The 224680-nt window shown below is 39.7% G+C and overlaps 2 long non-coding RNA genes across 4 annotated transcripts; both read left to right on the plus strand.

The window, feature by feature from the left end:
- Window positions 1-6558: 6558 nt before the first annotated feature.
- LOC122230769 lies at window positions 6559-179020 on the plus strand. Its single transcript, XR_006207846.1, has 3 exons — window positions 6559-6683; window positions 161301-161368; window positions 178856-179020. It is a non-coding gene; the product is annotated as an uncharacterized LOC122230769 (long non-coding RNA).
- Window positions 179021-181795: 2775 nt separating this feature from the next.
- Window positions 181796-210699, plus strand: LOC122230770. 3 transcript variants are annotated; one of them, XR_006207847.1, is made up of 3 exons: window positions 181796-181861; window positions 208438-208542; window positions 210347-210699. It is a non-coding gene; the product is annotated as an uncharacterized LOC122230770 (long non-coding RNA). The 3 variants fall into 3 exon arrangements; XR_006207848.1 differs by lacking the exon at window positions 181796-181861 and adding an exon at window positions 185166-185447; XR_006207849.1 differs by lacking the exon at window positions 181796-181861 and adding an exon at window positions 194657-194957.
- The last annotated feature ends 13981 nt before the right edge of the window (window positions 210700-224680 follow it).

Raw genomic sequence — 224680 nt, forward strand, 5'->3', positions numbered from 1 at the left:
AAATCCCGTCCTGTCTCAGGAACTCTGTTCCGCCACTGGGAAAGAGACTGGCACTGGCTGATCTCCAAGGTCACTCCAGCCCTGGGTTCAAATGAGCATAAGTCCAGGCATGTAGCTCTCCAGGCCTGCCCTGTTTCAACAAGTGATGGAAAAACCTTAGGAAAGATGGGATAGAAAGATTGCTTCTAAAGGGTGTACGCTTTATGGGAAATATGCCCTTTATGTCTACAAGATAAAAAACTTTCCCCTCACAGTGTATTTCAGGAATCAGAGATGAAATCTGTTACGTAAAAAGAGTATGGTAGCAATTTTTAATTTTTTTTTTAAGTTTATTTTTGTGACAGAGAGAGACAGAGCATGAATGGGGGAGGGTCAGAGAGAGAAGGAGACACAGAATCTGAAACAGGCTCCAGGCTCCGAGCTGTCAGCACAGAGCCCGACGCAGGGCTCGAACTCATGGACCACGAGATCATGACCTGAGCCGAAGTTGGCCGCTCAACCGACTGAGCCACCCAGGCGCCCCATGGTAGCAATTTTTAGAAAATTAACCAACTTTTTTAAAAATTGAAAATGTAACACATACTCACTGTCAAAAATTTAGAAAATAAAAAGCAAAGGCAGAGGGATAACATTCAGCAGTAATCCCAGTGTTCAGAGATATCCACTGTTAACATTTTAGTGTGCTTCCTTAGAGTCTTATAGTTCCTTATATATCCCCCTGCAATTTATATGTTGAAGCCTAACCCCAGTGTGATGGTATTAAGAGGTGACATCTTTGGAGGTGATTAAGTCATGAGGGTGGAGCCCTCATGAATGGGATTAGTGCCCTTAAAAAAGACACCTAGAGAGCTCCCCCACCCCTTCCACCATACAAGGAGACAGTTACGACCAGATTCTGAATCTACTGGTGCCTGAATCTTGAACTTCCCAGTCCGAACTGTGAGAAATAAATTTCTATTGCTTATAAGCCACCCAGTCTGTGGTATTCCATTACAGCAAACCTAATGGACTAAGTTAAGTCCCAACTAAAATTGGGAATACTTTCCATATGTTTTTTCCCCCATAATAGTGTATTGTCAATAATTATAAAATGATATGTAATTTTGGAAACTAATAATATAAAGAAGAAAAAAACAGTTACCTTAATCTTCACATTAATTCTTAGACTCTGATGTGTGGCTCCTGCGTGGATCAGTTGGGTGAGCATCCGACTCTTGGTTTCAGCTCAGGTCATGATCCCAGGGTCGTGAGATCGACCCCCGTGTCAGGCTCTGTGCTGAGTGTGGAGCCTGCTTAAGATTCTCTCTCTCTCTGCCTCTGCCCCTCTCCCCTGCTCTCTCTCTCTCTCTAAAATAAAAAAAAAATTGGGGCACCTGCATGGCTCAGTCAGTTAAGCATCCAACTTTGGCTCAGGTCGTGATCTCATGGTTCAGGAGTTTGAGCCCAGTGTCGGGCTCTGTACTGACAACTTAGAGCCTGGAGCCTGCTTTGGATTCTGTGTCGCTCTGCCCCTCCCCCACTCACACTCTGTCTCTCAAAAATGAATAAACGTTACAAAAATAATACAAAAATTAAAAAACATCTAATTCTTAGATACTGGGAAGTGTTTGGTCTCTTTCCCACCTTGTGCTTCATCCTTGATTTTTCTCAAAGATCTCATTTGAGGCTCAGCACTGTTTTCAGGCAGCATTGTTTCTTCAGACAGGCGTGACATTCTCCTCTTTAAGCACAGGTAAAACAGTATGTGGTTCCTGCCCTGTGGACACTTCCCATGGCTGGCGCGGTGATTAACCTGGCATCAATTATACTAAGTGCTGTTTAAGGAAGGAGGACGTGCAACCTACAAATTAAACCATTAGCACTAAATTAAGGCCACTGTGTAACTGTCCAGGCACCTTTTAGACACCAATGTGCTTTATTCTCTGTCTTTGTGCTTGACACAGAGATTTGGTGAATTCATCCAAGTTAAGCTGAGTTAGTCTGGGAGATATTTGAACAGACATCTGCACCAGGACTACCTTTCCTTGCAAAAGAATTTTCTGTTACTTTGTGCCAAGTTACTTTGGCACTGGGTACCAGCCGTGCTGTTCAGGGTTCGTAGACAATGCTCCCCCTAAAAAATCCCCACGTGTGTGATGCTCACTATCTGTTATTAAGCTGTGTGTGTCCACGTGCATGTGTGCCTGAATGGGTGTACTCGAGTGTGTGCCTGTGTTTGCACGTGAAAGTTCACAGACACCCAGGCATTTTTAAGTACATCAGCCTATTATTACAAGTTATAAATAGTATAGAAAGAATATATATGTATATATATGTATATATATATATATATATATATATATACACACATATATATATATGGATTTGAAGTCAGAATGCATTTTCTTTTTGTAGCTGATATGTGCAGCAATCTTGTTAACTGTGGTTATCGTCTTATATAGAAGGTTTCCCTGTATCACACAATTTACAATAACCCCCTATCTACTAAGATGTATTGAGGGCCCACCATGTGTCAGACACTCTGCTAGGCTTTGGGGCTACAGCAGGGAAGAAACAGACAAATGCTGCTCTCCCAGAATCGATGCTCTAGTGGAGAAAAGTAAAAAAAAAAAAAAGATATTGATTACTGCTGGGGAGAGACAAGGCAGGGGGATAGGACATGCATATGAATGCTGGTAGGTGTTGGTGGGGAAGGGTTTGATGGTGGTTTTTTTTTTTTTTTTTTAACGTTTATTTATTTTTGAGAGACAGGGAGAGTGTGAGCAAGGGAGGGGCAGAGAGCAAGGGAGACACAGGATCCGAAGCAGGCTCCAGGCTCTGAGCTGTCAACATAGGGCCTGATGCGGGGCTCAAACTCATGAACCGTGAGATCATGACCTGAGCTGAAGTCGGGGATTTAACCAACTGAGCCACCCAGGTGTGCCCAGGGTAGTTTTTTTTTTTTTTTTTAATTTATTTTAATTTTTTTAAGGTTTATTTATTTTGAGAGAGAGAGAGCACAAGGGAGGGGCAGAGAGAGAGAGGGAGAGAATTCCAAGCAGGCTCTGTGCTGTCAGTGTGGAGCCTGACGTGGGGCTTGATCTCACAAACCATGAGATTATGATCTGAGCTAAAATCAAGAGTCAGACGCTTAAACAACTGAGCCACCCTGGTGCCCCAGAGGGTGGGTATTTTAAATAGTGACCACATGTATGACAAATCATGTTCACCACAGATGTGAGTGATAAGGAGGCTTGTGAATGGGGGCCTACAGCCTGTGAGGAAGGAAGTCATGCAGCTTCCTGGAGGAAGAGTGACAGAGGCAGAGGGATCCACACGTGCAAGTCCCCAAGGGTGATATACCCCAGATGTACTCGAGGAAGAGCAAGGAGGCTAGTATGGCTAGTCCAGGAGAAGTGAGGGGGAAATGGTAACAAGTGAGATCAGAGATGAGTCAGGGGGTTTGTTAAACCATGGTCCACAACTTCTCTAACATTTCTTCTAGATGCTGTGTGCATATCATCTCACTCATACTTTGACCCAGTATACTTTGACTTTTGGAAGAAATTGTACAAGAGAAATTCCAGCCAAATGGACTGGTGATTATTTGTTCTCTTGTTTTGGTAATCTGGGTGGGTATATTAGTGGATGACGTTTCCATTGCTGCATAACAAATCACCACACATTTGGTGGCTCGAAACAATGCCCGTTTATCATCTATAATTTCTGTGGGTCAGAAGCTGGATCCTCTCCTCAGGGTCTCACAAACCAAAATCAAGGGATGGACTGGTCTATATTCTTGTCTGGAGGCTCTGGAGAGAAATCTGCATCCAAGCTGGTGCAGGTGGTTGGCCAAATTTAGTTCCTTACAGTTAGTTGGAGGACTGTCTTTGTTTCCTTGCTGTCAATCAAGACCTACTCTCAGTGTTTACAGTTCCCTGCAGTTCCCAGTCACAAGGCGCCCTCTGTCTTCAAAGCCTGCGAAAGAGAACCTCCCTTTCGCAGTTCCAGTCTCTTATGCCAAGAAGGGCCCAGTTCTGTTTAAGGGTTCATCTGATTAGGTCAGGCCCACCAAGGGTGATCTCTCTACTTGGAGTCAACTGATTAGGGAAATTAATTACGTCTGCAAAATCTCTTCATAGCAGCACCTAGATTGACGTTTGACTGAATTACTGGCAGAAGGTGTATATACACTGGGAGCCAGGAATCCTGGGGGTCCGCTTAGATTTCTGCCTACCATAGCGGGAAAACCTATAGCTAGAGTGCACTGTATGTAGGAAGGGAATGTGTATGACAAACTTAGACCTAAATCCAAATGTACATTGGAAATGGGTGAAGAGGGTAAGTTGAAAAGGTGGGGAGTTTTAACAGTGGTAGCTTTGTGGGGTTTTTTGGGGTGTTTTTTAGTATATTTATTTATTTGTTTGTTTTTTAGAGAGAGAGTGGGGGAGAGGAGCAAAGAGGGAGAGAGAGAATCTCAAGCAGGCTCCATGCTCAGTGCAGAGTCTGACTCAGGGCTTGATCTCACGACCCTGGGACCATGACCTGAGCAGAAATCAAGATTCAGATGCTTAATTGACTGAGCCATTCAGGTGCCTCCGAGTGGTAACTTTGAATCACCACTGGTGGAGGTGTGAGAAATGAGAGGAGGAAACTTGCATTTGTTGGATACGATTGTGGATTGGATTTGGATTGGATTTGGATTTGGATTGTGGATTGGATTGTTGGATTGGAAAGTGTGAGCATTGGTATGAATAAGGAGGGTAAAAAGAGTAAGGGGAAAACTTCTTCAGAGGAAGATGGACGGTCGGGGGTGCGGGACACAGAATTATGAGTAGCTGAATGGTGGGTTTCATCCTCAGGGCCAGGAGAGGTAGAGCCAATCAGGAAAGTGAAGTTCTAAGAATACCATCTGGGAAGAGGTATGCCAGGATGCCAGCCTAGGCCTTTCCATAGCCCCATGTAGGCCCATCAACCCAGTGTTACTCAGAGTGTGGCCTGCAAATCCCAGCATCAGTACTAGCTGGTGCTTGTTAGACATGAAGAATCTCGGGTCCCACCTCAGACCTCCAGAACCAGAATCTGCATTTTAACAGGATTCCCAGGTGACTCATACCTGCATTAAAGTTTGAGAAGCATTGCTCTACCCAGCTGCTCCTAAGGAGGAAACCTATTGTGTAGGCTACTTAATCATCTGACAAGTTTTGCACTCGGGGAAATCCCTGGTAAACCAGGACGGTTGGTCACCCAGGCTTCTATCATCCAAGGCACAGTGTTACGATTATAAACACCTGCTCGATGGCACCTCTGTGGCCCTGTGCCATTCCCTCCAGAGCTCCACTGTCACCCCAGGATTATATCATTCCTACAGTGGCTTCTCACAACAGGTGGGCTGGAGACAGGAACGTAAGACCCTCTGGGATGAAAAGACTTCTTACAGATCTCCACCCAGAATGCTACCATTGCCATCGCAAACTCATGGAGGGCATGTCAGCTGTGAGAACTCAGGAGCCAGGACTCAATCTGCCCAAGTCGATCGAGCAGAAAGGTTGTCCCTGAGAAGCCGAACACTATGAGGGATGTCCCCTGGGAACTGGCCAGATGGGAAGGAGCCATCCATCTTGTGAGCTGCTGCTCTAACTCTTCAGAAATAATGGGTCTGTCCAGCGGGATGTGACTAAATGGCTTGAAGTTATAGCTGAGTGCCAACCGAGGGCCTGTCCCCGCTAAACAGAGCTGCCAACAGCCTCCACACAGAACCGCCCAACAAGATGAATGGCCAGCCCACTTTGGAACCTCACCACAGCTTGCCCCCCTCTCCTGGATGACAGGCCAGACATCTGGTATGTTGGGATGCTATAAAAACAGTTACAAATGAATGAGGGTGGACCACGGCTGGGAACTGAGGAAGTGTTATCCAGTATTTTCTCCCGTAAGCCTCACACCCACTCTAGGGCAGGAGCGTATTTCACAGACAGGGAACCTAGGGTTCAGGAAGGAAAACCACTCGGAGAGCGAGTCGCAGTCCCAGTAGTCTTATCTGGCTCTTTCTGACTCCAAATCTACATTCTCAACATGGCTCTCCTCTGACTTTATCTTGGCCATCCTCTCCCCACTGCAGAAACAACGTACACAGGACACATCCTCCAGCAGAGGGGGCATCTGGAGGCATCACATCTGACAGCATAGCCCAGCGCACCGAACCCCCAGAGTTGTTCTCTGTTAGAGGAAACAATGAATAGGAAATGTGTTAAAATTTTTGAAACACCTATAATTATCTATGTTTTGAATTATGTGAGGGCATGCCAGGTTTAATAAATACTAGGATGACAATAAGCAATTTATAATATATAAGGGTTTGCTTACACTTATTATATTCGTTTATCTTTGCAACCACTTTGTGGTGTTCATGGAAGAGGTATTGTTTTCCTTTATAGGACGAAGGAAACTGAGGCTGAAAAGTGAAACAGGGCTTCGCCAAAGTCATACAGCTAGGATGTGGTCACAAGCACAACTGCCTGCATTCTGACTGCGCGTTCTGTGTTCTTTCTGTGACACCACAGTACAGCCGTGCGGGGCGGTGTGTTCAGTTCACGGCTCATCGTCAGGGAGGAAAGTAAACTAGGGTCCATGATAGTTGGCATAACTCATGACAGACCCGAGTGATGAATTCTCTACAAATGGCAGCACTTAGTGATCATAAGGTATGTCCACATAAATCATCTAATACACAGAAAATACACGTACTGTTTGTATGTATGTGAGATACCTAGGGCAATACTGAAGCCACTAGACACGGGTGGCTTCTGGGCATGTGAAACGTGGCAAGCCCATGGGCGCCCGGATGGCTCAGTCAGTTAAGCATCCGACTTGGTCTGGGCTCAGGACATGATCTCACAGTTCATGAGATGGAGCCCCACGTCCGGTTTTGCACTGACAATGGGGATCCTGTTTGGGATCCTCTCTCCCTCTTTCTCTACCCCTCCTGCGTGCTCTCTCTCTCTCTCAAAATAAATAAATAAACCTAAAAAAAAAGGAAATGTGGCACGCCCAGATTGAGTTGTGCTGTGAATATAAAATGCAGAGTTTCGAGGACATAGTATGAAAGAAAATGTAAAATATGTCAATAAATTTTTGTACCCGTTGCATGTTGAAATAATTATATTTTGTATATGTTGGGTTAAAATGTATTGGTAAAATAATTTTCAGCTATTTCTTTTCACCTTTGGATGCGGCTACTAGGAAGTGTACAAGCACATACGCTTGCCTTTGCGTCTCTCAGACTTGCCTAAAGTCCACAGCACGTTGATATGAGGGTGAAGATGTTAAAGAAGGTCCCCAGGACTCATTCCAGTGAGGACTTAAGAAAACCGTCCCTTTCTCCAGTGGTGGACTCTGTGTGGCATAGAAGCGGGGCTCCGTGGAATGGTACTTCTCAGATTTCAGTCGTGTACAGAACACTTGCAGGTCTTGTTAAATGTGGGCTCTCGTTCCGTGGTAGGTCTGAGAGTGCAACCTGAGGTTCTTTGTTACAAGCGGCTCTGTGGTGCTGATGCTGGGGCGCCCACCTACCTACTTGGAAGAGCAGGAATCCCTAGAAGAGGGACAGAAACCGCACTTTTGAGCAGGGGGCTTTGCAGGCTTCTCAGGCCACACCGTGAACACAATAACTGAGGGAGAGGGCTGCCCCAGATGTTGACACGCCCATTCGGCATGTGCCAGGCACTGAAGTAGGTGAGGGGAACGGGCTCATGCGTGTGGATGGGCTGGAGTGTGACACCTAAAGTCCATGGGAGGAGCGGCAGGGGTGTGATGTGCGTTGTGTACTGTAGGGGGAGGAGGGCGGAGGGGCTTGACAAAGCGAGTCATTCGAGCCAGGAGTGCGCCCCTTTTAAAACTAGGTTACTTGTGTGTTAATAGCTCCCTGAATTTTGACTCTACAGTTGATGTCTTAAACTATTTTCCTGTCTACATAGAACTGGAAGATTTTTGTTTTTAATGACTAGATGGTATTTTCTCAAATGGGGCTTTAGGTGAGAAGCTTACTGGGGAAGGGGTTTGATTGAACCAAGCAACAAATAAAAGCTCTAATAACCTCTCATCTTTTCAGTTGAGACTGTTTGTAAAGTCAGCCTGCAATTCTTCCTTGTGTTATTTCTGGCTAAGGTCAGTTAATGAAACTCAGAGAGCTTTCTCTCTTCTGTTTCGTTGGGGATTTTTTTTTTTTTCTCATGCAATCTACAATCCCAGTGCTACCTGGGATAGTCTGAATTCTTTTTTCTCTTTTTTCTTTTCTCTTCTCTACCCCACCCCCCCCACCCCCCCGCCCTCCGGCTCTCCCCTTTCTTCTCCTCTCTTCTTTTTCACACTTTTCTTGCAATCTTCTTGGGCTTTCAGCTGCTTGTTTCAGGAGTTGCTTTTGCGCCCGGGGCCCCAGGTTTGCACCCGTCTTACTTAGCACAGTATTTTTTTTTAATATGAAATTTATTGTTAAATTGGTTTCCATACAAGGCCCAGTGCACAGTATTTGTGTGCAGCCCCTAAGGATGGAAGTGAGTCCTCAGGAGAAAGCACCTCTTCGCGTTGAGGCCTTCTTCAGCACAGTGGGCTGGAGGGCTGCTGTGGGACTCTCACGATTCTTGAGCTGGAGCCCCCTCCAATGAGACATTTTCTAATATCAAGTGGGCATTCTTCCCAGGGAAATCGTCTTCAGCCAAATCACAGGCATCTTCTCGCGTAGCATGAAGTTATTATTACTCTTCAGTCTCTTGCCGCTCTGGATCTTGTAGCCATCTGGAGACCAAACCTTTATTTTGCAATCCGCAGGAAATTCTGGTAAGAGCTTGATGTTAGAATTCATAATCACTTTATAAGCCAGCTTGTGAGGATGGCAAGAAAAGAAGTTTTCAAATAAAACTCAAGAACCCAATAGGTTATATTTGAGGACTAGTGGGCAGGTGGGAAGTATAGTGTGGTGTGGCTTTTGAGGATAGGATGCCGTGTCTGTGTTTTCTCATGCTCTATTTTTTTAGAGCAGTTTTAGGTTCACAGCAATATTGAGCAGAAGGTTCTGAGATTTCCTTTTACTCCTCCCCCCACACATGCGTCCCCTCCCCCATTACCAACATCCCCCACGAGACTGGTACCTTGTTATAACTGATGAACCTGTATTAACACACCATTATCACCCACAGTCCATAGTTTTTAGTAGGTCTTACTCTTGGCTGTTGTACATTCCATGGTCTTGCACAAAATGTGTAATGACATGTATCCACCAGCACAGTATCATAAAGAGTATTTTCACCGCCCTAAAAAAATCTCTGCTTCACTTCTCCACCTCTCTCACTCCCCCAGTCCCTGGTAACCTGCTGATTTTTTACTGTCTCTACAGTTTTGCCTTTTCTGCAATGTCAGGTAGTTGGAATCATACAGTATGTAGCCCTCTCAGTAAGCTTCTTTCACTCAGTAATAGGCATTTAAGGTTCCTCCATGTCTTTTCGTTGTTTGGTAGTTCATTATTTTTTATTGCTGAATAATATTCCATTGTCTGGCTGTGTCGTAGTTTATTTTTCCATTCACCTACTGAAGAACGTATTGGTGGCTTCTGAGTTTTGGTAATTATGAGTAAAACTGCATACGTCTGTGTGAAGAGTTTTGTGGGAACATAGGTTTTCAACTCCTTTGAGCAAATGCTGGATCGTATGATCAGAGTATGTCTAGTTTCATAAAAAACCACCAGCCTGGCTCCCCAAGTGCCCGTACCATTTTGTGTTCCCACCAGCCACGAAGGACTGTCTGTTGCTCCACGTACTAGCCAGCACTTGGTGTTGCAAGTATTCTGGATTTGGGCCATTCTGATAGAAGGATGGTGGCATCACTTTGTTGTTTTAATTTGTGTTTCCCTGGTGACATAGGATGTGGGAGCAACTTTTCATATGTCTGCTCCCCATCTGTACATAGCCTCTTTACTGAGGTGTCTGACAAAGTTTTCTCAGTAAAAAAGCAAAATCATAAGTATTGCTCAAAACTATCCAGCCGTTTCCCATCTCGCTTAGTGTAAAAGCCAGAAACCTTCCCGTGATCTGGAAGACCCACTACAACGTGGGCCCCTGTCACTTTTCTGATAGAATCTTTCTGTTCTCCCTGTCACTCACTTCACCTCAGCTATATTGTTCTCTCATTCAGGCTCAGCGTACTCAGGCTTCCAAGATTGTACCAGGAGGAAGCTCTTCCTCTCCACAGGTCCGTGACTCACTATCTCATTTCTTTTGGATCCCTGCTCAAATACTACCTTATCTAGGAGGCTTTTCCTGACTGCCATTTATTAAGGAACTCCCTCCCCACAGGCACACCGTTCTGTTTACCCTGCCGTGTGTGTGTGTGTGTGTGTGTGTGTGTGTGTGTGTGTATCCAACAGGTGCTTCTCATTGGCCAAATCTAACTGGGCTGACTGGCAAGGAGGTCTGCGAACTACGGTTTTTGAGCTTCTCATCCCTTCAGTACAGAGGAGAGCTTAGGAAGGTAGGAAGCTTCTGATTTCCAACAAACAATATCCAGCACAGATGGTTCATTTGTTGATTAGGCAACTACTCTAGTTTTGTGGTGACTACAGTCTGCTCCTGTCAATCATAAGCCACCCAGCACACTGCAACAGCATGTTGTAAAATCGGAACTCAGGGTGCCTAGGGGTTTCCTAGCTAAGACTAGATCTACCTGGCAAGCTTCTTCCCTGCCCCCCAGTGGTATTTCCAGTGTGTCTCTGAAAATAACTGTCAGGAGCATGCCAGACTACTGAATTTTCATCTCCTCACATTGTGGTCTGTTTGCTTTCCCTTCACTAGAAAACCCAAATGATGTTTCCCTCCACCCTCTTGCACTAACCCATTCCCTAACAAGTATGCTCTGCTCACCTGATGGGTGCTCTGGGAATCGCTTTGGCTTCAGTCACTTGTAGGTATGATCACAGCCAATGGGCCAGTGGCACCAAGCATCCAGGTCTCGATTTTTCACTGACAATCTTGACCCAGGCTGGGACCCAGGGTGGGAAGCAGGAAATGGAGGGCTGTGCCATAGAGAAGGCTTCATAATACTCCACTGGGGTCAGAGCAGGCAAAGTAAATATTGTCCTGACCCCCCCCATTAGAGCCGAAATGAGGCAGAACAACTTGTGGGTGATGGCCCAGTGGCTGTGGTGCGGACCGTCTCTCCTGGTGAGTCAGCAGTCCTGCCAGGAAGAGATCTTCGGAAAATGGCTCCCATTCCATTTTGCTCAGATGGCTCTGACACGTTGGCCTCAGCCAGTTCGGGGCGCATCACTGCAAACCAGTGCTCAAAATTAGAACCAGCCTCATCTATGAATTGCTCGTAGGCGTTTTCCATAGTCCTGTTATGTCACTTTAAAAGACCTCCAGATAGACACACTCATACAGTTGGCTGGAGATTGAAGTCAGGCCAACAAAAGGAAACATCACGAACTCCTGGGTACTAGAAATCCTGAGACAGCGCCACTCCTAGCTCAGGGTGGTCTAGTGGCAGCTCACCCAAGGCAGCATGTCTGCCGACACCCCAGTGCCACATGCTCCTCCCCTCTCTTAGGGACCCCCCCACAGGCTCCTCCCCTTCCTTAGGGACCCCCCCCCCACAGGCTCCTCCCCTTCCTTAGGGACTCCATACACGGGCTCCTCCCCTCTCCTGGTGACCCCACAAACTCACATCCCCATCAGATATCATGACTGGTCACTTACAAACACTTCGAAATACTCAAAGCCATGGACTTGGATATTATGGAGAATGCCAAATTCCTTCTCTCACCATGAAAACTGTATTTATTATAACTTTTTGGGTACATCTCTTGATTAGATATTTCACTCTTCAGAGGCCTATTCAATGTAAGGGAAACAAATTTCAGACAAAACTATGTGATGCTCTTTCATACTCACATGATTGCTATGTACACATTCTTGGGATTTCACTGCAAAAAAACATCTCTCCCATGAAGTGTGGCCTATTGACTCAAACTGATTTTAGTTCCTTCATTATGTCCCCTTGGCAATTACAGAATCACTAATTTTGTGCTCTGTGCTGTTTTCTGGGGACTCTTTCCCCCACACTTAGTCTCTCATTGTCCACAGTCATCAACCTCCCTGTGCCCCCATCCCCACCCCACAGACTCCTTTCCTGTACAAGCCACTTCTATTGGGATATGACGTTTGATTATCCTGCTAACAATTATCCTGTTCATTTTAACCTCAAGGCTTCTCAACTATGTATTCTCTATTTATGACTGCATTTCCGAGCCTCTTCTGAGGTTCTTAATACCTTAAAATCTAATTTTGGCACTTGCAGTTTTCCTGAAGCATCATCATTCATTCTTAAAGAGTTCTAGTGACTACCTGCTTCCAAGTTCAATAATCTTTTCTCTATATTATGTCTGACATATTAGCCAAAGTCAACTTACCTGATGCTTAGCTGCAGCTGCATGACAAACCAACCTCAAGCTCTGTGATGTCAAACAATAATTAGATATTACTGCTCACACGTTTTGCCGATTGTCAGGGGTTCGTCTGATATAGGACGGATTTGGCTGGTGGCCCTTTCTTCAGGCTGTGGCTGCTGCAGTTTCTCTGCTGTACTAAATTCAGCCATGGAGGCTCTTCTATTGAGCGTTCTCTTCCTATGATCAGCGAGAAAGCTGAGACGTGTTCTTTTCCTGGTAAGGGCAGAGATACAAGAAGCCAAGCAGAAACACATAAAGCTCCTTAAAGCCTATGCTTGGCGCTGGCACACTGTCACTTCTTCCCACGTACCACTCACTGGTCAACACAAGTCACAATGATAAACCCGAAGTCTCAGGCAGAGAGGGACCTTCACCACTGATGAGACCATGGTAGAGGTGTGGATGTAGGGAGTGGGAAACAACTGAAGCCATTCAGATGCTTTTGTGACACTGCACCATTCTGAGATCTTAAAAGGTTTCTGGTGACCTTTCACTGGATCCTCTACTTACATACTTATGGATTTTCAGCAGTATTCTCTTGTCTTACACTCTTCTCTTCGTCAATAAGAGCCTTGAGTTCCTCCATGTTGAAGTACCTCTCAGGACTTTACGCTAAGCCCTATTTTCTTGCCAGTTTCCTCTACTAAAATTTTTGGCTTTATAAATCAATATAACCCTAGATTCAATAATTCCAAAAATAATTCAGTATCTTTCACCTAAAAGCATCTTTTCCTCTTACGTTCTTTGACCCTCAGCAGTGGTATCACCATTACACTTTGGAGTTGTCATTTTTTTCCTCAATCCTTCACACTCCATATCATGCACCATATTAGGTCTTAACAAATTTTCTTTTTTCTTTTTTTTAGGTTTATTTATTCTGATAGAGAAAGAGAAGGAGAGAGAGTGCATGGGGGAGGAGGAGAGGGGGATCCGCACTGTCAACATAGAGCCCAGTGTAGGGCTCAAATTCACGATCTGCGCGATCATGACTTGAGCCGAAATCTAGAGTCAGACGTCTAACCGCCTGAGCCACCCTTAACAAATTTTCTTGAGCAATGACTCTTCTTTCCTTCCTAACATGGCTTCTGTTTTCCTGATTCCCCAACTCCACTAGTCGTGCTCTGTATGCATCCTTCATAATTCAACACATGGCCCCTCAACTTTTCTGCAGAGCCAGCTTCTCTGACATTTCCAGATTGCTTTTCTTTTCTTTGCTTTTGAATTCCAAAACTATTTCTTTTTTTTTTATTTAAAACAAAAACTGTTTTTTTTTTTAGTGTTTATTTACTTTTGAGAGACAGATCACGAGCAGGGGAGGGGTGGAGAGAGAGGAAGACAGAGAATCTGAAGCAAGCTCCAGGCTCCAAGCTGTCAGCACAGAGCCCGACACAGGGCTCGATCTCACCAACTGTGAGATCATGACTTGAGCCGAAGTCAGACACCTAGCCAGCTGAGCCACCCAGGCGCCCCATCCAAAACTATTTCTAATCTGTGCCACAAAAGTATCCATATTATCAATTATCAATTTATCAATTCAGTTCTTTCTGGCATAATTTGTTTTGTCCAATTGGTATATATCTACTCTCCCCAAATGGACTGTAACCCAAGGAGGCAATGTGTTGCGTTGAGGAAGTGTAGGATTTAGAGGCAGATAAATCTAGTTTGAGTCTTATTTGACTTATTACCTGTGAACCTTGAGAAAATTACTTAAACTCATTAAGCATTGGTTCTTTCATCTATAAAAAATGGGTTATTTATGCTAAAGAATCTTCGTAAGGAATAAGAGAGATCATGTATGGAAATCACTTGGCACACAGTAGGCTTTCAATAATATTTTGATTTCTTCCCCATTCCCTCCCTCTTTTTTAGTATCCCTTGGGTTCTCATTGCTATTTAATATGACTATGTTCTATTTATGTGTTTTCATTCTCTAATTATTTAAAAAAAATTTTTTTTTTAACATTTATTTATTATTGAGAGACAGAGAGAGACAGAGCTCGAGCATGGGAGGGGCAGAGAGAGAGAGGGAGACAAAGAATATGAAGCAGGCTCCAGGCTCTGAGCTGTCATCACAGAGCCCAATGCAGGGTTCGAACCCACAAACTGTGAGATCATGACCTGAGCTGAAGTTGGACGCTCAGCTGACTGATCCACCCAGGCATGCTGTTCTCTCTCTAATTCTAAAGCAGATTCTTCAAGGAAAGGAATTTGTCTTTTATATCTCTTAGTTATCTGCATATATGGAAGGTGTAAATCGTGTAGCCTGAGAGTCTGTATCTATTATAAAACACAACAGTCTTTTCCCTCCAACATTTCTAGAAAAGAAGCCCTGCTTGTATTAGCAGAGCCCAGTGAATTATGGACTAACTGCAGTTTCTATGAGATGTTTCCAGTTATCCTGTTTTACATAACTTTCTTCTACCTTGTTCAGGAATTCAGTCACTGTTCCTTAATAAAACATTTTCTCAGAGAGTATCTGATACTGGTCATTTCTCACCCAGTATGAATTTTAGCCTGGGTATTTCTTCTTTCAGGCATCTCCCCAATGATCGATTGAATGATTGATTGATTAATGAATTACTTCATTTTGCTGTTGATTAGTGGCTTTTCTCGGCTTGCAGAGATTACGCCAGACCTCTTATCCTTGGTAAGCTGGGCCCAAATGATGCCTTACCCCTTCGTTCTCTGCACACGCTTAGGTGTAGCCCTGTTCCTCTCTCACTGTCATCAATTTAAGAAAATACTCTTTCCTTCATGATTTGGATGAAGCTTCCTGTCTGGTTTGTAGCTTTGTCACTGACAGAAAAGTGGGAAAAATAGAATTCAAGGTAGGGCAGAACGGATGGAACGCTGGAGTCAACTGATAAGGTAAAACCCAAGAGATAAAGGCCTATATGTAGCACCAAATAAGCTTGTTCTTACAGTATTACAAACAACAAAACAAAACAGAACCTGACACATTGGGATTCTATGCTGGCAAAGGTGCAGAGTCACTCTTTGCTCGTGGAAACTCTAGTCCCATTTTACTTGGCCACATCTGGAGGACTGGGTTAATGCGTGACGCACTCCAGAAAGGTGGCTGACAGACTGGGAGCGTTAGAGGAGGGCAGCCAGGGAAGAGGTGGGAGGGAAAGAGGGGTCTAGAAACCCTTCATGATGGGAGCCACAGGGGAGACAGAGCATCAGGAGGTCCGCCTCTGTGGATAGAGTACTTTGTTTATTCTGTACTAGAAGGCAGGATCAGCGCTATCCAATAATGGATGAGTGTCCTAAGTTTTCCTGAAATTTCAAGCAGGAGCTCAGTTGCCCCTTGAAAATGACAGCGTCCACTTACATTTACTCATTACCAGGCAGTGGTATAGATAAGCACTTTACATATATATTGTGTCTTTTTTTAAATAAATTCTCATAATAATTGTCACATAGTTATTCAATTCATATTCTCACATAATTATTCCCATTTTAGAGATGAGAAGACTGAGGCTCAGAGTTCATTGCCCAAGGTCACACAACTAATTAAGGGCAGGGCTGGGATTTCAATCCAGGCATTCTAGTATCATTCTCTCTGTAAAAGTTTCTAGATGGGCTTTCCATGCGGGATGTGCATTTAGCATAGAGGTGCTCTAAGTTCTCCTTCATCGCTAGGTCTTCCAGAAAGATGGTCCTTCTTACATAAGTAAGAGTTAAAAATCCATCTATGCTTCATCTATGCTTTAAATGATTTTGTAGATTGATTTGAATCCTGTGTATCTTAAGTATTTTATCTGGAGGTAAAGCACAAATAACACAAAAAAAGCAGGCATACAAATGATTTCCTCTTTCTTGGCAAGTGATTACACATCCAAAAGGGTTATAATATACCTTCCCTCCCTTTTGAATCATAAATAAGCCCTGGAGTTTCTTAATGTCTGTGAGTTATTAGAGTTGCCCAGTGTGATTCAGATGGGAGAATAGAAAGAAAAGATATTTATATATGATGAGGATTTCCTCGATGCCAGGAATTGCGTTTAGAGATTTACTATATTACCTCACTTAATGCTTACAGTGGGTTAGACATTATTCCCATTTTATACATGAGTAAACCAGATTTGAGAGCAACTACCCTCCTAACACTGTTAGTAAGTAAGCTGCAGAAAATACCTTAGCACCCAGAGGCCTCTGATGCCAAAATGTGCTTTTCCAATTCTCCTATATTGCTTCTTAGTCACAAACATGTAGAATCTACCTTGGGTTTGGCTAAGTTCAAGAACTCATTGAGGAGTAGATATACTAGTTCCTTTATTAGCCACTCTCTATGCTAACATGCTCACCGTTTCTCTGTCCAGAGTTTCTAAGAAACTTGGGGAAGGAGGAGAGTCCTGAAAATCTGAGTATTTAGAGGGTAGAATTTTTTCATAAAGTTTGGCACCTGAGGCATATAACTTTATACAACCTTCATAAAGGTTTTTGCTTTTACTGTTACTCCTTATTCTACTATGGCTCCCATTGGCAGCCACTTTATATGGAACTCTCTACTAAATTGGAAGCATTCTATATTCATATATGCCATGCCATACCTCATTCTGACAACAAAGCTGTGAAGTTAATATTAATAGCCTCATTTTACAGATGAGAAACAAAGGTGCAGTGAGAGAAAATAGCTTTCTCAAAGTCAGAAAATATGGAGTGGTGGGAAGAAAACTTGAACTCAGGTCTAACTAACTCCAAAGTTCATGTTATTTCCACTCTCAAATGCTTTATTTAGAATGTCTGCATGCCAAAAAAAAAAAAAAAAAGAGAGAGAGAAAAGAAAAGAAAATATCTGTACCCAAGACCGATTGCAGAGCATAATAGGGGGGCAGGCAGCCCTTTATCTGAGGTTCAGTCCCAGCCCTCTTCCACTGATCAAAGCAGTCTACTGGGGGCACCTAGGTGGCTTGGTTGGTTAAGTGTCTGACTTTGGCTCAGGTCATGATCTCATGGTTCCTGAGTTGGAGTTCTGCATCGGGCTCTGCACTTACAGTGCAGAGCCTTCTTGGGATTCTCTCTCTCCCTCTCTCTCTGCCCTTCATGTGCATGTGCTCTTTCTCTCTCTAAATAAATAAATAAATAAATCAACTAAAAGAAAAGTAGCCTTCTACCACTAATCTATCATACTTGGCAGTCATAGAAATCTAATTGATCTATGCATGTTAATTTTGTATCCTAAAATTTTACTGGATTTGTTTATTAGTTCTAATATTTATGTGTGTGGGTGTGGTCTTTAGAGTTCTCTCTACATAAGGTCATGTCTGCAAACAAACTTCTTTCTTGATTCCAACCCTTTTATTTCTTTTTCTTGACTGATTACTCTGGCTAGGACTTCCTGTATGATGCTAAATAGAAATAGCAAGAGTGGACATCCTTATTCTTACCTTATCCTGATGTTAGTGGAAAAACTTTCAGTTTTAGTATGACATTAGCTGTGGCCTTTTCATATGTGGCCTTTATTGTGTTGATGTGAGTTCCTTCTGTACCTAGTTTGTTAAGAGTTTTTAATCATGAAACGGTGTTTAATTTTTTCCAGTGCATTTTCTGTATCTATTGAGATGATCCTGTGGTTTTTATCCTTCTTTCCATTGATGTGCTGTATTGCATTAATTGATTGGCATATGTTGAACCATCGTTGCATCCCAGGGATAAATCCCACTTGGTCATGGTATATGGTCCTAAACTGTTGGAAATAACAGGTGATACAAAAATCAACATTTATTTATTTATTTTATTATTATTTTTTTAATTTTTTTTAACGTTTATTTTTTTTGAGACAGAGAGAGACAGAGCATAAACAGGGGAGGGGCAGAGAGAGAGGGAGACACAGAATCAGAAGCAGGCTCCAGGCTCCGAGCCATCAGCCCAGAGCCCGACGCGGGGCTCGAACTCACAGACTGCGAGATCGTGACCTGAGCTGAAGTCGGACGCTTAACCGACTGAGCCACCCAGGCGCCCCAAAAATCAACATTTAAAAATCAGTTGCATTTGTATACACTAATAATGAGTTCGTTCTCTCCAAAAAAGAAAATTAAGAACACAATCCCATTTACAATAACATAAAAAGAATAAAATACTTAGGAATAAGCTTAACCAAGGAGGTGAAAGCCTCTGGTGAAAGCAGGAGAAAGGAAGAGGTAAAAGCAAAGCTGGATGGGACAGCTCCGGTGATGTTCTAGGACACAAGTTAGTAATGGGTTCACAGACTTCCAGGTTATATCCAGCTATAACCCATATAGCTGTTATATTCCTTAGTAAATATCAGATGTTGCATAATAAAAAAGACTGAGTATATCAACAAGGAGGTCACATTGTTGAGTCTAAGATTGGATCAGGCTGGTTGTCGATCAGCCTGGCTGCACCACAGGACCACAGAAGGAAGAGTCAGATCTCCTGAATAAAAATTTCTGATACAAGCTTCATTCAGGCAGGGATATTTGATTCATTTACTTCTGCATCCCTGCACCTGTACCAATGCCTGACACCTTTGGGCAACTATACGTTAAATGAATGAAGGCATGAATAGGAATGAGCCATCCACACTTTACTAAAGCTTCCCGTGTGACTCTATTAGTCCATCAAATAAGACTCGCACCTTCCTCTCTCATGCCCCGTAGATCGTTCCTCCTGACTAACCATTTGGGAATCATTACACAAAAGCTCATTTCATGCATAAGGAACAACAATGTGTATCGTCACCTCAAAGGAAACTTTAAGAGAAAGAAAGGAGATACATACCTTGACAGAGATCATGGGAGATAGACATCGTACAGAGCAAAATGTAGCTGGTCTATAGTCTCAGGGTGGCTGAGGCTTGAGGAAAAGAGAAAGGGAGGAATAGAGGAGGCTTCAAAGCCTGACCTGACAAGGGAAAACTCTGGTCTCCTGAGCAGTTACCTCTTTCCTTCTCCAGTGCAGCTCATTCTGCCCAGCAACACTGTCCTATTGGTCCCCTCCCTGACATGACACTTGTCCTGAAGTGTCTGCTCTCCTTGTTCTTTTTTCCTAGAAACTCCCAGGAAAGGGTGCCCAGCTCACTCTGTAGCAAGTTGCCTCTGTGTGCTGCTAAATGGTTCCATCATGTGGGAAAGACCCAGCTTTCAGTATTAACCGTCTACTGCTGCATGACAAATTACTCCCAACTTAGTAGTTTAAGACAACAAAATGCTTATCTCACAGTTTCTGTACATTACGAATCTGGGAGCAGCTTAGCTGGTAGTACTAGATCAGGATCTCTCTAGAAGTGGCAGCCAAGCAATCGACGAAATCTGTAGTCTCTGAAGGCTTAACTGGGGCTGCGGGGACCACCTCCAAGCTCACTCATGTGACTCTCCAGGCGACGTGACTACAAAGGCCTCTCCTAAGAGGAGGTTTTATTCATAACCTAATCTTGGAGATGACATACGATTCCTTCTGTTACATGCTACTGATCACCCAGACCAACCCCAGTAAAATATGTGGAGTGGATTATACGAGGGTATGAATACCAGGAGACCCGGGTCATTGGGGGCTGTCTTTGAGGCGGGCTACCACTTTCCACTGATGGGCTTTTAAGTCATATAGACCCTTCAGTTAAAATGCAGGTGTTTACGGGGCACCTGGGGGGCTCAATCGGTTGAGCATCCAACTTCAGCTCAGGTCACGATGTTGCGGTTGGTGGTTTCGAGCCCCGCGTCGGGCTCTGTGCTGACCGCTTGCTCAGAGCCTGGAGCCTGCTTCAGATTCTGTGTCTCCTTTTCTCTCTGCCCCTCCCCTGTTCACGCTCTATCTCTCTCTGTTTTTCAAAAATAAATAAATGTAAAAAAAAAAAATTCAAAAAAACGCAGGCATTTACAGAGAGGGTTAGTATCTCAACAGGCCATTAGCTAATTAGCCGAGTAGCTGCCACTGTGAAAAGCGGAAAATAGGGAGTACTGTGTGTGTTGGGAGGTGGGGGGCAGGAGGCAGGAGGTGGGGTTGGGAAGGAGGGGCAGTGGGGAAGGATTTTTGTGGGAGGAAGTGTTAAGGCAGTATGATAATAGAGACACCAAAAAAGCAGGATCCGTCTCTGAGATGGGAGAGAGTGGGAGTGGGGAATGGAGAGATGTTCCATTCACTCTCTTTATGCACATCACCTACTGAGACCTTGGCGCTCTGCATCCATGGTGTCTGTGCAGAAATGGGGAAAAAAGCAGGTGCTGAGCCTCACTGCTGGTTAATTAAATGTTGCTTCGAAGGCAGCTGGTGGAGTACGTGCACTATATACTATCCTCAGCTTTTCCTAAATCACACATTTTAATTAACCTTCAAGCCCTTGCTGGGGCTTTGAAAGAACTTAATTGGCCTGCAGGGACTGGAACACACAACAGCCAGAAAAAGGCTACGTCTCAGTTGTTTTCACTCTGAGGACTTGTAAAATTGAAATTATTGTTTTATTTCATTCTTTGAAGCCCAGAGCTACGTGTGGATTCCTATTTGGAACTGGCAGAATCATCTCTGAATGCTTAAGTGAGGATTGCAAAACTGTATTTAAGCAGCAGCTACATGTGACTATGTAATACTTCAATCTTTCATGTATTTTGTGTCCTTGGGTTTACCATAAGAGTTGAACTCTCACTGTTTTTTTTTGTTTGTTCCCTGTTGGCTTCTTCCTGAGGATGGGAACTAGTTTGACCTGAATTTAATATGCAAAATTCCCGTGGGAGAAAGCTGAAATCAAGACCCCTTAAGAGATTTCCAGATACTTTCAGTTTTGTCAGTCATAATTCTGAGAATCACAGTCAATGTGCAGACAGGCATACCTTGAAGATATTGCAGGTTTGGTTCTAGACCACCACAATAAAGTGAATATCACAATAGAGTGAGTCAAGTGAATTTTTCGGTTTCCCAGTGCATACACCTTAATGCTTACACTGTACTCTAGTCTACTAAGTGTGACATAGAATTATGTACAAAAAAACCAATGTGCACACTTTACTTTAAAAATACTTGCTTGCTAAAAAGGGCTAACCATCGTCTGAGCTTTCAGTGAGTCGTGATCTTTTTGCTGGTGGAGGGTCTTGCCTCGATGTTGATGGCTACTCACTGATCAGGGAAGTGGTTGCTGAAGGCTGGGGTGGCTGTGGCAATTTCATAAAATAAGACAACAGTGAAGTTTGTTGCATGAGTTGGCTCTTCCTTTCACAAAAAGTTTCTCTGTGGCACGTGATGCTATTAGATAGCATTTTACCCACTGTGGAACTTCCTTCAAGATCGAAGATAATCCTCTCAAACCCTGATGCTGCTTTATCGGTTAAGTTTATGTCATATTCTAAATCCTTTGTTGTCATTTCAACAACCTTCACAGCATCTTCAGGAGTAGATCCTATCTCAGGAAACCACTTTCTTTGCTCATCTGTGAAGCAACTCCTCATCCATTCAAGTTGTATCAAGAGATCGCAGCCATTCAGTCACATCTTCAGGTTCCATTTCTGATTCTAATTCTCTTGCTATTTCCACCCCATCTGTAGTTACTTCCTCTACTCAAGTCTTGAACCCCACAAAGTCAGCCGTGAGGGCTGGAATCCACTTCTTCCAAACCTCTGTGAATGTTGATATTTTGACTTCTTCCCATGATTCATGAATGTTCTTAATAGCATCTAGAATAGTGAATCCTTTCCAGAAGGTTTTCAGTTGACTTTGCCCAGATCCATCAGAAGAATCACTATCTATGGCAGCCACTGCCTTAAGAAATATGTTTCTTAAGCTGAAGTGACTCTTTGATCCGTGGGCTGCAGAATGAATGTTGTGTTAGCGGGCATGAAAACAACATTAATTTCATTGTCCATCTCCATTTGAACTTTTGGGCGTCCCGGTCCATTGTCAATGAGCAGTGGTATTTTGTTTTTTGTTTTTTGTTTTTTTTTAATGTTTATTTATTTTTGAGACAGAGAGAGAGCATGAACGGGGGAGGGGCAGAGAGAGAGGCAGACACAGAATCGGAAGCAGGCTCCAGGCTCTGAGCCATCAGCCCAGAGCCCGACGCGGGGCTCAAACTCACAGACTGCGAGATCGTGACCTGAGCTGAAGTCGGATGCTTAACCGACTGAGCCACCCAGGTGCCCCGAGCAGTGGTATTTTGAAAGAAATCTTTTTTCTGAGCAATAGGTCTCAACAATGTGTTTAAAACATTAAATTCAGTAAACCATGTTGTCAACAGGTGTGCTGCCATCTAGGCTTTCTTATTCCACTTCTAGACACAGGCAGAATAGCTCTAGCAGAATTTGTAATGGCCTTAGGCTTTGCAGAATGCTAAGTGAACATTGGCTTCCACTTCAAGTTACCAGCTCCTAACACGAGAGTTGAGCTGTTTTTTGAAGCTTTCAAACCAAGCATTAACTTCTTTTCTCTAGCTATGAAAGTCCTAGATAACATCTTTTTTTCAATAGAAGGGTCTTTGTCTACACTGAAAATCTATTGTTTAGCGTAGCCACCTTCGTGAATTATCTTAACTAGATCTTCTGGATAATTGCTACAAGGTCCACATCAGCACTTGGTGTTTCACCTTGCACTTGTATGTTACGGAGTCAGCTTCTTTCCTTAACCCTCATGAACCAAGGTCTGCTGGCCTCAAACCTTTCTTCTGCAGCTTCCTCACCTGTCTAAGCCTTCATTGAATTGAAGAGAGTTAAGGCCTTGCTCTGGATTAGGCTTTGGTTTAGGGAAATGTTGCTGTTGGTTTGATCTTCTAGGCACACTATTAAAACTTTCTCTGTATCAGCAGTAAGGCTGTTTTGCCTTCTTATCTTTTGTGTGTTCACTGGAGTAGCACTTTTAATTTCCTTCAAGAACTTGTCCTTTTCATTCACAACTTGGCAAACCATTTGGCACAGGAGGCCTAGCTTTTGGCCTATCTTGCCTTTGGCATACTTCACTCATTAAGCCTAATCATCTCTAGCTTTTGATTTAAAGTGAGAGATGTGTGACTTTTACTTGAACACTTAGAAGCCACCGTAGGGTTATCAGTTGGCCCAGTTTCAGTATTTTTTGTGTTTGGGGGAATAGAGAGGCCCAAGGAGAGGGAGAGATGGGGAATGACTGGTGGGTAGAGTAGTCAAAACACACACAAATTTACCGATTAAGTTTGCCGTCTTATATGGGCACTCCAAGATAATTACGATAGTCACATCAACGATCACTGATCACAGATCACCATAACAAATATAATAGTAATGAAAAAGTTTGAGATGTTATGAGAATTACCAAAGTGTGACACCAAGATACAAAGTGAGAAAGTGCTGTTGGAAAAATTGCCATCAACCTCCTATTTGTAAAAAATGAAATACCTGCACGAGCTTTGCCTGCGTTTTGTTTTCTATACGAAAAGCAACTCCCAGCTAATTCTTGAAAACCAATAATATACAGAGATCAAGGTTATAGTAAACACTTATGTGTCTTCAGGACAGGGAAAAGGGAATATTCGGACTTGACAGGCATCACATCTTCCTTCAGCATTGTCATGAAAAGTTGGGGTTCAGTCCTTGGCGAACAATTTCATAATCAAAAGCTGGGAATAACTTGGCCCAATAATAAGCCACGATGACAAGAGAAACAAAAGATGCAGGGGCAAGGAAAGAAAAGATCTAACTCTATCCTGAACTCCTGTTTTGATCTAGGCACTGAGGTAGGCACGTAATCCACAAGCTCTCACTTTGCTCCAGAACTATGGGTAGGACAGCTGCTTTAATCCCAGTTTCACAGGTGGAAGAACCTGCAGCTCAAACAGGTTAATCACTGGTCTCAAGTCACACAGCAAGTACTTGATGGAGCTTGGGTTGTGACCACATTTTGATTTCAAAGTTCGTGTTCTTTCTGTTTCACCAGAGTAATAGATTCATCTTCACAAATAGTAAAGTCTCATTAAGAAAATCATGTTCTTCATGTTGTGCAGGGTTCTTTTGTTTTCTCGTAGTTTAAGTTTCATGTTCTATGAATTCTTGAATCCATGATGGTTTAAAGTATAAAGGCTGTCATGATATCCTCTACGACTATTTAAATTTATCCTGACCTAGAGTGTTTTCTTCCTTTTTTAGAAACTGGTAATCAGGACAGACAAAACATGCAAATGCTAATCAGTCCATTTGGATTGCTAAAACAAATTTATGGTTTTATTTTTCCAAGGGACATCAGTTGCCTGTGTTATCCGCATCCACCACCATTCTTGGGAAGAGATGGTCATGGCCTGACTACCTTATAGCCTCCCCTGATTTTGGGAAAAGAAAAAGAAACCATAAAGGAAGGCCATGCAAAACCCTGGGGAATTTATTTCATATGAGTGCAAACATCTCAGAAATTTCATTCCAAGGAAGAAGAAAGGTCATCTTCGGAAAACTTTAATTGATTTTGCTTATTATTGCTAGCAAATTGGGAAGCTAGGAAGGAATTATCTTTGTCACTTTTGTGCCTCTGTTTAACGCTTATTCAGGCTTCTACTCAGGCTGTCTAATTGGTTCTCCGTTTCATTACAAAAAAAAGAGAGATGCATAAACCTGGGCAGTGATTTTGTTTCCAGTTCATAAAATTGTTTAGTTTAATTGTAAATGCATTTGTGTCTCATGATTTATGCATCTGAGATATTTGCCCTAAATCTTCAGTGTATCTCCAGCTTCAGTGTAAGAAGCAAGTGTCTCTTGAGATTCCTATTTTTCTACCTTGTCATTTCTCCTGTGTCCCTAAAATCATGCTCACCAACCATGGACTGTATTGAGAGAGGGGAAATGTACAATAATAACTAGAAACGGTGTTCTTGGAGTGCTTACTGTGTGCCTGGCTTTGGAATTAGTCTTCTTGTACCTTCACTGAATCCTTACCACACCTCTGTGGGATGGGTGCTATTAACCCCATTTGACAGACAAAAGACTTCAGGTTCAGAGAGGTTAAGGCAGTGGCCAAAGTCAAACAGCTATTAATGATGAAATTGGGAATGGAAACTTGTTCTGTCTGACCACAAACTCAACTCTCAACTGCTTTACTTGCCTCTTTAAGGATTTTTTAAAATTAAACTTTTAATTTTGAAATAATGATAGATTCACATGCAATTGTAAAAAAAATACAGAGAAGATACTTTTACCCTGTTTTTGCAATAATGTCTTATGAATTATAGTACCAGATCACAGCTAGGATATCGGCATTGCTATAGTCAAGCTACAGAACGGTTCCATTAGAAGGATCCCTCTTGCTGCCTTTTACAGCCACACTCCCTTCCCTCTTGTCCCTAACTCCTGGCAGCTACTATTCTGTTCTTCATTTGTATAATTTTGTCCTTTCAAGAATGCTATATAAATGGAATCATGCACTATGTCACTTTGGGGGACTGGCTTTTTAAACTTATTACTATTCATACCAAGTATTTTTTTTATCACAATAGAATGAAACTAGAAATCAATAGCTGAAGGAAAACTGGAAAATTTACAACTGTGTGGAAATTAAACAACACCCTCTTAGACAATAAATCAATCAAAGAAAAAAATCAGAAGGAAAATCAGAAAATATCTTGAGACGCATGAAAATGAAACACAATATATCAAAATATATGGGATATAGTGAAAGCAGTACAAAGAGGGAAGTTTATAATGGTAAATAAATCCATTAAAAAAGAAGAATTTCAAATGAACAGCCTAATTTTACACCTTGAGGAAAGAGAGAAAGAAAGAAAGAAAGAAAGAAAGAAAGAAAGAAAGAAAGAAAGAAAGAAAGGTTGGAGTAGAAACAAGTATAACTGAGAATAGAAAAACAATACGTAAAAAATAACAAAACTAAGAGTTGTTTTTTTTTAAAAGATCACTAAAATTGACAAGCGACTAAATTATCTATGACAAAAAGGGAGAAGATTCAAATAAGTAATATCAGAAAGGAAAGAGGAGGGGCGCCTGGGTGCTGACAGCTCAGAGCCTGGAGTTTGCCTCAGATTCTGTTTCTCTCTCTCCTCTCTCTCTACCCCTCCCTGGCTTGCTCTCTGTCTATCTCTGAAATGAGGGGTGCCTGGATGGCTCAGTAGGTTGGGCATCTGACTTCGGCTCAGGTCATGATCTCACTATTCATGAGTTTGAGCCCCTCGTTGGGCTCTGTGCTGACAGCTGGGAGCCTGGAGCCTGCTTGAGATTCTGTGTCTCCCTCTCTCTGCCCCTCCCCTGCTCGTGCTCTCTCTCTCTCTCTCTCTCTCTCTCTCAAATATAAAAAATAAAACATAAAAAATATTTTTAAAAATTCATTGAAAGAGGAGACATTGCAACTCACCTCACAGGGAAAACAAAGATTATGAGACTATGCCAACAAATTAGATAACCTAGAAAAAATGGATAAATTCCCAGAAATCTACAACATACCAAGACTGAATCATGAAGAAATAAAAAATCTGAGCAGATCTATCACCAATAAGAATTCTGAATAAGTAATCAAAAACCTTCCAACAAAGAAAAACACAGCATCAGATGGCTTCACTGGAGAATTCTACCAAACTTTCAAGAAGGATTAATGCTAATTTTCCTCCAACTCTTCCAAAAAGTTGGAAAGGAAGGAACACTTCCAAACTCATTTTATGAGGCTAGTATTACCCTTACCCTGATACCCAAAAATATTATAAGAAAAGAAAGCTACAGACCAATATCTTTGATGAATATTAATGTGAAAATCCTCAGCAAAATAATAGCAAACTGAATTCAACAGCATATTAAAAGCATAATACGCCATGACCAACTGAGACTTATTCTTGGAATTCAAGAAGGCTGCAACATACAAAAATCAAAGGTAATATACCACGTTAACAAAATGAAGGACAAAAACCACATGATCATTTCACTTGACACAGAAAAAACAAAATGACAAAACTCAATACCTTACATGATAAAAAAACACTCAATAAGCTAGAGTAGAAGGAAATAACTCGATATAATAATGGCCATGTAAGACAAGTCCATACCTAAAGTCATATTCAATGGGGAAAAACTGAAAGCTTTTCCTTTATAATCAGGAAGAAGGCAAGGATGCCCACTCTCGCCATTTCTGTTCAACACAGTCTGGAAGTCCTAGGCAGAGCAAAGGGACAAGAAAAGGAAATAAAAGACATCCAAATTGGAAAGGAAGAAGTAAAATTTTTGTTTGTAGATGACATGATTTTATATGGAGAAAATACTAAAGATTCCACACACACATATACATAAAATTGTTAGAATTAATAAATAAATTTAGCAAACTTACAGGATACAAAATCAATGCACAAAAATCAGATGCATTTCTATACACTAACAATGAACAATCTAAAAAGGAAATTAAGAAAGCAATCCTATTTATAATAGCATCAAAATGAATAAAATGCTTATAAATAAATTTAACCAAGTTAAAAGACACTGAAAACTGCAAAACATTACTGAAAGAAATTAAAGAAGGCACAAATAAATAAAAATGTATCCCATGCTCATGGATTAGACAACATAATATTGTTAAACTGTTCATACTACCCTAAGTACTCGGTAAATTCAATGCAATATCTATCAAAACCACAATGGCATGTTTTGCAGAAATAGAAAACATTTTTAAATTAATATGGAATCTCAAGTGATCCCAATAGCCAAGACAACCTTTAAAAGGAACAAAATTGGAGACCTCACATATCCTGGTTTTAAAACATATTACAAAGCTACAGTAATCAAAACCGTATGGTATCAGCATAAATACACACATATAGACCAATGGAACAGAATAGAGATCCCAGAAATAAAACCCCATGCATATGCTCAAATGAACTTCAAGAAGAGTTCTAAGACTATACAACGGAGAAAGGACAGTCCCTTCAACAAATGGTGTTGACATCCACATAAAAAAATAATGATATTAGACCCTTATGTTACACCATATATAAAAATTAACTCAAAATAAATGAAAAACTTAAATGTAAGACCAAAAACTGCAATAACTAGAAGAAAACAGAGAGTAATCATAGCATTGGCTTTAACAGTGATTTCTTTCTTTTTTCAGCCTTATTGAGGTATAATTAACAAAATTATCAATTCTAATGTTCTGATTGAATAGTTAAGTTGAGTTTTAAAGCTCAAAGAGGCTTTTTTCTTTTTAAATATTTTTAATATTTTATTTTTGAGAGAGAGAGAGAGAGAGAGAGAGAGAGAGAATAAGCAGAAGAGGGGCAGAGAGAGAGGGAGACACAGAATCCGAAGCAGGCTCCAGGCTCTGAGTTGTCAGCACAGAGCCGAACTCAGAGCTGAATGCAGGGTTCGAACCCACCAACTGTGAGACCGTGACCTGAGCCTGACTCAGACACTTAACCGACTGAGCCATCCAGGTGCCCCAAAGAGGCTTTCTTAAAGTTAATTTTCTTTATCTCATCTTAGGACCTTTGAATGTGGAATAGTTCAGTGTTTTAGAGAGAGAGAGAGAGAGAGAGAGAGAGAGTGTGTGTGTGTGTGTGTGTGTTTAGCTTCATTGAAGTATAATTGACAAATAAAATTGTAAGATATTGTGAAAGGATTCCCATCATTGAGTTAATTAACACATTAATTTCCTCACATATTACCTTTTTTGGGCAGAGGGGAACATTTAAATTCTACTCTTTTAGCCAATTTCAATTATACAGTACAGTGTTTATTAACTAAAATTATACAGCGTATCTTCAGACCACGTTCATCTTACAACTAAAAGTTTGTACTGTTTTACCAACCTCAGCCTATTCTCCCTCCACAACTGCTGGCAGCCACTTTTCTACTTCGTTTACAGGAATTTGACGTTTTTTTCTTTTTTTCTTTTTTAGATTTCACAGTTGCTAGATGCTAGGCAGTATCTGTCTTTCTGCATCTCTTGATATATCCTTAGAAATTTTCACATAGTTCTATACCAGGTCAGGATATTTGGATGTTTGTACAAATGGAAATTTGATTTTGACAACTCGAATCCTATTGTCCTGTTTCCTTGCCTGTTAGCTTCATTGCCTTCCATTATCTCCCCCAAGAACTTTCTGGCGCTATTCCAAATGAGGGTAGACAAATTTCTGTGAATGTGCAAACAAAACATAGTTTTTCTTTTCTTTTTTTTTTTAATTTTTTTAACGTTTATTTATTTTTGAGACAGAGAGAGACAGAGCATGAACGGGGGAGGGGCAGAGAGAGAGGGAGACACAGAATCGGAAGCAGGCTCCAGGCTCTGAGCCATCAGCCCAGAGCCTGACGCGGGGCTCGAACTCACGGACTGCGAGATCGTGACCTGAGCTGAAGTCGGACGCTTAACCACCTGAGCCACCCAGGCGCCCCTAGTTTTTCTTTTCAAGTTTATTTGTTTATTTTTTTGAGAGAGAAGGGGTGTGTGTACCTGGGGTGAAGGGGGTGTGGTTGGGGAGTGAGGGGCAGAGAGGGAGGGAGGGAGAGAGAGAGAGAGAGAGAAAGAGAGAGAGAGAGAGAGAGAGAGAGAGAGAGAGAATCCCAAGCAGGCTCTGCATTATCAGTGGGGCTCAAACTCAGGAACCATGAGATCATGACTTGAACTGAAATCAAGAGTTGGATGCTTAACTGACTGAGTGGCCCAGGTACCCCAGACAAGAAGTAGTTTTAACAGTGGCCTGCGGGAGATCACATGTCCACCATCAGCATTTTCCGCCATGTCTCAGCAGCAGGTGTCTGCAGAGGTGCTGGGCCAGCCCAGCCTGTGCCTTCTCAGGGGGAGGTTTACTTTCCTCCTGTGCTTGTCTTTATGAAACAGGTGCAGTTCTGTTTGAAGGGAGAACCTTAGGTAAACAACTTCTTAGCATCCATTCCGGGTCTATAAATCCATATTTTTACTCATCAAATAGAAACATACTACGGTTAAAAAAACAACAAAAAAAAGTTTTCCTACAATGACAGTATGTCTTAGCAGCTTAGCAGTTACAACATTTACCAGGCAGTGATCCTTAACTTGCTTCTTCATAAATAGGGGCACTGTATTCAGTGCCATTTGCTTTAAAAAGTAAAGTGAATGTCAACCATCCTTCCCTCCCTGCTTCCTTTTTTCCTCTCTTTTTGCCTTCCACTAACATTGAGTAAGCACTAGACACTGGAGTGATGGAGAGGAAGGCTTGAGTGATAAAATGGGGCTCAATATTTATTTATTTTTTTAAGGATTCATATTCTGTGATGGAGACATTTGTTCATAAAATAAGAGGATAAAAAGCAAAACCTTAATGTTACAAAAGTTATGGATGTGTCTCCTAATACTCCTTACATCTGCAAGACCATCATATGCTACATAATCTACTAGATGTTTACCATGTTATTTCTCTTAATCTCCCGGTGACCAACCTACAAAGTAGACCTACTTTACAGCTAAGAAACCCAACTTAGGGTGGCTATAGTCACATAATTGGAAGAACTGGGGTTTGAAACCAGATCTGTCTCATTCCATAGCCTGGGTCATTTCTCCTACACTGTGCCACCTGGATACTAAGTTCAGAGAAGGGAGAAATACCCATCTGTTGGGACATTCATGGAAGTGTTTGTGTGGAGCGTGTAACCTATGACCTGGACCCTGAGGGATGGCCAGAATTCTTGGCAGTTGGAAGGAGCTAGACAGAGGAAGTGGAGGCCATAAGAGTAAATTTGAGCAATAAAGAAAGATACAATTCAGGATATGGCATGCAAATCTGCCTACAGGTTGAAGCATATGACTGTTTTTGCTATTGTAATATTTCTAGTGGGACCCAGTGGAGCAATAAAAGGAAAGGAAATTTGGGAGAAGATGTTGAGCTATGTTTGCCAGGCCAAGAACTTTATACCTTGTTCAATGCTCAGCTGGTAATGGGAGTTTTATTTTTATTTATTTCTGAGGTTTCAGACTCTCTTATACCTGTTGCCATAACACAGATAGGGTTGGCTGAAACATATGTAAGAGACTGGGACATTTGAGTGATTGGAGGAGGAAATCAAGACTGCTTAGAACCTGAGAAAGTGAAACAAAAGGGTTACGTTACAGATTACCATTCATAGTTTCGTCTGAGAAACCAAGGGTTGATGGCGGTGTGTGGGGGAGAGGGGAAAATGGCTGATGGGCATTAAGGAAGGCACTTGTTGGGATAGCACTGAGTGTTGTATGTAAGCGATGAATCACAGGCGTCTACCCCCAAAACCAAGAGCACACTGTTATATACTGTATGTTAGCCAACTTGATAATAAATTATATTAAAAAATATAATAATTATATGAATAAATAAATAAATAAATAAATAAATAAATAAAGTTCACTTCAGTTGTGACTGGTAGGGCTTTATATACACATGGATTTTTAAAAATTGCTAAAAAGTTTTCTTTTAGCATTTTGGTTAAGCTAAACCTTAAATATTTCCAAAAATTTGATTTGTGGCTAAATCTATGATGTTGTGAATGAAATAAAATGCTCACTATTACATTTAAATCACTCCCTATTAGTTTAACCCCTCAATTATTTGGAATGTCTTCCTCAAAAAGAAAAAGGAATGTCTTCCTTGATTATATTGTAATGTAAATGTTTATTATGTTAGTTAGTGTTTAAACATTTAAACATATCTTCTAGGTTAAATAAACAATGTCTACACAAATGGTTTGGAAATTTGAGAGTAAGGAGTTATTTTTTTTTAATTAAAATTTTTTAAAATTTATTTTTCATTAAGTTTTTAATTTTAATTCCAGTATAGTTAACATACAGTGTTATATTAGTTTCAGGTGTACAATATAGTGACTCAACAATTCTATACATTACTCTGTGTTCATAGTGATGAGTATACCTTTAATCCCCTTCACCTATTTTGCCCATCCCCCCACCTCCCCTCTCATATGCTTTATTTTAAATGAGTACCCTCAGTAAAAGTTTTGTTTTTGCTTTTCTTTTTTAACAAGAACATTTGTTATTTGAAGCATACTTCAGAATACATGGTTCCAAAAGCTATGTAAAAAACATGGAATGGGAGTTTTAGTAGATTGTTACTTTGATAGCCCAGAGTGAATCATGACTTCTGGAATTTCACACCTCGATGTTATTTCTCTCTCATGTTGATTCTGGGCTATGTGATTGGCTATGTGACTTTGGCCAGTGGCTTTGGCCATCAATAAAAATGATGCAAGCAGAGGCTTAATATACACTTGAGAATTGGGGTTTGCCTTCTTGGAAGAAGGGGGCTGCCTTCATGCAAAATCGCATGGAAGAGAGCTGAGGTGCCTCAGACCTAGTTGAATAAGGCCACCTTGGACCATCCACCCCAAGTCAGCCTGCCATGAGTGATGCCAGACAAGATCAGTTGGAAAACTGCCCAGCAGAGCCCAGCCCAAATTGCAGATTCATGAGCCAGTAAGTTGTTTTTGTTTTCAAGTTTGAGAAATGTTTGTTAACCAGCAGTGAATAACTTACTCACAGATAAGAAAACTCATTGAGGGTAGGACTTATCTCCTGTGTGCCTACATAAGTAATCTCACAGTTGAATCGGTCACCCTGCAGCAATGAGTGCAAAGCTATAGTTACATGGAAAAAGTAGGAACACTGACATAGAGTCAGGGATTGCCCCTGGGAAAGATACACAGAGATCTCCTAATGAGCCCTTGTATTAGCATGATGGGTCACTTAAAGAAAAACTCACTTTGCCCCAAACAGTAGATTGTTGCCTAATTCAAAATACCTCTTTGTTCTGTGATCGCTCAGATGTTAAGATTTCATCTTGCATATTATATCTTCATTTAAAAATACATTTTCATTGAGAGAATGTAGCATTAAAATGAGCAACATTATGATCCATTTCGTTTCGCTCCTTGTGGTCTGGTTAACAATCCATTTCAATAAGCAAGTAGTTGGGGAACTACTGTCCGCTCATGTAAATGAGAAGGTGCACTTATCTTTATTCTTCACTGTGATTACCTTTTATTTATTTTTGAAAGCTTCCTGGATTTCAGCTCATTGTTCAATTGGGAATCATATCTGTTCTATTCAGAGCAGTATTTTAATTTTTAGATTCTGAGCAGACATTATTTCTGTGATTCATTTTGCTCTGCCTTTTTGCTCTGGTCTTACTGAATGTAATTTCTACCTTTTTTTTTTTTTTTTTTTTTTTCCTGTGCCTGCTAGCAATTACTTTAACTATGAAGTCCCAGTCTTTGTTCTCTCCCTCTTGCTTTCCACTTTCCCAATGGAAAACTCCCTTGGGCCTGGGGGAAAATGGGAATTTTGTGGGGTAAATTTTGCTTCCTAATGTTTTTGTTTTCGTGCATGATTACCTTAAGGCTTCAGTGATGGGTACATATTATGAACCAAGAAGAAGGAAAGATAGTAAGAAAGAAAGGGAGGGAGGAAGGAAGGAAGAGGGGTAGGAAGAAAGGAAGGGAGGAAGAAAAGAATATTACAAACCAATTGAAATTACCAGTAGCTCCTAGGAATATAAAGTGATGAGAGAGCATTTTATTCCATATTGTTTTTCAAAATAACTGGTGTCCAGGATAATACAACATGTGTGAAGAATGACTTACTGGAGAAACCCTGTAACAGACTGGAGAAGGAGCTGGAAAATGAATACATACTGCATGGTATAAAATAGTGTGCTCTGAGGTACTAACTCCCTTTTGGAAAATGCCGTGAATCATGTTCCAGACCAGTGGCTCTCCAATGTCACCCATATCTTTTCTTCACAGCAGTCATGACCTGTTGTGTCCCTCATTTGCCCTCACTGTCCCTCGGTCACACAGAATCCTATCCTCCTGGAATTGCAGGACATCCGAAGAGGAGAGTTGTTGTGTGAGGAGGAGTCTCCAAGTAGGTTTCCATAAATTCTGTGATCTGCTCTGTTCATACCAAGTGGGGCTTTCTAATGTCAGTCTGAACTCCTGCTTATCGTGACTATGGACCTGCTTATCATGACTATGGACCCGCTTATCATGACTATGGGTCCCTGAGAGGACCCGCTCATTGGACCCGCGTCTTCCCATTAAACAGAGCCAAGTTCCTGGTGATCATCTGTTGTACTAAGTGTCCTTAATTCTTTATGTGAGTATACTTGCACTCTGAGCCACATAAGCTGACTGGAGTCACGGCTCGTCTCTTTTAATCAGCATTCTGCCTTCTTATTGTGCATAAAAGTGTATAAAACAATCCGTGTTACTGAAATTAGCCCGTACAAAATGGAATTCTGTATGGAAGGATTTCAATTGCCAGGGCGGCGTGCGGTTATCAGTGTTCCTGTTACCTCCGATCTCATTCAGTAGCTTAGATTCTCCATCCGTCCGTATACCTGGGATGTTTCTCTCTCGGTCCCCTCCAGTCAGGACTATCTCATTTGTAAGGAACAGAGACCCAGTGAGATCAGATCGAGTAAAGGTGGGAGAGCTCTGTGAGGACGCAGCACTCATATAGGGATCTGAGGATTGGAGCTGAGCCAGCGTAACTAGGAAACAATGGTCACCAGGCGTCAAAATATCTTCCTTGGTCACTCAGGGCCTGATGAACTACCAGCTCAGTCCTTCGGTGCACATACTCTCCATCCTTTCTTGAAATATTTGTTTTCTCCTATTCGTCAGTTTCCCAGTGACGCCTCAAACTGCTAAGACATCCTGCAATCTTCACGATCTTTATACTCCCAACATTCGCCCCCAGCTAACAGCATAGCTTGTACTTTAGTGGAAATATTGAGAGAATGTTATGGGGCCAGTTCCTTCGTGTAAGCCAGAGCACTCGGGCTGTGGACTGGTAGCCTCTTTGGGATATTTGTCCATATTCCAACCTGTCCTAGCCTAGCTTGGGGTGGAAGCGTGTAGTGCATAGCACCGACCCTTTAGGAACTTTAGGAAGGACAGGTGCACAAAACATACAGATTGAGTCCCCACCACAGGGGAGAGTGGAGAAGTGTTAAGTCCATAGAGAAAAATACCAGAATCATGCTGTTAACACCACAAAAAACAGTTGTGCTGTGAGCTTTCTGGGTTGAAAGGATACAGGTGCACTCCATATCTCTATGGGCAAAGATAAACTTTGTCCTCGTGGCATAATTAAGATTTCGGTATAGCTGTGGTTGGTAATGGGTGTCTTTATTTATTATGTACACCCTGCATGCATCAGAGGGCAAAAGAAAGGATTGTAGCTGGAAGTTAGGCAGAAGTAATTTTTAGAGCATTGTATAAAAAAAAAAACCCACAAAAAACATTCTCACATTTAGAATGTTTTAGAGTGTTTTAAAAGCTACACAGCCGTCTCATTTAATAGCAAGTCCCCTGTCACTGTTGCTGTTCATAGTCCAACATTGAAGGACTACCTTCCAATTTTCAGATTCCAATTCTCTGACTGTAACTTTGAGTTGATTGGTCTTTTAAAACACAAATGAATTATTGACGAGGACTTGATGCTTAACACATAGGCTGTTAAAACTCAAATTGTTATCTTTTTTTCTTGATGGTTTTCAGTGTAGTGGTTCAGCTAAATTACTGTCTCAAACAGGTTGTGGTACCAGAGGAGCAGGAGTGGGGGTGTCAAGGTTAGTATCCTGTAATAAACATTAAGGAATCTGACCAATATTCTGCTTAGCAAAAATCCATCTCATGTCCACAGCAAAAACCAAGGCTATCATCAATCGACAACACAGATCAGCATTTTAGACACGTTTAAAAGATCTCAGTCTTGCAGTGGCCCCTATAAAGCATTCACTTAAGTACAGCTGACAAATTGTGATTAAAAGAGGCAGGCTATCTATTCACTGCTCTAGGTTCTTCAAACTCTATCCTTGTGTAAAATAAGATCATCAGGATGTTATATACCAGGACTGTTCTCTTAACTTCCCACAGAGCTACCTTCATGCAAACTTTCAAAAAGATTTTTTAATGTTTATTTATTTTTGATAGAGAGAGAGACATAGCACAAGTGAGGGGAAGGCAGAGAGAGAGGGAGACACAGAATCCGAAGCAGGCTCCAGGCTCTGAGCCGTCAGCACAGAACCTGTCGCAGGGCTCGAACTCACAGACCACAAGACCATGACCTGAGCCCAAGTCGAATGCTCAATGGGCTGAGCCACCCAGGCGCCCCCATGCAAACTTTTCTTTATGTTGTTGGATTTTCATTAAATTTTGATATAGGGAGGGACTCTGAAGAATATCTCATGAGCACTTCCAAAATTTTATTTTTTATTGTGCCTACTCTATTGCTTACTGTTTCTTACACAATGTGGAATGGAAAACCATTGTTCAGGAATTTAGTGCCATAAAAATGTCTTCCCAGATAAAATGGTGGGTTGCTTTTAATATAGCTATATAATGTTACATTTAATGTTAGCCTTGACTGCTAGGAAGCTGGGAGATAAAATAAATGTTTACTTGCAGTAATGATCTCATACTAGTAATGGATAAAATTATTCTTTCTCCCCTAATTTGTTTCCTTAATCTTCATTTTAAGTGTGTGTATTTAAATCATGTAACGTTCTTTTTAGAAGCAGACACAATTTAAACGGGTAGAAGTGGGAGAATAAAGGAGACAGCTCCTCAACCATGTAGACTATCAAGTCGGTTAATATAATAAGAAATTCCAGAGAATCCTTGATATTTGAAATATGGGTGTTTTTGTGAGTCTGACCTAACTCCATTTTCCCTTGCTCTGCTAAATGTGCTGCAATAAATTACCAGCAATAAACTTCAAAAGGAATGTAACTTGGAGGAAAATGTTCTAATAATCTCTAGGGTTATTTTTGATAACAGATCAATGTATTTATTTGTCATCCAGAAAAAAAATATCCTACTGACAGAATGAAAACCTTAAAATGCAATCTGTGGTGCATTGCCAAGAAGGCTGAAGTTGCCAAACTGAAGTAAATACCTACGTTAGTACTTTATTAGTTTGAGATTTTATTCTGCATCACATATTATATTTATGTACTTATAATTAGGGTTTCTATGTGTTCAGTCTTGCCACGTTTTGCACTTCCATCTAAGCATTGACTCCTCTTCTTGGGGGATGAGGGGTAGGGATGTGTTTATGGTGGTACCTCGGACAGAGTCACCATAGCCACTCCTGTTGATGCTGGAGCATAGCCATCCCCAGATGGATATGAAAAACAAAAACAAACAAACCAGCCCCACACAATTTTCAATAATAGTAGTGACTCTATGTAAATCGGGTATATTTTCTCCATACTCATAGCAGGAGTGATTTCTTTTGATGCCTTGATCACTATTCTACCCTTGGTGCCTAAGATAGTATACTCTCAATAAATACTGCAGTAGGCATGTTGGCTGACGTACAAACGAAAAAGCTTATTTCTGTTTGCAACAGCAGAATCACAATAATGTGCAACAGTGGTTTCAGATAGATGGAGAGAAAGTTAAGGAATAGTGCAAAGGGGTTTGTGTAGATGAACAGGGAGAAGCGCCAACTAGAGGTAGGTGCTTTCTTGTAGAAAGCTATTAATGACATGATTTTCATATACCACAGGAATGGTGACATAAAGCTGTACTTGATTTCTTCCCCAATTATCAAGAATAACCACACGTCATATCTTTAATTATGGTGGGCATTACTTAAAAATAAACACTATTTTCCAGAGATTTCTGGAAATTTCAGCCACTCAAATGTGCACATATGAACTTCATCTGTGAGTCTAGATCTCTCATGACTCCTTCTTTTATTCCCTCCATCAATTTAAAAACAAGGACATCATTAAAAAACAAAAACAAAAACAAAAACAAAGCTTCTGCTGCTAATAATGTTCAACCCCCCATTCTTTTTTTGGGCTTATTACCCAGGGCCAGGGGACTTCACTACATTTCCTACCTATCTTTTCTAGATATTTTTATTATTATTATTAGCCCATTGTCCAGTCCCAAATGCTGTTTTCCAAGCAGCTGAGTGGGTCTAGTTCTTCTATAATGTGAAGAAACTTGGTTTTCTGGCCCCTCTTTACTAGGCATGCAGTCTTGAGAATCACTTGCTATCTCTGAGACTTTCCTCACCTAGTGAAAGCAAAATGGTTAGAAGACCAAGTAAGCTACTCTATGTGAACGCACTTTGAGAACCAAAAGGAGATATTACAGAGAGTTGTAGTAATTAAAGGGTGCAAGCCATGTACCCAGTCACTGTGGAGATTTGAAGGACGCAGAGAAGAGATTTTGTTCCCTCAAGGCTTTGCGAGGGTGCAGTGTTGCTTTCTCCTACGATAAAGAGGTAGAATGTAATGGAGTTGCGTGCACCATTACTTGAGCTGCTCACCTGCCAGTGAGGAAGGCGATTGTATTATTGCTTCTTCCCCAGTCCTGTGAATGTGAGAGAATTCCCAATTACTGCAGACTAACCAGTATCAATCACCTGATTATTCCTTCCATTCACTGTGGACTAACAGCCTGGGCCAAAAATAAATTAAGAGGAAAATGGATCAATGTATCTCAAAGGAAGAAGATGACAGCAACCTATGAGAAGATCTGAGTTTCTGGGAAGGATGCACCGGTTTTTTTCTACTAGAGATTTTCATGGTTTGCAAATACATCTCAGAAGAAATGAATTCTACAAAATGACTTAGTAGACTTGCGGTTATACCCCAACACATTATTCTTTCATGTCCTCTGCCTCCACCAAATTGAATTGTACCTCCCCATGCTACAGTGTTCTCTGTGCACTTTGCAACTTAAACAATGAGTGATGCATGATTTAAGATGACAACCATTTGAGTGAAAATCTTAAGAATAAGGATGATAATTATCCAAAAAGACAGGCATAGCAAAACATAGAAAGACAGTGGCAATCTATTCATGCCATTATCCCTCTCACTGCTTTTCTTTTGTATTTTATATTTTGTCTGAATTGTAAGTCATGATTTTGGAAATCCACTAACAACCATGGAAGCTCTGAAGATCCATGAGGATCTAGGTGATCTAGATGAGGTTTTTCTCTGTGGATCCAGGGGAAAAATGGGTTAGGAAATTCAGCTTTAAGATGAGTTTCTGGGGTGAAACACACACACACACACACACACACACACACACACACACACGCACACACACACATGCACACACACACACACACCCCTCTATTGAATATAAGTTCATTTCAAGATTAGGCCTTACTTTAATGATTAAAATTTTTTTTTTAATTTGAGTGTAGTTGACACCCGATGTGACATTAGTTTCAGGTGTACAACATGGCGATTTGACATCTCTATACGTCATGCTATGCTCACCACAGCATAGCTACCATTCAACCCCATACAACACGATTACAGTATAATTGACTATATTTCCTATGCTATACCATTACCTTAATGATTTTTAAAAAATTAAACCATATATTCTTATTGCATATAGAATATATTTTCTTTATTTAAATTCAGCTCTGGGTGCCTGGGTGGCCCAGTTAGTTAAGCTTCTGACTCTTGGTTTCGGCTTAGGTTATGATCTTGCGGTTCAAGAGTTAGAGCCCCTTATCGGGATCCATGCTGACGGTGCAGAACCTGCTTGGATTCTCTCTCTCTCCCTCTCTCTCTGTCCCTCGCCTACTCTCGCACATGCTCTCTCTCAAAATAGATAAATAAACGTAAAAAAATAAGAATATAAAATAAATAAATTCAGTTCATTCACCAAATATTTGTGGAATTCTGCCAGGTGCCCAGGTCTGCTCCCTGCAGGACCCTTCTTTCATTCACAAATTTCTAAAGGACCCAGGTCAGGCAGGCTCTGGCCTCTGGACATTGTACATCTCTGGACATTGGACATCTCTGCCCTCTTGACATTCATCAGGATCTGCACTAGAGCCAGAATTCCATTATTTCTCAGGGAACTTAATTTGCAATGAGATTAGAGTCGTTTCCCAAGCTGGGGGTTCTGGAGCCCAAGTTGTGGTGCAAAACACGTAGGGAAGAAGACTCTTGGTTAGAAGGAAATCTGCTGTATGTCCTCACACTGCTTTCCCTCAAACAGACAAATATGGACAAGCTGTTCTTTCAAACAATTTCACTATCTTGCAGACCACCTTCTGGCCCAACCTCCTCTCCTAGTGGTTCTCATTCTTTTCTGTCTCCTCTTGTCTCTCCCTTCTCTCTCCCTCCCACTGCCTACTCAATCTCTCCTTCCTTTATGCACCATAATATACTTAATTTCATCAATATGGAGTATCCTGAAAGCTAAGGTGAAACCAAAATCTGGCTGGGAGCCCAGATATCACTTTCTGAAGTGACAGGCCCCTGGTATTAGGGAGGGTTTGCAATTATACAGATCATTGCTTCGACCTGGTGCAAAGTCAACCAGGCCACGATACAAGAACAAAAAGGCTTGATTTCTGCAGCTTCCAGAAGGGCTCCAAGCAATGCCTCAGTATTCACTGACCTGCTGCTATGTTAGCCAGCTGGTTTTGCTCTTCTTTAGTTGAAGCCTCTCCATAAACAGTTCAGTTCCTTTGCTGTCCCCTGTGATCTTCTGTCTTGTAAAGTAAAAATTAAGGTCCTTATTACACATGTTCCTTTTCTCCACAATCTATTCAAAACTATTTGCACAAATCAACAAAATATACTCTTACTGGTGTCAAGCTCTATATTCTAAATATCTGATTAGCTCTACCTTTTGCGTCTTGGAATCAGCTTTGAGAGCATTAGAAAAGGCAACTTTTTTATCTTCAAAGCAAAATGTCTCCTTTCGGGATAGCTTGCATGTGATCTATGTAGAATATGGTGGGCAAGAGGCTTTCTTTGAACTATTGGGGGACATAGTTCAAAATGAGGACAAGATCTCAAATTGTTTGAGTGTGCTTATCACCCAGATAAGGAGATTGTGTGGTCTGTAACTGAATCGCTTATTACCATTCACTTTGACTTTCTCAATTTGGCTTGTCTTGAGGCATCTTTTTTTTTTTTTTAAGCTTTGGGGAATTAGAAATTTATTTATTAAAAAAATTATTATTATTATTATTTTAAATGTTTCTATTTATTTTTGAGACAGATAGAGACAGAGCATGAGCAGGGGAGGGGCAGAGAGAGAAGGAGACACAGATTCCGAAGCAGGCTTCAGGCCTCGAGCTGTCAGCACAGAGCCCGACGTGGGGGTTGAACTCACGGAGTGTGAGATCATGACCGGAGCTGAAGTCGGATGCTCAACCGACTGAGCCATCCAGGCGCCCCTAAAAAAATTTTTTTAACATTTATTTATTTTTGAGAGAGAGACAAAGCATGAGTGGGGTCAGGACAGAGAGAGAGGGAGACGCAGAATCTGAAGCAGGCTCCACGTTCCAAGTTGTCAGCACAGAGCCTGATGCGGGGCTCGAACTCACGAACCATGAGATCATGACCTGAGCTGAAGTCAGATGCTTAACTGACTGAACCACCCAGGTGCCCCTAGGGAATTAGAAATTTAAATGAGGTGTGGGAGAGGGTGGGGGTGCTCTCCTGTGAGAAAGCTTTGTGCTTCTGGACTCAGCAGTCTAGGGGGTGGGGAGAGAGCCACCTGAGAGTCAAGAGAAAGGAGTGTCCCTCAAGCTGCAAAAGAGCAGCCAGGCTTTGGCCACACACAAAGTCTTTAGGAGTCAAGATGTGAACTGTTGAATAATTCACACTTTTATGACTTGTAGACTATGACCTGATGAAATTAAGTTTATTTCTTGTTTTTCCTGCTTCCAAGACCTTGTATCAGGTCTAGCTGTTCTGGTTTCCATGCCTTGAGAATACAGATAATTGCACTTGGGCCTCGCAGTCATGTCGCGCTGGGTTTGTCTTCTCAAGGAGCAGGCATCAATGGTAGGCATGATGCACATGTTCCCATCGTCCCTTCCGAGGGAAGGCTCCTGGAGAACCTGCATCAGAGCAGGTCTGTGTCTTCCACACGGTAGGACTCCTCATCAGACCCAGAATGGTGAGCATACTCCCCCAGTGTCTTCGTTCTTTACTTTCTCACTGCTGTGCTCAGGAAGGAACTCAACACTGTGGAGCAGCTCAGGAGTGGGGAGTCAGGGAGAGCTTTTTACCTTTAGTACCTGAGTCCTGATTTGGGAAAGGGAGAGACGGAGCAGGTAATTGTGTTTGTTTCCTAGGATGTCATAATAACCCACCCCAAACCTGGTGGCTTACAACGATGCAAATTTATTCTCAGTGCCAGGAGCTAGACATCTGAGGTCAAGGTGGCAGCAGCGCTGTGCTCTCTCTGCTCCCTCTTAAGGCTCTAAGGGAGAATCTTGCCTTGCCTCTTAGTTTCTGGTGGCTCCAGGGATTCCTTGGCTTGTGGTAGCATCGCTCCAGCCTCTGCCTCTGTCTTCACGTGGCCTCCTCTGTGTCCCTCTGTGTTCTCTCCTCTTCTTATAAGGACACCTTCCAATATGTTTAGGGCCCATTTTTTTAGGTTTATTTATTTTGAGAGAAAGAGAGAACCAGTGGGGGAGGGGCAGACAGAGGAGGGGACAGAAGATCCGAAGTGGGCTCTGTGCTGACAGCAGAGAGCCCGATGTGGGGCTTAAACTCATGAACTGCAACATCATGACCTGAGCTGAAGTTGGATGCTTAACTGACTGAGCCACCCAGGCACCCCTCTTTATGGCCATTTTAAACCTAGAATGATTTAGGGGCGCCTGGGTGGCTCAGTCGGTTAAGCATCCCACTTCAGCTCAGGTCATGATCTCGCGGTCCGTGAGTTCGAGCCCTGCGTAGGGCTCTGTGCTGACCGCTCAGAGCCTGGAGCCTGTTTCATATTCTGTGTCTCCCTCTCTCTCTGACCCTCCCCCATTCATGCTCTGTCTCTCTCTGTCTCAAAAATAAATAAACGTTAAAATAAATAAATAAATAAATAAATAAATAAATAAACCTAGAATGATTTAATCTTGAGATCCTTAACTAACTGCATCTAGAAAGACACTATTTCTAAATAAGGTCACACCCCAAGGAACCAGGCAGATAAGAATTTTTGGATGATATTATTCAACACACTACAGTAGTAGAAGCATGGAATGTAAAAGCTGGAAGGAACCTAAGATCATCAGGGTCTTTATTATGCAGATGAGTTATGCAGCTTCACCTGAGTTATAAGTGATAGGAATTTTTTTTTAACCTTAGTGCTAGATACACTCAACTATGTTGAGAGAGGAATAAATTTGAGAGGAAAGAGAATGTGGCAGTTTATAAAATTGGCTGCAAATTCTTTGACACTCCTCCTACTGAGTGTAGAGGGACTTGACTGCTTTGATCATTAGAGACGGTGGTGGTGATGCTGTGTGACTCCTGAGCTGAGTTCTAGATGGGGAGGCAGCACTGTCTCGTTCACTGTAACACTCTAATTTGGAGGCCTGGACCACCATGGAAGCAGTCTCCCAAGCCTGAGACCACCATGCGGTGAGGGAGTCAAGTTACAGGGACAGACCTCATCTCAGACAGAGCTCTGGTTGGCAGTCCGGGCACCAGATATGTAGAACCTCCAGATAATTCCAGCCCCAGCCAGGAAGTCATCCCCAGTCATTGAGTCTTCTCAGATGAGGTGCTAAGCATCATGGGGTAGAGACAAGCCATCCCTGCTGTGCTGACTGCTACTGTACTTCTCACTCAACACATATGATAAAATGACTGTTGTATTAAGCCATACATTTGGGGATAGATTGTTACAAAGTAATAGTAACTGGGAAAAGTCACCTTTGTGATGGATAATACATACTCATCTCTGTTCTAGGATTGTTACAAAGTAATAGTAACTGGGAAAAGTCACCTTTGTGATGGATAATACATACTCATCTCATTTCTCTGCTAGGCAGAGAAATAAGCACCAAGATTTAGACTTATCTTAATTCCAACAAAAATAGAATCTCCAGGGGTGCACTCTGATGAGAGAGGAGCTCACCACACTGCTCGTGGGAGAGGCAGGGTGGTTTGTTCGTTGACATTTGTAAACTTAACTGAGGATGTTTCGCGGTCCTGGGAACGGCCAAATATTTGTTGTCTTTCCGACCACCCAACTGGAAAGAATGCATACTGGAAAGATTGAGTTCAGTATTCAAGAGAAACTGAGCCTGAAAACTTATAACCTCTTCTCTCTGGGTTTTCAGTGCTTAAAACAAATGAAATCTGGAGTCTGGTATGCCACAACCACCCTGAATTCTTAGGCAGAAATGAAAGTAAAACCAGAGGTCACTCACTGGCTTTTACAGAGACACGTAAAACAAAAAATCTGTAACTTCTAACTTGTCTCAAAGGCTGAGTCAGTCCACATTCATCTTTTCAGGCAGCATCCCATTGATTAGTCAAATGTGAAGAGTACCTGGGGGCCAGGTACTTTTCTAGGTCCTAGGAATACAAGTACTCTGTGTACAGGAGTAATGTATATGTGTGACAAAGACAGCATTCCTTTGTTATTGCAACCTACCTTCTGGGGGTGAGGGAGAGATGGACAGTGAATATATAAATAAATAATATTTGGATAATGTGAAATGTCTTGAAGGCAATTAAATAGGCTAATGTGAAAGGCAATGTATGTGTGAAGGGGTTCCTAAAAAAGAGTGCTTAGAAGTCCTCTCTTGTAAAGTAACATTTGAGTTGCGTCCTCCGTGATCTAGAAGAAGAACACGACCCGTGGCATCAGCTAGATGGCTTGGTTTCTGCAGGTGGCTGACCTATTTGAAGATCAAGTAGATATACGATTTCCCAATTTCATGAGTAGTTGTAGGACACAAGTTATGAATAATGGCTGATTGTAATACCTGTTAGTAGTAAGTACACCAGGAGACTAGAATTTTCCAATTCCATTGGGGACATTTAAATTCTGAGTGAGTGAAATGCCAGTGTTGGGATTGTGCCTAGGAGCTAAAGTGCCCCCAGGATCTATTTTAAACAAAGTTTTGAGATTAGTCCCTAAAATATCTTGCTCTATAAAAGGGATGGCATTTATAATGCATGTAGGGAAAAACAAAACCCCAAACAAACTACCATCAATCACTTTCTATAAAGGAAGCAGACAGCAAGTGAAAAATTGATGAGTGAGCAAACGAATACATACATAAATATGACTGGATAGAGACTCCCAGATGAATAAATGTGATAAACCATATTTTATATTCGATCTCTGATATTTTGGGTATCTGCATTCTCTGCAGGTCTGATTCCCTAATTAGTTATTTCTGTGTCACCCGTGCTGTCTTATTCCTGGAGTGTTAATGCCCTTTCTTTTTCTTTGCTCTCTTTCTCCCATTCCTTCCTCCCTTCCTCCCTCCTGTCCTTCCTGCTTTCATCCCTCCCTCCCTCTGTCCTTCTCTCTTTCTTCCTCCTTTCCTTCCTTCCTTCCTTCCTTCCTTCCTTCCTTCCTTCCTTCCTTCTTTACTTCCTTTTCCTTCCTCCCTACCCCCCTCCCTCCATCTTTCTCTCCCTTTCTTTCTTTCTTTCTTTCTTTCTTTCTTTCTTTCTTTCTTCCTTTTTAGTTTTATTGTATGCCTGTAGTGCTTAGAACTTTATTTGTGGAATTCCTTGAGGTTTGTGTTTGAAGTTTGCTTACCAGAGGCCATGAGTGTTTGCTTCTGCCAGCTAGGGATCACTTTAAACCAGAGGTCAGCAAATGCTTTCTGTGAAAGGCCAGGTACTAAATATTTTGGGCATCATGGTCTATATGGTCTCTGTCACAACTACTCAACTCCACTATTGTAATGCAAAATGATCTGTAGACAATATGTAAATAAATGCGCATAACTATGTTCCCATAAAACTTTTTTGGACACTGAAATTTGAATTTCATATAATTTACATTTGTCATGAAGTATTTTTCTCTTTTTATTTTCTTTCAACCATTTAAACACATAAAAACCATTTTGGCTCATGGACTATACTAAAGCAGATGGCAGCCTAGATTTGGCCATGAACCATAGTTTGCCACCTTCTGATTTAAACTAAAATTTTAGTGTGTGGTTTTTTTTATGAGTCTTATGATCAATGTAGATTCCAGGCGTCAATTTGTGTGAGGGCAAAATTGTGGTTAAGATTTCAGAGGAAATCATTTTCTTTTTCACCCCTTTTCCCAAAGCCAAGGCCAAAACATATTTATCCTCTCTCTGTGAGGCAGGTTTTTCCCAATTTTACTCACAGAAGATTCCAGGAGCCCAGCTTGATACAGAGATCCCTGATCTGAATGTCTATGATGTCCATACCCTGGTTGTCTCCTCATGGTTTGCTCAAGTATGGTTCAAGGCCATTAGGATTCAAAGAGGACAGATACTGACTTTTCATTTCTCTATGACAAATTCTTTTTTTTAAATGTTTATTTATTTATTTTGAGACAGAGAGAGAGAAAGTGCACACATCGGGGAGGGGCAGAGAGAGAGAGGGAGAAAAAATCCCAAGCAGGCTTTGCCATGTCAGTGCAGAACCCAATGCAGGGCTTGAACCCACAAACAACAAGATCATGACCTGAACCAAAATCAAGAGTCAGACACCCAACCAACTGAGCCACCCAGGCACCCCTCTGTAACAAATTCTGGTAGCCCATTTCTGGAGTTGAGATTTCCATTTATTCTGACCTCTAAAGACATCTCTTATTTTCCAGCCAGTTCAGCCATGCATTAAAAAAAGAAAAAAAAAGAAAAAAAAAGGTTTTTACATGTCTCCCAGAATTTTTAGGCATTCTGTATACATAAAAATATTGCTGAAAACAAAAGTCACTTTGGAATCTATGTCCCGTGCTCTTTTCTAGTATTTCACTCAGGTGGGTGTTTCATGCTAATCCAGGAGATTGGTTACATTTAGGAACAAAGTTGTGGGGGACAGGGAAGTTTTGAAAACCATGTGCATTCTAGAGGGTAAGGAGGGATGGGGTCACCAAGGGGTAGAGTGGTAAAGAAGTGAGAGACTTTTAGAGAAGAAAAAAATTCCTGAGAGGCAGCTGAGGGCAAAGATACAGTGAGGAATAATGAAGGGGCTCGAGTTACTTTCCCAGGGAAGAAGAGACAAGATGAAAATTATGACTTAGGGAAGATGAATCCTTAGCACATGAAGATGGTTTGGGCCAGAAAGCCATTGATGACAAAGGAGACCAACTAAGCAACTATTGCAGTAATTGAGATGTGAGTGTTGAAGAATTTTGCCCGTGGTGGAAGCGAGAGGAACAGGCATTTCTTCCAGAAACGTGGAAGAGGAAAGTCAGCAGAATGTGCTAACCGACTAGAAGAGAGAGCTGAGGGGAGCAAAGTCCAAGGTGGGAGAGAGCTCACAGATTCTCATGTGGCTTCTAAAGTTTCTTTTAGTTCTGATTCAACTTCTAAAGGTATAATTTCAAAACTCACTCAGTGGAGAATCAGGTATGTTCCAAGACACAAGGATCTCAAAGGTTTCGATTTGAGTTTTAGGTTATTTTTTTCCCCTTCCAGTTGACGGAACTGGGAGTATGATTTTCTCAGAACATTCCTATCTTTATATCTGAGCCTCATAATGGTGTGAGCAGGCTCCCTTGATGTTTTCCCTAGCAACAGGACCACTGAGCTTCCTTGAAAACCTTTGTGACAGCTGAGACGGCTGCTGGTCTGTGCGCTGCCTTCCCTCCAGTGCTCTGATCGGTGAATCAGAGGTGACACTTCCTCACAGTGACACAGGTCAGATGAGGAAAACTCATCTTGTATGAACCAGGGTCGAAAATTGAAAATGTTCCACCTTAACTGCTTTTCATGCTTGACACACTTCAGAAGCTATTCTTTCTGACAACATAATCAAGGTTAGCGTGGGGCTTAATGTTTGTTTTTGCCTTCTTTGTTATGAAGATGCTGTTGCAGTTTCGAAGTGATCGAAGTGACTGATGCCAAGAGTAACCTTTTGGAATGGCAAAGCCATTTTTCAGAAGGAGGCAGAATGGACTTCCCACTTTATGTTATGGTACCTTTCTGTGCCGTGTGTGTCCATTGCCTTTTGAAAGAGCCTAATTAATTTATGAAATAGATGGTCTTGGAGGTGAGGCACACACTTGGCTAACTGTGTAGTTAGGAGGAAAATAGTCAAGCTCAGAGGCAGAATGTTACGCCCAACATGGCCATACGGCAGGGCAGCTAGAAATAACATGAGCACTTCTCTCCTCCTCCAGGGAAGTGGCCCCACACGCCATTTTGCTTCTGCTGAGACGTTTCCAAAGGGCCACCTTGAAGGAACAATCATTTCCTAACTCACTTCTTCATGGGAGTTTGCATCCATCTTCAAATACAGAGGAAAGGAAACATGTTTCTTTCCAGGGCAAGAAGGCCTAAAATTTGAATGGTAGGGCCCTAACAACTAAAAAGGTTGCTCATCGTGACAAGAAGGAATGAATCTTGTAGTACTGAAAATCAGGATCTTTGGTTCTAGTCTGGGTTCTGTCCCTAATTATAACAGCCACCTCTTACCGTGTGCTTACTGTGTCAGACGCTGGGCTGAGTGTTTTTCATGAATGCTTTCATTTGATCCTTTTCACATTTCCTAGAGGAGAGTACTATTCTTAGTCCTGTTTTAACAGATGCAAAAATTGAGGCTCAGGAAGGTTAAGTAGCTTGCCCAAGTTCCCAAAAGCAAATGTTGCTGGTGCTGGTGTCACAACCAGTGTGGAGGGCTTTGGACTGGTGCTCTAAATCATTGTTTGTCCAAAGGGTACTGGGCCTTGGAAGACCAACCAACCACTCTGAATATCAGTAGCATTTAAAGCAAGGACATTGGCCTTGATGATTCATAAGGTTGCTTCCAGCCTCAAAATCCTGTCCAGCTCTGTCTTCTGAAGGATACAGTATAAAAATGGTGACATGACATAAAAGATTAAGAGTATTATGTCCCTGGCCTTGGCAACTTAGAGACCAAGTAAATTCCTTTGAGAGGGGAGGAAACCAACAACAATAACAACAACAACAACAACTGAGTAGTTAAGTCCTAGGAGAATCCTGGAAAGATTTCTGAAATATTGTATGTTGATATGTCTCAGACAAAGAAAGGTGAATCTTAATTTTGGAGAAAGGACTCATGGGGGATTCAAACACATTATATGGTCTCGTTTCCCACTTTATTAATTGGATGCTCAGAAGACAGAGCCTGAAGTTCTGCAAAAATACAAGAGATTCCATTTCGAGGGATTGCCAGGTAATCTGCCTTAGTTCTTGGGATCTTCAGCTTTCTGGAAACCTTTCATCTCATTTTGAGGTGGATTAAGCATTCCCTTCTTCATACTGAACCTGAGTTGAAAACGAACCAAAGACCAGTAAGGCCTGTAGGCAGGAAAACTCAGAATTAAATGGAAATCCAGCTGTACCTCCCTAAATGTGGGTAGGGGTCTCAGCATGTTCTCAGTTAATCTTTAGAGCATTGAGAGCCATTTTAGTCCAAATGTAGTGCTGTGGATAGATATGTCATTTAAGTTTCCTTTTTCCTCCTTTCCCTCTACCTCCTACACATTTTTTTTTCTGATCATAAGCAATGTTATTGCCCTTGAAGCACAAGAATAAAGTAATATTAACAGCCAATCTGAGTCCAGGCGTCCTCCATTTCTTTTTCATCTTCTGCTAGTGATAGAAAGCTGGCTTCTCCACTCCAAACATTTCCATTCAAATTTTATTTTATTATTTGCATGATTAAAAAAAAAACATTCCAGGCAATAAAGTTGTTCTAGTGAGCTGATGGCTAATTGCGTACAGGGTAATTACAATTTAGCCAATATGAACGATTGTTTAGAAAGAGATGACCTCTGTGCTCTTGGTAACTGCAGTTTAGGACCCAACCAGCTGCTGTGATGCATGAAAAACCTCTGACTTCATTACGATCAAAGGAGCTAGTCACTTATTCGCAGTGCTGATTTCTGCAGCTGAAAAAGTAGTTACACCAATTAACAACTTTCTAAGGCCCTCTGCTTGGATTGTTAACCTTCACATAAGCTATCTCTGTGGAAATCATTGACGATACACCCACTTGTCTCAGAATTCATCTGCCTGATCTTTATTGAACTTGATGTGCAAACATTTAAATGATAATTGAAACACTAATTAAATACTGCGTCTGGGCACTAGAGTTGGGAATTCAGAGAGAAAGGCTGACTTTGACTTACTGTCGACAGTATCAGCAACCAAAAGCCCCAGGTGCTGCCAGTTTTCCGCAGGAGCAGTTTGCATCCTGTTTGGGTTGCCCTGATGTCTATTGATGCCTGCAGGGCACTGTGTCTACTGTGCTATCAGACACAACACAGGGGATACATACAGCATGTAATCCCAAATGATCAGCAAAGATATTTACCATCCATCCTGGAGATGTGGTTTCAGTGACTTGCTCTAGTCTTGAGTTGATTCAGATTGAGGTACAGGGAAGCAGGTGGAATCATATTTTTGGATCAGGCCAATTGTTAAAATTTTTATTTGTCTCTTTGTGTCCAGCATGCAAATTTCTCAGTTAGAATTTGGGAGTATTGGGTATGTAATCTGTTTACTTTCTTTTCATTCAATGGCTTAAAGCAGTTCTTCTCAACCCTGACTGCACATCAACATGAATTAGAAAATGCTGATGCTAGGGCTGATCTCTGGTGATGAGGCAGGTGCTGGCATTTTAAATGTTTAAATGTTTATTTATTTATTTTGAGAGAGAGAGAGAGCTGACCACAAGCAGGGGAGAGGCAGAGAGGGAGAACCCCAAGTAGGCTGCCTGCTCAACTTGGAGCCTGACCTGGGGCTTGCCATGGGGCTCCATCTCACAACCTTGGGATCATGACCTGAGCCAGAATCAAGAGTCAGATGCTTAACCCACTGAGCCACCCAGGCGCCCCAAGTTACTGGCATTTTAAAGTAGCTGTGCAGGTGATACTAATGGGAAGTCAGGGTTAAGAACCCATGTAAGTCCCATTAGGGCAAGGACTATGTCTATTTGATTCACCCTTGCATTTGTAGAATGTAGCACAGGTCCTGACATGTTATAAATATCCAATAAATATATTTTTAAAGTTTTTATTTATTTACTTGAGAGAAATAGAGTCAGTGGGGGAGGAGCAGAGAAAGAGAGAGAGAGAGAGAGAGAGAGAGAGAGAGCATCCCAAGCAGGCTTTGCCCTGTCAGTGTGGAGCCCACGTGGGGCTTGAACTCACAACCCCTGAGATCATGACCTTAACCAGCTGAGCCACCCGGGCGCCCCTCAATAAATATTTTTCAGTGATGTGCTTTGTAATACTCCCGGGTAGAGGCACACTGCCTAGGGCCTCTGTGAGTGTTAGGGCAAATTAGAGAGTGTGGCAGTATTCCTACCCCAATTTTACCGTTGCTTCCCAACTCCAGAAGACAGTCTTAGAGCCAGTTCTAGGAACCCGAATGCCTTCTAAGCTGCAATGTTTCCCTCAATCCCCACCAGATATGCTCCCTTCCTGTGATTCCTGCGATTCCTCTTCACTTTCTCATTTCACTACAGTTTTCTGCTAGCACTAGCACCTTGCCCGGGATCCAACCTTCTGTAAAACATGCTCCCCAGCCACTGGGGGTGCTGCCCACAGACCCTCCTTAGCTATCAACCAGCCATCAGTAAGAGAGTTGCCTCATCCACAGTCACGCCCCTTAGTGCGGGTAGCCCATATCTAATGACTGACGTGAGGGTATAAAGGCTCGTGCTTTGCTCCATCTCAGGGCAACTCCACTGGACTGTCTCAGCTCCCAAGCTCCTGTGGGTAAACTGACGCCATGGTTGGGCTGAATTGACTTCTTCCTGCGCCAGCCCCTCCTCCTTCGCCTTCCTCTGCAGGTGTTGGTAAGAACACTTCCTGATGAACTCCTTCACCCTAATCTCCATGTCAGAGTCAGGCTACTGAGGACACAAAGACAATGGCACGAAATGCTGTCCGTGCCCCCTCAGATTGAGCCCAGGCCCCTCACACCCCTGTTCACCATGTACCACATGTCATGGTGGTAATGATCAGGACAGACAAAATCCCCTCCCTCGTTAAGCTTACATTATAGTGGGAGACACAAGCAACAGACATATAAATCTGAGTGACGAGGGGCACCTGGGTGGCTCAGTCGGTTGAGCAGCCGACTTCAGCTCAGGTCATGATCTTGCACTCCGTGAGTTCGAGCCCCGTGTCGGGCTCTGTGCTGACAGCTCAGAGCCTGGAGCCTGTTTCAGATTCTGTGTCTCCCTCTCTCTCTGACCCTCCCCTGTTCATGCTCTGTCTCTCTCTGTCTCAAAAATAAATAAACGTTAAAAAAAAAATTTAAATCTGAGTGACGAAAGCTGTTTACAACAATAAAAACGGGGTAAGAGAACAGAGAATGATGGCAGAGTAGGGGCGGTGATGTGCTAGAGCTGGCTCCTGCTGGCTTGTGAGAACCTATTGCGAAATCCAGAGGGATTTTACAAGCCAGTTGTTAAACAGAGCTCTTATTAAGAAATCGATTCTATGAACTTAAAATCAAATAAATCATATTGGGAACTGGTGTAATACGTACTCAAAACTCATAACTTTCTCATTTTACTACATTTTGTGATAATGTACGTTCTTGTAGTTATTTACATTATTATATCTGTGTGGTGGAAATACTATATAATGGTGCCTTACTGCACATCCCTTCCTAATTATACATTCAATGACATCAATGAATCTGAACTGTACGTGTTCAATTGCAGTCATAGATTGGCTATGGATACAAGAGTATGTAAAAAATCAGCAAAAGCATTCTATGCAGATCAATCGACTCTGAAAAATTTATGATAAACAATAATGCTTAGAGTTATTTTCATTTCTAAATAGTTTGATCTACATCTCTTATTTCAGTAAAATTATAGTAAACACATATGCATATATACATACGTACATCCCACCCATCCCACCCCAGAGATCTGGTTGTAAACATTTACCAGCACATCACGGGATAGGGAAACTTCATGTCAGGGATATTATGGAAGAGGTGTATAACATTTGACCTGATACCTGATCAAATTCAGGGAACCTGTGTTTATTACTGTTTATAAAAAAAAAATGCTGTCCAAATCCTTTGTATTCTCATTTCTTATTCTTGAATGATGGTCTCTAGACAGTTTTGTTAGTACTTTACCCATATGGAGGATTTGTTTCTCTCAACCTCTATTGATTTCTTTTAGGATTTTGAGAACTTCTATTGGGTCACAGCTCAAGATCTTATCTTTCCTACTGAGGCTAAACTCAACTTGCATGCTTCATTATTATTTATGTTCTAATAACCCTTTTCATTTGTAATCGCCTAGCTGTAAATAGACGTAGTCATCCTTAGTGGATGTTACACTTTAGTGGATATAATACTGGTAGTTACAGGTATTTTTGTAAAGAATAGCTCTGTTAGTTGTAAGTTTTGTCTTTTTCAGGAATTTAGATACTTGAGTATTAAGTTAATTTTTTGTTAGCCACAGCTAAAAGGTAATCGCAGGAATAAAAAAAAAAAACAGGTATTATTATAGAAAAGCCATAGAATAAAAAAGTTGGCTGTCTTGAGCCACTTCTTGGCTTTATGACCATGAACAAACCACATGACAACCCCAAACCTGTTTCCTAAGCTACACAATGAGAATTTAATTTGGCAAATTTGTTGGTCATTAGGACAAATAAGGTATGCTCCATGCCTTCAATTTAGAGCTATTAACAACCAGCCCTGGAACCATTTCTAATTCTGTGGGATGAACACTAATCGTAGCTGTAAGATGAATACAGAAGTATGTACAAAATCAAATGATGTAAGTGAACATATTTTGTGAACGTGGAAAATACTGTCCCATAAATATGTAAGATGCAGTTGCTCATAGAGCTTCTGGGTGCTGGGTGCATTCTGGTCCCTGACATATGTGTACCATGAACTGAGTAGTGAAGGCATGAACCGAGTAGTAGGTCACCGGGTTATTTAGGGAAAGCCTACCGTGTCTTTTTAAGTCTTGCTCCCCCTCTGTGTGGTTATGTCTAAACTTCTTAACACATGGTCACACTGTTCTAAAATAAATATATGGTTACAGAACTTAGTTTAATTATAGTATAAGATAGTCAAGTAAACAAAATACTCATCTAGTAGAATCAAGTCGTACTATTTGATTGTTCTGCGACTTTTCTAGGTGTTTAATCTTAGCATTTGTTATTGCCACATATCGGTCTTTTCTACAGTTTTCAGAGCGATGGTAACTACCCAGCCACTTCATGTTACAGATGAGGCACCACGCTGGGAAGTGATAGCAGTTAGAGGCCAATATCAACAAGCGTTTCATTAGTTGTGAGAAAATGCTTACATGTGATTGAGTTTTTTAAAAAATGAAAAGAAAGCTTTTCCCTTTATACAGATTATGCCTTTTTACAAGAAAAAATTAGAAACGACTAAAAAGTAGAAAGATACTCATCTGCTGTTTCACTGCCCCAACACCCTCACTTAAAAAAAAACTTTTTTTTAATGTCTATTTATTTTTGAGACAGAGAGACAGAGTGAGAGCAGGGGAGGGGCAGAGAGAGAGAGAGAGAGAGAGAGAGACAGACACAGAATCTGAAATAGGCTCCAGGCTCTGAGCCGTCAGCACAGAGCCCAACACGGAGCTCAAACCCACGACCACAAGATCATGACCTGAGCCAAAGTCAGACGCTTAACCGACTGAGCCATCCAGGCGCCCCCCAACACCTTCACTTTTAACCTTGTAGTGTCTATTCCTCCAGTCTTTATCTATGTATTTTTCTGTGGTTGCAGTAACACTTGATGTATGATTACATACTGTGCTTTTTCTAATTTAGCATTTTAACAAAAGCATTTTCTAAGCTATTAAACATCTTTTCAAGCACCCATCGAAAGGACAGCATGTGTTTCACTGTAGCCAGTCTTTGGATCACAATACAAAAACTTACTTGAATTAATGAATGGTGACTCTGTTTTAATTAACTAGGAAGACTATTCTTATTCCAATGACTTTACCATTCTTAGATTATTTTTGAAATGAGGTTTTGGAAACACCTTCAAAATAACTCAGAATATTGGTGTTGTTCTTAATATATAGTTTTTAAAATTTTATTTATTTATTTAATTTATTTTAGAGTGAGCACAAGCTGGGGAGAGGAGCAAAGGGAGAGAAAGAGAGAGAGAGAGAGAGAGAGAGAGAGAGAGAGAGAATCCCGAGGTCAGTGCAGAGCCCAACATGGGGCTCGATCCCATGACCCTGGGATCATGACCTGAGCCAAAATCAAGAGTCAGATGCTCAACCAACTGAGCCACCCAGGTGCCCCTCAATATTCAATTTTTAAAACAAAAATGTAATTTACATATCTCATTCCTTCCAATTAGCTAAGAGTGACTTTTGTCTATTTCTAATAACCAAATCCACCTTGAAGAAAAACTATCTGCCAACACCAAAGATATTAAAAAGAATTCTGCACAGGTTTTGGTAGCAATTTCCAAAAAGAAGTTTGAAAACACTTTGTGAATATTTATATTAGGATAAACTGTATTGTCTCACAGAGCAACTACTTGGGTTAAAAAATGAGGTGTTTTATGTTACAGTCACCTTTTCAGCTCTGAAGACCCTCAAAAGTTGATTATTGATCATGGCCTGGGAGTTTAAAGTCTTTCTAGCTGCTCTGTTCAGTGGGTCCTCGAGTTTCAAGGTTCCAAGTTCGAACATTGCTGTTACACTCTTAAGGTCTTAAAGACCTTAAGACTTAAAGACTTCTTAAGACTTAAAGACTTCTCTGCTCTGATGTTAGAAGTGAAGAGTCCCGCAAGCTCTTGAGGCAGAAGAGAATCTGTTCTTAGTTAGATTAAAAAAAAGAGAGACAGACAAGAAAACAAAGCAAAAACAAAAAAAAACATTGCCTTGGGCCACTTTTCTACAAGAAACTTGTGCTGTTCAGCATGTCACTTATGAATGACTGCTAGGTGCAAAGTCCTGTGTCAGGCATCCAAATTCTTCCCTGATGGGGGAGAATAAGAGGAGATCTTTAGTAGGTTGACATTTGTGTGGAATGGTGAAAAGAGCAGTGGCTTTGTAATCATGGGCCCTAAATGCTAAAAAATGTTACATCCACTTCCAACTTAGACAAGTCTCTTTCTTTTTCCCTCTGTTTTTCCTTTTGTAAAATAGTGGGAATGGTGACTTTTTATGAGATGATCTCCAGATCACCATTGAGCTCTACGGCTCCTTGGCTCTACTCATATGGTCAGGAGGGCAGGGGAGATCAGGATGGTTTTAGCCACAGCAATGTTTGTTTTACTGAGTAACAAAGACTCAGAGGTACTTTCAAGGGCACAAGCATGGAAAATGAGTCCCAGTGTTGTATGAAAGGGATAGAAACTCTTCCAAATGAATAGTCATATTCTTGATTTGCCCCTGTGGGCAAATATTCCAGTATCAACTGGAATTTTAACTATTGTTGAAATGTTTTTCCACCCTATGAATCAATAATCTGAAATGTAGAGATTACTTCTACTTAGTTCTCTCTTTGTCATCAACTCAGTGAGGTGAGGCTTAGTTTGGGTTGGTGTGGGTGGTGATGGGAAGGGCTTGTGATCTTTCTATGAGATTCTCCAGGGCCTGTTCTGTGCCAGCATTAGGAGGAATTCAAACGCTGAGACAGGGTGAGGTTAGGATGGATTAGGATGACGGAGGGAATTTTTAATAGTTTCCCAGGAAAAATAAGAGGATAAAAGTCTCAGGGACAGTTGAAGAAACACTTTTCAAAAGTGAAACTCTTGTCCAATCTCTGGTTGCCTGAATGTCCAAGGGTACGAGGAACAGAATGAGATAGGGCTTCAAATGTGCACTTCAGCTACCATGGGTACATCTCATGGTGTGACAGTGTATTGAGATAGGGCACGATAAAACAGGGAACAGGATTCTAGAATATGGGCCAGCAGGAATAATGCTGGATAACAGCCCCTATGTCTTCAAGGTCCTGGGTAGAATTCTCTCAGATAGCAAAGACTCTTGGGTTCCACTGACTTAAAAATTTTTTTTAATGTTTTTATTTAATTATTAAGAAAGAGAGAGAGACAGAACACAAGCAGAGGAGGGGCAGGGAGAGAGAGGGAGACACAGAATCTGAAGGAGGCTCCAGACTGTCAGTACAGAGCCTGCTGCGGGGCTCGAACCCATGAACAATGAGACCGTGACCTGAGCTGAAGTTGGACGCTTAACCAACTGAGCCACCCACTGGCTCTGAAAGAGGGAGACTGGTCTCTGTAAAAGGGATTTCTCCTGTGCTGTCAAAAAATACCAGAGGGCCAGGTTGACCACCCACTTGGCCCTAGGAGCAGTGAAAGACTATCGTTATGTAACTCCTTTTGCTTTGGGCTGGGCGGCACTACCCAGCAGCCTGTAATGGTGCCAGGCAGTGGGGAATGGCAATCTGCAGAGTTTGACGAGGCTAGCATTAGGAAGAAGGACTGAAACCCTATTTGTCAGCCTGCCTTTTGGGGGAGGTGGTGATGGAAGAGGGTGGACAAAGGGACATCGAAAGAGTAAAAGCTCCTTTTTCCCTCTTCTACGGAGCATCTCAAGTGGGGCAGTCTGCCTTTCCTGTGTGTCTGTGCCTCAGAGAGTCATGTCTGTGTGTGCAGACGCTGAAAGCCTCAGGGTGTTTGCATTCATAAGTCCGCTTAAAAATGTCAGTTGGGAAAGGCTAAAGACCTTTCCACCAGCCACTTTTCAATCTTGTCATTTTAGTGCTTGCCTCCACCCTAGGCTTCCCAGAACTGCAAAAGGTAATGAAGTGTTTCACATACTGTTTTCTGTCGTTTTATCCTAATTTAAATCTATCATTTAGCATGTGCTTTAAAAACGATGTTTACGGAGTTGGAGTGCTATTTCGTGCAGCCCAGAAATGCTTATCTGGGCTTGTATTTTAGACACACCAGGTATGCTGTCATTGCACACCATCAGTGCAGTGGGAGGAGAAATATATTTTCAAACCTTTAGGCCTCAGTTTTAACCTGGAAACCTGAGGGTTTTCTGTAACGGAATCCATGTAGGTCAAGCTGGACCTGCTACTGTCTAGTATAATAGCAAACGGGATGGCATTCCCGCACTCCCGAGTCAGACACCCCTGTGCTTTATCTCAAGGCTGTGACTTCCCCCTCCCTTGGCTTTATTCTTCTAGCTCTAAAAGGTGGGGGGAAAGGACTCCTGGTTTCTGTATTATGTTGTGAGTGAAGAAGTATTTTATTAATAATAGATTGCTAAGTGATCATTCTGATTTATTGAGCATATACTACATGTCTAATGGTGCGTGTGCCAAAGAGACCAAGTCCCTGCCTTCCAGCAGCTCTCAACCTAACGGCGCAGGTGGACTGAAGGAAAACAATACAGTGCAGTAAAAGCAAGAATGAAACTGAGAACACTGTTCTAGGAATTAGTGGAGAGAGCAGTGAATACCACCTAGACATTTCAGGAGAAGGGACAGGAGATAGTAGGGTCCAGTTTGAAAGATGAATAAAGGAGAATGCAGGAACCGTCCAGACAAAGGAAGGAACGGATGTATAGAAACCATTAGAAAAAACTTGTGGGGAATAAGCTTAGGAATTCCCTGAGCTTGTACCAATGGGTTAACAAGGCATAAAGAAATAGAAAGCCACAGGATGTATGCATCCAAGATTAGGTAAAACAGATCAGGTAAACAGAGCAAAAGTGCCCAGTATAGGACAAAGACATAGGAATAGAAAAGCCTCAGGATGAAAACATCAAAAATGAGGTAAACAGGATTAGGTAATCAGGGCAGAAATGCCCCCCAACTTAGTACAATAGCAGAAAGCTGCTTTCACAGGAAGGAAGAACCAAAATAGGTTAACAGGTAAACAGGGCTATGGACCTCAGCAGGGTGAAGTTGCCCAGAGTGGAGCTAATTAGCAAAAGAAAGGTGCCTTGTTGACCCTGAGGTAGAATGCTCTGCCTTTCATGTCCCCTAGGCTAGTTTAGGTAAACAGAGGTGAAGCCTCATGTCTGTTGTAAATAACCTTCCCCCAGCGCCAGGATTTTGTTTTGGATTGACCCAAACCCCTAACGCCACATATCTTCAAAACCCCCTTTCCCTCACACCCATGAGTTAATGTTCACAATTTCATTGCCTCTTTGTGCACATCCATCACACTTGTAAGCCTTCTGATCCTAATAAAAATGGAGCAAGGACCCTTACTCGCGGTTCTTGTCTCCTCCCAGACATTAGCCTCTCTCGCATTTCAATCCTGGGTCTGCTCTCTTGCTGGACAAGAGAGAACTCCAGACCCAGAGTCTACGGCAAAAACTCAGTGCGTCTGGAAACCAGTGAGAAACTGAACATGGCTAATGTGCAGGGACAATGAGAGAGTCCAGGATAACCCTGCAAACAAGAATGAGATCCGTGGGAGGGGCGCCTGGGTGGCTCAGTCGGTTGAGTGTCCGACTTCGGCTCAGGTCATGATCTCGCACTCCATGAGTTCGAGCCCCGCGTCGGGCTCTGGGCTGACAGCTCAGAGCCTGGAGCCTGTTTCAGATTCTGTGTCTCCCTCTCTCTGACCCTCCCCTGCTCACGCTCTGTCTCTCTCTGTCTCAGGAATAAATAGTTAAAAAAAAAAAAAATTAAAAAAAAAAGAATGAGATCCGTGGGGAATACCAGGCACTGCTGTGAAATGCATTTAGACTTATTCCTTAGCATCCGAAAGCTAGAAAAGAAGTTAAATCAAGACGCAATGCAAGAATTGATGTGTTTTAAGGGTATCTGTGTGAATGAAGGGTAAGGAGGGGTGAGTTTGGGTGAGAAGTAGTGAGGGCATGAATTAAAGAAGTGATAGTGGAGAAGAGGGAGAAAGACCACAACCAGGACATGTTTCTAGAGTGGAGTTTATAGTATTTAGTGCTATTTTGAGGTGAGAATTAAGTAAGAGTTGGCTTTAGGGAAAAATGTGAAAATGGGTAAAATTTGTTTTCAGTCTTCTGGAATCCACTCTGTGGGCTTTGGCTTCTCTATAGGACCTTTCATCAAAATCTGCTCTTACATCCTTAATTTATGGGAATGTGAATTTAATGATTACTGATTATAGCTTGACATAAATACTACTTCGGAATGGTAGGATTTATATTTTACTTCTTGTTTTTACTATGATTTGTAATTGTAATTTTATCATTTATATTTTACTATGAAATATACTATCAATATATTTATTTACTATAAATACATTTGTCATGTATATTTTACTATTTATCTTTGTGTTCACAAAGATGTTCATAAGAGTATTTTTTATGTAAAGGAATCCTTGAACAGTAGCTTAACAGTAAACAATTTGTTGAATCAACAGTGATACGTCCACAGATGATATCTAGAACAGCCATCTAAAAATATGTAAAAACACATTTATTGTCTCAGAAAGTTGTTTAAAATATATTAGAAAAAATAACATTTTACTAATTGTATGTACAGTAGAATCCTATTTTCTCAAAGTATATATTTTTAAGTGTGTTTCTAAGCAAAGGAAAAGGACTGAACAAGTATTCCCCCAAATGCTCAGTGGTTATATTTGTGTGGGAAGTCAAATTATCAAAGACTCTCGTTCTTCATCATGTGACCCGTAGGTTCCAAGTTTTCAATAATAAGTATGTTAGGGTGTTAAATTGGAAGTTTCCCATGTACGCACCAAGCTATAATGGGTATGGCATTCCAAAGTAAGATTCTAGACCAAATTATAAAATTGCAAAAGTAACTTCAAAACACAGTTTTACAAGTTTGGAACCCCTCATCCACAGTGAGAGTGTAAAGTGCCAGGTTGTTGAAGATTAGTAGGATGGGACTTCCAGAGGGATTTCTTTGAAAAGATTTGTACTGTTGATTCCTGTCTCCATCAAGGAGGAGAGGTAGAGGGATACTGCTCTTTCCTCTCTAGCCAAGAAAAAAGGTTTCAAGAGGATGACTAGAAGAATTTGATATGTATCTTCTTTGAAGGAGAATAGACTTGTGTCTGACTTCTACCTGAAAAATTGAAAGAGAGAGAGAGATGGACAGTGTAGATCCTGACAGATGAGCTCAAGTGAAGTTGGTGGGGGGGGGGGGGCGGGGTGCTGCTTTAGGATCTGCCTACATTCTCAGAGCTGTGAGGACAAAGCAGATAATTACTTCCTGTGGCTCACAGTGGGCCACCTCATAAGAGAACCAGCATGGGCTCCCATGAGGCCCTGTTCAGTAGAGAGCTAAAAGAACAAAAAACAAAAATAGTTCAACATATTTCTGGACTCCTGGGGACTATTGGAGGGGTAGGCGATGTGATCAGGAATAACGAATCACCCACGTTGTGGAAACTACATCTTAGAAACCCCCAACGCTGGCGATGGCGTGGTCCCTGGGGAAGCCAAGAAAATGCCTGCTAGAGAACGGGTCAGTGTCAGAAACCATGTAGGCCTCTTATAACAGTACCAGTCCAAACAGGACATCCACAATTCCCTCCTTCCTCTCTCAGATTCAACCCTGGTGGGGAGAGGGCAGTCAGAAACCAGAGTTAGTAAGAGGAAGGAGGGATGAAAGCTTAGGACAGGAAAAGAGAAAAGAAGGACGATGCTTCTGTTTCCCAGGTTCCTGCTTGCAGCTGGGAGAGGATTTAACTTTCAGTCACATTTGGAATTTTGATAATGTAGGATTAGACGCTTTTAATATAGCATCAGGATTAGGTTTGGGGATTTAGGGTGAACGTGGAATTATTACCTGAGAGTGACTGAAAAAGTCATGGAAGTATTTGAATTTTCATTTGTGGGCATGGAAAAAAGCATCCTCCCACCTTATGTATGAAAATATTTTAAGGAGAGAGTTGGAGAAGAAGAATTCCTTTATAATTTTGTCAACTAAGTTCTGCTTATTTAATGTTGGCTTTTGAATATATATTATTTTTCTAACTCCCAGGTCAAGTGTTTCTTTTTAAAGTTTGTCCTACTGGTTACCATCTAATATCTTATTGTCATTGTTGTAGGGGCAAAAATAAACCATGGCCCCTGTCTTGAGTGACTTTCCCCAAAGCCACGCAATAGCAAGAAAATACTTTTCTTTGCTAATAATGATTGGAAGATCTTGGACACTGATTCCATACGCAAGCGGGGTGGCCTCTCCTCTGTCCAGTTAAGGTGTTTCTCCCACCTTCCTTTGAAGAACATGAGACAAATTTCCCCTGGAAAACTAACTTGCAACTCTCTGGGAGTTCAAAGAACAGACTACTCCTCTTGGATTCATTTCTAGGAGGCACTAGTGAGCATTGCAAATTAAGCACTCATCTACAAAATGCGCAAACAAATCTAATAATCACCTTGTGTTACACCTGCTTTTGAGAAACTTGAATAAGAACTTTCTTATGGCAAGTGAAGAGGAACAGTTTAAATCATTTGAAAAATTGAATTGGATCACTTGTAAACTGAAAATCACTGTGGGTGATACAATAGATGTAAAATGTGTGAGTGTGTGTGTGTGTGTGTGTGTGTGTGTGTGTAGAGGTCAATAAGAATATATCCTGAAGGTTGGACATGAGTTTAATTGTATCTGTTATATTCAGCTAAGCTTTGCCTCTGCTGCTACAGACTTTCATACTACAAAAAACGTTTAGCTGAAAGATGATTTTGGATTAGGAAAGGATGAGAAAACCAAGATAGAATATAAAATACCAAAGGTCAAGACTCAATAAGCCTTCTCTTGATGTTGACAATGGTACCACAGTAAGATGACCACTAAAAGAATAGAAGCAGCAACAGAGGAGAGAATTCATGTCTCCTAAATAAGCTGGCAACCTATCAATTAGACATGTAGGCTCTGGGCTATTGGCCCAGCAGAAGCTGTGTCCCTGAAAGCTCAGTGCAAACTTTCAGCTCCTGGATGAATCTTCTCCTGCTGTGGGGATCCCATAGTCCAAAAGGTGTACTCTACTTTGACGTTTGCTAAAGGCATGACCAGTGATGAGAACTTGGTAGTTTTAATGCTCTGTTGAGTGGTTTATACTTGGATTCCTGAACCACTGTTCCCAGGTCACCCAAAAGGAGACATGGAAATCATTACTGTCCCTCCTGAGTATGTATCTGTTGAGTGGGGTGGGTAGGCCATTTCAGTGAATATCACAGAGGAGAAAATAGAGACCTCAGGGACCTGCTTCTATTGAACTTTCCCTTCAATGTACTCATCAGGCAGGACCAGACGCCCAACTACACTTGTTTTTTCTATGTGGTTCCAGATGTAGATGCAGAAAGCTATTAAAGGTGCTTAGAGCACCTTATGCAGAGTAAGAGCTTAATAAGCATTGCTTATTATGATAGAAAGAAGAAAGGAAACTAACACCTACTGAGCACCTACCCTGTGCCAGGAATTGTGCTAAGTACCATCACATTTTCTCATTTCCTCTTCATACCAACTCTAGAAGGTAACTAGTTCAGAGAGCTTTGATGACTTACCCCAAAACAAGTAGCTAATCTGTGACAGATCTTGGATTTAAAAATCAGGTCTACTTTATTACACAATAGGATACTTCTTGTCCTCTGATTCAGTGTTTGAATCACAGGAAGAAAAAGAATAGATGTTTATTTCAGAAGTCTCTGGATCCTCCTTCAATTAAAGATGCTCTAAGTAGGAGTGTTTGGGCCCTGCCCACCTGTATGAGTAAGGGAAGCCTTGTTGCTGGAAGAGACAACTGCAGATTTCAGTGGCTTTACACAGAAGTTTATTCTGCTCACGTCAAAGCTGATCAGTGTTGGTGGATGGGTGGAGATGGGGCTTCTACATTTAGGAGCTTAGGCTCCTTCCTTCTTGCCAGTCCTGGAATATTCTGTTGAATCCTCTGCCTACAGCTAGTAAATGAGGGGAAAAGGTGAGTTTGGCACATTGGAACTGCTTACGATCCAGGCCTGGAAGTGGACACGTCACTTCTGCTCATATTCCTAACTGCCAGAACTTGACCACATGAAAAAGAGACTGGAGAAGCATTTTGGGTGAGACAAGCAGGAAAATAGATTTTATGGCTAGATAGTCTATGCCACAGTCTGTCTTGTGGTCACTAAATATTAATTTCACTCTTCTTTCCATATATAGAACCCACTGTTCCCCTGCCCGAGGGAGAAAACCCTAAGTCACAGCCAGTTTCTACATTCAGTTCAAAGTCCAGGATCTCTGGGCAAACCCAAAGTCCCTATCAGGCTTGGATGTGGAAAGTCAGGTGACCTCTAACGTGAAAAAATAAGTATCATTTCCCACTCCTCACCCCTCCATGGCACTGCATTTTCCCTCAGTTGGCGATGGACAATTTCTTCCTTCCCTGTTTTCTCCATGGTTACATCTGAAGTGTGCACAAAGAAATATATTCTCCCTGGAAGCTTTCCAGCTTTCACAGCCTGCTCTCCTGCTCACATAAGTTCGAGAGCTCAAGTATGGTGTTAAGCCTTAAACAATCAGAATTCTCATTAGCTCCAACTTGTGATTAGTTTGGCACTGTAATTGACTCAAGGACTCAGTAGGCTTCTGACCTATTTGCTTCTAATAAGTAACCACATTCAAGTTCTTTACAAAACATAATTCTCCAGTTTGATTTCTTTCTTTTCCTTCATCCCTGCATTCCTTCTCTCAACTTCCTGGCAGCTAACTTGAAGCTCACTGAAACAATAGCCTTGGTTACCAAGATATTCCTTTAGGCTGATCTTTCCTACAAATTCAACTTGTGAGCAAGAGGTCTTGGTGGGTCTCTGTAGCTCGGGATCCTGTCCAGTCTTATCTGTTACCATTTGGAGCACAGTCCAGTCAGCTCTTCCAAATTTGTTCTTGAATAGCTCTTGATCTTTGTACTTTTTCCATTCCCTTCAATCTCTGTGTGAAAAGCCCTCCTTTTTTTCTCTAAGCTCCTGTACTGAAGGCATTTAAGAGTAATCAGCATGCTTTTCCGTGTTTTCCCAACCGTTTTCCTCACAACTTGAGGCTCAGAAGCATGTGGTCCTTCTCTTAAGCTACTGCAGATGACACATATAATGTATGGCTAGAGAATATCAAGGCTCTCTAATACTCTAACTTGCTGTATTTATTTCTGCCCTGTCTGCTATCTGACCACTAACACAATACCACACATTTAGGCTTTCACTAAGCCAGCACCCCACTTTCTGTCCTGATTTCTGTATTAGACACAGAAGGCTAACAGCTAGAACCAATAACCCCAAAATATCAGTGGCTAACACATTAGAGGTTTATTTCTTCCTTACGTAGAGTCTAATTGGCTGCAGGTGTAGAGCAGGGCCACACATGCACTCGGGAACCCAGGCTCCCCGACTCTGGTTTTGTCATCTCCTAGGCCTTGCTTTCACTGTTCAGTTTTCTTTATCAAGTTTTATACTGCCCAGAAGTGATTCCTATCACCCACATTTGGTTGGCCAGAACTTATCAAAGGCCACATCTAATTGCAAGGCAAGGTAGAAAATGTTGTCTAGCTTAACACCCACAGATAACTGGATATAAGTGTAATAAATAATCTGTCTCCACTCTACTGCCCTTGCCCTTAGATGCTGAGATACCCTCAGTTGTAGCATCTGAGAACATATGAGATGGAGTATAATGTGATGGAAGGAAAGCCCCTCTCTTGATGGACACAAGTCAGTCCCTTGAGATAACAAATTCATTTCCCCCCCACATTTTGTATTGAGTAAAATCCTTGAATATGGGAGGGCCAGTAAACACAATGTATACTGTCATATTTTCAGTATTCAATAATTGTTCAGGTCTTACTCTGTAGAAATAGGATGGTTTGGCTTTCTGGAGAACTGACTCTTCCACAGTACTCCCTTCTAAAGCTTTTTTTTTTTTCTAGAAAATACCCTTGGCATATACAAATTCCTCCCTCTTTTTTCCATGCCAGAATGTTTTACATAAAAGTCATTACTGTCTCCTTGTTATTATAGATACTTACATTGTAGGAGACATAAGATTCTAAATAAAGTAAAATCAGCAAGATTATAGCTCATCGTCTCTAGATGATTCCAAGCCGGCAACATAGGAATCCAGTTATGTACTTTGATAAAATACACATGGCTGAGATCCACTTCTGGAGATGAAACTTGTAAAAAAAAAATCCAGGATGACCTTGATGATTGGTCTCATTTGGGAATCATTGTTCAAGAAGACGAGGTTGCCCTCATCTGTCTACATTTTGAGTTAGTACCTTTGGGTTGACTATCACAGGAGACTTTCAGGCTCCTCATTCTGTGGGAGTTTAGGGTTTTTGTCTCTGGCACTTCTTCCTGGAGCCAGGCTGAAGGACCCTCTTCCTCCTTTTATCTGGTTGAATTGCTGAATGGTTCCTTGTTCCCTTATCTATTACCTAGGCTTGTGAGTTTTCTTATAGCTAAATGATTAAAGGCATCTTTCCAGTTTCCTAAAAAAGAAAAAAAAAAAGGCTCATTGTGGTGCTGGCCTGATTTTGAAAAATAAAACAGACTTCTCAGATTTGGAATTTCTCTTTATATGAGAGTACGAAGTAAAGAAGTACAAGCAACTAACACACTGGAGACAAGCTACAAACTTGGGGAGTTCTGGTGGCATACACCATGTGAAAGAGTGAAATGGCTGAGTTTGCAAGCACTCTGCTCCTTTCTCATCCAGTGCTATGCAAAGGCCCACCCTGAGTCAAGGATGTTGATATTTAATAACCAGTAATCCAGAAATGGTGGAACAGGGATGCACATGACCATTGCCCCCTAATTCCAGGAGAAGAAGAAGTTGATCAGAGATGCCCTCCCGTTCTTTGTTTCTCAGGCATGGAAATGATGGACAGGAAATAATGGCTCTGGAGATTTCTTGTGTGGTCAGAGGACGCTGCTGCCTCTTCCACTCTTTTGTCCCATCTCTCCTCTTTGTAACAGTAAAAAGAACATTGGACTCTGAGTCAAAGAGCTGAAATCTTGTTCTGGCTCTGGATTTAGCCAGCTTTGTGGCCTTTGGGAACTTACTCAACATCTCTGGGAATTTTTTCACATGTAAAATAAAGAAGGAGGAATCTGGGAATTGCTGGGATCCTTGGTAATTCTACTGTTGTAGAGGCTGATTGTGACCTCTCCTCTACGAAGGGGGACCTCCAGGAAGTTATGATTGGTCCTGAAACCATGGGCTATCCTGTGGGGAACCATTGCTTGGGTGATGTTTTAGCACATGCTTAAAGATGATAGTTTGGAAGAAATGGTTCTAGGTTGACCTTGAGTATTTTGTGGAAGCAAAGGCATGAGTGTCTTGACTTCCTCAACCAAAAAGCTAAAGAGTTATGTCATCAATAAATGTATGTCAGAGATGATTGAGAATTTTCCTGATGACACAGCTCCTTACTCATGTTCCAGGGCACCTGAGGAAGGCAGTTGGGGGGCAATTCCTGTGACGTGAGGTGGTGAGATTTCTTCCAGAGTAGCAGCGACAGCTATGTAGTCACTCATCCTCTGCCTTCAAAAGTATTAAAACCCCGGGCTATCTTTTTTCCCCCCACCAAATAAATACTTTTCAAGGAGAACTAAGGAAATGTCTAGTAGCCCTTAGGTTTCTGATGCTGACTTAAAGGAGAAATGCACTCAGAACCCAGAGGCAGAATGGTACAGAGTGGGTTCTGATAGGAACCTGGGGTGGCAAAGGCCAAATTTCTATGACTCATTTCAGTATTTAAAAATGATGTTTTAGGGGTGCTTGGGTGGCTCAGTCAGGTAAGTGTCTGACTTCGGCTCAGCTCATGATCTCACAGTTCCTGAGTTCGAGCCCCATCTTGGGCTCTGTGCTGACAGCCTGGAGCCTGCTTCAGATTCTGTGTCTCCCTCTCTGTTCCTCCCCGACTCGCACTCACTCTCTCTCTCTCTCTCTGCATGTCTGTCTCTCTCTCTCTCTCAAAAAATAAATAAAGATTAAAAATTTTTTAAATGTAAAAAAATGATATTTTAATGTGGGTTTTAAGCTGTTTCATGGAGAGTAAGTTGATAAAGTTACTCAACCAACTGTTTGAGGATGACGTTGAATGGAGTGGGTCTGGGTTTCAGCCCGTGTTTGACAAGTTCTTCTGTGTTGCCCAGGATGCCAAATGCAGGGCTGTGAGCTAGTGAAAGTACAGGTGGATGGCTTAGTAACTGGTTGAGTGAGACCAGAAAGATTAATGAATGGATCAGTGTTGATTGAAATTCTTGTCATAGGATTTCTTCTTGACCCTGTCCTGTGTGTAACTCGTATTACGGACTTGAGTGAGAATATTGAATGGCAAACTGAAAACATAAGTCCACTTCGGTGAGGTGAAATTTAGCACAAGTAAATGCAAAGCCTATCACCTGGCATCAGGATATTAGCTTCCTAAGAACAGCATAAAGGAGGCATATTTTAATAGCAGGATGTGAAACTCATTTACATCCTATTACAGTTGGCGGTAAGCTCCGTCTGAATCAATAGTGGGATACGCCTGCCCAAAAGGCTGATGAGGTTCTGGACACCATTAGCAGAACCTGAGCTCTGTGCTGGAAGAAGTGTACTTGAAGGAAAGCAAGCTGTTTAGGGCCCTGGACTGAGGAGCAGAAGCTGGCAAACTGACAGTACATGTGGACATGCTGAAGGAATGGAGGGAATTCACATTGGATTAGGAGAGGACACGAGGGTGGATCATTCCCTCATCAATCTGTAGCACTCTTCTATGGAAGAGCACTTTCAGACTTGTTTTGGGTGGCTCTAGAGTGCAGGACTAAAGCTAATAAGGACAAAATACACTGCAGCAGATTTCAACCCAACACATGGAATTGCCTGATCACCTAAAAATTAAATGCACTAGCTTAGGAGATAGTGAATTTCACATCCCTGGGGTGTCCAAGCAGAAATGGATGAATACTCCATGAACAAACTACAGAAGGGAATTTATGCAACATATGGATAGATGATGCCTAATGTCTAACCTTGGCATTTAGTGTTTAATCGGTAGGGTGGGTATAAAGTTGCAGAGAAGCTTATAGTTTTGGAGAAAATCCACCTTCACATGGTTTCAACTTACTGGACAATCCTTGAATGGTATTATATTGGTTCATGAGCTGGGGCTGATGTAATTTTTAGAAGGTGGATTAAGATTTTTAGGAAACCATTGTAAAGACGCAGGAAGATCTCCGGAATGAAAATTAGGAAGCCAGAGTGTGATTTTTGGTGCCAGGGTTGATCTTTAGGAGTCACCAGGCAGTTTACTATGACTCAGTGTCCTTAACTTTAGAACAAGATTCAACTCTTATTTATTCTTAGAAGCTTTGAATTACATGTTGTGCTTCGAACAGCCCCAGGGCAGAGATATAGTAAATTATGAAAACACTTTGCGGGACTGTGGTGTGTATTACCAAGGAGGAGTTCCTTCTGAGCTTGAATTCCTTTGTTGAACAGATCTCTGTATGAATACAAATAATCATTAGAGAGACAGCTGGCTGCTGCTGTGCATCACCGATAAAACACTCTTCACACATCCCTGTCTTTTCTTCCTGGGAATTTTGCCAGAAGGGCTGGGAGCAAGTGTTTGAGTAAGCAAGTGGGGTCTGCTATCTGCTTCTGTAAGGCCCCATGGGATGTATTGATTCTCCTACATCTGTAACATCAGGGATGAACATGAGTCTAACAGACTGGGATAAATAGACTATGCAGGGCCAGCACTCCTGAGCTGTCTTTGTTGATAGGGAGGCCAATGAGATTAAAGAAGCAAGGCCATTTGCACTGTCAAGAGGAGAAGGTTTCTGGGACTCCTGCCTATCGAGGCTGTTGGGAGGAGCAGACATCAGAGAGAGGAAGATCTGGGAGGCCAAATGTGTCCTTTTCTGTTCTTACCCTACTGTACCTACACAGGAATTGCAGCTATTCCCGTGGTTGCAATATCACTTCTGAGCCAGTGACCTCCACATCTCTATCCCCTGATCTACATTTCAGACCTATGAAGCCAAATTCCTACTTGACATCTTCATCTGAGTATCACACAGGAAGCTGAAACTCAACATGTTCAAAGACATCATCACTATTCCTCTGAAATCACTTCTGCCTTTGCACTTCCTTTCCAAGTGAATGACATCGCAATCCACCCAGTCATCCCAGAAAGAATCTTTTATTCATTCACTCACTGATCTGAAAAAAATATTTATTTTACTCCATACCAGACAATGTTTGCTTGATGTCAATATAGTCGTTCAAAAACAAAATCCCTGTCTTTAAGACAGTGCATTTTAGTGGGAAGAGATTAACCACAGTGTGGTAAGAATAACAATAGACATAAAACAAAATAAGCACATATATAAGAGAATTTCAGATAATAATAAAATCTAAAAAGAGCAGTGAATAAAGTGGGGGAGTGAGGACTTGGGGTGTGGTCAGATGCTTCTCTGGCCAGGGTGATCAGGGAAGGAAGTTGAGGAGCCGACATTCCAGACAATGATGGAAATCTGCTGCCATACAAAGATCTGGATAAAGGTTAAATGCAAAGACCCCATACGTGTGTTTGTGTGTGCACAGAGAATATAGGGGTGTATGTGTATATGTATATATAAATATATATAACATTGCATATATACATTTTCTGCATGTATACATATATACACATGTATGTGTGTATATATATAATAAATTCTAATCCAATTAGAAAAAATTCTAATCTAATCTACATAAAGGGCTGAATAAAATTTCAAAGGGGTTAAGTAAACTTATATAGGGTTAAGTAAACAAATTACCAAAACAAATGGGGAAAGATGAACTATCAGTGATTTATATTTAAAAGTAAGAATAGCAAAACTTTTCTGTATTAGGAGTAATATACTCACTAATGAATACTAGTAATATACCTACGAATGAAGTTCTTTCTGAAAAGTTCTATCAGGTATCAACTTCTCTATATTAGTAGCAATATATCTAAATAAATAGTAGTAATATACCCACTAATCAAAAGTTCTTCCTGAAAAGTTCTAGAAGTCCAGTCATCTGCCTGTGCTCCTAGAGAAGAAGAGCTTTACAGTTTTGTCAAGCACTTTACATCTACCTCATTTCTCAATAAATCACTGAATTGAGGGGCCTCAGGAAAAGTTAAGGAACATGCTAATTTTAAGTTTAGCAGGTTTAGAAATATACTTCTTATGAATACAATTAATGAGCTACAAGTAGACTTTAGTATTATGCAAAAATTAAAGTCTATAAGCTATGAACGACACAGTTTTTCATTCAGCCAACATTATTGGGAGCCTAATGTACCAGGTGCTGGACTAAACCCTGTGAAGTATATGATCACTGATCAGATACAGAACTTTCCTTTACCAAGCTCAGGATCCAGTGAAAGGGAGGAAGATTGTACATAAATGACTATAATTCAAGATAAAAAGACATGAGTCTCTTTTTAAGAGACGTGAGATTTTAAGGTGGCTCAGAGGAGGATGAAAACAATCCCCTCTGGTGGAGATGAGAAAAGACTTCAGGAGTGACATGGATTTTAAGATGGTCTTTGAGGCATTGGTAGAATCTCATGTGTGGAGGAGCAGGAGGAGGTTTCCAGGAGGTGGAGCAGTGGGAAATGCCAAGAACGTACAGGGGTAGAGCCGTTTAGGAATTTTCACACATATTCTACTTCTCACTTCCTGCTAGACACATGTGTACATGCCAGCCAATTGGAATTGTGTCATGGCCACATGGCTTGTTGGTCATTGAAATGTCATCAGAAAGGATGTGCATTACTTCCTGGCAGAAAGAGCCCTCAAATCCTCTAATTCCCTATCCGGCCACAGTGCTCATGGAAGCACGAATCAAGATGGAATTTCCATCACCCTGGCTCGCTTAGTGTTTACAGAACCCTCTCACTTCTGACAAAGCTGAACAAAAACTATTCAATTTGTGTGTCTACTGAGCAACTGAAATATTGGGCTATTTGTTACCGTGGCATAAGCAAGCGCATCCTGACTAAGACAAGGAATGTATGCGGTTCAATCTGACAGAGGCTTAGGATCCATGAAAGGCAGTGGTGGGAGAGCAATGGCAACTATATAGTTGTATAAACACAGCAAAATGTGAGAAGCCCTCTAATCAAGGTTAATCTCAATATAGAAAGATCTTGTATAGATCAGCAATAAATCCCTTAGACCACAATAGATAAGAACAAAGAATAGGTACAGATGTTGATTAATATAATAAGAATTTAAAAATGTTAAACATTGGTAATTAAATAAATTTACATGTAAATAAGAAGGTGTTACTTGCCTTCAATTTTGGCAAAAGATATTAAATATAACAGTATCTTCCCGTGTGCTTACTGATGAGAATGCAAACTTTAGAGATTTCTGGGGGACAGTGAGGCAACATGCATGAGTGGCCCTACATTTACTTTGACCAAGTAATACCTCTTTAGGAAATATTACTGTGCAGTTTTTACTAATTAAGTTTCATTTGTTTGAAAGTTACCGAGACAAACCAGAGATAGCATGTCAAGCAAGGATATTTATTGGAAGGATCCTGGGTGATTCTGGGGACACAAGGAGTGGTTAGAAAGCCAGGCTTTGGGAAGAAAGGAAACAGAACAGCTTTGGGGATCTCGTCTGTGGGATGAGAACGCTGCTGGTCATGTGACTTGGCTAGGAATAACACTCAAGTTTCTACGTCTCTCGGGTTAAAATTCCAAATTCCAAAAATAAATAAATCAGTTTTGGTCTGGTATACAACATTGCAACCAATTAGTTATGGTCAGAAGGTCAGGATTCCACAGCTTAAGTGTAAATATAGGGGCCACCTGTGGGTGCAGCAGATCGGTCTCGGAGAAGAGATGTGTCCTAAGGGAGTAATCAGAAAGAGGAAGAAAGATTTGTAGGATGCTCACCCTAGGATTATTTACAGGGGCAGAGAAGGAGAAACCTCAATGTCTGGTCGGAAGGGAATGTTTCTGTAAGTTAAGATCAACTCTTTTTAAGCCAGTTAGAATTATGTTCATGACGAATTCAATGATGTGAGAAAAGTACAAATCATATAATAAGTGAAGCAATTCTTATGAAAGTTTTAAAAGTACCACAAAAACATCAAAATACAAATTGAGGTTTAATGTGAGTGGTGGTAAAGACTATAGAAAGTTAACACTTTGATTTTAGTCTCTTCTTGATTTGTGGAAATTCCCTGCAATGGTCATGTGTGACTTATAATCAGCAAATTGAAAAACTGTTTTAAAGAAGACACTCACTACAGGCAGTATTTTGTAGTGTCAAAACTCCAGAGTTAAACACTCTGTGTTTGTATTTTGCTTCTGCCACTTACTAGCTGAGCAGTCTTGGTCACGTGGATTGACCTCTTTTAGCCTGCGTTTCATTCTGGAAAATGGAGAAATAGTAATTCCTATTGCCTAGGGCTTTGTGAGCGTTAAGCACATGTAAAACACTTAGCCTGCTGCTGTGTCTAACATCTGACGAAAGTAACTATTTCAATACCTGGAGAGCACAGATAAGAGACAGCTAATCCTGACTACGAGAGCAAAAGGGTGTGACATTTAAACTCGCTCTTGCTTCATTCATATTTCTTGAAATACAGTGCTACTGTGAGTTGGATTTTTTTAAAAATAAAGTTGGAAACCAGCCAAATCCATTAATATAAACATTCCCATAATGTATGGATCTTCTTGATCTTAAAAATTAACCGGGTGGCTTCTCAGCTATGCTCACGTGGGAAGGTCCATGGGTCTAAAGAAAGCAATGCAACTAAAGGGTCTAATTCTCCCTGTGTCTTCTTGGCCTTGGGCCTCTGCAGTGGGACAAGCTAGGTGAACATCCTTAAAACGTCGTAACAGTGTGAACTCCAGCCTCTGGTGCAGGCAGGCCATGCATTAGTCTTTCCTACACTTGGCATGGGGATTGGCCTAGAGGTTGCAAAGGCAGGATGTACTAGGTACGTACATAAGAGGTAGGGTAATGAGGCTGTGAGCTGCTGCTGGTGGTGGTGGTGGTGGGGGGTCTCTCCTCAGTCCTATTTCTGCCTTCATGCTGCCCTTCTTCCTTCCATATGTGTATCTAGAATTGGCAACGGGGTTCAGAATTTGAAGCTTTAAATAGGCAAATAGTTCTCATACATTTTCCACATAAGCCTTACTCTTTCATTCTAAGTTTTTCTGAGCCTCAAGGTACTTCAGATTATTTGTGGATAATGGGAAAAGCAGAGCCATATTAATAACTTAGAGGCCATAAGCATGGGAAAGAGTAAGAGTGCCCAGCTGCTGTTTATTTTTGAAAACACCCTAAGCTTTGAAAAATTATGTTTCAAAGTAACGCAAAACTCAGGTGCACTGAAATTAAAAGAACTTTTGAACTTTTGGCATTTTCTTTTTTTTTTTTTTGTTTTGTTTTGTTTTGTTTTGTTTTTTTTTTTTTGGCATTTTCTTTAAAAAAACCACTTTATTGAGATACGATTGACATACAAAAAGCTGTACATATTTCATGTATGCAACTTGCTGGATTTGGAGCTGCATATACACTCGTGAAACCATCACCGTAATCTGCGCTGATCAACATCCTCACCTCCAAACCATTTCTCCATCCTTTTTATTATTATTTTCACGTGCGATTAAAACTCTTAACATTGTGTGCACTTTTGGCAAATTTTTATGTATACAACAGCGTGTTGTGAACTGTAGGCGCTATGCGGTACAGTGGACCTCTACGATGTATTCCTCTTGCGTAACTACAGCTTTGTAGCCTTTGACTGATGCCTCTGTTTCCATCTCCTTCTACGTCCTGGAAGCCATCATTCCATTCCCTGCTTCTATGAGTTTGACTCTGTTAGATTCTGCACAGGAGTGGTGTTAGGTGCCACTTGTTCCTCTGTGTCTGGCTGATTTCACTTAGCATGATGTCCTCCACGTTCACCCTCATTGTCACCAATGGCAGGATTTCCTTTTTAAGGCTGAATGATATTCCATTGCGTGTGCACACCACATTTTCTTTATCCATTCATCAATCAGTGGACATTTAGCTTGCTTCCATGTCTTGGTTATTATGAATAATGCTGCAGAAAACATGGGAGTGCCAATGTTTCTTTGAGAAACCAGTTTGAATTCATAGGGGAATATACTCAGAAGTAGGATTGCTGGGTCATATTGTAATTCTATTTTTAATTTTTTGAGGAAACTCCATACCATTTTCTTTAATGGCTGTACCAGTCTACATTCTCACCAGCAGTGCAACCAGGGTTCCCTTTACTCCGTGTCCTTTACAGTACTTATCTTTTTTCTTTCTTTTTTTTTTTGTTTATTTTTGAGAGAGAGAGAGAGAGAGAGAGACAGGGTGCAAGTGGGGGAGGGGCAGGGAGAGAGGGAGACACAGAATATGAGGCAGGCTCCAGGCTCCAAACTGTCAGCACAGAGCCCCACATGGGGCTCAAACTCATGAACCGTGAGATCATGATCTGAGCTGAAGTCAGATGCTCAACCGGCTGAGCCACCCAGGCGCCCCATCTTTTTTTCTTTCAATAACAGCCGTTCTAGGGACGCCTGGCTGGCTCATTTGGTGGAATGTGTAACTCTTGATCTCAAGGTTGTGAGTTCAGGCCCCATGGTGGGTGTAGAGATTACTAAAGAATAAATAAACTTTAAAAGAAATAACAACCATTGTAATGGATGTGAGGTGATATCTTATTGTAGTTTTGATTTGTATGTCTCTGATGATTAATGGTATTAAGTATTTTTTCATACACCTGTGGGTAATTTGTATATTTTTTGGAGCAATGTCTGTTCAGGTTCTTTGCACATTTTTAAATGACAGCATATATGTTTTTTGCTATTGAGTTGTGATTCATTGTATATTCAGAATAGTAACCCTTTATCGGATATGGTTTGCAAATATTTTCTCCAATTCTGTAGGTGGACATTTTATTTTGCTGATTTTTACCTTTGATACAGAAGTTTTTTAGTTTGATGTAGTCCCACTTGTTTATTTTTCCTTTTGTTGCTGTACTTTCAGTGTCCTATCCCAGAAACACTGCCAAGACCAATGTCAACAAGCTTTTCAGCTAAATTTTCCTCTAGGAGTTTTACAGTTTCAGGTCTTCCATTTAGGTCTTTAATACATTTTGAGTTGATTTTCATGTATGGTATAAAATAAGAGTGCAATTTCTTTTGCATATGGATATCCAGTTTCCCAACACCACTTATTAAAGAGACTGTTCTTTCCCCATTGTGTGTTTTTGGTGACTTTGTGAGAGATTAGTTGACCATATACATATGGGTATGTTTCTGAGCTCTCTATTCTATTCCATTGATCTAGGTGTTTATTTTTATGCCAATATCATACTAATTTGATTAGTTTGTAATACAGTTTTAAATCAAGAAGTTGCCTCCAGCTTTGTTCTTCTTTTTCAAGATTGCTTTGACTACTTAGGGTCTTTTGTGGTTCTGTAGAAATTTTAGGATGTTTTTTCCTATTTCTGTGAAAAAGTGCCATTGGAACTTTGATAGGGATTGCATTGAGTCTGTGGATCATTTTTGGTTGTGTAGAATCATAAAATTAATTCTTCCAATCCAAGAACATGGGACATTTTTTCATTTATTTGTGTCTTTTTCAGTGTCTTACAGATTTTACTTTATAATCTTTCACTTCCTTGATTAAATTTATTCCTTAGTATTTTATCATTTTTAATGCTATTGTGTATAATATTGCTTTAATTTTTCTGTTAATTCACCATTAGTGTATGAAAATGTTATTCATTCATATTGATATTGTGTCCTACAATATCATAAATAACAAATTCATGTTTGTTCTAACAGTTTTGGGGTAGAGTCTTCAAGGTTTTTAAAAAATACATGAGATCATGTTTCCAGCCAACAAAGACAATTATTTAATTTCTTCCTTTATGATTTGGATCCCTTTTTTCCCCTTTTTTAAATTAATTAATTAATTTTATTCTATTTTATTTCATTTTATTTTTTACTAATTGGCACTTCTAGTACTATGTTGAATAGAAGTGGTGAGAGTGGGCACTCTTATTTCTAATCTTAGAGGAAAGCTTCCAGCTTTTATTGAATATGATGTTAGCTGTGGGCTTGTCATCTATGCCCTTTATTATGCTGATATGTCTCTTCAATGCCTAATTTTTTGACAGTTTTTATCACAAATGGATGTTAACTGATCAACTACTTCTCTGCATTTATTGAGATGATCATGTGAGTTTTTAATCCTTAATTCTGTGAATGTGGGATATCACATTGCTTTATGTATGTTGAACCATCCTTACATTTTAGTGATAAGTCCCACTTGGCCATGGTGTATAATCCCTTTAATGTGCTGTTGAATTTGGTTTGCTAATATTTCTTAAGGATTTTTATATTCATTTTTATCAGGGATATTATCCTATAGTTTTGCTTTTTGTGATGTCTTTGGCTTTTATGCGTTTGATACTTTTATTTTTTCAAATGGCTAAAGAAGGAGTGGTGTTCATTCTTTAAATGTTTGGTAGAATTCACCTGTGAAGCCATCTGCTTTTGGAATGTTGTTTTTTGGGAGGATTTTGAACAACTTCTTTTATCACTCCTTGTAAGGCAGTTCTAGTAGTGACAAATTCCCTTGGTTTGTGTTTATCTCAGAGAGTCTATTTCCCCTTCATTTTTTAAAGCACAGTTTTGCTGGGTATACTGTTCTTGGCTGGTAGTTTTTGTCTTTGACACTTGGAATATGTCATCCCAGTCTTTCCTCACCTGCAAAGTTTCTTCAAAGCAATCTGCTGATTATCTTCTGGGTTCTCATCTATGTCATGAGTTGCTTTTATCTTGCTTCTTTCAAAATTTTCTCTTTATCTTTGACTTTGACAACTTAATTATAATATGTGTAGGTATAGACCTCTTTAAGTTCAACCTATCTGAGGTCTTATGAGCTTCATGAGTATGGCTCTTTTGTCCTCCTTAGACTTTGGAAGTTTGCACCCATTATTTGTTTAAATAAGCTTTTTACCCTTTCTCTTTTACTTCTCCTTCTGAGACTCCCATAATGCACAGTGTCCCATAAATCCTATAGTTTTCTTTGATATTTTCATTCTCTTTCCTTTTCTCTCTGTACACTATCAAATTACTTGGTCTTTCGATTCACTGATTCTTCTACTTGATTGAGTTTAGTTTTGAAGTTCCCTAATGAATTTTTCAGTTCAGTCATTGTATTATTTAGCTCCAGAATTTCTGTTTGATTCATTCTGATGCTTTTTCTTTGTTGAACTTCTCATTTGCTCATGTAATGTTTTCCTGATGTCATTTCTCATTCTGTGTTCTCTGGTAGTTCACTGAGCTTGTTTAAGATGATTATTTTGAATTATTGGTCAGGCAGTTGGTAGACCTCCATTTCTTTTCAGTCAGTTACTAGTACTCTGTTTTGCTCCTTTGGTGGTGTTGTGTTTTCCTGATTCTTTGTGATCTTTGTAACCTTGTGTTGGTGTCTGCACACTTGAAAAAGCAGTCACTTCTTCTCCACGCAGGCCTGATTTGTGGGGTCCACTGGTGGGCCTGATGCTGGGATTCATAGATGGGTGGACCTGGTGTCAAGGTCAGTAAGTAGGCTTGCTCTTTCTTTCCCCCAAAGGAGAGATTGTGGGCCAATGGGATCTCTCTCAGCTCTGCACTGTACCAGGTTGAAAATGCAGTGATTCAGGTAAATGAAATTGTTCTTACCTTTTTAATGAGTCTTTTCTTGTTTCTGAGGTCCATCAGGGTACTGTTACCTCACTTGAGTTCTAGAACTCAAATTATTTTTGTCTGTGGATAGTTGTTATATCAGTGTTGGTGTTGGGGGATGACAGCTGGAACCTCGTGTTCTTCTATCTTCTCATATTTTCTGACTTTCTCCTTTCCACCCCACTCCCTTTTTTTTATTTTATGTTTTAAAAATATATGCTAAGTGTGCCCAGTCGACCATTCAGTACAGATCTGGAAGAGAGCTGATTTTGTCTGGACCCTCACCTTCTCTCATTCTAATACTCTTCAAATCATAGTTGTGGTCATAGCCTTAGAAATCATCTTGCCTAAAACCACAAAAGACTATTAAATACAGAGAGCAAACTAAGGGTGCATGGGGGTGGGGAAGAGGGAAAATGGGTGATGGGCATTGAGGAGGGCACTTGTTGGGATGAGCACTGGGTGTTTTATATAAGCCAATTTGATAATAAATTATATTCATAAAAAAAAAAAAGAAATGGTCTTGCCTAAACCTTTTCATTTTGCAAATCTGGAAAGAGATCCAGAGATACTAAGTGGTTTTCTCAGGGTCTTACAGTTAGTATTAAAACTAGGTCTGGAGGCTCCTGGGTGGCTCAATTAAGTGTCTGATTTTGGCTCAGGTCATGCTCTCACAGTTTGTGGGTTTAAGCCCTATGTCAGGCTCTGAGCCAACAACGTGGAACCTGCTTCAGATTCTCTGTCTCCCTCTCTCTCTCTCTGCCCCTAGCCTGCTCATGCTGTCTCTCATTAAAACAAAAAAATGAAAAAAATAAAACTAGGTCTTTAGGCATTTCATTGTCTAAAAAGTGAAATATAACTGAGCTATGCTTGGTTAATTAGCTAATTTACATCTTAAAGATTTCTTGCAGACTGTAGCTGAAATGGATCATGAGATTGGACAAAAGTAATTTACCTCATTACAGCTTCCTCTTTATTTTTGCTCCATATCTCTAAGACAGTAGCTCTTAGTTCAAAAGCACATTGGAATCAACTGGGAGATTTTTTTTTTAAATAATGATATGAGGTCTCATTCTAGCTATTAATTCAGAACCTCTGGGGATGGACCTAGGCATATATATTTTTTTTAACTTCTCAAGTAATTCTAATGTGTATCTAGCTTTGAGACCTACTAGGCTAAGGGATTGTTCCCTTGTTTTTGGTTTCAGCTTCACATTTTTTCAGGTATGTCTTTTTTCCCCTTTTCTCTTCCTTATTTCCATTCTCTTTTCTGATTCCTTCTTAACTGGATATTATACGGATTTATAGTTTATTGTTAAATATCTGTTACATATTTGTTACATGTATTGATTTTTGTTTCCTGCTTAGTCTTAATTTTTAAATCGGGTCATTTAAATCTTTTTTTCTTTTCTTTAAACTATCTCTTTTCACCCTCAACTAAACTTAATTAGGCTGTTGTTACATGTAGCCTTCAATTAATTTATTTTCCTATGTGAAATAGACCTTTGTAGAAGAAAAAAATGACACAACTATTTGGACTTTTGAGAGGCATTATTTAGTAATTACAAAAACATCTTTGACATTCTTAACTACCTTTTCTTTTCAATACGCCTGATATTGCCTTGTTCTGGTTTTTGACCATGTCCTGACTGATCTTTCCTGGCTTCCCTTTCTCTTCCTGATCTAATAGCCGTTTCTTTTCTCATTGCATGCATTCCACATTGGTGATCTCACCTACTAAAAGCTTCAGTCTCATGTCCTTCCCTTAATCTCATTCTCACTCTATCTAACTTTATTATTATTGGTTGAACAATCTTCATCTTTACCTCCTTTAGTTCTTCAAAATTAACATGAATTCATCTTCTTTTACTTTCTTTTTTTTAATGTTTACTGATTTTTGAGAGGCGGGGGGAGGAGCAGAAAGAAAGGGAGGCACAGAATGTGAAGCAGGCTCCAGGCTCTGAGCTGTCAGCACAGAGCCCAACGCAGGGCTCGAACTCATGGACCATGAGATCATGACCTGAGCTGAAGTCAGACGCTTAACCGACTGAGCCACTCAGGCTCCTCCTCTTTGACTTTCTTTACCATCTCCACAAAAGTTTCTTGTTCCATTTATTGATGCACATGGTTGTTAATTTATGAATATATTTGTTTAACTTCTATATACATATCAATTAACTATCTGCAATATACCAGGCACAATGATAGGCCTGGTAAAGCAGTTGTGGGAATTATATTATCAACAAGAATTCCTTCCTTCCTTCTCCTTGAGAAGGCTATACATGCTGCTCATTGCTATGATTTACAGTCTGTTCTGTATAAAGAATAATAGTTCCCTGCTGTATTAACTTTGGGCTTGGCTGGCCATGTAACATATTTTAACCAAAGGAATATGAGATGAGATGTATACCATGAGTGAGCAAATTTTTTAGAAAGTGTCACAAATTGGGACACCTTGGTGGTTCAGTTGTTAAGGGTCCAACTTCAGCTCAGGTCATGATCTTATGGTTCATGAGTTCGAGCCCCATGTCGGGCTCTGTGCTGACATTTCGGAGCCTGGAACCTGCTTCAGATTCTGTCTCCCTCTCTCCCTCTGCCCCTCCCCTACTCATGCTCTCTCTCTCTCTCTCTCCCAAAAATAAAAATTAAAAATTAAAAAAAGAGAAAGTGTCACAAATTTGCCAGCGCTCTAGCTCCTGACTTCTTCCAGAGAATGATATTTTCAGAGAGGGCCTACCTCTTCAGCCTAGGTTCTTGAATGAGGGACCTACTTAACAGAGCTGCAGGTGACTCATAGTACGCTTAAAATGTGAGCAAGAAATCAGTGATTGTGCAAAGCAAGTGGTGCTTTGGAATTCTTATAGCAGCTAGCTTGACTAACAGACTAATGATGAAATACTGTTCCTGTCATCAGTGGCTCAGTATTCAGTAAAATATCTCCAGCTCACTAAGATTTATCTCTTCAGTTATTTTCATATTCTTCCCTTTTTCACTGCATCCCACTTTTTATAAAATTCAGTTCATCCTCTAGATTTAACATCCATGTTGTCAACCCCTTTTTACTATTTGCCATTTTCTCAACTATAGCAATGACCCCTGTTTGGTTTCCTGGACCTTAACTGCTTCCTGCACCCAATTTTTCCTGATGAACCGTTGCCACTTTACGTGTTGATTATGAATCCATGTTGCAAGTGATCAGAATATCAATTCAAATTAACCTAAACATTATTTACGTAATACATGTAACTAAAAATGTTGAGGTAGGAATGACTCAGGAAAAGCATGTTCCAGTGACTTAAACAACACCAAGGACTTGGTTTCTCTGTATCTTTTCTTCCTGACTTTTTCTTTTCCTTAAAAAAAATCTTTATTGAGGTATTATCCACATACCATAAAATTTGCCTGTTGAAAATATACACTTAAATCCTTTTTAGTATAGTCACAGAGTCTAGCTGCCATCTCCACAATCACTTTCAGAGGATTTTTCATCACCAACAAACAAACAAACAAACAAAACTCTATATACTCTTTAGCTGTTATCCTTAGTTCTCCGTGTCCCCTCCCTTACATCCCTAAGCAACCACTAATTATTTTCTGTATCTCTAAATTTGCCTATTCTGGTCATTTCATATAACTAGAATCATATAATATGTGATTTCTTATGGCCGGTTTCTTTTACTTAGAATCTTTTAAATGTTCATCTGTGTTATAGCATATAGCATATATATAGTTATATAGCATATAGCATAAAAAACTTCATTGTTTTTTTATGACTGAAAAATATTCCATTGGATGGATATACCACATTTTGTTCATCCATTAGTTACCTGATAGACATTTGGGTTGTTTATATCCTTTGGCTGTTATGAATAATGCTGCTATGAAATGAACAGTTACGTATGTTTTTGTGTGATCATATGTTTTCAATATTCTTGGATATATACTAGGAGTGTAATTACTGGGTCATATGGTAACTATATGTATAACTATTTGAGGAAATGTCAGATTGTTTCTGAAGTAGCCACATCATTTTACATTCCCACTAGTAGAGTAAAAGGGTATCCATTTCTCCACATCCTCACCAACAATTATTGTTTGTCTCTGTTGTAGCCATCTTAGTGGGTATGAACTGGTATTTCATCATGGTTTTGATTTGCACTCTGTAATGGCTAATGATGTGAGCATTTTCCTGGCCCTTAACTTGTTTGCCATTTGTATAATCTTCTTTCTTTTTATTTTTTATTTTTATTCTTTAATTTTTTTTAAATATGAAATTTATTGTCAAATTGGTTTCCATACAACATCCATTGCTCATCCCAACAGGTGCCCTCCTCAATACCCATCACCCACCCCCCATCAACCCTCAGTTTGTTCTCAGTTTTTAAGAGTCTCTTATGCTTTGGCTCCCTCCCTCTCTAACCTCTTTTTTTGTTGTTGTTCCTTCCCCTCCCCCATGGTCTTCTGTTAGGTTTCTCAGGATCCACATAAGAGTGAAAACATATGGCATCTCTCTTTCTCTGTATGCCTTATTTCACTTAGCATGACACTCTCTAGTTCCATCCACATTGCTACAAAAGGCCATATTTCATTCTTCCTCATTGCCAAGTAGTATGCCATTGTGTATATAAACCACAATTTCTTTATCCATTCGTCAGTCGATGGACATTTAGGCTCTTTCCATAATTTGGCTATTGTTGAGAGTGCTGCTATAAACATTGGGGTACAAGTGCCCCACGCATCAGCACTCCTGTATCCCTTGGGTAAATTCCTAGTAGTGCTATTGCTGGGTCATAGGGTAGGTCTATTTTTAATTTTTCGAGGAACTTCCACACTGTTTTCCAGATTGGCTGCACCAGTTTGCATTCCCACCAACAGTGCAAGAGGATTCCCGTTTCTCCAGATCTTCGCCAGCATCTATAGTCTCCTCATTTGTTCATTTTAGCCACTGTGACTGGTGTGAGGTGGTATCTGAGTGTGGTTTTGATTTGTATTTCCCTGATGAGGAGCGATGTTGAGTATCTTTTCATGTGCCTGTTGGCCATCTAGATGTCTTCTTTAGAGAAGTATCTATTCATATTTTCTGCCCATTTCTTCACTGGGTTATTTGTTTTTCGGGTGTGGAGTTTGGTGAGCTCTTTAGAGATTTTGGATACTAACCCTTTATCTGCTATGTCATTTGCAAATATCTTTTCCCATTCCGTCGGTTGCCTTTTAGTAGTGTTGACTGTTTCCTTTGCAGTGCAGAATCTTTTTATCTTCATGAGGTCCCAATAGTTCATTTTTGCTTTTAATTCCCTTGCCTTTGGGGATGTGTCAAGTAAGAAATTGCTGCGGCTGATGTCAGAGAGGTTTTTTCCTGCTTTCTTCTCTAGGGTTTTGATGGTTTCCTGTCTCACATTCAGATCCTTTATCCATTTTGAGTTTATTTTTGTGAATGGTGTAAGAAAGTGGTCTAGTTTCATTCGTCTACATGTTGCTGTCCAGTTCTCCCAGCACCATTTGTTAAAGAGACAGTCCTTTTTCCATTGAATATTCTTTCCTGCTTTGTCAAAAATTAGTCGGCCATACTTTTGTGGGTCTAGTTCTGGGGCTTCTATTCTATTCCATTGGTCTATGTGTGAGTCTGTTTTTGTGCCAATACCATGCTGTCTTGGTATTACAGCTTTGTAGTAGAGGCTAAAGTCTGGGATTGTGATGCCTCCTGTTTGGTCTTCTTCAAAATTACTTTGGCTATTCGGGGCCTTTTGTGGTTTCATACAAATTTTAGGATTGCTTGTTCTAGCTTCGAGAAGAATGCTGGTGCAATTTTAATTGGGATTGCATTGAATGTGTAGATAGCTTTGGGTAGTATTGGCATTTTAACAGTATTTATTCTTCCAATCCATGAGCACGGAATGTTTTTCCATTTCTTTATATCCTCTTCAATTTCCTTCATAAGCTTTCTATAGTTTTCAGCATACAGATCTTTTACATCTTTGGTTAGGTTTATTCCTAGATATTTTATGATTCTTGTGCAATTGTGAATGGGATCAGTTTCTTTATTTGTCTTTCTGTTGCTTCATTATTAGTGTATAAGAATGCAACTGATTTCTGTACCTTGATTTTGTATCCTGCTACTTTGCTGAATTCATGGAGCAGTTCTAGAAGACTTTTGGTGGAGTCTATCGGGTTTTCCATGTATAATATGTCGTCTGCACAAAGTGAAAACTTGACTTCATCATTGCCAATTTCAATGCCTTTGATTTCATTTTGTTGTTTGATTGCTGATGCTAGAACTTCCAACACTATGTTAAACAACAGCAGTGAGAGTGGACATCCCTGTCGTGTTCCTGATCTCAGGGAAAAAGCTCTCAGTTTTTCCCCATTGAGGATGATGTTAACTGTGGGCTTTTCATAAATGGCTTTTATGATCTTTATGTTCCTTCTATCCCGACCTTCTCGAGGGTTTTTATTAAGAAAGATTGCTGAATTTTGTCAAATGCCTTTTCTGCATCGATTGACAGGATCATATGGTTCTTATTTTTTCTTTTATTAATGTGATTTATCATGTTGATTGATTTGCGAATATTGAATCAGCCCTGCAGCCCAGGAATGAATCCTGCTTGATTATGGTGAATAATTCTTTTTGTATGCTGTTGAATTCAATTTGCTAGTATCTTGTTGAGAATTTTTGCATCCATATTCATCAGGGATATTGGCCTGTAGTTCTCTTTTTTTTGCTGGTTCTCTGTCTGGTTTGGGGATCAAAGTAATGCTGGCTTCATAGAATGAGTCTGGAAGTTTTTCTTCCCTATTTTTTTGGAAAAGCTTGAGAAGGATAGGTATTATCTCTGCTTTAAATGTCTGATAGAATTCCTCAGGGAAGCCATCTGGCCTTGTAATCTTATTTGTTGGGAGATTTTTGATAACTGATTCCATTTCTTCACTGGTTATGGGTCTGTTCAAATTTTCTATTTCTTCCTGTTTGAGTTTTGGAAGTGTGTGGGTGCTTAGGAATTTGTCCATTTCTTCCCGGGTGTCCAGTTTGTTGGCATATAATTTTTTCATAGTATTCGCTGATAATTTCTTGTATTTCTGAGGGGTTGGTTGCAATAATTCCATTTTCATTCATGATTTTATCTATTTGGGTCCTCTCCCTTTTCTTTTTGAGAAGCCTGGCTAGAGGTATATCAATTTTGTCTATTTTTTCAAAAAACAAACTCTTGGTTTCATTGATCTGCTCTACAGTTTTTTTTAGATTCTATATTGTTTATTTCTGCTCTGATCTTTATTATTTCTCTGCTTCTGCTGGGTTTAGGCTGTCTTTGCTGTTCTGCTTCTATTTTCTTAGGTGTGCTGTTAGATTTTGTACTTGGAATTTTTCTTGTTTCTTGAGATAGGCCTGGATTGTAATGTATTTTCCTCTCAGGACTGCCTTTGCTGCATCCCAAAGAGTTTGGATTGTTTTATTTTCATTTTCATCTGTTTCCATATATTTTTAATTTCTTCTCTAATTGCCTGGTTGATGCATTCACTCTTTAGTAGGATGTTCTTTAACCTCCATGCTTTTAGAGGTTTTCCAGACTTTTTCCTGTGGTTGATTTCAAGCTTTATAGTGTTGTGGTCTGAAAGTGTGCATGATATGATCTCACTTCTTTTATACTTATAAAGGGCTGTTTTGTGGCCCAGTATTTAATCTATCTGGAGAATGTCCCAAGCGCACTCGAGAAGAAAGTATATTCCACTGCTTTGGGATAAAGAGTTTTAAATATATCTTTCAAGTCTATCTTATCCAATGTATCATTCAGGGCCCTTGTTTATTTATTTATTCTATGTTTAGATGATCTATCCATTGTTGTAAGTGGAGTATTAAAGTCCCCTAAAATTACCACATTTTTATCAATAAGGTTGCTTATGTTTGTGATTAATTGTTTTATATATTTGGGTTCTTCCAAATTCAGTGCATAGACATTTATAATTGTTAGCTTTTCCTGATGGATAGACCCTGTAATTATTATATAATGCCCCTCTTCATCTCTTGTTACAGCCTTTAATTTGAAGCCTAGTTTTTCTGATATAAGTATGGCTACTCCAGCTTTCTTTTGAGTTCCAGTAGCATGATAGTTCTCCATCCCCTCACTTTCAATCTGAAGGTGTCCTCAGGTCTAAAATTAGTCTCTTGTAGATAGCAGATAGATGGGTCTTGTTTTTTTTATCCATTCTCATACCCTATGTCTTTTGGTTGGAACATTTAGTCCATTTACATTCAGTGTTATTATAGAAAGATATGGGTTTAGAGCCATTGTGATGTCTGTAGGTTTCATGCTTGTAGCAATGTCTCTGGTCCTTTGTGGTCCTTGCAACATTTCACTCACAGAATCCCCCTTAGGATCTCTTGTAGGGCTAGTTTAGTGGTGATGAATTCGTTTAGTTTTTATTTGTTTGGGAAAACATTTACCTCTCCTTCTATTCTGAATGACAGACTTGCTGGGTAAAGGATTCTCGGCTGCATATTTTTTTCTGTTCATCACATTGAAGATTTCCTGCCATTGTTTTCTGGCCTGCCAAGTTTCAGTAGATAGGTCTGCTACTAACCTTATGTGTCTACCTTTGTATGTTAAGGCCTGTTTACCCTAGCTGCTTTCATAATTCTCCCTTTATCTTTGTATATTGTCAGTTTCACTATGATATGTCATGCAGAAGATCGATTCAAGTTATGTCTGAAGGGAGTTCTCTGTGCCTCTTGGATTTCAATGCCTGTTTCCTTCCCCAGATCAGGGAAGTTCTCAGCTATGATTTGTTCAAGTACACCTTCAACGCTTTCTCTCTCTCTTCCTCTTCTGGAATTCCTATTATATGGATATTGTTCCATTTGATTGCATCACTTAGTTCTCTAATTCTCCTCTCATACTCCTGGATTTTTTTTATCTCTCTCTGTTTCTCAGCTTCCTCTTTTTCCATAATTTTATCTTCTAATTCACCTATTCTCTCCTCTGCCTCTTCAATCCAAACTGTGGTCACCTCCATTTTATTTTTCACCTCATTTATAGCATTTTTTAGCTCCTCCTGACTATTTCTTAGTCCCTTGATCTCTGTAGCAATAGATTCTCTGCTGTCCTCTATACTTTTTCAAGCCCAGCGATTAATTTTATGACTATTATTCTAAATTCTTGTTCCGTTATATTGCTTAAATCGTTTTTGATCAATTTGTTAGCTGTCGCTACTTCCTGGAGTTTCTTTTGAGGAGAATTCTTCTGTTTCATCATTTTGGCTAGCTTTCAGTCCCTTATACCTTTCAAAAGCTTGTTGTGTGCTCTGCACCTGTGAGCACTGTTATATTAAAGGAGGGTCATACACTGTCCAGAGCCTGGTCATTCAGGAGGTGTTTTTCTAGAGATTGTTACTTGCTCTCTGTTGTTGTGACTTTGTTAATTTTATTACCTTACTTGTAGTGATGTTTTGGAGCCTCCACCAGGTGTGCTTTGATTTCTTCCTTGGATAGCCCTGTGTGGCATGGCAAATTTTCTTTACCAAATATTTCCTTGTCTCATCTTCCTGTGATCTGCCTTTTTACCTTTTGAAGTGCCCAGACCCCCTCTCCCTTTCCTTAGCTCAGGATGGTATATAAGTTTCAATTGCTTGCTGTCATTTTGGAGTCTCATATCTTTGTGGGGCTCCTGTACGTAATTACAATGGCTTTTCTACCATTAACTTTACTGACTATTGTGTTCCATCTGTTGTATTTTATTTTTGTTTTTGTTTTTTTTACATTTATTTATTTTTGATAGACAGAGAGAGACAGAGCACAAGTAGGGGAGGGGCAGAGAGAGAAGGAGGCACAGAATCCGAAGCAGGCTCCAGGCTCTGAGCTGTCAGCACAGAGCCCGACACGGGGCTCGAACCCACAAACCGCGAGATCACTACCTGAGCCAAAGTCAGACACTTAACCGACTGAGCCACCCAGGTGCCCCAAATTCTTTTTGATGCCATTGCAAATGGGATTCTTTTCTTAATTTTAATTTCTGATTGTTTATTGCCAGCACATAAAAATATAGTTGATTTTTATATACCAACTTATATCCTGAAATATTGCCAAACTCATTAGTTAGTTGTAATAATTTTTGTTCTTTTTTTGGTAGATTCTTTAGGATTTTCTAAATGGAAGATGATGTCATGAAGAATTAGTGATAGCTCTACTTTCATTTTTCTGGATTTTCTTTCTTTCTTTCTTTTGTTCTTTTATTCTTTCTTTTATTCTAGCCCCAAATGATCTGGTTATAACCCTTTATGTTGAATAAAAGTCGTAAGAATAGACCTCTGTCTTGTTTCTAAAATCAGGGGCTACAACTTTCAATCTTTGTCCATTAAGCATGACATTGGCTGTGGATTTTTGCAGATGCTCTTTGTTAGGTTAAGGAAGTTTCCTTCTATTCCCAGTTTTCTTGTTGTTTTTGTTGTCTTTAATCAGGAAATGGTGTTGGATTTTGCCAACACTTATATGTTGCCAGAGGGAATATTAAATGGTGCAGCCACTTTGGGAAACAGCCTGATGGTTCCCTAAAAACTCAAACACAGGAGCACCTGGGCGGCTTAGTCAGTTAAGCATCTGACTTTGGCTCAGGTCATGATCTCCCAGTTTGTGAGTTTGAGCCCTATTGTCAGACTCTATGCTGACAGCTCAGATCCTGGAGTCTGCTTTGGATTCTGTGTCTCCCTCTCTCTGTGACCTTCCCTCATTCATGCTCTGTTTCTCTCTCACAAATAAAATAAACACTAGAATTTTTTTTTTTTTAAGTTAAGCACAGAATTACCCATAGGACTCTGAAATTCCACTCTTAGGTATAAATTCAAGGCAATTGAAAACATGTTCACACAAAAGCTTGTAATGTTCATAGCAACATGATTCATTATAGTCAAAAGTGGAAATAATCTTAATGGCCATCAGGTGATAAATGGATTAGGAAAATCTGGTATATCCATCCAATGGAATATTATTCGGTAGTAAAAAACTATGGCGTACTGATATATGCTACAACATGGATGAATCCTGAAAACGTAGTGCCTGACACCAATGACCACATAGTGCATAATTCTATTCATATGAAATATCCAGAGTAGGCATATAAAGAGAGAGAGAAACAGATTAATGGTTGCCAGGGTCTGGGGGAGGGGCAATAGGGAATGACTGTTAATGGCCATGGCGTTTCTTTTGGGGGTCAGGAAAAGTTCTAGAATTAAATAGTGGTGATGGTTGCACAACTTTGTGATATAATAAAAATCATGGAGTTGTCTGCTTTAAAAGGGTGGGTTTTATGGTTTGTGAAGTATATTTCACCAAAAGAATTCTGCCCATTCTTTAAGCTACATTAATCTTCTTCAGCATCCACCTCAATCTAATGTGTTCCATTCTTCCTTTGAACTTTTATCTTTTAGGCAGAAATCTTTTCTGGTAACTCCGGTGACCTTGTCATACAATTGTTTGTGTGGTTTTGAAGGTTGAAAGGGAGTGTGTACTGAAATGAACATCACCAGGAGAGGCTGGGAGGTTATCCACACAGCGATTGTACGGGTAGCAAATTGTATGCCCACAGAGAATTTGCTGTGGTCCAAGCAGTGATTCCAGTCTCACTAGCAAGAAATTCTGTCTTGTCAGTGTTCCAGAGCCAATCAGACTTATACAGTTTGTAAATGCCTAAGAGTATGAACGTGAGATCAGAATGCCATTATGTTAATTTTTATTGAGATCAACTGTCTGGTGGAGTGGTCATACCGGTGCCTGTCCTTCCTCTGAGTATATACCAACGGGGGTAGCAAAAGCCAGAAATTTGCTTGGTTGGCACGTAATCAGAGCAATGCTGTGATTCAAAAGCTTGGTACAAAAGGCCTCTAGTCAAAAGCAGCTTCCCATCAGGGCTAAACCAGACAACAGAACTGGAGAGTGTTTATCTCTGTGGCTCTCCTTTACCCAAGAATCACCTGATTCTTGTTCATCTTGCCATCTTCAAGCCAGAAATCACTTCATGTCTAAGTTGCCTTTTGCAGGCTTCTGACCGTTCCTTATGTACCGATTGTGTAGTTTAAATCCCAGAGAGCAGTTTTGCTGTACCCCTAGTAAATGCTCTTTTTTTTTCTCCATGAAACTGTAAGTTTCATAAGGCAAAGATTGCATAACTCATCTTTGTATCTTTTACAGCATCTACCCTACACTTTGTATAAGTATGATTGAAATGAACCATAACTTGAGATCATTTACTATCTTCAAAACATATTCATTGGTAATTTTCTTTCCCTTCCCAGTGTTGTGTATGCCAGTAGAAGAAGTTTAAAATTCTGTACATGTGGCTAAAGTCAGTTTCTGAAATTATATAACAACTCTATCAGTATATTGAGTATATTTATTCTAAAGTTACTCCAATAATGTGAAGTTACTCACATAATGATATCTCAAAAAGAGTTATTGCAAGTGCAGTATGTCCCATTTCAGTAGTCCTCAAACCTAGTTGTGAATCAGCATCACCAAGAGAGCTTGCTAATACACAGCACAGGAATACACAGATTGCTAGGCCCCAACATCAGAGTTTCTGTAGGGTTTGGGGCCTAGCAATCTCTGTGTTAGAGCTTCTTCAGTAGGTCTGGGATGGGGGCCTAGAATCATCATTGCTGATCGGCTTGTTCTCAGGTGATGCTAATGCTACTCATGTAGGATTAACTATACTTTGGGAACCACTGCTCTATTTATTTCTACTTCTTGGTCTTCAGTGCTTGAGTTGGAGTCCCAAAGTGTGGTCTGTGGGCCACAGCACTGACAGTAATCTGCCAGAGATTTTTAGAAATCAGGGATCTCAGGTATCACCCATGACCTCTGAGTCAGAATCTACACTGTAGCACAATAGCTTAGGTGATGACTTTGTAGTCATTAAAGTTAGAGAAACACTGACTTAGAGCACTGAGAGCGGTCACTGGCAGAGCAGGCCAGAGAAATGTTAAGAGAAAGATGTTCTGATGAAAAGTATCAGGAAGCTACAGTGTGCTTGATTGTGTGTCTTTGAACTAAGGCAAGAGAGCAGAGAAACAAGGTGATTAAATCAGTCAAGGTCCCAGCAGAACCCTGTCTGGACTATCTGGAGAGTCCTATCTGGACTACTCAAAGAGGACACTGAAGAAACTTTACTGAAGATGCTATTTGCAAAGGTGTGGGCAGGATCAGGCTAACGTTTAATAGATGGTGATACATTTAGGTATTAATAAAAGCCAAAAGCTGTTACCACCCTTAGCCCCGAAGGGGCAAGTGGAAGAGCTGTAGGGGGTAGAGGACAGATAAATATCCATACCTTTTCATTCTTTAGGATCCTCCATGTGTCCTTCATAGGCCAAATCCACCTAGAAATTAGAAGGCAAGGATGCCTAGCCCATACAGTCCCTAGAAGTCAGTCTCCCGGGGACACAGAGAAAAGTACAGAGGGGTGGAGGGCTCCTCCTTAAAAGAATCATATATTGTTCATGTACTAGTCAGGTAAGTCAGGCTGGTGGTTATAGCCCCCATTTATTTTTCTCCAAGAAGGTATATGGGGAAAGTGTCAATTATCTTGACACAGAAAACCCAAATACTCCCCTTCCACCTGTAACCTGAGAACACTCTAATGACTTCTACCAAAGGAAAAGGGATATAAAGCAACATGTAATGATAAATTAGTGACCAGAGGGTCAACTTGCTGATCATATTTGTCTGCAGAGCTCATGTGGTAGGTTGAGGCCCTCCAATGGTAAAATGAATAGGCATCTGATTGTATCAGTGACTCCAGGGCGTGTGCAAAGGCTGGTGGGGGCAGGGGGCTCTGTTGGGGCAAGCATAAATGATCAAGAGTTCAAATCAGAACCCAATATGAGAATGAGAGTGAATGGGTAAATTATTCTGTTGGATAATTAAAAAGTGTCTTAGTGTGGATTCTCTTTATTTGTTAACAGTTTTATTGAGGTATATAATTGACACAAAAAGAACTACACATTTAATGTGTGCACTTTGATGAGTCTAAACACATGCAAACACCCATGATACCATCACCACAATGAAGGCAGTAGAAATACCTAACACCTCCCTAAATTTCCTTTTGTGTTTTGTGTGTGTGTGTGTGTTGTGTGTGCATTTTAAAAACACTTAATGTGAGATTTACTCACTTAATAAATTTTGAAGTGTACAATGCCATATTGTTAACTGTGAGCAGTGTGTTGTTCATCAGATATCTAGAACTTACTTATCTAGCATAACTGAAGCTTTAAACCCACCGCCCCACTCTCTAGCTCCACTCCCCACCTTGTGGCAAGCACTGTTGTATTCTCTGCTTCTATGAGTTTGACTAGTTTATATATTTTATATAAGTGGAATCATGTGACTAGCTTATCCTGTGACTAGCTTATTTCACAGCTTATAAAACTTACATATGATGTCCTCTATGTTGTCATAAATGGCAGGATTTCCTTCTTTGGTTCAGGATGAATAATTTCCATTGTATGTATATATCACATTTTATTTATTCATCTGAACACGGACACTTGGATTGTTTCTATATCATGTCTGTCATAAATTAGCAAGAGTTCTCTTGAAAGCTGATACTCTATGTGTCGCTTACCCTAGGTCAGAGCATCTCCAGTTTTAGTAACTGCCTATAAATTGCCTGGGGATCTTGTTAAGATATATCTTCTCATTCAGTAGGTCTGGAGTAGGACCTGAGATTTTACATCTTTAGCAAGCTTCCCAGCGGTAGTGAGGCTACAGGCTATAAGAACACACATTAGGTAGCAAGGTCCTAAGGTAAAGAAAATCCAGAGCAATCCTGATTCCACTGAAATTGGAACGTTTCTGTCTTTGGTTTTACAAAATGGGTGGTAAATTAGAGAAGATCCGTGAAAGGAGGAGAGGATGGCTCATAGAGGCAATGAAATATCATGAGTTTCTTGTAGTGCCTAACTCATTCTCCTTCTTTAATCCCCAGGACAAAGCTATAGAATTTATTCTTTTTATTTCAGATATTTTATTTTCAACTTTATATTAAAAAATGATATTGTGTTACCCCTTACCATTAGCTCCATAGCCCTTTGACGTATTTACCCTAACAACAATCCCTTCAATCTCTAAATGAATTTAGTTTCACCCTATTATAGATGTTGAAACATGAATCACAGTTCTAATTGGGTTTGTGTTCATACTTCCTTGAAAGTGGCTTCTCATTGTACATAGTCTATGTGATGCAGGGAAAGAGGTCAATTTAATGCTACTAATTTTTAAATTTATTTCTATCCCTTTGAGCAGCAGGCATAATGGCAATCTATAAGATGGCATCACTCAGCATCCCTCTGGACATAAAATCCTTGGAAGTCAGTCGTCACCATGGCACAGGCATGCTGGCCCAGGCAAACAGTGAAAACTGTGGGTAAAGAATTTAAAGGGGCTGCAGGTCCATTGGCAGTGAATCAGCCAACCAACATTCACTGAGCATGCACTCTATGCCTTGCATTATGGCATAGAAGATGCCAGAGATCTAGAAGATGACAGCGTCAGAGGGAAAGTCAACACGTGAAGCAATAATAAATTGTGATTGGTCAGGGAGGACGTTGTTGTCTCAAGGTTCTACACTCTACACCATACAAAAGAAAGAGGACATTTGGCACTGATTCACGATTTCAGACATGAACCACTTGCTCCTCCAAAGTCATTCCTCCTCAGCTATCAATTTTATAAATTCACTCTGTTCTTCCTTTGCTATTTGACCTGGTTGTGACTGATCTCCCCAATCCCAGCTTTAGATTAATCTGGGCTCCTTTCAAGTCTTTTGGTTCTCCACCCACCTGTGCTGCCTCAGGCCACCTTGACTGACACTTTGTCCCTGAAGACCAGCCCATCTCATGGTAGGGGCTCCTACAAGCTAGACCCAAGGTCATGGGTACACTAAATAAAAGCAATATTTGAGTTGTGCCTTGAAGAGAAGAGTTTGTGAAGTAAAATATTGGAGAGAGAGTTTATGGTGGTGATAAGTGTGGTTTTTAAGCAGTGACGATGGTAAGGAATATGTTTTGACGACAGGTGATAATATCAGATATATGCCAGGGAATAGTGGGAAATAATATTGACAAGCTGTTCAGAAAGGGCCATGATGTGATCCTTCTACTCTAGAACTATACCCATTGCCCTTCTCTATGTTTTGAGACCTCTGCATCCAATCCAGCTTGCGGTGAAGCTCTGTGCAGAATAAACCCCTGATCTTACTGGCATTAGATTCTGCTTTGAAGCAGATGTGTTCCTGACTTTATGTCCCGAGGAGTCCCAAGATTGGGAAAGCCCTTCTGACTTCCAAGCCTAAAAATGTCCCTAGACTGTCTACAAGACCCATTGGTCTTCATTGACCTTGAAGACTTAGACTGTCTACAACACCCATTGGTCTTAATACCCATTGGTGGTATTAAGACTATTTGGGACATCAAGCAGGCATTGACAAAGAATTAAACAGATTTTGAATGTTTTACTAAAATATAATTTCGGCCACAGATCCTCATGACCCCGTGGACCTTTGTCTCCTCAGAACACCACTAAGATCAGTCAGTGATCTCATAGTCTAGCAATAAGATTCAAGTTTAAAACGGCATACTACTATAGTGTCCTATTGTCCTATACACCGGGACAAAATATACCCAGAACATTTGGTTCATATGGAAACCAAAGAACCAGAGGCAAATACATGCAGTGACCCATGGAGAGTTGACACATGGTGATTCTCTGCAGCCATCATTTTGGGGAGAACCCCCAGGTCGATTCTATACATAGTTCAGCAGAAGCCACATCTGTTCTCTTTCACCAAGATGTAACTGTGCTCTGGCTCAATCAGCTGTCTCAAGATTTTAAGGCCCTTTTGTCCTTTCCCAATATAAATAGCAAGGCAGGGCCTTTTGACTTCGCTTTGGAACACTATCAAATCCCAACAGGTGTCAGCCTTTGCTGACCTCTGGGGGCCTTTCCCCTTTCAGGGAAGGGACTATCTACGCTTTCCAAAAGGAATAGCCCCACAACCTGACACCACAGGATGACAGCTGGTCTCCTCTCACCGCACATGCCAGCAAGGAGAAAAGCTCAGAAGAGACAGCCGAGGATACATGGCACCAGCCGCTTCTCCTTATAAACCACCCAATAGGGAAGGAAAAAAACCAACAGAACTGCTGAGAATCTTGTTTTCTGTGAATGCAATTACCACAGATGTCAAAGATTTGGAAAGTTACAGGTTGTCATCAAAAAAAAAAAAAACACAAAAACAATTACATACAGGTAAAAGTAGTCTTTGGAACATGGTAAATAAAAATGCAAATCAAAGTTGTTCAAATTAAAGCTGTTTTTGTAGGGAGGGACAGAGGATGGTGATGCTGTATGTATGTATGTATGTATGATGATGATGATGATGATGATTTTGACTTTGAGGCATTGACCCTCAAATTAAAATTGCCAGATTATGCAAGTAAAATAGAGTGCCCATTAAATTGTGATTTCAGGTGAACAATGAAAAATGTTGTATAAATATGTTTCAGGCAGTATCTGAGACATTCTTGTACCCAGGAGTTATTTGTCGTGAACCTGAAATGCAAATGTGACTGGGTGTTTTGTGTTATTTTTTTCCTGGATTTGGAGTCCAATGGACAATCTATTTCCCTTCCTGATTCCTGATTATTCTCCTAAGACCAATAGTGGTACCACCAAGCCGAAATGCAACTGTTTCCCAAGCTTTCAAGAGAAGTGGGGAACCTCAGGCCTCAACTGCAGTTGAGAGGCTTTGACTCTATCTAATGCTGCTCCCCTCTTTCTGCCCACCCCAATTTTAATACAAGTTTAAGGAATCATTTGTTTTACAATACCTTAGACACAACAGCTTTGTCCAAAGAGCTGACAAGTGTATTAAATCAAATTTTATTTAATTTGACTAATATTTGTCTCATGCTGGGTCAGGCATGATCTGGAAGGAGAAGGGCTGGTGAGGTAGTCTGTCAGGAATGTTCTGCTTATTCTGGTTCTGATGAACTATGGAATTATGCTCAGTATAAAAAAGAATAGATCAGTGTGGCCTGCCACTTGGCTCTGTTAAGTAAACACTCAGTGCTCACCGTGTACCATCTGCTGGGCTAGATGCTGAAGGGGTGGAAATGGATAGGCCTTTGCCCTAACATGCCGACAGTCTTGGAAGAGGTACATAATGAAGGAAAGATGCCTTTATCTGGTAGCATCAGGGGAGGAGTGACAGAAGTGACAGAAACAGCATTTCTCCCTCTTGGGAAGAGTGTATCAGGGACCAGAAGTTCTGGGAAAGTAGAATAGGCAGCCTGTTACGGGATTTCTCTGGCCTTGTGAGTCCTCCTCTATGTACCTGTGGGGTCATTTGCTTCATTCTATGGGAAACACTACCATATTTCCTGCATGTTAGTAGGGTTTATTGCCAAATTTTAGAAAGTTAACATAAATTTGTAACTGTGGTACAGGGAATCCAGGCACTGAAAGTTTATGAACCTCCAGAAATTATCTATAAACATTTATATGTATTGATAATATAAATTTTTCTAGGGAAGTGGGGTTTATAGTTTGTCGAAATTCTCTAAGTGTCCTATGACCTCCCAAAAGTTAAAAATATTTGTCACAAAAAAGTCAATAGAATGTTCTTCCAAAATAACACAGCTCACTATTAAGCATAAATCTACTTTGAGAAGCAACTTCTCCCATAGCTGTTATTAGAAGCTCCGAAGGGAAAATAAGAAGAGGCATTGTGCTTGTGTAAACGTAATCTCAAGCTTTGGGGAGAAAACTGAAAACATGTGACCAAAGTGTTTATTTAGAATCATACTACAGGAGGGACACCGAAAGGTTTTTCTATTCCATTGAAACTAAACTTAAGCTCACCAGTGAGGATCTCCTTGGCTCCATGCATCTCCAGGTAGAACTTTCCACAACTGTCTCAACATCTTCAACATTTATAATACTCATATAGACAGACTCTTCAAACCATGGCTTAATAAAATTTGGAGTAGACCCCCTAAATATACTCATATCTACCTTTTCTCCTACTTTTATTCTTTCACATTTTGTTCATAGTCTATTTGTAAGAGAATATTTATTCAGTAACTATTTGTCATTACAACAACTCTGTGAAGCATTAGATTTTTTAAAAAAATGTTTATTCACTTTAAGAGAGAGAGAGAGTGCACATGTGAACAGGGGGAGCAGAGAAGGGGAGCAGGAGGGAAGGGGCACAGGGAGAAGGGGAGAGAATCCCAAGCAGGCTCTGCACTGTCAGCACAGAGCCCAATATGGGGCTTGATATCACGAACCGTGAGATCCTGACGTGAGTTGAAATCAAGAGTCAGATGCTTAACCGACTGAGCCACCCAGGCACCCCAAACATTAGATTTTTTAATTCCCACTTTACACATGAGGATATTGAGACCCAACAATATTAAGCTACTTACCTGTGTCAGGAGAGCTAGGAAGGGTTTCTGAGTGAAGGATGCCAAAGGGAATGGCACCAGGTGAGTATGCAATGAAGTGGACAGGTCCAGGCTGAACAGAGGAGTTGAAGAGAATCATGTTCCATTTGATGAGGACACTTACCTTGATGCTGTCTGTATTGGTAGGTCTCCTGACCCGTCTACCATTATCCCATGATACACTGATTGGAAATTACTGTTTTTAGTGCTTTTCATTTTATATGTTACTGAATGCAAATGTTGTAATCAAAAACAGTATAATTTTGTGTACAATGGACTAATGGAGCACATTATCGTGGTGTTTCCTGGACTTCAGATATTTGACAAGATAATCACTCTATGGAGCCAAGTGAATCAAAGAGGTAGTGATTTTATTCTGGTTGAATGATATAATTTAGATTAAAACAAAACTAGCAAATAAAGATGAGATCAGGCATTTACCCAATAGGTATTGAAATTTGTTAACTTCTGGTTCAACATTAGGTCCTTGTGCAAAGGCCACTAATACCAATTTCCATGTGCTCTTCTGCATTTTCTGGCCTCCCTTGCAGTTAAACTGAGGCCACATGCCCAGCCTATGCCATGCACTGCTTCCAGATGGAGGCATTTAAAAGCCATGGTGCCACCACCATCCTTTTCGTCTCCTACTCTGGCAACTTGGGAGGCCAGAAGTTCCAAATGACATAACTATGAGATGGAAGAGGGCCATCCAGTCCGATCCAATCCACACTGGGCTCTCCATGAGTGAGAAGTATACATTTGATGTGTCTGGTCTCTGAGATTTGGGGAGTTGGTCTATCACAGCTGCCCTCAGAGTATAGTTACAGACAAGCAGTATCAGCCTCCCCTGGAAGCTTATTAGAAATGTAGTATCTCCAGGTGTGCTGATTCGAAGGGGCATGTGCACCCCAATGTTTATAATGCACTATCAACAACAGTTAAAGTATGGAAAGAGCTCAAATGTCCATTGACTGATGAATGGATAAAGATGATGTGGTATATGGATATAATGGAATATTACTCAGCAATCAAAAAGGATGAAATTTTGGGGTTCCTGGGTGGGGCTCAGTTGGTTGAGCGACCGACTTTGGCTCAGGTCATGATTTTGCAATTCATGAGTTCAAGCCCCATGTCAGGCTCTGTGCTGACAGCTCAGAGACTGGAGCCTACTTTGGATTCTGTGTCTCCCTCTTCCTGCTCCTCCCCTGCTCATGCTTTGTCTCTCTCTCTCTCTCTCTCTCTCTCTCTCTCAAAAATAAATAAACATTAAAAAAAATGAAATCTTGCCATTTACAACAACGTGGATGGAATTAGAGTGTATTGTACTAAGCAAAATAAGTCAGAGAAAGACAAACATATGACTTCACTCATGTGGAATTTAAGATACAAAACTGATGGGCATAGGGTAAGGAAGCAAAAATTATATAAAAACAAGGAGGGGGACAAAACTAAGAGACTCTTAAATACAGAGAACAAATTGAGGTTTGCTGGAAGGGTGTTGGGTGGGAAATGGGCTAAATGGGCAAGGGGCATTAAGGAGGATACTTGTTGTGATGAGCCCTAGGTGTTATATGTAGGGGATGAATCTCTGGATTCTACTCCTGAAATCATCATTACACTATATGCTAACTAACTTGGATGTAAATTTAAGTAAATTAATGAAAGAAAGAAAGAAAGAAGGAAAGAGAAAGAAAGAAAGAAAGAAAGAAAGAAAGAAAGAAAGAAAGAAAGGAAGAAAGAAAAAAGAGAAAAGAAAAGAAAAGAAATTTATTAGCTCTTTCTCTACCTTAGTGATACTAACCAGAATCTATCTTCTAACAAGATCCCTGGGTGATCGATCTACATATTAATTTGAGAAGCTCTGTTATAAACTTTACCAGAAATTCTGGTCATTTGGACCTAGTACTCTTCAGGTCTGGGAATTCTAAACCTGCTTTAACACCAAAGTCAATAGCATAGATTTTTAAAAACACAGAGATATGAGACCTACTGGATATGAATCTCTAGAGGTGATCCCACACAAAACCTTATTTATTAAAACTTCCCAGTGATTCTGATAATTAGCTAGCCTTAGAATTTTGTCAGTTTTTTTTTTAATTTTTTAATGTTTATTTATTTTTGGGAGAGAGACAAAGTGTGAGCGGGGGAGGGGCAGAGAGAGATTGGGAGACAGAATCTGAAACAGGTTCCAGGCTCTGAGCTATCAGCACAGAGACTGATGTGGGGCTCGAACTCACTAACTGCGAGATCTTGACCTGAGCTGGCCACAGAACTGACTGAACCACCCAGGCGCCCAGACTTTTGTCAGTTTTAATTGGGGATATAGATAAACTCATATCATTAGGTTAATTTTTGCTATTTCATAATACTTACAAATTCTAAAACTCTTCAGAGTTTAGTAAATAATCTATGAGGCCCTAGAACTTATCTGTAGAGTTGATGCAATTCATCATTTTTGTCACTTGCTTTCTGATCTTCAGATGCAAAATGACTCCTCTCTTTTCTTAGCCCTGGAAACGCTGGGAACAGAGCAGTTCAGCAGTGGGGAGGGTGCAGCATGCGTGGCCTGTCTTGGAACTACCTTTTCCAACTAAGTGGCTTGCTTCAGCCCTTCCCGAGCTAAACGTGTTTTTGAGTTTAAAAAGACCCCGCAGCTCTCTCCATTGAGCAGCTTCCTTATCAGAATGAGACAGCTCCATTTCCATTTGTGTGCAAACATCAAAATACTGGCTTTTCCCTTCTTTATTTCTGCCTTTCTTCCTTGCAGATCAAAACTGCATTAGAAAGGAAGCATTGTAATCCAGTAAACTCACCAAAGAACTGGGAAGAGCCTGGCTGCCTCATGAAACAGCCAGTTAGAGTCCCTCTTTTTAAGTTTCTCACTGGGATGATGGTTATTTGCAAATCGTTTCAAAAACATCCTCTCTGTCTCCTAAAACTAGCTCAGCAGGCTTCAGATCCCTTTATACCTCGTCTTGGCTCCCAGCCTTCTGTCTGTACATGCTCTGCAAGCATGTAACACCACAGAAAAATCTTTAAACAAGGTTTTGCATAGCTGTTTTCTCATGACAAGACCAGTTTTAGATGACAGAAACCCCTCATTTTTTAATAGCATGACACATCAAAAACAGTCATCCAAGATGGGGGGGCACAGCTGAGTAGGCATTTGCCTGATTTCATGGAAGCTTCGAGCCTTGTTTAGAATAGAATATTTCCAACACGAACACAAACTATGGAAGCTAATGAAGGTGTGTCATTTGTTTCAAGGACTTTGGGATGCGAAACGGGGCTGGGGATGAGGAGGAAGCAGAAGTCACCACATTTCTGGACTTGAGGGAAGAAGGAGGAGGGGGAAGAAAAGGGGTGGAATGTAGCAGGTGGCAAGGAATAGATCGTGAGGAGACAGAGAAAGGGAGCAATGTTGAAAGTAGGGGTAGTATCTTTTACTGATTAGGAAGCAAATCCTTCTCATGGAAACAAACAAACCATAAAACAAAACAAAAAAACAACCAGTGATTTGTTTTTCAGTACTCAAAGGGTAGATATACACAAAGCAAATTGGATGGAAGGTAAATAAAAATGTGTCTTAATTCAAACAACTGGTTAGTAATTGGTTAGTATCTGTGTGGGGCAGTGGTGGTGTTAACATGTTTCTATGTAGATACCACCTTAAATGATCATTTATTCTTCGTCCACAGCATAATCAAACACGAGAAATATTTAACGATGGCAAAGTTGTGAAGTAGTGTTAATCTTTTTTTTCTTTTTTTAATGCCTCCACAAAGTAGAATTCTCCATTAGGATTCTCTCTCTCTGTCTCTTCCTCCCTCACCTCCCTCTCTGGTAACTTTTGGGTTTTGTCACCATTTCTACTCAGACACTTCTCTGACCTGGAGTCATGCTAAACTGAGGCCATTCTTTGCCTCTGTTTTTCTTAGAGAGAAAGGGAGGAGGGGAGGAAGGAAGGAAGGAAAAGAGAGAGGGAAGGAGGGAGGGATGGGGGAAGGAAGGAAGGAAGGAAGGAAGGAAGGAAGGAAGGAAGGAAGGAGGGAAGGAAGGAAGGAAGGAAGGAAGGAAGGAAGGAAGGAAGGAAGGAAGGAAAGGAGGTGGGGGGGAGGAGAGAAAGTAAATAAAATGGCAAGATGTGACAAACCCACCCTGGGCAGAAAAGAGTTAGCATTAGGAGACCTGAGTCTGCTATCCTGTCAAAGGTTGGCCCTTGGCAGGCGTCTGGGAATTTGGAATTTTGGAAGTCTCACAGTTTGCTGATAAGAAAGCCTCACCTGCCTAAACTGTTTGTGAAAATGATGTGGTCTGTGTTGAATCCGTGTGTGCTTTCTGGGAGTCTGGATTTCGATACACGCTCAGTAGAGGGAGCTTCTGTGACCTTGAGCTCTGAGTCTCCAATGGGCTTTCCTGAGAGGCAGCATTTCACATGTGCTGTCACAGTTCCTGGCAGGAGGAATCGTGTAACAACACACTGGCAGAGGATTTTAGAAACTTGAGCTTTGTTTTCTCTGGACTTGCCACCATGCACCTTTTCTCTTTCCTGATTTTGTTTTGTATCCTCTTGTTGTAATTAATCATAGCTCCAAGTACAACTCTATGCTGAGTCCTGTGAGTCCTAGCAAATTATGGAACCTGGCACTGGTCTTTAGGGACCCCTGACACATCGCCGGTCTGCCATCATTTAATTCATTCAATTTTAAAAAACTATGTGGTAACTTTATAAACGGCCCAGGAGAAATTTTGATTCATCTTTTCTGTACTCACGAATTTCAAGTTTGTTTGAAGAATGTGGTCAAAATGAATAGTCTTTTGAAATGTTTAGAAGGTGAGACCGATGGGGAATGCAATTGTTCTTTGGATTATATACAACGAATTAATTCACAATCAAAATGTTATAGAGATCCAAGTGAAAAACAGGTCAGAGCAGAATCATAAATTTGTGTGTGAGGCTTGGCTCTACTATCTAAATCTAATTACTCTATGACTTTATAAAAGTTAACTTTTCTGAGCTGGAGCTTTCGTTTTTAAACCTGTAAAAAGGGACTAGCAGTACCCATTTGTTTTGGGGAATTAACTTGAATGCTTATGTAATACACTTTACATAGTGCCTGGCACATTCTAAGCACTTAATCAGCAGCATAAATATATATTGTCAATGAACAATGAGCAGAAACAACGCAAAGAGGCTGTCAAGTTCACTGCTGGCACAATCTGAGAAGGAGAAACTGATAGCTGATTGACTGGACCTGGGAGGCTCCATTCACGTCTAGAGCAGCCCCTGGAGGTGTTGTTTTAAGACCATCCTAGGCTACTCAGGGGTGAGCCTACACCTCACAGTCCTCTAACTAAGTGTTCCCCGTGTCCATTCCCAGTCTTTCTTGCATGATCTCAGGCTCTTGAAGCTACCTGCAGGGGCAAGGGGGACTTTTGGGGTTTCCTTAAGTCCTTTCCCTAAGCTTCCATAATGCCATGATGCTAGAAATGTTGAGTGATCAAGGTAGAAAGACACGTGGGCCTCTCGCTGTTTGTTTCACCCCATATGACCTTGGGAAAGGCACCTCTCTGAACCTCAGTATGCCTCGCTGTAAAATAGATTAATTAAAAATACAAATTTTCTGGGGGCACCTGGGTGGCTCAGTTGGTAAGGCTTCTGATTCTTGATTTCGGCTCAGGTCATGATCTCACAGTTTGTGGGCCCAAACCCCGCATTGGGCTCCGCGCTGGCAGTGTGGAGCCTGCTTGGGATTCTCTCTCCCTCTCTTTCTCTTTCCTTCCTCTGCGCGCTCTCTCTCTCTCTCAAAAAAAATAAAGTTAAAAAAAAATTTAAATAAATAAATCCATAATATCAACTCTCTGTCATCTCCCTTGACACTTGTTGAGAAAGAAACCTTCTGAAAATGTTGGTAAAAGTGCTTTGGAGTTGTAAAATACTACACAGAGGACCACTCAGGGCCTGCTCTGGGTTTTTTATAGGGTGGTTGTGGAAGCCATCATCCCTGGTTGTTTGGGTATTTGGCAGAGGAAAGTGACAGGAGCCTGGGACTTCTTGCCAAAAGAGATACCACGCTATGACATTACTCTTAAAAATATAAATTGGGTCCCATCTACTTATTTAGAGGCCACAAAGTCTGACAAATATTAGATCCCCCTCTAGCTTCAGCCGGAGTAATAGATAAGGAAACCCTTGCTTTGGTATTTCATTGCAATAGCTGGTATCACTTTTTTTTTTTTTTTGTACAATGAAGCGGCACAATTATTTGGGATTGATTTATTGCTTTGTTGTGAAAACTTGTTTTTCATTGATTTTTTTCCCTTCAGTGCTCTTCTTCACTAATTGATTGATTTGATTGTTCGAGCTTTGACTCCATCTCTGAAGATGGATTGGAATAATTATTGCAGCCTGCTGTTTAATCATTCCACCACACAATTACTGCTGCTGTTGCGCTCTGCACCAACACTTTATCAGCTGTAGTAATTGTAGTCGAGTTTAATAATTTAATACCACATTTGGAGGTGACAACTCGGTCATTATTGCAGGGGCACTTCCGTGGAACCTGCGGGCTCCTGGGCAGGGGAAAGGTCTGGTTCCCACTGGTGACCTTATAAGAGGTGCTTGAACTTTCCTTCTTCCAGACAGTTATAGCCCCAAATGCCCAAGTGCTGGAACAGGCACTCGCTAGCTCAGGGGACCCCTATGGGCATAACTTCCTTGAGTGGCGTCATCCCCAAGCCTTGAGATTACGTAGATGCTACGCGGGAAGAGCGTAATGTTGTTCTTTGTTAATTGTGGCTCATGATATTTTTTGATGAGCCTGTAAAGCTCCTTCTCCAAGGTTCTTTTTTTTTTTTCTCTGAAATCAGAAGTGAAGCAGGGTCATCTGGAGAAATAAGTACAGTGATTTATCGTTGTGCGGTGAAGCATCTTTTCTCCTTCCATTGCCTTGTTACACTGAGTTGGGCCAAGTCTCCCTATCACCCTGGCAACCCTATACGGAACTTGCCCTGTCCACCTCCCTGGGAAGACAGACCATAACACATGCCCGAGACTGCTCTGGATTGATCTGTTTCACATCTCAGTCCTACTTCAGCTGCACATGAACCACGTACTAAATCATTCACTCAGTGTTTTCCTTCCCACATCATGTAGACAGCCACGCTTGTTGGTGAAGATACTTGAGATTCTCATAAAAGAGCATTGTTTACTGTTAAGTTGTATTAATAGTCTGCTTTATCAGTATTGCCTAGATTGGAAGCAAAACACTTTGGAAGTTAATGCTGATTTCCTACTTTGTTTTCTACCTTAATCACAATTTTGGCATCTACTAAATCAGTTGGGAACAAAACAGTTTTCAAAAAGCATTTGCTGTTTAATAACCTATAGTTCTTTCCCTTCCTTCTCCTTCTCCCTCTCAGTCTCTGTCTCTGTTTCTCTCTCTCTCTCTCTCTCTCTCTCTCTCACACACACACACACACACACACACACACACACACACACACCACTGACTTCACTACTTATTCCTGTTATCTCTCATGTTAATATCCTGGATTTTGGAGCTTATAATGTGGACAAATGATAATGTATACACCATGAGGAGATAAACTATCAGGACTTGATTTGACATTCATAACTATACAGTTTCTGTCCTTATTTTATTTTCTTTTATTATTATTATTTTTTACCATTGAGGTATCAGAAAACTATTGGAAGGGGCGCCTGGGTGGCTCAGTCGGTAACGTGTCTAACTCTTGATTTCAGCTCATGTCATGATCTGACAGTTCATGGGTTCAAGCCCCACACTGGTGTAGCCAGTGCAGAGCCTGCCTGGGATTTTCTCTCTCCTTCTCTCTCTGTTCCTCTCCTGTGCTCTCTCTCTGTCTCAAAATAAATAAATAAACTTTAAAAAAAGCTATTGGAATATAAGAACCTTTATGTAAAATCCTCTCTATTGTCTTATGCTTAGAAGAAATTAATTTTGTAGAATTTTTTGCAATTTTAATTTCTTTATGTTAATTGTTTTAATGTTTATTAATTTTGGGGAGAGGCATAGAGCTTGAGTCAGCCGGGGGTGGGGGATAGGGAGCAGAGAGAGAGGGAGACACAGAATCTGAAGCAGGCCGCAAGCTCCAGGCTTTGAGCTGTCAGCACATAGCCCGATGCGGGGCTCGAACTCATAAGCTGAGCCATGAGATCATGACCCGAGCCAAAGTCGGATGCCTAACTGACTGAGCCACCCAGGTGCCCCATATTGTAATTTCTTTTATTGATTTTTGTTAGCTCAAGAATCCTTTCCCAGTCCAACTACACCTGTATCAAGGAAGCATGTTGGCTAATGAACAAATTGCTAAAGTTGCAAACAAATGCCATACACAGAGACCTGGCAACAATCCCTAATATGACAGCAAGCCTTTTCTATTTCAGTAGAGCATGTTGACAAGTTGAAAAGAGACACCTAGGTCTGAAAAAAAAACTAATCTTTCCTATCTTCTGTTCTGTGGCAGCTTCAGGCACGGATAGATCTTGCTGTGATTTTGCAAGGAGGAAGAGAGACAGGATGCAACCCTGTATGTCTATGTCAAATAAAGAATCATTGGGGTGATGTCAAATAAAGGCACATTGGGGTGCCTGGGTGGCTCAGTCAGTTTAGCATTTGACTTCAGCTCAGGTCAGGATCTCACGGTTCTTGGATTCGAGCCCTATATCGGGCTCCGCTCTGACAGCGAAGAGCCTGCTTGAGATTCTCTCTCCCTCTCTCTGCCCCTCCCCTGCTTGTGCTGTCTCTCTCTCTCTCTCTCTCTCTCTCTCTCCCTCTCTCTCTCTCTCAAAAATAAATAAACTTAAAAACAAAGAATCAATAATAACAGCCAACTTCTGTGAGCTACCTTCTGACCTTCCTGTACTTCTACCAATCTTCAGAAAATGTATCTGATTAATGTTGTTTCCGGGAAAACATAATGGATTATTTCTCTTATGAGTTAAGTGGAGGAAGCTATAATCCTGTAGTCCTTTATTTCCTCACATGTGTAACTTTAGTAGAAGCTTAAGACAGAAGGATTTCTTGGTCTGCTGCGATAGATCTTAAGTACTGTGCATTTTGCAGAGATACCAGATACTTTGATTGGGTATTTAGTGTGTGTAGAATTACCCATACCACTCCATCAAGTTTTTCCATTCCAATGATATTAACAACGGTATGGTAGGCTGAATAACGGGTCTCCAAATTATCCAGGTCCCAATCCCTGGAATTGTGAATGTTACCTTATAGGGCAAAAGAGACTTTGCAGATGTGATTAAATTAGGGTCTTTGGATTGGAAGGTTACCATAGATACTCCAGGTGGACCCTACATGTACTCACAAGTGTCTTTTTTTTAATGTTGATTTTTTTTTGAGAGAGAGAGAGTCAGAGCATGAGCGGAGGAAGGACAGAGAGAGAGAGGGAGACACAGAATCCAAAGCAGGCTCCAGGCTCCGAGCTGTCAGCACAGAGCCTGACGTGGGGCTCAAACTCATGAGCCACGAGATCATGACCTGAGCTGATGTCATACGCTTAACTGACTGAGCCACCCAGGTGCCCTGCAAGTGTGTTTATAGGGAACAGGCAGAAGGAGAACAGACCCAGAGGAGGAGACCATGTGAAGGAAGCAGAGAAGCAGAGTGGAGAGGGATGCCACACCTCTGGCTTTAAAGATGGAGGATGGAGCAGTGAACCTAGAAACACAGCCAGTCACTGGAAGGTAGAAAAGGTAAGGAAATAGATTCTCCACTAGAACATCCAGAGACTGTATGGCCCTACCCACACCTTGATTTCAGCGCGGTGAAACCCATTTTGGACTGCTAGTCTCCAAAACTGTATTTGACCATTTGCTGTTTTACTTGCTAATCAATAACTTTGCTAAATATTCTACATGGGTTTTTTAGAATTTTATACTCACAAATCGACGTAAGATGGGTATGAAAATTATTCTCACTTTACAGATGAGGAAACTGAGTCTTAGAGAAGAGCTGGTATTAAACCCATATCTGTCTGACCCCAAAACCACTTCTCTGAATCTGTATAGGGAAGTTGTGCCCCCCACAGTGTTAATATTCCAGGAGGAAACCGCTGCTGTCCCCAGAGGTGGCTGTACTGTTAGAACTCTGTCATGCTGGGACAAAGCTCCTGATGTCTATAAGAGCAGATTAAAATGATCATCCATTCTGGAGCACCTGGATGGCTCAGTCGGTTAAGCCTCCAGCTCTTGGTTTCAGCACGGGTCGTGATTTCACGGTTGATGAGTTTGAGCCCCACAGCGGGCTCTGTGCTGATAGTGTGGAACCTGCTTGGGATTCTCTGCCTCTGCCCTTCTCCCACTCATGTTGTCTCTGTCTCTCTCAAAAATAAATAAATAAACTTAAAAAAATGATCATCCATTCCTTCTTCAAACATATTCTGAGTACTGTCATACAGATGACATAGAGTCCCTATCATCTTGCAACTCACAATTTTTGTGGGAAAAACAGAGAAGTAGATTCAAACTTGAGTCTTTCATAAGGATAACATTAGGCCTATGCTTATGGTAGTGATTCTACCAGTATTAAGATGGGGTGGGTAATAGAAAAGTCTTCCAGAGGCAGTGACATTGAGTTAAGCCTTGAAGGAGATATAGGACTTGTCTAGGTATGAGGTCTTCAAGGCCTTCTGGGTAGAAAGAATAGCACACACTCTAAGGCCCTTGGGGTAATGGAGACTGTGGAGCCCTGAGCAAATTATGAGTCACTTCTTGGGGCAGTAAGTACTGCATTTGGTGGGGAAAGAGGGTAGGTAGGTAGGGGGTGATGCGAGAAGAAGCTAGAAGGGAGGTTAGGAAGCAGAGGTTACAGAGATCCTTGAAAGCTCCCCTTCCCACTGTCTCCTTTTCCTTAGATCACATGCTTCTTAACTCATTCCAGTCTGTGCTTTCCTTGCATGAGTTCACCTCATCATCTCTTCCACTGATGACTTCCATCTGAGGGGTGTTTTCCGGAGCTCATCCTATTTGACCTCTAAGAAGAATGTGACGTAAGAACCACTCTTCCTCTTGAAATGTTCCCTTCCTTCTCACATCAGCGATACCGTATGATGCCTCTGACTGCTCCTTCTCAGTCTTCCTTATAGTCCATACTCCTCCCTTCACTAACCCTTAAATGTTGAACCTCCCCAAAGCTCAGTCTTAGGTTCCTCTTCTTTCTTACTTTATTCACTTATTCTCCAAACTAGATCAGGCTCTTCTGCTATCTGCTTTCACAACACCGAATTTTTTTCATCATAACACCCCAGTTGGTTATTTTATGCAAAATCTGTGATGATTAATGTCTCCATCCTATATCTCTCATGAGAGACTGTAAGCCCAGGAAAGAAGATTTGATTTTACTCACCATTTCCTGGGATGTTTGGCTTCATGTACACATGCGTCAAATATTGGTTAAACAAATGAATGAATGGGACTTTTATCCTAGTCAAGAAGAACCACTGAGGCATCTCAACTAGGTCAGATTTGCATTTGAGATAAAACACTGGCTGTGATATACAGAATAGATAAAAGACAGACTGGAGGGAGTTAGAAAGTATTGTTATAACCCAAGTAAGCAATACTGAGAAAGCATCTGTGGAAGGGGAGAGAGGAAACATACCTGAGGACTAATTACGATTTAGAATTTATAGAACTTGGTGACCAACTGACTGTGAGGATGAAAGGAAAAAGAGAAGACAAGAATTGTAACTAGGTTTATGGCTTAGTGACTGGCTATGTGGTTATGCAATGCAGTGAGATAGACACTATATGGGGAAAGCTCTTTGTGGATTACATGTAATGAATTTAGATTTAGGAATGTTAAATTTGAAATGCCTATACTGGACATATATCCAGGATTTTGGATGTGGTTCTGGCACTCAGGAGATATAAATTAAAAAGAAATGCGGATTTGTATTCACTTTCCCTTCCCACTTATTTTTTCTTTTGTTGTCCCAAAGCAGATATCAGATAGTTGAAATGAAATGAATGATTGATTGATTTCCTGCTTCCTTTAAAAAAGGAATTGAGGCAGCAGTACAGGGCTTAGTTAAATACCTTCTGTTGGGAGAGAAATTTTCATACTAACTCCATTGCAAAAAAGCCAGCGTGGACCCTCTTTTCACCATGAAGATGCATGGTGTCTCATGGTAGAAGGATAGTCTGTAGTAAGAAGTTCAGCCTCAAGTAGATTTGTTGAAACTTGATTGGGAGAGGTTTATTCACACAACGTATCTGAGTATTTTCTAAAAACAGTATCAAAAAAGCTATTATTCATCATGTGGGTTTTGCAGTTTTAGCATTTGGCTTATTCAGGGGTGGGGGTATTCTGATCTGGGCTGAAGGAGAATGAGCTAAAAGAAGAAAAGAGAAAATTCATATTCTTCTGCTAATGAACCCTCTTCATATTCTGGTGAGGTACACAAACAAGGCTCAGTGGGTCTAGGTGCATTTGTAAGAAACTACCATTGCTGTATAATCTAAATAAGTAGAATTGGAAATGAACTCAAGCAGAAAACTTCAAATGTACCATCCACAAATCCCTGCCTAAACTCTTCAAGACAGGATGGTTTTGAATTGTCATATGCCTGCATGCTGACTTTCTTTTGCCCTTATATCCAGCTATGAAGTTATGTCAACTGGATTAGATCCTTAAACCTCCAGATCTTGATCCCTCTTTTAGTCACGTCTAATTAAATGTCAATATAAAGATGTTTTCTTCTATCTAGTATATAAACTATAGTGACATAGGATGCCAAGGACTTTAATTATAGAATAGGTAAATATTAGAGGTAAGATTGACCCATCAGGATGAAAGGAGAGTTTGGACGTGCTCCCCTCCACTCTTTATTAGATCCCCTCTACACCCTCTGCATTTTAGCCATAGGAATTAAGGTAAATGTGGTGATGGACTAGAAAATGAGATGGGATTTCTGAGAGAAGACTTAAGAAGCTATTGTAAATTTTGGAGTTCATTAGCTGTTGTTTCAGCCCCTCTCAGATTAGCTTCGATTGGGTCTTTTTTTTAATTTAATTTAATTTAATTTAATTTTATTTTATTATTTTATTTTATTTACTCTCCCAGCATGGCAGATACCATGTTGCCTATAAAAACTCCTAATATCCTGCAGCCTGGTAGTCCTTCTTATAATGTCTGATACTTCAGGATACCATGAAGCATAGCAACAGGGGACATGATGCATCCTTGTCTCTGAAGCATTCATGCCCTTTGAAGGACAGTTTAGGTGAATTTGAAAGCCCTTTCTTAGACTTGCTATGTCTAGGGATCCTTCACCACGATAGCATCTAAGGAAAACGTATTTGTAAACAAAAATGTAGAAGCTAGCATAAAACGAAATGAGAAGTCAATAGTCTGAAATAAAGGAACCGACATTGGTCCCTTTAAGACTACTGATGAGTTAGATGGAGAGAGTGAAGTTGCTTCATATGATGCCACTTTGTGATATCTGCTTGTGGTGGTGCTCACTGTCATATTCTTTCACTCCTAAAATATTTTAAGATTCAAAATTATCAGTAGCTCTGTGAGCATGGCAATTGGTTGATTTCCTACATTCCTACTTTGCAAAAGCTTAGGAAATATTGTTAGTTACTGTTTCCTTACATGTGCCCTAAGCTATAATCAGACAGTCATAAGTGGTAGTTCCTTGAATATGTCCTCTCACATAATGTATTCTATGCCTTTTTCATTCCATTTAGGGAAATTCTTAGCTAAAAATCAGGAAAGACCCTCTTCTTCCTCTGTCCTAGAGTAATTAATTTTTTATAGATAATAGTGAATAAAGGAGTCAGTACTTCAAGAATGATCAGTGGAAAAATATTTAATAAACTCCTATTTATTTTCTATACAAGACACCATTAAGTAAAAAAAAAAAAGTAGGCATTATCTACACTAGTTTCTCAGCCCTTTGCTATTGAGGCATCTTTTGCTTCAATAATCTGAGTAGTGGAGACCTTCCCTACTTTAAGAGTAAGACGATCTCCCATGATCTAGCCCTTTGGAACCCACCTGCTTATTATAACAGACCTGAGCTAGGTGACTTCCTTTTATACTCAAAATGGTTAACAGTGATAATATTGAGTTGCAACTTTTTCTTTCTCACTTAAGGCATGGGGAAGTGGGCTTTATCTAGTCCTAGGTGGAAATATTACAAAGTATCAACCACGCAAAAATTTTCACAATATACAAAATAAAAACTGCCAGGCATCTCCTATTTTGCTGTCTCATATTGCAACTATCCTCAGAATGGAATAGCCCAAGTTCTCCTAGTTTATCTATTTCCCAGGTTTCATGGTTGAATTGTGTCCCCACAAAAGGCATATTGAAATCCTAACTCCTGGTATCTGTGCGTGTGACCTTATTGGGAAATAGGGCCTTTGTAGATGTACTCAAGTTAAGATAAAGTAATTAAACACTAATATGATTGCTGTCCTTAAAGGAAGAGGAAAGTGCCATGTGAAGACAGACACACATAGAGGGAATGCCACTGGTGACAGAGGCAGAGGTTGGAGTGGTGTGACATAGGCTAAGGAATGCCAGAAATCAATGGCCACCCACCAGAAACCAGGAAGATGCAAGGCACAGTCTCAGGAAGGGATCATGGCCCTCTTTGATATCTTGCTTTTGGACTTCTATCTGCCAGATTGTGTTTTTGTAAGCCGCTCAGTTCATGGCACTCCGTTATGGCAGCCCTAAGAAACTGATATACCGTGTGTACGAGAGATGATCACTTGAGAAATAGCTGAGAAGTCATAATGCGGGATATTCCAGGGAACTCTTAAACATTCTACCCTCCAATTCCTTCTAGTTCTTGGGGAGCAATGGGTGTAATACCCTAAGGCATCATAAAATCTTATATTAGACGTTGTCCAAGGCAACAATGTTAAGGAAGGGGGCTGGCATTTATCTGACCTAGAACAGCCTGGAATTGATAAAATGATGATATTCAGGGTGACATAGACTAGTGTCCATAGCTTCTAGTCAAGGATGTTTTCACTCTGAGAGTTTGGAACCAACCATCCAAAGGTTTAATGGGTTTCTAATTTATATTTATATTTCATCTTTACCTCATGTTAGTTTTTTCTGTAGTGTCAGGTAAGATTGCTTCCTTTCAGTGTGATCTGTATCAAAGTAACTACTTCCGATTCATCCCATTGGATCTAAGGATGATAATCCTGGCCTTCATGAGTTTTAACTGAAATACTCCTGAATGGAATATTTTCTTTCACCTTGCCTTGGAGGCCAGAGTACCCACGTGAGTATTAACAGTAACATTAGTTAGTTTAACTTTAAACTGACACTTTTAATTTATCAATCAGCATTAGATATGTCTAGGCATTTTTTTTCAAGTGTCCGAGAACATTTTAAAAAACCTATAATAAACAAAACACCACGGTTGAGCCAGAAAAAAAGAACACTCCTGGTGTAGTGGTAGCTAAAAATGGGACAATTACAAGTGTAATACAATTGATTGAAAAACACAAGTGAACCAACACTTCTGACATTGCGTTGAATAATTTCCAGTCTCAATTCTTAATACAGTTCTTAACACAAAATTATACCATGCAGTTGAACACAAAATGTTTTTTATTTATAATTTTATTTTATTTCATCGTTTTATTTTTAAAATCACTTTATTGAGATATGATTGACATGTAAAAAGTTGTACATATTTAACACATATAATGTTGAGCTTGGGCATAAATACACATTCGTGAAACCATCATCGTTATCAAGGCCATAGACATATCCATCATCTCCCAAAGTGTCCTCTTGCCCCCTTATTATTAATTAATATTTTAGTGGTAAGAACACGTAATATAATATCTGCCCTCTTAGAAAATTTTAAATGTACAATAAAGTAGTGTTAGCTATAGGCACTCTACTGTATAGAAGTATATCTCCAGAACTAATTTCACATAATGGAAACTTTGTTCCCTGTGACCATGACGTCCTCATTTGCCTCCTCCTTCAACTCCCTGGCAGTCACCATTCTACTCTCTGCTTTTATGAGTTTGACTGTTTTAGGCTCCACATGTAAGTGGGATTGTATAGTGGTTGTCTTTTTGAGTTTGGCCTATTTCACTGAACATAATGGCCTCCAGATCCATCTAGGTTGTTGCCAAGAGCAGAATTCCTTTTTTAAGGCTGAGTAATATTCCATTGTATGTATATACCCCATTTTTTAATCCATTTATTCGTACATTGACAGATTGTTTCCACATCTTAGCTATTGTGAATAATACTGTAGTGAATATGCGAGGTATCTCTTCGAGAGTCTGCTTTCATTTCCTTTGGATAAATATCCAGATGTAGTATTGCTGGATCGCATTGTAGTTCTACTTTTGAGTTTTTGAGGAACCTCCATACTGTTTTCCATAGTGGCTGCACCAGTTTTCATTCCCATCAGCAGTATACCTGGATCTCTTTTCTTCATATATTTGCCAACGCTTCTTATCTATTTTTTTTATAATAGTCATCCTGACAGGTGTAAAGTGAGATCTCATTGTGGTTTTGATTTGTATTTGCCTGATGATGAGTCATGTTGAGCATCTTTTGGCCATTGGTATTATTAATTCTTTGGAGAAATGTCTGTTCACATCCTTTTCCTGCTTTTTAATTGGGTTATTTTTTTTTTTTTTGAGTTGTATTTTGGATAGTAACCCTTTATCACATATACGGTTTGCAATATTTTCTCCCATTCCATAGGTTGCCTTTTTATTTTCTTGATTGTTTCTATTGCTGTGCAGAAGCTTTTTAGTTTGGTGTAATCTCACTTATTTATTTTTACTATTTTGGCCTATTCTTTTGGTGTCAGATTCAAGAAATCTTTGCCAAGACCAATGACCTGAAGCTTTTCTTCCATGGTTTTTTCTGGGAATTTTATAGTCAGGTCTTATGCTTCAGTTGAGTTGATACTTGTGCATACTTGTGTTAAGGTAAGGGTCTAATTCAGCTCTTTTACATGTGGATGTCCAATTCTCACAGTGATGTTTACTGGAGAGAATACTCTTACCCACTTTGTATTCTTGGCACCTTTATCGAACATTAGGTGACATATACACATGGGTTTATATCTGGGATCTCCCTTCTGTGTTGTTGGTCTGTGTATCCTTTTTTATGTCAGGCCCTGACCTGGTGCTGGGTGGGCCTGGCGCCTGGGTCTTATTTCTCCATTTTGTTATATCTGAGTTCACAGATGTAATCTGTCTCTTATTACCTCTGTAGCAGCAATTCTTCCTATATAGACTCTAAAATTATGTTAATAACTCATTAATGTGCATTCTACTTCCCTAAGCAAATTTTAAAATTTCAACGATAATTTCTACTCAATCCTCAACTTTAGCTTTTTGAGCAGTTGCAGCACAGTGGAAGTTTGCTTCCTACAGTGGCTCATTCTTATTTACTTTGTGCCCTGGCTTCAGAAATATAATTAAATATTGTATGATCTCACAGCACTGTGCTTAGACTACCCAAAAGTCAAGATTTTAGCAGAAACCTAATGCAACCCATCTTTTCACTTTAGACTTTCAAAGCCCTTCTGCTAAAAAGGCTCAAAGGACCATACCCTAGTCCATGGAGTCCTACAATTATATTAGATTCATTGTTCTGAATTTGAAGTATGAGAAGGAGTTTCTTTGAGACCTGTATTACCCAAGGTGGCAGTGAAATGAAATGACTGCCTGAATACTATTTAAAGATTTATTTTATACTCTATTTTGTTGGAGGTACTCCATTATACTTTGTCTATACAACACAGTCTATATCTAATGTGGACAAATTATGTCTATACAACAGTCTTTCACACTGACTTAAGACAGTTACACACACATTATTTTTAGCATTTGTTTTAATATATTGATCACATCCTCTGATTACTATAATAGGACAGGTTGGTCTTTTCTGTAGTTGGATATGTCCTCACATAGCCTAGCCTCTTTCCGTAGATATTCTTCAAGTATTTGTTTTTGTAATTTTGTAAATCAGAGCCCCCTGGCTGGTCTCCATTCACACTACATCGTGACATGGGAAGATGTGTACCTATTCCAAGAGACTCTGGGTCAAATTTCTCTTTATAGGCTGGATAGCCCCATTAATACCATACACTTAATTATTTAACCAATTTTGGGTATGTTGGAGTAATAAATTATGACTTAAGTAAGCCCCATCAAGATCTCTATGAACATTTCTCAAAAATATGCATTTCAGAGAATTGCAGCTAATAGAATGTGTAATATTTAAGCTCCTATGATAATTATTTATTAAAAATGAAAATTTGCGGGGTGCCTGGGTGGCTCAGTTGGTTGAACGTCCGACTTCAGCTCAGGTCATGATCTCATGGTTCATCGGTTCCAGCCCCGCATCAGGCTCTGTGCTGACAGGTCAGGGCCTGGAGCCTGCTTCGGATTCTGTGTCTCCCTCTCTCTCTGCTCCTCCCCTGCTCACACTCTGCCTCTCTCTCAAAAATAAATAAAGATTAAAAAAAATTTTTTTAATGAAAATTTGTAAATTAATGTTTTATTAGAGAATAGGAGGAGAGAGAGAGAGAGATCTAACTATTTGTTTTATCTAAAATGAGATGATGGACTTAGTGTGAATGTTATCACTGTCTATTATACCTGCCCTTAGAGAAGTTATACCAACGGCCAATAAACCTTCTCCCTTTGAAACACATGTCTGATTTTGAGAAAAGTTTGGAGAACCACCTCACATCTGCTCTAATATATAAAAAAAGGAAATGTATAGTGAGTAGAAGGCTGGAATAAAAGTGCTAATAACTGAATGCAGAGTAATATTTTGAAAAAATTGTAAGTTTATTTATTTATTTTAGAGAGAGAAAGAGAGTGAGGGAAGGGCAGAGAGAGGGAGAGAGAGAATCCAAAGCAGAGATGTGGGGCTTGAACTCACAAACCATGAGACCATGACCTGAGCCAAAATTAAGAGTCAGATGCTTAACCGACTGAGCCCCCCAGGCACCCCTATAGATAAATATTTTTTAATGTTAAGACAGAAGGGAATAGAAAAACACTATACTAGGCTCTCATTCTCTTGGTAACTTTAAATATCTGCCTTACGGCATTTCGGAAATGCCTGTTTCGAAAAACAAAACAAAACAAAAATTAAGTCTAACTCAGAAAGAGATGCCATTCCTAAATTGGCAACTATTTACATACATACACACTATCATCTCTCTTGGTGCGTCCTACTTCTTCCTTCCAGAGCCAGCAGCATCCACGTGGCTAATTCCCTTAAGACTCCCGTCAAACATCACCCTCACTATGAGGCATCCTGCAAACTTGTTTTTCCAGCAGAGTTCCCGTTAGATCCTGCATGCATCTTTCCAGTAACCTTGATTGCACTGTTTTTATTATGGTGCCTGCACATGGCTTGAGAGTTGTGTGGGAAATGAACGAGCCAAGCTTATCAAGTACCCGTGAATGCCATGTGATTGGACGGGTGGTGGCAGGGGACACCTGACTTCCGAATCACTTAACACTGTCATGTGATAAATCAAATTATAGAACAGTTCCGAGCTTAAATTTTAAACAGACACACTCTCACTTTCATCAAAAGCGGGAATCAACAGGATGGAATCTACCAAAGACTTTATAGGAGCAGAATAAGAAAAAAGAAATTCCTTCATCAGCATGAGGAATATTCTTTGTGGGATGGCTATGATTATTTTTTCCATTCATCTACATAATATGGTGTCTTAGCCGCATGCTTTGCAATGGGCCTTGACGCTGGCTTCTCGGTGTTTCCTCTATATGTACTGTCTCCCCCCAGGTCAGTTTATCTGCTGTAGGGAGGCTCTCATGCTCTTGATGGCAGCATTTGCATTTTTTTTTCCATTTCCATAGAAACATCTCCACTGACTCAGAACCGCCTCTGTCCTCTTAAGACAGAGATATTGTCTTTCAAACAGTGAGATACATGTGACATAAGATGGACGGGACTGCTTTCCCTGCAGGCCTCACCTTGTAAGACTCTCCTTTTTAGAGGAATTTATGATGGTCTGCCTTTAGATTATTTATTTATATTTTGCTCCTTGACCGCTTTTCCAGTAATGAGTTTAAATATAGGCAACATAAACCCATCTGGAAATAAAATTATGCACTAGCTTCACGACAAAAGATAATTACATTATAATCAAGCTGTCATTTTTGGAGATAGTAGAAGATGAAGCGTGCTATAAACTGACATGTAAAGTGTATAGATCGTTCTTTCAAATATTCTCCACGGTGACTGGGACCACAGAGATTCCTAGTGCATAATATCAGACTTTGTAACTGGAAATTTTCTGGGAGTGACCAAACATTTAGTCTCTGAAAGTAATGGCTGCTAACCCTCGGAGGACTAAAGGCTAGAATCAGAATTCCTGGGCTTAGACCTCAGTTTGGCTACACTAAAACCACTTGGGTTGTGCCTAGTTTCAGAGCCTGAATCTTCGTTTTATCATTGTGTTAAACTTGTCTTTATTCTTAGGTCATTCTTTTATTTAGGTTGATAGGAACTTGACACTGGGATCTTTCTGACATGTTTAAACAGAATGGGGAGAGTCGGCTGATGTGGCAGAAACTGATATTTTTAGGAAAAAAAGAAAAGAAAGACCATCACTGAAGTTACTCTGCACCGCTCTGAGCTCAGTGTTTTTCTCCGGCAGCAGTGAGATGGCTCACTGGTTTTTTATGTGTGGGAGAACATTTCTTCTTCCTTGAGTTCAAGATAGCCGCTGTGATAAAAGGACACAGTCTGCCTCCAGCCATGTACTTGGCCAGGCCATCAGGAAAGAGAGAATAGCATAATTGAGATGGGAATGGGCCAGAACACTGGACCAGAAGGGCACAACTAATACTTGTCCTCTGTCACTGCTTCCGCCACGATGGAGAGCCTATCATCTCAGAGCAAATACACTACCTAAGGAGTCCCAGGAAGGTAGGCTTCTAGAAACCACCATTTTCCAAAGGGATCAGAGAATGCCTATCATAGGATGGCATGATGCCATAGGCCTCCTGGGACTGTAAGCCCTTAGCTGCTGCTGACTGAATAGACATTGACTTTGAGTCACTTCTTTGGGTTCCCCAGCTTCTCTGAACCCTAAGCACTAATTTCTTCAATCTGCACTCAATTTCCCCACCCCACCCCCTCACCCTTATTCGCTGGTGAATCCCAAAGAAGCAAGCAGTACCTTGCTCCTCCAAGTGTGGTCTCCAGGCCATCTGTATCAGCATCATCTGGGAGTTTGTTAGAAATAATTAAGGGATTCAGTTTACCAACCAGTGTGATTTAGCTTTGGTCTTGCTGCACCACACCCCCAATAGGCTGAGTCAGTTACACATGGGATATGCCATTGTTTATTGGCCTAGTCTTTGCACCCTGGATTTCTGTTCTGGATCTAAACTTTCTGTTGGATCCAGAGCCCTATCCAGAAGCCCAGACTCTTTGGCTAGGATCTGACCTGTTTAGTTCCTACGACCATCTCCGGTGGTGGGTGTGGTAGGAGAAGGCTGGATCCTGGCTCTTGGTCCCTGATTTCAATAGCCAGGTGACCAGAAATATGAGTACCACTGACCTTATTCCATTAGCTCCAACTTTCTGTCCTTCTGCTCCATGACCATCTCCATATTGGACTGCTTTGTATATTGATGATGTCATTTCAAACTAAGACTGTTTCCATGGTGTTTATAGTACAACAGAAGTACTAAGAAGGCCACAACTTATGGTCACCTATGTTAATGGCCGTGTCAACATCCTCCAGATATAATTGCACCATCCTTGTTTTCTTTACTTTTCCTACAACTCAGCCAGCAGAGTTTCAGTTCTCATGATTATGTTCAGTTCAGTTTGGCAGCTGGCCACTGAAAGGCAGTTCTCTTCAAATGAGAGATGAGAAGACTCAAGTTTGAAGTACATTTACACACCTGTATTCCCTTCTGTCTTGGAAAGATGGGCTTCCAATCTTTTTTGTGCAAAATATTTGACTCAGTGGATGCTGGAAATGCAATCTGTTAAGAAAGCAATCTATAGAGCCTGTGAGGATTAATGATGGAATGATATACAAACCCTTAACTGAAAACCAAAGTGAGAATGAACAAGAACGATTTTGAACACTACACTTTGCCTTGCGGTTTCCTCATCATGACATGTAGACTAGGACCCATTAGAAAATCAGGGAGAGGAGAAAAGGTAGGAAGGAATGAACACCCATCTTTCCATCCTCCAGAAGGAAACTTCTGTTTTATTTTATTTTTTTAATTTTTTTTAACGTTTATTTATTTTTGACAGAGAGAGAGAGACAGAGCATGAGTGGGGTAGGGGCAGAGGGAGAGGGAGACACAGAATTCGAAGCAGGCTCCAGGCTCTGAGCTGTCAGCACAGAGCCTGATGCGGGGCTCCAACTCACAGACCGTGAGGTCATGACCTGAGCCGAAGTCGGACGCTCAACCGACTGAGCCACCCAGGCGCCCCATGGAAACTTCTATTTTAAATGAAACTTGATAAACATCACAGGGAAATGTCATGTGAGGAACACCTGATTCCATGTTTGCCAAAGGTCAGATGTGGGTCTGTCTTAGACTCTGCTAAAATAAATTACATACATATTAATGTGTTACAGAAATCTTTCTGTAAGATGGCTTTGCACATTGAACCTTCAGCATGATGTTTCAGAGGGTTAGGCAAAAAGCTAAAGAAAGCAAACCATTCAATTAGAAAATGGGCAAAAGAGGGACACCTGGGTGGCTCAGTCAGTTGAGCGGTTGACTCGACTGTGAGTTCAAGCACCACGTCAGGCTCTGTGCTGACAGCTCAGAGGCTGGAGCCTCCTTCGGATTCTCTGTCTCTGTCTCTTTCTGCCTATACCCCACTTATACTCTCTCTCTTTCTCTCAAAAATAAATAAAACTTTATAAAAATAAAAAAAAAGAAATGGGGGCGCCTGGGTGGCGCAGTCGGTTAAGCGTCCGACTTCAGCCAGGTCACGATCTCGCGGTCCGTGAGTTCGAGCCCCGCGTCAGGCTCTGGGCTGATGGCTCGGAGCCTGGAGCCTGTTTCTGATTCTGTGTCTCCCTCTCTCTCTGCCCCTCCCCCGTTCATGCTCCGTCTCTCTCTGTCCCAAAAATAAATAAAAAACGTTGAAAAAAAAAATTAAAAAAAAAAAAAAAGAAATGGGCAAAAGATATGAACATGCATTTCACTGAAGAGGATATACAGGTGGAAAGCAGGCAAATAAAACGGTTTCCACATCATTAGCCATTAGGGAAATATAAATTAAAACAATGAAAAAAAGAGAAAAAAGAAAACAACATGAAATATCACTACAACACTACAATACACCTATCAGGATGGCTAAAATTAAAAAGAAAAAAAAAAAAGATAACAACACTAAATGCTGACCAAGATGTGGATGATGAGAATGTTAAATGGTATAGCCAATCTGGAAAACTGTTTGGAAATTTCTTAAAAACTAAACATATGCTTCTCATATCAGTCATGATAAATTACACTCCTGGGAATTTATCCCAGAGAAATGAAAACTCCATGCTTAAAACCTGGCACTACTGAGACCCTGTGCACCAGACCAGGAAAGGGGACGCGTAGACGCTTGCCCCTCTCTAGCTCTATTTCCACCTATTAAGGTTTTGCCAACCTTTAGGAAACATAAAGTAAAATAGACAGGAAGGACAGAGTCACCCTATCTGCTCTCTGCCAGAGAAGCTACCAGAATAAAGGTTTCTACCTTATTCTGAATGACTACAGAATGACTAGCAACATTGCTAAAAAATAGGATTTTGATACCCATTTGGTATTCATCAGTGTCTCTACTTTAGTAATCTATACTGAGGTTTGGGTTGTAATGAAAAATAAACTGACATAGTAAAACAGAAAGGGAGGCAACACTGGGTGAGGTAAGAATGTGAGATTTGAAAGCAAAGCCACTTAGACTAAAAGGGGTCCAAAAGAGGTCAATGATCAAACAGTCCCCCCACACCCCTATCTGTAGAAATGGATTATATGCTAACCCCATCTCGGATCATGGAACATACCATTGAGTTATGGGCAGCGTCCTGATTGCTGCATCAGGACTCCTGTCCAGATTTCCGTTCTCTCTGTCTCTCCTCTTTGGGAATATTATGGAATAATAATAGCTAATATTCATTGTGCACTTACTATATTTCAGGCCTTGGATTTAACCCTCTATATGTATTAAATCATTTGTACATGAGTACACGAGACGTTTCAGAGCCTGTGGCCGTAACCACTGACTTTTCCAGCTGGTCTAGACAGGCTACCTTAGAATACATTATGAGATTTGGTTAGGATCATGGTTACAGGGGAGAAACAAGAGACACTATAGGAAGTATAGTATACTAACAAGCTGGATTCTTAATGAGATATAACCTAATCCCCTGGCTATGCTGAGCCAAAATCCAATAAAAACTGACTAGAGGAATATTTCAAATAACTCCATCTCTGGTTTATTCTAATTAAGGCCCAGGGAAGCCACATCTACATGGATGGGTTCAATAATAGTCAAGCTGAAACTAAAAAGGTAGAGTAGTGGTTAAGAGAAGTGAATCAGACCTGAGTTCAGATCCACCTCCATCACTGACCACCAGTAGACTCCTCTGCCTCAGTTTCCTCATTTGTCAAATGTGGCATGCGTGTCATAAACCTGTTGTAAAGATTAGATTAGTTTATAATCAGTTCTTAAAACATGACAAGCACAAGTTACTTAGCCCCCTGGACTTTAGCTTCCCCAGCTTTGAAGTGGTGATAATAATACCTACTCCATAAAGTAAGAATAAAATGAGATAACATATATAAATTACCTGGCACACAAATGAGCACTTAAATATTATAAAAAAATCAAAGCATACAGCAATAGCTAATATTCGTCCTATGTCAGCTCCACATATTCAGCTAATTAGATAAGACACTTATCAGGATAATTGAATAAATTTTATTTTTGGACCTCATTAAACTAAAAGTCCCTTTCCATCTTACAAATTGAACTTTTAGAAGATGATCCATTTGAATTGCAATTAAATAGCAGTCATCTAAATAATTAAACAATAGGGTATCTATGTATAGCAACTATTAGACAGTTTTTCACTATCTATTTTAAAGACTTGTGGGTGCATGCTATGCAAATGGATTTTCAGGAATTTTTTTTTATTAGCATAAATAGGCTGTGAAATTTAAGTAACTCAAGCAGCACAGACAGTGTGAGTCATAGTATTTTCATTTTTTTCTCAAATGCCTTGAGTTCTATGACAGCCATATTTCAGGAAACCAGTAAAAATGGGGCCCTTGTAAAGGATCCAGGAGATCTGAAAACATGTATCGCACAGAGTGTTTTTACCTCAGATATTCAGAAGTGCCCTGAGGTAGACTCTTTCCACCCACAGAGTTTCATGGAGATGAGACACATTTCCCCATTCTGCATGGTACATGAAACAGCAAGTTTATCAGATGGGACGGTTCCTTCCTAGATACCGAGCAAATGGACTTCCACTAAGTTGACTGATGTTTTATAGTTAGTATTTCTTACCGGTGAGTTAAAATCATGACTATGGTCAAGACCAAAGGTGAGAATCCAATAACAAATGACTCAGGGTAGGTCAAATTAGCGAATAGACTGGGAATATACCTTCTTTACACTATTTAGTCCTATCACCTTCTCATACAAACTGCAGTGAAATATTTGCCTTATGTGTTATGGATTTAGTTAGAGAAGAAACATTTCAGAATCAAAAAGCCTTCAGGCTTTTAAAAAATTTTTTGTCTTCCCTAACATCAGATGGGAAGAAAGAACATATAATCTTGGTATGGATTGTTTTGTCTAGTTTGAAGCAGCAGTGGTGAGGAATATATCTTTTGCAGTCTCTGTCTCTTTCTCTCCCCACTCCCCCCACTCCTCTACTCTGACCTGAAATCTCCACATGGGTGGCTTATTCTGTGTCACATGCACAGAGTTCTGGGTCTTTGTCCATCTCTCCTCCAGGTAGCTCACCTTCATTTCGCTCTGGCAGATGCATGAGCAGCCATACCTTGAAACTTCTCTTCAGGCCTAAGTGTGTCAACTCCAGTATCTCAGACTTGAAATTTCGTCTTTTTAATGGACTTCTGTTTCTCCTCTTTTCTCCCTCCTATTCCTCTTTGACTTACCAGCCACTGGAAAGTTGGGGAAAGGGCGTGGGTTGCACTATCAGACCCAAGATTGAAAGCCGGCCCCGTACTTCTATAATTGTGCACAAACTATCCAACCTCTCCACACCTCCGTTTTCTCCACTGTAAAAGAGTGATAATGTTACCCATGTCAGAATAAGTGTACACCTGAGGCACCTGAATGGCTCATTGGGTTGAGCTTCCAACTCTTCATTTTAGCTCAGGTCATGATCCAAGGGTCATGGCATCCAGCTCCATGTTGGGCTCGGCACTGAACATGGAGTCTACTTAAGATTCTCTCTCTGCCCCTCTCACCCACTCATGCTTTCTCTCTCTCTCTCAAAAAAAATTAACTTAGCTTAATTTAATTTAATTATAAAAAAGAATAAGGGACACCTGGGTGGCTCAGTTGGTTGAACGTCCAACTTTGGCTCAGGTCATGATCTCGCGGTTTGTGAGTTCAAGCCCCACATCAGGCTCACTGCTGTCAGTGCAGAGCCCGCTTCTGATCCTGTTTCCCCTTCTCTCTGCCTCTCCCCGACTGTGCTCTCTCAGAAATATGTAAAACATTAAAAAAAAGAATAATTATACAATAAAGAGGAACTTTCCCCTGCTTTTCCCAACCCCCACTCCCCTCCCTTTCCCTTCCCTTTCCTTGTATCTTCCTCACAAAAGCTCAGAGCTCCCTGATGTTTCCCTTTGATTCTTAGTCATTTCTGCCTTGGTGTTCTCTCAGCTCTGGACTCTATGGTTCACATTCCAACTCTGCACTCACTAGATCTCAAGATCATGTCTCATGAATCTCTGCCATACTTTGATAATCCTTTGCTCTGGATAAATTCGAACATCCGTTCACTCTGGGTTATTGAGTATTGATGGCCTAAGTCACATAGTGGTACTTCATACTGAGTTTTAGTGGTGATTTCAGAGAATATTGTATCATCACAGCCTCTTTTATTGCAGGTGATCCTTGACACACTTTGGCTGAAGTAGACTACCATTCCCTTCTGGAATCATTTGTTAGTATGACACAGTTGACATCCAGTTGGACTAGAAATGGATGTAGAAGGCACAGGAAAGATGGAGTTTTACAGTTTGTCAAGTGTTTCATAGTGGAACTTTATCTTCTCACATAAAATCCATCAACCATACTTCTGACCCCCAAATTATTCTTAGCTGCTGCCGTAGAATTCTAAAAGTTGCCTGGCAGTTCTTTCATTCTCTCCTTGCTGGCTGACTCCTTACATCAGTCCTACAGCTCTTCTAATCTCCTCCTGCTCTTTGTAAGTTAACCAACTCTACTCCAAACTGCATTCCTTAATTTTGGCCATTCAAGTTGGTTTGTAATGGTACCTGTGTGAGTTTACTAAGGCTGCCATAAGAAAATAACATAAACTGGGTGTTTTGAACAACAGAAATTTATTTTCTTATACTCCTGGAGGCTAGCCATTTAAGATGAAAGTATTGGTAGGCTTGGGTTCTTCTGAAGTCTCTCTCCTTTCCTTGGAGATGGACGCCTACTGCTGCCTCTTCATATGGTTGTCCCTCTCTGTACACACATCCCTCGTGTCTCTCTGTGTGTCCTAATCTCTTCTTATTAAGACACCAGTAAGATGGGATTACGGCTCACCCTAACAACTCAATTTAATCATTTTTAAAGGCCCTGTCTTCAAACAGAGCCATATCCTGTGTAGTGGAGGTTAGGGTTTCAACATGTGAATGGGGGGGGGGGCACAATTCAGCCAATACAGTACCTCAATTTTTTCTTTATTTTGGAGGACAATTATGCATGGATTTCTCATGTTTCTGAACATTTTGCAAGCAGAGGCACTGACTGCCCTTTTATTCTGAACTACCTATTTAAGGATGTTTGGATGGTGATCAGCCTTGGGAAGTAGAGGCAGCTCTCCTGAGGTATGAAGCTGACTCTCCCGCTCAAAAGATGGAAGTTCTCTAAGCTCAGAGTTCTTCAGTTACGATTCAAACAAATTGCATGAGTGGCATTTTTCCAATCTTAGGAGAAAATCATTTAGTCTTTTATCATTAAGTATAATGTTAGTTGTAGGCTTTTTGTAGATGCCCTTGATCTGGTTGAGGAATGTTCCATCTATTTCTGTTTGCTGAGAGGTTTTTGTTTTTGTTTTCTAAAATCAGGTATGGACTTGGAATTTTGTCAAATACTTTTCCTGCATCTATTGACATGATTAGTAGATTTTTCCTTTTTAGTCTGTTAATATGATGAACTACATTGATTGATATTCAAATGTTAAAGTAACCTGACATTTCAGGGATAAACCTCACTTGGTCATGTTATAAACATTTTTTAAGAAATTTACATCTATGCTAGTAAGGGATATTATTTTTCTTGTTATGGCTTTGTCTAGCTTTGGTATCCCAGTAATGTTGGTTTCACGGAATAAGTTGGGAAATATTCCCTCCTCTTGAATATTCTGTAAGAGTTTGTGTAAAATTAATATCACTTCTCTCTTAAATGCATAGTAGAATTCAAAGTTCTCTTAGTCCAGAGTTTTCTTTGTAGTAAGATTTTTCACTGTAACTTTAGTTGTTTTAATAGATAAAAGACTATTCAGGTTATCTGTTTCTTCTGAATAACCATGCGTAGCTTGTAGGTTTTAAGAAATTTATGAATTTAAGTTGTTAAATGTATTGACTTAAAGTTGTTTGTTATATTCTTTTATTATTTTTAATATCTTGTGGACTATTGATGTCACTCCACACTCCTGACATTGTTAATTTGTGTCTTCTTGCTTTTGTCCTGATCACTCTGGTTAAAGGTTGATGTTAAACAATCAGCTTTTGGTTTTATTTATTTTGTGCTGTAAGTTCCTTCTCCATACTGCTTTAGTTGGATCCCACAAATGTCTATGTTGTTTTCATTTTCTTTTGGTTAAATGTACTTTCTGATTTCCCTTTTGATGTCATCTTTGTCTCATGAGTTATTTAGAAGCACGCCAGTTATTTTCCAAATAATTGGGTGGATTTTCCACATATCTGCCAGTTGTTGATTTCTAGTTTAATTCCATTGTGGTCAGAGAACATACATTATATAAATTAAATCCCTTCAAATTTATTGGTATCTGTTTATGTCTCCAAATATGATCTAGGTTGGTAAATGTTCTGTGTGTACTTGAAAAGAATGTGAATGTTTGCTGGTTTTCTGTGGTATGCTCAGTAAATAGCACTTAGTTCATGTTGATAGATTGCATTCATCAAGTTTTCTATATCCTTCCTGATACTCTATAACTTAATGAGAGAGAGGTGTTGAACTTTTTTACTATAATTGTTGATATGTTTGTTTTCCTTGTACTCTCTCAGTTTTGGTTTTATGTATTCTGAACTTCTGTTATTAGGTGCATAAAAGTTCAGGCTCATTATGTCATCTTCATGAAAAAACTATATATTATTAGGAAATAATCATCTTTATCCCAGTAATTTCCTTTACTCCGATAGCTACTTTGATATTAATAAAAACATTCCATTGCAGCTTTCCTTTGATTCTTAGTAGCATGGCATATCTTTTTATTTTTCCACTTCTAAGCTATTTGTGTATTCATATTTTAAGTATGTTGTTCTTAGACAGTATTTAGTTGATTCTTGTCTTTTTACCCAATCAGCAACATACAATGTAATTACTGACATGTTTTGGTTTAAATCTACCATGCTGTTATTTGTTTCTATTTGTCCCATCTCTTATTTGTCCCCCCTTATCCTGTCTTGGTTTTTGGATTCAGTGATGATGTGTTATAATTTCATTTTATTTCCTTTGTTGTTTTATTAGCTATAGAAATTGGAATATTATTTTTGTAGTTGCTTTAGGGTTTATGGTGTTCAGCTTTAATACATCCCATCCTACCTTTTAGTGATGTTATACCACTTTCCATAAATCACAGAACCTGAGTAGTATTTCTTTTTCTCCTCTGGTGCCCTCTGTTGTATTGTCATTTGTTTCTCTCTTACGTACATCATAAATTCCATAACATATTGTTATTACTTTTATTTTATGTAGTAATTTTTGAAGGCTGTGAGATAATTAGAAAAACATGCTTTATACTTACTCACATAGTTACTAATTTTTTCTTGTATCCAGATTTCCTCTGGCATCATTTCCTTATCATTTTCTTATGCTTGAAGAGTTTCCTTTATTATCTCTGTTAGTGCAGATCTGCTGGTGATGAAGTCTTTCAGCTTTTATATGTCTGAAAAATCTTCCTTTCATCTTGGATTTTGCAAGATATTTTTAAACGAGTATAGAATTCTAGAAGACAGTTTCTCCTGCTCCCCACGCCTCACACTTTTTCCCTTACATTAATGATGCTCATCTACTGCCTTCTGGCCTGTATTGTTTTCCAGGAGAAATCTGGCATCCTTATCTTTCTCTCTCTGCACATCACGTGTACTCTGGCTACTTTTAACACTGTCTCTATATAACTAGATTTAAGCAAATTTGAAAAAAAATTGGCCATGATTGTTTCAATCATTTTTTTCTGTCCCCTGCCTCTCCTCTTTTTCCATGATTCCAAAAACATGTATAGCAGACAGCTTGGAGTTATCCTACAGTTCAGTGATGCAATTTTCTTCTTTTCCAGTCTTTTTCCCCTTCTGTTTTCATTTGGGATAATTTCTTCTGTTATGTCTTCAAGTTCACTAATCTGTCACTAAGTGTATTCAGTGAAGTTGGCATCTCAAATGTGTTTTTCATCTCTATAATTTCAATTTTGATCTTTTTTACATCTTCCACGTTTTTGTTTAACATGCTTATGATTTCCTTTAGCTTGCAGAACATAATGAAATACAGTTATGGAAACTATTTTTATATCCTTGTCTACTAATTTTATCAATTTTATTTTATTTTATTTTGTCAGTTTTGATTGATTGGCTTTTCTTCCTCTTGCTCCAAGTAGTTTCCTCACACAGATGCGCTGATCAGAAGCATGAAAAGGTTGTGTGCACGTCTCTGCAGTTCTTTCTCTGTGCAGGTCTCTCTTCTCTGGGACTTTGCTCTAGTAAATTCTGCTGCCTTGGCCTTCCTGGACTCCTAGCTCTATCTCATAGCTGATGGGGTCCGCTGGGCTCCACATGTGTTTCTCTCCCTGCACTATGACTCCCAAACTCTTTCTAGGCAGGAAGTTTATAGTTATAGCTTAACTCATTTGGTGTTTTGTTTTTGTTTTTGTTTTTGTTTTTGTTTTTGCCTCTTAGTGACTACTCTCCTTCATTGTCTGTTGTCTACTGTCTTGAAAACCATTTCAAAAATATTTAGTGCAGCTTTTTAGTTGTTACAAGCAAAAGAATAAATCCAGTCCCTGTTATTCCATTTTGGCAATTAGGTATTATAAGACCTTCCTAACAGGTCATACTCTTCTCATTCATTTTGACAAACAAACAATAACAACACCTTTATCTCCCTCTGTGGGTTATAAGATCTCTGGCTTATTTGTTGCTATATTTCCTCAGTATCTAGCAGAGGATCTATGTGGAATAGACACCTAATAAATATTTGAGTGAATAAATTTGCCCATTAGAGGAATGGAGACATGATCAATATAATAAGAAGAAATAAATTATTTTAAGTAAAACAAAATCTATTATGAATCAGAGAATAAGGTGGTGACTGGGGAGGAAAATGAGAGGGACAAAAAGGGGCTTAATAACTAGATGGGTCAAACAGTCCAAGAAGGACTGAGGAGGACACAGTTAGGACAGAGGAGAGGTGGGAAGAGGTGTTAAGGATGAAATAGGAGAGCATATTCAAAGGCCCCCCACCCCCACCCCAATAAACAAACAGAAAATCCCACCTCCAAACAGGCACAGAAAAATATAAAGAAATGATGGGAACTTTGAGGCAATAAAGGAAGAGGAACAAAAGAGACATATAACATGAATGATAGGGTGAGAAGAGAAATGAATATTTTATTTGTAACCATCTCTCTAAAATCGACATGTAATAGTTGTTATGTATGATTTAATGGGCTTACCAGAACGACTGCCACTTTATTCTTCAATGTCCCAGTTATAAAACAAGAGTAACAATAATTATGTCCTTATTCCTACAGATTCAGTCGGTATAAGTATTTCCTATAGCCTGTAGGATAAAGGCCAGGAAATGATTCATATTTCACAACTCAATTTTTGGCTGATTCTCTAAAATTCAAATGTCTCCTCTTTTTTTTTTTTTCCTTTGAAAAATGTAGTTTAGTTGAACAAGATTTAGCCTTGGCCTTTTACCCAAACACTTTAGAGTAAGAGCTGTGTTGACATGCATGATATGGTTATCTACAGTAAGGCCGTGACTCAATGACTGTGCTCTCTAAAACACAAAGATGTGAAACAATGAGAAGTGGAATTGCTAATACGTCTCAATGAGAAGCAAATTAAAAATTTCTTAGGGAGCTAACAGTGTGGGATCCTGAGAAAAAAAATGCACCAAGAAATGTTCTAGCTATTATTAATTTTAGGTTTGGAATAGGATAGACACTTGAGATAAGCAAAAAGCATTTCACAGAAAAAAGAATCTGAAAATAATAAGTATGGGTGTTTGGGGGATTGCCCTTTGGCAGGGAAGACCGGCTTCCAATTTGATTCGGACCAAATCTGAGTTTCTCTGTGTGGGAAGATGAGTTCATAGCAACGGCTAAAAAATGATGTCCTTTGTGAATCACCTTGGCCAGTCACGATCTCAGCTGTTTGCCCCAGTAATACCCTCCTTCAAATGACCAGGCCTATTGCCTGGGAAGGTGAGATGAGGCAGAGGGGCCCTTGGTCCTGAGCCTTCACATCGAGTCCAAATCTCCAAATCTCCTTGGAATATCTTGGGAGTTGAAGCTGGTCTCTCCTCAACCATAGATACGGCATTCTCTTTAAAGAACAGCCTGGATCTTAGCAGAACTCAGGAGGCCCTTGGCGACATGGCCAAGGCCTACTCACGACCTCAGGGATCATGTGGTCCGGCAACAAGGAACTATTGCAATTACTGTCTAAGCTACACACTCTCTTTCAGACTTCCTGAGCAACAGCATCTGCGTTCCCTGCTTAGAAGTCCCTCCCCTTCTCCTTTTCCATCAGTGGGAGGACAAACTTTTGTCTTTTAAGACATCTGAAATGCCACTTCCTTCATAAGGACTTTCCTCATCGCAACCTCAGTGGATCCTGACCCTTTTTCTTGGATACGCCCACCAGGCAGGGTTCAGTGAAGACTTGAGGCCCAACCACGAAAACAATTATGCAGGCTTCCCAATGGATAATGCAAATAAGACATTACTAAATCCCAAAATGGATACAAGGAGATTTTTTTTTAAGTTCTGAGTTTTTCCAGATAACCTCAATTCTTTTTAAAAAATATATGCCATTTCCCTGTGAAGACTCATGTCTTGTCTTTGTATTTTATCTGTTTGAGTGACTAGCACAGAATAAGTGTTCAGCAAAGGACTCTTGAGTAGAAAAATGAGTCCTTGAACATTTATACACACATATTAACTATATATATATTTGAGAGAGACAGTGGGGGAGGGACAGAGGGAGAGAGAGAAAATCTTAAGCAGGCTCCATGCCCAGCACCAAGCTTGATGCAAGGCTCGATCTCATGATTCTGAGATCATGACCTGAGCCAAAGTCAAAAGTCAGTCACTCAACCGACTGAGCTACCCAGGCGCCCTTCCTTGAACATTTTTATTTGTACTTTATTTATTCGTTTTTTTTGAAAACAACAAGAACCATTTCCCAAATCTCCTGTGTTTTTTCCCCTTTGTGTCATAGTACTTCATAAAGGAAACATTTAATAGGGTAAAGCTTAAAATGAAAGGACAAAACAACCAAAAACAAAGAACGGGTTAAAATGTATCTTTAACTTCTGGGATTGAAAATCTTCTTGTAATTTATATATTAAAAGTAATTCCCGAGTGAAATTCTTGGAGGGGGGTGATGCTTCATTTCAGAATACTCCCATTCATTACCTTACCTTATTCATGCCTGAATATGATCGTCATCATTATTATGATCATTATTACAACACACTGAAATGGACAAGTCCGGGACAAGGAATAATGTTAGGGAGAAAACAATCTGATGGCAGATCAAAAGGGAGCTAAGCACCTTCGGAGTGAGCTGAGGACACCAGAAGGCTTAGGATGGGGAGGAGGGGAAGGAAAATAATGGAGGTGGGTCTTGAACACAAAATATCCCTCTTAGGGTGGTGGGTGACACCACAGATTTCTAAAAAAAGGAGTCTACAGTGTCCTGATTCTGCTCCTACCTTCAGACTTTATGCTTGAGGTTCTGCTGCTTCTCCCCGAATATAAAACATGTAGTCATAAAAGACTAACATCTTTTGGAGGCTTATTATGTGGTAGGCAGTGTTGCAGGAATTTTACATGTACTTGCTTTTTAAATTTTCATTAAAAATCCTATGAGATAGAAACTATGACAATTTCCATTTTACAGATTAGAAAGCAAGCATAATGGGTGTAAATCTAGGCAGGCTGGCTCTAGAGCCCCACTTTTTAAACCTCTGTGCTATTGTCCCTGTGTCTTTTAAGTAGGAGATGGGAAGAGTCCTTAAGACCACGTAACCAGGCTCCCTCATTGTACAGGCAAAATCTGGAAAGGTTAAGCAATTTATGTGATATCACCCAGTTAGTGAGGGGTGGAGTTGGATTTGAACCCAAGCAGTCTGTGTGGTAGCCCTTGCCTACACCTTCGCAGCACCTGAGAATGCATACTTGACCATTAGTGCTGTGTGCACAAATATAGGAAGATGGGCCAAGGATGAGGATCAACTAAAGCCAGAGTGCAATCTCACCTCTAGTCACACGTTCTTTCCACTACACAACTGTGTCTCTTCTGTATGACCCAGCCAGATTCCATCTCAAACGCAACACTGGGATCTTGTTTACTCTCAGACCTTTGGGAAGTCCTACTGAAGAGCGGAGGCATGAAAGGATACTACCCAAAGGCATGCAGCTCTGTAGTGGGAGAACTGGGATGTGGACTCAGCTGTGTCTGACTCCAGGGCCATGATCCTCCTGGCAGCTAATCAGAGCAAAGACAGGTCAAGAAAATTATTGCGAGCATTTAGAAATCGCGTTAATAAGCATTTCAATGCAAGTAAGTAGAACCAGATGATTGATGTTAATGCTACAGCCATCCCTTGGTTGGTAGTCAAGGAACTGCATTTGGTTCCCCGAAGTCCCAAACCAGAAAACACTGCAGTGTATTGTTATACCCAAGGCTAGGAGAATTTTGCTATGGTGTCTGGGCTGCCAGAAGGGGTGAGCATGATATCACTGGTGAGCATTGGATCACTGAGAAAATAGTGTGCAGTCTCCCTGAACAAGAGCTATACATGAAGATGAGCCTGGCCTGCAGAGCCAGACATACCCTGACCACAGCAGCTCGATGCATGAGAACCTGAGAGGAGCAAAGCTGAGCACAAACCACTGTTTATAGTTATCAGTTTGCAACAGGAAGTGAAAAGCTTGTGCTGCTCCTTGGCCAGCGCTGTCAAAGTGGCTGAGGTTACCTGAGTGGTTCAGAAATATTTCCCAGCTGCTGCTTCTTACAGACAAAATATACAGGAGTTTTCCACCGCTTTTCTTCTGTGTCTGGAGACTGTGAGATATATCCTGGAATGTAAAATCGCCTCTGTAGAAAATTGTAATTGTAATCATGAAAAACATATGTATCTTTTATATTGTGGTGATGGAGTTGCACTCAAGTGCTTTTACAGGTAGTGGAGGAAAGGGTGAGTTAGCTGAAATGGAAGTCTGTATATTCCACATATGTAAACTAGGAGAGCTCCATAAGTGTGAGGGGAGGAACATGAGCACTTGACCTGTATGATTAACCACAGTGATACAACAGTGAGTGTTTCCTGAGCCTTTCTATCGTCCAGGCACTAGACTAGTTTCTGTGACAGGGGGAAAAGATGACCGAAACGCATTCCCTACTCTTGAGGACTTAACAGTCTAACAGGAGGTGAGACATACACCTAACCTTAGGATCAAGTCACGAGGTGACCTATCTCTGTTCAGCAGAGGTCTTAGTTTTACCAGGTAATAAGGGAGTTCAAGAAATGGAGAAGTAAGCCCAAATGGGCATAAATTAACATTTGAGCTAGGTCTAGAAGGAAGGGTAGAATATTAGTAGGTAAAATAGGGCATCAGCTCTTCAGGAACAGGAAACAATCTTAGCATTTTCTGGATAGATGACTATGCTGTCTATAAAGAAAGACCGTTTTCCCCTTTCTTTTCCAATCTGGATGCCTTTTATTTACTATTCTTGAATTTTCCTGAATAGAGTCTTCAATATGATGTTGAATAGAAGTGATAAGATATCTTTCATTGTTTTCTGATCTTGAAGGGAAAGCCTTCAGTCTTTCACTTTTTAGGTATGATATTAGCTATAGTATTTTCTTATATGCCCTTTATCAGGTTCAGTTCCCTTCTATTCCTAGTTTGCTGAGAGAATTTTTTTTAATCAGGAATAGAGTGTTTCTTTTTTTTAATGTTTATTTACTTCTTGAGAGAGAGAGAGAGAGAGAACAAGTGGAGGAGGGGCAGAGAGAGGGAGACACAGAATCTGAAGGAGGCTCCCGGTTCTGAGCTGTCAGCACAGGGCCCAATGTGGGGCTCAAACCAACGAACTGTGAGATCATGACTAAGCCAGTTTTACCAACTGAGCCAGCAGGCCCCCCAAGGAATAGAGTATTTCTTTATAAAACGCTGTATCTGTGTCTATCAAGAGTGTAATAGAGACTTTTTTTCTTTTTGGATCTATTAACATGGTATATTACAATCATTAAATTTTCATTTTTGTATTCCTAGAATAGATCTCATTTGTTTATGATGTATTATACTTTTATATATTAGTGGATTCAATTTGTTAAAATTACATTAAGAATTTTAGAGTCTGTGGATGAGGAATGCAGTTTTCTTTTTTGGATTTGGATGTACTGGCCTCATATTAAATTAAGTTGGGAATTATTCCTTCCTCTGATTTTCTGGAAGAATATGTGTGGAATTGGTATTCTTTTTCCCTTAAACATTTGGTAAATTCATCAGTAAAAGTCATCTGAGCCCAGAGTCCAGTTGTTTGGGTAATCATTTTTTTTTTAACTGTAAATTCAATTGCTTTGATCTGTACAGCTATATTCAGGTTATCTATTTCTTCTTAAATGAGCTTTAGCAGCTTTTCTCTTTTTTTAAGATTATTTATTTTGAGACAGAGAGACAGGGAGAGTGTGAGCGGGAGAGGGGCAGAGAGATGGAGAGAGAGAGAATCCCAAGCACTGACAGCTGACAGAATATCCACACTGACACCCCGGAGCTTGATGTGGGGAGTGATCTTACCTACCGTGAGATCATGACCTGAGCCAAAATCAAGAGTCAGATGCTTAACTGAATGAGTGACCCAGGTAGTTCATTGTGTCTTTTAAGGAATTGTCCCTTTCATCTAAGCTTTTAAATATATTGGCATAAAGTTCTTCATCCTAAATGTTCATGTATCTAATAAAAGAGCTTCAAAATCCAAACTGATAGAATTGCAAGGGGAAATAGAAAAACCCATAAAAGTATTCAACACTCTTCTCTCAATAACTGATAGAACACGTGAAATGTCAACTGTGTCTGGTTGACTCATAGTCTTCAAGTTCTTCAACCTTCCTTGTTCTATCAATTTTCCAAATCTTTTTGTTATCAATTTCTAATTTAATTTCATTGTGCTAATAGACACACTTTTGAACTATTTGAATGATTTTAAATTTATTAAGTCTTTTTTATGGCTCAGAATGTAGTCTTTCTTGGGAAATGCTTCATAGGTTCTTGACGAATTTGTACTCTGCTGGTATTGAGTTCTATAAATGTCAGTTAGGTCCATTTGATTAATAGGATTGTTAGTTTCTCTTGCAAATTGGTCTTGGCAAAATTTTTCTGCACTGAAAATATTTTGTCTACTATTAATATAGCCATTCTAGCATTCTTTGATTAGTATTTACATGGCTATGTAAATGGGTTTATTTATTTATTTTTTTTTATTCTTTTACATGTAGCCTATATATGTCTTCATATATTTTTGTACACAAGATAAAATTGGGTCTTGCTTTTTGATCCAATATGACTACCTTTCTCTTTTCGGAGCATGGTTATATGATTTACATTTAATGTGATTATTGATATGGTTAGGATTCAGTCTATCATTTTGCTGCTTATTTTTCCATGTATATCATTGGTTGTTTATTTCCTGTGTTCTCTGTTTTTGCCTTCTTTTACAGTTGAGCATTTCCTTTTTGGTTCCATTTTATCTCTTTGGTTGGATTATCATCTAAGACTTTTGGTTGTTTTACTGTAATGGCTGCTTTAGAGTTTATACTGTTTAACTACAATAAATAGTGTACCTTCAAATAATACGATGTTGCTTCATGTACAGTACAAGAAACTTCAAACAATAACTTTCTATTTTCTATTCCCAGCCTTTGTATTTTTGTTGTTCTACACTTAAATTCTGTATCTATCACAAACCTCACAATATATGATTTTAAGTCTTGTTTCAAAAAATCAATTATTTTTAAAAGATATTTAAAAATAAGAGTAATGTCAATTTATATTAATACACTTATTTACCAGTTCTAGTACTCTTCATTGCTTTGTGTATATTTAGATTTTTCATCTGGTAATGTTCTCCTGCCTGAAGGACTTATTTTAACATTTCTTGTATTACAGTTTTACTGAAATATTTCAACCCTAATATGTCTAAAAAGATATGTATTTTACCTTTGTTTTTGAAGGATATAGTCATTGGTTATAGATTTCTAAGTTGATAGTTTTTTTTTTCTTTTAGTACTTTAAAGTTGTTACTCCATTTTTTTTTCTTCTAGCTTGCATCATTGCTGGTGAGAAGTCTTCTATCATTTCTGTCTTCATTCTTGTGTATTTAGTATGTCTTCAAGTTCACTGTATTTTTTTCATCAGTATTTTTTCTGTTGTCAATCCCATCACTGTATTTTTCATTTTAGATGTATTTTCCTGTCTAGATTTTCACTTTAGGTCTGTTTTGCATCTTTCATGTCTCTGTTTAACATGCTCAGCTTTTATTTTTTTGAACATATGGAATGTTCAAAACATATAATGTTAATAACTTTTAATACCCTTATTTTTTTAATTTTATGATCTATGTCCTTTCTTGATTGATTTTATTGACTTATTTTATCCTTCATTATTGGTTGTACTTTTCTGCTTCTTTTCAAGCCTGGTAATTTTTGATGGGATACCAGACATTGTGAATTTGGGGGTGCTGGAGATTTTAGTGTTTCTACAAATGGACTCAAACTATTTCTGGAATTTCATTAAGCTTGTTGAAGGCAGGTTTTTTGTTTGTTTTTTGTTGTTTTTGTTTTTTTTAATTTTTTTTAATGTTTATTTATTTCTGAGACAGAGAGAGAGACAGAGAATGAGTGGGGGAGGGGCAGAGAGAGAGGGAGACACAGAACCAGAAGCAGGCTCCAGGCTCTGAGCCATCAGCACAGAGCCTGACGCGGGGCTTGAACTCACAAACCGTGAGATCATGACCTGAGCTGAAGTTGGTCACTCAACCGACCGAGCCACACAGGCACCCCTGTTGTTTTTGTTTTTGAAGCTACCTTCTAAGCTTTGTTAGGTGGGATCTGGAAAATATTTAGTATAGGGCTAACTTTGCCCCATGACTGAGGCAATACTTTCTTCCTAGTTCCGTATGAATTAAGAGTTTTTCTATTCTGACTATAAGAACATGTTATTCTCAGCCTTATGTGGACTCCAGGAATTATTTATTTTTATCCTTTTGGTTGATTGTTTCTCAATCCTTGGGTACTCTCCTCATACATATTTGCTGCTCAGTACTCGGGACACTTTGCATATCTTCAGAGCTTTTTCTCTATGCAGATCTCTCTTCTCTAGTGTTTTGTCTGTTCACTGTAGCCAATCTGACATGTCCAGATTCCACCTCCATCTCCTTTACTCAGTGAATTTGCTGGGACCTTCTTGGCTTTACCCTCCTTGTAATTCAGTCCAGAAACTCCAGGAAGTAAAGTTAGGGAACTTACAAGGCTTATCTGTTTTTCCTCCCCTTTCTCAGTGATCACTGTTCTGTGCCATCTGATGTCTAATGTCTGACAACTGATACTTCATGTATTTTGCCTGAAGTTTTAGTTGTTTTTGGATAAGGGAGTAAGTCCAGCACTCATTACTCCACCTCACTTAGATATGGAGGTTTCACTGTTTTTCCTACTCCTAGATGTTATTTCCAAGATTTTTGTTTTTATTGAGGTGTAATTGACATATGCCATTGTATTAGTTTAAAATTTTTTTAATGTTTATTTATTTTTGAGAGAGAATGAGAGACAGACAGAATGGGAGCAGGGGAGGAGCAGAGTGTGGGAGGCACAGAATCTGAAGCAGACTCCAGGCTCTGAGCTGTCAGCACAGAGCCTGATGCAGGGTGAAACTCACAGACCCATGAGATAATGATCTCAGCTGAAGCCAGATGCTTAAACGACTGAGCCACCCAGGCGCCCCAACGTTGTATTAGTTTTAGAAGTACAACTTAATTATTCAATATTTGTATATATATTAAAGGGTTCACCACAATATGTCTAGTTAACATTGTACATGGTTATAAATTTTTTTCTTATGATAATAAGTACTTTGAAGATCCATTCTCTAAGCGACTTTCAAATATGCAATCCAGTATTATTAACTATAATCACATGTTCTATGTTACATCCCCATAACTTAGTCCAAGCCGCTTTAACACATTTTGGTTTTCTTTTATTTTTTTTAATGTTTTATTTATTTTTGAGAGAGAGAGAGACAGAGAGAGAGAGACAGAGAGCACGAGTGGGGAAGGGGCAGAGAGAGAGGGAGACACAGAATTCGAAGCAGGCTCCAGGCTCTGAGTGTCAGCACAGAGGCCAATGAGGGGCTCAAACTCACAAACTGTGAGACCATAACCTGAGCCAGAGTCGGACGCTTAACTGACTGAGCCACCCAGGCGCCCCTGACACATTTTAGTATGTATCTGATTGTGACATGATTTTGAGACTCATCTCAGTTCTACAACTTTAATAAGTTACCTAATATTCCTAGTCTAAATGACTTTGTTTCCTTATAAATGATATGATTGGACCAGGTCAGTGATGCTAAATTTTTTATCTTCCTCAGCAGATCTGAGTAAAATTACAAAAATTCTCTCTGGGAGTGATTCTCAGTAGGTTAGGATGAGGTGGGTGTTCATTCCCTTTAGGGGATGAGATAAAAGGAGTTGTGTACCTTGAAAATGGGTCTTTAGTTGGATGTTCCATTCTTTCAACTGACACTCTCTGGAGTAGATGACTCAGTTCTAGGAACATCTGTTTAGCAACTTGAATATATATAGAATCATGTGTAGTTCTGAGAGAGGGACAAATATTTGTAAAACTAGTTTCATATCCCTAAATAATATAGGATATATAGTGATAATGTCTACAGTTCTATCACTAAAATTATCTGAAAAGTATTATATCAGTTGGGATAATGTGTAACTGGTGTTAGAACACATAGCATTAATAAAATTTCTTTCTTGGATCTCAGATTTAAAAAAAATTTTTTTTAATGTCTATTTTTTAGAGAGAGAGCGTGCACAAGTAGGGAAGGGTCAGAGAGAGAGGGAGACAGAATCCGAAGCAGGCTTCAGGCTCCGAGCTGTCAGCACAGAGCCTGACGTGGGGCTCGAACTCACGCACCATGAGATCATGACCTGAGCCGATGTCCGATGCTTAACCGACTGAGCCACCCAGGCACCCCATCTTGGATCTCAGATTTTAAAAAGCACACAAATGCAGGGGGTACATGATATGGCACTTTGCATTGCCAATTAAAATCTGGAAGAGTTCTATAGGACTCTGGGATCTGATAAACAATCTAATCTATGGAAAATGAATATAGTTTTTTTGCACTTTTATATTTTACAAATTTATTTTCAAAATAATTCTAAATCTCAAACTATTATAAATATATCAAGAAGATTCATACACCTCTTTGGGAGAAATTCACCATCAATGCTATTTATCCATAATTCATTGACTCAGCTATAGGAACTAATTTATCTGTATTATGTGTTGGAGACAGTTAAACACGTGCCATTTTACCCAATGAACTAGAATAGTTCAGTAATTTTCCCTCTTGGTAGACTTTTTTATTTCTTACCTACAGAGTCTAATACAATTAATGCATTTATGGATTAGCCGTCTTAGACTGTGAAACAGTTGTTCCAGAAACCCCACTAATCACTAATTACTGTAGATCCTTTCTGGAAAATCATTTTCAATGTGTAGACCCAGGGGTTTCTAATCTGGTTAAGGGATTTCCAAGTGGGATATGCAGCATTTCTGCCAATCTGTACAAACTGATGACTATGTAGCTAAGTGGCACAGGAACTTAATCAAAATCATATGGGCATAACCAGAGACTTGTGGATTTATACACAGTTTCTGGATGTGAATGAAAAGAATTGTTGAAGTATGACCTGGCACCAGACCAGCTTTGTAGTCTAACCCAAACTCCTGTTGCCATCTGCTTACTTTCTCCTGCTTTATTATACTAGTATATATTTTGTACTATAACCTGATTTGTGTTTTATAGTTTCCAATTTGTCTTTACAAATAAGACCTGTTCCCTGGTAGGAGAGAAGAGAGTTTAGCTCCTCAGGAGAACTAAGGCTAATCTTGTGTTGTGACCATGGTTCAAATACACCTGTAGTGAATACACCTGTAGTGCTGTCTTAAGGCCAGCTCTCCTGTCTTCACTGTGCATTTGAATTAGTCAAAAAGTTGCTTAATACAAATTTCTCTTCCTGTCTCAAGAGATTCTGATTCCCATAGGTGTGAGGTGCATTTTTAATAAGCATTTCAAGTGACTCTGATAAAAGTGGACTATAGAAAGACTGCAGTAGATTTGGTTTTCCAAACTTTCCTCACTGCTCTATATTACCTTTTTTTTTTAAATTTTTTTTAACATTTATTTATTTTTGAGACAGAGAGAGACAGAGCATGAACAGGGGAGGGGCAGAGAGAGAGGGAGACACAGAATCTGAAACAGGCTCCAGGCTCTGAGCTGTCAGCACAGAGCCCGACGCGGGGCTTGAACTCATGGACTGTGAGATCATGACCTGAGCCGAAGTCGGACGCTTAACCGACCAAGCCACCCAGACGCCCCACTCTATATTACCTTTACTCAAAACTCAACTGTTTTCTTTTGGGGAAAAAAAAAGCCCAAACAAATATAAGACAGGTGCACACACTCACACCTTGATATTTTAATTAGTAAACATCCTTCTTTCTCCTCTCCCTCACATTACATACTTCCTGTCCACGGGTCTGTTGAATGTAAAATGTCTGGTACTTCATTCTATGACACAGAATGAAAGGAACAGGACAAAAGATGCTGCAGTAAGAAATAAGAAAAGTTAAAGTTTCTTTTTAACGCTTAAATCTGTGGAAAAATGCATTTCCCCCACGTTTCTGGATTCCATGTAGTAAGCTCCTGCTAGAAGTGTCTCTCACCCCAACTCCTAAGTCACTCCTTCCCAAGGAGGCAGACTGTAGTATCTGGTTAACAGGTGATATGAGGTTCTGTGTCTCAGTTGGAGGAAGATAGTGTACTAAAATCCATATGTAGTGGGGAGTTAGCCTCTCTTCCTCCCCTGTTCCCAAGCGTGAAACAGAAACTTGGGTACGTGTGACTAGCAGAGAGATTCACTTTTCCCTTGAATGCCAGGACTGGACTGGGAGTAGGAGAAGAAAAAGTGCTTGTAAGTCTATCGAGCCCTCCCACTAAGCCATATCATCCCAGTAACTTATAAGCAATAAAGGTGATATATTTTTTAATCTGCATAAATGACTCCTGTTTCATCTCAATGTTTTTGAACTTGAGGGGGAAAGGGGGAGTGTTATTTATTGATCCCTACCTCTCAGACCCCAGTGCTTGGCTTACTAACTCATTTACATGTCTCCCTTTGCATGAATCTTTCTATAAGTCAGTTTCTATCCATTTACATGGTCGTGTATACTTGTTTTCCCACAAAATTTTCCGCTAATGAAGAAAAGTATAAATTAATGGGAGCCTGAATGAAAAAGAGCAATTTGCCCTTCTAAACCATGCCAGGAAAAAAAAGCTCTGAACTATGGGTAACTGTGAATGATTCTGTGCTAACACTAAGCAGTTTAAACCAAGGCACCAAAAGCACAGCAATGAATTTATGGCAGTGTAAGAGAAAGAAATTTATGTACAGAGCGTCCTCAATTTATATTTGTGTTAGGCTTATAGAGCCAAGCTCTCCCTGACCAGTCCGGAGCTTGTGTTTTTCTAGAAGCACAGCAGTCCCCAAAGAAACCCCAATCTTTATTCACTTCTCTTGAACCATTTAAAGGGGTTTCATATATATGGTCTATGTAACCTCTTCTTAACTTCTCTTGTCCTTTCCCCCCTCTAGCATTTCTTATTTTTATTTTTTTATTTATTTTTTGAGACAGAGACAGAGAGCAAACTGGGGAGGGGCAGAGAGAGAGGGAGACAAAGAATCTGAAGCAGGCCCCAGGCTCTGAGCCGTCAGCACAGACACCAACACGGACTCAAACTCAGGAACCGAGAGATCATGACCTGAGCTGAAGTCTTAACCGACTGGGCCACCCAGGCACCTCAACCTCTTTTGCATTTTTACTTGGCAGAAGCCTTCCTCTCTCTGAGCCCAGAACTTTCTCTTTGACAGCATCATATCCTACATGCTCCCTCTCTTATCACTGTGTCCTTCAAAAAAATGCCACTGGCACATCACATCTCCCTGCCATGCAGAGCCCCACAGAGGTGGCTCATCTTTTTTTCTGGATTGCTTACGGATTTTGTTCTTTGTTCACCTGGAGTACAGAGGACTCTGCAGGCTAAGCAGGCATACCAGATCATTCTGTTTGGGGAGTATGTATGGGGAAATGGCAGGAGTGGGGTGGGGAGGTTGGGGGAAAATTGGGAGCCTCTACACCTCCGTAATGTTTTTGTCTCATCACGCTTGTAGCATGGAAAGCTACCAGAACTATCTAGATACACTATGTTAGCATGACATCCCATCTTCACCGAAAAGCATTTATGAGTTGACATTTTAATGCTCTGTGTTTACTTTTATGAAATACACAATATTTGTCCAGGCTCCTGAATGATTATTGTTCCCACAGTTTGAGACATTGGGGGGAAGAGGGAATAGAGAGCGGAGTCATCCACTGGATCTGCTGAATCCAGCTTTAACGACGCTGTGACCTGAGACGTGAAATAGATTTGGATCAACATTCTTCAGATTGTCCGCAGATCCTTTTGAAGAGTTGGATTCCTCCCCCACCACATATACACACTCTTTGTAAATGGAATGTGCGGTTAGCATGTTTACTTATGTTTCTGTCCTTACATGTTCTGACTCACCTGCGCTTTGCAAAGAATAAATCACGAAAAATGTTTCCTTTGAAAATTTCCCTTTCTACATATACCCCCTCCTCCCTTTCCTGCCCCTCCTCTATCACAGCAAGTTCAGAACCAGGAGAGATTACTCTAGGGTTTTAAGAACATCAATCAGTTTCACAGTTGGAGGCAAAACACTTTCTTTGGGGAGCACTTCTTAACATAAAGCAGAATACTTTGTTAGCCTCTGGCTGTGTTGAAAGGAGGGAGAACCAGAATTCAGTTGTATTTTTCCTCCTTTATTTATTTTTTTCTCCTTTCTTCCACTTTGGCTATTGAGCTGTGAAGCTCCATGATGGTAAGGAGAAAAGTCACTTCCAACCTTGCCCAAAGACATTGGGGCACCAGTCAGAGCTGAAGTGCTGACTATCCTTCCTCTCCTGGGCCAAAGCATGCTAAATCTTTGTTCAGAGACCCACAAGGGGGAAATAATCCTATAAGTAAAAGCTGCTTTTTAATTTCTGGGAAATTTGTCTGTATCTATCTGCTGATCTCCATACCTATTTATCTCAGACATATCAGCATTGGCAAAATCATGGGCGAAGGGAAAACGTGAGTAGACATATGTGTGGGAGACCAGTCCAGGTAACTTGAAGAACTGCTCAAATAATGAGATGATTTCTTCGAGTGAGATAAATGTTGGCATGATTATCATTCAGCCATGATATTTGTGCAGGCTAATAATGACAACATTTTTACATCCTTAATGTAGCCTGGAGGTCAAAATAGAAGGTTATCCCTTGCCTGGATTGTTTTGTTTTAATAAATCACGATAGGGCTTAGTAACCCTTATCTGTGTCTGCTTTACAGTGTTAATATTTGTCTTAGAATTTGAGAAATGAGGCTGTACACACTTCTTAAGACTTCATAAGAGTTCTAGTTATTATCTGTCCCTGGTGCATTTGGAGGGCAGCGCCAGGAAAGCCTGTTCTAACACTTTTGGTGCCCCAGCAGCAGGAGCTTCCTATCTTAAATTTGTACCTGTCTAAAAATATCCTGCCTGGCCAGGTGAATTATTATGGGAGTCACCTTACTTCCTAGTATTCGTCCTTCCATGTGGGTTTTACTTGGATTTTAACAGGAACTCTCTCTCTTTCTTTTAACGTTTTATTTATTTTTAAGAGAGAGAGAGAAAGAGACAGAATGCGAGCAGGGGAGGGGCAGAGAGAGAGGGAGACACAGAATCCGAAGCAGGCTCCAGGCTCCGAGCTGTCAGCACGGAGCCCGACACCAGGCTCGAACTCACGGACTGTGAGATCATGACCTGAGCCGAAGTCGGACGCTCAACCAACTGAGCCACCCAGGCGCCCCATAAGAACTCTTATATATATATAAATGTCTGTATATATAAATATATATATTTATTTATTTATTTGTTTATTTATTTAGAAAGAGTTAACATGAGCAGGGGAAGGGCAGAGAGAGAGAATCCCAAGCAGACATTGCACTGCCAGCACAGAGTCCCATGCGGGGCTCAAACTCTTCGAACTCTGAGATCATGACCTGAGCCAAAATCAAGAATGGACGCTTAACCGACTGAGCCACCCAGGCGCCCCTTAACAAAGACTCTTATTTACAACCCATGTGCCTTCTGTGACCTGTGAGCTTCTGTGGCAAACAGATTCTACCCTAGAATGCTGCTTCCATGTCTGTTCCTGAGCTGATTCGCTCAGGCTGTTTGCCACATGTGGTAGTGTGTGAGAATGCAATTTGAAGAAGCCAAAGAGTGTAATTCCTCAAATTGGGTGGAAATGCAGTACTGGCCCCAGCAGTGGTTGTGCGTGGGGACCTCCAGGAGTGAAGTTAACTGGAGCAAAGTGGGACAGGCAGTGCTATGTCGAGTTGGAGGGGACTGGGAGAGAGCAGCCAGAGTGGGAAGAAAAATAGAAAAGGAAACCTTTCCTTCTACTTCCTGCGGAAGCTTCAGTGAAATCTCCTTTGACTTTGCGTTCACAGGATTGGATTTGTAGGTTTGGGGGAAGAAGGGCCTTGGGAGTCAGGTTGCAGCAAAGGCTGAGAGCAGCCTCGGGGCAGAAGAGTGAAACCACAGGCTGCCTTAGGGAGCTCAGATGTAACCTGGGTCTACCAGTGCCAAGATAGTTGTCTGTCTGTCTGTCTGTCTATCGATCTAGATCAAGAGTGCACAGAAATATAAAAACTGAACTAGAATAGCATTTTTCTTCTATTTACATGGATTTTAAATATAAGGACCTTAGAGCAGTGAATATTAACCTATTAACCCATCAACCCATGATTTATTTGTACTGAAAGAACCAGTTCTATTTCTGATTTGATTCATGGAATGGGTCTCAAGCACTAGGCAATCTATGTCACTCAGCCAGACCCACTTCCGCTTTTGTGACGTTTCTCTAATTATTTGCTACATCCCTCCCTTCATTTCATTGATAACACTCTGCCCCTTCCCCCGCCTAAACGTTTTTCCTCCTTCATCAACACAACACGGTCACCGGGGTAGTTTTCGAGAGCAATGACAAAGATTCCATTAGAGCCACAAGCACTTCACAGGCTTAAATTTCAAAAGTCTGTGTGTAAATCAATTGTTTCATAGTGTGCTTGCATTTTTGCCTTTGAAACTGTATTATAAATTGTGTAGCAGACTTCATAAATCTGTGGCCTAAAAACTCTTTAAAACGTGCTCTCTTCATGTGGTGAGATGAATCCTTTTTCTTCTCCTGAGCCTGCCATATATTTAGCTAGGTTAACTGAAATAGGCCTTTGGTAATGTAACTCAAGTCAGGGAAAGAGACACTATTTAATAAAAGAACTTGGGTGAGTACACAGTCAAGGCCCATCTTGGCAGTGGGGCCAAGGTGGCACTCTACCCTGAAGTTAGACGACACCACAGCGAGACCTTTGCTTGGTACTTTACACTGCCCCTCACTTACAACCTGGGTGAAGGCTGAGTGTAAGGGCAGGTAGGATATTATTACGGAGGGCAAGGAAGCAAAGGGGTTAAGTAAATAATGGGCCATGCGGTTGGAGGAGAAAAGAGAGAAGACCAGAGAAGGAGAGGTTTTCCTGATAACTGGATGTGGTAGTCACATGGGATGCCCTAACTGGAGAAATTACACCCTGAGCGCATTAGCTCAGGAACAGACATGGAAGGATGAACAGAAAAGAGAGAAAACATGGATAATAGAATAGAAGGAACTTTTAGCAGTAGCTGGGATTATGTAACTTAAAATTCATTTCTGGGAACCTTTCTGTGTAGTGCACTGTGTAAAACCCCTGAACTAGCTCTTACAAGAAATTTATAGAAAATACTTTTGTTATTCTCTGATACACGTGATGTCAGTTTTGACTGTGATCCCATGCAGACATTTACTGGGTGAGAGCCGAAGATATGTCAGTTAAAAAGGCAGAGGGGCACCTGGGTGGTTCAGTGGGTTAAGCGTCCAGACTCTTGATTTCTGCTTAGGTCTTGATTTCACGGTTTGTGAGTTCAAGACCCGCATCCAGCTCTGGGCTGACTTTGCAGGGTGTACTTGGAATTCTCTCTCTCTCTCTCTCTCTCTCTCTCTGGCCGTTCCCTCTCTCTCTCACTCACTCAAAAAATAAACTTAAAAAAAAATTTTTTTAAGGAAGAAGTTGATTGTACCATTGAAAATTTACCTTTTGCCAATTCCAAGGAAACAAATATGAACAATTTTATTATGAATTCGTCTTAAAAATAGAGCTTAGAATACATTACCGGCAGCATTTATTGAAATTCCTGATACCAGTACCATTTTTCCAATGATTTTAAGCCTCCAAGATGTGAATCCTGGTAGATACAATTTGAGGTAAATCAATCTACAACTTCTGTCAAAAGGAGAGGAGGCTGATGAAAACATACCTGAGGCCTTGAGGCTTCTCTGGAGCTAATGTTCCAAATGTCTTGAGTCCGCAAGCACTTTTGTGAGATGCAGGGAGAAGAGCAGGGGAAACAACACAGGAAGACTTTATTGCACTAAATCTGCATTTTAGGAAATTATTTTTTCAGTGGTCTAGAAATCTAAATTTTAGGAAATTATTTTTTCAGTGGTCTAGAAATCTAAAAATCTAAAAGGATCGTATTACTCAATGTGGTTAGCAGTTTATGTTAATGGAACCCCAGCTGTGGGTGTGGTTACCCTGGAAGACTCTCACACAATGCCCCCAGGCTGTGTTCCTGAGCAAGGTGGGAATGACGTTACGAATTTATAAAAAAAAAAAAAAAAAAAAGGCTGGAAAATCAACTTGGTGTAGACCTATCTACTAAGGATCACTAATCACCTTCATTTACAAAGGATAGCGTCTCTTCACTCCCCTGGAACCACCATTTTCTTTAATGTCCACATAGACAGATTCAGCCCTCCAACCCACCTAACCTTGGAAAGTCGTGATTTCCCCCAGAAGGGCAATGTGGGATGGTACTTATCCTCTACCATGGTCGATGGTCTGTCAGCTCTTTCTCTGAACTCAGCCTCCCAACCAAAGTCCCAGATTACCACTGGTGGATTAATTGTTACATTTTTGTGGCCCAAGTAGGGAGAGACACCTCTGTCCTTTATTCTTCAAGGCATGAGACAATCACGAAGGTCCTGTGTATCATGCTTTTACTCAAGAATTAGAAATAATGGATTGAAATTACAGTAAAGAAATCATTTAAGATCAACTGTTCATTTCAACATTCTTTAAATCCTTCTTCCAGCCCCACCACAGAGGTATGTTGCAGGAGGAGTTCTTTAGAAAGCAGAATCTTAGACAAAATTCAGTGTGCAGGATGGGAGTCCTCTTGGAAGGGCTGTGGAAGGAGAGGTAGAGAAGCGGTATTAGGCAGACAGGTTCAGCTGTGATGCATCTCAGTGAAGGCTTCAGAAGACTCCGTGGAGAACTCTGAGCCTGGAATGGCCCTTCTAAGTCACCTCAAGTTGGGGAAAAATGGACAGTCCTTTATACCACTGTTTCATTGGAGCTGAGTTGCTTCAGAAGGATACCACTGGGTGAGGTAATGCTCTTCAGTCTAACCTGTTTTCAAAGACAACCGACAGCTGAGTGCTTTCTGTCAGTAGTCCTCCTACCAGCTAGAATAAGTGTTTTCTAAAAGGGGATCTGAAGGGGCATTACAGTGTCGACTGCAGGAGGCTTTGACTGGCTATCTCTTTCCATGCACATGGCTACACCCATGTGGCCAGATCCCACTTTCTGTGTACTTAGCCCCCTTTTCCATCATCCTCTCTTTTCTCTGAGTCCACTCTAGGCTAAGTACTGTGTCTTACCTTTAATAATGAAAATTTCTATGAATGTTGCTCTCCTTAACAGAATAACTTCCCTTTGGGACCACAGAGAACAACCAGAAGCTTTGAAATCACAGATTTTCCTTAATGAATCTATATGTTCCATATTAAATTCTTAGGTGGGGTGACCAAGATCAAATTCACTGCTTCTTTCATTTGTCTGTACTGAATTTTAAGTGCAAATGATAGTTTGGGGCTGATAAAGTTATTCTTCCCCTTTCCAGAGCAAATGTGAATAACTTTTGTGTATGTGTATTTCTTTTAAAAAAACAAAAACAAAAACAAGATTAAATTTTCAAGACTTAATGATACACAAAATGCATATAGTATTGTATCTTTTTTAAAAAAATTTTTTTAAATGTTTTATTTATTTTTGAGATAGAAAGAGACAGAGCATGAGCAGGGGAGGGGCAGATAGAAAGGGAGACACAGAATCTGAAGCAGGCTCCAGGCTCCGAGCTATCAGCACAGAGCCTGACGCGGGGCTCGAACTCACGGACTGTGAGATCATGACCTGAGCTGAAGTCGGACACTTAACCGACTGAGCCACCCAGGCGCCCCTACTATTATATCTTTAATACACTCCCTCCATTAATATTAAACAGTATTTAAACAGCTTATCTTTTTGCCTTGTCTGTATATATGAGACACACTCCTGAATACAGGTAAGATTTACACTGCTCCTTCCTAAATAAAAATTAAAATTTGCACCTAGAAAACAAACAAAAAGAAAAAAAATCAAAGCGTAAAACTTTAGTGAAATGAAAGCTTTTCTTGTTGAGTATTCAACAATAATATCTGGGGCCGTTAAATTACATTTTATTGGCCTAAATTATATTACAATCCATTGACATCACATAATGATAATCTAATTCCATTTCTTAAATAAATACCACAAACAATACTCATGTTCAGATGTCCCTACACAATTTTAAATAAATTCAAGAATTTGTTTACATTCTGATGATTTGATATATCTGTCAATAAAATCTTTGGACAAGTATGTAACTTCCAGGATGTCGCTGTAGATATAGGAAAAAAACACCTTATAAAGTAATTTATCTTGAACAGTGAGTTAAGCTTCTCCTGATATATTTAGGTTATATCAGTCTACTATGGCTTTCTTCTACTTAGCAATGACTTGATAAAACAATGTTAAAAAACAAACACACCCTAACAACATTTTTGCACAATTTGGCTCCATTTAACAAAAAAACTGGCTCCATCTTTAAATATAAAGCCTAATCCTGATTCATAAAGGCTCAGTTGTGTGTGTATTTCAGTTTATTTTTTCCCTTCCCATTACACACAGATAAGAGTGAGTGAAATAAATTTGCATTCAATACTAGTAAAGCAGTATGGTTTTATATGCACACATATATATTTGTTATAAGTGTGTGCATGTTCATATATATACACAAAAAAAGTATCTTCTTTTAAAAAATGGTTAGAGGTCATCAATGGCTAACATAATTCTGACAATGAAATTTCATTTAATCAAGTTTTGGGTTTTTTCTACATACAGAGAGATACTCAAAACATTTGTGACCTAGTGGATTATAGATGTAATATCTTGATTCAGGGGTGATTTTGGAGACATTGCAAACATGTATAAATATGGAACTTTATGAAGACCTTGAAAAATATAAATATAGCAACCATCTTTGAGGTTGTATTTTGTCCCAACCACTTTGTATATAACATCTCATCAAATCCTTGTAAAAGCTCTAAAGCTATTGTTGGTGTTGTTATATTTTACATATGAAGAATTTGAAGCTCAGAAGACAAAGTGATTAACCCAAAGTGATAGAAGTTAGAGATTTTAATCCAAAACTCCTTAGCCCCAAAGACCTTGGTTTTTTTACTCTTCAACCATGATGCGGCTACGGGGCCCATCTTTAAAAACTGACTAGTCCTGGGCTTTGGAATGGTCAGTTTGGCATTTTCAGCCATTATCATTTCATCTCTTAATTCAGTAAACATTTATTTGTGCCTTTGGATGCTAGGAAATATGATAGAATCCAGTGTGGCTGAACCAGCTGATTTTGGGTATATGCTTAGGTAATTTTTTTTGGATGGGGGGGGAGAACTTAACAGTGGAGTATTTGGTCATGTCATTCAGTCCTTGTCATAAGCATGTTTCTGGGATGGTGTTAGATATGAGCCTATTTAGAAACATGAGATTGGTCCCGATAACACCTTAAAGTGTCTGTAATCTTCCTTTCTATGAAAACAAAATGAAATCATTTAAAGCTTGGGAGAAATTTTCAGTTGGCACAGAAAATTGAGGGAAAAATGTGTATTCATTAATTTCCTAATCTAATTGAAAGGACACCTGCAGGTTTTATTGATTAGGCATCTTAGCAATAACTCGGTTGCCTTAATTAGTTCTCTTATAATTGCATGGAGATTAATTTTCACTCTGAGTATCAAATCACAGAAATCAAATAAAAATATTTATTGAGTGTCTTCTGAGTGTAAGTCATCATGAAATAAGAATTGGAAAAATCTGTGAGTTCATCACATTTGTCCTCCATTTAAGAATAATGCTATTTGTCTTCTCCAATATTTCTTCCGGGACCTTATCTGATGTGATTTTGACTATCTTATCCTAAGTCACAAATTTTGACAGAGGACTTTATTTTTCCAGATAAGCAGTTGAGCAGTCGATTCTGTCTTTACCCACTTGGAAAACCCTCTGGTTCTTACCAGAAAAACCCTCCATTCTATTGTAAGCACTAACATTAGCACATAGCAGAGTAAGTAGCTCCATTCCCTATTCTATTAATAGCTCTCTGGTTTCCTTTTCCAGAATCTCCCCACTTCACTCTCAGCCATGGTGCATAGTGAGTCTAGCAATAATCACAGGCTCCAGCAAAGGCCATGAAACCTAAGCAAAACTGGTTAAAACCTTGTTCATCTGGATTTGTTTAGGGATGGGAAGGTAACCGACTGGGTCAATGAGAACCCTTCCCCAGAACTTTCTGGTATTATCGAGGGGGAGAAACTCTTTCATCTTAGAAGATCTCAGTCTGCAACTGCCGGGTGCTACTCTGTGGATGAGGCCTATCTGTGAGTGAGGTCACTCCAGAGGAAGGTAGAGATAAGGAAGGAGAGAAGAAAATTAGACACTAGGTCTAGCTTTCATCATTTCAGCCTTTGACTGGAACTAGACCTACTCTTGAACTTTTCTAATACATGAGCCAATTAATTACCATTTTGAAATAGCGAATCAAATCGGATTTCAGTACTTATAACTGATAGCCACATGATAAATACACATATCTACCTGGACAAATGCATCAGTGGGAAGGAAGAGACAGCACCACCCTTATTGTATACAGTCCTTCCTCTTCTCATCTACTTCTGTCCTTGTCATTTATAGCATTTCCCTCTAACATGCTTCCTTCCCTTTAGCATCTTTACTAAGGTGCCAGTGGGGAATTTAGTTTGGCAAAGTCTCTCTTGGCAATCTGCCCTATACCTGAGCTACCACTGCTTGAAGAAGTTTGGGATCTGCCCAGACTACCTGAAATGGGAGTGATGCAGGAATTGCATTTGTATGAGATCATTCTATCTTAGGACTTTCTTCTGTAGTCTTCAGAGCTGTCACATTACTTTGTTCCTGTAGTTCACTGAATCTTGACAGCTGTCAGGCAAGACTTGATACAGTGACAATACAATCAATTAAGAGGCTGGGAAGAAGATGCTGGCTTCTTCCTAGCACATGAGTTCACCTGTCTCCACCAAGCACTAATTAACTATTCTGTTTGGAGAGTGCTTCACAATGTGGCAGATTACAAGGGTCTTCAGACAGGCTTTTGATGAGGAGTTTTGTCTGGCTTGTCCAATTGTGCCAGTGAATCTCTTAGAGTTCAACTTTTCTCATATTGCTTAATATCACTCAGAGCCGGTGCAGTCATGTGCTGTAGTTACAGACTCATCTGGAATGGTGACCCTTTTTTTTAGGACTCTTACTCTAATCTACAGTTATGTGTTGTATGTTTCTTGATGAAGGCTTACCTACCTATCTATGCCATTAGCTACATGAAACTAACATCTTGTGGTGCCTGGGTGGCTCAGTTGGTTAAGCATCTGACTTCAGCTCAGGTTATGGTCTCATGGTCCGTGACTTCGAGCCCCACATTGGGCTGTGTGCTGACAGCTCAGAGCCTGGAGCCTGCTTCAGATTCTCTCTCTCTCTCTCTCTCTCTCTCTCTCTCTCTCTCTCTCTCAAAAATAAATAAACATTAAAAAAAAAGAAACTAACTCGTCTTTGAATCTGCAACACCTAGCACTGTGCCACACATATGAAGGTATTCTGTGAACACTTGTTTAAAGAAAGGATGAATAAACAACTAAAAGAATGAAAAGAGTATAAAATCACATTTAAGGAGATGAACTGAGAACATCCATTTGATAAAAGATGGGGAGGACAGGAAGCAGAACACATACGCAGTGAGATAAAGAAATCCCTTTCATTGAGAAAGAGTACACATTCTACCCACGGGACCCCTTGTGTCTACCTCACACTAAACCTGCAGTAGAGGCTACAATCCCCATGCTGCTCTGAGAATAGGGAATAGGGAAATCTTTGTGAAGGCCTTGCTGGAAAGGGGGTGAGATGAGACAAAAGGAGAGAAGTTCACGGATGCATCGGTCTTGGTGCTAGAAAGTACTTGAGAAGACCACCTTGTACAGCCTCCCACCTTTTGCAGGAATTTTTGCATTTATAGATGTGTCATTCATAGGGGTTTGTTGACTTTTATGAAGTTCAAAGTCATGGTTATCTACAGGAAATGGCTTCAGTCTGTTTCAGAAGCAAACCAATTTAGACTCTTTTCAGAGTACAGTTGGGCAGTTCCCTGTTAGCCGAAAGATGGAAACTCGAACTTTTTGAAACTTCTTTGAAAATGACGGATATGAGTGGAATGAATCACCATGTCTGTCCACAGGGGGAGTTTCCCACAGCTGTGATGCAGTACTAAGAGACGGTGTGGGGGGTGAGTGTGGAAAAAGGTGTAGAGATGTTAAGAGGCACATAGGGTGGTTCCAATTCTCTCCTGTACCAGCAACAACAACACTATGAAGAAGAGAAACCCTAACTTTCCTTGCCTCTGTGAAGGAAGTTAAATTGCATGTGTAATGCAGAGCGTGGCTGAGTGTGATCATTTCAACACCATAGTGATGGAAAGCTCTCTGGAGGAGATCCTGCTGGCCGTGTTGGAGTTTCACAAGATGGCTGTGAAAATGCCCAGTGCTGCCCAGACACCTTTACTCCATCACACCGTGAAAGGACACATGTAGCAGGAGGGAGACATATGCTTCTCCACCTAACTGAATCCTAAATAGAACATTTCCCGAAGGAGGCAGAGCAGTGTGAAGACTGGATGACAGCACCACAACATTACAAATATGGGGAGGAACTGAAACCCTTTCTGATCAGGATTGTTGAAAATCCACGGAGAATCGGGGGACCCACCCTCCTGTTTTACCCCTGGGCAAGGCAGAGCCCACAAGCAGTCTTCTGAAGGATGCAGAGGTCAGAATGGTTCAGATGGTCTGTGTTGGGGGACACGGGCGTGAGCAGTGAGGGGGCCTGGATCAGGTCCTCGTGCTTCTTCACCACGGAAGCTGCAGGTCACACACAGGAAGCTGCTGTTGAGTGAGCCCTCATGCCAGGTGAAGAGAAATGGAGAAGACCAACCGGTGATCCGTCCTTGAGGACGATGTGGGATGTGGCACAGCCAAGCTCCAACTAATGAGGAACAGCTTCACCAAAGTGGCCACATTTAAATCCATTATCCACATTCAAAATGGGCTTGGGGCACAGGAGTAGGAGGCAGAGGCGGGTAAGGGTACAGGCCAGGCCTATTGATGTGGGTATGGGTGAGGCCCAAAGGGTGGAGATAATGTCTTCCTTCCCCTGCCTGGGATGCACAGGCAATTAAAAAATGGTTTTTATCTTAGACCGCTAATTCTTAAGTTTCAGTGTGCCTAAGAATTACTTAGGGGATGAACAAAATGCAGATTCCTAAATTCTACCACCAGAGAATATAAGAAACTCTTTCCAGGAGAGACTGGAAATGCAAAGCTTGAGATTTTTTTTATTTGCATGAAAGTTGTCATTAAGGGAAGAAAAAAAATATACATTGGAGTTTTCAAAAGCTTTTTCCTTTCTATTATGACAGTTTTTGCATGCTTGTACTTTTACACATTTTTATTGGATCTTGGAGTAAGCCTGTCCCTCACATAAGCAGGGAAAAGTTGTCATTGGATGACATCATTGTCAATCATCTGGATCAAGTGCAGGAAGCTGGTGGCCTCAGCAAGGACAGGTTGTTACTAAGTTGTGGGCTTTATTGAAAAAAAAAACAAAAACCAAAAAACAAAACACAACATAAAAAAACTTTCTGAGGGATGTAACTGTTTGAGTTCTAAAGCTTTCAAGCCACAGCTTTATAAAGAGAAACTGAACTACTTGGGGTATGGCAAGAACCAGAGTCTTTGGCCAAGAATTCCCCCAAATAGCAGGTTTGGACTAGGGAGCGGGAATCTGCATTTGTACAAATCATTTATTATTTGATCCTTGTGCACACTTTCAGAAACACTCCAGAAAAACGTCATTATGCGAAATGGTTCTTCAATTTTCAGTTACCTCTTTTTTTTTTACTTAGTAAGTACTGTAGTAATTTTCAAACTACTCCCGAGTTTTATGAATCCACAGAGGTGTCTCTTGAACCACCTACCAGAACCCAGCAAAGAATCTAAAGAATCTAAAGGTTCTTTGTACCTTGATCCCACATCAGAGCATCTGAGCTTTTATGTATATAGTCATTTATAAAGGGGTAGCACATAAGAGTTCATCTGAAAAAAGAGTGCCCCTGTTAACAGGAAAACAAAACACCACTGTGAGCGGTAACAACTTGAAAGTCTCTGGACCAAATAGGTTCATTGTAAAGCTCTCTGTGTCAGGCTCCACCTGCCCTTCTGCCTTGTCTTTCCAGCTTCCTGGAACTTTCTGTGGGCCTCCCCTGCAGACCTGCTGGTGCCATAGCCAATCCTGTCTGGGACAGGAAGCTTCTCAGCTGCCTCAGCACCACCCTCTGGTATGCCTTAGATTCCATGGTGCTGCCTGCAATGGTGCCTGGGCCCTGCTGTCACTAGCAGGTTGCTGTGGCCCCCACTGACAGGCTTGAGTGGGTGCCCAGTTTCCTGGGGAGAGGCAGTAAGGCTTAAGAAAGAGGAAAGGCTTTGAAGTCAGACAGACTTAAGAGTCTAGCCCTGACTCTGCCATTTCTTAATTCTTTGATCTTAAGCAAACTGTCTCATGTCTCAAGGTCTGCTTTTCAAGTGTAAGCATAAGAGCATTCACCTTTCAGGGTTGTTATGAGATTCAATAAACTATGTAAAGAGCCTAGCACAGTGCCTGGTATTAGAAGATGCTCAGTGAGCTTCCTTTGAGTTGCAGCTTAAGGCTTGTGCTGCCAACGTGTTCTTGGTGCTTGATGTAACTTCACTAGACATTCCAGACTTCCCAAGAGTTTCATATTTAGTTTCAGTTGGAATTTGAAGTTATTTGGAGGTAAAACATATTTAATATGATGGCATTTACTAAAGTATAAAATATTTGACAAATGTCTCATCATAAAAGATCAGGAGGAAAAAAATTCACCAAGAGCCAGGAAGGTTTGAGCAATATAATGGAGAAGTTTGGGGGAATCAGACATCAAGTAGGAGCGTCTTGTCTCTCCTGGGTTTGTAAAAACCTTCGCCGAAATTAGTATCAATTTTTACCCTAGATATAAAACATGTAGTGCCAATAATAATACATCATTTCAGTTTGAATTCACTGTATTAACTCCTTATAAGGAATTCTGTAGTAGTATTAGACTTGCAGATTCAAATTGCAAGGCGACCTACTTAACTGCTATTATTAGCTTCTGAATTCTCTTGACTGCTTAGATGGCTAGGCGTTAGGTTAACCTTTTCACACACAGATTTCATTTAAACACCAACAACTCTGTGTCTTAGGTACTAATGCCATTCTCCTTTTGCAGAGTCGGACACCGAGGTCCACAGGTAAAGAGCTTGGCAGGGTAGCAAAGCTAGTGAGTGGCAGGGGTGACGCTCAAACCCTGGTTGTTGGACTCCAGACCCACAGTGAACATTCGTGGACCCGTAGCCATTCAGTTCCTTTCAGTCAAGGCTTAATCAGGAAATGAAAAGCAGAGCTCTTCCTAATCCAGCAATGCCCCCCACCCCCCATCTCTTTTTTCTCCGGTTCATCCATTTTCTTAATTAGCAACAATTCAACTGTCAATGATCAGGCATTTGAGAAATCAAAGAAAGGCAAAATTATCATTAATTGATTTTGAAGCGGGGGGTGGGGGGGGTGGGGGGGTGGGGGGGGGGCCGGGTGAGGGGGACGAGTGCTTACATTTCCGAGACTGAGATCATTTCCCTCAACGTAAACATAGTACCCGTCAGTACTGAATGCTTGCACCAAGTGCATGACACGTATTGTTGCCTGGAACACACAGGTCATCCCGTGAGATGTCGTCACCCCCATGGAGCCGACGCATAGACATTTTGAATTACTTTCATGTGGTCACTTGGTCAGCAAGCGGTGGAGCCAGGAATCCAGCCCTGATAAATCTGATTCTGAAGTTTGTGCTCTTAACGTCTATACCACGTTGTCTTCAGTTTTTGGAAGGAATTTTCATTTCTCATTCACTTTTATCTTCATTAGATACTAAGTATCTTGAAACCTCACTTTTTCTTTCTATTTCACTTTCCTACAGAGTGCATTTCAAAGTGGTCTACATGGCAGGGGCTCTGAGTGACTCCTAAGAGACAAAGGGGGGAAGGGAGGCACATTTATGACCTGAAAAAATGCCAGTAGCCACATTTGTTTTGTCCTGCTGATTCTTGTGGACAAACCCTCACCTATGGAGGAATCTCATAAATCTTTAAAGATGTGTGATTAGATCTTCACTGGGTGTGTAGTTTATCAGTCCACTTTTGTACCTTCCTGGTAAGTGTGCATTGATTTACATGACTATCCCTGAGGGCAATGAATTACTGAGAAACACAGATGAAGTGGAGTTTCTCTGAGTGGAAGTACACCAGGCTCTGATCCACAGGATCTTGTTTACCCTTCTTTCTAAACATTCATCAGCTGAATAGCAGTGCATTTTCTTTCTGCTATACAGATGTTAATGTCTTGTCTCTGCATTCTTTGAATTTTTATTATCCTTGTAAAAAAACACAAGGCAACAAGGCCAACTGCACAACCCAATTTCCTTCTAAGCTTTCTTTCTGAAAACTGGCCTCTTCTTGAGCTCCTATTTACAGTTATTGGTTGCAGTTCATTCAGTTATTCATTTTGTTTAAGTCCACAAATACCTATAGAGTCCTGGGCACTGGGGTAGACCCGAGCTAAAAACACAGATATGGTTTTCACCTTCATAAAACTTACAGCTCGGGGTGCGTGGGTGGCTCAGTCAGTTAAGTACCAATGCTTGGTTGCAGCTCAGATCAGGATCTCATGGTTCGTGAGTTTGAGACCCGCGTCGGGCTCTGCGCTGGTGGCACAGAGCCTGCTTGAGATTCTCTCCCCCTCTACCTCTCCCCCACTCATGCTTGTACGCCGTCTCTCTCTCAAAATAAATAAATAAACTAAAAGAAAGAAAGAAAGAAAGAAAGAAAGAAAGAAAGAAAAAGAAAGAAAGAAAGAAAGAAAGAAAGAAAGAAAGAAAGAAAGAAAGAAAGAAAGAAAGAAAAAGAAAGAAAAAGAAACACGGACATTTTATAGTGTGAATTTCATTTATAGAATGAAATTTCAACTGAGTAAATTTAAACATCGAATTGGGTTTATTAAGCAATTCATGAATTGGGCAGCATCCCAGCTAGCAAGCAGAGGGGAGCTCTGAAGAATTGTACAAAATGGAAGGTTTTTATAGGAAGGAGGATGGGGCAAGAGGTTATTAACAAAAGAAAAGGAAGGATTATTTCAGGCCAGGACATCATCTTTTTGGGGAAGGGAGTAGGCAGGGTTTTTAATTATACTGATAACATCACTCATGCTGATAAGGAAATTTCAGATTTACTGTTAAAATGTCACATTCTCGGAATAGGTTGAAACTGTAACTAAGTCTTGGCTTACTGTTTTGGGGGCCAAATGGCTCCATTTTGGACTTTTTTTCTTTCTTAACAATTTATATTATTTTCATAGTGTTGATTAGTAAAATTTATTAAGACTTTCCATACAATCTCTCTCATTTAACCCTCAAAACAGCTCAGGAGGTAGAGATTACTGTCAGTGTATAAATGAGGAAAATGAGGTTTTCGGGGTAAATAATTCACTCAACTGACAGAGACAGCAAGTGGCAGGTTTGGGATTTTAACCCAGTTCTTCAGCAGAAGAGTCCATTTGTCCTTTCTTTTTTTTTTTTTTTTCTTCACGTTTATTTATTTTTGAGACAGAGAGAGACAGAGCATGAATGGGGGAGGGTCAGAGAGAGGGAGGCACAGAATCTGAAACAGGCTCCAGGCTCTGAGCTGTCAGCACAGAGCCCGACGCGGGGCTCAAACTCACAGACTGCGAGATCATGACCTGAGCCGAAGTCGGCTGCCCAACCGACTGAGCCACCCAGGTGCCCCTCCATTTGTCCTTTCTTAATGCTATGGCGACATCACATTAGTTAGTGCTGCTTTGAACTGGTGCTCACATTTTTACCTGACTTTTAAAATCTTTTCATCTCATTTATCTCTATTGCGCATTCATAGACCCCTTATGCATAATTATTGACACAACACTGAGAAGTCCTAGCTAGCCCCTTTAGCCAGTTGGATTATTCTCTATTTTCCATTCCCCAAACTCCCTCACTATAGCTCGTCATAGCATCTTCCTTTGGCCCATCAAAGTCGAGGACTTCTTGGATGGCAGTTATGCTTATGATTATCTGTGGAAAAGACTGAAATGTATGCTGAAAATTGTTTTTGTTTTTAATGTGGTCATATAACAAAATTCTTGGGTGAACTTAACAGTGTGATAAATATGGTGGTCTTCTTTCATTTCCATTTGACTTGTTTTTAAAATATTAGGCTTGTGCAACAGAAGAAGCCCTTATGCCATATGAGAGCAAGTTATATATGCTTTCTTGAGCCCTATGCAACAGAGAGGCAGAAGGAGGAAATAGATTGGCAGATGAGATCTAAACATTGTAAAGGTTCTCCTGAATCCTAATTTAACATGTCTAGAAGGTCCCCTTGTAGAGACTGTGTTAACATTAAAAAGATCTTTGCTAAAATAACAGTACAAATGTGTCTGAAAACTTATTAATGATTGTAACACACTTAGTAATACAAAAAAAATGTTATACAACATACATTATACAAGGGCCCCTGTATGTTCTTACAATGGGGTTTGGTAACACCTGGATTAGAATGAAAATACAGATTTCTGCTGCCTTAAATGCTTTTTGAAGTAACATGAGTAATAATTAAAAAAATTAATTTCTCTTGAAGTCAAACTAACATAAGCCTGATTCAGAATATCCTTTGGCTTTTTGTAGTTCATGTGGAATAAATATTCTCTAATTGGGACTTGGCTTTTGAACCCGTTGATAATAAGCAACTGTTTCATAATACTGTAAATCTGTCACTCTAAATGATCTTGATTATCGTGAAAGTACACGGCATTTATTCAAAGCATATTTATTGTGCATCTACTATAGGCTGAAGTATGAGGTTTTGATTGCATATAGTTTGGCTGCTGCCCCCACCCTCACCTTTCTATTAATTGAAAGCTATCTTGACTTTTTCTGCAGGATTAATGCTTAGAATGTCAGCAAATTCAACCCATCACCCCTCTGAATACATTCATCTTCCTACCAGGGTAAGTGCAATGTTCTTTTGGGTATTTATTTTATAACCTGTAACCTTGGTGAGCTCTCTTATTAGTTCTAATACTTTTTTTTTATCTGATTCCCTTAAGTTGCCTAAGTAGGCAACAATCATATCTTCTTCAGATTAAGATATATTTGGCTCCTTTTTTCCAAAATATGTATCTCTTAAATTCCATCATAGCATTAGGTAATAATATCGGTAATGGCTAACATTCTCTGCTTATTCTGTATTTTAATAGAAATACTTTAGAATTTCACGATTAAAAGTAATATTGACTGTTTACAATGAAAGTCCTTCATCAAGTTAGAGAATTATCCACCTGGTCCCAGGAAACTAAAGGTTTTAAGCAGTAGTGGGTGTTGAATTTTATCAAAAATGTTTTGGCATCAGCTGTGTAAGATATAACTTACAAAGATAACACTTAATCTTTGTTCTGAACCCACTAGCTACGAATCTTGTGTGAAGGCCATTGTGATCATTGAGATGAAAGGAAATAAGGGCCTAGCCAGGCAGTTACCTGACCACCAGCTGCTGGAGAAGAATCTGAGTAGGAAACAAGTCCATTAATTCCATAGGCACGGAGGGTTATATACTTGGTATGTGGTGCTGAAGAAAAATATAAGAATGGTGTCTACTATATTGGAGATGCCAGTTTGAGCCACATGTATATGAGGAAAGTATTATAGGAGTACTGTAGTTTTGAATAAAAAGGAGGCGGGTGAGCCAAAAAAAATGACATCAAGCTGTAACAAGTCAGAAAAAGAAAAAAGAAAGGTGGTAACAAATGTGAAATCAACTTTTCTTAAACTGACCAAAGTAAATTGGAATGACCTTGAATAGAATTCAATAAACATTAGCTGTGGTTTATGAGAAAGGTATAGGTTGGAGAAAAAGGTCTGCAAAGGATTTGAACAACAGCAGTACCTCAACCATTGAGAGTTAATGCACTTGCCAAGGGCCAGAGCCACCGAAGTGAGCAGAAAGCTCAAGGATGCGTTCCTCAAGAGGGTGGAAACCTGAACATTTTTGAGGATAAGAAGCCAACAAAGAAAAATTTTGAGCAAACCAGATATAAGGAATTACTGGCAGAGAAAAATCTGCAGAGGTGGGCTAGTGGGAGGTTTGGAAATGGAGAGAGGGAATAGGACCAGGAGGAAGCAGATGTAGGAGTTAATTTAGGAAAGAGGATGAGTGTGTAAAAGTACATAGGAATGTGCCCAAAATATGTACACAGATATTTTCTGGAAGAGAAAAAGAAAAAAAATGGCCTCAAGCTTCACAGTGACATAATAAATGGGGTTCTCTGCTCTGAAGATGGAACTAGACATAGGACAAAAGAAAAACTGGGCAACAACTACAATGTGGAGTTTTCCATAGTGTTAATGAAGGGTAAAAAGAATTTTTGAGCATTAATTAGGAGCCACTGTCTGAATCTATTAAGGGCTAAGAGGCTAGAAGATGAAGTTTACTCAGTGTGTGACTTTCTCTAGCTGTTTTCTAGGGCAGGGGTGATCCAGGGTTGAGGGCTGGTGTGAGGAATAGGAAAGAGGTCCAAGGAGGCAAAGGGATCAGGAGTCATAGTTTCTCTAACATCAAAGGGCTGACCAAAACCTCAAGCCAGGGTAGAAATTCAACCATAATCTAGTAGATTATTATAGATGATATGTATTCAGCCTTTGTATGTACAAGTTAATAAGACAGAAATAGACATAATTGCTTAAATCTTTAACTGCAGAGCCCCACTGTAGACACACATCAATAAGGTTGGCCCTTGAGCTACCTAATTTCAGCAGTAGAGCTTTTATTAACCATGGTTTATGTTTGAGTTGACTATGTCATGACATTGCCATATATATATATTTTATATATATAAATTTATATATATTATTATTTATATATTTATATATATAAATAATAAATAATAAATATAAATAAATATATATAATATATAAAAATAAAGATATATATAAATATATATAAAATATATATCTTGTCCCTGCCCAGTAAAGTAAAAGGAAAATTGAGCTAGTAATCAATAAGTGTATATTTTTACCCTTATCTTAGCCACACAGCTGTGTAATTAGGGTAGACCGTATTATTGTTTTGAATCTCAATTTCTCTATCTATTAAAGGGAGGGGATGGGGAGAGAGAGGGAGGATGGGGGAGAAAGAGGGAGGAAGGCAGGGTGAGAAGGAGGGAGATAGAAAGGGCGAGAGAGAGAGAGAGAGAGAGATTAAGGTAGATGTGTTTTAAAGATGTCCTCCTGGTTCCAACAGTTCATAACCATAAACCAATGAGTATTTTCTGTGGACTTAGAATGCCCTTAACATTCTTTTTGAATGAGATCCTTTTCTTCCTCATTAACTCTTCATGAAAATTGTCCAGCTTGTCTCCATTTTCCTCTTTATTTAAAAATGTTCACCTCTTCCTCTCCTCCCCACCCTCCTTCAACAACATAGGCTAAGAAACATTAAGGTCATGATTTCTCTAATAAAATTATTTATGCAATCTATTTCCTTTTTTTCTTCCTTTGTTTCCTCTTCTTATTAGGGTATCTTTTGACTATTTTTAAAAGGTAAAGGTATCATTTTTATTACCATTGTCATGATTACGGCATTGATGCTGCCACAATGCCTTATATGAAAATTATTTTTACTTCCAATATCTCATGTAGCAAGGTTCCTGTTAGACTAGCAGAACTCTATGGAGACCTCAAAGTTAAGCTTTTATTTCAAGAGTCAGCCAATGAATGTTGCCATTCTTTAATTAACAGGAAAAGAGGTGAATTGGTTCCAAGTTCTAATTAAAAACATGTAATGCTCTTGTACCAGAATGTTTATTAAGGAACCAATGATTGCTTGTTGACTTTATTATAATACATCAGGTAAATATTTTTATTGTCAGTGTTGCTTAATAAATAAATTGATGACTACAGGTATTTTCCTCAGTGATTCTAAATGGAAAGATTCTCAAAGCATGTATGAAGACACAGACACAGAATTTAGTCCACCTAAAAGTGATTAGCTCAAACCCAATCAAAACAAGATCAAGGACTTCAAAGTGTTCCTTTAATTTTGCTTTAATTAATTTATATCCTATGTCATATCCTCCCCCTTCTGCAAAAAAAAAAAAAAAAAAAAGACCACTCCACTAAACTCAAAGCAGCCTAATAAAGGTAATAAAATACAGCATGATAAAATAAATCTAAATGTTCATATGCTATACTTCAATATGTTAACAATCATTATCCAAGTGACGTGATAATCTTTAATTTTCTTACATATTGTCTATCTGTATTCCCTACATTTCTCAACAGTGAACACATATCAACAATATAAAAATAATACAAGTAATGCTAAAATAAAGGTACAGTAACTTAAAATGAAGTCAGGAGTGCCTTAGTCAGTTGAGCATCTGACTCTTGATTTTGGCTTGGGTCATGACCCCAGAGTTGTAAGATCAAGCCCCATGTTGGGCTCTGTGCTGAGCATGGAGCCTGCTTAAGATTCTCTCTTCTCTCTCTCTCTCTCTCTTTCTCTCTCTCTCTCTCTCTGCTCCTTTCCCCCACTCACACATACTCTCTCTAAAAATAATATATAAAATAAAATAAATAAAATAAAATAAAATAATAAAAAAGCAAAATAAAGTCAAAAGTAAGATTAGTGCTTGGAATGCATGCTCTGACTTTAAATATGCTTGTTTGATGCCAGTCACGAATTTAACTGAGTTTTCTAGCATCTAATGCAAAAATGAAAACAGAACCAATTCCATAATCTAAAGGGTGTCTGAGTTTAAGAGCCATCTATTTCTCAAGAGAGGAGCACATAATCCTGTTGTTGATACTTAAGAAATATCTCATACCTGGATTATACTATGTAGTGTGAGAAATCATAACTCAAACAGTATTCTAGAAACCACAGTGATGAGTTTAATGGAATGGTCTGTGTAGGTCTCAATTCAGACTAATGACATTTTACCAAAGAATAATTTGATGTAAGGCAATTGCCTAGGAGGTCGGCATGATGCCCAAAATGTATTGGGCATATCTGATGACATGTTCATTCCATACTGAGATTTTTGAGCACCTAGAGAAATGGATATACTGACTATCCTCCGAGCAATTATACATAAATATTGTCTCATTCAAACTTTTATTTTTAATTTATTTTTTGAAACATTTTAATTTATTTATTGTTTACTTTATATCCAAGTTAGTTACAATATGATACAATAATGATTTAAGGAGTAGATTCCTTAATGCCCCTTATGCATTTAGACCATCCCCCCTCCCACAACCCCTCCCACAACCCTCCTGTTTGTTCTCTATATTTAAGAGTCTTTTATGTTTTGTCCCCCTCCCTGTTTTTATATTATTTTTGCTTCCCTTCCCTTATGTTCATCTGTTTTGTGTCTTAAAGTCTTCAAATGAGTGAAGTCATCTGAATTTGTCTTTCTCTGACTAATTTCACTTAGCATAATACCCTCCAAATGGCAAGTCGCAAATGGCAAGATTTCATTCTTTTTGATTGCTGGGTAATACTTCATTGTATATATATACCACATCTTCTTTATCCATTCATCCATTGATGGACATTTGGGCTCTTTCCATACTTCGGCTATTGTCGATAGCTCTGCTATAAACATTGGGGTCTGTGTGCCCCTTTGAAACAGCACACCTATATCCCTTGGATAAATACCTAGTAGTGCAATTGCTGGGTCGAAGGGTAGTTCTATTCTTAATTTTTTGAGGAACCTCCATAGTGTTTTCCAGATGGCTGCACCAGTTTGCATTCCCATCAGGAGTGCAAAAGAGATCCACTTTCTCTGCATCCTCACCAACATCTATTGTTGCCTGAGTTGTTAACGTTAGCCATTCTACAGATGTGAGTGGTATCCTGTTGCCGTTTTGATTTGTATTTCCTTGATGTTGAGTGATGTTGAGCATTAGTTCATGTGTCAGTTGGCCATCGGGATGTCTTCTTTGGAGAAGTATCTATTCATGTCTTTTGCTCATTTTTTCACTGGATTATTTGTTTTCCGTGTGTTGAGTTTGGTAAGTTCTTTACAGATTTTGGATGTTAACCCTTTATCTGATACATCATTTGTAAATATCTTCTCCCATTCTGTCAGTTGCCTTTTAGTTTTGCTGATTGTTTCCTTTGCTGTGCAGAAGCTTTTTATCTTGATGAGGTCCCAATAGTTTATTTTTGCTTTTGTTTCCCTTGCCTCTGGAGACGTGTTGAGTAAGAAGTTGCTGCAGCCGAGGTCAAAGAGGTTTTTGCTTGCTTTCTCCTTGAGGTTTTAGATGGCTTCCTGTCTTACTTTTAGTTCTCTTATCCATTTTGAGTTTATTTTTGTGTATGGTGTAAGAAAGTGGTCCAGGTTCATTTTTCTGCATGTCACTGTCCAGTTTTCCCAGTACCACCTGCTGAAGAGATTGTCTTTATTCCATTGGATATTCTTTCCTGCTTTGTCAAAGATTAGTTGGCCATTCGTTTGTAGGTCCATTTCAGGGTTCTCTGTTCTGTTCCATTGGTCTGAGTGGCTGTTTTTGTGCCATATCATATAACTTTTTAAGTTTGAAAACAGGGGGTATGATCCTTCCAGCTTTCTAATTCTTCCTCAAGATTTCTTTGGTTGACATAGGTAGGGTCTTTTGTGGTTCCATGTGAATTTTAGAATTATTTGTTCCAGTTCCAGCCATGGCCAGTTCCAGCCATGGAGATTTTGATAGGGATTGCATTGGACCTGTAGATTACTTTAGGTGATATGGACATTTTAACAGTATTAATTTTCTCAATCCACAAGCACAGAATTCCTTTCCATTTATTTGTCCATATCCTTTAATTTCTTTCATAAGTGTCTTACAGTTTTCATCTCCTTGGTTAAATTTATTCCTAGGTATTTTACTCTTTTTGATGAGGTTTTGAATGGTATTATTCTCTTGATTTTGGTTTCTGGTAGTTCATTATTAATATATAGAAATGCAACAATTTTGGGGGTGCCTGGATGGCTCAGTTTGTTGAGCATCAGACTCTTGGCTCAGGTCATGATCCCAGGATCATGGGATGAAGCTCCAAATCAGGCTCCACAATCTATTTCTTTCCTTCTGCCCCTCTCCTCTCTCTCTCTCTCTTAAAAAAAAGAACTGCAACAATTTTGTATATTGATTTTTATATCCTGCAACCTATTAAATTCATTTATGTGTTCTAATAGTTTGTTGTTGTTTTTTGGTGGAGTCTTTAGCCTTTAGGGGAAATTGGTCTATAGTTCACCTTTTTAGTGGGGTCTCTGGTATTGGAATCAAGGTAATGATTTCATAGAAAGAGTTTGGAAGTTTTCCTTCCATTTCTATTTTTTGGAACACCTTGAAGAGAATAGGTGTTAACTCTCCCTTAAATGTTCGGTAGAATGTTTGGTAGAAAGCTTTCTTGCCCTAGACTCTTGTTTTTTGGGAAATTTTTGATTACTAATTCGATTTCCTTACTGCTTATGGGTCTGTTCAAATTTTCTATTTCTTCCTGTTTCAGTTTTGGTAGTGTATATGTTTCTAGCAATTTGTCCATTTCTTCCAGATTGCCCATTTTACTGGCATAATATTGGCATAATATTGGCATTTTATTGGCATAATTATGGCATAATTGCTCATAATATTCTCTTATTCTTGTTTTTATTTCTGCCGTGTTGATTGTGATCTCTCCTCTTTCATTCTTGAGTTTATTTGGATCCTTTCCTTTTTCTTTTTGATCAAACTGGCTAGTGGTTTATCAATTTTGTTAATTCTTTCAAAGAACCAGCTTCTGGTTTCATTGATACGTTCAACTGTTTTTTCGGTTTCGATAGCATTAATTTCTGCTCTAATCTTTATTATTTCCTGTCTTTGGCTGGTTTGGGGTTTTATTTGCTATTCTTTTTCCAGCTCCTTAAGGCGTAAGGTTAGGCTGTATCTGAGATCTTTCTTACTTCATTAGGAAGGCCTGGATTGCTATATACTTTCCTCTTATGACTGCCTTTGCTGCATCCCAGAGGTTTGGGGCTGTGGTGTTACCATTTTCATTGGCTTCAATATACTTTTTAATTTCCTCTTTGACTTCTTGGTTAGCCCATTCATTCTTTAGTAGGATGTTCTTCAGTCTCCAAGTATTTGTTACCTTTCCAAATTTTTTCTTGTGGTTGATTTTGAGTTTCATAGCATTATGGTCTGGAAATATGCACGGTATGATCTCGATCTTTTTATACTTACTTAGAGCTGATTTGTGTCCCAGTATATGTTCTATTCTGGAGAATGTTCCATGTGCACTAGAGAAGAATGTATATTCCACTGCTTTAGGATGAAATGTTCTGGATATATCTTTTAAGTCCATCTGGTCCAGTGTGTCATTCAAAGCCATCGTTTCTTTGTTGGTGTTTTGATTAGATGATCTGTCCATTGCTGTGAGTGGGGTGTTGAAGTCTCCTACTATTATGGTATTACTATCAATGAGTTTCTTTATGTTTATGATTAATTTATTTACATATTTGGGTTCTGCCACATTTGGCGCATAAATGTTTACAATTGTTAGGTCTTCTTGGTGGATAGACCCCTCAATTATGATGTAATGCCCTTCTGCATCTCTTGATACAGTCTTTATTTTAAAGTCTAGATTGTCTGATATAAGTATGGCTACTCTGGCTTTCTTTTGTTGACCATTAGCATGATAGATGGTTTTCCATCCCCTTATTCTCAATCTAAAGGTGTCTTTAGGCCTAAAGTGGGTCTCTTGTAAACAGCATATAGATGGATCTTGTTTTCTTATCCATTCTGTTACCCTATGTCTTTTGATTGGAACATTGAGTCCACTGATGTTTAGAGTGAGTACTGAAAGATATGAATTTATTGCCATTATGATGCTTGTAGAGTTGGAGTTTCTGGTGGTGTTCTCTGGTCCTTTCTAATCTTTGTTGCTTTTGATATATGTATGTATATATATTCATCTTTTCTTCCCTCAGAGAGTCCCCCTTAAAATTTCTTACAGGGATGGTTTAGTGGTCACAAACTCCTTTAATTTTTGTTTGTCTGGGAAACTTTTTATCTCTCCTTCTATTTTGAATGACAGCCTTGCTGAATGAAGAACTCTTGGCTGCATATTTTTCTGATTCAGCACATTGAATATATCCTGTCACTCCTTTCTGGCCTGCCAAGTTTCTGTGGATAGGTCTGCTGCAAACCTGATCTGTCTTCACTTGTAGGTTAGGGACTTTTTCCTCCTTGCTGCTTTCATGATTCTCTCCTTGCCTGAGTATTTTGTGAATTTGACTATGACATGCCTTGTTGATGGTCAGTTTTTGTTGAATCTAATGGGGGTCCTCTGTGCTTCCTGGATTTTGATGTCTGTGTCTTTCCCCAGGTTAGGAAAGTTTTCTGCTATGATTTGCTCACATAACCCTTCTACCCCTATTTCTCTCTCTTCATCTTCTGGGACCCCTGTTATTCTGATGTTATTCCTTTTTAATGAATCACTAAGTTCTCTTATTTTTATTTCATGCTCTTTTGCCTTAGTCTCCCTCTTTTTTTTCTGCTTTATTATTCCTCATAGGTTTGTCCTCTGTATCACTGATTTGCTGCTCTGCCTCATCCATCCTTGCTGTCATGGCATCTATTAGAGATTGCAGCTCAGTTACAACATTTTTTATTTCATCCTGACTAGCTTTTACTTCTTTTATCTTTGCAGAAAGGGATTCTAATCTTTTATCAACCTCAGCTAGTATTCTTATTATCGTGATTCTAAATTCTGGTTCAGACATCTTGCTTGTATCTGTGTTGATTAATTCTCTGGTTGTCATTTCTTCCTGCTCTTTTTTGGTGAATTCCTTAGTTTCGTCATTTTGAAGGAAGAAACAGAATAATAAAGTAAAAAAAAAAACCTTAAAATTAAAAAGTTAAAAATAACATAAAGAAATCAAATTAAGGATGCTAGAGCCTAGGTGTTTTTTGGTCTGGTTGTTGAAAGAAGTTTGATAGATTAGATAAAAAAGGGAAAGATAAGGAAAGAAAAAATAGACAAAAGAAAAAAAGTGGGGGAAAGGAAAACATTTGAAAATTTGAAAAAGTGGATACAATAAAATAGAATAAAATGAAATGATGAAAGTAAAATAGAATTTAAAATATCTACAAAAAAGTAAAAAATACGCAGAAAAAAATTGAAAATCTTTGTAATAAAAATGGAAAATAAAAATATTTTTTTCTTTCTGTATTCAAGAATAAGAAAAGAAAAAGGAAAAAAATGAATAAAAGGACCAGCGAACAGAATGAAGTATGATTGAAATTTCATCTGGTTTCCCATAGAAATCAAGCTACAAAGCACTTTATAGTCTGTAAACTAAGCAGGTGGAGAGACTTGTGTTTATCAAGAGTGCAATTGGCCCAGTTGGGTGGGGTTTAGTGTAACAGCTCCGTTCTCCACTTAGAGGCACTGCTTAGCTTACTAGGGTGGATTGCTGTGGCATGTCTAGGCATGTATGTGCATGCGTGGGAGGGGTGAAAATTGTGTCACCCAGCTACCCAGTCTCAAGTATGGGAACTCTGTGCTTTCCACAACCAGCAATCAGGCATCCCTCCTTTGTCTCTGGCTTCTTTCCACCCCTGCTTCTTGTCTGTGACCAAGCCATCAGGTGCCAGGTGGCACATCCCTCCTGAGTTTTATCTCAAATGGGGCTGCGTTTCTCACCCCCTCACTTCTGAAGGACTGTGGTTTTGATCTGCTCAGGTCCTCTAGGGGAGAGTCTCACTGAGCAATGGCTGGGTGCCCGCCCACCCCCAGGAACGTTTACAAGACCACACTGATGCCAATTCCCAGAGACTGTGGCTGGGTGCTAGCCCACCCCAGGAAATGTTCACGTGATCTTGTGGCAGCAGTGTTTCAGGGTTTATGGAAAATCACAACACACATCTGGCACCAGGCTTCACCCTTAACATCCTTGTTCCAACACCAGCGAATATGGTTGTTCTCCAGAGTCCATTGGGACCTTTGCCTGTGTGGTGGCCGCACAGCCTCTACCAAATGTCCTCCCAGCAGGAGAACCACCTCTCCCCATGTGGCCCGAGGACCCCTTGGACCTCGCTCTCTGCTCCTGGGGATTCGTCCTTCCCACCAGAGCACCGCCAGGTACCAAGCTACGGAGATTCAGACTCTGTGTTCCCCCTATTTATAGAGTCTTAATGGAATTTAAACACTCTCCTTTATCCTTTCTCCCTTTTTTGTTCAGTCCCTGCAGCTGATTCCACTTTTACACCTTCTCTCTAGCTGCTTTTGGGGGAGGTGCTTTTCCTGTACTCTCCCCCCATGTCTCTGTCCTCTTTCCACAAGCAAAAACAGCTCCCTGCCTTCCATGTCTTCTCTCTCCCCCCCGTTCACCTCTCCATGCTGCATACCTGCCAAGTTCTGTGGTTCAGGTTGTGAAGATTGTTGTGTTAATCCTCAAATCAGTTTTCTAGATGTGCAAGATGGTTTAGTGTTGATCTGGTTGTATTTCAGCAATGAGAGACGCAAAAAAAAAAACTTTCATGCTTTTCCACCATCTTGACCCCTCCCCACTCAGTCAAAATTTTAAATAAGCAATAATGAATTTGTTATTATCTCTCCTGGAAAGCCTTGAGAATGGAATAATCTGATGATATTAGTTAATACATAGACATGTTTCTTTTAATAAAGTAGTGGGAAAATGAATACCCTTTTATAAAAATTAAAGGTTTTAACAAGGACAAATGCATGGATAGATGGACATCCCATCTCTCTCAGAGGCTGTCAGCAAAAAAACACTGTGGAAAGAACCAATGCTCTCCTTAGAAAGTGAAGTTGGATTTATTTTAACACCATTAAATGCGGGTTTAACTCTCTTTTAAATGTGTGAAGTTAAAAACTGAGTTTAAATATGTTATTTTTAAAAATCTAAACTTGATATGTTACCTTCATCCAGCTTCCCCTAATGTTAGCATCTTATATAACTCGAGTACATTTGTCAAAGCTAAAAAATTAATCTTGTTACAATACTGTTAATTAAACTACAGACTTGATTTGTATTTCACCTGTTTTTTCCACTTATGTTCTTTTTCTGTTTCAACTGTATTACATGTAGCCAAAATGCCACCTTACTGTCCTCTAATCTGTGACAGTTCCTCAGTCTTTCCTTGTTTCTTATTTATTGAGAATTTTGAAGAATAGTGGTCACATATTTTGTAGAAAGCCCCTTGATTCTGGTTTGGTTTGATGTTTCCTTATGATTAGACTGGAATTATGGACTTGGGGGAGACATGCTGAGGAGTTGAGGGAACTTTTCATTATATCATACCATATTGGATACATATTATTAACATGACTTATCACTGATGATGGTACCATTGATCTCTTGGTTAAGGTGGTATCTGTCATTGCTCTCTACTCTGAAGTTATTATTTTTCCTTTCATATTCTATTCTTTGGAAGTGAGTCACTAAGTTCAATGAACACTCAAGCAGGGGAGAATTAAGCTCTGCCTCCTGAAGAGGGGAAGAACTATATATATATATATATATATATATATATATATATATATATATCTCTTAGAATTCTTGTCTATGGAAGATTTGTCTCTTCTCCGGTATTTATTTCTTATTCAGTCATTTATTTCCCTTAGTATGGGCACATGGATATTTGTTTAATTCTTTGAGTGTTAATCCAATGCTATAGTTCTTTATTTTGTTGCTCAGATTGTTGCAGTTTTGGCCATTGGGAGCTCTGTTGGGTTGGTTCCTGTGTGCTTTTGACATATGTCCATCTTTTTTCCTCTCCTTTTTCTTTTGTTCTTTTATTTTTAAATCCCTTTCTTTCTGGCACTACAAGATACTCCAGGTTCATCTTTCTTTTCCCTGCCCCAGCCCAAGAATTAGCCACATCTCCAAGGAGCCTTGTTAACGAAGTTATTTTTTATTCATGAACTCAGAAACTTAAAATAAGCCTTATTTTCACTTAAGTGTCTGAAAGCTGAGGCAAATATGCAGATGGTCCATCTTATGCATATGGATCTTCCCTTGATCATTTAACTTTTACAGTGTCAGAAATCATATCTGACACGCAATTGAAGAACTTGCCAGTTATCAGAAAGCTTATTTTTATGGTTTTAGCCAGATGAATGCCATCTACACAAGGTCTGAAAAGGTGAATATTATTCCTGTTCAGTCAGATCTTTAGTGACCAGGAATAATTTAATTAAATTCTGCTCTAAGCAATAATGCAATGGCAATTTGTGTTTTCGAATATAGTAGAGATTAGTGTACATTTCTTAGCTTGCACTTTCTAAATATATTTCCTAGTTTATATGGCCTGAAATGTGTTACCAACATTGTTGAGCTCTGGACAGCTGGCCAGAGCTAAATGCAAGCTATTCTCCCCTATGAGCCATATGTTCTGGGAATCACATTGCTGATGGATTTAAACCCTTTGCTGTGATCAGGAAGAAAGTAGGTGTGTCTAAAATATTCTACACAGAATCCAGGCACGACCAGGGAGAGACACAATTTATTGCCACTTCTCTGGTCTTATGAATGCAGAAAGGACAGAAAGTAGATTGTCAATGTGGAAAAAGACTACAGTAGAGATTGCATTTTCAGGAGATCACATTTTTAAAAATGTTTCATTGTTTAATTCATTTCTTTTCAAAAAATATTATTGCGACCTTCCTAGATAAGTTCAATTTCCTTCGCTAACCCCCACATTGAAATACCTCACAGCACAATATCCTAATATTGAAAAGTTAGGAAAAAAAACCTCTTTCTTAATAACCTTATAGTCTCCATGATGCAATGTTCATTTGATTTACTGCTTCAATATGTTCTCTTTAATGATAAGTTGCTTTGGTAATGGTCAAAAATCAGTAGTTTTATTGTCATGTTCCTTAATTTTAATGGTCTATATATTACTAGGAGACAGAAAGAAGACATATACTACAGTAAAAAAATGTTGGGGAAAGAACTAATTCATGCTTATGTTTGGACATGGAGAACCAGTCTGGCCTTATAAAATGAATTTATCAAAACCTTTGTTTCAACACTCCTGCTTTTACATTATTGAAAGAAATTTCTGATAATCTCATTTCCTGAATAGTCTGAATGGGCCACACTGGTCAAGTTTCCATTCTGCCTCATCATTCACAATATCTTTAGCTCCATGGAAACCAGGAAAACAGAGAAAAGAAGAAAGAAAGGTAGGTCCTCACAATAATGTTAATTATATAACCAGGTTTTATGCTATCACAAAATGCCTTCTTATGCGCCATCTCTTTTGATACTCTTAATAAGTTTTACCTAGACATTGATTCAGGTAAATCACTGAAGCTCTGATTCAGAGCTCCTTGGGCGTCATTTCAAATACTGAAGTGCTATTTACTAATGGCAGGACCAGAGCTCCAAGTAAGGATGGATGGATCTCAGGGTCTTCTTTACACACCCAAGTAGCCTAAGGATTTCCAGAGAAGATAGCTCTCCCTTAACCCACAATGCCTTTAGAAACTGCATTTAGCCAGAGACACCAGAAAATAAAAGGTACACAAATACAGTGAGGGGATTAGTGGGATGGCATCAACTTCATTGGAGAACTGGAAAATACGAATGGCCTAATCATGAGGATATAAAAGATCATATTTGCTGTTACTGTTTCCAGTTTTATTGACTTGGTGAACAGCCCAAGGAGAGATATGGTAGATAGGCCATGAAAGGGGCTACAGTGACAGAGATCCTTTGAAGTAGCCAAGAACACCGAAATTCCCCCATTCCAATAGCACCAACTGCAGCCAAAGATACACTTGGCATGACAGAAGTACCAGGTTCCAAAGTTAGGAAGAGCCTCAGACATTCCCTTATTTTATAAATGTGAAACAAAGTTGAGAACTTGTCCAACTCCACTTAGACAGATGGTTTCTCCTACTTTGAAAACCTCCACAAAAGTGTAGTGGAACCCTCTCCTCCATACCCCTTTCCGTGTTCATCATTGTTAACTATCATGATATTTCTCCCAAGGTTTAGCTTGAATCTCTCAGGCTGCATTTTATGCTCTTTCCCTTGAGAAAAAGGATAAAATAAAATATATATACTCTTGTTTGTGAATCTTCTTATCTCAATGGAACATTCTTCAATTTTAGATATGATTGGGGAGAATCTTCTTTTTAAGACTGACAAAAAAAAATCTGATTCATACCTACCTCATTAACCCATCTTTTTCAAGCAAGTCCTCTTCCCCCTTCTTCACTGCAGCTTTGTTTTTCATAATAGACTGCTCTCTTATGCTAATACTTTTGTCTTAAAATGTTAAGCGTGAATGCCACTTCATCTAGATAGACTTCTGTCAATAAAACTTACATGAAATGTAGCAAAAATACCTAGATTTTTATTTTTCATAGCTTTGCAGATTATTGCTCTGCAGCATGGCAACATTAACTTCATGGAACAATGACAATTAAGACTGTACCGGGGAAAAGCACCATTGCATAGTTCTTCTTGAAACCACATCAGCATAAGGAGTTCTTGGCAAAGACTTAGTATCTGTGGATAATGATAGAATGCAATTGTCATGAAAAGCTAACTTTAACCTAAGTTAAATTTCTCTCACCAGCAATGTGTAAACTAATAGATCCTGATGTTAGTTTACATGTTAATCCAAATTTAGCGTGGAAATAAGGCGATTTTTTTCACTCTAGAATCGGCCAAGTTATAGAATATGTTTTAAAGAAAGTGGATATTTGGTAAGCATTAGCACATCTAGTTGGTAAGCATTAGCGTATCTAGTACAGAGAAGACATGCCTAGGACACCTACATGCAGGAGGGAGGCATCCAGTAAAAGTGTGGTGCTCAAGTTGACTTGTAACAAGGAGAATTAAATAGCCTACAGTTACCGATTACTGAGTATCCAAAAATGGCCATTAGCTCCTTGGATGTCCTTTATCCAAACTCATGGCTATTGGGAACAGCTTCCTGTTGGCTAAAATAATAACTTTGGAACATTGTGGGTATTACTTCCCTCTTCGTCATTTTCCTTCCAGCTAGAGCTCATTATCTGGTATTATGCAGCTGATGCTAGTTTGAGGCCCAAGATGATGGGATGAGACGTTTTGGCAACTTTAGTAATGAGGGCAGATTCCCTAGGTGCTGCCACTGTTTCATACAGCTGTATTTGGAGAAGTCCTTGCATGTCATCTAACTCATCTCTTTTTTCAGATAAGAAACTCTGGCATAGGCAGATTGAGTTACTTGCTCAGGACACCTAGCTTATTAATGACAGAGCTTCAAAAAAAATAAAAAACAAAAACCAAAAACCACCACCACCAACAACAAACCCCCAAAAACAACCCAGGTATCCTGACTTTCATGCTGGTGCTATCCAACTATAGTTCATGAAACTACCTCTTGATCCTCTAAGTGAGAGGTGAGAGGAACTTCTAGTTCAAAGTCATGGCAGCACCATGTAAAACTCAGTGTATTGTAACCAGAAACACTGTAGGGCAGGGGGGTGGAGTAGGATCTGGATCTCATAATGAATGAGTGCAAAAGCACTAGGGAGGGCTCCCTGGGAGATCACATGGAGAGGAGGGCAGGGGAAGAATAGGAAAACGCCTGGGGCTTGAGGAACATTCTACTATTTTTTGCTCTTTGCTTGTTTTATTTCTTTGTTGTTTTTATTGTTGTTGTGTAGTCTCACCCCTTTACGTTAGAAGCCAACCAAACCTCAACTAAGGCCTTCAGTGTTTAAATTTCAGTGCCTTAAGCAACAACAATAAACACCCTTCCATTTATTCAATGTTACGGGTCAGAAAGTATGTTAAACCCTTTAACTGCCTTAGACAATTTAATCACCATAAATTTCTGGGCACGCAGAAGGTATCATCTTTGTTGTTATCCTCAGGCTGTACTTCCAACCTTCCATCTGCCTTTCCAGAGCTTCATATCTAGATTCTGTCTCTTTGTGCAGCAACTGGACTGAGTTTGGGCTCTTCATTTTGGCTGCACTATGGACAGTCAGACTAAGGAGCCATCTCCCCTAATACTTGACTCCATGCAGGCTCCAGAAACCCTTCACTGGTCTGGCCTCCTGAAAGTAATTACTGGCCCTAGAATTAGAGCCTCTACTGCAAAGCTCCTTCCTGAGAGCCGGGAAAACCCACTGGCTCTTGTTATCCTCTGTGTAAATGTGATTTAATGTCTTTTTTTTTTCAACTAAGAAATTCCATGTTAATTCAAAGTTAGTCATGTAATATGATCGTACAAACCTCACTAGGCTAGAGCCGCCATCCTAGGCTTGAGGTCCCCTTGAGTGCCACACTGGTTATTTACCCAAAGTTCACATACTCCATGCTAATTCACCTCTGTGACTTTGCACTTGCTATTTAGAACACTTTTCTTCCTTCATCTATCTGGAAGTGTTGAACTCTGTCTTTCAAGCTCAGCTAAAACGTCTGTTCTGTTGACTTCCCCAATCACTCTGGGTTGTTTGTTTGTTTGTTTGTTTGTTTTTCCCACTGTGGGGAGACTGTATTTGTACAGGAAGAAAAGAAATTGTGAAAATGGAGTTCTAAAGTTGTCAGGAACCTTAAAGGTCAATTAATCAAGCTTCTAATTTTACAGGGTAAAAGATCAGGGAAATATAGGAGTGGTAAGAAGATCAATGAATAAAGACTTTTCGATACAGAACGGAAATTATGACTTAATTTGCCTCATTTCTAATCCGGGGTCTCTTCAACATGTAGATTGTAGCCACATTAAATTCTAGAATTTAACATTCTCGACAGAGGAGATGCATTTGGCTGACTGCCTCGTCACTGTTCTGTGATTACAGTGTGCAGGGCAGTAACTTCTCTTAAAAAGGAGGTTGAGATGAGCATTTCACTTTGTGTTTCTGACCACAGGCACGTTAATGGAGCACCCTGAATGTCAGATTAATATTATCAGAAAGGGGCAGCATAATCTGCCTGCTCAGGAATCTGTGCAGCTTTGAAGAATGAGGGGAAAGAAACAAGGACCAATGAGGATAGATCATTGAATAAGAAAGACAATGACAAACTGATTTTGTGAATTAATGCACAAAGGAAAGATCTCCAGTATACCAGTTCCTTTATGACTGGCAGGTAAATGTCTATCTGTTGGTAGGAAAATATTCACTGGACAGTAGAGTGACCAGTACTATTTGAGAAAATGAAAAGCTATTGAAAAGGAATAATAGAATCAAACAGGCAGTGAGAAGTTCAGAGAACTCTTCAACAAAAGGAAAGCAAGCAACTTTCTAATGACAACCTATCCTAAATGTAGCTGTATATCCAGAGGGGGGGAGAAAAGATTGAGAACAAATTCTCCAACAATTGAATTTATGGTAATGGAATGTAAGCACATCGTCTCACTAGGACAGAGGACTCAACAAATAATAAAGTAGGGGAAAAAATAACTTTGCCCTTCAGAAATACATTTTTTAACTCTAGGTAGCAAGAGTGGAGAGATTTCTTGATGCAAAATGCCTGAAGTCCTGCTATTGCATTAGCCTTTATGGTTGGGAATTGGACGATTCACCAGAAGCACCGAGGGATCAAAGCAGAAGGTGAATGCCCCGAGTCTGAGAGAGCGTCGGACGCATGAGGAGAAGCAAAGGCAAGTTTTCTGTGAATGCCAAGTGCACGTTCCCCTGGGTAGAAGGGAGGACAGCTGTTAGGTTGCTCCCTGATGGAGTTAATCTTGACAAGCTTTTTGGCAGTTGTTTCATCTTTATGATACCATAAGATAAAAATAGTAATCTCTGTTAGAGCTTTACGGTTTTTTAAATGCTTCGAATTACATGACTTTTAATAGCCTATGCTCACAATCACCCTGGGAGTTAATGCATTTTTATTGTCTGGGCTGATCTGGGACAAGTCACAGTCCCCTCCACTTTGTTCCTAGCCATCACCACTTCGTGTGATCCTGACCCTATTGTTCCCTCCATTAAGGCCTGACTTGTCTCTGACCCTTGCCTCTGACTCCCATTTTCTGGTCTGCCTTTGCTCTTTGCACTTTTCAAAATGCTCATGGGTGCACAGCCAGACTCCAAGTCCTCCAAATACTTGAGGCAACTCATCCAGTACTTTCCACTTTTTACCACCAGCCAAGTCCCCCCATTCTCCCTATCCCTCACCCAGGTAATTCTCTTCTTTACCCATCCAATGGGTGAGAAATAAACCCGATTTCCTGATTGCCTAGTATTCTAGCTGGGCCCACTTTTTAGACAAGGAAACTGAAGCTGAGAGAAGTTTCCTTGACTAAGAAGATCACATGTCTCATAAATGCTTGAATTATAACCCAAATTCAAGCTACCTCTAATTATCAATAGGCTATACATTAGCCACCCTTTTTATACTCTCCAATCATATATCACTCAACAGCAAATGCTTTTTCAATGTAAATTAACTGTCTTTCCTCTAAAAATGTCAAGACAGGGGCTGCTTCGTATCTCTTAATTTTGCAAGTTTAGTGGCAGGACCATGCACGGGCTGGGTTGCTTTGGCTTAGTGTAAGTTATATCCGATAGGGATAACATCAGACAAATCCAGACAGAATTATGTAGTAAACCTACAGCCACAGTTAGGGAGGTTTGTATGCTCACATGTGTGCATGTATGCGTAGCTTGGAGGGGAAGTTCAGAAGCAGTGGTCAGGGATCCAGTGAAGAACATGGTCGAGGGTCTCGTCATGGAGGGTCTGTATGTAATATTAAGAAATTTACATCTTAAAGACGTGAAGACTTGAATGAGACTTAAAGTGATTTTCAGCAAAAGAGTAATAGAATCACATTTATGGTGTTTATATTACATTTTATGCCTTCACACTTGTATGTACCATGTATATACTCCCAACAGACTTAAAGACATAAACAAAATGGTCAAAGTCCTGAGGGGATTCTCAAACCATAAGCACAGCCAACAGGATCATCTTTCATCAAGCAAATTAATTCCAGCATCCCTGTTTATATCTTCTTGATGATTTATAAATTTCATACAAAACAAAGATTAAATTAAATTATGTGCAAAAACATATTTTAAATCAGATATCAGCTCCAGAGTTATGGAACTATTTTCCATTTCATTTTAGAATACAATTGCAGAAAACATATTGTGTATTGTATACCATTTAATGAATTTAATTTCCATTAATAATAGTACCTTTTTGGAGATGTCCTTGGCTGACCTCTCTTGGTTTCCCAAAAACAGAAAGATAGATAACAAGTAGGCTGTTCATCAAGTGACATTGCTTTTATCTGGAAACATCCCATTGCTGTTGAAAGTTTTTTTTTTTTTAAATAAGTTGAAAGTCCTGAATTGCCTGAGTTGTAGTTTTCTCATATGAATATATAATAAATCATCCTCAAAGTCTGACTGTATAAACAAATAGTTTCTGTTCTAAAAAGGGCTTGCTCTGGGGCCCAGAGAATCAAAACAACTTTCAGGGAAACTAAAATAAGGCTGTCAGCCTTTATAAATTATCTCTTGGATTGTAATAATAAAAAAGCAATGCTTAGACCCAAACAGTGGCATCTACTGTGTCCTTCACTTCTACTTACAAGTACCAGGGGTGACCCATAAGGCAAAATAATCAGCATCCCAGACAACCAATCCCTGAAAAGCAGAAAGATGGCTAATTTCTAGGAGATTAGCCAGGACAACAAGCATAGACACAGAGAGGTTGTGAAAAACCTCATTAATCATGAATAAAGCAGGAAGCCACCATCGGTCATTTCAAGAGCTATAACTTCATAAGAAACCCGAAAAGCAGAGTTTAATCAGTATGTTAAAAGCTGAACCACAAAGACCTAAGTCAGAGCAAATAATGCCAAGAGTCGGAGAATTTAGAGAACTTAATCCTGAAAAGACATGCCTCTTGTTTAACACCGCATCGATGTTACTGTACAATTGCATATTACTATATAGTACAATTTGAATATCCATTATAGTACAATTTATAGTACAATTTGAATATTCAATTAAATATACAATTGAAGACTCAATTGCTTCCCATGCATGTCCCAAACAGGCTGTTAAGGTGGTAGCCGTTATAACAGATATTTTTCTAACTCGTGGTTTAGAACATATTGAGAACGATTGCTCAGGTATGTGAGGGAAGGAAAGGGGAAGAGGGTCCCATTGGTAAACCCAGATTCTGTATTTTGCTCATCAAAACAGAAGGCTGTAGTTAATTTGTCTGGTCCTTCCTGGAAAGCAGTTTAGGCATCATCTGTTGATACATATCCCTTGAGGGTCTTCTCCTTCAGCCTAAGTTATCAAAATCGTCCTCCCAAACACATGCACACCCATTCTGCATTTCATCCCATTTAAGTGTTCTGATAAATAAGGTTCTTTTCCTCCTTTTACATTCTATGTAACATGTTACTGCTCTAGTCGGTTGCCAGTTGACCTGGCTCTGATCACCACTGAATATCATCCATCTGAAGAGCAATCCACAGTAAGTGCAGTGTTCTATAGCATATTTATAGTTTATCAAGCTTATTCAAATATATTTATTTATTTTTTATTTTTTTTATTTTTATTTATTTATTTTTTTTAATATATGAAATTTATTGTCAAATTGGTTTCCATACAACACCCAGTGCTCATCCCAAAAGGTGCCCTCCTCAATACCCATCTCCCACCCTCCCCACCCTCCCACCCCCCATCAACCCTCAGTTTGTTCTCAGTTTTTAACAGTCTCTTATGCTTTAGCTCTCTCCCACTCTAACCTCTTTTTTTTTTTTCCTTCCCCTCCCCCATGGGTTACTGTTAAGTTTCTCAAGATCCACATAAGAGTGAAACCATATGGTATCTGTCTTTCTCTGTATGGCTTATTTCACTTAGCATCACACTCTCCAGTTCCATCCACGTTGCTACAAAAGGCCATATTTCATTTTTTCTCATTGCCACGTAGTATTCCATTGTGTATATAAACCACAATTTCTTTATCCATTCATCAGTTGATGGACATTTAGGCTCTTTCCATAATTTGGCTATTGTTGAGAGTGCCGCTATAAACATTGGGGTACAAGTGCCCCTATGCATCAGTACTCCTGTATCCCTTGGATAAATTCCTAGCAGTGCTATTGCTGGGTCATAGGGTAGGTCTATTTTTAATTTTCTGAGGAACCTCCACACTGCTTTCCAGAGCGGCTGCACCAATTTGCATTCCCACCAACAGTGCAAGAGGGTTCCCGTTTCTCCACATCCTCTCCAGCATCTATAGTCTCCTGATTTGTTCATTTTGGCCGCTCTGACTGGCGTGAGGTGATATCTGAGTGTGGTTTTGACTTGTATTTCCCTGATAAGGAGCGACGTTGAACATCTTGTATCGTTCCAATTTTAGTGTATGTGCTGCCGAAGCGAGCACCAAATATATTTATTTAAACAGCCCTCTGAACATATGAGAGAGAATAAATGGCATGTCCGAAGTCATATAGATCATAAATGGCAGAGCTAGAAACTCAAGTCCTTTGACTCTAAATTCTATAATTTATCCTTTAAAGTATGGTTCTAGATTGGGCCTTACAACCGTTCTCAGTGCCTAGAGGTCATTGCAAAAGGAAAAATTAAAAGACAGCCGTTGCCTTAGGTGGTTATGATACAAGTGAAGGGGGACTTACAATCTAGGTCAGTAGCTATGGCATCTTTCATGATATGGCAGAATGTGTGTGATGGTCTAAAAGAGATCTTCTGATACTAGTTGTCCTTGTGACTCTAAAAAGAAAAGATACTGATGGGTAAAGTAAATAACACCTGGAGTAAACCATGATTTGAGAGCTCATTAACTCCCATATGTCTCTTGACAATAATGGAAATTTTGTAAATTGCTGCCTCTAATATGACCAAGCTGAATGCTTCACTATATATTGTGAGCAATTTGGTAGAGTGAACTAAAGAGAATAATGATTTGTACTTTACAAGTGCACAATTTCCAAGACTTTTCAAAATTCCATTTATTTACAAGTTGAGCTTTCTTTAAAAAAAAATAATAGAGGGGTGCCTGAGTGGCTCAGTCGGTTGAGCGACCAACTTCGGCTCTCTGTGGAGAGATTCTGTGTCTCTCCATCTCTCAGCCCTTCCCCTGCTCATGCTCTGTGTCTCTCTGTCTCTCAACAATAAATAAACGTTAAAAAATTTTTTTAAAAAAAATAATAGAGAATTTCAACTAGAGTAAGATTTGTACAGGTAAACAAAAATCTGAAGTTTAGATGTATTTTTTACATGTGAATTTTATCACTTTAATGTACTCATAATATTCAGAACTAGGATAATATAAAGTTCAAAATTAGCATAGTAAAGTAAGAACCAAGGACAACTTAATTTTTATTTTATTCAGTTCTAAATCAATCATGTTTTCTGGACAGTAATTAAATAAAGAGCCCTGCAGATGACATAGGAGTCCCTGCTCCCGAGGCATTTAAGGTGTGGCTTCATTGTGAAAATATGGAAGTTAAGATGGTGGCAGGCTTGAGCTGTTTATGTCAGCTCTCCCACTTACCATTAAAATATCCATGAAAATATGAAAAGTTTTTTTAAAAGCTGGCAAAATCACTGTAAACTCAAGACAAGAGAAGACCATATGCCAGATCCGGGTGGAATTTCAACTAATTGCATCAGCCGTGGGGATAAATTCAAGAAGTACATTTTTGAACTGCACAACACATGCTTTAATCTCTGAACCAAAACAGGCCAGATGGACCTAGTAAGGTTAGAAAAGGCTTTGATTCACCTTCTCTGTAAGAACTTAATTCTGCAGCAGTGAAGATGGACTGACTCAGAAAAACAGGTGGCCATTCTCCAACTCCAGAGGAGTTAATTTTGTAGCCACATAGAGCCAAGGTCTTATCCCCTCCACATGTATTCCCTATGACATTCTTTTTATTGCCATCATTTCAAAATGGCAATTCCCAGAACACAGCACAGAAGGAAGGACATAGGGATGAGAAGAAACTTGATAAAACAGAAAATGCTCTGTCCCCTGAACCTGGGCAGAGATAAGAAGAATGTTAGAAGTGCAGGCTGGGAGCGACGGTCTTTCATGTAATTCCACTCTTCAAAATACAAATTACATCATACCCCCTCGTTTAGTGAGAGAATCTGACAGAGCAAGAGAAGATCCAGGAAACTTGCACTGGATTCCTGCCTTCTAACAATGATAAAATGAGTAAGAACAAAACTTAACGTTTATGTTTAAAATTTTTAATGTTTATTTATTTTTGAGAGAGACAGAGACAGAGGATGAATGGGGGAGGAACAGAGAGAGAGGGAGACACAGAATCTGAAGCAGGCTCCGGGCTCTGAGCAAGCTGTCAGCACAGACCCCGATGTGGGGCTCGAATCCACAAACTGCGAGATCATGACCTGAAGTTGGGCGCTTAAGTGACTGAGCCATCCAGGTGCCCTTTAATGGTTATATTTTAAGGAAACAATTTTCCAGACCCCCAGGAGATAGTGATGGACCTAGAACATACTACCAATCCTTTCTGATAGCAAATCCTAACACTTCATTTGTGTCTCCCCTGACAGAAAAGCTTAAAAAGACCCACACTGAGCCCATAAAAAAAAAGTCACAATAAAGAGAACATTGTTGTGAAGATTCACAAGGAGAAAACTCTTAATATGATTTTGTATAATAAGCCAATGAAAGTTTCAGAAGCCTCTACTTTGTATTCTCAGAATGCTGTGATAGAAGAGTATTTTCAGTTTTAAAATGGCTGTAAAAAAATGTGGTTTCTCCTTTCCACTTTTAGATATCACACAAAACTCAGAGAATGAGAAACAAAAGTACTCATCTTCATTTTCAACAAATTTCTAAGAAAGAACATAGTCAAGGTCTAATAGCATTATGGAAGAAACCGAGGACATGTACTCATATCTGTAAATATCACACAAAGCTGTCAAAGCACAAATCTCCAAAGTAATTGGCACTCTAACCAATGAGCTCTCATTTGGAATAAGGAGGATGAGAATGTTGTCTGGTAGCCATCACTTCTCTGGATTATTTCACCACAGTATTTTAAGCAGCAAGGAAATCAAGGGTAAGTAAGAGATCACACAGAAAAGCCATATTTGCTGGAAGATGGCTACTGGTAAGGCAGGGGATGAGAGAATTTGCATATGGTAAGTTACCCAACCAGGTTGATTCCAGTAGGTTAAGGAAAGTAGAGGCAAAAAGAAGTTACACACACACACATGTCATAAAGAGAATTTCTACAAACTTGAAACATAGTCTTAGTCCTTAATCCATAGGAAACTTCAAAGTCTAGGAATTTATAATATGAATTATATGAATTCAAAAGAAGTAATAAAATCAAAAGAAGTAACACAAGATCGTTACAAAGATATTACAGATAGACAGAGGCGAGGAATTTGGAAAGAACTTACAGATAAAATACACTCATTCTAAAAAGTTTTGTTGGAGCAAATACCAATTGTGGGCAAGTGGACCCCCATAAAAATTAAAAATCAGAAGCTTAATTGTCTCTAAATTGCTTTTAAAGAAGTTGTCTCTAAAATAAAAGGAAAGAGGGGTGCCTGGGTGGCTGAGTAGGTTGAGTGGCAGTCTCTTGATTTCAGCCCAAGTCGTGATCTCAGGGTCTTGGGATCAAGCCCCACACTGGGCTCCTCCCTGAGCATGCAGCCTGCTTAAGATTCTCTCTCTCTTATTCTCTCTCACTCTCTTACTCTCTCTCTCTCTCTCTCTCTCTCTCTCTCTCCCTCTGCCCCTCTTCCCACTCATGGTCTCTCTCTCTCTCACTCTATAAAATAAAACAAATAAATAAGAGGGAAGATATGACAAGGCAACAGAAGGAGATAAAATTTGATCTTTTACCAGGTAAGAAGTAAACAAAAAATGTTTAAAACCATAACAGAGGTAAAAGATACATCAAAAGCAGAAAACTGCACAAAACTTTTTCAAATAAATGAGGCAAATGATAGGCTTGAGGAAAATGATCAAAATGAAATTAAAATTAGTAAAATGAAAGGTACTAGAAAGAAGATTATCCATGTGGAAAACAGATATGGGAAATGCAGCATAAGTATAATATGTATCTCCCTCTGTACCTACCATAAAAAAGAGATCTGACATAATGAGACAGAAAACATATAAAGATATTTGTAATGTTGCCAAAAATGTTTTTAAAAAACCCTTTCATCTGTAGACTGTAAGGGCACACCATGCCATGGAAAAATGTTTACATAATCATCAGCACTAAGAAATAATATTCTAGGGGCGCCTGCATGGCTCAGTCTGTTAAGCAACGGACTCCTGATTCTGTTCAGGTCATGATCTCTCACGGTTTTGTGAGTTCAAGCCCCACATGGGCTCTGTGCTGACAGCAGGGAGCCTGATTGAGATTTTCCCTCTGTCTCTGCCCCTCCCGGCTGGCACCCTCTCTGCCTGTCTAAAAATAAAAAAACTGGGAAAAAAAAAAAGAAATAATATTCTGGCAAAATGATCAGTTTCAAAGATAAGAAAATAAGACTGACCAGTGAAAGCTATTCATCTGTTATGGGGAAAAAAAATAAGATTCATTTCAGACTTTTCCATAGCAACTTCCAATCTAAAAGTGTTATAAAATTCTCAAGGGAAGAAAATGTGATCCAAATATTTTATACCTAGCTAATCCACGATTAAGGTATAGAGCTGACAGATAAATAGTGTGAAACATGCCAAGTCTAAGTTTCCTTGAGCTTGTCTTAAAGACACTTGAAGACACTGAAGAAAACTTTACTCAACTGAGATTTAAATGCAGACCTTATAGAAAAAGGTCTGGCATGAGCATTTGATTCATTTAGCTATAAATCTGAAACTAATGCAAATATGAGGATAACAATCACAGAGCAGAAGATGGAGTTTATAAGCCCAGATTATATAGAAATTAAGAACCTAATTAATAAATTAGAAAAAGGTAATTGCAAATAATAATAACCCTAAGTAAATGACTAGGAATTAATTTGTTAAAAATCACATATGGATATCATAAATCTGAGAGGTGATTCTTTGATAAAAATGAAAACAATGATAATAAAATAGAGACAGATAAATTGATAAAAAACTAAATTAGGAGAAATGAGGATAGCACAAATTTATAAACTAATTATAATAATTACAAGGATGATTTTATCAGCTTAAGAGAATATGTTCTAGGATTTAGATGAAATGGTTGATTTTCTAGGAAATTATCAATACCAAGCATTGACCAACATTGACCAAAGACAAAATATGAACAGATCAAATACCATGCAGGAAACAGAGAAAGATGTCAAAGAGATTAAAAAATAATAATAATAAATAAATAAATAAATAAATAAATAAATAAAAAAGCATCAGTCCCCAAATGGTATCACAAGGGAATTCTACTGAGGATAACTTCAGAATTGTTTAAAATGTTCACTGAGGTAGAATAAAATAGACATCTACTAAATTCTTTTACCAAGTGAGTATAACATTGATAGCTAAACCCCAGGCAACAAAATGAAAACAAGAAAGTTATTTATAAAGGAAGACAACCAGATGAACCTTAAACTTTTTTGACATTGAACACCAGGCAACCACAAAATAGTGGAAAATGTCATGACCCAAGAATGTGAGTCACAAAATGTGGTCACTTAGGTGTGAAGGCAAGAGAAAAACAATCTTTTAGATATTCAGTGGCTCATAAAGTATACCATCTACCTATTACATTTGAACAATCTGTTTCAAGATATTTTAGCCAACTGAAGTAAATGAAATAAAGAATTAAGGAATAGGGGAAAAAATCATATAAGAAGATTGTCATTAACACTGAAACCAATTTATAAATATATATGTATATGTGTGTGTGTGTGTGTAAAATATACATATATACAATTTTGTATATAAAATATATAAATATATAAAATATGTATAAATGTGTGTGTATATATATGTAAATTTGATGCCAAATGTTCATCTATTAATTTATTTAATAAATATCTTATGGCAAGAAATAAAAATTTAAAGAGACACTTCCTTCCAAGTGGAAATGGAAAAAAAAAATCTGTAAAACCACTGGATTGAAGAGGACACCAGGAGTACAATTATAGATTTTTGGGTTCCTGTAGGTCAATTGCAGTTTTCTAATTCAAATCTCTCCATACATTGTCAAAAAAAGCATGCAGATCCATACGAAGAGTAAATAAAACTACTCACCACTTGGGGCTCCTGGGTGGCTCAGTCAGTTAAGTATCTGACTTCGGCTCAGTCACGATCTCACGGTTCGTGAGTTCAAGCCCCATGTCGGGCTCTGTGCTGACATTGTGGAACCTGTGGATCCTGCTTCGGGTTCTGTGTCTCCTTCTCTCTCTGACCCTACCCCATTCCTTCTGTCTTTGAAAAATAAAATAAACGTGAAAGAAAATTAAACAAGAATGATTCACCACTGGTTTTTATAGCAAAACTAGAAGGCAGGATGTAATATGTGAAATTACATGTGTATATGAGGAACAAATATTCCAAAATATTCCAAAGCCAGCTCTAGAGCCATGCCATAACAGACAGTACATAAGAAGCCATTATCCAAGTGAGAAACCAACATGGCAGTACACAGATAAAATCACTCCCATAAAAGAGAGTCCATTCCAAATGTGGACAATACTTAGAATAGGTCTAAGGCCAAATGGATCAGAACATAACTACTAAAGGATCAAAAGGAAATAGCTTGAAGGATGAAGAAGAAATTTTGGCAGTCTTGGAGATATATAATTTCTATGGGAGAAGAGCCAACTTGGAAAAGAGAGGCATTCTTTGGATGCTTGAAGATAAAAGGAAAGAAAGAAGCCACTTATACACAGATTTTTTTTTATACATACAGTACAGTTCTATAAATGTATATTCTCTTCCTTTTGATTTTCTTAACTTTTTTTCTAGCTTATTTTATTGTAAGAATATAGTATATAATTCATATAACGTACAAAATATGTGATAATTGACTATTTATGTTCCCAGAAAGGCTTTCAGTCAATAGTAGGCTATTAATAGTGAAATTTGGGGCAGTCTAAGTTTATACATGGATTTTCAGCTGCAAGGAGGGTCAGTACCCCTAACCCTCATGTGGTCCAAAGGTCAACTGTATACATAATCAAATTTCTAAAAAAGAAAAACAGAACCGTGGACAAGAGAACTAATATTTAAACTGTAATCCAATAAAAATTTCATAAATAAGAGAAAACTTGGGTCCATGAATTGAAAGAACCCATTGTGTACATGGGAAAAAATGGCCTAGAATGGTCAACTCTACAACATAGTCTAATAAACCTATTAGACATCAAATATATAAAAGCAATCTTCTGTGCATCCACACGAAAAAGCCAAGTCACAAAGAAAATAAGATCATAAATTAAGAAAATAATGGAATAACAACTTTCAAAAACTGAAGAAACTGTAAACCAATGATTTTATATGTAGGCAAGCTGTCTTTTAAATATAAGTCCTATAGAAAAAGTCTGATGCAGACAAAAACTCAGTAAATACTCTACACATGAACCCTTCCTAAAAAATTTGTGAGATACAATTAAAGTTGTGATTAGAGGAAAATGCATAGCACTACACACTTGTGATACTTAGGTAAATAAAAATTAAAAACAGAAACCAATTAAAGCCCCAACTCAGAAGGATAGGAGGGAAAAAGAAGAAAAAATTTTATTTTATTTTTTTTAATTTTTAAAAAATTTATATCCAAGTTAGTTAACATATAGTGTAATAATGATTTCAGGAGTAGAACTGAGTGATTCATCATTTTAATACCCAGTTCTCATCCCAGCAAGTGCCCATCACCCATTTAGCCCATCCCTCCACCCAACACCCCACCAGCAACCCTCAGTTTGTTTTGTGTATTTAAGAGTCTCCTATGGTTTGCCTCCCTCTCTGTTTTTATCTTATTTTTGCTTTCTTTCCCCTATGTTCATCTGTTTTGGTTCTTAACTTACACATATGAGTTAAATCATATATTTGTCTTCCTCTGACGGACTTATTTCACTTATTTCAGTTATTCACATAATACACTCTAGTTCCATCCAAGTTGTTGCAAATGGTGAGATTTCATTCTTTTTGATTGCCAAGTAATGTTCCAGTGTGTGTGTGTGTGTGTGTGTGTGTGTGTGTGTATACACACCACATCTTCTTTATCCATTCATCAGTCAATGGATATTTAGACTCTTTCCATACTTTGGCTATTGTTGATAGTGCTGTTAAAAACACTGGGGGTGAGCCCCTTCGAACCAGCATTTTTGTATCCTTTGGATAAATACCTAGTACTACAATTGTTGGGTCATAGGGTAATTCTATTTTTAATTTTTTGAGTACCCTTCATACTGTTTTCGAGAGTGGCTATACCAGTTTATATTCCCACTAGCAGTGCAAAAGGGTTTCTCTTAAAAGAAAATTTTAAAATAAAGAAGTACAAATCAATGGAATAGGAAGTAGAAAAATGGTAAAACTAACTAAATAAATCAAAACATTGAATTTTGGTGAAAAATCACCAAAATAGACACACTACTAGCTAATCGAACCCAGAAAAAGAGGAGAAAGGGTATATTCATAAAATAAATGGTGTGAGGGAAATAACTTTTGAAAAAGAGAAAATTATAAAAATCATAACACATTGTTTTGCACAGCTCAATGCAAATATGTGAAATTTAAAATGAAACGGATAGCTTCCTACAAAAATACAATGTGCCAAAATTGACCTCAACAGGGATAAAAGTTTCAAGCAAATAATTTTTGACAGGAAAAACCAGTGAGATATGAAAGAATTATCCCACAAGAAGCACCAGATTCAGATATTTTTCTCAAAGATAGTCCATCATCCTTGCCCCTGAGCATAGAAAAAGAAGGGAAACTTCCAAATTTCTTTAATGAAGCAAGTATGACATTGATGGCCGAATCAATAAAATATAAAAAGAAAACTTAAGAACCAGTCTCATTTTTTTTTACCAGTCTCATTTTTTAATAATAATGCCAAAATTAAAAGTTAAACACCAGCAAACAAATTCCAATGGTATATTTATAAAAATACCCATGATCAGGTGATTTATTCCCAAGTGATTTAATACGAGGAAATCTGTTAAGACAGTTCATTACCTTTACTAGCTAAGGAGAAATAATAAATGCTGATTTCTTATAGATCCTAAAAAGACCTTTGACAAAATTCAGCACCCATTGCTGATTAAAAAAAAATAATAAACTCAATGAAAAAGTATTGCTTCTGCTTTAACACTAAATATATAGAACTCATTTCTAAAGCCATATTTGACTTAACAGTACAACTTTATGTAGTCGTTCCACTAGGGTCAGAATAGAGTTAAAGATGTCCACTCTCTTTCACTAACAACATATTCCAGGTATTAGCCTATATATTTAGAGAAGAGATAATGATTACCAACATGAAATTGGAAAAAGAAGCAAATCTATATCTTTTTTTGAGAGACTATGATTAAATAACTCAAAGGAATAAAATGATAAAACACAAATAATAACAATAATGTAGAAAGATACAAAATTAATATATGCAAATACATGGCCTTCACGTATATAAGCAATAACCAGTTAAAAGATATAATTTTATAATGGAAGAGAAGACATTTTGTATTCACTATTAAAAGATGAAATACTTAAGAGTAACCTTTAAAAGAAATATGCAACTTGGTTCCAGATCTATCATGGTGGCCTAAGTTCACTGGGTCTACCTTTCCAGCCGATTACAATTAAAACCCCTAGATAAAACACAAAAATGCACCACCTCTGGCCTCTAAAATTAAACAACAGCAAGTTGATTGTGGGGGAAAATCAAAATTTAAGGGACCTCATACGTGAGTTTCTCAGTTTGCTTTTTGTCTCCTAATGGGCTTTGCTCTGAGTGCAGACCTCTGTTGCAGAGCTATGGGGTGATGAGGGCAGAGCACCAAACCACCAATAGTAGCCCTATTTTTCTGGCCAGAGGAAACAGGGAAAAGACACCCTGGAATCTGGAGTATGAGGAAGGATAATCCCAGATCAGAAAGGAATCCCTAATTATGCATAAAAAGCTGCAGATCTTAGGCTCACTCCTGAATTATGCATGTGTGGGACAAACCCAAACCAGCATAGCAGTGCCTTAAAGAACCCAACTTACATGTGAGCCATAACCTTGGGAAAGTGAAACAGTACTTGGGTCTGTACGTATATGGATAAAAATCATTACATTCGCCTGAAGATTATAACATGTTTCAGGGTCTACACAAGTAACATGCCATAATTTATAAAATACAATCATAAATTGCCTAGTAAATGTGAGCAATTTTCGGGAGAGAAGACAACAAATGCTAATCATAAAGTGACTTGGAGTTTAAAATATGAAAAAAAGATTTTAAAGCAGCTATTATAACTCGTCTCCATAAGACCATGGAAAATGCACTTGAAAGCAATGGAAAGAAGCTCATTTAACCCCCAATGGGATATAAAAACAAAAGGAAAAATAGCATGCCTAGACATAGCATAATCAAAGTACTGAAAAAAACAAGGAATATAAAGACATATAAGCAGTTTTGAAAGCAGCTAAAAAATGATGAATTCTATTGACTTTTACTTCTTGCCATATGTAAAAATAACTAAAAAGGGATTATAGACCTAAACATAAAAATTAAAATTATAAAACTTTAGAAGAGGGGCACGTGGGGGATCAGTCAGTTAGGCATCTGACTCTTGATCTCAGTTCACATCATGATCCTGTGGTTCATGAGTTCGAGCCCTGCGTTGGACTCTACTGACAGTGCAGAGCCTTCTTGGGATTCTCTCTCTCCCTCTCTCTCTCTGCCCCTCCCCTACTTGCGTGCACTCTCTCTCAAAATAAACATTTAAAAAATTAAAAAAAAAATAGAAAACAACAAACAAAAAAGCTTTATAAGAAAACACAAGAGAAATTGCTTACAATTCAGCAAAACCATAAAAAAATAATTGGGACAGCTCCACGGTTCAAAGCCTTTGCACTTTGAAAATTATAATTAAGAGGGGGAAAAAAGGCAAGCCATATTAGGAGAAGATATACTTAGAATACATATATCAGACAAAAGACTTGTATCTAAAATACATAAAAAAAACATACAAGTTAATAACAGAAACAAAAAAGACCTTCATCATCACCCCCTACCACCAGAACCAAATGGGCAAAAGATTTGAATGAACACCACAAATGATATACCAAAAGTAGATAAGGGCATGAAAAGATGATCATCATTAGTCATGAAAATGCAAATTAAAAGCATGAGATTCTACTAAACACCCCTTAGAATGACTCAAATTAACAAAACTTAACCAGATCAAGAGTTGGTGAGGATGTGAAGAAAGTAGACTCTCATACACTGCTGGTGACAGTGTAAAATAGTAAAACAATTTTGGGAAATGTTTTGGCAGTTTAAGAAGAAGTTAAATACACACCTAGCAAAATACCTGGCCATTCCTCTCCTAGGAATTGGCTCAAAGGAAAACAAAAAAATCTGTTCATTCAAAGTCTTACATGCTTTTGTTTATAGCAGCTTTATTTGCAATAGTCAATAACTGAAAACAACCCAAATTTTGATCAGCAGATGAGTAGATAAACAAATTATGGTATATCTAAACAATGGACTGCTGCCCTGTAATAAAAAATAACAAGACTATTAGTACATGCAACAACATGGGTGAATCTCAAAATTATGTGACAGAAGTCATACCAGAAAAAAAAGTACCAACTATATGGATTGAAAATTTGTAGACTTCCGATCTCTGGTCTGACATGTACAGAGTTTGGAAGTTGTCATCCTGTGCTACAATAAGGAAAAAGCTAAACAAACTGAAAAACAATTACTCTTCTTAGATTCATCAGAACTGACTTCACAAGGCAAACTACTGCCCTGAAAACTGGAGTCAGAATACAGGAAATCACAGCTTAGTGAGATCAGCAGCCATGGCTGGAGCTTGTTAAGAACAATCAAAGGATAATTGACTAATAGCTGGAGACTGAGCATGGGCTAACATGAGAAATAAAAACTTCTGGATGCCGAGAACCACTAGGTTCTCAGGTTGAAGATCAGAGAAAAATCCCCGCATGCTTTTGGCAGGGGGATGGAGTAAGCAGCCATTTTGGAATAAGTCCAGGGTTCTCTGTTCTCCTTAACAATGGCCTGCCCTCAAGGGAAACTATTTTACTGGAGCTTAGTTTACTTGGGTTCTACCGGAGTCTAATTAATCTGGGGAAAGGACTAAGAAAGAATCAAAAGGAAATGCTAGAATCATACTGTTACAGAAATGAAGAATACCTTTGATGGCCTTATCAGTAGACCAGACAAGGCTACAGTAACAATCAGTGATCTCGTATTCAGTGAAATCGTCTTTCAAAATTTAAGGATACATGAAGACTTTTTCAGGCAACTGAAAACTGAGAGAACTTGTTGTTAGTAGACCTGCCTTAGAGGAAATGTTAAAAGAAATTCTTCAGAGGGAAGGAAAATGAAATAGGTCAGAAACCCAGATCTGCATAAACAAAAGGACATTAGAGAAAGAATAAATCAAGGTAAAATAAACTATTATATTTCTATTAGTCGTAATTGATTTACCAAATAACGGTTTTGTCAAAAAAATAATAGCAACAGTATACTGGCTGAGTAGAACTTATTGATAAATGAAATAAGTGACAGTAATGTAATAGGGGACAGGAGGGAGAAATCAGGAATATTCTGTTATAAGGTAACTGCATTACCCATGAAGTAGTATAGTTATTGCAAAGGGGACCTTGTGTTTCTACTGTGTTTGTGTTCATCTGTAATGAACGCTAATTATTTTAATTCAGATGTTGCAGGGGATTCTATATGATGAATATAGCCATGATAAATAATTGATACATTTGAGCCTCCTTGAATAGAGGAGGAAGATTCTCTGCAATCATCCACCTCAGATATTGCTGAGGAATATGATCAACAGTTTCTAATCTGCATGATGTCATATGGATGAATTATAGTAATTCTGTAATAATTTATTCTGTTCCATCTCCACTAACCCTACCATTCATTCTTGACTCTCTTAAACACTCATCCTATACAATTAAATATATACAGTTATTTGTGACTATAGATCAGGACAATATATTTTGTGAGGTACACTGATATGATGGAAATTCCTTTCTTAAACATCTTAAGATTAAAACATTTCTAACAAATGAACACAGATAAGATTATCAAAAAACAAAACTTTGGATTTCCTGTTAGAATTGGCACCCATTCAACTATATGTTTGGGTAAATTACCCAATTATACCTTAAACTCTTAGCTTGTTAGTTCTAACAGGTTTGGTTTTGGGTGTTTTGTTTTGTTTTGTTTTGTTTGTTTTTTGGGTTTTTTTTTTATGGAGTCTTTAAAGTTTTCTATATGTAAGATTTTTTTCATCTGAAAACATGGCTAGTTTTACTTCCCTTCCAGTTTAGATGTTTTTTAGTTTAGTTTTTTTTTTTTTCTGCCTAATTGCTCTGGCTAACACTCTCAGTTAAATAGAAGTTAGCATTCTTGCCTTGTTCCTAATCTTAAAGGGAAGGCTTTCATTTTTTCATCATTGAGTATGCTAGCTGTGGGCTTTTCATATATGGCCTTCTTTATTATGTTGAGATACTTTCCTTTTATTCTTAATTTGTTGAGAGTTTTTATCATTAAAAGGTATGGAATCTTGTCAAAGTCTTTTTATGTATCTATTGAGATGATCATAATGTTTTTTTATCATTTATTTTGTTAATGTGGTACATCACATTAATTGATTTTTGTATGTTGAATCATCTGTGCATCCCAGGGATAAATCCTGTTTGGTGATGGTGTATGATCCTTTTAACATACAAAAATCAGTCACATTTCTATACACTAAAAATAAACTACCTGAAAATGAAATTAGGAAAATAATCTCACTTACCATAGCATCAAAAAGAATAAAATGCTTGGGAATCAGCTTATCAAAGAAGATGAAATACTTGTATACTGAAAACTACAAAAACACTGATGAAGAAATTGAAGAAGACACAAGCAAATGGAAAGATTTCCAGTGTTCATGGATTGGAAGATTTAATATTGTAAAATGTTCCTACTACCCAAAGCTATCTACAGATTAATTCCAATTCCTATAAAAATTCCAATGCCACTTTTTACAGAAATGGGGAAAAAAATTCCAAAATTCATATGGAACCATGAATAGCCAAATAAGTCTTGAGAAGAATAATGAAGTTGGAGGCATTAAACTTTCTAGTTTCAAAATATATTTCAAAACCACAATAATCAAAGCACAACGGTACTGGCATAAAGACTGACATACAAACCAATGGAACATAATAGAAAGCCCAGAAATGAACCCTAGCATATGCAGGAAATTAACCTTCAATAAGGGTGTTAAAAATACACAATAGAGAAAGGATGATTTCTTCCAAAAGGTTCTGTGAAAACTGAATATCTACATGCAAAAGATCGAAAGTGAAATCTTATCTTACACCATACATAAAATCAACTCAATATGGATTAAATACTTAAACATTAAACTTGAAACTGCAAAACCCCTAGAAGAAAACAAGGGAAAAACTTTTTGACATTGGTTATTAGTTATGGCAGTGATTTCATAGATATGACAACCAAAAGCATAGGCAATGAAACAAAAAATAAACAAATGGGACTACATCAAGCTGAAAAGATTATGCATAGCAAAGGAAAAAATTAATAGAGTGAAAGGCGACCTAGAGAATGGGAGAAAATATTCACAAAGTACGTATCTGATAAGGAGTTAATCTCCAAAATATAAAAGGGACTCCTACAACTCAATAGCATAAAAACTAATAACTTGATTAACTGAAGAAATTTTGATATTGAAAAAGACACACATAAATGGAAAGATATTCCATGCTCATGGATTGGACCAGCCAATGTTGTTAAAATATCAATACTACCCAAATAAATCTACATATTCAGTGCCAGCCTTAGCAAAATTACAATGGCTGTTTTCAAAGAAGTGGAACAAATAACCCTAAAATTTGTATGGAACCAAAAAAACCTCGAACAGCCAAGCAATTTTGAAAAAGAATAACAGAGCTGGATCATGTCTTTATGCAGTAAAAGTGTAGATTTTCTTTGTGACTTTTTCTTTGTGATTTTCTTTGTGACTTCCTGATTTCAACCCAAACTACAGAACTATAGTAATTAAAGCACTACAGTATTGACATAAAAATAGACACATAGGTCAATGGAATAGATAAGAGAGCCCAGAAACAAACCAATGCATATATGTTCAATTAATTTATGACAAAGGTGCCCAGAGGATACAATGGGGGAAAGGACAGTCTCTTCAATAAATGGTGTTGGAAAAACTGTATAGCCACATGCAAAAGAATGAAACTAGATGGCTATCTTACACCATACACAAAAGTTAAGGTAACATGAAGACTTAAGACTTGAAACCATAAAACTTCTAGAAGAAAACACAGGTGGTAAATGCCTTAACATAGGTCTTGGTGATAATTTTTAAAATATGACACCAAAAGCAAAAGCAACCAGAGCAAAAATGAATAAATGGGATTACATCATACCAAAAGCTTCTTCACAGCAAAGGAAACCATCAAAACAAATGAAATTTGTTTGAAATGAAAACAAATGAAAAGGCAACTTCTTAGATGGAAGAAAGTATTTACAAATCATATACCTGGTAAAGAACTAATATTCAAAATATATAAAGAACTTGTACAACCCAACGACAAAAACAAAACCAAAACCAAAACAGGAACAAAACAAAACAAAACAAAACAAAACAAAAAACCCACAAGTCCAATTAAAACATGGACAGAAGATCCAAGTACACATTTTCCAAAGAATATGTACAGATGACCAACAGGTACATGAAAAGGTTCTCAGTAGCATTAATCATCAGAGATATGCAAATCAGAGCCACAATGAGATATCACTTCACACCTGTTAGAATAGCTATTAACAAAAAGACAAGAAATAATAAGTGTTGGTAAGGGTGTAAAGAAAAGGGAACACTTACACACCGTTTGTGGGAATGTAAACTGGTGTGGCTGCTATGGAAAACAGTATGGAGATCCTCAGAAGATTAAAAAATGTAACTACCATATGATCTAGCAATTCCACTTCTGGGTATTTGTCTAAATAAAAATGAAAACACTAACTTGAAAAGATATTTGTACTCCCATGTTCATTGCAGAATTATTTACAATTAAGATATGGAAACAACTTAAGTGTCCATCAATAGATGAATATTATAGAGATATGTTGTGATATACACAATGGAATACTGCTCAGCCATAAAAAAGAATGAAATGTAGCCATTTACAACAAATGGAGGGGACTTGGGGGCACTTTTCTAAGTGAAATAAGTCAGAAAGAGAAAAACAAACACCGTATGATCTCTCTTATGTGTGGGATCTAAAATAAAACAAAACTAACAACAATAAAAACAAAAACAAGTTCATAGTTTCAGAAAACAGATTGGTAGTTGCCAGAGGAGAGGTGTGGAGGATGAAAGAAATTAGTTAAGAGGGCCAAAGAAGAAAATTAAAATGTGCTAAAGACTTGAATAGGCATTTTTCCAAAGAACACATATTAATGGCAAATAGACATATGAAAAATATTCAGTGTGACTAGTCATCAGGAAAATGCAAATCAAAATTACAATGAGATATCCTCTTGTATCTGTTAGGATGGCTGTCCTCACAAAGATAAGAGATAGAGTGTTGGTGAGGATGTGGAAAAAAGAATCTTTGTGCACCGTTGGTAGGAATGCAAAATGGTGCAGCTGCTATGGAAAACAGTATGAGGGTTACTCAAAAAATAAAAAATTGACTACCATATTATCCAGCTATCCCACTTCTGGATGTTTATCCAAAAGAATTGAAGTCATTATCTCAAAGTGATATTAGCATTCCTATGTTCATTTCAGCACTTATTAGTAATAGCTAATGTGTGGAAACAACCTAATTGTCCATTCACAAATGAATGGATAAAACTATGGCCTATATATACAGTGGCATATTATTCAGCCTCAGAAAAAGAAGAAGATTCTGCAATGTTTGACAACATGGTAGAATCTTGAGGACATTTTGCTAGGTGAAATAAGCCAGTCACAGAAATAAAATACTACATGATTCAATTTATTTGAGGTGTCTAAAATGATCCAATTCATAGAATCAAGAGTAGAATGGTGATTGCCAATGGCTAAGGGGAGAGGAGAAAAGGGAATTATTAGCCAACAGATGTAAAAGTTCAATTAGGCAGCAACTTCTAGAGATCTACCCATACAACATGGTACCTGTAGTCAACTCTACTGTATTGTACAGTTAAAAATTTGTGAAGAGGGTAGCTCTCATGTTATGTCTTCTTGACACAGTAAGATAAAACAAAGTTCAAAGCACTGTTCAAACAAAAAGATTTTTCAGAGTTAAAAATATTGTTTAAGTACCCAAATTTTTGAATTTCCATATTAGTAATGTCTCCCTCACAGTAACATTGACAGGATTAAATGAGATAGATGTAAAAATGATTCCCCATACCTAATCTTATGTAAAAGTGGAATAGAGAGAAAATTTGCAAGGTACTTAACATTTTTTTTTTTTTTTTAATTGAGAGACAGACAGAGACAGAGCATGAGCATGGGAGGGGCAGAGAGAGGGAGAGATAGAATCTGAAGCAGGCTCCAGGCTCTGAGCAGTCAGCACAGAGCCTGATGTAGGGCTCGAACCGAACCCATGGAGCACGAGACCATGACCTGAGCTGAAGTCAGCCGCCCAACCGACTGAGCCACCCAGGCGCCCCTTAAGGGACTTAAAAGTTCCTGTTTTCTTTTTAGAATTTGTTTTCCCTTCAAATTTAATAGTTAGATCTTACACACCTTTAGGTTGAAAGAGGAAAGACCAAAGGGCTGCTTCTACTCAAGCTGCTGCTTATGTCTGTCCTTTGTATGAAATGGGAGGCTATGGCCTCGTACAACAGCATTGTACCTCCAACTGGATAAGATAGGAGAGAAGGAGAGAATATCATCATAAATAACTAAGCTATAGTAGAAAATGAAGAATTAACTGATCTTTCTCTCCCTATATTCCTGTTAGTAATCCCAATTTATTCTAGTCTTATTTTAAGCTTCTTATTAAGGGCAATACATTCTGCTTAGAGACTTCTCTACTAAGGCTATGATTTCAATGTGGAAAAATCAAACCATGAATTTCCTGAGGGGAAGAATCATGTCTTACTCATTTTTTTTTTCTTTCCAGCAATTAATAGCAGTTAGCATATAGGAACCCCATAAATTCTTAATGTTTAGATAAGTAAATGGAAGAAAAAAATACTGTGACAAATTATACAAGGAAATATTTGATTTTTATTTTTCACTAAGAAGAAATTTATGCCTAAAACCTAAACCAGTACAGTCTTATTCTATTTGAACAAAGCCAAAGATGAGATGGGATAAATTAAGAGTAGATAAGGAATAAAGGTAAGATAATTCTTGTTTGAGGAAATGGCATCACTCAGGAGTTTTGTTTTTTTCTACTCTTTATCCTTCACCTTCAATGACTATTTCAAGTTTTCCCGCAGAGTCCCCAATGATACAGTAAGTTACAGCCTTGAGCTGTGCTAAATAAAGGAACAATTATAAATTTCATAGTGAAGGTCTCTCTGATATACCATTCTCTTGGGGAGAGGTAGATGAGAGAGAAAGGTGGGGGAAATATCATGGTCACTTTTTTTCATTGCCTCCTTTTTCTTCTTGCCCATTGTGTGTTTTACTACCATCCATCAGAGTTATGGCAAGAACGGGCTTTACCTAAAATAGCTGAAAGGTACCATTGTCTATCACTTACCCCCGTCAACAAGTCAATTTGAAGCTCACTGTCTTCTACTAGGTCAAAAGGAATTGCTAATATTTTTAGAGAACATGATGGATTGCAGTGAGAATTCTAACAAAAGATGACCAAAATAAACCATCAACATCATTTTCATTTCTGAATTGGATGGGAGAAGAATGGGAAAAGCATAGATGACATTTCTCACTCAACCTTATTTGCCATTTAGTTTAAAAGGGAGGTAGGAGGGCAATGGGGATAAATTTCAAGCCATCATTTAAAAATGTGGCCACAGGCACTTGTTACTGATATGTCATTGCATCATGCTACTTGATACAATTCAAAATGCATTTTTCTTAACTTGAACTTGATTTAAGGTTGTCTGCCCAAAACTCCTCCAGGGATGCTCCCCCTCTTTGTGTCTTCATTTTTCAAGGAATGTGAAGTTGACACAAAACTTCTACAGAGTTTGGTCTTGAAGTCATAGAGGAAAGAAAATTGGTGTTTTGTGGAATCAGTCCTCTGTTTTATGAGGTACCTCTCTGAAACTTTGATGCTTTTCCTAGTTGACTCCAGAACTAACTAGAACCACTGGCAACCCAATTTCTAGCTGTTTCCAAGGTTTAGCTTCTACTTCATCACTTCAAATGTACCTACTTAGTTTCTACTGCTTTAGCCCCTGCCTCCACAGCGTAGTGGTTTATAATTTGGTGTCTATGGAACACTCGGGGCCAGAGGAGTTTTGAGAGGAGTACAAAGAAATTGTAAAATCTACCTCCCACCTATAATTCATCTACAAAACTTCTGCCTTTATTTGTTTTATGTGTTAAGACTAATTTATATACCATATGGATTAAGAACACCACTGGTTTAAAAAGTTGGAAAATCATTACCCAATTTAGAACAACCAAAGAAAAGCAGAATCATAGAAATATAGAGCAAAAAGAGATCTCAGAGACAATTTAGTTCAATTCTCTGATAATATGGATGAGAAAACTGAGTTGGGGAGAAATAAAGAAACATGTCTGAGGGCTTATGGTGATTGGCAGACATAGATCTATTGATTTCTAATCCAATATTCTAACTTTTTTTGTTTTATAATGTCAGTGATGTTTAAAGAATGATGAGTGTGGAAAAATATTTCTAATGGCTAACTAAACTGGATGACGTTGTTAACTACTTTAAATATCCTATGGAGTATTAAAACAGATTCGTCCCCATTCAGTCATCCTTCCATCCAGCTCTTCATCCATCTACCCATCCTTAGCCAATGAAATGTAGGTTAATAGTAGAAGCCTATTTCTTTTTTCTTTCTTTTTTTTAATGTTTATTTAAAACTCTGAGAGACACAGAGTGCTAGCAGGGGAGGGGCAGAGAGAGCGGGAGACACAGAATCTGAAGCAGAATCCAGGCTCTCAGCTATCAGTACAGAACCTGATGTGGGGCTCAAACCCACAAACTGTGAGATCATGACCTGAGCCAATGTCAGACGCTTAACCAACTGAGCCACCTAGGTGCCCCTAGAAGCCTATTTCTGATTATATTTTTTACGGTACCAATTGTGTAATAAGTTCACCCAATTCTCAAGCACTCAAAGTCTGAAGACCAGAAGCATGTCTTTAAGATGTATATGAAGGTCATATATTCCAGAACCTACATTTAAGAGAACACTGAATCAGATAGTGGGCGTACATATAAGACTTCTGATCAATGATTCCTGGGGACTTCACCAAACAATTCATATTAAATAGAGGAACTTTGTACTTATATTTTGCTATGAAAACCCGGATATCAGTATATCAAAGTTGAATTACATACTGATATCATTTTTGTCGTAAGTGATCTATGTATCTTCAAGTCAAACATCCTCACTCCTGGACTTGTGATACTCTCTAGAAGAGCATAAAACACAGGAATTAGAGTGACATTAGCTAACTTTTCACTGGCTCTTTCTGCCACCCGCTATTATAGTATCACTAGCTCCCATATCAACCCCTTAGTTTTTAAATGGTACCCCACATACGCTTCAAATAATTCTTTTCGTAACCAAAAGTCATAAGCCCTTTTCTTATTCTTCTGCTCCAGACTCATTCAGGGATGCCTGCTTCCAAGGCCTCCAGTGCATGGGGACCCATGTGAAGGTGCCCTGCATCAGCTGGTAGAAGCCATAGTGGTTCTCTCTTACAGGGTATAGCTGCTCTCATGGGTCTCCCCATCACCTCCACAGGGCCCTGATGTTGCCACTGGGCATTGCCACTGCCTCTCCCTGTACCTCTATACCACTAATGTCTTGATGCACCTCTGCCACTTACTCTGACTACCATTGCCTGCGTCGGGGCTGTTCTTGCATATGAACCCTCAGGGAACCCTGGCCAAGGCTATATGGGGCTCTGGGGAGAACTGTAAAGATCTCTTCTCTCTACTTGTGTTGTTTCTCTTAATGGCATATTAAAAGGGGCTGTTTGGTTCCAAACTTGACAGAGTTTTTATCGAAACAGCTGTGAGGAGATGCACCTAACACACAGATGTTCACAGCTTCTTTGCTTCCATCCTTTATGAATAGAGAAAGGACAGAATCAAAGTTTGAGAAAAGCAATCAAGGAAAAAGAAGTAAAAACCCAGTGAAGGAGAGCATACGGTAGAGGGGGAGCCCAGCTCAGATGCGTGTTGTGAATGCTCTATACAAAGGATGGGGAGCTTGATAGATCAGGATGGTGAGGACAAGACTATATAGATGGGAGAATTCTGTTAGGAAGCAATGATGAGAGGCTTCCAGGAATCTGGAGATGCTCAAGAATTTGGAGGGGACAGGAGGTTTTCATGAGAGTAGCTGTGGACTAAGTTTCTCTACTCACATGATCCTGGAAAGATAAAGAAGTCTTAAATTTCCGTTTGGACTAGGTGTAGCTTTGTACACACTGTGCAGTTATTTCTGTAGTTATGTGCTGCCCACCTCCCTATCCACTCCCTATGCCTCTCCCCTCCGTAGACTAAGATATGAGTTCATAAGGACTAGGTCAGGAGACAAATGCAAAGGAGAGACACCAAGATGTATACAGAGTTCCTGCTGCCTTTTGAAGCTGAGGCTTTACTACAAAGTGAAGCCTGTCTCTCTCCTCCCCTTGATGAGATGAATTCTCATCAAGGTTACTCTGAGTCCTATAAACTTCTGGTAGATTTACTCTTGACTTAGCCAGAGTTGGCCAGCCTTGGCTTGACCACAACTAAAAAGAGTTTAGGCTCAGCTGGGACCCCCACTATCCTCTCTTTCAATAAGAAACAGAATTGCTCCTTGGGTCATGATAAGTAACTTTGCTCATGCGGTTGAGTTCTTTGAGTGCCAGCACAAACTGACACTTTCATTGTTTCCTCATTCCTATACTCCAGTTTTATAACCCCAAAATTAATTCAGTGCAGCTGAAGATGAATCTGCTTCAGAAGACTACATGCTTCCCAAAGTATCCCAGTTGATTCAAGGGCTGATTTATTGTAGACTTGTGGGCTCACCAGCTTTTAACCTCATTTTGCTCCCAGATCAGCATCTGTGTTTGTTTAACAGCCATTGGCTGAATCACTCTGAGAATCACGGAAGCCATGTGGAAGGCCCAGGGACCACATGGCTCATCTCTTGAAGTGACACTATGGGTGTTTATATCATTTGTCAGGTTAGGATTTCTCTCATGGAAATTGAGCTCAAAGATCGTGTCTATCAGTTCCCTGGAAAAGTAAATCTCAGAATTCTGAATGACATAAGATTTTTCCCAAGGATGTCAATATGCTTTTCCTCTAAAGCCACGGCAGAAATGATGACATCCTCTGATAACAAGGAGGCTGTATTTAATTCTTGTTTCCAATGTTTATTGTGTTCCTATCATGTGCCAGCCCCAGCACTTGGTACAGAGATCATTGAAAGATACACGTAGTCTCCATTCTTATCTCAAGGAGGTCACTGACTCCTGGGGGAGCAGACAGGGAAGAGAGAATTACTAAGAGAATTACTAAGACAGGGCAGAAAGGTGTATTCAAAGTATATGCCTGGATTCTGGTAGATGGGCAAGTTTGACTATGGAGAGAGGAATAGCTAATGGTAGTGCAGAAGAGAGTGAGAGACACTTAGCCACTACCTTGCACATTACCACATCTGTGCCATGAGGGGAGACACTTGGCTTAGAAGCTGTCATATCTGTCATTTGTAAAAGTTCCTAGTATCTTTCCCCAAATGCCCCCACCCTGAGTTAGTGTGATGGCTGCATATCAAAACACTTCTGGAACTTCTGAAAAACACAGATGTCCAAGCCCCACCACACACTGACCTGAAAGAGGATCTCCAGGGGAGGATCTCTATTTCTTCAAGCTTTCTCTCCAGAAGATTCTCTAGTGGTAGAGCTAGCCAGCTTGGCCCAAGTTTTCACACCGATTCTTGAAAACCATTGCTCTAAAAGTTCTCCCCAAATGGCCTCAACCAAAATCCCAGTCTAGTGGCGGGGCTGGGTGAGTATTCCCTGAAGTGTGCCACATGACGTTACCTCCTTTGAAAGATTCGGCTATAAACCCAATCTACGGAAGAGGTACCTGGGGGAAATATGGTATATGTTAAATGTGGAAGTCCCCCAAGTATTTTTCAATGCCATTCGTTATGTCTAGACTCTCATTTGCCACCATTGGGTAGAGCTCCTTAGAACATAGCCAGACCACTGTGGGCTATGATGATATGTGTATGAGGCCAGCTCTAGGTGGTTACTTTCAAGGTTAGTCTTAGCCCTTACATAAATTTCTGGAAGTACTTACCTGTCAACCAGATTGAATGTTCCTTTTTTGTTGTGATTTGAGTATGTGCCAGGTTCAGCCACTTTCTGAGACCAGTGAGTTGACTGAAAACTTGCAAGCATACCTGAACCTTCAGACTTCATGGACACATGCACTTCTTTTTCCCAGCTCCAGTGGTATCCACATGGTAATGGGTAGCTCAGGAGTCCAGGCAAGAGAGCCGGCTGCAAGTCTCGACTGTGCCACTATGTACCTGTGTGACCTTGGGTGTTTCATTTAAGGTCACTGGGTCAATTTCCTTGTCTATAAAATGAGGGAATTGGACTAGAAGATTGTTAAGGTCAGACCCTTTTGACTGGGGTAGTATACGTTTGCCAGCCTTTGAAAATGGCTATGAAATGACTTACACAGATGTTGTCTCTGCTAATGCTCTAAGTAGGTAGAAATGTGATTCCTAGAAACAATTTCTCAAAATCCATCCTTTATTCATTAAAATGGGAAAGAAGAAAATAACCTAGGATTTATCCGGTAACTATCATGCACCAGGCATTGTCTGGGGTGCTTCTTTTGTGAGTTCATCTAATCCCTTTAAAAATCTAGGAGAATTCCTATTCTAGTTGGAAGATCCTGGAAAATTCTCATTTTAGAAGACAAAGCAGACTCAGAGGGTAAAATAACTTGTCTAAGTTCACAGAGCTAGTGAATGACAGAAGCAGGGCTCAAGTTAAGGTTTTGTGATCCTAAATCCAGTGCTGTTGATAGCTCAAATTCTGTTCTAATCCTGCAGGTGGAAGAGGTCCTTGTGTATAAATTAACTGGCTGGTTCACTTGGGTAGAGAATGACTGTGGATAATAACCTGTGAGAGCACTGCTATTTGCCTTCACTTCATGCTTCCCTTCAAGGTCCCCCATAAGGCTTACAGTACACTCAGTCTCTGGGCTAACCGAATAAATGTCTCTGTCCCCTTTCTGTTCTCACTCACTCTCCTTCCTTAAAAAGGAGAACTAAAAATAAAGCATACTTAAGTATTAAGGCAAAATTAATGCTGTGTTTTTAATCATGCAAATTCCAGTAAAAACCTCAAGTTTAAAATCCCAAGGCAGATGTAGCTGAACCCATTGTACTAGCAGAAGAAGGAATTAATACCATACCTGCTAATGAGAAGTTTTAAGTACTGCTAGGACACTGGATTGTGGTAGAACCGAGAGTCGCAACTTTACATTTTCTGCCTTTCTGTATGGTTAAAGTACTGATTTTGAGACTGCATTAATTTTAACCAGAATTCTTTCCCATTTTGTAAACATTCTTGAAAAATGAAGCGTTATTATAGAGACGTGATATATTAAAAAGAAATACATAAAGGTGTTATTGCCTCAATTAATATTCATAAAAAATGAGGAAACAGCTTGAAATGACTCTGAGGTCACATAGTAGAGACTTTATGTTGTCAAACCCCAGTTCGTACTTGGCAGCTGGCAGATTTTTAAACAGCACATCTGTGAGCCATTTAGCCATTCTTCTGCGTAATAGAAATGCTTCATATGGAATCTACTCTGGCAGAGAAGCCAGCTGAGCAGACATGCCTTTTACCACAACAAGTCCAAGTGGTATGGGGGAGCACGAGGAGTGTTTTCTGGGCTCAGCTGTCTCCTTGGCCCCTAACATTCTCTCATTTACTTAGTGTTCAATTTCCTCTCATCTCCCACCACTACCACCATTTCAATTTCTTCTAGCTTAGAAAATGTTGCACTAATATTAATATCTATATTGGTCAATTCCAGAAGCGAATGGTCCTCACCAGTCTTGATCTAAGATAAACATCTATCTATCTATCTATCTATCTATCTATCTGGATTGTAAGGCAGGTCTTTCCAGTCTGAGGCTGTGCAGTTTTTCAGGTATTTTATTTCTTGTTTCCTATTTTATTCCTACTTATTTCCTATTAATTCCCTTAATTTTTCTTGTCTGGTTTCAATATAGACCCAGGTATAGCCAACAGGTAAAAGAGATACAGTATCACTGGCTTGTGAGAGTAATTGCTTTAATGAGTGGTCTGGTGAGCTTCTGTTGGTCCCCAGGAAGCATGGCAGAAGGGACTGTATTTATAATTGACTCTAATCCACTCTAATCTTCCACCTTAACCTCACCAAGAATTAAGTGATTGATTTTGGGTCTCTTGAAAGAAAATAAAGACCTCCTGGGATGAAAGTTGGCAACTGCCCAAAGATAATCAGACAGTCGAGGGCTGGCACCATTTGTATTTGGATGTGGAGAACTGTCTTGATCTAATCAGGTGATTTCCCTCCCACCTCTCCACACAATCCGGGTGTTTGGTTCCTAATTGAGCACTAGCATGATCCTGGGTCAGAGTTGGACAGAATTTCATAACCATTCCTTCCTCTCATTTAATGCCAGATATGCCTGAGACACAGCACAGCAAGAATGGAGGAAGCAAAGCTTATTCTTCAGCATTGTGCTAAGGATCACGCCTCACGCCCTTGCCCCACTCCCAAGTCCAAGGTCTGTGGTTCCCAATTTGCTGATCTTCAGCTGTAGACACTAGCCTTTTTCTCTTTAGCTCACTCAGAAAGGGTATAGCCTATAGTCTTCTTGTAACAAAGGCCGTTTTTCCACATATATTGGTGTGAGCTGGTACAACAATGAGCTGTTGGGATAAGGAGTAGTTACATTTTAAATTGCATATTAGCCACACAAGTCCTTCTTTAAAAAATTTACTAGTGAAATTGGGTCAAAATTATAAACCAGCAGGAACAGAGAACAATCTGTAAGCATGGAGGGAGAGTTGATCTCTCTCTTCTTTACCTCCTTTATCCCCTCCAATGCTCCTCTTCTCCCCATTCTTCAGCCACCTTTTCAGTTTCCATCTCTCCTCAGATACCCCATAGCCAGCAGATTTAGTTGTCCTCTGTCTTGTCTTTGCACCTGGGCCTCTCAGCCTCCTGGCATTACCGCCTTGCTGAGCCGCAACTGTCTGTCCTGCTCCCTGACATCAAGCATTGTTTGGTTTCGGTCCAAAGTCGGCCCATCATCCTCAAGCGCAGTCTCACCTCTGCTCAGAAACCCATTTCTTCATTTCTCTTGCCCTCCTGTCACCATCCTCCAGGTCTGTAGTCCAAAACTCCCTACTCCACTTTCCTCAGGGCTCCTCCATCACCGATTTTCAGCAAGCTGTCCACCTGCTCTTCTATTTACATCCAAGGCTGAGGGCTCAGATCTGAACTCGTCCAATTTTCTTGCTCTCTACATACCGAGTCCACTATACTTTTTCTTCTCCCCAGAAGAATGGAAACACTTTGCTCTCCCTTTGCAGTGTGGTCACTCCAACTGTGTTGTGATCTCAGCCCTCCTCATCCTTTCCCAGACACTTTCCTGTGACTTTCCCCCTTTTTCTTAAATTATTAGTCTCTTTACTGTCTACTTCCCCTCAGCCTAAAATCAATGTTGTACTCCCAAAAATCCTATCCTAAAAATAGGATAATTCCTGCTAACTTAACCGCTCCCCACTCCTGCTACTTCACACTCGCCTTTTTTTCCCCTAAAAGAATCCTCTATTCTTTCTGCTTTCCCAACACGAAGCTCAGCATCTGCATACACTATTACTCTGCCACCGCCTACTTGAACTCCTGGTGAGAAACACAGCAGAGAGGGTAGACAGAGAAGAAAAGAAGAAGGAAAACAGACTCGTATTATAGGAGGACTCATCTTATGGAGTGGAAGTTTGAATGGCTTCAAAAAGATGGAGGAGGGTTGGCCACGGAACTGTACATAGGGTGGGGGGGGGGTAGGAGTGGAAGAGCACTGCCCTGGTCTTGCCTACGGAAACCAGACAAGTTTTCCAGCAGTCCCACTCTCTGAGCGAGGGGAATCATGATAGGAAAGAACTAGTGTCCCGTTCCATCCAGGTGAACTCGTAACACAGTCAGTTCATGGGCAAGTTGATGGGACAGAGCAGTGGAGTCCTAATGCAGCAGGTATGGGGCTGACCTTGGCCCTCCTGCCATGCACTGCTAGGCAGAGGGATCAGTCAGCTGCTGATACCAGGGAGTCCTGCAATCCAAGATGGAGCTGCTAGAGGATGAAGGAATCTTCTAGTTGGGTGGTGCGGTCTCCCCTCATCTCTCCCCACCCACTCATCCAGCCGCAGCTTCTAGCCCCAAGTACTTCAGCTTTAACAAAGCATTATAAATTTCCCAGTTTCGTTTTCATTTAAATTTGTCTGCTCTTTTCTCAGTGCTTATTTCAGGTGATGTCTTTTTTTTTTCTTTGAATTAATGGAAAATATTCTTGATCTTTGACCTATCAGCAAACACCAGGACCTATCATCAAACTTACACTTATAAGAAGCAAAGCCAGGCTAAAGCTCCCGTCTAACTCAAAGAGAAGAGAGTGCTTTATTGTTTTGTCACACTGAGGCCCCGAGCCAGACAGATCGAGTTTATATCAGAAAATATTAAAGGACCTACTCGACAACATATGGAGTTGGGGGCATGTGTCACATTTGATACGAGAAAGAGAGGAACAGCCATGACTGGGTCAGAGGCAAGGGTACTCAGAAACACCCTGAAAGGAGTGGAGACCAGTGCAGAAGGAACCCTCAAGTCTTCGTGGGCCCAAAGAAACAAAACTCCTCACGCAGACAATACTGCACCTGAGTAAATACCATCAGTAAGAGTATTCATCTCTGTGTTCCCACTTTCTTTTATGGTATCATTACTCTAGACAAGGATCGTTCCTGTCTGGTTTCCACTGAGCCCCCAAACATCACCGACACATAAACTCTAACTTGCTTAGGGAACTCCGCTGGCAGCAGAGCCCAGGGAAATGTGTCATCCATTTAAGATGTCTCACATCCTAGACACTCTGTTATCCCAGGCCATTGCTGGCTCCCTTGAAAGCAATAAGCCGACAACACAGGAAGCTGTCAGGAAATCCAATATCTAAACTCAATATGAGATTGTGGCCCCAATCTAATAAGAATAGATTCATTTTGTTTTATTCCCATTTTGTCACCTGCTTTGTGGGAAAAGTGAAACATGATAAATCAGAACATTATGGCCACTTCTGAGTACATATCAACTCATCATGCATGCCCTGAACCTTTATGCCAAACATTTTGAGCCATGTGGATTCGTGGAGACTGAACTTCCTAGCTATCTTCTCCTACCATAGTGTTATAGCTGTCTTCTGCTGAAGAAGCTTAAAAGACTTTCTCAGGGTCAGCTTAAAAACACTCAGTTGTTGAATGATCTGGGGCTAACTTAAATTCACAAATGAATTTGATGGAGATGAAGATATTCATCTGGTCTAGATTAAATAGCCTAGAACCAGGACCACTCCAGGAAGCACCTGGGGCAGATGTATTGACTAACTTGCCTGAGACTTTCATGGAATCTATGATTTTAATAAAACTTAAATTTTATTTGAGCAAAATAGCTAGAGAGGCAAAAAGATTAAGAATCTGAGGTCCCAATCCCTTCTGCTTTAGAAGTTTTCTTTTTTTAAATGTTTACGTATTTATTTTGAGAGAGAGAGAGAGAGAAAGTGGGGGGAGGAGCAGAGAGAGGGGGAAAGAGAGAATCCCAAGCAGGCTCCACACTGTCAGTGCAGAGCCAGACACAGGGCTCCAACTCACAAACTGTGAGATCATGACTTGTGCTGAAATCGACAGTCAGACATTTAACCAAGTAAACCACCCAGGCTCCCCGAAGGTGTTTTTTTTTTTTTTTAAGTAGATAGGTTTATTAATTCAATTTTAACTGGATTTTATAGTGTCTCTATACCCTAACCAGTATATCTGTATATTGGGTGGCTGTTTACTTTAGGCTTTCATGCAAACCCTAGCAAGATCTTTCTGTTAATCCAATCACTACAGCAGGTTATGATTAATTTACTATAGCATTGATTTTTAAGGATTAGAGAAAAAGCCCCTTACTCAGAGGGGAAAAAACATTAAGAGATTATAGGCTGCATCTGCCAGAACTAAGATATTCATCCATATAATTTACCGTAATTTTCTATGTTTTATATGGTCTATCATCTTTTGTATATTTCATGGATATCTTATGTTTTGTAGCTTAATAGCAGGCCTAGCAGACTGCTATAATGTTGAGATCTCTAAAAGTCATTTAATGATGACCATTAGACTCGTCTTGAGTCAGTGAACTAGAAGGCCATTTCCATTTCTATAATCTTTAGCAGTTTACTGTTTTACTAATGAGGAAACGCAAACCCAGAAAAGTTAAATGACTTATCTGTCTAACATCACTGAGTTGAGGAAGACCTATAGTTAGAAAGTCTTCCTTGACTCCCTTCCTTTGCATCTTATTTTTATTATCATTACTGTGGCCTCATTAGCTACACTATTGGCCAGACTCTGTTCCAAGTACTTTGACATATGCAGTCTCACTGACTGCTTTTTCACAGCAACTCTGGTGGCTAGGTATTGTCACTATCCTCCTATGTAAGAAAACTAAGGCTCAAAGAAGTTGTTACTTGACCAAGGTCATTGAACTAATAGCTAGTGAATACAATATTTTAAAACCAAAGTTCATTTGAATGCAAACCCTAAATTCCCCACCATACCCTATACTGCCTCTCTTAAGGCAAAATGTGATTTTCTAATTTTCTCATCCCCTGAGCTCAAATCCTTGTCTGAAAATCATTCCTTTTGACCCAACCTTTGCTTCACATGTTACTGTCTGTGTTAAGGATTCAAAACATAGCTGGAAACTTTAGTTAATGAAGAATGGCACTAACCAGGGCACAGATCATTTTCTCTATCTCCTTTGAAAAAAAACAAAAAAACTTTTTAATGTTTATTTATTTTTGAGACAGAGAGACAGAGCATGACTGGGGAAAGGGCAGAGAGAGAGGGAGACACAGAATCCAAAGCAGACGTTAGGCTCTGAGCTGTCAGCACGGAGCCTGACCCAGGGCTTGAACCCACAAACCATGAAATCATGACCCGAGATGAAGTCAGATACTCAACCAACTGAGCCTCCCAGGCATACCTCTTTAGCTGCTTTGAAATTGTAGCTGGCACACATTGAGAAAAATAAATTCAAATTGTTTTCATCAAGGAAAGAATTAGGCAATAAATGCAAACTAACATTTTGGGAAAAGTTATTGTCATTATAAAAACAATAAAATAGTACTCGGCATTTCATGTTAATAATAGCTAATTTTGCAGTGGGTTTCCTTTGGTGTCTGGTGCTTTACATAAATATTCACACTCACCCTATTTTACTGATGGCAGGACACAGCGGCTCAGAAACATTAAGCATTTGTTTAAGGTGGTAATGACAGTAAATGGCAAAGCCAAGAACTGAAGCCGATCTAACTGTGCAGCTCATGCTCCAAATGAATACAGATCTTTTTCTTTATATTTGTGTACAGGTTTGGGTGTGGTTTTCACACATGGCGTGGGACTCCAACATGGTGAAGCAATCTGCAGTTGAAAGGTTCCTGATACATTTCTACCAAATACTTCCACTGGGAGTGTAGACATTAAGTTTCTGGAGGCCATGCCTGGATGTCTTTATCCATCTAGCCAAGATAACACATTATCTTTATTAATGTGTTAAGATTTTTGGTTTGATTTCTCTTACTAATATTCAGTACCTGCTAATCATCTTAGCCCTATAATTTTTGAAGAATGCTCCTTATATTTAAAAAAAAAATGTGTCCTTGTCTCCGTGTGTTTAACTTCTTCATGTTTCTAATCACAGGGATGATAATACAGCAGGGAGCTCACACAATGGAGGGTAAGGACTTCTTTTACCCGAGCTCTCCTTTGATAATCTAAATGGCTCTCCCAGCCCATTAAGCAGATGGTTCTCCAAAAAGACTCCTTCTAAGCTACTTAGAGTATCTATGGTTTATCTCATGTCAGGATGCGTCTTAGGTCAAGGTCTTTGGGAAACATATTGTGGTGAGATTTTGCCCACAGGAGGTGTAATGGGGGCTGCTCTTGGGAACAACATCTACCAGGGAGTGAGGAAGCAAGATGGGGCAGAAGGAGAAGTTGGTTTGTGATAAAGTTGTAGCAGAGAACTCAGCCCATCCTACAGGGGGCCCTGTTAAGGTGTCCAAAATTGAGGCAAAGACCAGGCCTTTGTACCTGCCCCTCATTATCCTCTCATTACATCTGGGTTTTTCCCAGGAAGGAAGCATACACTTGGCAGAGGCAGCCCTCTTCAGATGATGAAAATTCTTGGAAAGTGACTCAGCTATGAGCCATGAGCAGACAGGGGAAATGCGCGATTCAGTCCTGAATGGGGGAGTTTGTCAGTACACCACAGTATCTATAAGATGCCAGTTTTCTCAGTGCTCAGAGCATGCTTGATTATCTGAGATGATTTTGCTTCACAGTATCTTTAGCGGTTTGAAAGGTGGCCTCCCAATAGAAATGTGCAGGTTCTAAACCTATAAATGTGACCTAATTTGAAAAAAAAAGAGCCTCTGGCAGATGTAATTAAGTTAAAAATCTCAAGATGAGATCATCCTGGATTAACAGGGTGGGCCCCAAATCCAATGACTAATGTCTTTATAAGAAACAGAAGAGGAGATGACACAGGGTGAGGGGGAGAAGGCCATGTGAAGACTGAAACAGACTGGAGTGATGCTAACAGTCCCTGGAAGCAGAAGACGGAATGAACAGATTGTCTTCTAGCGCTTTCAAAGGGAGAGCAACCCTACTGACACCTGATTCTGGACTTCCTGTTCCTAGAGTTGTGAGAGAATAAATTTCTGTTGTTTTTGACCACTAAGTTTGTGGTAATTTGTTACAGTACAAATTGGTATGTTACAAATATGGTATGTTACACCATTTAATCCCTACATAGGAAATTATATATTTAAAATCCATAATCCCTAATATCTCTGTCCAGTGGATTTAGTGCAAACCGTGACAACAACGTGTCAGGATCCAGGACTCCATGGGCATCACATGGTGGTGGTGCACAATGTCTTGATATATATTCATGAAAAAGGGGTTTTAGTTCATAGTCTGTGGCTGGGTCCTGCTACCCACTTTGAACTCTACATTTCTGGTTTGCTTATTCTCAAGTCTTCATTTCCCCCTTCTAATAGGCCATGGGGTATTTTCCTGATCTGCAGTATTTCATGCCCTATATCAAGCTTCTTTTCCACATCATAAAAGTAGAAGATTCATTGGAAACACCCAAGAGTTTTCCTAGATAAAGATTTCAAGTTGACACCTGTGCCCATGCTCTTCCTGTCAGGGAACCTTGGTCTTACCTGGAATGTTGGGACCAAATGAAAAGAGGAGGTCTGTTACAGTAACACTTGGTCTCCTGGAATGCTTTTTTTTTTTTTTTAATTTTTTTTTTTTTTAAATATCCCGTTCTTTTTTTTTTTAATTTTTTTTTTTAACGTTTATTTATTTTTGAGACAGAGAGAGACAGAGCATGAACGGGGGAGGGGCAGAGAGAGAGGGAGACACAGAATCGGAAACAGGCTCCAGGCTCTGAGCCATCTGCCCAGAGCCTGACGCGGGGCTCGAACTCACGGACCGCGAGATCGTGACCTGAGCCGAAGTCGGACGCTTAACCGACTGAGCCACCCAGGCGCCCCTAAATTTTTTTTTTAACGTTTATTTATTTTTGAGACAGAGAGAGACAGAGCATGAACGGGGGAGGGGCAGAGAGAGAGGGAGACACAGAATCGGAAACAGGCTCCAGGCTCTGAGCTGTCAGCACAGAGCCCGACGCGGGGCTCGAACTCACGGACCGCAAGATCGTGACCTGAGCCGAAGTCGGACGCTTAACCGACTGAGCCATCCAGGCGCCCCTCCTGGAATGCTTTTAACATACAAGGAAGTGACAAGAGGTGATGGAACTGAAGTTGAACATAATGACACATTCTTCTGATTTCAACCGTTTTCCTTCCAGGAGATCTGAGATCCTCTTGCAGGCATCACCAATAAGGGGAGCTCTTTCTCATGATAGGACTTACCTCATATTGTACAGGACTGAAGGAAGTGACATCTTTTTAAGCCCTTCTTATAGAAGGAAAAGGATCCTCCAACTGGCTCTCATTTATCACCCTGCTGCAAATTCTCTGACTGGTGACTCCTGTGAGGCTGGGTACTCAACAGTGGACTCGACCATGGTGCAGGTGAACCAGCAAAGAACGCCTGCAGCCTTTTCTGTTACAATAACTGAGGACCACATAGCTGGTATTCTGGATATTACCTTTTTGTCCCTCCAGATCTACCATGTTTACCAGTCCAGGAGGCTAGGCTGTGTGGACTGTGTAAATGAGCTCTCTTGACCTTTGGTTCTGCAAATGAGTACACACGAATGTCTCGACCTCACTCTCCTTCCTCCCTCTGTGGGAGGTGAGCTTGGGATGTTTATGTCCCCAGCTCCCTATCTGAAGGGTGTCCGTGGCTTGCTTACACTTCTATACTGAAGGCCACGATTCCTGCCAAGAGGCCCTCTCCCTACAGTTACTCTCTCTGGTGCCCCTCTCCAATCCTCCTCAGTCTCGGGAAAGGAACTGGATCCCCAGTGTTGCTAGCCCTGAGAACTATGCCATCGCTTCTTGTTTCCCCTACACCCTACCATGCCTTATGTATAAACCCTCTATTAAACTCTACTCAATTATCTCTTTTGGGTATGCCTTTTGTCTTCTGCTGGGATGAGACTGGCTTACCAGCTCTGGAGGAATGCAGCTCCCAGAGAGCACTAACTTCAGCGAGTGCTAGGCCTCTAGTGCCGACAGAAGTTGCATTGTGTCTTTTCTGATATTGTTAAAGATTACCTGCCTTTGGATAAGAGGCCTAGATTTTATCATACTCATCTCCTCATGGTTATGGTTAACACCTTTTGGCTGTGTGGGTATCAGAGAAAAGAATCTTGCCATGGGTAGAGGTAAGTTTGTCACTTCTGTCTGAAGTACTGCCATTGGATTCCATGGCTCGTGGGACAAGGGTTTCTCTATTTTCTATAGTTCATTTGAGCATTTGGCAAGTCAGCCACGAAGTGTCTTTAAATGTATATTGACTTTGTCAGGGTATATACCGTCTGCTCTTTTATGAGCTGCTAATTTCCCTAGTCTTGTATTCTTTACAGTGGACCTAAAGGTCATAATTTGTGGGGGACCCAATGGGAGTCCTTTAACTGTTCGCCCTTACAGTGGTCACCCCTCTCCTTGATAATGCTGAAATGATGTCAGAGAAGAGGAAAGGTTCTTTATCTTTACCTCTGGATCAGTCCTAGTGCCTAACATGTAGTTGGAGCCCAATATTTGTTGAGAAACTCATCAAAATAAAGGCTATATATTATTTTTAAGACTATCTGACTAGCTTATTTCAATTTCATGGACACTGTGAGATAAGTAGGCTATATTGTTCCCATTGATTGGAAATGGTATTACTCAGTAAAGAGAATCTGACCAAAAAATACTGAGATAGTATCTATTTTGTGGCCAGAACCATTCTGGGGGCTGGAGATAGAGCAGTGAATAAGGAGAGAGCCTTCGCATGCATTCCCCCTCAAGGGCACAGCCTGAGGTAAGAGCCTGTTTACAGCTACTTTGGGGTGTTGTTCTCTGGAACACAAATTAGGGACTGGAATGAGTAAAGCAGGAAATGAAGGCAAGCCAGTCCAAGAGCACATTATTAAGCAGCTTATATTGTGGACAGATGTGTCTGGGTCCCTCTGGGTACCCTCTGAGGGGCCATGCATAACACACCTTAGAATCACTCACCTGAACATGAGAAGAGGAGGGATTTAGGCACCAGCAGGATCCTGCTCCTCATTGGTCACGTGTTGCCCCGTGGTGCGCTGACTACCTTGAATTCTCAGGGTTGTTCATGTATCAGAATAGATGAGGCACTGCGTCTCTGCTCCAGAGACCCCAGGTCAGAAAGAGAGGGACATTCAGGGCGGCCAAGAGGGGGTGCTTTCATGTTGCACATGTAAGCAGCTGGTTCCTTCAAAAACCAGCTGGGACGAAAAGGTGAGTCAAGGGGATGTTTGGTGAGGTGTAAGAGGTGAATACTACACAAAATCCCTCTCCTTGCAGAACTTACATTCTAATGGAAAATAACAATACACCAACAAGAATGTAAGCAACCTAACTTCTCTTAGTTCATAAGCCCCATAGAGGAAATACGGCTGTTGTGAAACAGACCCATGGTGAGGGGGTGGGGGTGCTCCCTTGTATAATCACAGGGGTCAGAAAAGCCCTTGAAGAGGAAGGGGGCATTTCAATAACCCCAGAATGACAGAATCCAGTAATGTAACAAGGCTGGGGAAGAGTACCGAACAGAGAAAATGGCATATATAGACACCCTCTGTGTCTGTGTTTAATGAATACAGAGGGCCTGAGGGACAGAAAGGAAAGAGAGCAGGTTTGTGGTGAGTGAGGGCCTGTGGGGCTGGGAGGGAGGAGAGGGATTCAGGGGCCCAGCGATTGGTTGTGCAGAGCCTGGCCAGCCACAACGAGGTGTTGAGTTCCTCTCAAGCACCACTGACTATGCCTTAGAGATGTATGGAAAGAGGAGCTTAGACATTTACAGAGCTGGCATTTGAGGTTTGCACCTCTTATCAGGCCTCTGATATATTGTTCTGTGCAATTATATGTCACAAAGACACATATTTGAGTTACCTGTGTTGGGAGACTGGTATGTGGGGGTGAATCTCTTTGCTGGGGAGGCCTAGTTAACAACTCAATCTGGTTCTGTGGTGCTTTAAACCACAGAACCGTGTAAATAGGGTCAGGTAAATAGCAATATTCATGATATAATCTGTATGGGGGTGGGGGAAGTGGCCCAAGTTAAACCATGCCTTTGAGTTCAGTATTTATGGAAGACATAACTCTGTGCCTTTAGGCACAGAACCCCTTTAGGTTCATCATTTCCCTTCACTGGGCCCCAGATACCTTATTTATAAAGTAAGGGGTTGATTATTCTGAAGTTCCAGGGCCCTATAACAATTGTTAGAGTGTGAAAATTATACAAATGCTGGTAATTCCAAGTAGATTCTAACATTCTCAAAAGCAAAAAGGCATGATTAAGTTTTAGGGGAAAAGAGAGAGAAGAAAAGCTTTTCTACCTTCTCAGAAGTGACAAGGCATGACTGTTTTAGAAAAAATAAAGCTTTGAGGATCTTCTGTTTGCTTCAGAGGACTCTCCACACACACTGTTTTCTGTTGTTCATTTGTTTGCATGATCATCTAGTTCTAGAAGTGTGGTCTTCCCGGCTGGGTGCTGGGTAATTAGAGCAGCTTCCTCGTCTACCAAACTGTGTGGGTGGAGGACAGAGAGGCCCCCAAGAAAAAGAAGTGTTTGGAGAAGTAAATAGGAGACGTATTGTGCCCTCTCTGAGCAAAATGAAAGAGGAAAATACATAATAAGTGGTGAAAGAACAGTGGCAATAAAATCAAATCGATGCGTTACATAATACCAGGTGAAGTTAATTCACTGTCTTCGATTTAAAAATTGCCTGTTTGGCATTGCCCAGAGAGTTGGTCAGAATTCCTCCAGGAAATTAAACTGAAAAGCAAGCAAGCAAACAAATAAATACACAAACAGAAACTTCTCAAACAAATGTGTGCGTGTGTGTGTGTGTGTGTGTGTGTGTGTACATTCAGACATATAAATTGCTCACTGTTGTTTCCTCTGGGATATACAGGAGCAGGTGAGTCGAGAGAAATGTCAAGGGAATTAAAAGAAAGCAAATGATTTCTAGATTGTTTCTTACTTGTAAAGATATTGGAGGCAATTTGCATTTTAATTTGAAGAATGGTTGGTTTTAACTGTTAAGCATACTAAACTGAATAGTTTAATAGTGTGAGGTATGACTCATTACCTCAGTGTAACAGGTAGTACAGGGTTCTTTTCAACAAACTCTTTGACCTTGGCCAAGACACTTACCTCTGGAGCCTCAGTTTCTTCATCTTTAATATGAAGGACTCTACCTATACTATATAATTGCTACAGTCCCTTGTAGCTCCAACATTCTATAGATTTTGGCAGAAAATAGAAAGTCTTCGTGTTGGGGTATGCACGTGTCTCTGTTTTTGATTCTTCCACAAAGCAGACAAATTTTTAATAAGTTAGACTTCTTTTTTGGAGAAGGGGAGTATATTTTTATTTATAACTACCCTCTATATTCTTAGATAGGGTCTCAGGTTCAGAACAATATTTGTGGTCTCTGTAAGATCCTCAATCACTGGGGTACCTGAGTGGCTCAGTTGCTTAAGCATATGACTTTGGCTCTGGTCATGATCTCACGGTTCATGGGTTCGAGCCCCACATCAGGCTGTGTACCAACAGCTCAGAGCCTGGAGCCTACTTCAGATTCTGTGTCTTTGTCTCTATCTGCCCCTCCCCTGCTCGTTCTCTCTGTCTCTCTCTGTCTCTCAAGAATAAATAAACATTAATTTTTTTTAATTAAAAAAAAAGATCCTCAATCACCAAATAAAGTGAAATAATGTTCATTCCAAGGTTATCATTGAGCTAGAAATGCGAAATAATACCTTTTTAAAAGTTGTTCAGCAATGAGGACTTTCTATCCCACTCAACGAGCCTTCCCATTATAGTTCTTCTTCCCCCAAGAAAAGAATGTGATTTAACTCTCAATTACCCAGGAAATGCTATTAATCACAATCTGCTATTTCCTGGTAACACTACCTAATTAAGGTTGTATTGAGCCACACCATTACATAAAGCAGCAAATATCAATGTGGCCTCTGTATCCCTTCCTCTCTCACTTGCTGGCTCTGATTGGTGGGGGGGATTACTGGCTAATGGTTATATCCAGTTTTACTTAGCCTATTCTTTTTACCAAGTATAGAAACACAGGAGCACCTGGGTAGCTCAATCAGTTAAGCGTCGGACTCTCAGTTTCCACTCAGGTTGTGATCTCTTGGTTTTGTGAGTCCAAGCCCCGTCTCAGGCTCTGTGCTGGTAGTGCAGAGCCTGCTTGGGATTCTCTCTCTCCCTCTCTCTCTCTGCCCCTCCTCCACTTATGCTCTATCTCTCTCAAAATAAATAAATAAACTTAAAAAAAAAAGAAACAATATCTGTATGTGATCTATAGTTTTAAAAATACAATGTGGTCAAAATATATTTGTAGGAGTCTACCAAAGAATCACAGTATGTGATTTAGTTCCATACTATCTTTTTTAAGTTCTAAAATCAATTGCAAAACTTCTCAGTTTTTCAGGTGGTACTTTTTTCTCCATTGCGTGTGAAGAGACATTTCAATGTTTTGAATCTGGGTAGAACATCATCTAAAAGATTTCTTCTATTCTATGTTAATCCTAGAAATATTAATAGTTTTTAAAATGTATTGCTGCAAAAGTCAACTTTATTGAGTGATTAGTGAGCCAGCATTAGCTTCCCAGGGCTTTGGCAAAATCAAGCTCTCTCTCCCTTCTGTCTGTTGCTCTTTCTCTCATTGTTTATTTTAGCTTACCATTGAAAAATATTCAGAGATCACTACTATAATTATTCCACTGAATTTTTAAATTCTATTTCTTAAAGTAAAACATTAGTAGAAATTTTATACTTATCTTACTTAAAGATTTTTTTTGTATGTCTATACAATAAACTACCATGCAACTATTTTAAAGGAAGGAAGTTTATCTTAGTTTCATTACCATGTGTGTCTACATTATATTATGAAGTAAAACAAAAGGGACAGGGTAGAGTGCATATAGTAAAGATAGTAAAAATTCATTTTCTTCCTATATACATATTTATGTAAAAATCCAGAAAGCTATAAGACAAAATGTAAGTACTGATTGCCTGTGGGTGGTTAGGATTCCAGCTGATTTTTATTTTCTTTGTTAACCTTTTAAAATGTTTTCTGGCAATGAGCAGATATTGATGTTGTCATTGGCAAAATGCATTACATTAGAATCAGTCTTTAATGGACAGAGTTGAGCATGGTAGGAGAGGACAATGATAAAATAGATTGCTATATGTTATGAAAGTGCCATGATATTCTTTCTCTCCCTTTAGATGGTAATTCTTAAAACTCATAAAATCCAAGTGAAAACCAAAAGGGGGAACTTGATTCTCGTGAAGGCGAGGCCTTTCTACCTGTACCCTAATAGGCTATCCCTCACTTTCTGTCCAAAGTTCAGTGACCCCTTGCCCACTGCCCCGAGGGTAGGGTGGCTCTTCCAGCAGGGATATTGAATTAATCCATTACACTTTCACATCGTTTTACAGCCCTTACATCTATTAGAGTTGTTTTTTTCTCCTCATTCTGATGCATGAAACTTGAGAGCAGATTTTTATTGCATGTTCAATGGGACACCAAGCCTTACTTCCTCTTTCTTTGTAATGTCCACCGCCTCTCCACCCCCCCACCACCCGTCACACTGCCATAACCAATCAGCAGCCTCTTGCCCTCCACTGCTTAGGGAAATATAAGACCCCTAACAGCTCTTAACCCTCTTTTCCCCCCTTACTGTTATTCACAAGCCCACCTGATTCATCTTTCTAAAATGTTACTTTATATATGTCACTCTTCTCTTGAAAAATCTGTAACTCTCTCTAACAGGAAGAACAAAATCTATAGCTCAGAATTCAAAGCCCTCCATAATCTAATCTCACTCTTTGAACAGCTTTGTCTGACCCAAAGCCCCTCAATAAAGCCTCTGTTCCATGATCACAACTGACTCAGAGTTGGCCTTGAACTTCAACAATTCCAACTGTTGGCTCTTCTGTTTGCTCTGCTTGGAATGACTTATCTTGTGGTTTCCACCAGACTCGCCCTTACAATGTGAAGCCAGCTTCACATTTCCACAGTGATTTCCACACTTAAAATGTTCCTAGCTTACTTGATCCCTCCTCTTCCTTTCCTAAAATCCTGGGCTACTTACTCATTCAGTTCTATGTCTTATGTTTCTTGACTCCTTTGTGGTGTGCACGGATGTTTCTCTCCAGCAAAATAGCAAATGCCTTAAGAGCAAGAGCTGTGTTTTATCATTTGCATTTTAAAATCACTTAAAACTGTGCCTCTTCAGTAATCTCTTAAGAGTTGGCACTCAATGAATGAGTATTTCTCAGTTATTTGAAACATTAAACAGCATGTTTTCTAAGCATTTTGGGAGAGAAACATGTGCAAAGATAGAACAGTCTACATTTTAATTTTTGTATATAATAATTAAGAATAAAATCTAAGACACATCAGTAATATTTGAGCTAACCTCTATGCAAACCACAGAGGTAAGTGTGCCTTTTGCTCAACTTCCTATTTCTGAAAATGTCCTTTTCTCATTGAGGGCGTTTAAATGGAGCATTTAAAAAGTTTGCTCAAAACACACAATGACAGCTTGCCTCTAGCAGAAATAATACGTGCCCCTGCTTCTCTTTGTAAATAATTGAATTTGCCTCTGAAGTTCAAGAAGTTCAAGATTTCTTTTTGTATGTGGAACTGACTGCCTCTGTTTTCTCTTCACAAGCAGCGGACTATCATCTAAGGCAGGAGAAACGCTGTGCAATTGGGATTTGGTCAAGCAGGGAGGATAATAGAGATTTTCATGACTTCCACTGAAGAGTTATTTTTAAGTGTAGAGAACGCCTGTCCCCTTGCTGCATGGGCCTTTAGAAAATATTACTGGGATTGAAACGCAGTGGGGGCAGTTCCCATCACCTGGGAGAGCGGCGCCCGTGTGCGGGGCGCTGCTGCCACCTGCTGCATGCACACTGTCATGGAGGGGCTGCTGCTTGGGTCTCACAGCTGTAGGACACCACATCCGTTTAATTAACATTCTGTGGGCATCTGAAATTTTTCTTCTCTTAGAGCCTGAGTGAATCCCAAAGGAAACTAGTCAAATCAGAAGACTCTGGGCCACCGAGGTGTCTATAGCCCTGAACGACACCCAGAGAGGGCCAGTCTGCCCAGCGGCCTCTGCACGGGTGCCTTGGGCAGCCCAACCCCAGTGAGAGGCAAGGACTCCATCTGTAGCTCTGGAACATAAGAGATCTTTTCCCTTTTTTTCTGAATTTGAGGGATTTTTTTTCCTGAAAAGGTGTTTTAGTTTAAAGCAATAAGAGACAGGAGACCACGAAATGCTTCGAGAGGACAGATTGTTTTTAGAGAATTCAGTAAGTTTAGATTTTTATTGATTTCATGTAGGTAATTCCTGATAATATGACAGGTGGAGTGAGATAACCTAAATCCCTCCCCAGGCTTGTAATGGGAACACCACCTGCAGGTCCAGATCTTCTTAGCCCATGTTTGCCACTGTAGTCCATCGCTATTATTTACTAGAATGTCCAGGGATAAAGGGGAAGATAGGAAGGCAGGGGTAAAGGGGGGGAGATGAAGGCACTGAGAACAGCGATACCTCCTGACTTTCGGTCAAAGTCTCTGCAGTCTGCAGCCTCCCTGAAAACATCCCTGTCAGCACCACCTGACCTCGCCCCTCCAGGTCACACCCCTGAAACTAAGTGTGGAGATGGGGATGGGGATGGGAATAAAGGTCTGGGGAGCACTGGGCTAGGAAATAAGTAACTCCATCCTCTGGCCTTTACAAGAAACATCATTAGCTTTGTAGTGATGAATTCGGATGACAGTCATCATGGCAACTGTTTGCAGTGGTGGTGTAGAGGGGAGCCTGGACATCCTGGGGGACAGTAGCCCTTGTT

The sequence above is a fragment of the Panthera tigris genome, chromosome C2 (genome assembly GCF_018350195.1).
Source record: "Panthera tigris isolate Pti1 chromosome C2, P.tigris_Pti1_mat1.1, whole genome shotgun sequence".
NCBI classification, from domain to species: Eukaryota; Metazoa; Chordata; class Mammalia; order Carnivora; family Felidae; genus Panthera; species Panthera tigris.